We start from the raw sequence: 288358 nt of genomic DNA, 5'->3' as shown, positions 1-288358 counted from the left end.
GAAAGCATATTCTGATTTTACCTGAGCTGTCTGTTTTATTTTATTATTATTTATTATTATTATTTATTTTATGTATTTCATCATTCACTGTGGTATTTTATTTCTCTCTCTGTGAAGCACTTTGTACTTGGTTTTGATAAGTCCTCTATAAATAAAGTTTATTATCATTATTATTATTTTTTCAACTCTTTTTCATTCCCTCTGAAGCTTGTTGCATGACTACTACTGCATTGAAAAACATAATTTGTGCCGCCCTGCCTCCAGTTTCCTGTGTGCTGTGATTGGATACTCCTCTTATCCCATGTAAAATATGTCTGAAAACTGTTGTAGTGTCCGGGACAGCACATGATGAGTTGATGATATGTTTTTGCCTCTCAAACTAGAGGACCTGTCATGATGGGCATGGCCACAGAACTTGAGGGGTTTTGTCTCAGATCTAAGAAATCTGATCTTAGAAATTAGAGACAGGCAAATCGTGGCTCAAGTCTTGAAGTCTGCACTAGCCCTTAATACATAATGTAACATTTCCAGATGTTGAACATTTTATGTGACTATAATAACCATATTATTATCTTCACTATCTTGTTGCTGCTGTATTGCATTCCCCAGACGCAAATTCAAAAAATGCACTGAATTATTTCCTAGGTGTATCCGTGTATGTATATATGTAAATAACTGTAGGATATATATATTGTATGCTGTGCAGCACAGCAGTATGTGTGACTTAATTTTGTTGTACAGCCTTGTGTTGTATAATGATAAATAAATTACCTTGTACCTTGTATGTTGAACATTACCAAGTTTGTTCATTCAGTGACAGCTGACAATAACTGTTCATTTAAAAGCTCTTCTTTCAAACAGAGTGACCGGAATATTTGTTTGAAACTGGATGGAGCGTTTTGTAATATTTGCCATAAAATTTGTCAGTTGCTAATTTTACTTATTCTAATGTGTGCCTTGGTGGCTTGTTTTTATTATTGAATTGTCAGATTACAGGTTAGGATGAATTACTCAAACATTGTTTTATGTCAAACAAGACAAAAACAGGTTTTGACAGTTAACTGTGTTTTTGAAGTAACAATGATGATGATAATAATAATAATAATGATAGTATATAGCACATATTGATATTGCAATATTTATCATTCGAAGCGTGACCTCAGACTCTTTCAAAGATTTCAGGGCTAAGCCCTGCATCTCCACTGAACCTAGAACAACCCCTGCACAGAACAGTGACAACACCTGTATACGCTTTAGACATCTTATTGAAAAAGGATGGCATGACCACAGGAGAGAACTTAACAAGCTGTCTCCCATTGGCTAGGTGAGGGAATTCATTTGGGAGTCTCCGTCCTTTTCTTTTAAGGCGGAGGCTGTCCAAAACCATTCAAATTTGCTTATCCAGGTCTACCTTGAGCTTGTTTCAAATTCGAATGTCCTGGTGACTTGAGTGTGAATGTATGTTCCAAGCTGTAGGTTTTTCATCCTGTTAGCGACGAACAGTAAGCCTATTGCCTCCTCCCTATCGTCCTGCAGCTTACTTTCATTCATAACACTATTATACTGGTCGAACTAGTAGATTTTGTGTCGTTAGACTCTCCGTCTGTCATGGGTGAATAATTTCTGACACCATGTATTGTTCGTTTGTATTTCATGATAATCAAGGCAACCACGATTAGGATGTACTCAGTCACCTTTTATTCTTCCCTCAAGCCACTCAAGCTGCAAACTCTCCATCACTACACATCACACTGTGCCACACCATGGGAGTATCCTGCCATCACAGCTTATACTCAGGTTACAGGGGAGCTGGAGCCTAGCTAAGCTCTAGGCATAAAGCAGATAAAGACTCTGGATATGTCGCTGTCTGTCACAGGCCCATATAGCATGAACACATAACACAGCAAAATGCAATCCAGTAAAACAACAAGATAAACCAAGACCTTAAAATGTAGTTCGAGTTGGCTCAACTCCTCTGACTCTATCCTAATAAACTGAACATTGACAAATGTATCTGTTTGGCCAAAACCACTTCTTATCACCTATGGATGTTTAGAACACGGTCAAAACTTAGACAACTTTAAAAGACCATTTTTGGGCATCATTGAACCTTCATGGCAAGCTCACTGATCTACATCTTGTTAAGACCATTTCATAACATCAGTAAACATTCAGAGAACAGTGTCCCAATTTAGACATCTATTCAGGACCACTACCACCATAAAAGAAAATTACCCTTTACAAGATAAGACTGTAAAGGTGGTCCAGTTTTTCTTGTATGTTTGCTAACCCTAAAGTCAAAATAATCACTCTGCAGCAAACTTGGATCTGGTATATTAGATCTTCCATTATTCCATACTGAAACAAACCAGTATGTATACACCTCCTAGATTTTCTGTGTTAATCACTCTTATCAGCTTCACTCTTTTCATATCTACTCTCTCAAACTGAGTCCATATCATTCTACACTACTGTTACATTATATTTTCAAATCAATCTTAGTGTTTGGGGGTAGCTAGCCTTTGCTGCTGCCTGTTAGCTCCGAGCTTAGACCAGCCTACTAGCTTAGCCTATTTCCCACAGCTATGCAACCTCGCTAACTGTATTATGATATGGTTTGTGATGACTGTTTAGCTGTTGCAGATAGGGTGTCTCTTCTAGAGAGACGTGTTCGTCAGTTAGAAGAGCTATTCTCTGCTAATGTTACCTTAGATGCCACGGGCACTCCAGATAGCGGCAGCCACAGGACTGATAGCAAGCCTATTAGCATCAGCTAGATATGATTGGTTGATATGAAACATGGCTGAAACCAAATGTCTTCCTGCTGAAAGCGACAGAAGGACAGAGGAGAGAAACGATAAAGCACAAAACTACGGGAGAGAGAAGATGTGGAGTTAGTAACATGTAGTAATGGGACAAAAATTCATACAGATGGAGAGGGAGAGAAGGAGAGAGGAAAGAGGTGCATCGTGGGAAGTCTCCCGGCAGTCTAGGCCTATAGCAGCATAACTAAGGGATGGTTCAGGACTCACCCAGACCAGCCCTAACTATAAGCTTTATCAAAGAGGAAAGTCTTAAGCCAACTCTTAAATTTGGAGATGGTGTCTGCCTCCCAAACCCATATTGGGATCTGATTCCACAGGAGAGGAGCTTGATAACTGAAGGCTCTGGCTCCCATTCTACTTTTGGAGACTCTAGGAACCACGAGTAACCCTGCATCCTGGGAGCACAGAGATGAGATTCTGAGATCTTTTAAGATATGATGGTGCCAGACCTTTAGGAGCTTTGTAGGTGAGGAGAAGGATTTTAAATTCTATTCTGGATTTTACAGGGAGCCAGTGCTGAGAAGTTAATATTGGAGAAATATGATCTCTTTTCCTAGTTCTTGTAAGTACACGTGCAGCAGCATTCTGGATCAACTGGAGAGTCTCAAGGGACTTATTCGGGCAGCCTGATAATAAGGAATAATTTCGGCATAATTTTGAGACAGGGTGTGCCTCATTTTTGCAATGTTATGTAGGATAAATAGGATAAATCCTGATCAAAGAGATTCCTTACAGTGGTGCTGGAGGCCAGGGCAATGCCGTCTATCGTAGAAAAGGTTTCAATCGTAGTTATCTGGAGACTGTTTTCTGAATCAAGACGTTTCGGCTCCCATCCGGAAGTCATTCTCAACTGTGAAAAATGGTCTGAGAACTCGGAAATTTAAGCTGCTCTGTGTTACTTAAGCCCTGCCCTCACGAAGGAGTCTTTCTGAGTGTCTGCTGTTTACCCTGCCTAGTTTCACCTGAAACTGACCTTCTTTTGTTTCCAAGATGGCCCAGTAATCAGTAATCAGGCCTGTTGTTTTCTGGCTGCACCTCCCTCATCACTGTTAAGTACCTGATTAGCATATGATTGGCTTGACCACGGTGATAATACACTGTGATAGATCGTTGGCAGGTTGAATCTCAGACCACCATTTCTGTTCAAAGAGGGGTTCTCTTTTTTCACAAAAATGACTTCTTTGACTCGTCTTTCAAACCAGCTCTTCTCTCTACTTAGAATCTTCACCTCACTGTCTTCAAATGTGTGGTTTGTAGCTTTTAGATGCAAATGCACGGCACTCTGCAATCCCGAGTTAGCGTGTCGTCTGTGCTGATAAAGTCTTTTGTGTAGTGGCTGTTTAGTCTCACCTACAGTGGGTACGGAAAGTATTCAGACCCCATTAAATTTTTCACTCTTTGTTTCATTGCAGCAATTTGCTAAAATCAAAAAAGTTCATTTTATTTCTCATTAATGTACACTCAGCACCCCATCTTGACAGAAAAAAACTCTGAAATGTAGAGATTTTTGCAAATTTATAAAAAAAAAAACCCTGAAATATCACATGGTCATAAGTATACCACGGTACTTTAACATTGTGTTTCATTGTTTAATGTTTGGACCTTAATCTAAGAAGTTTGTACATTTAATAACATGTTACTGTTGAAAAGGAAGCCGAAAATTCAGATTTTGCTTTCATTAGCACGGTCCCTTTAAGAGAATCTGCCGACGTCAGCAGAAATCTGATTTTAGTTGACACCGTGAAGTGCTGATTTAAATTTAACACAATTAGGACTCCTTTATTTTGCCACAATACGTGTCTCTTACAATATTCTTTTTCTTTACTTTGAGAGAGAGACAGAGGCAAGTATAGTCTGAAAATCAGTTTATTCTTCGTAAGTGCTTTTGGTGGTGGGGTTGTGTTACCGTTCAGCTCAGCAGGAGAAAGGTGCCCGTTTGTGTTCTTTTGGGGAATCCCTGACATACAGATGTTGGCTACTCATCACCTCTTCACAGGATATGTTTTAAGGCACAGGATAGAGTCACCAAAATACTGAGCAGGTGCAGGAGAGACACAAAGAAATGGTGCTTCCAAAATATGTAACCATGTATGAAAATGTCTTCTTTTAAATGTTTTTCTTTCTTAAAGTTGTATTTATTGTTGCAGAAAAATGTTCTGCAGCTTTTTCAAAATCATTCTGCACTTGTCCATTGCTAGGTAATGATAATATAACATTGACAACAATAAAAGCAGATACTATGTTCACTATCAAGGTTTTAATCTCTGCAAGTTGATGTTCATATTGAATAGAGTGGCTAGCTTGAAACATTTAAAACTCTGAAACACAACAGTATGCTTTGGAAATGGTAAACAGGAATGTGAATAAAGCCACCATTTGGTCAGGACAGGAAGTGTGCATGCTTGTGTGAGCAGTATGAGCTTGTACACCGATGTAAGAGAACATCACTGAGACAAAGGGTATAAGAGAGTGTCCCAAAATTTCTGTAACAAAGAGAAAAAAGTGGGATAAGCCGAGGTTTAGAGGCTGTGGGCTGGAGGAGGGAAGAGGGACAAGTAACAGGAAAAAAATGGGAGGGGAAGGAACATAGAGAGGGACGGGCAACAGCACACACATCTGGAAATAATTGAGCAGAGAGAGAGAGAGGGTAGGACAGAGAAAGACACAATTCTGTTTGCAAAAGAGAACAAAATGAAGGGTAAAACTTCCATAAATTCAATATAAAGTTCAGAATCAGGGAAAAAGACAAGTTTATTGGGGAAAGCGGCAGATACAGTCTACCAGTGAAGAACAATAAAGAGGAAGAAAAGAAAGGAAAGCTGGTTGAAAAGCGTGGCTGGTTCAGGGACCAATCCAAAGGCGATCTGAAAAGGAAAACTAAGTAAAGACAAGAGGTAAAGTCTGTTCAAATTACAGTTGTAACTACACAGATACTACGTCGAGCAGCTTTGCCATAAGCTTTAGATTTTAGAATTCACTATTCTGCTGTAACTTCCCATTTGGTTGTTTGTTTTTAAAGCTTTAAAAAACGCTGCATCTCATCTTCGAATGTTCTACCAATAAAAAGAGGGTTTCTGTCAGGTCTGATTGACTAGCCGTACTCTTTGTAACTTCCAGACTGGAAACAGGAAGTCAATAGGTTTTCCTCAGAGACGGAAGAAAAATGACTGATCTGTCATTTGTTCAAATGCTTCAAACAACCTGTTTACTTTGACCTGACGAGGACCTCTAAGCAGCTGGTTGAATTATGACCTTTTGTGCCTAAACATACTCAAACATTTACCATAGCAATCAGATCAGATCACATTTTTATATTTTTATTATTTTTAATTATTGAATGGTTTTGGAAGGTAAATGGCAAATGATGTGATCCTGTTGACAGGGGTCAACCCTCACATGGGTTGACCTTGGAAAAACCTTGGAAATATGGCAAAACAATCTGCTAATGAGGACCATGTGATATGGTCGAAAGCTCCAGAACAAGTGAGTAAGTGGACCTTGAGCTGAGATTGTTTTGTCAGCTCATATGGCAAACAATTAATTTTGGTTTGATGGACTTGTGTTTCTCTCCACCCGTTCCTATGTCTTTTTTCTATTTGCGCAAATAAACCAAAGTGAAAACTTCAGAAATTTGAAACAATAAATCCACTCAGCTCAAGCGCTCAAATAAGTGAGAAAAAGCAGGACAGACACAGTGAAGAGGCAATTAAAACAAAAGATCCCCTGCGTGGGATCTGTTGGGTCTCTGTAAATAATATTATAAAGAGTCCGGTCTAGACCTGCTCTATAGGAAAAGTGCAATGAGATAACTTCTGTTATGAATTGGCATTATATAAATAAATTGGACTGAATTGAATTGAATTGCTCAGACAGTAGTGTGTGCCGTGGGATGGGGAATCCCATGGGAAAAAGACTATTAAAAAAAAACGAAGAGGAAGTTGTAACAGTTAGTAAACATTCAAAATACACGATCCACAGATTATAAGTTCAGTACTGCTGCATATAGTGATACAAATGTGATGAATGTGACCAACTGGTTGTTGCATGTCAACCCTATTCTACTGTGTCTCCATAGTGGCCGACTAAATCAGCACAGAATATATGGGTCAGAGACAAATTCAGTAATTAAAACACTAATGCCATTTGTTTTGTGCCATGTGAGAAGCAGCAATGAAATGCCATGATGTGTGAGGGTTACTGGTGTTTGATTAATTATTGTAGGTAATCTTATCATGTCCTCAGACTATTCACACATGAGTAGTTGATAGAAACATGCACGAAAAGGACAAAAACAAAGCTTTTCCACTGTTTTACTTTTATACAGTCAGTACAACATCCATACAGTAATTCTAATTCAGTTCAATTCAGTTTTATTTATATAGCGCCAATTCATAACAAAAGTTATCTCATTGCACTTTTCCTATAGAGCAGGTCTAGGCCGAACTCTTTATAATATTAATTACAGAGGCCCAACAAATTCTGTATCATACGTAGTATTACGGGTAGTTACATACCATAGCTGAAGTCTTAAGCCCCATGAATAACATTATTACTTTTAAGGCATGCTGGATTTCTATACAGTAGGCTAACAGCATCATCAGGCTTGTAGCCTCAAGTGAGCCAGCCGGCCTGTCTCTGATCAACATTTTTGGTCATTTTAAAAATGAAAGGAGCAGTCGTGCTTTTAGCTGGAAGTCACTCTGTTCATCAGTCCCAAACATTTCAGCAAACTGCAGTTTTGATGGGCCACTGATGAGGGGTGGAAACCACAAATATTAAACACGTTGTGATTTATCCAATTAACCAATCACTGTTTTATTACAGTTTACACAGTTGATCTGTTGCAGCTTTGGAAACCTGCAATTGCAACACAAATAAATATAATTTCCAATGGCATTAATAGTTAACCACAACACCTACTCCTCACTAGCTTTGAAGCATGGTTCCCTCAGGGTTTCGCTTTGTTCGTAAACGATCTGTGGTCTGCGCTCTCCTGTGAGTCACATGTTCGCTGTGGTCATGGGAAATGCCTTCAGCAGTATAATTAGGTCTACTGAGGAGGGGAGGGAGCTTCCTTCCTGTCAGCGGTTTGACTTCCTGTGTGGGGTCAGTAGTCGGTGTGAGGACCACTCAGTCAGAGACTAATCAGACTTCCACTGTGAACATGCTCACGTACATGAACATGAACACACAGGCACACTCATAATGTGTTTTTAATAAGTGTCTGTGGGGTAATGTTTCAAAACTATGAAACAGTCATGAAAACATCAGAAAACAGCTCTTCATATAATGAATTCTTGATTTAAATGATTCTCAAGTCTGTCTCAAAACAACAGTCACATGAACATACACATGGAAAGAGTTCGTAATTGTTCCTCCTATCCATAGTGGCTGTGAAGTGACCACTTCCTACCATGATTCCAATGGAAGAACTGCGGTATAAAATCCACAGTCTTCACCCTGTGCAAAAAGACATTCTCAAGTTGACTGCTTTCAGCAGTCCAGGTTAGACACATCAGGTGTGTATGCTCGTAGCCTGTTGATTCATTTCCACTGTTGTATCATGGCAACAAACCTACATGTGACGACCAGAACATATCACTCGGCCCCGGCACAGCGAGGAAACTGTAACGGTAAAGCTCTCTGATGTGGTTTGAGGCTGTACGAATGAAATGAAATTGACTCCACGTTCACGCTCTACGTTTTAGCATTCTGTTTTACAATACACATTTTTCATCTCCTAGTGACTTGCCCCCCCAAAGGAAAGGAAACCCAAAACAAAGCCATAAAAGATGCTGTACATTCATTCCCCAGTCACATATCTAACCATAGTAACCCACATGCCGGCACACAAACACCATGGATGTTTCTCACCTTCTAGCTAAAGATAGGTACAGTTACTGGGGACATGAAGCTTTGTTTAAACGAAGTCCTCTTGCTCTTCTCTTTCTCTTTCTTTTGCAGGATGTCAGTGTCGCGGAGGTGTTTGTGCTGTGTCAAATATTTGATGTTTGTCTTTAACCTCATCTTCTGGGTTAGTATTTGCACAACTCACTCCCAAGTTGGTGTCATATTTGTTTATTCAGTTACATTTTCCAAAAAATAAAATGTGAGTGATTTGTGTTTCTCAGATAAAATAGTTGTGGAGAGTTAAGTATGGATATGCTCACAGCAAGCTTCTGACAGGATTTAACACTTCCACAGACACGCCAAGTCAATCCCATAAGTCGCATTCGTTCCCTCACAGTTTGGGATTTCCCACCCTCTACTAGAAACATCATGTTCGGGACAATGCATTGTGATTAATGTTGCATTTTGACACTGGTTTGACATTACATTTCCTGAAAAGCTAGGAGGATGCGGCTTGTTTGGCGTTGGAGTCTGGCTGTCCTTCACGCAGGCAGAGTTTTCCTCTCTTCCCCTGTCCTTTCCGTCCCTCTCCGCTGCTAATCTGCTGCTAGTCGCTGGTGGCATTACCATGGTGACTGGCTTCCTGGGTTGTCTTGGAGCCCTTAAGGAGCAGCGCTGCCTGTTGTTCATGGTGAGAGGTCCACATGTTGCAGATATTCTTTTTTGGAGAGGAGGGTAATATTTGTGGGGCTATTTATGCCTTTATTTGTTCGCCAACAGTAGAGATGTGGCAGGAAATGAGGGGAGAGAGGAATGGGGAATGACAGGAACATGATTCTAATGCAATAACATCTCAGTGGTGATAATCTACATAGCTTGCTCTTGTTTAATGTCAGTCTCCAACTGCTCTCGTCTGTTCTGCAGTTCTTTGTGATCCTTTTGCTCCTGGTCCTGACAGAGGTGACTCTAATGTTGGTTATACACATCTTCCGTGACAAGGTAAGCTTACTGCACGCTCCAACTTGTAACAGTCAAATAAAACAGACAATAAGAATAGAATAGGAATAAAATAAGCAGTAAAAAATAAGCATCTTAATAACCTCACTACTCTACGACGAATATTTAAAATATAATATAACAGAGTGGGAAGACCAACAATCAAATCAGACTTCAAAGTTCATTACATTAAGGAATGACCAACACACTGATCATTTTGATATTCTTATGCTTACTAAAAATGTTATGTTTATTGCAAGTGTGATGCAACAGAAAAGGGCTGTAGTTACTAATGAGTCAAATGTGTCATTTGTTTTTTTTAGGCAGAGGCACAAGACAGAAAAGGTTAAATATCAAAAAATAATGAACATTAAATGTCTCCTTTTGCTGATTATATAGTCAGTGTTTTAAATATATTAAATCTTTAATTATATTCCATTTTTTAAAAATGTCATTACAAAAATCATTTGGTGTAATAAATCAGGTATTCAACACTTACTGGGAATTAAAATCAAAAGCGAGATGTGAGCGGTGTGTAAGTGCCACTGAAGCGTCAGTCCATTTACTCCACACCAGCTCCGACCCTCCCATCTGTTCCGTGAGATGACTCTTCAGGAATCCTGGATGTATGGAGGCGTAGGTTTGACATATTTTCAGTATTACCTCTGGTTAAGTATCAAATGTAATATCTTGGTCAAAAGGCTGAAAAAGCACCCTGTGGGTTTGGGTAGACTTTGACTTTTTCAAATATTACTCCTTTGAAATCACTCATGTTCACAAGCTTAGTAAAACAAATTATCTTGCTCTCCATTTCATTATTATTATTTGCTAATGATTTGGCCAGTACATTGCATTGTCAGTTGCATTGCATTGCGGCAAAGTTGAGGCAGGTTTAACTGATTATGCCTGACAACCCTGCGGTTATAAGCGATTCATTGATTAGTCGACTGACAAAAAAATTAATCAACAATGCTGATGATCGTTTGACTGATTAAGACATTTATCAAGAAAAAACACATTCTGTGGTTCCAGGTTCCCAAATGAGAGGATTTATTTCCTTTTAACTGTTAATCTAATATTTATCACTATACATTTAATATCTATACGAATTTGACTGTATTTTGGACAAAACAATTCATCTTTAAAACACCGCATTGGGCTTTTGAAATTGTCTAAGGTTGTTTTTCGGTATTTTACAGACTACAATGAATTAACAATTAATTGATTAATCACAAAAATAACTGATAGAGTAATTGATAAGAAGAATAATTGTTAGTTGCAGCCCTAATGCTTTTGTACAAAGCCCTTCCATCATACATTGCTGTATGTACACACACCAGTGGCTCAGCGGTGTGAACCAGATATGAGGCCTCAGCACCAGTAGAAGTCTATTCAGTGTGTAAGTTCTGGGTGGGTTTCTTCTGCTCTGGTTTCCTCTCACAATCCATGCTCTAAATGACCTTTCATGTGAACGTGAGTGTAAATGGTTGTCTATGTGTGTCAGCCCTGTGAGTAGACCTGTCCAGGTGTACACTGCCTCACGCCCAGTCCCAGCTGGGATAGGCTCAAGCCCCAGCAACCGAGGATAAGTGGGTATAGAATAAATAACTATGTGTCTTTCTTTCTCTTTTTGTTAGCTGGATTCCAAAGCACAAGGCGAACTAAAGGAAGGTATGAAGATTTATAAATCAGAACCTGGGCTGAAAAAATCCTGGGACAATGTCCAGAAAATGGTGAGCACTTTTAGCAAACAATGCATGAATGCATGACTTCTTATGTTGCACGACTATAGGACAGGCTGTATAAAAATTAATACATGATGATACTATAGGTGGAAGTTGTCACAGTAACTCCACCCTTAATTGATCACTATACTTCAAAGTGAAGTGCTAAAATAAGTCCTAAAATAGGAGCAGGCCTTGTTTAATGTAAGGTTACTTCACCACTGTTGATCTACGGTACATACACAAAGTATGTCAGGAAACTCACTTTTTGGTCACATTGCAACGTGTACAGACAGCTGAGTGTCCGGTGTGCTGTATAGATCATTCCCATAGCCTTTACCTTTATGCTCCTTTATCACAGCCCTGACTGTTCGTAGAATCTACCTGCTGGATTGTTTGGCCACTCAGTGGTAGTGAAAGGATTGGTATTGTGAAAAAGTGATGTCAGTGTGTACCGTCTATCCCTGAGCCCGGTTTTCAATACTGACCAGTCAATAATGTATACATGAGTTATGTAGTCGAGTGGTATTACTCTACTCTTTGCATCTTACTGTCTCTTCTCCTAGTTCAAATGCTGTGGAGTAACTAACAAAACAGACTGGTATGATGTGCTGAATGGAACGCTGCCCTTATCCTGCTGCTCTGTTGGGACAGACCAGTGTGTTGACGGATGGAGTGAGGTTGGTTTGCTGCTCAGCTATAAGGGGGGTTTTGGAGCACCAAGAGGCATGATATTGGCAAAGGACAAAAAAGCAGGAAAATTTACAGAGCGCAGCGCACGGCACCCCCCCAGAAATCTGAGAAGGGTCCAACTGCAGTCCTCCCTCCTTAGGACACTAGTTCTGTGAGCCAATGGGGCTTGAGCATGCATAGTAGGGTTCTGTTGTATGAATCTGTTTCTGAAAAAATTTGAGATGAGAAATAAGCAATCCAGTTGCTGGATTTTCACTCATATTAGATCCACAAGGCCGAATTTAAAAATTTGTTCTGACTTTCGTAAGGCAAGGTAAATGGTAAATGGTAAATGGACTGTACTTATATAGCACCTTTCTAGTCTTTCAGACTACTCAAAGCGCTTCAAGCGCTTCAGGGCACTACTGCACTGCTGGTTGCCACTGCTTTTCTAGCCTGTTAGCTTACTACTGTAATTTCCCATAGAGGTTAGCGAGTTAGCTAACATTAGCTTGCAGTTTACTGCTTACAGCCTGTGGTAGCTAATTAGCCACCAGTGTCTAGTTTTCCAAAAGATGCTGTTCTAATAAACTTATGATGTGCAGCAACTAACTATATAACTAAAACTCCAAACGGTTTTCTTTCTCATTTTCCTGATCCTTATTATCATTATTATCATTATTATTATTATTATTATTATCTACTGTTAGATATCTTGCATGGACCAGCGGTGGCGATAAAACCTGCATGAGAGGGGCCTGAGGAGGGAGGTCTGAGGTGATGCAGTTGGACCCTCTTGGGAAGGTATCTGCTAGAACAGTGGACAGAAATGCAATTCGCCCATGACAAAAGAAAGGAACTAAGGACTTGAGTCCATATAGCATTTTTTTCTGGCAGAAAAGGCTGACAGGGCGCTGGGGAGCACTGGATGAAGCGCTTGCGCGATGAGAGAAAAAAAACCACTACGTTAACAGAGGGTTGACTACACAGCTAGCAACAAGCTAACAACAAGCTTACAACACGTAGGGTGATAAAAGCACAACAGTCACCTGTCCGGCCGATCTGCTCCCACAAATGGGCTTTTCTGTCTCTGTTATGATAGTTTCTGTCTGACATATCATAAAGCTCAGGATGGACAGACACTGCCAGAACAAGCTTCTCCTCCTTTTTCTTGGTTACCAGGGGGGACAAGTCTCGCCCCATCTAATATATGATTGGTTGCCTTCGCCTCCAGGCGGCCACATGCTGCTGCATACACTCTCGCCTCATTGGGAACAATTGAAAAAAGACGCTGGTGCTCAGAAAAAAACCCTATATGAAACCTGCTCATACTTTGCACAGAACGGCACATAAACACAAACGTGCGTGCTCATTTCGTCTTGTAAAATACACCAAACAACGCGCACATACGTGCAAACCCCACTTACCGGCAGCTCCCCCTTTTTAGAGTGAAATCCCAGTGATTCTGTTATTTCTGTTGTCCTCATTAAAACAGCCAAGACGCCTTCCTCCCGCTCACCGCTGTCCTTTTAAAATCGGCAGGTTGAGCTCGAGCTGAACTCAAACAAACATCCTTGTGGAGACTTGGAAAGGGAAAAAAATCTTCATGCACTAGATATCCTCAAATCCTCTCCATTTCTGCATCTGCATGATTCACGTGGGTCATATTTTCAGGTCGGAAAATCTAGAATTCTGGATTAAAAATCACATCCCTGAGTCTAGAGGGGTAACATTTCAACTAACAAGTTATTTTCCTGAATCTCTCAAATGAAATCTAAATTTGTTCCAGATGCCTGAGTGTGTTTGAATGCCTTCACACATGATGAATTCAAGCAATGGAGTCCGATGGATATATAGACAGATCTGGAAGTAACCAACTGCCTCACTCCTCAGTCAGGCTCTTATTTATATCCAAATGTACACAAACCTGGAACACAGTTTTGTAAAAACGATCAAACACTAAGTATGTTTCTGTATTTTCAGTATTAACTCTTTAACCAGCAGCTGTTAAACACAGAACAAGCAGAGTGCACAGGGCATGAGACAGAGACAGAGACCGAGACAGAGACAGAGACCGAGACAGAGCTGGGGTCACACGCCAAGCGTGTGTGTTTTGACCAACAGCACAATGATCAGCTGGTCGGTTCACAGAGACACAGTTTAGTGACAAATCAGCTACAGACCCAGTTTTTGAAAGACGAGCGACAGAGTGAAACTCAAATCATCCTCCAGCCTGTTACACCGAAAAACATCTGCCCAGATGTGTTCATCAAAAACAGCAGTAACACACTGGTTTGTATTTAACATGTGTATCAGTGATGCTGTGATTTAAACAGATTTACTCATGTAGAGTTCAGTGAATGCAACACATCCAGTACGTTTAACACTGTTTTACATGTCAATTACATATATTAGGGGAGACGTGAGCCACCCGCCAAAAAAGAAGACTACTCAATATGATGGATTACTAACTGAAACAAGGTACAAGTCTCTGCAAGTTGATTTTAATACAGCACTGAAATGTATTTAGACCAAAAGCTGCTTGGAAAGTACAAAATCTACACTACAGCATGCAGGATAATGGTCACTGTAAACCATGTGATTTGTAATTATAATATGCAGAAATGCTGGCATGGTCACTTCAGTACTCTGTTCAGTTCCAAATGGGACTAGAAAGAGTAACTTTGGAAAATGGTAATGAAAAGTTAAAGTACTGTACACACACAGCTGTTAAAAAACATTCCTCACATTCTTCATGTGTGAAAGAATCAGATACACTCACCCATCTGGAATAAATTCAGATTTATTTTGAGAGAATTAGGCAGCTTTAAAATATCTTGTACGCAACATTTAGGTCGAACTTCTCAGGAACTGTTTAAGCCAACTGGCAGCAATGTGGGCTTTTTGTTACTTTATATTGATACATTGCCACCGCAGCTTTAAGGATAATTCCAGTTTATTACAACTTGGGTCTTTTTCATAGTTTTGGCCATTGTTTCGTTTTGATAACATTGTTCTCATCGACTAATTGCTAAGATAGAACACTATAACATCACTACAATGAAGTCCGATAGGGCAAGAAACCCGAGCAGTCAGATGATCAGAGAGGTTGGAAACAAGCTAACAGTTTATCCAGATGATCAAATCCAGAGGTTTTCAAAATCTGGGCCTCCCCTCAGTCAACGCTTGGAAAAAGGCGGCCCCTAAGTACAGCAGGTCAAAGCTGAAGCGGCGTGCCCGCTGTTTACAACAGTAAGTTTGGGGAATAAATTTCTGTTTTTTTTGTTCTTCGTTTTCTCTTCCAAAAGAGTTTGCTGACCTGAGTGTTCATTCTTCGTGTTCCCAGATCTCAGTGATTAACTTGAGTACAATGTTATTATTGCTGACAGATATGGTGGGCAGAACAAATATAAGACCAAAGTTGTAATACTAAATATTTGTCCGTTATTGTCTGTGAGCATTATCATGCAGATGTCTGCGCTTGCCAGTTACTGCTTGATGGGACTGCAAGACGTATAGAGTCCCACAGTGGGGCTGACTCGTCATCCTTTATTGATCTCTAAGATAAGTTGTAATCATTCTTCCCTTCACTTGTCTCTACACTTCATCCTTACTTAAATGATCCTTCTACTTACTCTTTTCTATGAGCTCCCTCCCCCCTCCCCCCCCTCACCCTCTGTGTCTCTGTTTGTCCTCTGCAGCCTTGTTATCAGAAGGCCAGGCAGTGGCTGCTGGATAACATCCCCTCAGTCCTGGTGTTTGGAGTGTTTATTGGTGTTGTGCAGGTAGTTATCTCTAGTATTTATTTGTCACGTGATTGTTTCCCCATCTCGTAGGCTCAAAGAGCCTGAAACCCAGCAGATAATATGAACCCATTATTATTGAGCTTCGCTCACTTCCTTACACTCTTCCTTCTTTAAAAGTTGACATTTTGGAGAAGTTTTGGTGTGTGCTAAATACTCTATTTACAAAGGAGTGAGAGCGCTTTCTCACTGTCTATAGAATGCTTTTATTTCTGTTATTTAAGTTGATTATCTTCATGCAGCCTTAATAGAAAAGTTCAATTTCAATTCAATTCAGTTTTATTTATATAGCGCCGATAGCTCTGAATTGATCAAAATACTAATGTGAGTTGCCTTCAGTTATCACTATGTGCTCACAGCTTTTAAGCTTGACCAGCAGTAGCAAGTGATTTCCAGATTTTTTTTCTGCCCCAGATTTTGCCTTTAAGGCTACGTACAAGCTGCCCTACTGGAGGTGGAGGTTGTTGGTGCTGTATGCAGCTGGTGACTTGTGTGTGGGAGACACCACTCAAAAGTCCCCCAACTCTTCTGCAGTTTCGAGTAAAGAAAGTTGCCTAATTTAGCTGTTTTTATTTACAGATAGGCCTAATTCTCCTAAAAGATGATCATCAAGTAAAGATAATGTCTCTATAGTAAAGATAGAAATTAAACATTTTTTACTGAGGCAATTCTAGGTGGTTCTTGGATTAGTGCATTATAATGCAGAAATGTATGTGACTTTTTTCAGCTTTGTGACGATGCAGCTTCCAGCTAGTCTAAGAGGGTTTTAATAGTTTATTTCATTTAAAAAAGTTAATTTCCTCAACCCATAAAGGAACACTTAGTTTTACAAACATTCACATTCAAAATCACCAAATTTGGAGATACATGTTTTTCATTCACTGGAGAGAAAGGGGATGAAAAAAAACTGTAATCTGAAAAGTAACAAAATGTGTAAAGTGTGTTTTTTAAGACATAAATAGTCTAAAGTCATCGCTTAATACTATGGGATGTTGAATGCTGGTGAATCCCGTGTCTTTGAGTGAAGTGTGTGGTGCTACAATATAGATTTTGAGCTATTATTTGTATATGGTGGATACTGGAATGGAGGCCGAAGGTGGCAGGGCTTGCGGTAGTCACCGCCCAGCCCTCGAACCCCCACACTTCTAGATAAACAGCTTAGCGAGAGTGTAGCCTATCTGTGTACAACAAACCCTGCTTGATGGGATTTTGCTTGGGGAGGTTTTTTATAGTGTGTTATGTGGTTAATGTTGCTGTTGATAACATATGAAGAGTTCATTTGCCATTCTTAATATGAACAAACCAACACCAGTTTGACTGATATTACCTGGAGTGCACACAAAAAATATGATTTAGGAAAATAAATAAAAACGGAGATATCTGTTTTTGCAAATGAACCCCTCATATTTTGTCTGTCAGCTATCTCAGACAAAGCACTTTGATGATTTAAACAACTGACAAGTCAAATTCAGGAGAAAGATACTGTGGGAAATGGCTGCTTCAAACAGGATCCAATTCAAAGAAATTCCAGCTGTTATTAAGTTTTTCTTCTCTGGCAGGTTATAATTTTATTTGACCTGTACACCTCCTCTTCTCTTGTCAGATCTTGGCCCTGGTGTTCTCCATGCTGATGTACTGTCAGATTCTGTGCGCTGAGAAGCACTTGGACTGACTGCAGACCAGCTGTTCACTGGCCCATGATGGAAAGGCTTATCATAAACTCCTCTGGGATCCCAGTATACCCCCCAAACTGATCCGAATTTTCAAAACCTTCAATCCAGACTGCGGTGCTGCAGTGCTTACTTTGTATTGAGACCTGAAATGGTTGCCTTTCAAAGGCCCTGAGGTATTGGGCTACAAATTCCCCTTAAGATTCCCCAAAAAACTGACACCTGTGGTGCGGACAAAGCCAGTAGTAACAGACTGAGGAGGTTGGTTGTCCTTGTACCAGACATATAAATATATATAACATAATCCATCAATCTCCATGCAAAACAATGAATGCATTACTCCTGCAGAGTAACCTGAGGGGAGACTGGGTCCAATGTCGTCTTAAAATTCAAGAAAAAACACACACATCTGTCTCTGTTTCTGTTTTCTTTTCTTTACAGTACTTTGATTCTTTTAGAATTTTTTTCTCAGATATGAAATAATAGAGTGGAATTTGTTATAAATTATGTTATAAATTATGCATTCTGTTACTCAGTAGGACTGCAAGAAAAATGTAACTTTACTCACCACTCATAATTTCATTATTTGGATTTCATTATTCATCTAGGATGCCAAGAAGAGAAGAGAGGACCCTTAACTTTATAACCTGCTGGTTCAGTTTGGTCAAGCACTATAATGGTGGGACATGCTTTTGACAAGTAGGCCCATGTAAATAATTAAAAAAAATGAATTAAAAAAATTGCAGAAATAAGACAATATTTTCACGTAGCACACATCATTTCAAGCCTTGTATATTATTCCTATACTATTTGAATGTGTCTGGTTCAGTGACTTTACAGTGCTCTTATTTCAATCTATTTCATCTAATAATCACTGCAATAAAAATATTCTTATTGTAACTCATGGTATTTCTCTGTCATTCTTTATTGTCCTTTAACTTAACCAGTGCTGAAGGGTTATTGGCCGATTGTGCCAGTTTACCAACATCAAAGTTGTGGTCTCAATCTAAGTGAACCAAAGGATTCATTTATGAACCTGAACTTGGACTTTTTTGGACTTAAACGTTGGAAAAGGATACCGCTAGCCTTTTCTTTTTATTACTGTCACGGCACAGGTCGTACTGGTAAAACAGGCCACAACATACAGGCCTTACCTGAACCCTGCTGAGCTCCAATAGCTTTCCACTGCTGCTCCGCTCATCCACTGGGTGGTTAGGTCGGCCCAGTCTGATGCTCTTCTCATGTCGCCAAACATGCACTGAACTCTGCGTTGGTTTCAGTTTATTTAGGTTAACAAAAAGATGCTAACCAAAATACTTCAGAGATGAGGGTTAGCATTGATTGTTCACCACGGTCTCAACAAACGAGTTCCTCGCTATCAGCAGCGTGCCACTTTCCTCTCTCCTCCTCTCCCTCTCCATCTGTATGCATTCTTATCAGTAATAACTGGTGTGCTGTCTGCTTGGGTGGTTTTCAGTTAACACAAATATTGCCATAGTCTAGAGTCATGTGATCTAGTCAGTGCCTTGGGATGATTTAATCCACTGCTTTCTTGTCTTGTGATCTGTGAGTGAAGTGGCAGTAGGCCTACTCGGTCTATTGAACTATATAGGCATACCTGGTCAGGGTCCCCCCTGGGGGAACTAATCCAGCCTTGCAAGTAACCCTGCATTCTGGGAGCGCAGTGCTCTAGTGGGGTAATCGAGTACTATGAGCTCTTTAAGATATGATGGCGCCTTGCAATACATTTTTAGCAATGGCCAGTAGGATTTCTGTAAGCTTGATGCTATGACCATATGTAAAATTAGAATTTGAGAGGTTGCCCATTGGAAAACTAACACGATGAATTGTTGATAAAGGATCACAGATCCCTTGCCAAAAACCTTGTAGTTTACTACATTGGCAGGTAGAATGAAGGAAAGTGCCCTCAGCTAGACTCCATCTAAAACAAAGGGATGAAAGATTTGTGTAAAACCCATGTAGTTTGGAAGGGTGCGCTGTAAAAAACCTGAAGCTGAGAAAACTTTTAACAAAAATAAGGCAACCAGCTGCACCGCCTTTTTGAGTTTACTCAACTTCAGGGCTTGTTAGTTGCATAAACTTATTTTTAACTGTTACATTTCTTGTTTATTCAAACTGTTCTGTCAAGTTGAAGAAACTCAACATTACTAGTGTGATGTACTAACATACTTAAGTTTACTTTAATTCTTTAGCCAACCTGAAGTTGTTTGTTCAGTCAGATTACAATTACAGGTACACTGAAAAGCATATTTGTTTTTGAGCTGACCTTTATTTAAACTCAGGATTTATAGGTGCCCATAAATTGAGTGAAAGATGCTGGTTGCCTTAAATTTTTAAGTTTGATTAATTTAAGTGCATAAACAAGTTTACAAAAAACCTTCATATTTATAAGTAGGGATAACTAAAAACTTTATGGTATAATACTTTTTCAAAGCAACTAATGGTTTAAGAAAATTTACATTTCCAAATGAAAAAGCTTAAACATTTACAGTATTCAATTGCATAAGAATAACAGTACATTACTGTATGAGATTTCCAGTATTTTTCCAGCAATCATAAAACTTCCAGTCACACACTCTTACCTAATGTCAGGCCTACTTCATGGGTTGAGTTTAGGGCAAAGGTGGGGGGTAGGGACTTCACAGTCCACCCCCTCATGTCCCAAGGTCTGAAAGCTGCTGCTGGACCCTTATCAGTAACAGAGACAAGAACGATTATCTTCCAACATAACGTTTTCAACTAACATTTGCTGTGAATGACTCAATCAATAAAAAGCAAATAAATTAAAAATCAGTTTTAAAAAACCTCTTTCTCCTTGCACTATGTGATTTTAAACATCCTTGTTCACGGGGACAGACGATAAACCAGCACCAAAATTCACTGCCATCTTCGACAACTACATTCAAATAACCTAAATTTCTGTCAAAGGCTATACATTAGTGAGTCACATAGAGGTTTACTAACGTGTTACATCTCAGTGGGACACCATGAACTCTACAAGCAACATGTTCTCATCCCAAATTGTCAAATGCACTGCTGGCAGCAAAGGCAAGTCCGTCACCAGCCTAGACTCTGAAGGCGTTAAAGGTTTGGTTCAAGTATTGTTACGGCTACATTTTTTGTTAAGGTATGGCTAAGGTATTAACAGTTTAAATAAAATAAATGAAACCATTGCTTTGTCAATGCTGTAAAAACAAACAAACAAAAAAACTAGTCTTGCACCATCTGGACTCCTGCCCTTTGCTCCAAACATTCATCACCACGGACTGCTGTCCAAGCTTCTATATTGGACACAGTGAACTGAGAACAGAAATTACAAAACTTCATCTAATTTCATAACTGCCTCGTGTCTTAAACTACAAGGATGCCTTGTAACTTAATAACATACAATAAACTTAACAAACTTATCAAACTTTAGACTTTTAGAATATTTCTCTACATAATTTTCAATACCTTAGATACAATACTGAAAAAAGCTATTTTGAAATCCCCAAGGTAATTTTGAAATTCCTTGGATGTGGATTACTTGCACAACAGCCAAGGTTATAATGACAAACTAAATACATCAGGCAATAATCTGATTGTTGATGTTCCAAATCATCATCAGTTATGAATCCAAATGTACCACTAATCTCTAATATATTTTGGTTTCCAATGCGTGTAGCAACGTTGCTTACTGTTGCATCTGTCTCTGCAGAATTTGTGTCCATTTTAACGGACAGAAAAATACAGAGGCTCTGTGACAATTTGATGGAGGCTCTGTGACAATGGTGCTTTCCAACACAAATTGCCTTGTTTGGGACAGGAGGTGAATACGGCGAAAAACAGGCAGCAAGTGACAGATTAGTATGGCCGCAGCAAAGCATCAATGCTAGCTGGAGAGAAGCTATTCCTTAATTTGGCATTTCTAAAAACATTGGAGGATCAAAACATATCTTGTACAATGATCTTTTCTATTCAGAAAACCACAGTCAGCAAGCTGTTAATCTGTAGTCAGCATCCTAGGAAAGAGTGCTCTTCTTAACATTACACAGAGTTTTAAATGAGAATGTACAACTATCTGATAGGTTTCTCCAGAGGTGGGGAGGAGCTGTGGTTTAGACTTAGCTCTCCCTTCGGTGGTGCACTGTGGTAGTTTAGGTGTATCACTTCCTGGTTTATTTTGTAGTAGTCTCCTTCCCTTGTGTGTCTTGTGTTTTTACTTCCTGTCTGTGTTTTCCCTCCAGTTTTGATTGTTGGTCCTCCCTTGATTGTTGGCACCTGTGTCTCGTTATCTCACCTCCCCGAGGGTATTTAGTCTTGGTCTTTTCTTTGTTCTGTGTTGGATCATTGTTGTACACATGGTGTTGTTCCTGCCGAGCCTTGTCGCCAAGTTGTGTTGGATTCTTTGTTCTCCCGTGAACCATTCTTGGATTTTGGATTTTTGGATTTTGGCCTGCTCCTTTGTGAACTGTGTTCCACCTTGGACTCACTCCCCTGTTTTCACCTATGCTAGCTGGTACTTATCTGCATTTTATCTGCTCATTACCTGTCTGCTCACCTCTGCCTGTTCTTGCTTGCATTCCACCCCACAATAAACACGGAAGTTCCGGCTAATTCACCTTGAGACTGCTTCCTCGTCATCTGCTTTTGGGTCCACATACCTCCATACAACACCCCTCACGGCATGCACAGGCTGGTCCCAGCCTCTTGGTACACGAGTCCACCCTTCGTGTGGAGACAGCGCCCTCGGGGAGGAATCCTACACTCCCTCAGTTTGTAAGCTGCTAAAGTCTCTGCTTCGTTCCGCACAACTGATACTTCTCCTCTCATGGTCATTACAATACATACTGTCCTCAGTACATGATGTTCTTTCTGATATCCCTGTTTCTTTGTATAAATGGAAGCCTGTTTGCAACAGGTAATCAACTTTTCCCTGCAGTCAGCAAGTCTGCAGGACAACACTTTGAATTGTTAAGCCTCATGCCCTGCATGTGTGTACAAAAGTTTCAACATGGTATTAATATAATAGGCTAGCAATCTTCATTTAAGTTTTTGATTCTCACACTATTTAGCATTAGTTACTAACAAGGCATTTAACATTAGCTAATGTAGAATAGTGTAACAATGACTTGCGCAAAAAAAGACGAAACTCGTATAACTTACTGGTGAAACACTAGCATTATCATCACACATGGACATATTGTGTCTGATAAGTTAGCAAAGAGATGCTGTTGCAAAAGTTAACATTAGCTAAAGTTAGTTAGCTAACCTTAATGGTCAAACATTAGCTGCAAGTGTTGCCGAAACTGGCAACACAATGACTAGTAAGTTAGTTGTTGGGCATAAATGTTAATTTACAACATGAAAACACTCACCTAATTCATACTCGAGCCGAAAACTTCTCCGTCATCTTCTCCTTGGTGTGGCACCTGGAAAACTGAAACCCGCAAGCAAAGTGGGAGACACCGTGGTTTCCGGAAGTAGAGGTTACCGAACACAGAATTACGGGAGTCTCCTGGATAAATAAACAATACTATCATATAATATTATGGCCGTTGCTTCTAAATGTTTCAACTTCGTTTCTGGGAAATCATGAATATCTGTCGATTTAGCATGTCATAATGGCATTAAATACAGTACCCATGACCCTCATCAACCATTACTATGGTGAAGACGCCACCTAAAGCTTCGAAATATATTCAAATAAATTCAGTATCATACTATAGTGTACTTAAATCAGAGTTCTGCTTTGTCAAACATTACACTGAATTAACCAGAAGAACTGAGTGAATTGTGAAGTCTGTTTGATAAGTTAATTTACATTTTAAAAGAGGATGAGGCAGTAACACAGACATGCAAGTTTTTACAATGTAGTTTAGCCTACAGTCACCTGTGTACTAATGATTGATTGGGAAAAGTTTTTTAATTATTTTTGTGAAGTTAATAGCGTCATGTTGTGAAATAACTTTTTTAAAGTAAAAGTCCTGCATTCAAAACGTATGTAACAGTAAACAGTTTCATTGGTTAAATGTAGTTACAATAAATATCAGATAAATACAGATTCCTACTGTAACATATTGTTAAATTTAATGGAGCAGAGCTTACTGGTAAACATCTACACTTTCTAAAAGATTATATATTATTTCTAACGACTCATAAAAATACACTAACTCATTCGGCGAACATTTAAAACAATTTGGTATTAATTTTAGGTCCATGTAATAAACGTGAATAAAGTTCTACTAAGTGAAACATGACGCCGCATTTAGCAGAAGTAATAAACATTATTAGTGTGTGATAAACAATATTGACACACTGCCATTATTTATGGTTAGGCATTCTAGGCTACCTCTGTCACCTTTTGCCCTTAATATCTTAGTGTATGTTGACGTTTTTGTTTAAAAATAATTGTTTTATGGTGTGACAACGCTGTGGTTAAGGTCTGTCTGGTTTAGGCTCAAAAACGACTTAGTTTTAGCAAGTAAATGGTGATAAAGCTGACAGCGCTAAACAAAGTACTAATTGCGCTTCCGCTCTAAAACGAAAGTAAGATCTCTGTAATTGGCTGTTTCTTGGGGCATTGCACGATGGGACTCATAGTTCATTTATCTTTTAACGTTTTTATACACAATATTGTACCATTGACTTTTTCTCAATGAACCTGAATTGTTTCAATTTGTTTGTACTGATGATTCAACCAGGAGAGTTTCATACCCGTCCAAGTGGTGGAAATGCACATGGGAAAAATTAATGGGATTTTTGCTTTGGGAACCATCTTCGGTAATTCCCACTGTCCTTGAAGGTTAACCCTGATAATGTTTCTTAATTATAAGTATTTAAAAAAATCTTTGTCAGGTAGTTGTTATTTCTGCTTTAATTGCTGGAAGGACATGAATTCCATCCACATAACAATGTTCAAGGTGAGTAATACCCTTTTTAGGCCAAGACTTGAAGTTTCTGTTATGGTACAAGATAGGAATAAGCCTATTTCCCCACAAGGGAGACTTGGGAGACAGAAAGCCATCTCACCTATATGATGTATTTTGAGCTAAATTTGGACTGTGAACAATGAAAGGGTTAAAGGTAATAGTTCTGATTTATTTTCCATCCCATTTATACAGAATATTAGATGGAGTGATCTCATTCGTTTCCATCCTCTCAATGTTCACCCATGAGGGTGAAGTGTCCCCGTCGAACAGTTGAGCCAAAAATCTAGTTTGTGCGGCCAAATAATACAGTCTAAAATTAGAAAGTTTCAATCCTCCGTAATCTAGGGTAAGTTTATCTAAACTGACCCTTGGGGATTTACCTCGCCAGATAAACCATCTGGTCAGTTTGTCCAGTAAAGAAAAAAATGCAGAAGGGACATGAATTGGAAGGGATTGGAAAATATACAAAAATTTAGGCAAAACATTCATTTTAATAACATTAATTTGGCCTAATAAAGTAAGAGGGAGGTTCATCCACTTGTTCAAGTCATCCTAAATCTAGAGTGTGGCAGCGGTTATGGGTTGGGCCAGAAACAAGCAGCACAAAGTTAAAAGAGTCCATGATACCAAGAAATTCAGTGGCTCTGACATTTAATGAGAGATCAATATGAAGATTAAAATCCCCAGAGATTCAAATTTTGTCATGATTCAACACAACTGAAGATAAGAACTCAGAGAATTCAGTGCGGAAAATGGCATCCAACCTAGGGGAGTGATACACAATTACACAGAGTGCTGAACTAGAACCCCCAGTTTTAAACATCAGGACTTCAAAGATAGAATTATCATTTGTAGCAAAGGGAGTGCTGGGGACCTCGGGCGGACGGCAGGGCAGAAAGCCAGCAACGGGGAGACTTGGTAGAGGAGCCGGCAGAACCAATGATGCTATGGAACCCAGAGCCTGCCACTCCAGTAGAACAAGAGGGTGCTGCTGCTGCGATCCAGCAGTGACCAGAGGTGGGTGCTGCTGCTGTGGCAGCTCCGGGTTTGTAGATGGCAGCGGCGGTCCAAGTGGAGTAGGAGGCGGCTGCAATCCAGCAGAGAGTTCAGTGGTGTGCTGCAATCCAACCGGGGAAGGAGGCGGCTGCGACCCAGCATAGGAAGAACTGTGGTGCTGCTGGAAGGAAGGGCATCAGAGCAGACGGTATTAAAAGTGCAATCTGGGTATATCAATTATGTAAGGGGTCTGAAATAAAGCAATATATGGGTAAGGTAAGGTAATGATTCGTGGTAATTGTGCAAGCCCCATTGTGTCACATAGAATCAGGGATATTAAATATGTTCTAAACCCAAAGTTCAAACAACAGATATACATGAAGTTATGGTCTGCGGCTGGAGGTGTAGGCGACAGTTGCCATATCAGCTGTTCAGGAGTGATTGGGAAGAGAGAAAAAAAAGACAAAAAAACTGACAGTAGAAGTCATCAGTGTGGGAGGATGTCCTAATGGCGAGCAAGCTACAAGGAAAATAGGCCCATCAAACCGACAATAATAATGCTTATTATTATAGCAGCAGTCTATTTGAATCAGTCAATGTAGAATGCCTTGGCTTCTTCAGGTGTGTTGAAAGTTAAATTTTCTCTCTCATTGAGTGTGATTCTATTAAAAGTCTGAAGTCTGTTCTCCCGGTAGCAGAGTTCATGTTGTCTAGCCCAGCACAGTGCATGTTCTCTCAGCACCTCTCTCTCTCTAAACCCCTCTCTCTCTCTTTCTCTCTCAAAACCTAACACGGCAGCGGCGGCGAATGGCCGCCCACCATTGAGTCTGGTTCTGTCAATGGTTTCTGCCTCTTAAAGGAAGTTTTTTCTTGCCACTATCACCAAATGCTTGCTCATGGTGGGATTTGTTGGGTCTCTGTAAATAATATTGTAAAGAGTACAGTCTAGACCTGCTCTATAGGAAAAGTGCAATGAGATAACTTCTGTTATGAATTGGTGCTATATAAATAAAATTGAATTGAATTGAATGTTCTTTGTCTTGGTACCAATGAAAACATACCATGATGGTGCGGGGGGGAGCTCCTCTGCTGGGCTTCGGAAGCAGAGAGCAGTGGGCCCTCTCCAGCTCCGGGGGCTTGTCAAACAACTCTGGCCCCATGATTTACATCAGTATTTTGGAAGCAAATTGAACAGGGTCTTGTCCGGTCTCACTACCTTCAGGCACATTTACAATTCACAGGTTGTTTCGCCTTGATCAGTTTTCTGAATCAGCAACTCTGTACTGGAGGTTAGCATTGTCCGTTTCAAGTTTATGGATGTCTGCCTCTGCCATTGCAAGTTTTCTCCTGCAGTGCCTTTAATGCTGGTGAGGCATCTCTGGAATGAGTTGATGGTCTTGTGGAGCGCATCCACTGATGCCTGTAGTGGTGTGATTGAATTCTGAATTAAGGTTGATGTATCCTCCTTGAGACTAGTGCATTGTTTAGCCAACTCCGTAACCAGTTTGACCATGGAGAGGCCGTCGCTGTCGTCCTCGACCAGGTCCAGCTTGGCACTGTTGCAAGCAACCACGATAGCTACTAGCTTGCTGCTAATGGAGCTAGCCCTTGTAGATGGTGGAGGCTGTACGTTTGTTTGTTTCTGTTTTGAGCTGCTCATTTATTTTGTACTATTGTATTGTGTAAGAGTTTCAACTTACTGTGATTGAAAGGGTTTATCAATGTAAAAGGGTGGTTATCTATGTGAAACAGGGGAGCCCTCTACCTTGTGTCTCTCTTCTAAACTGCCACAATCGGAAGTCGAGGAGAGGGATTTTAAATTCTATTCTGGAGTTTACAGGGAGCCAGTGCAGATAAGCTAAGCTTGTAAGTACATGTATAATAAAATAAAATGTGCAGCAATTTGAATGTTTATTTGACAATATAACGTAATAATTATACATAATTTCAGCATTTAGTAAATGCCCCTAAAAATCAGTTCAAAGTAGGCTATCTTCTGGGGGGAAAAAGGAACAAGGGAGCCCTCCTCGCCCTCTGCAGGTCATCCAGGTTTTTATGTCCTTAATGGTGGGGTATGAACACACTGAACGACAGTTAGCGGACCGTGAAGAGAGATTCGCTGAATTTGACAAAAAGACGTGTATAGGATTAGAATTGAAAACCCCACCTTTAAGGCATGCTTGAAGTTTAGCTAACTGATTAGTTTCATCTGGCTTGATTGATAGATATAATTGGGTATCATCTGCATAACAATGAAAGTTTATGGAGTGTTTCCTAATAATATTGCCTAAAGGAAGCATATATAAGGTGAATAGAATTGGACTAAGCACAGAACCTTGTGGAACTCTGTGACTAACTTTGGCGTGCACGGAGGACTCACCGTTAACATATACAAACTGAAATCGATCTGATAGATAGGATTTAAACCAGCTTAGTGCGGTTCCTTTAATGCCGATTAAATGTTCCAGTCTCTGTAACAATTTGTGATGGTCAATGGCGTCGAATGCAGCACTAAGATCTAACAGGTCCTTTGTAATTTTCACCAGTGCTGTCTCTGTGCTATGATGCACTCTAAATCCTGGCTGAAAATGTTACAGTTTGAGGTTTTGTCATATTTCCTGTGTTATTTTGTAGTATTCTCCTCCCCTTGTGTGTCGTGTGGTTTTGCTTCCTGGCTTTGTTTGCTTTCCCTCCAGTTTTGATTGTTGGCCCCTCCTTGATTGTTTGCACCTGTATCTCGTTGTCTCACCTTCCATAGTGTATTTAGTCCGGGTCTTATCCTTTGTTCATTGTCGGATCATTGTGTTCCTGTCAGGTGTGTGCCCCTATCATGTACATGTGTCTTTATGCCATTGTCAAGTGGCCAGGCAGTTGTTTGTGTTGCGTTCGACTGCCGTTATTCTTTGTCTCCCTTGGACCGAGTCTGGATTTTGGACTGTGAACTTTGTCTACTCCCTGTTGGATTTGTTTAGCCTTGTTGGACTGATTTCCATGTTTATACCACTGCCAGCCGTTAACCCGTTTTTCTGTACCCGGACCTGTATCTACCTACCTGTTTGTTACCTGTTTGTTGCCTGTCGGCCTGCCGGTCTGTCTGCCTGTACCTGCCTGTAAGCTACGTCACCCAATAAACACTGTAGTCATCTGGCTACTTCATCCTCATACCGCTTCCTGGTCGTCTGCATTTGGGTCCTCATACTGTACCCTATACGACAGAAAATCCTCAAATAAATTATTATGTAGAACATCACACAATTGATTGGCGACTGCTTTATCAAGGATAGGGAGGCACAATGCAAAGACCATATAGAATTATTTATTTTTTATATAGTAGAATAGTAATTATAGCGTTAATATTAATAAATTAGTAATAATAGGAATGACAGCTATAGGAATAATAATGTCAGCATCAGTAACAGAGCCAATAACAACAACTGTAGTAGCAGTTGTCGAGCAGGAACACGGGGGCAGCAGGTGGCCTACAACCACAGATCCAGTCTCTGCAGCTCCAGAGGCAGAAATACCTGCTGAAACCGACAGAAGGAGACAGGAGAGAAACGAGAAAGCACAGAACTACGGGAGAGAGAAGATGCTGAGTTAGTAACATGCAGTAAAGGGATAAAAATGCATACAGATGGAGAGGGAGAGAAGGAGAGAGGAAAGAGGCGCATCATGTGAAGTCTCCCGGCAGTCTCGGCCTATAGCAGCATAACTAAGGACTCACCCAAGCCAGCCCTAATTATAAGCTTTATCAAAGAGCCTACTCTTGAATGTGGAGATAGTGTCTGCCTCCCAAACCCAAACTGGGACCTGATTCCACAGAAGAGGAGCTTGATAACTGAAGACTCTGAGGTCCAGCTTGGTCCACCCCACTCACCTCAGTCAGTGTCCAGTCTCATTTCTACATGGATGGGATTCATCGCCATATCAGACAAACGCCTTCAAGAGAGAGATATGCTACACTTTCTGCCACTTTTTATTCATTGGGTGATGGATGGTGACCTTTGACCTTTAATTAACCCCCCCCCCGATCCTCCCTCCCTCCGGAAGTGGGTGGTGCTATGCGTGGACCAATGAGCGTGAAGCAGGCGTGGTGAGCAGGATGGGAGTAAAGTAGGCGTGGAAATGAAAAAAAACCTGTAAATGAAATAATATGATTAAATAATTCAATCATTTAAGTGAAATCAATAGTATCAAAAGTATAAAAATAATTTACAAATTTACCATCTGCAAAATCTAATCTTTCAGGAGCAAAAGACACGTCCTTCTCTGTTGTCTGTCTGGTGCAGAGTGAGGTGTGAATGAATTGGAAAGATGTGGGAGGGTAGGCGGAGTTTGGAGGGTTAGCCAATGGGAAAATAGGTTAGGAGGAGCTTGCGTCAGGCAATGATTTTGTGAAAATGTGAACTAAAAAATAAAATGATTAAAGTTTTGAAGCTGAATAAATGTCCGTATATCGATTGATGAATGTCAACATGCGGCATCTCTTACAGCTCCTGAGCAGACTGTGATCTGTGGTTAGCAATAGCCTGCATGAGCAGCATCTCTTGCAGCTCCTGTGCAGACTGAGGAATGAGGGTATCAGATTTCCTCTGTAATACCATCACCCCTAAAGGTCAGCCATCTCTGAAGGCAGTTTGAAATTGGCATGTGAAACTCCTCACATGGGATAAATATAACCATAAAGATGTCCATGGCGTTTCTCAATTGTCAAAACATCTTGTACCCCTCTAAAAGACCTAAAGTCTGCTGCTCTTACTAAAGATTTCTTGCTGCTCAATCATCTGTGAAGGCAGTTTGAAATTGGCATGTGAAACTCCTCACATGGGGTAAATATAACCATAAAGATGTCCATAGCATATGTTGCTCTTCGTGAAGGCAGACTGTGTGAAACCAGACTGTGTAAAGACAGACTGAGTGTGGCTTTTATGGCTTCATGATATGCTGAATGCATGTCATCCGGACAACACTTTCATACACACTTTGTACAAAATAAGATAAAATACCCATAAAATCTGGAATCTGGGGACCTTTACTCACTTTTATGTTGAAAAAGATTATACTTTAAAGTTTCACAATATCATAAGGGGAAATTACAATTAGTGTCTTTAACACTGAGCCTAATGTCAAATGTACTTCAAGTTTCTGTGTGAAGCTCCGTGTTGGAGGTCTGTATAATAAACATCTCAAATGACAAGAAATGTTAAATCTCAGAGGCTAATCTCTGCACCAAACACACACACACACACACACACACAGACACACACACAGACACACACACACACACAGAAGCCAGAGAAGGTCAAGAGGTCAACCCTTGTTTTCACACAGGATCCTATAAAGACAGGGGTACCTAATGACGTAGACAGATATCAAAGTGAGACACAGAGAGCGGGAAGACTTCTGACAACGGAAAATGGCTCAAGCAACTGGTAAATTACCAATACCTTTAAAACTATATTTTACGCGTTTAAACCTTTAGGCAGAAACATAGGGAGTTTTTTCATTCTTTGCAGTGACTCTAAACGGAGGGCTGAACCTTCAAGCAGTAACAACACAAGTGTCAGACTGCGAAATGTAAAATTTGCGGTGAGAAATTGATCTCTGACTCTGAGACAGAGGTTCATGAGTGCTACATCCAAACGTTACCCTCTGAAACAAAACACAATGAAAAAGTGGTGTTTTATGATTTTGAAACGAACGTCAACGAGAACGGTGTTCACGTTCTATTTTTAGTGTGTACACGAACCTTAGATGGTAAAACATGGAGCTCTCAGGGTACAGATTGTGCCAAAGAGTTTCTAATGCATTTCAGACAACCTTTGCAGTGTTTATAGCACACAATGCCCGAGGTTTTGACAGCTATCTCCTTATCAAAGCCATGGTCGAACAGGGTTTAAAGCCCTCTTTGATTTTGCAAGGGTCAAAAGTCATTTGTGTCACCGATATTGATTACAAACAAAGATACATTGACTCTTTATCCTTTTTAACAGAGCGTTTAGATAATTCTCCAAAAGCGCTTGGTTTCAGTTATAAAATAAAGGGCTACTTTCCTCACAGTTTCAGCTCAGAGGCCCATTTGAGTTATACAGGTGAGTACCCTCCCCCTCACTCTTACAGTATTGAGACCATGACAACGGAGCAACTAAGACTTTTACAGTCGGTACGAGACAGTGCGACATGGCACATTCAACTTCATTAAAGAGGCACGCCTTTATTGTCAAAATGATGGAGACATTCTCGCTGAGGGTTGCATGCTGTTCAGAAAACAGTATATCGCTGAAACCACCGTTGATCCCTTCAGCTGTGCGACCATCGCTTTGGCATGCATGAAGGTGTTTCTGACAAACTTTCTACCACCGAAAACTTTAGCAATCCCCTCTCCTACATGCGTCAGTTCAAAACATTTTCAAACGCCTGTATCCAGTGGTTAGAGTGGTTGTCACACACCCGCGACATCCCTATCCAACATGCTTTAAATAAGGGGGGAAAACAGCTGGGGCGATTCTTTGTAGACGGGTATGCCAAAATCGAAACCGTGAAATATGTCTATGAGTTTCTAGGATGTTTCTATCACGGTTGTTCAATTTGCTATCAAGCGCACGACACCTGTCCTCTGACGGGCCGTCCCTTCGGAGAGTTGCAGGTGCGCTTTGAGGAGAAATTACGTGAGTACTCATCATCATGCGTGAGCATATGTGGAGGATGTTGAAGAAATCTCATCAGGGGTTGAAGGAGTTTCTCAAACAATATAATGCTCCACAGCCGTTTTCACCCCGCGAAGCTTTGTATGGAGGGCGTACCTCTGCTATAAAGTTGAGACACACCGCTGCGTCGAACGAGACAATCTCTTATGTAGATATGACATCTCTCTATCCTTACTGTAACACCAACTTCCCCTATCCTCTCAGACACCCTGAAATAATCTATAGATTTGAAAGAACCTCAAAGCTACTTTGGGCTAATCAGGGCAAGGGTCTACCCGCCGAGAGAGTTGTACTTTCCAGTCCTGCACTATAGAACGTCGGGGGCTAAGCTTGTGTTTACCCTTTGTCGAGCATGCGCCGAGCTCCATTTGCAGGAGATTCCGTGTCAGCATAGCGATGATGACAGGGTGTTGACCGGTGTCTGGGTCACTCCTGAATTTAACAAGGCTTTGGAGATGGGCTATCGGATAGCTGAAATAACCGAGGTATGGAGTCTATATTTGTCGACTATATGCACACTTTTCTGAAAGGTAAACAGGAAGCTTCGGGTTACTCGTCCGATGGTGTAGATCAGAAAAGCAGAGAAAAGTACATCAGTGCCCAAACCCTACTAAAAGACAAGTGTCTAAATTATGTCTGAACTCCTTTTGGGGTAAGTTCGCGCAGAGATGCAACCAAACACAAACTAGTCACAGACCCAGAAGAATTCTTTAACCTCATGTTTTTTGAAAAATATAAAGTCAAGTACTTCTCCTTCGTCAATGACAAAGTAGCTTTGGTTCAGTGGTCTTACGGAGACCGTTGTATTCAGCTACCAAACAAGGTAGATAATGTTTTTATAGCCGCTTTCACCACAGCCTACGGGCGTCTGACTTTGTACAGGTATTTGGAACAGCTGCAAGACAGAGTCCTTTACTGCGATACAGACAGCCTCATCTATGTCACAAAAGAGGGAGAGACGCTGTTCAAGCTAGGTAATTACCTGGGAGATTTGACGGACAAGTTAGGGGGAGATAGCATCAAAGAATTTGTGGCTGCGGGTCCAAAAAGTTATGCTTACCAAACTCAAAACAACAAGGTTGTACACTTAAAAGGCATTACGCAGACACAACAATGCTGTGAAATTGTCAACTTTGATAGCGTCAAAGACCTGGTTCAGGATTATGTGCAAAACTCTGACGAGAGGGGGGTCATTGAAATCCCTCAACGCAGTATTGTGCGAGATAAGAAAGGCTTCTATCTAAAAAACACATCATTCCAAAAAAAGTTCAGAGTTGTATATGATAAGAGACGGCTGCTGAGTTTAGGACATACATTGCCTTTTGGTTATTGAGGAGAAAATGTTTTCAACCGAAGAAATTGACTTTGACCCCAGACTGAAAATGCCTTTTTCTTGTCTGGTCACAGGACCGAGTGGCTGTGGCAAGACATATTTTGTAAAGTCTGTTTTGGAAAATTGTAATCATGTGATGGATATACTGCCTGATAACATTGTATGGATTTTTACATAATTTCAACCGTTGTATGCTGAACTGCAAAAGAAGAATAAAAAGATTAAATTTGTTGAGGGCCTGCCTCCTTCTATTGATGATGAAAAACACTTTCCCTCTGACCAAAATCATTTGATTATTTTGGACGATGTCATTTTTCAGGCCTCTGACCATCCCGATGTAGTCAAAATTTTTACACAATACAGACATCACAAGAACATGTCCGTTATGATGCTGACTCAAAATCTTTTCCATCAAGCTAAACACAGCCGCACCATCAGTTTAAACAGTAATTATCTGGTACTGTTTAAAAACCCTCGAGACAGATTACAGATGAATATACTGGCTCAACAAATGTTTCCCGGACAAAAAGCCTTTTTATTAGAAAGTTTTGAAGATGCTACCAAAGATCCTCACGGGTGTTTAATCATCGATCTCACACCCGGCTGCCCAGAACAATACAGATTAAGGACGGGAATACTTCCCCATCAGTGGTCCGTCGTCTGTCTACCTAAATCCAAGTCTTGATCCAGCATGTCGGCGCGTTTAAAAAGAAATGCACCTTTACTACGCGCTTTATGTCACGCCACACATCGGAAACGTAAAGATATTCTCAACCATTGTTCATCTGACTTTCTTCAGTCTCTGTGCGAGCTCTCCTTTAACCTCTTGAAAGGAAACATTCCCCTGACCTCGGCTCAATATAAAAAACTCAGAAAACAAAAGAAAATTATCAGGTTACTGGCCAATAAAAAAGCCAGTCTAAAAACCAAACACCAGGCTCTGAGAAAACAGTCTGGAGGTTTTCTTTTACCTTTGCTGTCAGCAGTGGTGCTGATGTTTGGAGAGCTGCTGGGAGGGCTTATTAAAAGATAAATCATGTGTCAAAAGATGTTTTTGATTTCACCGCAACAGCTAAACCGTCTGAGTCAGTCAGGGGAAACGATGAGACGTACGGCAGAAAATGATTTGGATGTAAAAATGAGGGATGTGTTAAATGAAAAGGGTTTGAACACTCATGATAAAATTAAAAAATACAACGCTCTGCTGCAAAGATACCTAGCATTACTCAAACAAGATGAGAAAGATGACCGTCACTTTGACTCTAACCCAAGAATCAGGGGAACAAGAAAATCAGCGAGAAGACAAACAAGTAACATTGGATGAAACTGCTAGCGAGGTACTGCAAAACCTACCTATTCGCTACCGTAACAATGCAGAGTACATTATGAAGAAATTAACCAAGAGCGGGTAGGCTCCCTCTGGAGAGTTTGGCCATAAAGGAGAGATTGTGAAAGGCTCACACCTACTAGACCTGTTTAAAAATCTCTCCGTCACGCAAAACAAATCCAGAGAACCCAAGGGATGGATGGGGTTTCCTAATACTTTACGGGAGCTCAACATCCCTTCATCCTTGATGAGTAACCCCCGTGCTCACAAGCAATATCATAAACTTCAAAAGGGAGGACCGCGTTGGGATGACGACGATGAGGGGTCACGCCCTTAGCACCGCGTTGGGACAATGAGATGGAAAGATCACCTCCGCCGTTAAGATCAGGAAAACAAAAGAAACATATACCTTTATGCCCTAGTTGGCTTTATTTGAATAAAAAATGAATCAAACGGATTTAATCATCTCCAGATCCATCTTTATTTAGAAGTTGTAACAATCTTTAAACATTTGTAAAGAACAGACGGCGTGGTGAAAAGATCCGGCTCTTTGCAACCTCATACAACTATGATATTTTTTCACAAATTTTGATACCATAGCATCATTTTTCATCACATCATCTTGATACAAAGACAGCACATTTTCAAAAGATAGACCTCAGGCTCTGTGGCATAAATAATAAACACAATGCTGACCGCACACCGTAGACAGAACGTGTTGAAGCTGACAGTTGTGGTATAAAATAGATTTACAACGGTTTTCAAAAAATTGCAAGATGCTTTTAGGATAACGTGAAAAATCCGGGGAGAATCCGAAACAATCAGAAAAGCTGCCTTTTTTGCCTTCCTCAAGAGTGAGGGCCAACCAGTGCTCTCCTCAGTAATAGTCCACAAGCACCTGTCGTTTGGAATTAATCTCCAAAATAGACTTGTAACAAGCATAAGATTGAGTGGTAGTATGGGGCAATGGTTCTCTGAATCTCATTTCCAGTCTTAAACTTCCATTGGAAATGCACGACAATGCATCGGCATCTTCGCAGGTGTTGAGATTAAAAACGAACAAAGAGTAGCCCCGCTGAAATTCCTTCCGGTCGATGCTTAGAGGTAAATCTTTCAAGTGTCTCCCTGTAGCGGTAAACATATTGTAAAACTCTCTGACGGATAACCCCTGATTAAATTGAGGTTGGAAAGCTTTGGCGGGCACCTGTCTCCTGTCCTGACACAGAGCCATGTATTCAACGTTGTTGTGAATAAAATTGAAGGGTGACAGATCTCTTTTTCCTGTGAAGGTTTCGCGGTTCACCATGGCTATCACTAGATATTTAGCCATCGTCCCCAGGAAGAGATTTTCCTGGTTACATATTCTGGAATTCTCCGGGATGGAGTAGGTTTTTATGTTCACGCATGATAAAGGGTAGAGAGCGTTCCCCCTCATTAAAGCTGATGCGTGACCTAAACGCATGGCCAGGGAAACTGTGGCTTTCTTGACAAACAACGAGGCCCCCAGTAATTTTAAATGGAAAGTGCTGGCGGCGTTGGCCATGAGACAGAAGGCGTCGTTAGCTCTGGTCAGCCTAATTCTCAAATCCACAGAGTTCAAGAGAAGCCTCTCGCAGAAAAATATGTCTGCGTGAAGAGGACCTAGCAGGTGAAGCTCTTTAGATTCCGAGGTGAACCGAGCTCTCTGATTTAACCCCCTGTTTTGACCGTTATTTGGTACTGTAGAGTCCATAGCACCAGCCGTGTCTTTGTAAAATAACCCAGCAGTGAACTGACTTTTTAGCGTATCGTCTGAATAGTTGAGGAGGGTCTCTATCATTGCTTTGTAAGGGTGAGTTGCGCTGGATTGTGAAATTAACCTATCCCCAGAATAACGTTGCATTGGTTAAAAATTGTATTCAGAGGATAATCGATGAGACCCACTGCTGCGTCGGCGGCTAGGTTTGATCCGTCGGCGTTGGTAATTTTCACACGAAGATGAATCAAAGTATCATTCAGATCCATGTATTTTTCCCCATCTCCGGGGATAAAAAATTCAATAGGACCTCTGTCAGTAATGGCTGACAAAGGCAGGACTGTGTAGAGCTTTTCATCGATAGACAGTTGCGTCATGGGTGCTGAAAATAAATCCAACTCACCCATAGTGCATTCGGCCGATTTGTGATGTAAAAGCGCCATATTTGTTTTCTAAAATATATACAACAGCGTGCTTTCCTTTGGACTTACTTCTCTCTACTGATTTTCTCTTTTTTGACCTACGCTCTTTTACTCACTGTCCGGGAGGTCTCTTCCTCAGTCATCTGGCTAAAACCATCCTACCGCCGGATCCTTCTTGAGCCCCATCGTCCGATCGACCCCCTATTCTACTAACCGCGTGGCTTATCACCTCTGAGGCAATGTTTTTTGCGGCTGATTTAAGATGAGGCTTAGCAATGGCAAATCCTTTTTTCACCAAAAACGAGACAAAACGAAATATTTTAGAAAAAAAATCGAACCGATTCCTCTCCTGTACATAACAGGTGCCCTCTAAAAAACAGGGAGAGTGCACCCTACTTGATTCTCATAATAACTCACTAAATGGTGAGGGTCGAGTCTCTGATGCATCATTTTGTTTTTGTCACAGAGGATTTTTTTGGAAGGTCTAAATTGGAGTTTCACGATAGTCTTCCCAAAGGTAAAATTTACAGGTTCATTTTGATCCGTCTTAATCTCAGTGTGGATGTTTTCAATGTGTTGCTTGACCACCGGTAGGTAGCAGGGTGGATTAAAATACTGTGTGATGACGTCCCCGTACGTCCCTTCTATAGCGATCGTTCTCAAGAGCGGAGCGTAAGCGTCACCAACCAGTTGATGTCGTACCACATCACTATAACAATACATGTGATAAAATCCTCCCTTTTTATCAGCCGGATAGGTAGCCAACTTTTGATTGAAAATAAGCCATTCTCCCGGCTTAACCCCCAAGATGTAAGCCAGAGGGGGGTAAACTCAGATGATATTGACCTCGTGCCTGAAAATCAAATCTCTTTTGAATGGAGCTAAACCCTAAATAAATATCGGAGTCAATTTTTCCAAGAAAGGCGTTCAGCTCTATCTTGAGCTGGTCCAGGTTGTGATAATAACCTCCCCTAAACCCCTGAAGGGTTAACACCTCGCTCTTGGCGCATCATCTTTGGGTTTATTCCTCCATTCAAAACAAGCATCCTCACTAGAAATGTTAAACCAGCTGTAGGGGTATGAAATCTCTGTCAGAGCTACCTCCCACGGGCCTTCTAAATCAATATGCTGCGCTAAATTGACGTGGTAGCTGGAGCTCGGGTTATTTTTAAATACATCGATGACTGGCGTTGTAGGGTAGGACAACCTAGAACCCTTCTCCTGTGATTTGGTCCATGTTGTAATGATTCAGATTCGACGTACCTATTTGTTTTTATACATTTTTCAAATCGCTTGCCTTGACCCAGGTGTTGAACGTCTCAGGCCAGTTTTTCCAATGCACCAGCATTTCTTTTTTACCCCTGACAACATGCTTGTCCAGAATTTCTTCAACTTGAAATGCTTTGTCTTTACCAACCTTGACTTTTTGCAACTCTGCTTCGTAAAACGAGCCTTGGATAGGTTCTCAGTCATAATCTTTCAGTTTGTATACAGGGTTTTGGCGAGGTATACGTTCGGTTACTGTGAACAATTCATCGGTATAACTGTTGATATTTTTTATCAAACACTCCTCCCAGTTTGGATATTCTCACCAAATCTCCCTCCTTAAAATTCATCTTTAATTTGTTTTTGTCACGTATGGGAAATGTTCCATACAGGTTTTCAAACACTCAAGACTTTTTCTGACGTCACCTACATAGGCGTCATTTTTATACTATTATGATAACTGTTATTGTAGCTGTCAAGCGATTCCTGTAAGACGTCCACGTACCAAGGCTGTTTGTAGCCGTAAAATCCCTCCACATTCGTGTTTTCAATGTACGGTTAAATCTTTCAATAACAGATGCTTTCAGTTCACTGGCAGTTTCAAAATAATTAAATCCTCGTTTCTTCATCAGCCCCTCAAAGGTTTTGTTAAAGAACTCTTTGCCCGCGTCCGTTTGTAACTTTTCAGGGATCCGGCTTTCTTTTAAAATAGAGTCAAACGCCTTAGAGACCTCGACCCCTGTTTTTGTCTTCAAAGCTCTGGCATAAGCCCGTTTTGAAAATACATCGATGACTGTGAGTAAATAATTGTACCCATCATTGTGTTCGGTCAAGGCTTGCTTATCGCAAAGGTCTGCCTGGAACTGATTTAGAGGTTGTGGTACAAACACTCTATTTCTGACAAAATGTATCCTGGCCGGTTTATGCAGAGTATACGAATCCTGCTCCGATAAAAAAATCTTTGACCCGTTCTACATTGACTTTTTTCCCCATTTCATCTTGCACGGCTCTGCGTAGTCGTTCCACTCCCCCAAAACTGACGGATGTGAGGGCTTATAATACACTTTTTTCATGACACGTTTTTCAGCCATGTTTCTGGCTGCCCTCTCTAGGGTTTTTTGAAAAACAAAAATGAGACACCAGCTTCTTTAAATCGTTTTATTGACTATAAACACACACAGCATTTCTCAAAGTACTGGAGGTTAACTTCAACACGTTGATTCCACCCATATGGTAAATATCATTGTGCAATGTTCTCAATTCATTCCAGGTATTCAGATACATGTTGTTTTGTACACAATAACTCATAATGTCTACAAATAAAGTGTAAAGAGTAAACAGATGAGACATTTTCATGCAAGAATCTTTACTCATCTCTTTTATGATTTTACAAAAGGTATCAGATACAGAGCATTTGTTTACTGTTAGCAATGTGACACTTACTAGCTGATCCCAATTTTCAACATTTCAGACAACATCCAAAATCTTTTCTAGTCTTGCGACTTTGTCTCTAAAGTAAAAACATTGTTATCCACAACATGGGTGACTCTGTTTTTAATCACCTGATCTAAAACATTGATTAACTGATTTACGATTACACGGTCTTCTACATGATTCAGAAGTTTTCTGCAATAATTACCCTTTTTTTTTGTCACTCAATTCCCTTCTCACAGTGTTCAGAAATAGGTCAGAAAGCACCCCGTCAGGTTTGTCCTCTTTCTTGGGAGAGGAGGGTGGTGAGGCGCTTAGAGTTGAGGATACCGAAGAAGAAGAGGGCCAGTCAGGGGAGGGAGATGGTGAAGGAGGAGGTAGAATCCAGTGAGGGGTGCCCGGCGGTGAAGGTGGGGTTGTCGTATCGAGGGTAGGGCTCCCAACGTGCGGTGGTGCTGCTGCTTCAGGAGCTGTATCAAGCTCCTGCTACGCTGTTGCAGGGTTCTCCTCTGGGATCGCATCCATGGGACTCCTCCTCCACGGGGTAGACTGACAGCGAGGTGGTGAAAATATCGTCGCATTCCCACCCTCCTCTCGGTGCTTGCGCCACCAGCTAGGTTCATGATGCATAGCAAAACGAGTTGGTCGTAGCGTAAAAGGGGTCTCGGCCTCGGGTGGTGCTGCTGCTGTAGGGTCTCAGCCTTGGATGGTGCTGCTGCTGCTGCAGGGGTCGCGATGGTATCTGGGCTCCCGGGTCGCAGGATACAAGGGAGAGACATGGCTTTTCTCAGAGTCGGAGATGATTCTGTGCTTTCTGGTTGCGGTGGAAGAGGAAGAGACATGCTTTTTTCTCAGTGTGTGAGTCTGAAGTTGCAGGGGTACCCATTTTAAGCGGAATGAATTACAGGGCGGAGTCAGAGGAGGAGGAGTTGGGGGTGATGTCTTCTGTAAACAGAGTCTTTTTTATCATCAGAATGTCTTTCGATGTCTGACTCAGTTTTTCTGCTTCTTCAATCATCATTTTCATCCACACCTTGAGGGGCAGTCGTAATGACGTCTGGAACACGCCGCATTCGGTATTGAAATATTCCAAGACAAATTCGTCCAAGTGTTCATCTCCTTCGACCACCTGACGGCTTGAACGGTAGAACCATCTGCCGGAACCCGAGCTTTTCGTCTCCCAAATGCTGCAGGTTACCATTTTTTTCGGGGCAAGCACTGGTGGAAATTCCTGTTTAACCAGCACAAGCATTTGCGTCTGTTTGTCTTTTGTCGCAGGTTCCTTTCCTTCATTTGCTCCAAGGGTTGCTCTGAGGTTGTTTGACACCAGCAGATTCAGCACAGACCAGTCCACTGATGTAAGCGTTGCTTTTGGAGTGAGGGGTCCAAACGTTTCTCCTTTCTCCAGCTGGTAAAAACAAAGTTCGTTGACTTCATAATTGAATGCATATCCCCACACACCTCCATTTTCTAAAAGCCATTCCTCATGAAGCGCGCTGGGGGGAGGTGTCTGGATCCGAGTCAATCAAAGGTCAAAGGTCACCATCCATCACCCGTCGATTAAAAAGTGGCAGAAAGTGTAGCATATCTCTCTCTCCTTTGGACTCAATCCTATCCCCGTGTGTATCTCCTCGCCTGTGTCCCCGTCGCCTGCCCTATAATCTCCAAGCTCCAGTGTGTGTTTCCTGTTCCGATCTCCAACCACAGTTTACAAAGGACGGTACGGCCTGTTTAACCTTTGTTAATAAAAACCATCTGTGTCTCCTCCTCGGTGTCTCCTGCCCTTTTGTCCGTAACATCAGCTAAGAACACAGGGTGATACTTTGATTTCTTTATTTTTGTGTGAAAGTTCAAGCTACCATTCCTAACAGTTGTTAAGTGTCAATGTCGGGTGAGTCAGCAGAAAAAGGCAGAAAGTTCACCTCAAGATAGATACGACTATGAATGGACAAATGTGCAGCTGAACAACTGTGTATCAGTTAAAGGTCAAGTGTTAGTCTCTAAGAGAAACAAATGTTCTGTGACATGAGTTTGTATGATTGAAATACAACTGATGATTTAATGAATGGCATTCAAATAGATTTTAGGAATAGGAATATTGCAATAAAACTCTGAAAGAGGTGCTTTTGTTGAATCCACCTTATTACAGAAATTTCTACAACAGAGTCCAAATGCTTATCACATCACATCCCTGAGTATCACTTCAAATGTAAAATATATAAAAAAACATAATATGGTATAAAAGCACTTAAATTCAATTCACTTTTATTTATATAGCGCCAGTTCATAACAGAAGTTATTGCACTTTTCCTATAGAGCAGGTCTAGACCGTACTCTATAATATTATTTACAGAGACCCAACAAATCCCACTAACATATCAGTATTTTTTGGACCATACAGAATACATCTTTGTTCACATTGTTTGACTTCAATTGTTCTCAATAATGTTTTCTAATGTAAACAATAGAAGAATAAAAAAAAAACCTCAACACCTTAGGTTCAGTTGGTGTTTACTGTTCGTCTGTGTACCAAAAGACCTGCCAATGAATTTGACAGCGATAGAATGTTTTAATCAGATGGTTTGAGTTTTGGTGGCAGGGCTACCCTTTGGTACATTACATTACATTAGATATGAGATTGTACCTTTAACAAACAACAATAAAAAAATAAACATGGCAGTGTTTGTGCATGGGAAACTGCTGAGGGATCAGTATCAAACCTGCGTGAGCATTACGCCCTCTCAGTGAAGCTGCTCGCTAGCATGTGAAAAGGAGCAGCTGGTGACTCCATGTGTATGTTAGAGAGAACATGACTGTCTACACCCTCGCAAGGCCACGAATGAGAGGTAGCAACAATGACGACTGGAGTGCAGAGAGAACTGACATGTCCAAATTGGGGGAAAAGGGTGAAAAATGCAAAGAAAAAAAGGAATACAAGTAAAAAGTGTGGACCATTTGGAAATGAAATGGTTCAGAGTCATTATGGCCTTTCTGCCTGCTTCTCTACTTGACCAGTAGTTAGCCTTAAACTGCACTACAGAAAGAACTGCCAGTTTTGTGTATTATTGAATCTTACAATCTTGCATTTTTTTTAAAACGTGGAAATTCAGTAACTGGGTTGAGATTATTCACTATTTTCCCAATACAAATCAACTTGTTTCAGGAAATCTTGAATCGAGTGTCACTTCTGTGATACCAATACAGCAATCTGACACTCATTTCTAGAAGGACCTGAAACAAGGGGAATTGCAACTGTAACAAGAGGAATTATCTCACAACAGAATTAACAAATGAACAGAATTAAGAAAATAAAATGCTTGTCTGAAAGGCCTGATCTCTCATCCAAATGTAAATCGCTACCAAAACTCAAAACAGGATTACAACCTGCTATCACTCTCAAACTGATTGACAGGTCTTTTTTTTTTATAAAAGAATCCACACTAGTCAATAAGAACAAATAGCTTCATCTTCTGACTGTGTAAAAACAATAACCTCTGGTGAAAGTACTTTCTGATGTCCAGATCCCAGATCAACATAAATCATAGAAGCTTCTGGAATCTTGTCACAGTCCAGATGAGACTCTGTGGGGAAGCTTGTCCATGTAGGCAAGCAGAGTAAGGTCCATCCGTCTCTCCTCACTTTGATGTCATGATCCAGAGCTCAGTGTTGACCAGTGGTTAGTTGGAATAAAAAGACACCTGGGAGCTCTGAGAACTCAATCGTACTCTACACGCTCCTCCAAATCTACCACATTCTCCTGAAGATGAAAGAAAAGGTTGGGTAAACAGAGGAAAATAAAGCCCAAAATATAATTTCATGTGTAAATTTCACTATCTGCTCATGTCTACAAGGCCCAAATGACCAAGCGAACTGTGCAGGATGCTTTGAGCATGTTAGGTAAAAATGTACATAAATTGGTCTGTAACCCTGGTACCAGGGCTGTGGGTTGATCAAGCATCTTATACTAGTAAAATGGGCGCAGAATGCCTCAACCACACCACCAACCCGCCCCCCAACTGCTCTAGGCAAAAACAATACAAAGTACTGGTAACAAATAGTAAGAATTCTTGGCACATTAATAATTAATATTAATATTAACATTAACATACACAGATACACATAATGCTTCTCAAACTAAAGATACAAAGATCCACATTTATCACAAGGGGGGCCAACTTACATATGTCTCTATACATTAATTATTCTTCTTAGGAATCAGAATGATCTCTTTCTGCCAGTGTAACTGTTGTAGTTTGAGGGTTTTTCATTTCCTGTTTTATTTTGTAGTATTCTCCTTCCCTTGTGTGTCTTGTGGTTTTACTTCCTGTCTTTGTTTGCTTTATCTCCAGTTTTGATTGCTGGCCCTTCCTTGATTGTTTGACTTATCTTCAAACACAGGAACCTTAGAAACAACTGTAAAACCGGATATATATTTTGACTGCTTTGCGCCTATCGACCTTCTTCAACTAACTTTGGCAATTAATACATCTAAGCCATCAACCTGTCTCTTAGACCGCATTCCAACTTGGTACACCCTATGACCTAAACTATTACTGTCAAAATAGTCTATTTATGTCGGCTACTCGCACGCGCGGAACAGAAATTCTAGAGCAGGCGTTTTACCTGGAACGTTTTGGCGGTGCACCAGTTGCTGTCTATCAGCTGTAGCATGCTAGTCGGCTTAGCCCGGTTAGCCAGGTCAAGCTCATGTAGTGTTGCTGCCTCCTAAGGGTAAATACAAATGAGATACCAGAGCTGGAGGATCCTCCTGTGACATTTTGATCAACTGTATGAGAGCATTACGGTTTCCCGGTTAGTTATGATGGGCGACTATGAGTGTCAAACTGTATACCGACATTGTTGAAGTGAAGTCAGGTACGTCTGAGGAAACACTTGTCATTTACGACGGCATCAACCGAAAGTGTTGATTAGCGGAACGAGACAAACAGACTGGAAGGCGAGTCACTGTAGATTCAGACCAAGCCAAATCAATAACTAATGATATAGGAGTATTTATCGCAGCAGATATGCGGCCATACTTGGTCGTAGAGAATACCGAATTTAAGCATATGGTCAAAGTGCCCGCTACACAAAGAGACCGCTACAATGTGTCTTCACATGTGTCTGTTGTGCTGCCCTGTATAAACCAGCACAAGCTGCAGCTGTTCAGGATTTATCAACAGTCTTACGATGGAGCATTACTGACATTTGTGTTGTTTATTTGTAATTTATTTTTTCTTATTGACAATATGCCAGTATTTGAGTGCATTAACTGTTACAGTAAGAATCATGGCCAGTGAGCCACTGTTTGTTTACATTTTTCAAAATAAATTACAAAAACAGATTTTTTTGTTTTCCTGCTGTACCAAAAACGTACCGAACCGTGACCCTAAAACAGAGGTACATACCGAACCGTGAAACTTGTGTACCATTACACCCCTAGTTGGTTTATCGTTTTTTCATTGTGCATGATCCTGCTAAATTACCGCAACCTTTCTTTCGTAGCTGGTTAGCTTAGTGTACCCGGAATCAAGGAAGTAGCCGGGTCAGACTGGTGTCATGGATTTCACTGACAGCAAAAAATAGGTGGAAATGGTAAATGAAACTAGTATGTCTGTTAAAAAGAGGAATTCAAAAGTGCTGTGGAAATGCACGTAGTGCTAAATTTACCCCCTACCCCCACCCCCTGCAGGCCAGGGTAATTATTTGACATTGATATTAGAATACTGCTGTCTATTTGAGAGATGTCTTTAATGGAATAATGGAAGTTAAAAATGTTTTTATTAAATCACTCACCCATCCTCCATGGCTCTTGACCCACGGGACAAAGGTCTCCATGTAGCACTCTGCATAGCCTTGCATGCGCTGGGTTCCTGTGGCTGTCACTATCCGCCGTGATAACTCCATGGTGACAGCCATGCGGTGCAGTGTTGGACTAGCTGTTGGCGGCAGGGCTGGGGTCTCAGATACCTGACTGCTGCCGAAAGTGTCTAGAAGCTTGGCAAATGATGCATAGGAAAGACGATCCAAGCTGGAGCGCAGGAAGGGGTTCGACTGGATCTGTAAAAGGATGTGCATTTAGCAATATAGGTAGTACTAGTGCTAGTTTACACATGCGCGCAGATGAACACACATGAGGTTACACTGTGTCTTGAACTCATCTGTCTATGTGTCTTGTTGCTGTTTCTACCGAGTTTTCGGTACATGCAATTTATTATGGTAGGTGGCATAACTGCTGAGCAATGAAACCAATTATGTCCAGAAAGCTGGACTCACTAATGTCCCATCTTTTTGTATAAAGCATCACAGAGCAGCTCATGTTGACTGCAGTTTACTGATGTTACTTCACAGAATTTGTGGGTCAAAAATCCCCTAAATTCAGAGTCTCTTCTCAGCACAAAGAGCTGCTAATATTTGACAAATGAATAATGCAGCTTTACACACCTTATGATGAACCACTACCTACCTTGGTGTTGATAGAATCTCCCTCAAAAGAGAGCACTTGAACAAGCTGCTGCACCACTGTCTCTTTCTCACACACTGCTAAAAGAAAGAAGCAGCAACTTTACACTCAGTGAAAGTTGGTCCTACAGCTCTTAGTTTACTTCACTCTTTAGGCTAGTTTCTGACTGAAAATAGCTGTGTTACAAAGCTCGCTCATTGGTGTCAACTTGTGGCTACAGGTACCAGTGAGTCGAAATACAAACCAGGTAGTCTAGTTTGGGTAATAGATCACAATAGAGTGTATTCTGGCCCCAGTAGTCATTTAGTTGAAAAAGACTGTTTCTGTTGTACTGGTGTATGGTGTAATGCCTTTTAAACGGCCACATGGCTGGCTCAGGTGAGTCCTGAACCCTCCCTTAGTTATGCTGCTATAGGCCTAAAAAGGAGGCCATGACACACAGGATTAACGAGCTTCGGTAATCTTATGTCTCCCGCATAAATACCAGCTGTGCACCGAGCGCTCTGCACTGGGAACCACAAAACCACGCAGACAGACAAAGGATTTAAGGTTCAGGAAAATACTAAACTGTCTGTTTGGTATCTGCTTGTGCTGGGGCCAGGGAATCTTTATTGCAAGATGTTGAGAGCTTCAAAGTAAAATCTAAACTGACTGACTAACTATGGCTTACATGAGTTACCTAACTTGTATTATGTTCTGTAAGTTGGTATAAACAACCTTGGCCTGTCAACAACACAGTCACTTCTTCAGTTGTGTGTGTGTGTGTGTGTGTGTGTGTGTGTGTGTGTGTGTGATTACCTGGTGAAGGCTGGGCTGTGGGTTTCTTTGTACTGGTGGACTTCTGGGCAATCTTTTCCAGCTTCTCCGCTACTTCATTATAGAACTCCGGAGGATGGTCTATACCAACATGAACCACAACAAGTATCTCAGATGAAAACCTTCATTAAACATTCAGCTTTTACCACTCTTCACTGTAGTCACATCATGAAGTATGCTCATATGCACACAAGAACACAGTTTACAACCAGGTGTAAATGGGAGGCACAAATTATTAAAGTGTGCAGATTCAAAGCAATGAAAAAATCCACATTAACATTTTAACTTTAGGCTGAGCAGCAGTTAATGAACAACTACAGCTAAAGCTAAAGCTGGTTTGTTTAGTTTTATAGTGTAATGGAGGAGCTTACTGGGAGAGACGATGGTTGGTGAAGGCTCTGGTTCTTTGTCGACTGACAATGTGTAAGGCCTCTGAGGATGAGATCCATGCCCCTCTTTGTCCTTCTCTTTCTCTAACTTTAACCTGAAGAACTTAGAGATCTTTTTTCTAATCTTCTTTTGGTTCAACTTCTTCTGCTGTTTCTTCTCATTGTCATCTTCTTCTGATGTAGAGGAGGGTGATATGACATCATCCTGTGGGAAAAGGTTCTTCTACTTAACATTAAGGGTGTGGTGATTCTGATGTGGGTGTGTTATGAATATTTTGCCTACAGAGATCAGCTTTGACTACTGCATTCCCACCACATTTACCAAATGGCAAACTAATCTCTTCCCAGTTATCTGGGAGACTGACAGTCCCTTTAATATCATACTGATATCACATAAGAAATATATACCATATACTGTAAGTATATATTAGATATACTAGATTAGATATATTAGACAGATAAGGTCATGAGGTATAAATACAATAATGATGGAGAGAAATATGAGTTATTGTAGTAGTTTAAAATGTTACACTAAATGTAAATACACCAAACTCCACCCTACCCTATAAGTTTGTATAGGGGTATGACTTTTATACCCCTATACAAACTTATAGGGTAGGGTGGACTTTTATACAGAGCTTGTAATGATAAAGAATTAGTACTCCAAGAAAATGTTTTTACCTCTAACACACAAATTGAACCAGCTGGCTGTGAAGGTTTCTTTAATCAAGTGTATCTTTATGTTACTGATAGATGGATGATGCAATCCAAATAAAGTCAGCTATTAATGCTGCAGGATTTTCATGCAGTCATATATTGTATCATAGTCCTGATCTATAACAAATTTCAGACTCATTTTGAACTTCAGGTGAATTGCAGGTCTGACATCAAACCTAATGAAATGGATTATAAAATAATAGCTACTTTCTTACTGACAGCACTTCACACTAGTTTGCTGTTTGCTCACCATTTTTCCTGCTCACATAAACATGGTGTCAATGTCCCAGTTCCAGTCATAAATATCAGACATGTTTAAAATAATCACACTGTATGTATTTAACACCAACTGACTCAGACTGCAACAGACTTGGTCCGGCTTGGTCAGATCAGTTTTCATGGCCAAATCACATTTATAATTGGTTCAAAATTGATTTATTTGATAATTTATAGACTGATTGATCTTTCTCTCAAATGATGTTATGTTAAATTGTGTACAATTATAATAACTGTTTTGGAGCCTAACCTGTAGTGGGGCTTTAAATGTGTGTAGAGTATGTACTGAGGGTGGAGCTGGAGGAAAGGCCTTGGGGTCATCCCCCCAGAGCATGAATGAGCTGAAGAAATGTTATGATTATCTGCTTATTGGGTTATGAGATAGCCTACAGGTTGACATTTTGGTGTTATACCCCATCAGACCAGACAGTGGCACAGCAAAACATGCTAGCTAGCTGGAAACATACTTGTGCTAGGCAGCCCCAATTAGCAAGCTGCTATGTCACTGCAGACCACATCTGTTTTGACAGGCAGTTTATTATACTCAGACAGATAAGGACTATATAAAAGTGTGATTAGTGTGACACAGCTAATATTATAGTTTCCTCTGTTTTGGACTCTCCAGCACTTTGTCCCTTCAAAAGTCAGCACTGTCTAGATGGTTTGCTGTTGGTCAACTGTAAAAGCCAGTAACAATTCATCAAAGCTGACCTCATTCTCACTGATTTACTACACCTCTGTGAGCCAATCCACTAATCACAGTAATTCCATTGAAATGAATTGCTTGTGCTGTGAAATGTAACTGTTATAAATGCTGGTTTGACCAGGTCTTTAGGGTGGTGAAAGGATTGGAACAGGTTCATGCTCTGGGGAGTGTAACTGTGTTCGGTAAATATCATGGCACTGCAGCCACAGTTTTGTATAAAGTAGAAATTCATGCACTGAAGAAAATGTCTGGGTTTCATTAAAACCATTAGTATACCAAGAAACCATGGAAATATGGTCAGTAGCTGACAAATATCTCGCTCTGGACCTGTCAGGAAGTGTTGGACTGACAGACAGATGGACCAACCTAACGACATCATCATCCCCCTAGGCTCCCCCACCACACCACAGGAGGACTTATAAGATCTTGTTTCCCCGTAAAGGCCACCCAACGATATATGCATGCCATGATTCTATCACATCTTTCTCATTGTGTTACTGTCTGGGGCCAGACCACCTAATCAGCAATGAAACCTATTGAGAATGACTTCTGGATGGGAGCCGAAACGTCTTGAATTTAAAAACATTGTCCAGATTACTACGACTGAAACCTTTTCTACAACTATACAAACAAGCTTTGAAAATATTGGATCAGAAGCCAGTAAAATGGCACCATTGAAAAAATCTGGAAAAGTAAACCTATTAAGCTCTGAGAATTTTCTGTCTCATTTATAAAATTGATTTATAAGTGGGTGAATGGCCATGCCCCAGAACTAGTCAGTCAACATTTAATAGCAAAGGAGCCACTATGAAGGGAGTAGTTAGTGGAGACTGCAAACTGGCAAAACGCAGAACATTCAGTGAGTCCTCTTTTGCAGTTAAAAGCCCACAGATTTGGAATACCTTGCCATCAGAAATAAAAACATTAACCGGTTTTTAAGGCTTTCAATACTAAAGCAAAACTATGGCTTAAACAAAAGCAAATATGTGAACACTGAGAAGCATGGGTTTATATAGCATACATACTTTCTTTCCCTTTGTTGTTCTTAATTGTTTTCAGTCATTGTTGTTTCAATTACTGTTTGTAGTGTTTGTCTTTTATTGTTTGTCTCTATGCTTGTAGTGTAGTGTTTTATTATGTGTTTTATCCTAAAAAGCCTGACCAGGGACAAGGACTGCAAATTACTATGGCTAGAAGTCCTATATACATTGCATCGGTTGCATTATATTTTAATGTAGCAATGTCTATATCTATCGTCCCTGTCAAATAGACAAAACTTTTAAAAAACTAGAAGGACAACAACGGCTGCTTATCTTAAAACAACAAGCAAAATGTGACTTGTCTTTATTGGGTGCCTAATACAAATAACACTTCCTTACTTCTGTTTGGTCTCTGAGGTGTGACAGTTTTGCTCTGCTGTCCCTATCCAATGAGCCTTTATGGTCTTTGGCAGGACGGCGTGTGGTGTTACGACGAGGCAGCTGCTTTATAAAGTCTTTGAATCCAGTCTTCTTCTCATCTGCTGAACTGACATCTTCCGCCTGAGAATTCCACACATCCTTTGCTTTTGGTTGTGGCTTGGAGCTAGCATGGGAAAGTATCAAAGTATGGTGAACAACAGGGCTGGTATAGGATAGGTATCCCATGATTCAACACTTCAATTCAAAATTGAAAGTAACAATCATTAAAATACATCATGAAAAAGAAATCAGATGAACTTACTTCCATATTGTCTTAAACAGATTTGTTCATAGACCATTAATGCATTCAAATTTCTAGCTCAACTGGAATGAAACTGTATTATCGAATTGTATTATCAGTGCTCCATTGCTTCTTACATCACAGTAAACAAACTTAACTCAGGGTCAACATCAGAGTTGATTGAACTCATTCTAATTGCTTGTTCTGTAACCAATAACTCTGACTCCTCCTGCTCTCTGTGATCTCCATCACTGTGTTAATGCAGCCGAATTCACCACAGTTTTTCTCATTTACATATTTTTCTGTTTCTGTTGTCAGACAACGTAACAAGGATGAAATTTGCAGCTCATAAATACTAAGCTGACCAGCAGTCATTACCAAACTGCTGAGCTGCAGATAAAATCATTATTTTATGATCACATCGTCAGACAAAATAAATGCACTGGGTGTGAAAATCCCAAACAAATGGAAAACACATATTATAATATAATATTCACATAATCAAAGAGTTTCAGTTATAAATTACAAATCTTGAAATAGTGATCACTCTACGCTGAGAAAGCTTTTGGTTGCCTCGAATGGAATTCATAAACTGCAAACCCTTCTACTCCCCCCATGAGTTTGTTTCATTCACTCTGGTCGGTGTTTACATTCCACCGCAGGCCATCGTGCAGGACGCACAGCGCATGCTCGCTGACCAGATACTGTGTGTGGACGGGGAAACCCGAACTCTTTAGTTATTATCCTTGGTGACTTTAACAAGGGAAATCTCAGCCATGAACTCCCTACAGAGTTTATTAAATGTCCGACCAGAGAGGAGAATATTCTGGATCACTTGCACTACAGTGAGCAGTGCCTATCATGCCGTCCCCTGCGCTGCACTGGGACACTCTGACCATGTCATGGTCCACCTGATTCCTGCATACAGGCAGAAATTAAAGCTCTGTAAACCTGTTGTGAGGACATCAAACAGCCTGGATGAGTTAACAGAGGCTGCGACGTCATACATCAGCCTCTGTGAGGACTGCTGTGTACCATCAAGCACCAGGGTGAATTATAACAACGACAAACCCTGGTTCACAGCTACACTCAGACAGCTAATGTTGGAAAAGGAAGAGGCGTTCAGGAGTGGAGACAGGGACAGGTAGATGGGAGGCGATGAGAGAAGCAAAACGACTATAGAGAGACTACAACACCAGTTCTCAGCCAACTACAAACCAAAAGCCCTCCACTCCATTAACGACTTGCGCCTGGCCAACCAACTGAATGAGTTCTACTGTCGCTTTGAGAGACAATGGGACAGTCGTGACACCATCCCCCGCGACCCCATGCAGAATGCAGCGCATCATGCAGCGCATCATGCAGCGCATCATTCGCTCCACAGAGAAGGTGATTGGCTGCAATCTACCTTCCCTCCAGGACCTGTACGCCTCCAGGACTCTGAGGCGAGCAGGAAAAATTGTGGCTGACCCCTCCCCCCTGGACAAAAACTGTCTCAGACACTCCCCTCTGGCAGGAGGCTGTGGTCCATCTGGACCAAAACCTCACGCCACAGAAACAGTTTCTTTCCGTCTGCAGCCAACAAGCCCAAACAGAAGCCCATAGAGGTGAGTTACTTTACCTGTACTTATTGTGATCTCTGTAGGCACCTCCTACTCTGCCAGGCCTCTCTTTCAGGGGGATGGAAAGGGTCCGATGGAGGAAAGCGTGGAGGACTAGATGAGTCTCAGCCTTGATCTCCACCAGAGAGATGGAAGAGATGGAGGAGACAGAGGAACAGCGGCCTGCAGACTCTGACATCACTAATATAAGGTGAAACAGACAGGCAGTTTACAAAAATGTATGTTCTTATTCTCAATGATTCTCAAAAGAGATAAAGCATGATAGGGCTGTTGTACTATCATTGGTTTTGCAGCATTTTAGAGATCCAGCCATGTTCTGAGTCCCAATACTACATCATGCAGTATATACTATATGCTTTCTTGTATGCTAACTGAAAACAAAGCATATACTATATATATGCTTCAATTTCAATTAAATTTTATTTATATACCGCCAATTCATAACATAACAATGTTAGCATACAAGAAATCTATGTACTTAGCCATTTTGTACAAACAGGAAAAAAGAAAAAAGACTTGCACAAGGCATGTTAGTCAAACAGCAACATTGCAAATTAAACTTCACAAACTAATTTTTCAGAGGTGTTCCTGGAGCGCTGTAAGGTAGAGCATGCAGAAAAGGTATTTTAAAAGCACTTTATTTAGTCAGGCATACTAATGCTTACAAACGTAATTCTATGTTTACTATAAATGAAAGATGAATTGATTATCAAAAAATATCAATAATTAACCAGTTATCTGTACAGGCAAAAATTCATTCAACTCAATTCAATTCAATTTATATAGCGCAAATTCATAACAGAAGTTATCTCATTGCACTTTTCCTATAGAGCAGATCTAGACCGTACTCTTTATGATATTATTTACAGAGACACAACAGATCCCACCATCAAACACTTGGCGACAGTGGCAAGGAAAAACTTCCTTTTAACAGGCAGAAACCTCGAGCAGAACCAGACTCAATGATGGGCGCCCATCTGCCGCTGCCGTGTTAGGTTTAGAGAGAGAGAGAGAGAGAGAGGAGAGGTTTAGAGAGAGGAGAGAGAGAGAGCTTATAAGAGAGAGAGAGAGAGAGAGAGAGAGAGAGAGAGAGGTTTAATTATCAGACAATGGTGGCATGGAATACGTTACCAGGATTTCTGGCTGCAGAAAGTAGTTAAACTTGTTTTAATAAAACATTAAGATTGAATATACACAAGAAATGGAGAAGCCAAATACTGTCCTGGTTTTGCTCCTAAAATATTGAAATATTGACACTGATGGAGAGAGATCCATCCTGATATATTTGTGATCAGAGGATATGTGTTGCTTTACTGATGACTTTAGTTCTCTAAGAGGTGATATAATGATGTTGAGCTATCTGTTGCACTATACAGATTTTTTGAATGATTGTGTTGTTTTGTCTCAGTGTTGTCATTAGTATTGTTGAGTCTTATGGTGAATATTGAAGTATTGTAAATGTATTATGTGGACCCCAGGAAGAGTGGCTTCTGTTACAATAGCTAATGAGGATCTAAACAAACAAACTCATCTATCAATGTTGGAAGCCAAAGTGTCCAAACTAGTAAAGGTGGGGAAAAGAGGTTGAATGGCTGCAAGGGGGTGAGTTGTGAAGTACCTCTCAGTGTTAATATGAAGGAATTAGTGGAGAATTTGAGGGTACAAAACAGTTAAGAGAAAAATGCTAAAGGAATGACAAGGGGAGTCTAGAAAAAGGAGACCGAAACCGTTTTGGTAGAGTTTGAGACAAATGTTCTCCCAAAGGAGCTGTACTTTGGATTTGTGAAATACAGTATAAGAGTGTACATACCAAAGCCTATGAGGTATTTTAATTGCCGGGAATTTGGGAAAGAGAAGATGTGCTAGGTGTGGTGGTGAACATGAGAATGGAAAGTGTGGAGAAGGAGTGTGACCAAAGTGCTGTAACTGTAGAGGTGAACACAGTGCTGCACAGCAGGGTTGTGAAGTAATGAAACGTGAGGCAGAGGTCCAACAGACCAAAGAGCGAAGGAAAAAGTCTCCTACACGGAGACAGTTAAAATGGCAAGGCAGGAAAAACATTGTAGGAGCACAGCCGTAATAAAGGACAATGGCAATGAATGTAGAGCGGGATGATCAAAGGAAGACGTAGCAAAGAAAAATAAGTTGGGGAGCTTTATCGCAGGAGTGATGAACGCAACATCTGAGGTTACGTCTAAAACTGAAAGGATTCAAATGATTGTTAGAGCAGCAATCTTGATATGATAGGTTTGCAATGGGAGGAAGTAAGAGACGATTTAAGTATACAGGCAAGCCAAGAGTCACCATGTGTTGGTTAATACTAATAACAGTTTGAATACTTCAGTGGAATATGAGACGTTTGATAGCCAACAGGCAGGATTTTAAACAATTTATAGACAGTAGCAGGGAGAAACCAGACATTTTGTGTTCAGGAATCATGGCTGAAACCCAACTTTTTGTTTTTTATCTTATGTATGGATATGTGACAATTAGGCAAGATAGGACAGATGGGGGAGGAGGGGGTTGTGTCACTTTTCTTGGACAAGGGACTCCCTATAGAGTACTGGATATAGGAAATAAACTAGAGTATGTGGCAGTAAGAACTGCACCTGTGTGTGTCCTACAAGCTGATACAGGAGAAATGCCACTGTGTTTACGCAGAAAACAGCTGCTAGTCAACCACTGGGTGAATCTGAGAGGTCACGGAGACCCAAAACAGTGCGACAGGCCTGCTGGGAAAGGGAGATAACACCAAAATCAAGTTTTGGCTGGACAGGAGATGCAGCAGCAGAGACTTGAATATATGAACTGGAGTTCTGTCCAACTGTGATATGGCCTATAATCCCCGTGTGGTTACTAGAAACTCAGTGCAGATAGTGAGTGCGTTTTATCAGACATGTAAATAGACAGACTGCAGGTTTTTACTGATGGATCCAAAGATAGTAGAGATATGCAAATTAACTTAACATTTCTTAGAAGATGTTTGGCCAGCTTCCTGCGGAGAACAGGACTGATGGGAAAATCCCTAGAAGATGGCAGTAATGCAGCACTAAAGATGCCAGCTGAAAAATCTCAACGAAGAAGAAGAAGAAGAAGAAGAAGAAGAAGAATAAGAAACGCGATGACGGCACCGGCCGGGAACAGAAGAATGCGCACCGGCCGGCCGGACAGACAGGACGGGAGGAAACCTCCTCTCAACCTCTCCAGCCACCAGGAAATGCTAATATGACTGTGCTGTCTTTGTTCAAAACACAACTGTAACAGCGAAACGCCTTTGCAACTCATTTCCTTTTTAAAAGTAACAGTACTGAGTCTCATTGTACTGAAAATGTAAACGAAGGCTACAATGAATCTCCGGCGTGACTCATGTAGGACAAAACTTTTCAGCCTTCACGGAGTGAGTTAATATAGAGTTCACTTAAACATTTCACTAACTTTAATGGGATATAAATAAAAGACAGACGGAGGTAAACTCCAATGAAACATATCTGCGTACCTCTATTTGCGTGTTTCGGCGAGATTCAACGAGATTTACGCTGTCTCCTTTCCAGTTTGTGTGCGCAGCTACACGGCACAGCGCGGTAACAGCGCGGGGCGGAGCCTCGTCTGCTGCGTCATAATGACCCTGTTAGTTGCTTTCACTGTATCCAGTGAAACAATTCTACCACGAGGATTAAGAGAAGAAATTCATTTCATAAATGACATCGTTTATCACATGCACAGGCCCAAAACGTTGATCAATCATGTCCATGTTTGTTTTTCATCCTTTTTTTAGATTTTCAGTTTTTCAAAACCTTTTTTATTTATCTGAAGGCAGCTAAATTTAAGTTTGAAAAACAAAACCTTTCTAAGCTTTTATGAATATGGTAAGTTCATGCTCAACAAACTAAGGCAGTAAATTCTTGAAAACGAACCCTAAAGTCTCAACCACCTCTGCCCCTCTTGCCTTTGTGACCTTCAGTGCCTGCTGCATTTTAAAATGTCTTGAAATCATTCAGTTGTTTCTTGGAAGCTCCTCTACGTTCTTGAAGAGCCCGTCCTCAGGCATGTGGAATTAAGGGAAGGTAAATCAAAACCTGTAATCTCCGCTACACGACATTCACACATTGTTACTACAGTGAATGTGCTACTGTGGGATTAGCCGCAGGTCTGGTCTAGTTTGTAGTATGCCCCACTAGATGTCCCTCTAGGCCTATTTGTCTTTTCTGTTGGCCTCATCAGCTGCAGCAATGGCTACCAGGCATTCCCAGGTAAGAAGCGCTGGCTGCTACGTTTCATGAAAATGCTGATCTAATCAAATCAAGTTTATTTGTCACATGCACAGTCATACACAGTATAACATGTAGTGAAGTTCTGAAACAATATCATAGGCTCCTCTTATTGAACATGGATTGCAGGACCCAGTTTTCCTGAACTTATCTGCGATATTCAGCCTGTGGACTTGTTTTCCTGAAAAGATCTTACACCTTTTTAAAAGGTCAAAGCAAGTCATTATTGCTTTGATGTCAAAAATTGGGGAAATCCGGATCCAGCTGGGAGAAGTGATTTGAGGCTGATTAAGATCAATTATGCCCTAAAATACCTCAAATATATATATAAATTATAGATCAATATTCCACTAAAACAGATGAAAAAAGATAGTATCGGTGTCATATACTAATCTATTAATATTTAATCAGATGTGAATATATATATATATATGTATATATATATATATATATAAAATCTCCTCTCCGATCAGCCTGTTGATATATATGTATTTCTGGCTGAGGAGTGGACAGCACATCGTTTTACAGCGGCTGTGTTCGCACTGCTTTATAAGTGTGACTCATGTTTCTGTAGCTTTAGTCTTGAACCCACTCAGACTTTTATGCATTAAGGCTCTGCTGCCAGATGCAGAAAAATGGCACCAGAAAAATAAGAGACTTTATTTTATTATTACAACTTTATTATTATTATGAAGGTTTGCAGCCAGGCATTAGATCATCCATACACCCACAGTAAATATAAAAAGCCAAATAAAGTACAGTACAAGGTAACACAAAGTGCACTTGTTCATGTCTATGTATAACATTGCAGTCTGCCAGTGGGTACAGGAATGGAACAGAGCGATGCACTGGAAGATGCCCACTGTGTCTGCATTGAGCAGCCTGTAGCGGCGTGCTGAAGGGAGTCTGTCACACTCTTCATGGAGGGGGTAATCAGGATAATAAAGAAACAAATGAGCCTTAATATCCTGAAGCTGGGCTTGCTGCACCATCTGTTTATTTTAGTATTTGTAATAAATAAAAACAATTGGGATAAAAGTTCTCATATTTGCACAACACTCAGTCAAGAGCCAAGAAATTACTTATACACAGACAATACCTGTTGTTGGTTTGGGTCTTTTCACTGAATATCCCTCGTTCAGATTCTTAATACGAATGCTGGGGTCTTACATGAGCACTATTTTTTCCAAAGTTAGAATGGTTTTGGATATTGCACTGGAGAGATTTCTATATTTGTGTTCTTCTCATTGGTTTGAAGTTGGTGGAGCTCAGTTGTACGATTGTTTGCCTCTGCTGCCAGACCACCGGTGATCAAATCTGATCAAGCACACCCACACAATTCAATTCAAATCAATTCAATTTATATGGCGCCAATTCATAACAGAAGTTATCTCATTGCACTTTTCCTACAGAGCAGGTCCAGACCGTACACAGTCCTGATGAAGCAGATTAGCTGACTTACTTTTGTTACTTTTTCCTGTTTTTATGGCAATTGAAACATTATGGGTTGTGAGAGAGAATTATGTGTTCAGTATGGAATACATATTTTCTTCTGCCATCATTTACTGATATGAAAATATGCTCTCTGCATTTTTCACACCTCACCATTATGGTAAGAGACAGAGAGGGAGAGAGACATCCACCATGAAAGAGGGACAGTGACTGTGGAGTTTTCTCTGAACACAGCACTATCCTTTGGATTCAACTTTGTTTTTATGGTAGGTTAATGTAAATTAAATGTTCAAGTGAGGTTTTACAAACTTCCATTCTTGCTAATGTTGATCTCTTCCACTCGTCACAGCAAAACTGCAACCATACAAAAATTCAACATGCAACAGTGATGTCTCTTTTATTCAGAAATGTGCACAAGTTATCACAAAGACAACTCCCAAAATCTATGAGATGAGATTGAAAATAGATATGAAAACAGAGTCAACAGGAGATAATCAAGCACATAACACCAGCAGTCCTTAGCACAGCCCCCCCCAAACCTGTCCAGCGTCACTGTGGTATCAAGACACTGGTACAAGGATTGGGAGTGACCAGACCAAGAAAGGCATGAAGGAGGACTGGCAGCACACTATAAGTATGAGGTTACACTGCAAAAAAATCTCCACTCTAACAAGTCATTGGGTCTGTTACTGAATCCTAAAAATCTCTTCTTTGGTTCAAACTAGTGAAAACATTGTATCAGTCCTTTGAAATAAAGCAGAAAAAGGCAGATCAATGCAGTACACTCAAAACATATGACACTAAATTCTAGAAAATTCTTACAACAAGATATTTAGAACTCAGTAATAGGCAAAATGTCTAGTTAACATGTTTGTTTCTTATGTGAACAATTAACATTAAACATAAGATAAAAAATGTAAAACATGGAACACATTCCAGTGACTTTCCTAGAGTATAACATTAGTTTAGTTGTCTGTCTGCGTTGTTGAGCGCATGCTTACCTCCTGCAACTCAAAGCCATTTCCTCCCTGGCAGTGAAGCGTCTGCTCTCTCCAGCTTTCTCTGCACTGATCTTCCTGCCTTCTGCCCCCAGCCTCATCTCGTGCTCTTGTGCTCCCTATACATAATCCGGTCCCCCTATCTATCCTCCTGTGCCGTCACTCTGTCTCACTCCCAAAAAATCACTGTTCATCTGGGGCCAATAGGGAGCCAGGCGGCTGGGTGAGGCACTTCCTCTGTGACAGGAAACTAACACCAAACACCCAGAAACCACGAGCTGGGGGGGTGGGGATGGGGAGCTGTGTTAATGAGAAAGGGTTAGATAAAGAGATGCAGATGTTTGATGGCGCTAAATACAGTTCTAGAGGTCAGAAAAAGGTTAATACTAAATATTTACTGTGTTTGTTGATTTCTAAAACATCTTAAGCGATATGCTCTGTATGCTTATGTGTTACTGATGACTGACTGAGCTCTTCTGTACTCAGGTACCTGTTGATCTTACAGGTTAACAGATCACGTATAAGTCACAGGGTGACAAGCACACAAACTCCCTGCCAACTTCACATTACAAGAAAGGTTCACATTTTGTTCAGGTCTGTCTTAAAACAATACTTGAGTTCACATTTGTACACTGAAAGAGTTATCGGTCGCTGTAATTGTTCCTCCATTCTTGCTGCAAAGAGAGCCATTCCTAAAACGATCCTAATAGAAGTGATGAGGGACTAAATATACAGTACTTGCTTGCTGTGTGTAAAATGCCTTCTAAAGATTCGCTGAAGCTAATATGAGGCTTCAGCAGTCTGAATTATCTTCCAAAGTTACAGTTTAGTACAACATTCACTCTTTGTGTTTTCACAGATACTGTTTCCTTATTGAACTACAGTGGAGGGAAAGTGCACCAGGAGGGAAAAAGACTGTAACTTCTCTGTCTCTGATTCCTCAGATTAGTAACACCTTGGCTTTCTACTCCAGACTTGCCTCCTTTTATGACAACTGAACGCCTCAGAATGGCTTTGTAGTATTGGCTGGAAAGCTTCTGATCTTAAATAATAAGTATGACATTCTAGATTTTTATTTGTCAGCAAATCATTGTGTATCAAAGCCTGATATATCTTAATCCTCTGTGTTGTCCAAAACCCAACCAACATACATGTCCTGCTGCTGGACCAAATGTGTTTTGCTTAAAAAATAACTGTGAAATAGCTTCACTATGATGTCATAGCTTCACTGTGATGTTATAGATTTACTGTAATGTCATAGCTTCACTGTGATAGCTTCACAGTGATGTCATAGCTTCACTGTGATGGTATAGCTTCAATGTGAAGCTTGACATTAACATCACAGTGAAGCTATATGATAGTGAAGCTATATCACAGTGAAGCTATAACATCATAGTGAAGCATTACAGAATCTATGCCATCACAGTGAAGCTATGATATCTGTGATGTTATACAGTAGCTTCACTGTGCTGTATAACTGATCATAGCTTCACAGATATTATAGCTTCACTGTGATGTCATAGCTTCACTGTGATCATAGTTGACTGTGCTGTTATAGCTTTACTGTGATGTCATAGCTTCATAGTGATGCCATAGCTTCACTGTGATTATATCTTTACTGTGATGTATAACTGTGATTTTGTAGCTTCACTGTGAAGATTCACAGTGAAGCTTTAACGTCAGCTTCACTGTGCTGTATGTCATAGCTTCACTGATGTCTGTTATAGCTCCACTGTAAATTATAACTGCGATGTTATAGCTTCTCTGTGAAGCTTCACTGTAATGGTATAACTTTACTATGATGGCATAACTATACTGTGATGGAATAGCTTCACTGTGATAATATAGCTTCACTGTGATTATGTGTTCTTATAGCTTCCCTGTTATAGATTCACTGTGCTTTCATAACTTCACTGTGATGTCTAACTCTGATGTCATAGCTTCACTGTGATGTTATAGCTTCACTGTGAAACCTCACTGTATAATATACTTTCACTGATGGTATAGCTTCCCTATGATGTCATAGCTTCCCTGTGATGTCATAGCTTCAATGTGATGCCATAGCTTCACTGTGAAGTCATATCTTCAATGTGATGCCATTGCTTCAATGTGATGTTATGGCTTCACTGTGATGTATCTGTGATATTATAGCCACTGTGATACCTTCACTGATGATATAGCTTCCCTGTAATATGATAGCTTCACTGTGATGTCATGCGATGCCAGCTTCACTGTGATGTTATAGCTTTACTGTGATGTATAACTGTGATGTTATAGCTTCACTGTGATGTCATAGCTTCAATGTGAATCTTCAGTGAAGCTTTAACGTCAGTGAAGCTATATCATAGTGAAGCTATATCATAGTGAATATATGATATCTGTGATGTTATAGCTTCATAATGCTATATGCTGTGATAGCTCCACTGTATCTGTGGTAATATAGCTTCCCTGTGATGTCATAGCTTCACTGTGGTCATATTTTCAATGTGATGCCATTGCTTCACTGTGATGTTATAGCTTTACTTTGATGTATAACTGGTTATAGATTCACTGTGATATAGCTTCACTATCATATAGTTTCACTGTGATGTCATTGCTTCAATGTGATGTTATGGCTTCACTGTGATATCTGATGATATAGCTTCCCTGTGATATGATAGCTTCACTGTGATGTCATGCGATGCCCTAGCTTCACTATATCCTAGTGAAGCTATATCACAGAAGATTATGATGTTATAGCTTCACTGTGATGTCATAGCTTCACTGATGTTAGAGCCACTGATATCATAGCTTCAGTGCGCTGTTATAGCTTCACTGTGATTTCAGCTTCACTATGAAGTTAGCTTCAATGTGCTGATAGCTCCACTGTAATGTATAGCTGTGATGTTATAGCTTCAATGTGATGCCATAGCTTCACTGTGATGTCATAGTTCACTGTGCTGTTATAGCTTTACTGTGATGCCATATCCACTGATATAGCTTCACTGTGATGTCATAGATTCACTGTGATGGCATAGTTTCACTGTGATGTTATAGCTTCACTATGTCATAGCTTCACTGTGGTTATAGCTTCACTATATATGTGATGTTGTAGCTTCACTGATGTTATAATTTCATTGTGATGTATGTGACTTCATTGTGATGTAGCTTCACTGTGAAGTCAAAGCTTCACTGTGATGTTATAGCTTCACTGTAATGAATAACTGTGATGTTATATCACTGTGATATAGCTTCACTGTGATGTTATAGCTTCACTGAAACTTCACTGTGATGATATATTTTGACTGATGGTATAGCTTCCTTGTGATATCATAGCTTCACTGTGATGTCATAGCTTCATAGTGATGCCATATCTTCACTGTGGTTATAGCTTTTTTGTGCTCTATAACTGGGATGTTTTAGCTTCACTGATGTTATAGCTTCACTGTAATGTCATATCACTGTGCTGTTATAGCTTCACTGTGATGTCAAAGATTCACTATGAAAGATTCAATGTGATGTTACAGCTTTACTGTGATGTATAACTGTGATGTTATAGCTTCACTGTGATGTCATAGTTTCACTATCATAGTTTCACTGTGATGTCATAGCTTCACTGTGATGTTATAGATTCACTGTGATGTCATAGCTTTACTGTGATGTTATAGCTTTACTTTGATGTATAACTGGTTATAGATTCACTGTGATATAGCTTCACTATCATACAGTTTCACTGTGATGTCATAGCTTCACTGTGATGTCATATTTTCAATGTGATGCCATTGCTTCACTGTGATGTTATATCTTTACTTTGATGTATAACTGGTTATAGATTCACTGTGATATAGCTTCACTATCATATAGTTTCACTGTGATGTCTTTGCTTCAATGTGATGTTATGGCTTCACTGTGATACCTTCACTGATGATATAGCTTCCCTGTGATATGATAGCTTCACTGTGATGTCATGCGATACCAGCTTCACTGTGATGTTATAGCTTTACTGTGATGTATAACTGTGATGTTATAGCTTCACTGTGATGTCATAGCTTCAATGTGAAGCTTCACAGTGAAGCTTTAACGTCAGTGAAGCTATATCCTAGTGGCTATATCACAGAAGATTATGATGTTATAGCTTCACTGTGCTGTATAACTGTGATGTCATAGCTTCACTGATGTTATAGCCACTGATGTCATAGCTTCATGCGCTGTTATAGCCACTGTGATTTCAAAGCTTCACTATGAAGTTAGCTTCAATGTGCTGATAGCTCCACTGTAATGTATAGCTGTGATGTTATAGCCTCAATGTGATGCCATAGCTTCACTGTGATGTCATAGTTGACTGTGCTGTTATATCTTTACTGTGATGCCATAGCTTCACTGTAATGCCATATCCACTGATATAGCTTCACTGTGATGTCATAGCTTCACTGTGATGGCATAGCTTCACTGTGAAGTTATAGCATCCTTATGATGTCATAGCTTCACTGTGATGTTATAGCTTCACTATGTCATAGCTTCACTGTGGTTATAGCCACTATATATGTGATGTTGTAGCTTCACTCTGATGTTATAACTTCATTGTGATGTATGTGACTTCATTGTGATGTAGCTTCACTGTGATGTCAAAGCTTCACTGTGATGTTATAGCTTCACTGTAATGATAACTGTGATGTTATATCTTCACTGTGATATAGCTTCACTGTGATGTTATAGCTTCACTGAAACCACTGTGATGATATATTTTGACTGATGGTATAGCTTCCCTGTGATATGATAGCTTCACTGTGATGTCATAGCTTCATAGTGATGCCATATCTTCACTGTGGTTATAGCTTTTCTGTGCTCTATAACTGGGATGTTTTAGCTTCACTGATGTTATAGCTTCACTGTAATGTCATATCACTGTGCTGTTATAGCTTCACTGTGATGTCAAAGATTCACTATGAAGATTCAATGTGATGTTACAGCTTTACTGTGATGTATAACTGTGATGTTATAGCTTCACTGTGATTTCAAAACTTCACTATACAGTTAGCGTCAATGTGCTGTTATAGCTCCACTGTAATTTATAACTGTGATGTTATAGCTTCACTGTGAAGCTTCACTGTGATGTTATAACTTTACTATGATGGCATAACTTTACTGTGATGGAATAGCTTCACTGTACGATATAGCTTCACTGTGATGTCATATCCACTGTGATTATGTGTTGTTATAGCTTCCCTCTTATAGCTTCACTGTGCTTTCATAGCTTCACTGTGATGTCTCTCTGATGTCATGGCTTCACTGTGATGATATAGCTTCACTGTGAAACCTCACTGTGATGATATACTTTCACTCTGATGGTATAGCTTCCCTGTGATGTCATAGCTTCAATGTGATGCCATAGCTTCACTGTGATGTTATAGTTTTACTTTGATGTATAACTGGTTATAGATTCACTGTGATATAGCTTCACTATCATATAGTTTCACTGTGATGTCATTGCTGCAATGTGATGTTATGGCTTCACTGTGATGTATGTGATGTTATAGCCTCACTGTGATAACTTCACTGATGATACAGCTTCCCTGTGATACGATAGCTTAAGTATGATATAGCTTCATAGTGAAGCTATATCACAGTGAAGATATGATATCTGTGATGATATAGCTTCACTGTGCTGTGATAGCTCCACTGTAATGTATGCGATGTTATAGCTTCAATGTGATGCCATAGATTCACTGTGATGATATAGCTTTACTGTGATGTTATATCTTCACTGTGATGTTATATCTACAATGTGATGCCATAGCTTCACTGTGATTATATAGCTTCACTTATGTTATAGCTTCACTGTGATGTTATAGCGTCAATGTGAAGCCATAGCTTCACTGTGATGTTATAGCTTCACTGATATGTTATAGCTTCACTGTGATGTTATAGCGTCAATGTGAAGCCATAGCTTCACTGTGATGTTATAACTTCACTGATATGTTATAGCTTCATTGTGATGTTATAGCTTCACTGTGATGATGATATTTGGGGTTCAGTATCTTGCCCAAGGACATTTCGACTGGGTTAAGCCAGGATCGAATCGTCCACCTTCCGATTGGTGGACGACCCGTTGTACCACTAAGCCACAGCTGCCCCATAGCATAGATTATATAACTGTGATGTCATAGCTTCACTGTGATGATATAGCTTCACTGTGATATTGTTGTTATAGCTTCCCTGTGATGGTATAGCTTCACTGTGATGTCATAGTTTTACTGTGATGTTATAGCTTCACTGTAATGATATAGCTTCACTGTGATGTATAAATGTGATGTCATAGCTTCACTGTGATATAGCTTCTCTGTGATGCCATAGCTTCACTACGATGTATAACTGTAATGCCATAGCTTCACTGTGATGTTATAGCTTCACTGAGCAGTTCCACTGCAGGGATGTTAAATGGGCACTACTGAGGTAGTAATGGGGTTAGGGTGCTATTTCAGTAAAAGAAGGAAAGAAAGTTATCCCCTTTACTAGTTTATGCCAGTACAGCTGGATGGGATGGGAAGTGATGGTGAGCTGGAGGGCTGGGTGCTGATAGAATGATAGTAAAGGGCTCATGTTCAAAGAGTGCAGATAAAGAGAAGTGCTCCTGATAACTGCTGGGCGGGCTGTCTATGGGGGATAGTTGTTTATGAAGGAGGTCTAGTCCCACTTTTTTATCTGCTATAGCATCCTTTACCATTCTCACCACATCATTAACTCCAGACTATATTAACTGCATCACCATAGCAACCTAACAACCTGAAAATATCTGACCTTATATGGTCTGTTCTGGACCTGCTGGTATGAACTAAGATGATAACTGCAGGGTCAACAGGGTGTTTTCTAGCTCTATTGTGTTTATCTGTGCAAGAAGTTACTCTTCCTTGATTACACTTATCATGATTAATTTTTTCCTGCATCCTTAAAGAAAATCATGCTACAGAAATATATTAATTTTCTCTAAATGTTTCAAGGTTTCATTTCCACTAGGATACTGAAGAACCAGGGCAGTCAATGCACAAGAAAGTTTGGCTTTTTCTGGTTAGTGCTTTGAACCAGTCTAGTCTTTATTTAGGTAAAACGTGCATAAAGTATAGAAACAGCTGCCACTTCCATCCCTCAGCTATGGATGATGTTTTTCTCTCCTTACAGCAGCAGAAATGTGTGTCGCCGCTAGTGATTGTTATTTCTTTTCGGACAGCAACATTTCATTCTATGCATCTGTTAGTTGGAGCTTTATTTGCAGTGGGTGTAGGGATCTGCTAACAGGAAATCCACAGTCACATAGGCAGGAAATGCTGCTGTTCACACTGAAATAAACAAGACGTGTACGTGTAAGGGGAACACATGCACTGCTAACATCACTGTTGGTTCAGGACATATTAGTTTTCTCACTAGCTACCTGAACATCAGGATTGGCTGTCCAAACAGTATTTATCATTTACTGATGTCCCTGATGTAACTACACAAAAGATGGGCCCAACTTTACATATTTGTATATTTATGAGTTTCCAAACATACTAAATGTCAGGCTTGACTTAAAGAAAATGTGTTTCAAATGACCCAGCCAGGTTTCAGTAAGACAAAATAAGTCAATATGATACTCTGATATTAAATCGTTCACTAGTACAGCTTTAGATGACAGAGATCTGATGTTTAAGAGTCCACATTTAATTCTCCTGTTTTGTTGTGCTATTTCATTGTTAAGGTTTTTATGTATAACTCTTCTGTTAACTTTTGGTTTTATTAATTTAAGTGGTCACTAAGGAGTTTTGGATGGGTAACTGCTCTGGAAGCGCAGAGAAGCATGTAGGACTACAACTCTGTCTCCTGGTCTCAACTCTGGCTTGTCATGGCAAATCAAGTGGACATCTTCTAATGTTATAGTATTTTTGTACCAAATTCACTCTGTGTTACTATCCCTCTGCCACAGCTCAGCAAGGAAACTCTGGAAGCATACTGTAGCATACTTTGTACTAAAAAGTCTATATGTTTGGAAGCTACCCACTAGTGTGGACAGGAAGCACAATTACAGCAACCCAAATCTGTTTCATTGTACAATGCTATGCATGGACTGTAACAGTATTTTAACTGCACACTACACATTGTAAGTGTAGTGGCCTAATCTTCACATATGTGAAGAGATAAGGTTGGTACTAACACAGGACATATGCAGCAGAGAGACAAGAAATCATGCATCTAAGAATGTGTAGTCTGATAGAAGAGGAAAGAGTTTGTTGGATTATGGTTGGTCTCCTTTACTGGACAGAGCTGGGTTGAAGAACACTACTTGAAGGGAGGGTACATTGCAAGAGCTAATTGCTCTTAATGGTGGCAATAATGCAATGCTGAGGATACCTCAAAGAAGAAGAAGCAGAAGAGGTGAAATAGATTAAAGAGGGCTCAGTTCCAGGGTCTGCCTTTATGAACCCAATTTCCATTGTGTCTGCAATTCCAACGAAAACTAGGCTACCTGCAATAGCTGTGTATTGTTCAAAATGGGGACGAGTAAGGAAATCCCAAAACATCGAAGACTTAACAATCAAAAGAAAAAAATCTATGAAAAAAGGTCGAGTGTGCAGTCATGTTCCTCCCACAGTAGACAGGAAATAGGAACCTAAAATATGAATATTTCCAGCTTGTAGGAATGGGAGTTAATGGAAATGAAGTGGAGGCACTGAATGAAGCGAACAGGTCTGTGTCAGTCTGTTCCCCTTCGTGTTTCCCGTAGCGCCCTCTTCGGTTCAGAATTAGGGACGGGGGAAACTCATCGACCGGGAAACACCGGCAACGTAAAGCAACGGGACGTTGACGAGCACTAAAACCAGAAGGTGGCAGTGGTGCAGCATGAAGGATGCAAGCTGCCATAAAACCCCCGAAGAAGAAGCAGCAGAAGAAGCAGAAGCGATGGTTTGGTGCTTGTTAAACACACATTTCTTCTCCAGCTAACGTTAGCAGCACAGGTAATAACGCCGTTATCCAGCTGTTCTGTAGCCACAGCTTGTCTTTTTCTAATGTAACCTTTTCTGAATACATTAAAGCTGTGCGTGAGTTTTATATGTTTACGTTTAGCAGCTAATGTTAGCATCAACGCCCACAGCAACATGAACACATTTTTCCTTCCAACACTTCTAGATTAGCTGATTAAATGAGAAAAACCTCTGAAGTACAATGACTCGCCATGGAAAGAACTGCACGGCCGGAGCTGTGTACACATACCACGAGAAGAAGAAAGATACAGGTGAGCGCCATGTCACGTCTCAGTCATGTAATGGCTGCTCTTCAAGCGGGTAGCAAGAAACTTGAAACACGGGGAGAGGGTCAGATTTTTGATCATCTGTGATATATTTGTATATATATAAATACAATTTATGATTTGGACATAATATCCTGTATAATCTTCCAATACTCCGTGTAAGCGTGTCGTGTGGCTCTCCCCCTGCTCAGCCGCGTCTGGTTACGGAACACAGAGCATTCGACTGGGCAAAGATGCCATCAAAGACTTCGACTGCTGCTGCCTGTCCCTGCAGCCCTGCCAGGATCCTGTGGTGACGTATGTCTCTCCCTCCAGCACCAAACACACTGCTGAGCTCAGCGCGTGACCGCATGTCTAAACATTGTGTGCCCTGTTTCTGTTGCCTCCTCAGTCCAGATGGATACTTGTATGAAAAACAGGCCATTCTTGAATACATTCTGCACCAGAAGACAGAAATTGCCAAAAAGATGAAGGTAAGCCCTGCACTTCCGTCTCAGACCACGTCCACGCTAAGGTTTCAAGGTTGTTTTTCTAGAGAGCGTTGTTCACAGTGGAACACCTGAAGAACAGAAATACAGCAAAATCTCTTCTTCTTCGCCCTCTTTTCAGTTGGCTAACAAAAAATGGTGTCAGCGCCAACATCTGGCAAGGAGTGGGACAGACAGCGTGGCTGACCAAATCTTAAGTTAACATAAATACAGGTTAATGAGAACAGCTGTGCTGTATGATGTTTAAAACGTGTGAACACAGTTAAGTGTTAACTCTGCTGCCACACTGTAACTGGACAGCAACACACACAGCCGGTTACTCTGCAGTGACTCTGCAGGCTGACGGACCGTTACACCTCCGTTCAGTCTCCTCCTGCTCTCTGTGGTCACCTTTACTGTCGTTTTAACACCGTTGAATTCCCAGTATAGTTCTCGTTTACATACAAACGGGCGCCAGCTGACAGCAGCAGCAGGAAGTGTGTCGGTGTGGAGTCCGGCCTGAGCCTCCAGAGCAGCTTCAGGGCTGCTGGAGTCTGAGGAGCTCTGCTGGAGGACGAACGCCTCCTCCACTAGCTGCTCCCTCAGTTATATATCCAGCCTTTATTTAAGCAGCTCGTCTCTGAGGTCAGACACACCTGAGTGCAGCAGGTAGAGACACCAGCTAAAGGACAGACGGCAGCAGAGACAGACGTCCCCACGCAGATCTGAAGGTTTATATTAAATCATCTGGTCTGATGGAGACGCTGCTGCAGAGCGCTGTCTGACACGCTGGGCCGAGACCTTCCACAGGTGTGACACTGGGCTGAGGTCAGGTGACTGATCCTCTCCAAACGGTTCAGGGAGCGCTGCTGCACCGAGGCAGCCGATGTGTTTCTCCACTCTTTTGTCCAGGTGTTGCCTTTCATTTGGCCCCCGCCTGTATGTCTTTCTCTTTCTGTTGTCAGACGACTGAACGAGCTGCGCTGATAAAGTAATGTCTGACAAAGTTAACATGAATCCAGATTAATGAAGCTGTGTTGACGTTTAAAATGATCAATCACAGAGAAAGGCGACAGGAAGTCCTTCTTAACTTAACCGACCGTCACTGGACAGCTGACGTCATAAGCCCCATTTTTGGGCGAGAGACTGACATTCATCAGCCACAGTTGACTTCCTCCAGTGAGTCTGTCGATGACGTGTCGATGGTTATGTGGTTCATGTCCCTGACATATATAAATACAGATCAATTCTTTTTCATTTTTGCTTCTTCTTTCTGTTGATTATTGAAGAATACCCGTAACCATGTGTTTATTATTGTAACCATGACGACGAAGATCCTCTAACCTTAACAAAGTAGTCATTTAAACCAAACCACAATGTTTCCCTAAACCTAACCAAACTGTTGTCACATCTTAAACAGATGCATTTTACAACACGTGTAACAGGTGTTTTTTATCAGACTGAGGAATGATGCCGTCCTGCTGACGGGCGTCGGCTCAGAAAACACATCTGTGTGGCATTCTAGAGAGCGTGGCCTGTATATAACATAATAAACTAGTATGACTATTAGAGGGCATTTCCCCAATGTAACCGGAAGATGTAAAAGCACGAAGCAGAGGTTCTGTAACCTTCACAATGACATCTGTCTGGGAGATGAGTATCGTAATGTAAGCATAATGAATAAGAATAACCAAAGTACTATTTAAACCGTGCTTCTATGTTTAAAGTGGCTATTGTAAAAAATATCAATTACAATCTATCAAATGTCAGTTTGAAAACAGTGTGACATTTTGAAAGGCGTCTCTCTTAGTGATGACCCTCCAGAGAATCATCAGCCGAACCTGCAGCTCCGCTCGGCTGGACGGAGCTTTTTACGGAGCTTTAGGTGACTCTCAGCTCGCTGTTCATCTGTCACTGTTCTGGTTCCCTCTCAGAGCGTCGTTTTCAGAGAAAAGCCTCCGAACTCGAGCTGCTCAGCAGCAGACAGCAGACAGACGCCGTCAGAGAGCAGCTGCTGAACGCAGCGGAGCAGCAGCTAAAGAGCCAGATGTTTCCCTCAGACAAAAAACTGCTCCCGTCATGATTACCAATAACTCAGCTGTGTTTTCTTCCTTCAATTCTTTAGGCGTATGAGAAGCAGAAGCAAGCGCAGAAGAGCAACAGCCAACTTGAGTCCAAGTCAGAGGAAAGAGAGAGGGTGGAGAGGTTTAAAACCAGGGAGAACAGCATTGTGTCCAAACCCATCAACCCATTCACATCTGGTACGCGTCTGTGGTGCTTGGCTTCAGTATATTACTGCAAGCCCTCTGTCTCACTGAACCCTGTCCACACTAAGTTGGCTAATTTTGAAAAAGCAACCTGCTTCCACATTAGCAGCACTTCAGGTCGTTATTGCAAAGAATCTCCACCCACCCTGAAACGCCTGAACTGTGCATCACAACACCACCTGGTGAGGAGAGGGGCAGACTGGTTCCTCTGCGGAGTCTCTGCGGAGTCCGTGTGGTCACCTATATTGTGTTTTAATTCAGCTGAACTGCATTTTTCTTCCTGTTGTCATGACAACAGCAATGCATAACGTCAAATAAACCAATAACTAATCAAATAAATAGCAACAAGTGTAACGTTTGACCGCAGCTCATAAATGCTACCTGATAACAGTAACTCCTTCTGTACTGAGACGCAGATCAAATCACTCGCCGGGTGTTAACACGTTAACACTAAAATGTGCTGATAAATATCAGTATTCATTTTACCTTTTTTTTTTTTTTAACCTCTGCAGATACATGATCTCTTTTAGAAGGAAGATCTGGCCAAGATGGCAGCGTAGTGTAGTAGTAGAATATGTTGGTTCAAAAGAGGAATGACTTTATCACTCCGATGAAATGTAATGTGGCAGTGATGGCGTAAAGGTGGAAGAAGCAGCTTGTGATTGGAAGGTTCAGTCTGTCTTCCCCCTCCCTCATTCCAAAGCCCTCCATGTTCAATGGTTGTAGTGGGCAATACAACCATGTCTTGATCTTGTCCCAATTTATTATTTGCTTAAAATTTCTTTAAATTGCTTCCAGTCACAATTAAAACAATTGTTTGTGAAATGCATTTGCAATGTTGAGACAGTAGAAAGTGTAGTGTTTTTCCCTTCAGGGCAGAACAAAGGGAGTGAGAAGGGCAGGACAGACAGCAGCCCAGCAGAAGCCTCCAGCGCTGGTTCAGCTGCCACGTCCAGCCAGAGCCTGCCCAGTTTCTGGATCCCTTCTCTGACACCGGAGGCCAAGCCTACCCTGCTCAAGAAACCAGTGAGTGGCTTCTCCTGCCATGTCAGGGCGGTCTAGTCCTTCAACACACATTGTTGTAAATTACATGAAGGGGTTGAATTCATAGGAAATACTGTAGCTGAGCGCTCTTGTGTCTCGCTAGCAGCAGGTTGGTGATGTTACCTGTCAGAAAGGTTAGCCCCTGTCAGACAGGCCCCCCTTTATGTTAATCTGATGGCAATTCTACATGTCGGTCTCTGTACCGAATAAGCACCCCGGCCACTTTCACATAAACCTGTCGAACCTGCAACATGTCTGTATCACTCTCATCACCGCACAAGGCTGAACTAAATGCCGTCAGATTAACATAAAGGTTAAGGCTTCAGCTGTAAAATAAGTTTATTAATTAAGCATTGTGGCTCTTTCCGTAAATGTGCTGTCATGTCTGATGTAAGGAAAATTTACATAAAACTCACATCTGTCTGAATGACAAAAAAGCCACCGCTAACAAATAGATCAAGCCAGCTTGTTACATATTCTGAATACCTGTCTGAAGAGGGCTTCTGTCTGTCCTTCCATCTGTCCAAAACTTTGATTCAAACCAAGATACAGTATTTGTACTATTACGTGATAGATTACCAGGAAAAATTCCCGCAACCACAGATTCTCTCCTAGCAGCATTAAGCTGAACCTGCTTCTTAATATTTATACAAACAAGAAAGTAAGAAAAGTGACCAAAAATTCATCACTGCTCAGAGAAACCACTACAGATCACACTTCTATCTCAACACCAGACTTCATTTTGATTTGCATTTAAAATTTGTAGCAGGAAAAACAGAGGAGCAGTGAAAAAGGGTCTTCCAGCAGGTGTCATGCACCTTGCGGCCTCTAGTGGGTTTTAGACTTGTGTCACGCACAGTGTGTGCGGGTGGAGTTGTTGCCAGGTTCACCTGTTTGCTTTAAAACAGTTGATGCTGTTTATTTTGTATATCTCTGTTAAATGTTGACACTGTTTTAAAGGCAGGAGTCAGGTGGACTCTGGATTTAAAGATTGAAACCTGTCTTTGTCTGTCACTGAGCAATCCCAGCTTTCCACTGCTGGACTGAAGTAATGTTATGTGAAATGTAACGTGCAGATGTCCCTTTTTTAATTGCTGCCCTTTCTCTCCTTCCCTAATGTCTGTCAGAGTAAGGCTGTGTTATGTCCCATGTCAGGACGACACATTAAGATGAATGAGCTTATCGCAGTGCGCTTCACCCCGCTGGACTCCAGCCTGGACCGAGTGGCCCTGCTCACCCGCCAGGTCAGTTTACGTCAGTGATACCGGCTGAAATCTTGTCCCATGCACCACTAGCACCATTTGTTGGTAATAACTTAACCAAACATTACTGCTAACAAACATTTAGTAAGGCCTTCTCCACAACCGTGTCACATCACAACACCATCGCAAGTATGAACGCTTTGCCCCAGCCTGAGGTACACACAAACATTTCATTTACGTCTGATGGCCAACTTGTCGTCACTTTGCAGAGCAGTTGGAACTGACAGCCAGTGTAGGGAGCACCTGCAGCGTTCTCTTTATTTAACTTTACAGTGGTGCAAACCTGTCACCTTTTGGCGAAAATCATCCAACATAGGTTGCGTGTGATTCGTGTAGATCCGATGGGTGTAACATTAGGTGTGAATGTTGTTTCCGTGGAGTCTAACGTTAGCTTGCGTACTTGTTGTTCCAAATAACGTTGCTGATGTTAGGGCTCTGGGAAGACTCGTTTAACGTTACTGACAATTACAACATAAGTTGAGCTCCTCCATGAAAAGTGCCAACTTAATGTTAACATTAGCCCCTGATGGTTCCATTTTCTTCATGCTAAGATAATATTAGCAAGGCTAGTACTGTCTTAACCACGACGTAAGTAAACAATTTGCTTTATACATCATATCTACGCTCTGTCTTTTAATTGACCAAACAGCACACACAAGATGTTCTGTTTGTATAGCAATGTCATAATTCCAGGGTGAGTTTTTCTCTATATCCTCATGCTAAAATCGACTGTAAATCCACATTTTAAAGCTGATACTTAAAAATAATGTATACCCAGGGGGGCATGCCCCCAGACCCCCCTAGAGGATTCGCATCTTTGTCACCTTTTGCACCCCTGAGGAGTTTGCATCCCTGACTTTATTTCTGTTTGTCAGAGCAGTCCATCACACACCACAAGTGAAGTCATTTTCTTATCTTTCAGTTTCTCTTCTGCGTGAATAGAAAATACTGCCATTCCTGAGCTTCAGTCAAATATCTGTTTTCTACTCATACTGAAATCAGTTTAGTGTCTGGGCATGTCTCTGAAAACTCAACCACACCTTACAAGATGATGCCAAACACACACGTCTGTTGCCCACAAAAAGGGAAGGAAAGAGATTTGACAGTAGGCAAGTTTGAAGGTGAACTGTAAGAAATCAGTGTGAAAATGATATAGTGGATGAAATCCAATTTGAAATATGTCTGCACTAATGTGGATATGGCCTCAAAGCTATATGTTGACTAGTGATTATTTTCATTATCAATTAATCTTATTAACGAATGAACAATTTATTCTGCAAAATGTCAGAAAATAGAGAAATAGACCACCAGTTTCCAAAAAACATCTTGTTTTGTCTCACCATTAAACCCATTATCTTCAGGATACGTGATGTAAAACAGAGCAGCACATCATGCTCGGGTCTTGTTCTATGTGTTGTGAACAGATGTGTTTCCTCTACACTATTGGTAGTATGGTATAATCCTGTCTTCTCTCTTCAGGACAGGTATGTATGTGCAGTAACCAGAGACACCCTGGGCAACAGTGTTCCCTGCGCTGTTCTGAGACCCTCGTGAGTGCCAACATGTCTACCTCCCCTCTGACACCCACATGTGAAGTGTTCTCTGTTAGGACTCTGACACACTCTCTGTCCTGTGTTCAGGGGTGCTGTGGTCACTCAGGAGTGTGTGGAGAAGTTGATCAAGAAGGACATGATTGATCCGGTGACTGGAGACAAACTGTCCGACAAAGACATCATACCACTGCAGAGGGTATGTAGGGGGTACTCCTGTGTAGGGGTGGGGGGGGTGAATTCCCATCAGAATCAAGATTCTTTCATTTTGAATTGTTTCATGAATTCCCAAAATCTTTTCTTGTACATTGGATTTAATCATCTCCCGGGTAAGGAGACTGACATGACATATATCTTAAGGTGCTTTCAGACAGCGAGTGGTTGCCGCCGCCGCCTCCGTTGCTTCCGATGTAGACACGATGGCATCCACGCTGCTGAGGTCAGGAGATGGAGGGTGGTGGGGGTGTTGCCCCTGCTGCTGTCCACTAGATGTTGCCCGGTGGCAGACACGGCGGTAACGGCTCACTGTCTGAAAGCCCATTTAGAGTTGCAGACTTTTAGCTTTTTGTCTTTTACTGCTGTGCTGCACACTAATGCAGCAACAGGACTTACTTTTTTCTTACTTTAGTCTCCCAAATTTCTCCAGACTGCATTTGTACTCAGACGTGAACTTGTCACATAGTGTTGAAGTGGTGCTGATGGTCTGTAATGTGTTCTGACAGGGTGGAACTGGCTTCGCTGCCTCCGGGGTTGACCTCCGTGCCAAAGAGGCTCGACCAGTGATGCAAGTGTGAGACGATGGAGGATCTGAGGACTGCACAGCATTGTCACAATGATTTCCTGTACATCCTCACTGTAGTTCTGTGGAGTGTAATGGGTGATGTGTTTTTGTAGCAGACTCCTGCCAGCGTGTCGACAACTTTCACCTATTTTGATGGCCTTTGATTTTTTTTTTTTTTTTTTTTAACCACACAGTTTGTCAGTCATGTGAAATACAATTCCCTCCTGAATAACATTTTATCTTTAAAAAGTTGGTTATGGCTTCACCGTGTCAATAAAAGACAGATTATTCCATTCATTCTTTCTGCAGAGCTGATTATTGGCAAAAGGACTATTCTTTGTTATTCGACCTCAAAGCCTGTCCCTCTGTCAGGCTGCAAACTTGATAGATTTTGCAGAAACACTGCGTTCATTTTAAGTAGAAGCAAATGGATTGATCTCTCGATCATAGATTCATTGCCATGTACTGCAAAATGTATAAAAAGTTAAATAAAATTAAGGATTAGTTTCACATGATTATAAAACACATATATGTACAAGGTAGAAGGTTGATTTGTTTATCATTTTATAACTGGTGTAAAATGAGATTTAGTTGCAGTTACCTTTTTTGCTTCTCACAGAAACAAAACCACATACAAAAATTATACAGTATATCAGTGAACAAATAAGTCATAGAAATATGTCTGTCTATATATCTATCTATAGATATATCTAGATAGATATATCTAGATAGATATCTATATAGAGATAGAGATATATATATATATATAGAGAGATATATATATATATATATAGATAGATAGATATATATATCCACGAGCGCCTAGCAGCACAAATGAACCAGCTGCTAAGGGATGGGACGCACCCTGAATGGCTTACCGAAGGGCGCACAATCCTGATCCTGAAGGATCCCGCAAAGGGTACAGTCCCATCCAACTATCGGCCAATAACCTGTCTCTCCACAACATGGAAGCTCATGTCAGGCATCATCGCGGCTAAGATAAGTGGACACATGGATCAATACATGAGCAAAGCACAGAAGGGCATCGGCAAAGGAACCAGAGGAGCCAAACACCAACTCCTGGTTGACAGAACAGTCACCCAAGACTGCAGAACCCGACACACCAACCTGTGCACTGCCTGGATTGATTACAAGAATGCATATGACTCAATGCCGCACACATGGATCACTGAATGCTTGGAGATGTACAACATCAACAGGACTTTAAGAGACTTCATTGCAAACTCGATGAGGCTGTGGAAAACCACCCTTGAGGCCAATGGCAAGCCACTTGCACAAGTATCCATCAAATGTGTGTGCATATACCAAGGAGATGCTCTGTCCCCACTGCTGTTCTGCATAGGTCTGAACCCCCTCAGCCAAATAATCAACAAGACTGGCTATGGATACCAACTCAGGAATGGGGCCACCATCAGCTCCTCTACATGGATGACATCAAGCTATATGCTAAGAGCGAGCGGGACATGGACTCACTGATCCACACCACCAGGATCTACAGCTCTGACATTGGGATGTCATTCGGGCTTGAGAAGCGCAGTCGAATGGTGACGAAGAGAGGGAAGGTAGTCCACACAGAAGGGGTCTCACTCCCAGAAGGAACAATAGCAGACATTGAGGATGGGTACAAATACCTTGGAATACCACAAGCAAATGGCAACCTCGAAGAGGTAAAAAAGAAAACAGCAACTGCCAAATACCTGCAACGAGTAAGGCAAGTCCTAAGAAGCCAGCTCAATGGCAAGAACAAGGCCCAGGCAATAAACAGCTACGCCGTGCCAGTGATCAGATACCCTGCGAATAATAAGGTGGCCAAAGGAAGAGATACAGACCACAGACGTTAAGACGCGAAAGCTCCTCACCATGCATGGAGGGTACCATCCCAAATCCAGCACCCTGAGACTGTACGCCCGCCGTAAGGAAGGCGGCCGTGGACTAGTGAGTGTGAGAGCCACTATCCAGGATGAAACATCCAAGATCCACAAGTACATCAAAGATAAGGCCCCAACAGATGACGTGCTCAGTGAATGTCTCAGGCAATGGGGAACAGAGGAAGAGGTGCTGGAGGAGGGACCATCATGGGAGGACAAAGCCCTACATGGGATGTACCACCGGAACATAACTGAAGTGGCTGATATCAAGAAATCCTACCAATGACTAGAGCGGGCTGGACTGAAGGACAGCACGGAGGCACTCATCATGGCTGCACAGGAGCAGGCCCTGAGCACCAGAGCAATAGAGGCCCAGATCTACCACACCAGACAAGACCAAAGGTGTAGGCTGTGCAAAGGGGCCCCTGAGACAATCCAGCACATAACTGCAGGGTGTAAGATGCTGGCAGGGAAAGCATACATGGAGTGCCATAACCAAGTAGGTCATCGGAGCACTCGGGGCAGTGACCCCCAAACTGGAGGAGTGGCTACAGCAGATCCCTGGAAGACCACCAGACATCTCGGTCCAGAAAAGTGCAGTACTAGGAACAGCAAAGATACTGCACAGAACCCTCAAGCTCCCTGGCCTCTGGTAGAGGACCCGAGCTCGAAGGATGAGACCACCTGCGGAGGGTGAAGGACAAAGTTTATTTATATATATATATATATATATATATACATGGCATGCCCCCAGACCCCCCTAGAGGATTTGCATCTTTGTCACCTTTTTCACCCCTGATGAGTTTGCGGCACTGGTTTCTATTTTACTGCATACTAGTTATAGTCTTTGTGTGTGTGTGTTTGAGACTAAGTTAACAGCTCTGACTTCATTCGACACAGTGATATCACATTTTCACAACCGTTAAGCAGATGTGATGTCAAATGTTAAGGATCACTTACATTAAACATATGGAAACCAATAGCTGGCTGTTTTTATTATATGTACTTTATATGTTGCAGTGCTTCTTTTTAATCCGAGCTGCTCGGTCATGAAAAACGTAATTCCTCCTGTGCTGTGGTAAAGTTTTCACAGTTCATCATGGCCGTCCACCCTCATGCCTCCGTAGTCTGTGATGGTGCTGGCCTTGATGTAGTCCATCTTGTCAAGCAGCTCAGACAGTGTCAGACGGCCATCCTGACAAGCAGAGAACAGGGAGGGATAGAAATATGGAAATAAATACAGTTTGTACATATGGTTTTTATTCTACATGTCATTAAAGGGTGACAAAAGCCCCTAGAGGCCAGAGGGACAAAAACTACTTTATGATTATTTCACTGCAGCCAAATAACTAAAGATGAAAAGTCTGAGGAACACTTGACAGTCAAGTACGAAGTTCCTAACAACTGTTTTTGTGTTATGTCTGTGAGTGATTTGTTCTGCCAATTGAATTGAGCTCCAAAATGTACAGTTTTGGAGGTCATCACTAGACTCATTACTCAGCACATATATATTTGCACAGCTATTTGCAATGCACAACTCATGTATACTGGTATTTCTACCTCCGGAGCTGCAGAGTCTGGATCTGTGATTGTGGGCCACCTGCTGCCCCCGTGTACCTGCTTGACATCTGCTGCTACAATTATTATTATTAGTCTTATTAATATCATCATTATTATTATTATTTTTATTAATACTATTACTTTACATCTCTATGTGGAACTTGCATTGTGCTAATTTATGCTCTCTCTCTCAATTCATTTGGGCTTTATCGGCAGTGAAACAGATGTTAACGTTGCCAAAGGAAGTGTGAAATAAAAACATAAACAGAAAAATGTGCTGTTAAAATATATACAGATAAGTAAGATAGCTTAATAATAATAATAAATTGTAGACTTGCAGTTAAAATACAAACACAAAAGGTGAAAACTACATAAACACTGCAACATTTATTTTTATTTTATTTTTATGAATGTGTGTGTGTGTGTCCTCAGGTTGTTGCATGTTGATATATACTGATCAGCAGGATCGGCCCTGTCTCCTTCTCAGAGTATTTTTAATGTTGAGCTCATTGAGCTTTTTGAAATTTGAGATTATAGAGTTGAACTTGTTAAAGTAAATGTTCCTTATTTCATTGAATGTTGTACATTGTAGGAGGAAGTGCATCTCTGTCAATCACTGACCACATATTCTGTTTTCTTTTGGTTGCCATGCTTTTTTGTGTCTTCCTTTTTCAATTGCCAGTTTGTGGTCACTGAGCCTGCACTTGGTCAGGATCTGTCTCTGCTTTCTATCTCTGACAGCAGAGAGATTTTGCCAGTGCATCATCTCTTTTTAGGGCCAGAAACATTCTGATCTACTTTGGCTTTTAGTTTCTTCTTTCCAATGTTCCAGATAGGTTTCTTTACATTGCATTATAATTTGGTTTCCTCTGATTGGTGTTTGGAAAGCAGTGCTGTTGTGAGACTGGTGACACTGAGAGTGTGTCTGAGGGGGGGCAGTTAGTCTTAGCATCAGCTGACATAGGGGACTCTTTTCTGGGCTCAGCGCAGGGGGTCTCAGGGGCTGGATTTACTTGTGGTTCCTAGAGTCTCCAAAAGTAGAATGGGAGCCAGAGCCTTCAGTTATCAAGCTCCTCTCCTGTGGAATCAGATCCCAGTTTGGGTTCGGGGGGCAGACACCATCTCCACATTTAAGAGTAGGCTAAAGACTTTCCTCTTTGATAAAGCTTATAGTTAGGGTTGGCTTGGGTGAGTCCTGAACCATCCCTTAGTTATGCTGCTATAGGCCTGGACTGCCGGGAGACTTCCCATGATGCAGTTCTTTCCTCTCTCCTTCTCTCCCTCTCCATCTGTATGCATTTGTATTCCCATTAATGCATGTTACTAACTCTACATCTTCTCTATCCCATGGTTTTGTGCTTTTCGTTTCTCTCCTCTCTCCTTCTGTCGCTTTCAGCAGGTATTTCTGCCTCTGGAGCTGCAGAGTCTGGATCTGTGATTGTGGGCCACCTGCTGACCCCATGTTCCTGCTTGACAACTGCTAATACAGTTGTTATTGGCTCTGTTACTGACATTATTCTTCCTATAGCAGTCATTCATATTATTATTAATTTATTAATATTAATGTCACCACTACAATTACATTACTACTATTTTAAAAATTCTAGGTGGTATTTGCATTGTGCCCTCCTCTGAAGGCATTGAATATGTGGTCTAAGAATTGTAATGTATATAATGCATATTGCATTTGATTGTCATTTCCATAATTTCTTATATTGGTTTATTTAATCACTCCTACCCCTTTAGCCTTTTTTTTGTACATGTAACGTGAGTTTTCCTTGTGGGGATCTGAAGTCTTATCTATCACTAAAGGGGAGGGAGGGTCCTTGGCTCAGAAAGCAGCAACAGAGAACAGTTCAACTGCATTCTGCTGAGTGTTTTCTTTCCATTGGTAAAGCTACAGCTTTTATAAACTATTCTGTTTAAACAATACTGACACATATGCTTTACACTGTAATCTGTTCCTGTTATTTGACAGTAAATACTGCTGTATTTGCAGAATAGTCAAATACAGCACCATAAACCTGTCTAAGAAATGACCACAAAGTTCAATTAGCAGTGTGACAGCCCCAATACGTCATCATTTACAAAGGTAGTGTTACAGCATGGTTAAACGGGACTGCATCATATATGCGTTCCGGTTATTGTGTCTGGAGTCAAGCGTCTGAATCTACGGCGCAATCCATCATTTCCCTTTGTAACCAGTCAATGAAAAACATTTTTGAATACCTTGTTTACTTTGATCTTGCTCTTGTTTCAATAAGTAACAGTAGCTCCAGACAATCTGGTGTATTAGCAGCCTACAATGCAGCTGAGTAACCAGAAGTATAATGACATAATTTAGTTTCCAGGAGCCACACAGGGTTCTATAAATAAACCAACCCAAATAAATCACATGAATGACATTAGAATATTTACCATGAATGTTCTGCGTGGCCACAAATCCTCACAGGACAGTAATGGGACTTCCAGTCCATGTTGACTTTAAAGGTGAGCTTGACCGTTCATTTTGCCATCAACAGTTGACATAACAGTCTCATGTCAAGGTCCACTTATTTGTTCCAGAAAGTTTGGAAATGGAACATCTGCAGTTATATGACAGACAGCTGAGCAAACTGGTTGATTGTGATGACAGTGATAATGACAATGATCTATTTCTGCTAGTGTTAATGTTTCTGAAAGAACTAACAAAGGAAGTGGGTTTTATTCTCAAACTGATTATAGCAGAAATTGTCCTAAAATCACTTCAAAACTAAAAGAAAATCCACATGATATGACAATTATATTGATTCATATATGCATGTATGACAGTCACATACAGTATATTCATAGTTGTCCAATGGTTTATACCTTCACCAAAATATTACCAAGAAATCTGGTTTACAGGGTGTGCTCAGGTAATGATAGGTTGTGACTTCTCAGAGAATTCATGGGATGCCTGTATTACTGTATTTCTTCGTGAATAGTGGGGGATAACAAATGTACGCTGTAAATACATCATATTCAAATTTTTACAATGATAAAGTATATTTTGCTGCTAATACTTTACTTGTACTTTTCAGTAGTATTGCTACACTGTGGTATTACTACTTTTACTAAAGTAAAAGGTCTGAGTACTTCTTCCACCACTGAAATGGTAAATGGACTGTACTTGTTTAGCGCCTTTCTAGTCTTCCGACCACTGAAAGCGCTTCAATTCGTGCTCCATATTTGGGAGTATGCTCCAATAAAGCAGTCGAGCCTGGTTTAGACATCGTATCAGGGCCTGAAAAAGCCTTCAGGTGGGGCCTGCTTTATTAGGTTAATCCAGCCATAATAGGAGAGACCCTTTGTTATTTTTAAGATGATATTAGAGCCAGTGTTTCCCCTCAGATTACTGTCCAGAGGGCTGTTTGATAAAGGAGGCTCTGAAAAGCTCATTGAGCTTTACAAACTGAGCCATGATTCAGGTCCATGTAGCCAACTCAGCAGCACATATTAAACACTGTGGCCAAGTGCTTGCTCATGGTGGGATCTGTGGGGTCTCTGTAAATAGTATTATAAAGAGTTCGGTCTAGACCTGCTCTATAGGAAAAGTGCAGAGAGATAACTTCTGTTATGAACTGGCACTATATAAATAAATAAATTGAAACATATAATAGGAAAAATCAAATATTAAAGTGAAAACTGAGAGAGCATGTCTGGCAACATGTTGCAGACCAGATGAGCTACACAAGTAAATCATTTTTAAATATCCTTCAGATTGGTTGTTTGCACATATTTTCAATTGAGGATTTTTGTGTTTCATTTCTTTAATTTTATTTAAAGTGACAGCAAATGGTGAAAACGTTACTAGAATTTTGAAGGAAGTACTCAAGTAGCCTAAAGTAAGTCTCTGTGGATCATTTAGAAGTACATAATATGATGGCAATACTGTGCGGATAGATGATTCGGGTGTGAGCTCCACATTCTCACTAAGAAATACCTGCAGCTCATGTCCAAAGCTGAGAAATGTGCCAGATGATTGGGGAGCTGTGTTTCAGTCTGGCTGGTCTTGAATTTTTTATTTATCATCATTTTACATATTTATTTACTTCCTTTCCTGAATTTTTATTTTGTTCTGTCTGGTGACTTCAAATGTGTGTGTTTAATTTGAATTTATATTCACGTTGGAGCCTAACCTATGCTGGGGACTAAAGGTTAGGATACCTCTGCTGTACAGATTTGGACTCTTCTTTTTTATCTCTCACTTGCCAGTCCCACAACAAGTGCAATACTAAATCCCTGGAGTACGAGTTTCCATGGTAAGGGTCATGCTTACTTAAACCTGCTTTGGGAAACTTTGTGAATTTCATGAAAATAATCCTGAGTTACTAAAGTAACTAAATAATAATTATGAAACATTGTAATAACTTTATCAAACTCTAATTTTAGGAAGCTTGAACACCAAGGACGTGGCTGTGTATTTCCCTATGTAGCACACGTATGATGTTATACAAATGGTAAATGGACTGTACTTGTGTAGCGCCTCTCTAGTCTTCACACACTACATATCACAAACTAAATGTGATGTCTTATTGTAGGCAGGAAATAATCCGAAATCTGCCAGAAACCAGCACGAGTTCAGCTCCTGTTCAAGTAGAGAGCTACACCGTTGTATTGATAATATTTATCAGAAGTACAATCATATACAGTAATGTCGTGCAAAACAAAGACTTGTAGAAAAACAAGACTTTATTTAATTGTCAAACCCCCAAAAGTCAGTAACACAGCCCTTCAGTCACTCCTCCAGTTGGGCATTTCATACCCTCTGACAGCAAAGCCCAAATGCTCACATGCCTTCTGACGTATGTAACCACGTCTCTCAGGTAAAGACGCTGTTGTCAGGTTTTATTATTTAAGAACGTGCTGAGAGCACTCTCCTCTTCGGCTCATAGGAAAACAGCCAGTTTCAGCTGGATGCCAGTGCATGGTGGACGCGATCCACAGTTTTGTTAGTTCGTAATCACTGGACAACAGCAATATGTTATCACTGAGGATATGCGTCTCAGTTATAAAAAAAAAATCGAATCAAATGGATATGTAAATAAAACAGAGAGAAGTGTGTGTGTGTGTGTGTAGGATCACCAGTATCATCTGTATTCACATACACAGTATGTGACGAGTGCATGCTGAATTTGAATGGATTAGTATGTGTGTGTGGATATGCATGTGCAGGGTCCAGGATTATACTCGATTACAGTGTAACCCAGAGTCGGAACCTTACTTTACTGAGTCCCACCCCCACCCCCACCCCACAAACACTGTAACAGAATTCTCCATAGTAGTGAAATATGAACCCAAATGAGCATCTGACAGCTCATCAAAGTTCATCATGTCTCTTTGTTAAATCTTCCCCGTAATTGGTCGCCTGGCTGCCCACAAACATGTTCCAGTTGTCCAGAATCTCCTTCTTGGTTATTTTGGCGTCCTGTTGTTTGATCACCAGATTCCATCCAACATTGGTTTATGATTGAAAGAAAGAGGAGGAGGAGGGGATGGGGTGATGAAAAACAGAAGTAAGAGAAAGCAAGACACAGAGAGAAGCTTGTTAATAATTAACCAACAATTACCCCAATTATTTCCACCAACAGCACAGAAAAGCGGTGTTCTACATTTCTTATTGTAAACAAATCCCATGAAAAGACCAAGTCAACAACGTGTCGGTCCGTCTCAGTACTGTGTGACTCCGCTACTCTGTCTCTCCGCTGCGAGCCCATTGGTTCCTGCTGAAGACGGAAATCTTTAAAACACAGATATATCGTTTCCTGTTTAAAAAGCCTCAGTCCTTTCCTCAAACAGCTGCTCGCTGTGGTTTTTATCAGACCAACAGCAGGAAACAGAGCATCTGTTGGGGACTATTTCCAGCGGCGGATGAATCCACATGTGGTGCTGTAGTGAGTGTTTGGGGCAGCAGGACGGTGTGTGTGGGGCTGAGGCAGAATAAACTCCAGTGTGTGCGGCTCACTGATGGGTTTTAACAGTTTGTGGACAACAGTGGAGCTCTGCGGCTCAGAGGAGGAAGGTCCATCAGGCTGTTAGCAGATACGTTCACTGCTGGTTTGAGTCTCACACCCCTGTGTGCCGACAAGTAGTGAAATATAGCCATAACCAGCCTTATCCTGTAACTTTATATACTTAAATTAATTCACTACCTTCCAGGAAGCCGGCCTCTTCCATTCATCTCTTTCGCTATGAAACTCATATTTTTCGTGTCGTCATTGTCACTTTCCCCATGACATTGCTCATAAATTAAATATATTTTTCAGCTGCCAACTGTTTTAGATGTTGGAGAATCTTTGAACGCACCATCAAGGAGAGTTTTCACAATACTCCCTGCTTAAAGCTGTGTATTGGCACCAATATACTGGCAGTTACAGTACTCTGCTATGGTCTGTAATGTCTGCCAGGGGGGCAGTGACAGACCACCTGAACACTGTGGGATCTGGTTTTGGGAAATGCTCAGTATGGAAGTGTGGTTCAGTTTCTACGGTGTGTCAAAGGCACCACAGCTATGGCAGTGGGTTTGAGCAGCGGCAGGTCTACCTTGTCGGTGTCTGTCTCATGGATCAAGTGTTTGGCTTCATTGTCAGCATGGTCAACCTCTCCTGGCAGAATCCAGTGGGCCACCTCCCCAGCATCCAGGTAGCCATCCTGTACAACACACAACTGCATTACTGACATCTGAGAAATGATGTGAAAGCAGAAGAATGGCGAAGCTGGAAAGCTAAGCAAGAACCAACTGAAAGTGAAATGTGTCATTGCTCACAGGAAAGAAAACAGCTAAATGCTGCATAAACATTCACACGTTTATTGCTCACTCTGCCGCTGACCTGTGGAGGCTGCAGACAGACATGTTGCTGCTCACACATGCACACATCCTCATTTCTTTTCTGTATAATAAACAGGTGGATAAAACCTCCAAGTCTGATCCACAGTACGACAGCAGAAAAGAAAAGCGGGTACGCAGACAACACTGGAGGCTGCTGCTGGAGGCGTGTCTGAGCTGAACTGATGGAGAATGAAGTTTTAGTTTGTTTCAGAGCTCTAGCTCTTTCTTACTCCAGTTCTGACAGAGGAGAAATGAAAGAAGCTGAAAGAAGCCTTCCAGCTGCATTACAGGAAATGTAGGAGCTTTAGCCGTACTAGGGACCAAAAAAGTGAAAGTTAGGATATCTTGGCTTCTGCTGCAAAGATTTTGATGTTTCATACATGAATCTGTCTCTCACAAGCGCCCCAAATTGAGCAATACTAAATTGCTGGAGTGCAACAGTTAATGTTGTGAACACAACACTGACATATCATCACCTTTTAAGTTGATATGGTGAACTTGTTGCTCTGTAACATCCAGCAGTTACAGAGCAACAGAGTCATTCATTAAGGGAGAGGGAAACATCTGGCTCTTTAGCTGCTAAATGCTCCACTATGTCCACCAGCTGTCACTCTGACCTGGGACTGAAACCACATCACGCTGATGTGCTGAGACAGTAACCAAAAATGATTAAGTAGAATAAGTGAGCAGCTTTTACCTTGTTGGCATCTCTGAACTCTGAGAAATGTTTCCTCTCTGTCTGGACCCAGTCAGGCTCCCTCTCCCCGTTCTCTGGTGTGTACATGTCACCTGTGGATCAGCAGCAGGACTCACATTTAGGACAGATGGCCTCCAGGGTAGGAGTGGAGGGGGCAGTTGGTAGCAGAAGGCACGCGAGTCACCTACCAATGTACTCGTCTAAGTTGATCTTGCCATCGCCGTTCTTATCGATGTCTTCCACAGTTTCCTAAAGGAGAAAAAGATTGAGTTCTTATAGTGGTCCATTCCTGCTGCTAAACGGTTTCTGAACATTACGAGCTCTTTGTGAGGAGGAGGGGGCGACCCAAAGTAACCTGACTGCACTATTTCACGGTTATATAAACAGCATCATAGCTGTCAGGCTAGAAGCATTATGGGCAAACAAGGCTGTGTATCTTAACCCCTAAAAATACAATATTCTGTAACTTTCCCCGTCACCATATGTGCTGTGTGTGCCTGGTTTGATTTTAACCCAAAAGAAGAGCCGAGGTACGGAGCCTCCCCGGGGGTCATAGGGTAGAAATAATATGGATGTGGAAATCCATGCAAACTGATTAATAGTTGCTGCCAACGTGTATTTATGCTTGTTAAACATGAAACATTTTTGTGTATTTTGTCTGACGATGTTGTGGTTTTATCTGCAGCTCAGCAGCTTGGTTACGACTGCTGGTCAACATAAGCTGCGATCTGATTTCATATTTGTTCCATTATCTGACAACAGAAACAGAAAAATGCGTGAGCAACCAGATCATGAGTTCGGCTGCATTAAAACACAGTATAGATGCAGGGTTTGCAAATCTGTGCGCACGACTTAACCAATCCGTTCCCTCGGTGTATTAATCAGTTTGCATAGATTTCCAAATGAATATTTTTTTTCTACCATTTTGACCCGCGGGAGGCTCAGTAGCAAGATGTAAACCAGACCGAGCGAACATCAGATTGCTTCAGTTTTTCCGAGTCCTAACCTGCTCTGTGCGTCAGCGAGCAGGCTAGCGACGTGCCGCTGGTTTGGAAAAGCGCTCACCCTGGTTCTATTTTTGCGAAGTTTTGCACACTTGCTCCACCTCCAACCTGATTTCGTTGGTCAAAATCGACGCTGATGTCCTTGACGTTTCCGTTTCCCCTCCAGTCAGCAGTCAACATGGACGACGAGAGACCACGGATAAGACCTGGATCATTGCAATGTAAAGTCTATGGGCGGAGCGGGAAGCCGTGGGCGGGGCCAGCGGAACAAACACTACTGCACATAGTCAGTGGGCAACATTCCCCGGAAGTACACCTGGAAGCTAGAAAACTTTTATGGTGTATGCGTTCCCCCCCCCCCCCTCCCCAAATACTCATCATCAAAGTAGATTCTACCTGCACTACCACGTCTTTCATGTAATCAAACTCCTCAGGGTGAAGGAAGGCAGTGAACTCCTCACGTGTGGCAATACCGTCACCGTCTCGGTCAGCTGTCTTGAAGCGCCTTTCATCCCGGGTGAGCATGGACTTATAGGTGGCCTTGTCTTCAACGTCAGCAAACTCCTCATCTGAAAAGAAAGCTTCAATTTTCAGCACTACGGGCATTCTGTATTTCTGGGTGGTTATGTCATCTGTCGAAACAAATGCACGTCTATTCATAAAAGGGTCTTTAAGTCCGAAAAATGGAAATTTAAACATCCATGAAAGTCCATGACAACGGAGCAAACTCCATCTGCTGAGATAGCATGAGGTAACTTCTGTTATGAATTGGCACTATATAAATAAAATTGAAAATAAATTGAATTGAATGCAGAGTTACTTGTGGTTCCTAGAGTCTCCAAAAGTAAACTGGGAGCCAGAGCCTTCAGTTATCAAGCTCCTCTCCTGTGGAACCAGGTCCCAGTTTGGGTTCGGGAGGCAGACACCATCTCCACATTTAAGAGCAGGCTTCAGACTTTCCTCTGTGATGAAGCTTATAGTTAGGACTGGCTCAGGTGAGTCCTGAACCATCTCTTAGTTCTGCTGCTGCTGTGGGCCACCCTGCTCGACAGCTGCTACTAACTAATACTGTCATTATTCTTCCTATAGCGGTCATTCCTGTTATTATTATTAATTTATTAATGTTACCACTACAATTACATTTTTACTATTTTAATAATTCGAGTGGTGGTATTTGCATTGTACTTTGGATATTCTGCATTTCAGAACACTAGCTGAGTGGAGCTGGGCTCATGCTGCCTGTTCAATGATGAGCGGAGCTTTAGAAATGTGGCCTGATAGGAGATGCTTGTGTTTCCTTGGGCAGTTCTTAGATGGAGACCTCCAAGCTGCTTCATTTGTTGTGATGGCTGACACGATGGCAGCACCACCATCAGTTTCCAGGTCACAAAGAAGGAGGTGGACAAGATCAGGAGGTGGGAAAGGAAGAAATAAAGAAGTGGTAAAAACGGAAAAAAGGGAGAAGAAAAAGTTAGACGTGTTAGAATGGAGGGAAATCTTTCACACACAGAATTACCCAGATAGTAGCCGTAGGTGGTGTTTTTGTACTCCTCCCAGCCTATCTTGCCGTCTTGGTTCTTGTCGTAGTCCTTCCAGTGTTTGTTCACATTCTCCTCGATGTACCTCCTCTGCCGGTGTTTGATCCAATGGTGCAGCTCTGCATGACTGACGTAGCCGTCCTTGTCAGTGTCAATGCGGTCCACAATCTTCCTGTGGAGAGAGATGGGTCAGGGTTATGGATAAGGTTGACGAAAATCATCTGCTCCCTCCATGCTTTTGGAAACAGAACCCCAAATTCTGACATACACGCACCCCGATAGCAATAATGTCTGCAGTACAAAAACACCCCAAAAAACAAAGACCTGCTGAACAAATAAAGACACAAGTACAAACCATTTGCGATTTGAAAGAGTATGCGGAGGGTCGGTGAAACCTACGCTAATTTGTCTTTGCTCTCCTCGGGGGTCAGCTGGTCAAAGGTCTTGGCCTCCTCCTTGCCCAGGAAGGCCTCGTGGTCGTACTGGAAGCCGTGAGCATCGTCGTGGGCGTGGTCGCTCAGGTCAGCGTGGTGATGGATGCGCTTCTCCTGAGCAGGTACAGCAAAGGCAACTGCAGCCAGGACGCAGAGGGATGCTAGTGACTTCAGCAGCATCATAACTGACTGGTGGGGGCTGGGGTGGAGACAGACTGTCAGAAATTAAGAAACAAAGAAAGCATAAAACATTATGACAGAAAATACTGCAGAGTTACTGTAGGATTCATAGCTCAGTTTTTCATTTCCCAAGCCGATTGAAGTGCTTGGAATAAAAGACTACAGTGCCTCGCCGAGGTCTGGGTCTCCAACTGAGGGACCGAGCGCGGGGCAGAGACGCGTCTCCTCTCTGCCGCCATGCTAACCATTCAGAGCAGCTTCTTCCTGAGGCTGCAGTTCAGGAGGCCACACCGGGACGGCAGGTGCCCTTATTGAGGGTTCTGTAAAGCTTGTGCGGGACTGGCCGACTCACTCTGAATCCGCCGAGTCCAGTGAGGAGATGAAATGTCTGTGCATGAGTTTAAATAAGTTTGGCATTTTCATTGACACAGACAGCAGTCAGAACTGTACCAAAATATTTGAAACGGTCTACAGCTTCAACACGTTCAAGTACAGCAGGCCCTGCTATGAAGTCCTGCTCTTTGATCTCCGGTATTTTTCACCTATCCATATATGAGACCATGTCATCAGCATACTTAAACTAAAATCCTGCTCTTTAATCGGACACCGCCTGGAGGAGCACCTGGACTTCCAGTGGGACAGCCAGACGCCATTAACCCCAGCATTACTGTAAGACTTGTGCCATCGTAGAGTTAAAAGCTGAGCTAAAATCCACAAACATTTTCTCTCATTAACATTAAAATTGATAACAATTCATAAAATCCCATCAGTAGTAAGTGATAAGAATGAGCACGCAGTGCCCTGCATCATTAAGCACTCATTCAGAGTTTTTCATCAGCTTCCAGCTATCTGCGCTGTGTAACAGCGGAGCCACAAAAGCGTCAAACAGACTGTAAGCCGGAGTTCTTCTACAATCACTTTTTAGAGGCAAGAACAAAATGAACTCACCAGCTTCTTGGCAGCTTCTTGGCAGCTTCTCGCGACACCTCCCTTTGTAGTTAGTGAACAGCAGCTCGGTCCACGCTGGCACTCTGCACCTTTAAATATCAATGTCAGGGAGGCGGGCCGTGTTGTTGAGCTACCCAATCACCTTCGCCCTAAAGGCGATTCTAACCAATAAAAAGTAGGACACAGTAGTCAAATATTTTATGATCAATTCTTATTGGCTGTTAAGCGCCACGTTGTGCTATGGTCACATTACTCTTCTGACGGACGAATTCAAGCGTTTCCTGTTTCTGTGCGATGTCCGGCACGTTCAGGAGCAGAGAGGAGTAAAACAGTTCATAAACACATTAAATCGACTTGTGTAGAAGCCTGTAGGTCTACTGTACATAAAAGAGACATATTATTTTGAATGGGTTCTGTCTGCTAACATTTTAAAGGGTGGAACATAGCGGTCACCCGCAGAAGCTGCTTACATTCATGTTGCTGGGCTGTGCGCGTGAAGAGCGCGTGAAGAGCGCGGTCTGCACTGTCAGACACAGTGGGACGATCTGGACGCTTTCTTCAGCTCTGCTCTTGAATGGATGCATGTGTTTGTGGAGCAGGATGTCTTTATTTCAGGATGGAAGTCATTTTCTATATGTAACAACATTTGGAACATAGTAACAGTAATGCACCTTTCCGTAGTTCTTTTTCACTGCTTAGAAGTGACAGTACCCCAGCCAGTGATGCCACACTGCTTTGATGCATTGCACCTTTATTTCTTTTCTTTTTTCTTTTTTCCTTTGTTCTATTTGATTTATTTTCATTTGCAGTGATGCAAAAGCGATAACTCACATTTCTGACATTTGAACGTCAGTAGTGAGATATGTATGTGCTCTAAAGGCCGTCCCATCACGGGTCAGGTCGGGGGGGGGGGGGGCTGTTTAAATGATCACTGGCTTAGCAGAGACAGAAAGGTTTCAGGTCAGTTTTTGGATTTTCAAAAGCAGGATTTAAAACATGTGCACTGAAATAAGACAGTCACTCATCCAGAGACTGAATATAAAGAAATCTACAGGTTCATATATTTAAACAGTAAGACGTTAAATGTACCAGTTATTGTTTAAAATAATAAATAACTTAATTCAAAGGCTTTTTAAGGCTTTTTAAGCATTACGGTTTGTAAATGGTAAAACACATCACTTCACTTCATTTGAAGTAATAGCGACTGTATACTGACTGTGTACTTTGTCCATGCCGACTGTTTTTCATTGTGTGGAAATGCACTGGTGGCATTTTAATGCACACACAATAAAGTCCATAATAATAAATGATTATTTACTTGGCTTTAAATGGAGGTTTTCTTTCAATGAAATTCCTGTTCTCCCTGTAATCAACACAGACATGAATTAGTTACAAAGTTCTTCCCAGGAAACGTCCTACCTAAACATCCAGAATCCTCTAGGTCAGGTACTTGACAAATACGCTTAGATTACTAAAGTGGATTAGTGACACTGTCATTGAAAACTCTGGAAATACTTTGTAAGTGGAACTTGAGTGAAGATGATTCATTCATTTCCGTCAAACTTCTGCTCCCAAGGCCAGAAATGAGTTTTCCCGCTCAAGAAATAAGAACTCTACTAAGTTACTCCAAACTGCATTTATTTATCACAGTACATGGACAGAATGTTTTAGAGACAACAGTTAGAGCCATCTTACATCAATAATCATCTATCATGGATCACAAGTGCAGATAGTTAATGTCGAAAACATTTAAAGAAGGTCATCATGGATCCTCTATGTAATACTGACCGACAACATGGAGGCAGGCAGTGCTGCTTCATCACCATCGTATTGCTCCGCCTCCACACCGAGCGACCCACCCGCCCTACTTCAGATGGAGGTGTGGGACTAAGTGTCATTCGTACGAGACAAACTGACTCTGTGAGCTATGTGGAAGAAAAAATTTACATTAGGGTTACTGGATATCATTTCTGCAACATGAATGGAAAAAGACGGAAATGTATTCATATATATGTTTATATTAGATTGTAGTAAGTTAATAATCCGAAAGAAATGACTGTGGTAACACGTTTTATGACCCGCTACACATCCCTGACACTTGCCTAAAAGCTCCATGGAACATTCGCAGACTCTGATGAAGGGCTCAAACTCAGCTTGAGCAGATTTACAAAATAAAAATTCCACAAGTATTTATTAAAGTTGTGCTGTAAAGTTGTTTAAGACTTTATGTGCTATACATCTTTGTATTACCCACGATCTAGTGTGTTTATAGACCACCCTGCTCCACAGACCTGTGCTTAAAGTTCAAGTTCAGCAACTTAGCTACAGTTTGGTAACGAGCTAGCCGTTTGGTCCGTCCCATCCACTGATGGTTCCCACAGAAAATCTCAGGGAGGAGGAGAAGTTAGCCTTTTTCGAGTGTGGAATGGGCTCATTGTTGCCCCTTGTGGGGAAAAACAGCCACTACAACTGCAGTTGTTTTCCGCCCTTTGGCCTCAGGGGGCAGTAATGAGCCCATTACGGCTCGGCGCACCACAATGAAACGCCACACTCGAGTTCTGCTTTATCGGAAGTGCTTTCAAAGTGTAGTCTGAAGTGAAGTGTTGTCAGTGGATGAGACAGTTCCAAACAGGGCTAGTAATGCGCCCGAGTGGCTACCTGTTAACAACTACTGACCATAACTGAAGATTCTCAGTCATCCAGGTCATGCTATATGAATTTGGGATTTGGAGCACAGTTCCTTAATGTTTGTGCTTTTGCTTATGTATGTGTTTTGTCCTTAGGGGCCACTGTAGTTGTCTATATGACAAATGTCTCCGAAGCAACTTGATGCAAACTGAAAATGACCAGTTTCACTCAATGCTTAATCCACCGACACTGTCTCTCAGTTCTGTCACAAATGAGAAGTGTTAAATATGAAATCAAAGTGAGACGTGAAAATGAAAAGTTAATCAGTTTTCAGAAATAAAAATTGCAACTGATATGAAGCTCTTGTGCAAAAATAAAGTGAATGTGTTCAGAATTTCAATTCAATTAAAGTTACCAAAAAAAGAAAAGAAAAATTTTAGCACATTTAAGTGGCATGCAGGCACTAAATAATCTATGACATTTTCGTGGTCCATTTAAGATTCACACGTTTCTGGGCTACAACATTTCAAGCTGAAAAGTCATTCCTATTAAGAGCAATACAACAGTCAGAATCATAACAAGGACATTTCTAATGGACAGCATTAAATGACATGCAGGCTGGCAGCTTAGCTTCATTGTGTGTTCCTACAGAGTCATCACTGACAAACATACAGGCCAACTATAATCACTTCAGTGACTGTGAGTCAGAAAGAAGCTGGACGCAAGACTTTGTTCTGAGCCATTAAATGAGGTTAATTCAAAGTTGGGATCTTCAACATCTGATTTACATTTATCTAACCTGTACCAGACCGCTGACCCAGGCAGTAAAGGGTGTGAAACAGAAGGTGCTAATTTGCTGACATGACGAACAGTCTGTCATGACTTCATCCTGCTAGTCAAGTCAGCCTACATATGAATCCAGACGAGAAAGATTCTGGAGTTTGATAGATTTACTTTACAGAAACATGAAGTGTGAAATTCTCAGTTACTGCGACGGTACCCACCGGTGCCTGTTCTTCTGAATGGGTGCATCTTAATGGCAGCAAAAGTGAGAGGCTATCATCATTATTATTATTTCTGGCTAAGGAGATGAAGACTGGTCAGTCTTCACTGTTATAAACCCAACTGGCCCTGGATCTTGAAACAGGGGTTATAAGGGCGTTCTGTATGAGTTATTGTGTGGATTGTGCTTATGATGACATGTACTGTCTGGACTTTCCCTCCCTCCAATCTGGATGAACTCTGGCTCATGTAGTGTCAGTCAGGTTCCTTCAGGGTCAGGATTTATTTGTGCTGGGCCAACACGTCATTCAAGATGTTGAGGAGGATGTGAACATGGTACTCCTTGAAAACCAGCGCTGGACGGAAACGAATCGATCGATCCCCACACCCTCCCAGGAGGACACCTGTCAATGACAAACTGTTACTATATATCCACACACTTCAGTCCACCTTCACGTGACTGTCAGTGATTAAAACACCTAGTTTTATTTCGGTTCATTTTACACACTGCCAGTCAGACATTTTCAGACAATGTAATGATGTAAAATGTCCAATTTATTCAGTTATTAACAGTGAGATTAGCTGTATCCAGGTCCCACCAGTGCTGTTTTTGTGTATTATATATATATATATATATATACACACACACACACACCTGCTGCGACTGTCAATGTTTATGATAGCGGTGCCTCTATGGACCTTTGCTCCATTGTACTGCCAGTGCATCCCTACAGCAGGGCCAAACCAAGAGCGCCCACACCCCAAGCCACGCAAAATGAGAGCGTGCCACAATGGATGAATAGCGGCCCCCCAAATAAGAAAAAAAAAAGAATGAATGGGGATGTACGTCATACCTTTGTCTCTGGCCTTCAGCAGGATGCTGTTGCGTGTTGCATCATCACAGATATCAATGGCACAGAAGGTTCCCTGTCCTCGAGCGCGGCTCAGTATGCCGGGGTGCTGAGCCTGGGGACAAGGCGCACGTGGTTCATGTTCACACACATTTAGCTCATATTCATGCCAAGCATGATCAAAGTAAACTACAATAAGCCTGTTTATGATTGAGAACATAAAAATTCAATACTGTCAAACGTCAACTCTGATCACTGATTTACAACTTTGCCCAAAATGGTGTAATACACCCAGACTTATTTAAGGGATAGTGAGCGCAGTATAGTGTGGCAAAATCTCTGAGGATTAGTCGTCCAGTACCTTACCAATATTCTTATCCGTTCTTTTGTATTGCTGTGCAAGAAAAAATATAAATTCAGAACAGGATTAAAAAGTATTTTTAATATAACAAAATATTATAGAGCAGCAGCAGCAAAGTTGCGATATAAACTCAATATTATCTCCCTGAAAACAAATGAGAATTTCTAATTAAAATAAATAATATTCTTGACTTTAAAACACTGACTAAAGTTTAAAAAGAATACATAACATAGAATCAGTCACTATCACTCATCCTGTCCTCTGCTGCTGATGCGGATCCTCTGCCTGACAGGTACCGCTGGCAGAGGGAGGAGGGGCTAGTTTTTGAGTGGGGGCTGCAGTCTGTAAGAATTTGCCGAATATTAAGATATTTTGCTAATTATACTAAACAGGCTACATACCGACAGCTTTCGTTTTAGCTTGCTCATAACAATTAGCTGTAACAAGCACACTGTGGCTGTGTAGGACATACCAGCAGGGGGTGGAAACTGTGGGCACAGCAGTTGAAAGCTGTTGGAAGTTTATGTTTTGTTGAACAGGTGTTTTGATAAATTACTCAGGTTTTTTTGCACTCACAGTAACAAGTATTGTTGTCATTAACTCAAGTAAAATGTGTCTAGTGTTACACTTCTGTCCACTGTGGCCTCTCTGCTGTGTGTGGGGACTTAAATCTGTTTACACAGTCACATTGTTGGGACTCACTTTCCTTTTGGGGACAAAACGCAAGACTGGGTTTAAGGTTAGGCAAGTAGTGGTTATGGTTAGGTAAGTCTCCAGGAAATGAAGGTAAGTCAATGTAAGGTCCTCTGAAGCGATGGGATGTGTGTGTGTGTGTGTGTGTGTGTGTGTGTGTGTGTGTGTGTGTGTGTGTGTGTGTGTGTGTGAGAGAGAGAGAGTGAGTGAGAACAGAGGAAAGAAAGACAGAAAGGCAAGGCTACATTCGCAACCATAAATCACACCAAAACCAGATATTCTGATCAGCTAATCACACTCCCTGGTTTCTTCAAGTATCCATAAAACCTTAAAGATACTCAATACTCAACCTCCAAACTAGGGCTAAAGAATTCACGATAACGATATTATCGCGATATCTACAGAAAATCTGAAAAAAAAAAAAAAATCAAATAATAATGCTATCATTCAAATTTAACTTTGTTTATTGTGTGTTTTGTCTTTAACGCCACCTACTATGACAAAACGAGAACAGAAAGAAAAGGAAATAATTTAAGAGGTGCTGGATTATTTACACGATATTATCATATATCACGGTTATCGTCAATACCGGTATATTGCGACACCCCTACTCCAAACACAGTACTTCATGGGTTTATGTAACTGATGCCGGCATCAGAAAGCCAGTAGTTCTTTAGGCATGCAAAGCTGAAAGCCTGGCATAATAAAAATCAGCCTAGAGCATACATCATTATGTTATTCAGGCTTAGCTGAAGTGGGTCACTTAAATTTTCTAAAAGAAATGAAAAAACAAAAATGAATTAATAAAAATTCCCACAAGTTTCAACAAAATAAAACAAACCGCACCTTTACATATGCACAACACAGAAACACACTACCTGTAGCTCATAAAGGCCGTTTAGCAAGGCTTTCCCAGAGCGGGTCACCTCCTCCAGAAGGTTTTCTCTGCGAATCACATTGAGAACCTCAGCCAGGAACAAGTTCTTTGATGGGTCACCCATCCATGTGTTAAAGATACGGTATGGCTGAAAAAAAGACAAAGCAGATGCACAAGCCAACACACCTGTAAGTAAAAGTGACAATGATATTATAAACATCTAAAAGTGACAGGTACGCAACACTCATACATGGCAACACATCTGAATAAAGAAACAGTCAGAAAGAGTTTTCAGTGGGTTTTTTTTAGCAGTGACCAAACTTCAAGTGTTGGACGGACAGTCCTTTGGACTTCATCTAGAGCAGAATACTACTGGCCTTTCTGCCATAATGATGTTGGTGATCCTCCTCCTCCTGACTTTAAACCATTAGATCATCACTTTGTAATAAAAGAAACTACAGTAGACTGGATATCTGTGGTTATGAGGAGGTTGTAACTACATCAACTCATGCGCATTCATGTTCCCCAGATGATGAGCCCTTTAGATTTTATGAGCAACGCGTCTCCTCTTCCTCCCGCTGTACAAACATCAAGCCAAAATATCCCGGATACGGGAGCTGCCATCTTGCACTGGTGACCTCATTTGGAGCCAGAGTCTGTGCAGTAGTGATCGGAGTTGGAGCCACGGTATCGAGGACCCGCCCGTACACCTGGCCGACTCAATCGGGAGTAGAGCCCAGCTGTCAATCATGACGTGAAACCCCCTTTTTATAGCATCAAATAACTAATTAAAACCAAACTTATCAGAAAAATTGAACTTGAACAAACATCAGCGTGATAAGAACTATCTAAACTGACAGAAACCATCTTCAGAAACCAACCGGCTTAGCTGCTGCGCTGTTGAAGCCGTGGTGGAAGACACCGCAGGACTAGTCGGTTGAAGGTAAATCACATATGGCCCACATGCTGCTTGTTAAATGCAATAAACAGCTAACTGCTGTCATGCTATTGCTACCCTAGCCAAAAGCTAACATTAGCTACATGCTAACGCCAACCACTAATGGTGTATGTTAAGGCAAGGGCTAAATCGATCGTACAAAATTATATCTTGTTAATGTCGTCGCAGTGAGATTACGTTTATTTTTTTCAGATGAAACGGCAGGCACACTGAACTGCAGGCTGCAGACCGGCGTGTTTCCTCGTATCTCCTGCTGAAGCACACAAACGCTGTATTTTGCACATTTATATTTTTGCAGATTAATAAATAGTTGTGGAACCAAATGTGTGTATAGTGGCTGTTCTTGTATCTGAAGACAAGTATATACTACTGTATATGTAAAAAGACACGTTATGCTTGTGTTAGGGTTAGTTAATATTTACAGCGCTCTGAGGAAGCAGTGGCTCTCAGTTTCACCATTATACACCAGTAATCTCACTATTTAAAACAGGTGAGAGTGCACAGGTTAAAATAAGCAACAGTCCTCATGCTGAACTGCAGGTGATGTGTTTAATAAGTTAAAACAAGGCTTTAGACTTTTTGTCTTGTTCAAATCTGAAACACAACATATAAAACTTCACTAATATCACCAATATGTGGTCTGTGGTCATTGCAGAAAAAAAGTTTAAAAATGACAAACCTTATCAGCTTGTAATTCATCTTTGTGGTAGAAGCCACCAGTCAGAAGCTTCTTGCTGAAGGAGACAATGTCAGCAGGGTCATCCATGCCCCAGTGCTCATGGGCCCAAAACTTTCCTGTGGTCCCTCCACCTGTCTGTACTTCATCCACGTGGAAACCACAGCCATGCTGGGGACATAAAAGGTTAACAGACTGAGACATGGGAAAGTGACCAAGGTAGACGGATTGTGAATGCAAGAAAGAGGAAATGAAGGAAAGTTGAGCAGGACTAAGTCTTCATAGGGAGGACTCAAGGCCAGACCACACCCGTGATATCATGTCAATTACATATTATGTGATATGTAGTGTGTGAAGTGCTTTGAGTGGTTGGAAGACTAGAAAGGCGTAGTCCATTTATCAAACAAACAAAATCTACAAAATCAGCACTGGTAAACAGTAGTCACAGCCGTGCGGCTGCATGCCCAGACAGATATAAAAGATATACAGCTGCTTTACTGCTCCAACAACAATAATTAAAATATTAAAACACATCAAAACCTTTACAGTTAATTCAGATTCAAACCACAACATCCCTGAATAAACTACAAATCATACAATTGGCTTCGACAACAATGTTCACTGCTCAGACCAACTCGTTTTCAGCCAAGCCTCAGACTCTCTCTGTCAAAATAATCCACTTGATTCAAACCCGTCTGGTTTCAAGAGCAGTCATTGCGGTCATTCCACTGAACCTGCACTGCTGTTGCCCAGTCATCAGTTCTCATCTTGTTGGACGTCAGCAGCACTTTGACACGGTGAACCACCAAATCCTCCTGTCCACACTATTTGAACTTGGCATCTCAGGTACAGCACTACTCTGGTTTGAGTCCTCCATCACAGGAAGATCGTTGTCCAAGTGTGAATTCCTTGCAACTGGAGTACCGCAAGGATCAGTGCTTGGTCCCCGTCTCTTCTCAATATACTCCACCTCCCTTGGTCCAATCATCCACTCACATGGGTTTTCTTACCATTACTATGCTGATGATACCCAGCTCTATCTGTCCTTCCCACCAGACGGCCCGACTCTCAGCGCGACTCTCAGCCTGCCTCAGTGATATCTCAAAATAGATCTCAAAAATCCCTTCAACTTAATCTCTCAAGACTGAACTCCTGGTGATTGCAGCCAGTCCTTCTGTTCAGCACAACATTAATATCCAGCTCAGCTCCGCCTCGCTCTCTCCAACAAAGTCTGAAAGAAATCTGGCCATTGTGAATGATGACCAACTAACTTTCCCTGAGCATGTTGCATCTGTTGCTCGGCCATATTGCTTCTCACTATATGTGTCATGTGTACGTCTCATTCAAATTTCCTGACTATCCTGCAGCCTTGGAATCCATGTTGGGTCTAGTGAAGTAAAATAAATTCAAAGCCACAAAAAGCTCAACCATCATTAGTACTTATAATATACTGTATAATATAAGGGAATATACACTTTGTGGTAAAGATTTGCACTTACAGAGCTCAACAATCTCACTCTGTCACAAGATCACATTGTTGTATGATATAATGCAGTCCAATCCCTAAATATTATTACTCTATTGTAAGATGTTGTTATTTTGCCAAAGGACATCTATCATAAGCTATTACTGGGAATACTTGATGCATTTCATGTTAACATAGTGCTGTCTGAGGCTAGTAAACCAGTATACCTTCCAAATAGGTGTAACTCAGAATGAGCACAACAAGCTAAGGCCTTTTAAAGGATCTGTTGCCATAGTGATTACTGTTACCTTGCGTGCAATGTTGCGGAGGCTTCTGAAGAAGTCTGGGGAGGCGTGGTTATCTCCGCCTTCAGCCTGGATTGGTTCAATTACAATCCCTGCCACAGGCTTCCCCTTCTGCCTCCACTTCACGATCAGATCCTCCACCTGGAGACGCACACAAGAGTCCCAACAAGCACACACACACACACACCATTGTATTCTTATTTTCTCAGAGTTGTCATTTTTATCTCATAATATTATAATATAAATTTAACACTCAAATATCATACACACTGGCAGTACTTCCTGCATGATCAAATGGCCTTATAAAGGCACAAGCATGAATCACTGGAGTAGTGCTGAAATTATTAGTCGATTAAATTTTGACAGAAAAGTTTTCAAAATTTCCAAGTCAAGTAACTTCTAAAGTAAAACAACTGATGCATATTACTGTATACCTTTGGATTTTGTCCCCTCTGCACACACACAGCCTACCTCCTCCAGACAGCGAGCCTCTTCCTGTGCATTCTCTCTGGTAAATTCCTCCAGTGGGTACTGCAGTCTGGGGAACGGGGCGATCGGCCAATCAAATGATGGCACATCCAGCTTGTGGATTGCTTTGGAGTGTGTCGTTGCCAAGCAACCTTAACAAGGCAAAAGCATGGTGTTAGCCATGAACCTACAATGTGGCAACAGTAACTCAGCCTTTGAATCTTAATCGTTGTTCACTGTACAGTAGTTCAGGTGTGCTTCAGGTACATATCTATATCTATTAATAATATATCTATATCTAATATATCTTTATCTCTATAGCAAGCTCAAAGGGCACAATCCCTCCCTTTCCTGGTAGGCTTTTAATGTGAAACATCTGCAGGAAGCATTGAGTTTTATTGATAGTAGTTTACCACAAATATAGAAAAGATGGCCAAGAAGAAGTGACTGGAATTAAATGAAAGAAAAAACACCACTTAGTCATAAAGAGACTTTCAGAGCAGCAGAGTGGTGAGTATGACATGACTGCTGTTGGACTGATGGACATATTATACTTCCCTTGCTTTCTTTAACAACAACAACAACAACAACATGGCGGCGTAAATGTCACCCAAAATTCAAGACGGTGTGACGTACCTTCACAGATTCCCTATACAGTATTCTATTATAGTAAGAAGTATGGGCACTGGTATATGTAATAACTGTCCTTTTATTCCAAAAGTTGTAAAGAAAGCAAGAGATGTATAAATAATAAAGATGTAGGAGGGTGGGAGTGGATGAACCTGCTTAAAGAGTATCCGTCCATACGGGACGCTCTAAGAAGTAAAGCGAACGCACCCACAAGGAGGCAGGGATAATTGAATTGGTCAACACTACACCTGGCATTCTATTGGCTGGGGGATTGTGACAGGGTTATTGCACAAAGAAATCAGAGAGCAGAGGAGAAATCAGAGAGCAGAAGTTTCACGAGAGCACAGAAGCAGCCTGAGTGCGAGGAGAAGGGCTGAAGCTGGAGCGCACGGAATCTGTGCACGCAGCCACATGTCTGAGTGCAAGCACACAGTTTGAGCAGAAGCAGAGCAAATCTCAGCGCAAGTGCGATGGCAGGTTTACAAAATCTGAGCGAAAATCAATGCGATGTAGCATGGGAGGGGAGCTCTAAGGTCATTTTTTTCAACTCACCACAGTGGCAGTACTACTGGAGAACAGCAATAGGTTGTGTTTATTTAAGTATTTAACGTACCCATGGTTCTTCCATGGAAACCTCCCATGAAAGATAAAATACTGAGGCCTGGACAACCTGGAGCCTGAGACAGAGAAACAGAACAGAGAGGAGGATGCAAATATTTAGTACAATGTAGCTGAAATCCCAAAATATTATGATGAGTAGTGAGATTTTTCACTCACCTGGTTTATCATGCAGCTGCTGAGGTCTTCATCAGATGGTGTGTTGTGGCCTCGCTCCTTGTTCTATAGCAAAAGCAAACACACTGTTAGGACCTCACACAGAGATGAAGCTAAATTTACATTTGGTTGTTGAGATAATATTTAAGTTCTGATTTCAGCAAATATCAACCTTGAGAACAGAACAATAAACATCCTTACTAAACCAAAGGGTGTTCCGTCTCAGTTACCAATTAGAAAAGAAAAGATAAGAAACTCAAGGTGTCAGCTGAGCATTCCCAATTTAATTTTTTTGTATTTAAAAAAAATACAGTCAAACTCCGTCACCACTCATTAGGTGCAGGTTTATGGCTACCATGTCTAGCAGATGATCAGGGGTTATATTACATCTTAATGACACAGAAAGCTTAGTCATCATAGTACTATCAGTGAACAGTGAGGACCTTTGTCTGAGAGACAAAGTATCATTAATAAAAACCTAATGATGTTACGGTCACGTCATCAGGGTTACCTCCGTCTGGGCTTGAAGATTATTTTTAACAGAAAGCAGAGCTATCCAGTTGCATTATGGGAAATGTTGGATCTACACTAGCTGGACTTATATAGCGCCTTTCTAGTCTTTTCCGACTACTCAAAGCCTTTCAACTAAGTAACTCAGTCGCACACCGAAGGCACAGCCCTCTGGAGCAATTTGGGGTTCAGCGTCTCGCCCAAAAACACTTCGACATGTGGGCCGGGGGAAGCCGGGATCGAACCGCCGACCTTCCGATTGGTGGACTACCACTAAGCCACAGTCGCCCCTAAATCAGGTGACAGAATTTAGTTTTAGTCTTTTGACGAAAATGTATGAGTTTTAGTCACATTTTAATCAACAAAAGAATTTTTCATTTCTCTCCTCAGTAAATCCACTTATCATGAACTCTGAACATCTCTTTGTCGTTCCTGCTCACCTAGCATTAGCATTAGCACAGCTACCTGTGCTCTCCACTGTAGATCAGCGAATCATTCGGAAGCTGGTTCACTAAAATACTGTTCACTGTTTGGGTTTAGCTTGAGAAGAGAAGCTAAAACGTCAGATAATGTAGTGATATTTCTTTAGTGAACATCTAAAGGAAGTTTTAGAAGTTTATCAATCGAGGAATTTACTCATTCCTTTGGATAGCAACACGATAGACAGCCAACTGAAAATAACATTGTTACAAACATCACTTGATAAAGTTGCGTTAGCTTCCTTTTTATAAATGTCGGCGCGCTGCCCGCACGTTTTCGTAGTTTGTCCCAGCTGTTTTGTTGCTGCTTCTTGTCTAAGAAAGAATTTAGTTATGAAATCTGTTTCTTCCAAGAACGTCAGATAACATTACTGACGCAGACAGAACGTTACTGATTGCAAGATGCTTCTTATTAACAGTAGTGTAACACGTCAAACACCTAAATCAACTTCTGGACACGAGATACTATTGGCTGGTGGAGAAAACAACTTGACCAATCAGGAGCTACAGTGTGTGAATAAGACATTAAAACAGTCATTCGTCCATTCGTCCGTCTGTCACATTATTGTTTAGGCTGAAAGAAAAATATAGCACATTGAGTCATTTTTGGCATGAAAAAAAGGTCAACACTGTTGACCAACGGCCTTAAAGTCAGAACATCTTGTCCTTTGCTACTTAGGGAAAAATATCAAAATCTATCTCTCACAAGTCTCCCAGCTTTACAGAAGTGCAATTTAATAGATAATACAGCTGGGAAAAGTCTCCATGCTGTTAGCTGTGTTTTTTATTTACTAAGGTTTTCTACCAGGAACCTCTGGAGGAACTGCAGGCTGCAGACCGGCGTGTTTCCTCGTATCTCCTGCTGAAGCACACAAACGCTGTTTTTTGCACATTTATATTTTTGCAGATTAATAAATAGTTGTGGAACCAAATGTGTGTATAGTGGCTGTTCTTGTATCTGAAGACAAGTATATACTACTGTATATGTAAAAAGACACGTTATGCTTGTGTTAGGGTTAGTTAATATTTACAGCGCTCTGAGGAAGCAGTGGCTCTCAGTTTCACCATTATACACCAGTAATCTCACTATTTAAAACAGGTGAGAGTGCACAGGTTAAAATAAGCAACAGTCCTCATGCTGAACTGCAGGTGATGTGTTTAATAAGTTAAAACAATAGTTATGCAGCTGTGTGATGGGTGTAACCTAATGGGTGTAATTTTCCTAATCTTTGCAGGTCTTTAGACCGCAGTGGAAACGCACACAACAACGGGCTGAAGAACTTTTTAGTTCCTTGAAAAGTAGCTCCTGGGGATAAAAGGTCCTGGTACTTTGGGTGGCAACGCGGCTGTAGTCCGAATGTGTACTCACTCACCCTGTACCAGATAAACATTGCTTTGTAAGCATTCTCATTGGAGCAAGAGCCACAGGCCATCGTCTGAACACGAGTCATTCCAGTGGGAGCCACCTGACAGGAGGGAAGACAAATTGCAGAATTGTTGTTTAACTAGCTTAATAAAATTGAATTCTGGCTGGTAAATGTTTGTGTCTGAGTGTGTGTGCTTTACTAACGGAGATAAGACTTTCAGTGAGTTTGTCTGGAAAGTTCTCAGGCGGTAGGATTCCCAGGGCGGGTCGGTTCACAAGTGTACTCTGAAAGAAAGGTCATGAACACACACACACACACACACACACACACACACACACGCACGATTTTGGTCAACAAAACTGAAACTTTTCTTAAAGATTTATTCAGCAAACTCTTTTCAATTCGACTCTCATCAACCTTCAAAATGCTCCTGCCCACATTACTACACTGTGATGTAGTCGTTCATTTAAAGTAGGGTAGACAACAGTATAAGCTCTGTTCACTGATAACATCCACCAATAACTAAATCACATTTTTCAAAAGCATCACTAGCCAGGTTTCCATCCACATGTAGTGCAAATTTTAACCGAATTTCGAGAAAATCGGCAAAAGAAAATGTGAATGAATGCCTGTTTCCATCCACTACCATAATGCGACTATTAGGAGTTGGTTTACCGAGGTAAGCAGTAGGTGGCACCGATTCTCCAGTCGGGTGCCATTAAACCGCTGCAGAAGAAGAGGGCGCAACAAGATGACGTTATTAAATGAGTGCCAGTCAAACCTCAAACGGTGAAAAACAATGTAGTACACACGATGGAAATATGACAGTTCTGTCAGTTTCGTGTATTATAGTGAGGAAGGTTCCAGCCCCCCCTCCGCTCCACACCGATCTGATGTCTTAGTCAGCAGCTATTTTTCGTCTCTTCAGTGGACGTTGAAGTCGCAGAAAAATGCAAATAAACACGGGTGGATGGAAACACACCTACTCCTCCTAAACATGTAGGCTAAGTAATGCAAAATGTATTTCACTATCGTTGGTGTTTTTATGGTGAGCTATGTGTCTTTGTCAACCTGCGAATAAACCCTGCTTTGCTACTACGTCAGTAGTAGAAGCCGTAGAAGTCAGCAGCATTTTTATTAGAAAAATGATGAGGATGGAATGTCAGAACTGTGGTTATCTTAACATAACATGCCCTTTGTAGTGTGCAGAATCCACTATCAGAACCACTTTACTACACTGGACTAGCGCACACTATGATGACATAAATGATCTTGAACGTGAAGACGACCTACCAGATTGCTGGGATTGGCCATCAGCTTGAGGAGAGCAGGGTGGTTGTAGCCTGAGGGAGGACAGAGTGGGAGTGGAGTAAACATCTGACTCAACATCTGTACCAATGGATTCTGTGCAGCAGTCAACAGGCTCTGGTTTTATACCGTGAAGCAGATCACATACACTATTCCCTATTACATATCCTATTACAAGCTATTAAATATCACAGTCTCTCTAGCCTGGGACAACTATAAAATGTCCAAAAATAAGCATGTAATAAACAAAAATAGACCAGTCAGCCAAAATCTCTGTTGGTAAACAAGAGCATGTCCACAACGTCCAAGCAACACACACACTGGGTTTGATCGATCGTGTTGCCAGTTTACTGATGGCACGGCTATTGTTGCGTCAGGTTTGGATATCAACTTCTATATCTTAGACAGGAGTTTTTTTGGAACTAATGGAGGGAGGTCAAAGTTGCTCATTTTATGTAGATCTGGTAAGGGAAGATTTGCAGAGTGCAGATATTGAAGAAAGTGTTTATTCCCAGCCATGGTATTCTTCAAAATGAGCTTAGGATGTGTTATGCCTTTTTCAATCTAAGAGGGGAGGGTTTTTTACATCTGGGTTATTCCAGATGGGGGTAAAAATTGATAACCCATCAGCACACCATTTGCTGTTGCAAGTGACCTCTGGGAACCAGTCACCCACAGAGACCAGCTGGCACCACCTTCTAACGGAAAGCTGCCTTCAGACGCTCACCGCACGGTGGCACAGGCATAGCACGATGCAGGTATACGCCATCAAAAACGTGCACTAAGATAACTTTAGCATTGGATTTAGCTAGCTTTGCATGTGTCACTTCTTGCTACGTCACATACAGCTGTTATCTCACTGATTGCACTTTGAAAGGTCAGCAGCAACCGAGGTCAAAGTTGAAATAATTTGAACTTTGAGTGCAGTATGTTATTGATTAAATGTTATTAATGTTATTGACTATTTCTCATACATTAAATGTGATATGACAAAATATGTAAACTACATACAGTGAATATGTCTGTCTCACACATATATGCTTATAGATGAGTCATCACCATATACACTCATATCATATACCTCATCAGACTGCATCCAGAAGACGTTAAAACTGGTTTTAAAAAAGTCTAATCCAGCTGATGATGGAAGTATCTAACAAGTGAGCAGTCTCGCTTCCTTCTAATCTTTGTTGAGAGCTGCACCTGCTCATTATTATCTACTGCTGCTCAGCACAGCGACCCGAAGACTGCGTGATAACAAACTATAACAACTATTGAATCATTGCTAATTTGTTTGTTACTAAAAAACCTTTTCTAATATAACGTACAAATGAATGATTCTTTTGATGTTTTTATTTCTCTAAAAGTGTTACAGTTTTTATTAAAAAGGCATTAATGCTTTAAGAAATGAATTTGTCTATTTAAGTGAATTAAAATCGCGTTTTCTAACTTATGGCCTTGATGGCCTTGCATGTGGCCTGTGTGCCCTCAAAAAAATTGCCCCGCTGCAGACCAAGTGGCCTTGGCCCTAAAATTACGAAATTCCAGCCCTGCGATTCTTTAGAGGGTTAGGGTCTGGTAACCCTAAGCCTTATTTCTGACAACTTTCTTTAAATCTTCCATTTTTCTGTCCAGATGTGTTTGCTGTTCCTTGTCTTTCTTCTTCTTGTATGCAGAGTATGAGATGATTTTCCATCTAAAAAACAGCTTTTCATGTTTCCCAAAGTAATGACGCTGAGGTATTTGGACAATCATCTATCTCTAGGAAGGATGCCCACTCTCCTTGAATAAAACAAAATCTGTCTTTGAGGAGAGATTTGTTGGAAAGCCATCTGGTGATGGGTTTATGTAGATCGCTTCTATTCCAGATAAGGGAAACAGGAGCGTGATCACTGTTTATAATGGGGCAGATTTGTGACTATAATATTTGGCATAATTGAGTGGCTGGTTAAGAAAAAATCAAGGTGTGATTATGTGTGGTGACCGGTGAGAAAAATGGAAACTCTTTAACAGTTGGCTGTTGTAGTCTCCAACTATCACCAAGACCAAAATCACTCATGAACTGTTTTAATGTTTCAGAGTATGTATGTTGCCTGAGTTGGTTTTTATCTACTGATGGATCCATGACTGTGTTGAAGCCATCACCTATTATGACTGGGCAATGTGAGAGAGGAGAGAAACTTACTGAAGAAAGATGGAGAGATAGATACCAATCTCTCAATTCCAACACTCCAAGATATATACATTTGAGTGATGACATGTTATTTGCAGCTGTTTGTATGAAGAACAAAATATTAGTGCTAATATATATATATATATATATATATATGTGTGTGTGTGTGTGTGTGTGTGTGTGTGTCTGTTTTCTGCACATGGCGAAGCTTTGAATCTTACCTAAACTGATGTGGCTGCCTTACATAAATTGCAGAAGTGTTCCACTTCCAACCAGCAGAGTGCAGTGAGGTACAAGGAAGATCTCCACTTGTTTGAGGTTCCTACATATTCTCAGTTTCAACATTGTATTCTTTCTATAACTTGAATTTCTCATCTGGGGTTGAATTAATTGTTTGTTATGAAGAGTTATGAACAGGTCAATAATCCAATATAAGGAATAATAGCAGGTCTACAACTGCATATTAAACAGGTATAGATATTAGAGTTGATGTGTGCAATTCCAAAATCTTTCAATCCACTGACATCAAGCTCAATTTTGGACCAATAAATGTCATAATCAGTGTAACATTTCTTGTCAACTGGAAAACCCAGCCAAGTAAGAGCAGAAATATAGATTCTAAATCAGTTTGGTAATTTCACAGTTTCCTCAAAATATAGTTTTCCTTGACTGACTCAAATGCATGCAGAAAACCTTCAAAACTAAAACCATGCTTGCCAAAAATGGGACAGATCCTCCTCAATTAAGATTCAAAAGCTGCCCCACAGAGAGGGGGTGGGGGCTGCTATGCTCACTCTGTTTTCCATGTAGATCATTTGAATGCTGGAGGGCAAATTTCTAGTCCACAAACCCTGAGGGCTTCCTTCACACTCAAGACATACATTCTTTCTCAATAGTATCGTATTAGGGTATACTTCCATGTCAACTTAACTATGTAACATTTGAAATTGAGTTAAATCAGGGTCAGATTCAGCCTTTGGTGCTTTATTTTGGACGCATTCATCTAAGGCATCTGCATATCTTGCACTTCTCTCCTGCATGCATATGCACTGAAGCAAGCAAACAAATACTTGGAGGGGATGTGACAAGTGCTGTTGACAGTTTTGTCAGGAAAATTCTCGGGCTAAAACAAGGCATATTAATGAAAGGTTGGGGGAGAGAAACGTTATTATTGTTTTTTAGAAATCCTGGACATGGTGAAGAGTAGAGTAGAAACGGTGAGCATAAACAAATGGCATTAAAAACTTTGAGTGAAAACTGAATTACATTTGAAATGCTGGTCTGGTATGGTCTAAAATAAATCAACGTATCTATGCATTATGAGAAAGTTGTCCAGGCCCTTTCAGCTACTGAATTAATTAAGTGTGTGAGTTCCTGGCTACAACAAAAACCCTTCTGTCAGGGAGGCCCTGAGGCCTTGAGCTGAAACAAATAAAGTTAATCAGGCTGGAAGTACTGCAGCCAAACCGGAGTAAATGGTAAAATTTGGAATTTTTTGAATGGATCCGGTAGGAGGTCCCTTTTCTACTGGACAGTGTTTAAAGGTGCAATGTGCAAGACTTGCAAGATCTGGCCACCTGTCGAATTCATACTCCAAACAAAGAGGGGCAGTGATGTTGATAGGTTTTCTATGAGTCCCCGAGACCCACAGGTGGTGAAAATGTATCTGAAAATTAAACAAATAAATCCCAAATCTGTAAATACACTGCAGACACACAGCAGCTGACAGACAGAGGAGGTCATATTATACAGAGAAATATTAGATTTTTCTTGGTGAATACATGTTTAAAATGGAAGCTAAAGAGCAACGAGAATGCTGAGCTTTCAAGTTTCACCAGGAGTCAAACACCATCAAGCACATCATGTTTGATTAGGAAAGTAGTTTAAGAACAAGCACACAAAAGGGCAACCATTTTCTGCATACTGCCTTTAGAAACTGAGTACAATTAGCTGATAATTAGCCTGATCAGCCACCGTCAGTAATCAGTACAAACACACATTATTAGACTGTAAACCATTAATCAAACCAATAATCGCAGTCAATGTCAGACAAGCTTATCATACTTTAGCAGTTACCTAGTGTTCCTGTAGTGGTGACAAAACCTTAAAAAAAAAAAATAGGCTAAACTGAAGCTCCCTGCGCTCTCCGGGGAAAATATTACACCAAACTCCCTTTAAGAAATGTGACATTAACAATTCCTTACGTGTCCGCAAAAACACATAACTCTAGAAACACAAGATAAAAGGCATCAAATGTCAACAGTCTTCTTGTCAATTTGGCATCATTATAATCCATATAGATAAACTGTATTTCCCTACTTCCATACTTTCCGTACATCACATTCAACGCGCTACCAGCCTCGGTTGTTTAGCTGCGCTGTTTTAGAAGGCCGTGGGAATGAGAGGCGAACCGTTTAAAAAGTGCTGGAGAGATACAGTATATGTGCAGACAGTAAGAAAAAGGTTTTTTGACAGCAAGGTTTCTTTTGTTTATTTCTATGATTTCAACACGGATTAGTTGTTCATAATGTAGCACTATCAGGGGAAAAATCAAGTGCGTCCCCTGGACGTGTCGATAGTGAGTATTTGCGTCCTTTTGGATTTTGACGTGTCAAACGTAGGACGCATACCGTTCAACTTCACTGTAGGGGGCAGCATATCACCAGAGTAGCCGCTAACTGCTGCTAACTGTAGCGGCCATTAACTAGTTAGCTCAGTTAGCCGTACAGCTAGCGGTCCCATTAGCTGACTCTGCCCCGACTGGGAGCTCGGAGCACCGGGAGAGTGTTGGTGTTTACACCTCTAGCAGAGGAGCTTTGGACCACTAGGAGGAGGAAGTTTTCAGGTCCGGGGGAGGGGGACCCAGCTGGGAAAGCCGGTGGGGAGCGGGCCACCAGAATGGGCACCAGAACTGCGAGAGGGAGGTCGGGCATCAGAGAAGCAGAGATTTCATTCGAGTTTGAATGAAGTGTGTTTTATGATGAGTTAACAAGGCAATTAAGCTGTTCGGCGAAAGAGAGAAACTTGAATTCAGAAGGTGTACAGATGTATTTTTCTGTTTATCAAGGAAAATAGGTGTAAGAATATTTCCTTTCTTGACATTTTGTGAGTTTATTTTGTTTGTTTATTTATTAGACTAAAAAAGCGAGATAGCTTGTGTATCGTAGTGAACTTGACGCTCGCACACATCTCCCAGGTGAAACTAGAGGCTTGAACTATACTATCAGACTATCGCCTCTTCAAGTACTAACTGTTATTTCTTCACATTCTGTTGATAATTTTAGTTCATTTTTTGTTTTAAACTATTATTCTTACACATTGCACATTTAAGTTGTACACTCTGTAAAATATGCTGATATGATATTATTATAAGGGCACAATCAATAATCCAAATATAAACAAAAGGGTAGTCCCATGCTAACAATCAAAACAGGAATAGAACCTGCAATCAGTTGACAGGTCTTTTACTACACAGACAACATCTCATGCTGGTATTGACATGTGATCTGTATCTGGATATCTGAACTGGATCAAGAAGCGCATGTTATAATGCAGGTGTAAATGCACGCAGAACACATTGTGTTATGCAATGCCACCAGCCAGCCCACGTCTGCATCTGGAGGTTTGTGATCTGATCTCAGCCAGGTGTAAATGCAGTTTGTACAGTTTGACCACATGCTTCAAGAAAAAAAAAATTAAAAACATGACTCTGCTAAACACAGCTCAAATCACATCATTAAGTTTGCTGATGGCACAACAGTTGTGGGCTGCATTACCAATTGTGAGGAATCTGCATTCAGAGATGAGGTAGCTGAAAAATGGTATGTGGACAATAATCTGTCTCTTAATGAAAAGAAAAGACGAAAGAGATAATCATCGGCTTCAGAAAGAACAATACTGGTCACTCCCCACTTCATAGCAACATAGCACCCCACTCTCACCACATTCTACAGGGGCTGCTTGGTATGGCAACTGCAACAACTCTGACTGTAAGACCCTGCAGCAGGTGGTGACAACGGCAGAAAAGATCACTGGCTGCCCCCTGCCTTCCATTCGGGACATTTACAAAAAGCGCTGCACCAGCAGGGCCATCAATACTACCACAAACTCTCACCTGTTCACCCCACTTCCATCTGGAAGGAGGTTCAGCAGCATCCAGGTCATAAACACAAATCTAACAGTTTTTCCCACAGGCTGTTAGGCTACTGACCGCTTTACTCCCCCCTGCGTGGCACTGCAGACTCATACAAAGGTCTAATCCCCCCCCACACACACTCACAGACAGACACACACCTAACTTATTAGAATTTTTTTTAATTAAACGACGATCTTTACATGTGTGACAGCACTGTTCATTCATTCACTTATCTTAATACTACTTGCACTTAACTGTCTGTGTACTTGTTTTTGTCTGCCTGTCTAGTAAATTTTACCCATGAACAGTTCCTAAATCAGAATTACCAATTCACAATATGTATCACAGATACTGCAATATAAAATGATACATACTGCGATAGAGGCTTTTATCTAAAATTGCCCAGTCCTACAATCCAGATAGCTGTGTTTGGATCTTTTGCTACTAACCAATTGGGATGGAGGAGATCTGCGTGTAGATATCCAGCATACGGTTGCCGTCCACATCCACCAAGTAGTTCCCCCTGCTCTCCTCATAGTTACAGAAGAAGTTGATTGCACCAACATTCTGGGAAGAGACATGTTCTGCATTAAGAACACACAGTAGAATTTAACCCTCCTGTATTAACGCCGCAGCAGACACACACACGAATAACAAATGGACACAAATTATACACACAAATTATTATACTGCGAGTATAAAAAGTCCAACATTTTGGTGAATGTTACCCAGAGACACTTGAAAATGTCATTATCATTTTAATCTCTGTGTTTCAGGTCTTTGTCATTTTTTGCTTAGCCTTGCTCAAAGAGTGGAAACACATGGAAACTGTCTGTCTGTCTCAGCCAAACTCTGCCATCCAACAACTCCAAAGCTGCCCTGTATCTTTTCAGTCAACACATGTAGAAATAGAAACGTAAAAACAAGACATTGAGTCTTTAGGAGCAGATATTGCAATAGTTGCAATCATCAAGGAATAAAACACAATAAAGCCTAAAAGGCTTATTTCCATTGTGGTCCAACATACGACAAACAACACAACAAAAACATAAAACCTTAACACCAGTCGAGACAAAGCATACAGACAATGGCAGGTTGGCACAGCCAATATGTTCCGAGTGGTCTTCATTGTATAAATCAGGTTACAAGTTACTGAGAAACCACCTTTTCAAGGCCACTCTGAAGATGCGCTCTGATGTGATAAACTTTAGGCTTAAAAGAAAATGATTCTATTCTATAAATGTATTATATACTGCAGCAGAATACAGACATGTGTGGAGATGTTGTTCCCTCGCAGTGTGTCTGTGAGATTGTGTGTTTAAGTTGAGCTGAGGTTTCAAGTGGACATGTGCTACTATTTTTAGGGATGTAAACAATTGAACAGGGCAGTACAGGTGTCACATACATGGCATTTTCTGTATTTTTCTAGCTTTTTAGAGCTCAGGTGAGGCAGACGATCAGTGGCTAGATACGGGACCCATTTAATAACTGGTTTGTTAAAAAACAAAATAAAAAACAATGAACTACGCAGTGTGACTTATGGATCCTGTACTTTGCTTCAGTCCTTCAATATGGCGCTTGGCACTAGATGGTGGTCAATGCAACATTGGCAATGAAAGTGCAAATGTATTTTTTGCACCTGCAAAAACATTTGTGAAACATGATTCTGGAAACATTTGCATGCCAATATACACACACACCCCTTGTGTTAAAAACAAGCCCATGGAAGGCTGCAGATTTCTACATAAGCACTACATACGCTATAAGAGGGGAAAGTGCTACTGTATGTGGAACACCATTAACTGCCAGGGTTCATTTAACTAGTTCACTGAGTTAACATAATTGGAGATCCCATCTGGCCACACACACAGAGGCATTGTTATAGTCTTTATTATGCTTAAAGGGAATTCTGTATTTTTTTATGTGGATGTCCAGTCAGTGTTGCTGGTAAATGTAGTCAATTGACGCAATACATTCCTCAGTGAGTGCTATATTGACAGAGAAAACTGAGTTTGCCAAGTAGTTCTTCCTGCATCCAGCGCTGTCATTTGACAGGATTCAATTCAATTTCAATTCAATATTATTTATATAGCACCAATTCATAACAGAAGTTATCTCATTGCACTTTTCCTACAGAGCAGGTCTAGACCAAACTCTTTATCTCTCCAAATCCCACCATGAGCAAGCAGGACAGTGACAAAGTTGGAAGCAGGGAAGAACTACAGGCTACTTCAGCTTGGATTTCTAGTCTGCCTGCGGTGGGGAAGTTTTTGGTTTAGAAGCGATTACTGTGGTGATATTCACAGTAGAAGCTCAGCTAGATTTGGTTAGCTTTGCTGTTATATGGAAGCCTGCTGGGTGAGTGTGGGCATCGGAAGCTTGCACGCAATGCATCCTGGTACATGTAAGCAGTGCCAGCATGAGAAGAACTCAGCTTTCTTGGTCAATACAGCACTGACTGAGGAATTTATTGCTTAAATTGACTACATTTACCATCAACATTGACTGGACATCCACACAATTGTCTCCCAGCTAGGGAGAGAGAAAACTGATCACGATTTGATTTACCACAAAAATTGGTTTATGTTCTACTGGAGCAGCATTTTTATATTCTTGGTGTTTAAATAGACACATCATCATGTGCCAGACACACACACACACACACACACACACACACACACACACACACCTCAGCTCACCTGGATTTCTCCCAGTTGTTTCGTCAGCTCCTACAGATTGGGGGGAAAAAAGTTAGTTACACTCAGTAATACCTGAGGAAGGGATGGAGTGTACTAATGTGTGTGTGCACGTGCGTGCGTGTCTCTGCGTGTTACTTGTGATCGTGGGCCAGGGACTGAAGTTTTCATGGAAGGTCCATCGTAGTCAAACTCCACCTGGGTCTTCGGTGCTGCCTTGCTGACATATCTGCACGCTGGTAGAGAAAACATAGACAACAATAATAAATAATCTAAACACACACAGAGGGAAACAGTGTGTTTACATGTTATCTAATATCCCTGTTATGATCAGGTTTTTGGTTATGTGTTCGCACATTTGCCTTTATCCGGGTTTTTATTTTCTGGATATGCTAGTTGGAGTATTCTGAATATACTGAAACCAGTATACTGTGACATGTTCACACCTAATCCAGGTTTCTGATCACTGCCATGTGCATAGGTACATCATCAACTCAAGTTGTGTAGTAGTCAGTCAGTGAAAAAGATGAATAATGCAATGATGATCTACACACTCAGTGTGTGTTCATCCTGAGCTGCTGAGCTAAGTCAGTTGGTACAGAGATAAGGTTGTGAAAAGTCATGTATGACATACACAGTCAGAAACTTGGATGTTAAATAATGTTAAATATGTTAAATAACCAGGTTCCTTAATGTTCCATGGAAACACCATATCTCAAATATAATTGAAACCAGGATGACTTAAAAACAATGATATCAGTGAGTTTGTAACCAAACTCAATATCAAGAACACCTGTAAAATTAGATGTAATCCATGCCATGTGGATCTTAAAAGATTAGTGAGTCCTTAAAGATCTGTTTTGTTACAGCTGAGTCTTTGGCATACTTGCATTCTACAACTTAGAAAGTAAAACTATCATCAATGTGTGTTAACACAGTAGAGAGAGACAGGGACATGGGGGAGAGAGTATGTAGGTATGTGGATAAGGATTGCATCTCTCCTTTTTTTTAAATGTTATTTTATGTAACCTTTATTTAACCACAAAGTCTCTTTGAGATACATTATCTCTGTTACAAGAGAGACCTGGCCAAAATGGCATGGCAAGATAGGTATTACATAGTTACATAAGAACAGACATCATTCATTTACAACTATCACATATAGCACAACAAAACAGGACAAGACAGACATGAGAGAGATATCTTTTACAGTGATTCTACTGTCTTCATTGGACCGTGACTTCCAGCACGCACTGGGATAGTTTGCTGCTGAATGTGAAGCTGCTGGGATGACACCTCCAAGTCTAAGGCCATGGAAAACTGAGGTGCTCCCTGTGGGGTCAGGTGTGAGGTGCTGTCCCAAGTATCTAGAGGAGCATTGATGGGTTGTCAGCAGTAATGTGGGCATAGTACCAGACTGTTGTAAGCTGTGCCCAAAGGAAACTTGGGGGAAAATCAGTTTACCAGTTGATCTACCTTACAAACGTCACCTATTGTCATGAGCTTAATAATGATACGGATATAAGCAGCCAAATTGAGTTTCCTTGGAAGGGTGGAAACCGGGACCCCCTCCTGGAGCTAGATAAGGGAGGGAAGCTTGATGGCGACTGTGGTGGCCAGGTCTTGACCCATGGGGCCCGCTTGGGCACAGCTCGAAAGCAATACATAGAGCCACAGCCCTGTGGGCCCACCACCCGCAGGGATAGGCATTGGGGTCGGGTGCATTATCATTCAGGCAGCAGGCAAAAGCGGACATAGAGTGATTCATAAGTGAATAAGTTCATAAGTGAAGTTTGGTAAACCCAAACGTGTAGTGAGGGTGAACTGGAAACGTCTGTCTGAGGCCCCTGTCTGCGAGGTCTTTAACTCCCACCTCTGGAAGAATTTCTCATGCTAGGAGTTGTGGTCAGAAGTCAGTACCTGTCGTGGCGACAACCTAAGAAGGAGGCCGTCAAGCTGAGGAAGGAGGCCTTTCAGTCTTGGTTGGCCCAGGGGTGTGAAGCAGCAGACAGGTACCGGGAGGCCAAAAGGGCTGCAGCTTTAGTGGTCACCGAAGCAAAAACCCGGGTGAGGCAGGAGTTCAAGGAGGCTTTCAGTTGGCCTCACAGGAAGTTCTGGTAAACCGTAAGACAACTCAGGAAGGGAAAGCAGGGCTTGGCTCAGGCTGTGTTAAGCAGGGGGGAAGAGAACTGCTCCAACCAACACGTCCTCTGTGGAGGAGGCAGAGTTTGAATACTTGGGGGAAACCTCACCCATATCTCTGGCAGAGGTCTCTGGGATTGTTAAGAAGCTCCTCAGAGGCAAGGCGCTCTGTGTGTCGCCCTGAGATGTTGAAGGCTCTGGATAATATTGGGCTGTCTTGGCTGACACGCCTCTTCAATGTCCCTGGAGGTTGGGGACAGTGCCTGCAGAATGGCAGACCGGGGTGGTGGTTCCCATTTTTGAAAAGGGGGACCAGAGGGTGTGCTCCAGTTATCAAGGTATCACAGTGCTTAGCCTCCCTGGGAAAGCATATACCAGGTTGCTGGAGAGGAGGCTCGGACCAATCAAACCTCAGATCCAGGAGGAGCAATGGAGATTCTGTGTTGGTCGTTGAACAGTGGACCAGCTCTTAACATAGCATAAAGGCTTAAGCAACACAAGGTGAAACATGCAGAGAGAGAAATGCTCATCTTGTAATTTTACCACCTTCTAAAATTACTGTAATTAATGTATTCTCAATCTTCATCTTCTAAAAACAAAGAAAATAAAAATCTGTTTAATTTTAAAGTTGTTGAGGAGATTCTTCTCAGGTCATTTTAGTCTACAAAAACATTTTTTCCCCTTTTCACCGCTGCTCCCTGTTGAACAGGTGCTAATATCGCGCAAGTTACATATTCCATATCTGAAAAGGGCTATGGATATCCTTCAGGGAAGGCTGGAGAAAGTTTTGGGGGAAGAGGTTCTATTTGGTGCTCTTGATTTTAAAAAAACTAAATGGTGAAGGCAGTGATAAGGTCCAGCAGTCACTTGTATCTTCCTCTGGATAAAAGAGAAAGAAGAAGAGAGAAGAAAGAAAGAAAGAAATAATACAAGAACCCAATATTTGATTTTACCTGATTAAGTTAAGCAGCGGAATTTGGCCTGGAAAAAAGGGGTCACCAGCTCTTAAGGATATCCTTTATCACCATTAAGTAGGTGACTTCCAGGGGTACATGACTGTGTTCAAATAAAAGTTTTAGTCCATTCTCACTGAGAAGCCTTTTATGCATTATCTGAAGAATCTGAGGCTAAAATTGTTAGTTGTGAACGAATCATTCCTGTGGTAAAGCTGTATATTTCCCGCTGCCAAAGAGCGCAAGTTAGTGTGGATCTTGGTCTTGATCTTTAATAAGCTTATTGCCATAAAGTAACAAATCATCTCTTTTCCTACAGAATGTCTCTGACCTCCATCTCCTGGCAGGCTACAGGTTAGGACCCCTCTGGAGCTCTCCTAAATATCAGCACAAATAAGAGTAATTTCACAGGTTGCTCCTAAGCCTAAAGTAGGACCAAATATGCGTGACTGAGAATTTTTGGCCTTTTAGGACAGATTTCCTAAGACTTTTGATAATTATGGACCCTGAGTTGCTTCAGTCTCTAAATTATTCCATCACCCTGTCACGCTATTGATAACTAAGTATATATCATTCTGGTTAACAATGTCTACTACATGGTTAAACTGAACTAGTACATCTGACTCAAACATATTGGCCTATTGATAATTGACAGGAAAGAGGACCTTTGAGATATCACTCAGTCATCAGCCTGTGAGAAGCATGCACACGTGCTGATTACCACATCCTGCTTCAAAGTCAAACATTTACACAGATTACATAATGCTGCTCTATTTTCACTGAAATGTGGTTTCATACTTTTTGTCCCTGAGAACATCAGAAGTATTATGATTTCATATTTAGTGGTGATATTGAAGTGAAAATTGATCAAAAACGACAACTCAAGTTCACTTGGAAATTAAGTTTGAAATGAGTTGCAACACATAGCTCACAGTGTGGTGCAGATGTAGCATGGCAAGGAGTTATATCAAAGTGGGGCATAGGCACAATATTTTGCTTTATTTTTTCAAAATCTGATTTGGTAAAATGATGATGCTGCTTCTCAGACTCTGCTGTTTCTTGATTACCTTTACCACCCAGAATTTAAGACCAATTCAGCGAATTAAAAAGGGACACATAAGTGTTCTTAACAGCCTCTTTCTAAGTAAACACTTGTAGTAAAAGTTGTAATGGCTGAAGGAGCAAAATAAGGACATTAATTGCAATCGGAAACAAAGTCCTTAAGCATTTAGTGAAATTGTAGGTTAATCAAATCAATTAGCAAAATGTCATTACCTCGTGAAATGGTACATACTGACTGGATTTAAAAGGATTTGTTTTAAATTGAAGAGTGCTGGATTTACCTGGAGCACTGAGCCACAAGTTTTTCTGCAGGGAGAGAGCAAACTGACGGCTGATCAAGGAGGACGCCATGACAAAACGGTCAACACACAGGAAGAAGTGCGAGAGAGAGGTCTTCACCAAGTCACCTACAAATAGAGAGAGAGAGAGAGAGAGAGAGAGAGAGAGAGAGAGAGAGAGAGAGAGAGAGAAAGAAACATGGGGTGGTGATTAATGATACTTACCTAACCCTATACTATGAAGTGGAGAAGAGAAAGCCAATGGGCTGTTAAATTCACAAACTGAACTTAAGTGGTATCTCTCAAAGTTGCTAAACGTATTTATTTAAATTTCTTTGTCTGACTGGTCTTTGTCACTGTAATTAACTCTATTCACAAGTTTATTTCATCACTCTGACAACTAGGAAAATCACAAACAAACAAACAAAATTCAAAAACTGGAATAATCAGACAACAAGGAGTGTAAATGTATAATGTTCTCATATGATGACATTATATTGTATAACTTTTGGCTTTCAACTAGAAGAATGTTTTCTTGAGAGAAATCTGAGATGTTCCATTTCAGGCTTTCTAACAGGCTCAACTGAAGTCCTGCAGCTGATCATTTCATAAACAGTGATTTTCTTATTTCAGGTGCTGGTGCATTGGCTTCCACTTTCAATACGGCACTTAGGAGTAGCTGTTGACATCACTGTAGGACTTTAACAGGCAGCCCATATGGCCATTCCACAAACTTTTCTAATCTGACACCTCTAGGGTGAAGGTTCGGTTAAGTTTAGGCAAAAAAATTACTTGGTTTAGGTTACGGACAGACAATTGTTTAGGTTAAGAAGAAGACTACCTTCAAGAATACAAGACACCAACACGGACTGTTAGTAGCAGACAGACAGACGCGAACTGCAGTCTCCGGTGTCCAAGTCACACCTCACTTTCAGCTGAAGTGTACTGTGATATAATAATAATACATTTTATTTCTATAGCGCCTTTTACAAACCAGAGTTACAAGGTGCTTCACGAAGTACAATATCATACAGATAAAAAAAAAGAAACAGCATTATAACGTGCAAATAGTTAGACATCGAAAGATGAACAAAATATAAAGAATAAAAAATTTAAACATCTGAATAGGCATAAAAATATTATACAAATGCCAGTCTGTACAGGTGAGCTTTTACTCTTTTTAAAGTGAGGTACTGACTCAGCTGATCTGATGTTGGGTGACTGTGGCTTAGTGATAGAGTGGGTCTTCCACCAATCCGAAGGTCGGCGGTTTGATCCCAGGTTCTCCCAGCCTACATGTCAAAGGGCAAAACACTGAACCCCAAATTCCTCCCGCCGTCAGTGTGTGAATGTGATATGTAGTGAATTTAAGTATGTAAGTGAATAAGGAGTTACAGTAGTCTAGGCGGGAGGAAATGATGGTGTGGATAAGCCATCCAGTCCTTAATGGCAGCAAGGCAGCAGTCCAGAGAATCAACAAGTCAGTCAGGTTTTAGAATGCATCATAGCACAAAGAGCACTGATGAAAATTACAAATGACCTTTTGATTGTATCAGTCAATGGACTTGTCTCTGTACTTGTCTTGTTAGATCTTAGTGCTGCGTTCAACACCATTGACCATCACATCTTATTACAGAGACTGGAACATTTAATTGGCATTAAAGGAGCCACACTAAGCTGGTTTAAATCCTATCTATCAGATTGATCTCAGTTTGTACATGTTAACTAAGTCCTCTGTGCACACCAAAGTCAGTCACAAAGTTCAACAAGGTTTTGTGCTTGGACCAATTCTATTCACCTCCTAGAATACTTCCTCTAGGCAATATTATTAGGAAACGCTCCATAAACTTTCACTGTTATGCGGATGATACCCAATTATATCTATCAATCAAGCCAGATGAAACTAACCAGTTAGCTAAACTTCAAGCATGCCCTGAGGACATAAAAACCTGGATGACCTGCAATTTTCTGATGTTAAACTCTGACAGAACTGAAGTTATTGTACTTGGCCCCAAACACCTCCGAGACAAATTATCTAAAACTATATTGTTACTCTAGATGGCATTGCCCTGGCCTCCAGCACCACCATAAGGAACCTAGGAATTGTCTTTGATCAGGATTTATCCTTTAACTCCCACATGAAACAAACTTCAAGGACTGCCTTCTTTCACCTAGGTAACATTGCAAAGATCAGGCACATCCTGTCTCAAAATTATGCTGAAAAACTAGTCCATGCATTTGTTACTTCTAGGCTGGATTATTGCATTTCCTTATTATCAGGCTGCCTGAATAAGTCCCTTAAGACTCTCCAGTTGATCCAGAATGCTGCAGCATGTGTACTGACAAGAACTAGAAAAAGATCATATTTCTCCAATATTAGCTTCTCTGCACTGGCTTCCTGTAAAAATCCAGAATATAATTTAAAATCCTTCTCCTCACCTACAAAGCTCTTAATGGTCAGGCACCATCATATCTTAAAGAGCTCATAGCACTTTACTACCTGACTAGAACACTGCGCTCACAGGATGCAGGGTTACTTGTGGTTCCTAGAGTCTCCAAAAGTAGAATGGGAGCCAGAGACTTCAGTTAACAAGCTCCTCTCCTGTGGAATCAGGTCCCAGTTTGGGTTCGTGAGACAGACACCATCTCCACATTTAAGAGTAGGCTTAAGAATTTCCTCTTTGATAAAGCTTATAGATAGGGCTGGCTTGGGTGAGTCCTAAACCATCCCTTAGTTATGCTGCTATAGCATAGACTGCCGGGAGACTTCCCATGATGCGCCTCTTTCCTCTCTCCTCCTCTCCCTCTCCATCTGTATGCATTTTTTTCCCCATTACTGCATGTTACTAACTCCACATCTTCTCTCTCCCATAGTTTTGTGCTTTCTCGTTTCTCTCCTCTCTCCTTCTATCGCTTTCAGCAGGTATTTCTGTCTCCGGAACTGCAGAGTCTGGATCTGTGGTTGTGGGCCGCCTGCTGCCCCCGTGTTCCTGCTCGACAACTGCTACTACAGTTATTGTTATTGGATCTATTACTATTGTCATTATTATTTCTACGATTATCATTCCTATTATTATTACTTTATTAATATCACCACTACATTATTGCTATTTTAAAATTCTAGGTGGAATTCTCTCTCTCTCTCTCTCTCTCTCTCTCTCTCTCTCTCTCTCTCGGCAGCAGCGGATGGCTGCCCACCATTGAGTCTGGTTCTGCCCAGTGCCAAAGTGCAATGAGATAACTGTTATGAATTGGCGGTATAAATAATTGAATTGAAGGGGCAACAGATACAAACTGAACAAAATAGGGCCAAGGACTGAGCCCTGTGGGACCCCCCATGACAGTGATTTTGAAAACTCTGAAAACCACTCTGGAACAGTTTCACCTAGGCCAACCCAGTTCCTGAGTCTGTTGAGTAGATTTGTGTGATCAACTGAATCGAAGACTGCACTCAAGTCCAGCAAAATGAGAACGGTGTGAGTCTGCACTCATCAGGATGTCATTTGTTACTCTGAGTAATGCTGTTTCCATAGTGGTGGAGGGCGAGGGCTCAGGTGAAGGGAGAATTGACACAGCAGGAGTAATTGCAGCTTTGATGTTTTGATTTGGTTTACTAAACTGTTGATGGTACTGAAAAAAAATCTTGAGTTATGCTTTTCAGAGGCAACATTAGAGAAATAAGAGTGTCTCTCACATTTTACCAGTGAATTAAATGATGATAATAACTCCCTCATATGCAGCCAAACTTTTGACTTTTTCCATTGACGTTCAGCTCGTCTACATTCTCTTTTAGTTTTGTAATATTTTCATTTATCCACGGCCTTGGATTGGAGGGACGACATGACCTAGCTGTCATGGGGGCTATTTGGTCCAGAGATCTCCTGCACATGGTATTAAATTGGAATGCCTCACTTGGATTGTTATATACATGACGTCAGACGCTGTGAGGTTGGCTACTACTTGATCGCTTCAGTTTTAATGCCGATTTGAACTGCTTTTAGTTTCAATGTTTGTGTCTCCTGATGCCTAGTTCACAATCTGATTTTAAGATGCCTTTTAATCCGTGCCTTGATTAGCACATACTGGAGTTTGCTGTCAGCCGAGTGAACACCCAACAGCTGGTTAATATGACTTTGGCCTGCGAGACATTACTAACCTCAAAGAGGATATCTGATGGCTCTCAGATGAACTACGAAAAAAGGATTTTATTGACACTTCAGCAACACAGCGATCTCAACCATGAACTTAGCCATTTCGGATACCATCCTATGGGACTCATCTTCACGTTGCCTGCACCCGATATGAACGTATTTACTGTACATTAAACATGCTGCCCTGATGAAGATATAGCCGTTTACTAAAATGTAAATAGTATTGTAAATTATTTCACTAAGAATAACTTACTGAACATATTTCGGGAGTCATATTTTTGCCCTCTCTGCGCTAAAGCAAGTGCTTTGAGCGGTAAACGCTGCAAATCCCTGTCCGTTAAAAAAATGCAGTGAAAATACAAAACATAAATACAGTCAGCTGTGCCCTCATAAATACAGGATCCCCTATGATATTATTGAGGTGGCACTATTTAGAGGTTAAATGGTGAAATGACAAAAATCACAAATGACAAAACGCATTTTGTAATTTACTGCTTATTGTTATGCAAATCATTTTTTGGAGAGGGACAGGGAGAGCAAGCAAGAACCCACCCCCCCGGTTGTGTGTTTAAAAAATGTATACAGTTTTGTTGACACATATGTTAATAATAAAAGATAAAATAAAAGAATAAATGTAAGAGAAAAATGGGCAGAGTGAGGCAAAGAAAGGCATGGCTGTCTGCTCTCTCTCCTCTCATCTCTTATGTAATACTTCCAGCAGGAACAGGAAAATTCCAGCTATCTGCTTTCACACAGCAAAGAAAACCCTGACCCTTCACATGCATGCACACAGACACACACACACAAGCATACTCGTACATGCATGTACGGTACACAGTTTCTTGGCAACACCTCCTGAACTGGACAAAACTGGTTTAGAGTGTGAAAGTTACACAAGACTGCATCTTCATATGCCGGGGGTGTTATGTGAGGGGTGAGTATAATAAAGTGATGGAGGACAGCTGAAGGGACACAGCAAGTTTGAACTGGGCTAAGCTGGAATCTGAACACAAAGGGAGTGCAACAGCAATGATGCCTAATGGAATACTTGAGCTGGAAGTCTAATAGACTCCTTGTTTCTATCTAATTTCTAAAAAGAAGCATTTCTGATGCTGTGTTGGAGGTTTCAGTGGTCCTAACCATTGTACGTCGTCACAAGAATAATTTATACTGAAGCAAACGATAATACTAAGCGATTATAAAAGCACCGCTGACATTAGAATGTGATTTACATTATCTGATGTACAGTGATGATGGGAAGGTTTGCCTTTTCTGGCTTTTGAGACTTAGGGCCAGGTTATGCTAGAAAAGAATTAGTTCATACACAAAAGTGTTAAAAGCTGTTCCAAACTCAATGCGGGGTGCAAAAAGAGGGGACAGACAGTCTCTCCAGAACGGCTTTCATAGTGTAGGACTCATTTTTACACATCATAAGTAACAGAAATAGTTGTGTAAAGAATGAGAAAAGAGAGGTAGAGAAAGATGTTCAAACCCTGCATACTTTCTCACCTCCCCACACCTTGTCCAATCACTGAATGCAATATTGGATTATCGATATGCTCTGTGATGCAAAACAGACACAAAGTGCTTCAAATGAAAACGACATTAACACAGGGAAGTGATGCGTCCTATAAACAAATTTTTTCACAATTTGTCACACAAAGTCCAAATGAAGTTTATAAATGCACCTTTGATGTGGCCCATCACCAAGGGAAGGGTATTGAGAAGCAATGCCTGCCCATGGGACATCACGTGCCGCCTTCAAATATAGCTTACAACCAACAGCAGCACTTTGGTTTTGGCTATGTTACTATTATTGTCATTTTTATTCCTATAGCTATCATTCCTATTATTATTATTATTATTATTATTACTACTACTCCTACTTATTATTACCACTACAATTACATTATTACTATTTTAAAATTCTAGGTGGTATTTGCATTGTGCCTCTCTCTCTCTCTCTGGATGGCCGCCCACCATTGAGTCTGGTTCTGCCCAAGGTTTCTGCCTGTTAAAAGGAAGTTTTTTCTTGCCACGGTTGCCAAGACCTTGCTCATGGTGGGATCTGTTGGGTCTCTAAATAATATTATATACAGTACGGTCTAGACCTGCCCTATAGGAAAAGTGCAATGAGATAACTTATGCTATATAAATAAATTGAATTGTAGTATCACAAACATTTGATAAACTGGAAAAAGTCATTGAAAAAATCCAAAGATGCAGCCACCATGACGGGCTACAGAAATGACACATTTATTGTACAAACGAAGCAACGTAGATTGTGATTAATTAATTTAAAACAAGTTGGGGAGGAAAACTGCAAGGTTGTGGGAAACACAATGACTGAGATTCTCGAGGTCATAATAAAGCTAGCTGATCATAAGAGATAGATGTGATTCGGATCTGGTGTTGCCCTTGAATTTAGCATCGTAGCAGTTGCACAGACAGACATAGCAAAAACACCCATAAACCAGCTCACTCTGGTACTGTGTGTTAATGTTTATGGCTGCTTTAATGAGCAGTGCAAGAGTCTAGAGTCTCTGCATGAAGAGTCTCAAAGTGTAACTTGCAGCTGCTAGTTATTCATGTTTGACAGAGGTGGCAGACTGATCAAGCTCACAAACAAATGCAGTATTTTGTTATGATTTATAAGAGAATATCACAAAGAGTGCAAAGAGCATGTTTCTGTCTGCTCTGATGTTCCCCAGCAGCTAAGTAAATCCTGTACTGACACATATGTTCCCTGGAATGAAATGTGCTATGTGAATACAATTTTTCTTGGTTGCTTTTTGCTTTAAACTGGTCTGGGACAGTCAAATCAGCTGTCCTGTCATCTACTGACCTGAAATTGCATTGACAAAACAACTGTTAGGTAACCACAGCTGTAGTGTGGCATTATCGAACACTGGAGCTGGTAGTCACAACTGCCAGGAGCAGGACTTGGTACGGAGAATGGGTTAAGTTTTGGAACATGAAAAAGGAACCGGCTAAAAACTAAATCCACTGATAAATCTGCAGTTGTTAAGACTAAGCTATTTGTCGAGACCGATTTATTTCCACTAACCCAAAGTTACTCTAGCTTGGGGTCAACCCCACATGCAGTTGGAGGTGTTGGAGATTTCTGAAATATTGATAGTATTTCATAAAATTGTATTAAAAATGAAAAAAATAGGTCAGCATTTGCACATGATCATTTTGGAGCACACAAAACTGTGTGATCTCTTATTTTTTAAACAGTTCTTGATTCTCTACCTGCTAGGTTGGTGAGCTCTTTGGGACCTAACGTTGAGCCAGACATGGTTTAGAAACTAAATGAAATATTCCAGGGCTGCTTTGATCATCGGGTCATTTTGAGGACACATTTCTCTGGAACTACAGTTGGGAGTTTAAGCCTTGGTAGATAGTACTCACTCACTAAGTGGAGTGCAGCTACATGTTCATGGACAAGGGCATGGACATCCATTTGGACACCTATTCCTCAAAAGATAAAATCCACAGTGATAAAAATGTCAATTGAAGCAGTAGTTCAATGAGAATGTGATGAAAATGAACACAGAGGTAAGAGTCATTGTTGTCTGAAAAGGTGGTTGCTTTAGCCCACCTAAAGGATACCACAGGTGCCCTGCTGGATCCCCTGCAGTTTGCCAGGTCAGTGGATGATGCAGTCAACATGGGACTGCACTACATCCTCTAACACCTTGATTGTTCAGAGACATATGCAAGGATCAAAACCATCATCCTAGAAATCCTCCAATCAAAACTCACCCACCTCACTGTGTCCACCTCCACCTGTCAGTGGATCATCAACTTCCTGACAGACAGGAAGCAGCAGGTGAACAATTGGGTAGGTTGACGCTGTCCCCCTCTGCCAAACAAAGCTGAAGTTAACGCACTTTGGACAGACAGGAAGCAGCAGGTGAGACTGAGGAAAATCACATCTAGTACCCGGACAGTCAGAGCTGGTACCCCCGAGTAGTGTGTGCTCTCCCTGCTGTTCTACATAATGCTGGACCTCTGGTGTGGTCACAACAACCTGAAGCTGAACACGCTCAACTGTGAAGATGACAATGGACAGGCAGCAACAGACAGTGAGGTCTGCAGAGAACATCACTGTTGCCGACCTGCCCACCTTGCAGGACTGGTATGCCTCTAGACTCAGAAAACGGGCAGGCAAAAATCACTGCAGACCCATCATGCCCTGGACACAATCATTGACGTACATCATACAATGTCAGCTACAATGTCTTGAGAAGCGACTCGCTCGCTTCCCAGAGAAAATACATTGGGGTGAAGGCGCCGCTGCTCCTATTTGAGGGCGACTGTGGCTAAGTGGTAGAGCGGGTTGTTCACAAATCAGAAGGTCGCCGGTTCGATCCCGGGTTCCCCCAGCCCACATGTCAAAGTGGGCTTGGGCAAGACACTGAACGAGGTGTGTGAATGAGATATGTAGTTGAAGCGCTTTGAATAGTCAGAAAGGCTATATGAGTACGGTATTATTTAACGGTGTAGTCTACACCGTCTTATTTAGTTGAATTTTGGGCAGAAAACCTTGGATCTGGATCGAGAACTCGAAAAATGGAATGCTCCTTCAACTAACTTCAACGATTTCTTCATCTAAGCCATCAACCTGTCTCTTAGAGCCCATTCCAACTAGGCTGCTTAAAGACGTTTTACCCTTAGTTAGCACTTCTTTACTGGATATGATCAATCTGTCTTTATTAACAGGCTATGTACGACAGTCTTTTAAAGCAGGGGTTTTAGCCAACTATAGACCTATATCTAACCTTCCCTTTCTCTCTAAGATCCTTGAGAAAGCAGTCGCCAATCAGTTGTGTGACTTTCTACATAACCAAAGTTTGAGGATTTTTAGTCAGGATTTAGAGTGCATCATAGCACAGAGACAGCACTGGTGAAAAATACAAATGACCTTTTAATTGCATCAGACAATGGACTTGTCTTTGTACTTGTCTTGTTAGATCTTAGTGCTGCATTCGACACCATTGACCATCACATCCTATAACAGAGACTGGAAGATTTAATTGGCATTAAAGGAACCGCACTAAGCTGGTTTAAATCTTATCTATCAGATCAATGTCAGTTTGTACATGTTAACAGTTAAAGTTAGTCACAGAGTTCCACAAGGTTCTGTGCTTGGACCGATTCTATTCACCTTATATATGCTTCCTCTAGGCAATATCATTAGGAAACGCTCCATAAACTTTCATTGTTATGTAGATGATACCCAATTATATCTATCGATCAAGCCAGATGAAACTAAACAGTTAGCTAAACTTCAAGCATGCCTTAAGGACATAAAGACCTGGATAACCTGCAATTTTCTGATGTTAAACTCTGACAAAACTGAAGTTATTGTACTTGGTCCCAAACACCTCCAAGACACATTATCTAAAGACATAGTTGCTCTAGATGGCATTGCCCTGGCTTCCAGCAGCACCGTAAGGAACCTCGGAGTTATCTTTGATCAGGATTTATCCTTTAACTCCTACATGAAACAAACTTCAAGGACTGCCTTCTTTCACCTACGTAACATTGCAAAAATCAGGCACATCCTGTCTCAAAATGATGCTGAAAAACTAGTCCATGCATTTGTTACTTCTAGGTTGGACTATTGCAATTCCTTATTATCAGGCTGCCCGAATAAGTCCCTTAAGACTCTCCAGTTGATCCAGAATGCTGCGGCACATGTACTGACAAGAACTAGGAAAAAGGTCAGTTTTCTCCAATAATTGCTTCTAATATTGCCAATGCATGTGTGAAATAAAATATATCATAACATATACATAAACAGAAGACATGTGCTATTAAAATATATACAGATAGGTAAGATAACAATAATTTAAAAAATTGTAGACTTGCAGTGAAAAATACAAATAAGTGAAAACTACATAAACATTGCAACATTTTTTATGAATCTCTCTCACTCTCTCTCGAAAGTTTTGTTTTCTTTAGGCTAGTTGTGGTCTCTTCCTCTGATTTAGTTTTTGATACTGTGTTGCGTATCGCATTACCTCGAGTCAGCTGGGCGTAATCCGTCCTGTGTTTTAATATTATCCATCCATCCATCCATCCATTTTCTACCGCTTGGTCCCCGTTAGGGGGTCGCGGGTGACTGGAGCCTATCCCAGTGACTTCGGGCCTTAGGCAGGGCACACCCTGGACAGTGGCCAACTCTGTCCTTGTCTGTGTCTGTGTTCGCCCTGCGACGAACACAGACACAGACAAGGACAGACAACCATTCACTCACACATTCATTCAATACAGGCAATTTAGAGTTATCAATTAACCTACACATGCATGTCTTTGGACGGTGGGAGGAAGCCGGAGAACCCGGAGAGAACCCACGGTAACACGGGGAGGAGAGAGAGATTGTGTGATGTTGGTCCGGTCCGGGAATCGAACCCACGAACCCACGATCTCCTTATTGGGAGGCAGGAGCTGTAGCCGCTCTGCCACCGTGCACCCTTTAATATTATCATTATTATTATTATTATATGCCCCTGTTTTTCCATTATCATTACAAGTTTGCTCTGACAGGTACATGCTTTGCTCATGGCACTAAGGATTGCTGTCGTTCTATAGGATTATTTGGGAATTTCCTTGTGCTATTGGAGGAGGTCAATAATAAAAAAAATGTGTAAGCTATCTACATATCTGGAGAATACTGGACCTGCCAAAGCCTCTTGACTTGTAACCTGTGAAATTAAATGCTCAAACTCCTTACTTGTTGTGTACAACTGCGTGTTTTTCAGTAGTTCCAACATCTAGGATTTGTTGGGTCTCTCTAAATAATATTATAGAGTATGGTCTAGACCTGCTCTATAGGAAAAGTGCAATGAGATAACTTCTGTTATGAATTAGCGCTATATAAATAAAATTGAATTGAGTTTATAAGGCTACAGCTGCTATTGGATCAGACTCAGTATCAGCAGATATCCAATTCTAAAGGACCTGCCAAGACTTGACTTGTAACCTGTGAAATTAAATTATTAAACTCCTTACTTGCTGATTTTTGTTTTCCAATGTGGGTCCAGGGACCTCCAGAAGTGCTTAATTGAGCTGCAAGGGGCCCTAAACACAATGAATGTCAAAGTATGTCATTTAAAGTATGGCTGATAAAGAGTTAATAGCTATTTTTAAATACATGTGTACTGTGTTTATTACTCAGCCTATGCTAAACGTTGAGCTCCAGCTCCACATCTTTAACCATCTTTAGACTTCTCTTATTAAGGTGAAGGTGACAAATGCTGGAGTAGTGGCTGATTTGGATCCAAAGGCAGGGACTACACGCTCCTTTTGCTCCTCTGCTCTTGCAACAATGATCAGAAGGCCTTTCTAAGCCCACATTAACACATTCAGGCATTAAAGAGACCCTGCGCCTTCAAATGATAACGGCATTTCAAACTTCTTCAACCTTGTTGTTTGTTCATGTGTTTTAGGCGTTTCTGGTCTTCTGAAAAATCTGGTTCCGACTAGATCCGGCTGGCTCACACACTAGAGGTTATGGATTATTATAGGTGGGTTAGTATGTTAGTCTGCTAACCCACCTATTACTACTAGGCTACGTTAGATCGAGACAGATGCTTTCCTGACATGGACGCTGCAGACCGCTGCGCATCATGACGCTGTGACGGCTCAACAGCACTAACTGAGTCAAGGCGACATCCCAGACCCGCTGCAGACCCGGTTCTTCATAAGCCGTGTGTCCGTGATAAAGTCTTTGAGAACCCTTACCGAGGATCCAGCGACGGCAGCGGGATCTGCGCGTAGATCCCCGAACCACAGGAGGACACGATGTCTGGTCTTGGTCCGTGTCTGTCTCTGGTCTTTGCAGCCAGGCCGGCTCTCTACAGGGGGCGGGGCTTATTTGGCCCACTCTCTCTCTCTGTCTGTCTGTCTCTGTCTTTTTTTTAACAAATCTTTATTTGTATTAAAATACGACCTGTCCTCGCGTCCTCGGCTGCACAGCGGCAGGCCCGGTTTCAACGCGCCCCGGTTTACTGCCCCCCCCGGGAAGCTCCGTTTGTCTGAAAAGTGAAGGGAACTCGGTGAGAGCGAGTCTTCAGCGATGGTCACTGCAGGTGGATATCACCCACAATGCACTGCAGTTCTGCATTTGGTGCAAGAAAATGTAAACATCCATGGTTCGGTGGCAGTAATGTACGTAAACCTAGTTTCTTAAGAAAATCTCACTGACAGCTCAAGATTGTACTGAAAAACTAGTTGCAGTTAATATTTCCTTGGTTTGTTGTTCAGCTTGTGTGATTTCTTTATTCCCACCATCATCTGGAAACGCATGGAAACACTGCTGCTTTGCCAGATATCATAAACCTGCAGCAACAGTTAGGCTGTAACTGAGTTAATGAAATGTCATTTATATGATCAAAATGTGAATGTTCAAATGCCTTGTCTTACAATGGGTGGGATAAATTGAATAAGCATAAAATGTACAAATATAAGAACAGAACTAAAGAAGAGTTCACCCAGAGGAAACCTTTTTGGAAATCAGTTGCGTAATATGAACCGGCGCAGGGCATGGTTGTGAACCTTCCAGTCCTGTATCTCGAACCAGATCAGAGAAATTCACTTTGAAATCTTACATCACATTTACCCATGTGACACGGTATCGTCCAAATGTATTGACATAGATGCTAAATGCACCTTTTGTGGCACTGAGCCAGAAACTGCTCCTCTTCTTTTGTTGTGTTGGAGAGACAGAGACGTTTCTTTACAACAGAACTATACTATAACTATATACTTGTGATTGACAAATTTCACATACATAGCGCAACATTTTCTACGTCCCTCCCAAACTTTAAGATTTTTACATGAACACTTTGACCCTTGAACGCACGCTGCTGTATTTTAGAGAATTATTTTCTGTAGCTTCTGATTAAGGTATTTTACACTTTACTGAGTTTGTTTAGATATTTTTTTCCTTATATTTAATTTAGTTATTTACGTATTTTATATTGTATATTTTTAAGTATATTATTATATAGCCTATATTTAATTTTTATTCATATTCTTTTTCTACTAGATTGGATTTAATTTGTTTGCTTAAGGTATTTCTTTACAAACTCGTCGTTTCACACATTATAATCTGGACTACACAACGTGTTGAACTTGAGCTGAATGTCTGCATATGTTCTGATTGTTTCAATAAAAATAAAGGAGGGGAAGTGGAGCTACTAATGAAACGCAGCATCACTTACTGATGACGTGCTGCACAGCTGTACTACCTGTCAAACCGAGTAGGACGGACGTCCACAGAACCCCTTATTGAAGAACCATTTCCAAACCTTCGTGTCTTTCAAAGATAGATAAGAAACTCTCTTACAGCCTACAACAGTCTTACATATACAAGAGGCCTGTATTCATTTACATATGGACATTGTTTAACATAGCCGATTATTAGTGTTGTTGATTTTAATCATCGTTTAATATTCCTTTTAAATCTTCTAATGTATGTTTGGATCAGTGTTATTTGTTGTGACTGCATTGGATTGTATTTACATGCATTATTGTTATTTGCACAATAACACAACACAATGTGTGTGTGTCGACTGTGTGTAAAATAAATAACAAACGCTGCTTTGCAGTGAAATGATCCTGTATATTCTGCATATCTATAAGTGTCGGATTCATCACACACCAGGAGAGGGCGCCTCATATTGCACCTCACCACGTGACTGTGTTCTCTTATATTGTCTGTACACACGTGGAGCTGCGGCATCTCGACGTCACGCCACTTGATATAAGACTTCCGCGTAGGACACACCTGTGCTTCCTCATCTCCTCTCTCCTCCAGGTGCATTTAAGGGATTGGAAGATCCTCCATTATGGGGGAGGGGGGAATGATTTCCAGGTCACGGGAGGAGAGAGGACGCAAGGAAGCATAAGTTAGCGTGATGAAAAGCCCCCGCTAGAAAACAGATTGTTTAGGTTTCAGTAGAGGTCTTTATGTACAGGCTGTGGCTTTAGGGTAGTAATAAGAACACCTTAGCATTCTCCAACGAGGTTGAAAAGTAGTAGATTTAAATTGCTCAAGAGTTTGCAAGAAAACACAAACAAATAAGGAAAAGATGTCAACAAGATGACAACACATTCGTTGCATTTAAAATGCTGCTACTAAATCAAACTAAATTAACTTAACTTGCACTAAGCTCTGCGTTGGTTTCAGTTCATTCAGGTTAAAAAATGGACACAGACAGCCAGTCTCATGCGTTCATATCTACTCTCTCTGAGGTCCTACCGAATAAAGTAGAAGATACGGCCTTTTTGCACATCTAGCAGTTACGGAGCAACATTCGTATTCTTTTGGAGTCATGCTTGTGTCCACCAGATTAACATAAGTCATTCAATCTCCTTTTGGCTCTGGTTTGGTCTCCACCAAATACCACAAAAATCACTCATACAAACACATCTCTTCTTAAGTGGCAGGTACGAGTGATTTAAGAGAACTTGACGCATTCACCAATTTTCTCGGGTTTAGGATTTTCTCTTATGTATGAACCAAATGTAAGAGTGATCTCGATCTGTCATAAGAGTCATGTACAGAGCCTGCCTTTCTCCATGGGGGGACAAACAATTCTCGTTTGACTTAATAATTTAATACCTTCTCAATGAATTCATATGGAGCCGTTACGTTATTTACAATAACGTAAATTAAAACTAGACCTGCAAGCAGGTATACTGGCCTCCGAGCACCTGATGCAACTCAGAACCAAAGGTGCACGATCACTGAATAGGGCTTTAAGTAGCTCGTTTAACATGCATTTGTTTGTATGCTTGGGCAGGCTGAGGCACATGTGATTATGAAATATGACCAGAAATTATGCAAAAGTCATGAGTGTAATGCTCAAATGGTGTTTTGATGACTAGTAGTGCTATGGAGCAATGCTTTTATGAGTGGGTGGTAACGTGCCAAGAAACAAAGCAATGCACCAACAAAGGCAGGAGAGAAGACTGCAAGCACATAAGTACACATGGATGGAAGCAATGCAGGTTTTAAATATTTAAGAAAAATCAGCATTTCAAATGTTTTGTGTAAATGCATTCAACATGTTTATTAGACCTCAAGGATACACACAATGAGTCTGGGGGAAGAAACACCGAATGGAAACAGAAACTTTGTATACAACAAAACTCCACAGGGCACCTTTCATTTGAATCAGTGTATCTCATAATAATGAATCAGAAAAATGGTGGAAGATGATAATAATCTACACTCACTGTTCCTAACCAGCAGAAGGAATAATGTCCTAAAACAGACTTCAGCACTGTTTGTGCAGGAAAACTGTTTGCTTCTCTTCTGTTTGGTTTTGATTCTTGTTGTATTTCAGTCTTACTCAAGTGCATTTGGAACAGAAATCATTACTTTGTATGCTGTATGCCTGCTGTTACATTTGGATAATCATGTTGCGCTACTTTTATATATTCACTGTTTTAATCCATATGTATTCAGTGCTCTGTTCTTTCCTTCTCAAATCTCAAAGAGGCTGGTGGTCTGCTGATCCTCTGCTGCGGCTCAGTTATCACGTAGTCATGCCACCTTATGACTCTGTTTACAGCTGTTGAACAATGGATGAAGCAACAACGAGAGATTCAGATTCAATCCAGTTCAATCCAGTTTTACTTATATAGCGCCAACTCATAACAGAAGTTATCTCAGGGCACTTTTCATATAGGCCGTACAGATGCAAGTAGGGCTGGGCGATATATCAAATAAATTTGATTAATTAGAATTTGTGTTTTTGCATGGTGTGTAAAATATCTACATTGTGAAAATCAAAGTTATTATGACGTACATGAAAAGGTTATTTTCAGTCAGAAACAATGTAGATTACTGGCTACATTAGCCATCTTGAGTCACAACAGTCCCGTAAACTGTTTGTTACACTATATGTGCACCCACTGCAGTTTATGCGGTTTGTCGTGACTCCAGGTGGCCCCCGACTCCAGGTGGCTAGCTGGCTCCATCTATGTCATAGTGAATTTAATGATGTCAAAAAACAAAAACAGCAGCAGCAGGTGAATTAGAGTGTGGACTTTCTGCTCTATCTGTGCTGAAACTGTTTATTAAACTAGATGTCCGCGCTCTACTCAGCATCTGGTACTGACAGTCCATAGCTGTATAGGATAATCTATATTTTTTGAATATGCATATCGACAGTCTTGCAGGTGGTGCAGGTCTTTTATTATTCTTGCTTAACTGTTCTGCACATAAAGTTGCAATGCTGCAGTTGATCTCCACCGACTGCATAATAGGAAATGCCTGGCTGTCCCCTGATCTAAGAGCTGATTGGTTTAGATGTTGGATCAACAACACAACATTTTATAGAAACTGATTCACCATCTAGTTACAAACAACGTTCTTCATTTAGTAGAAAGATTTTTCTTTTCATGATCTGTTATTTCCCCCATTAACTTTTCTTATGGATAGAATTAAAGTCAATAGTTTTGTATTGGAGTGTCCTAACTGGCTGCGAGCCACGCATCTTCTCTACAAAAACCTAAATATGTGGTAGTATAAGGTTTTTTATTTCCCGTTTTATTTTGTAGTATTCTCCTTCCCTTGTGTGTCTTGTGTTTTTACTTCCTGGCTTTGTTTTCGCTCCCGTTTTGATTGTTGGCCCTTCCTTGATTGTTTGCACCTGTGTCTCGTTGTCTCACCTCCCCTAGGGTATTTAGTCCGTGTCTCTGTTTTTGTTCAGTGTTGGGTCATTGTTGTCACACATGGTGTTGTTCCTGACCTTTGTGTGTGTTGCCGTTTGGTGCACCTTTTGTTGTATCTGGTTCCAGTGCCCAGTTCCCCGTGGACCTTGGTTGGATTCTGGATTTATGTAATTTGCCTGCTCCCTAGTGAACTGTTTGCCACCTTGGACTCACTTCCCTGCTTCCACCACTGCCAGTCGGTAACCTATCTGCCTTTTGTCTATTTGTTTACCTGTCTGCCTACCGGTCTGCCTGTACCTGCCTGTAAACCACATCACCCTTAATAAACACTGTAGCCATCCGGATACTTCACCCTGATACCGCTTCCTGGTCATCTGCTTTTGGGTCCACATGCCGCTACACAGCACATACAACAAAATGAGGTAAATAAGGTAAATAACCATCTCTAATAACCAGTAGAGAAACATCAAAGTATCACAATAAAATAAGTGTCTTTTCTGTTTAAAAAGCACAAACGTAAATAGCAAGTAGCCTTCTCACTATGGAGTGGTTAACGCCTCCAGTCTGATCTCAAGCACAGCTGATAGGGACGTGGTTTGTTTGCATGACAACAGACGTGCAGGGATTGTCGGTCACTCACATTCAGTTAGGACATGGTGTTACATCATTTCTATTTTCTTTGAAACATTTAGCCTAACAAATAATTTCCAATGTTCAAAAAACGCCATCATATTCTGGGTTATTAAATAATGAATTCACAATCAGAATATCAATAAATACAGATGCAAAAAATTAATAAATAATATCAAACGTCTCTACAGCTGCTAAATCTGACTTCAAGCTGTGATCAGCTGCCGCCACGGACGTCGCTTCATGTGATGCTTCAGAAGAAAGGACGTGTCATTTCTCTAAAAACACTTTTCCTGTTTTTTTCTCTTCTCGCACAGAAGGAAAAGATGCAAGTGTGGAAAACGCGGATCCCCTCTCTCCCTTCTTTTTTTCTTCCTCTACCTTTTCTTAACCCCATGAACTACCAGCTGCCTGAACAGCGCTGACTAGCTGCAATACCTGATACCAGAACATTAACTTAACAGTACTGTAAATATGTGTAAACAGTTCAGTAAGAATATACTAAACTTATGTTTGCACAATTATGTTTACATCGCACAATTTCACTCTTACACTATCAGCATGGGCCAAAAATTGGGAAAGCATAACGACTTTCCACCGGGCACGGCTGCGACGCGGCAGCCAGAGCTTATCACGGCCACTCCGGACGATAGGCTCGTTTGAGATGAGCCAGGCCTGCGCAGGATCGACTGCCGCAAAACAGATGAGATTAGATTTGTCTCTGACATCTTCTTCTTGTTTTATGGCAGTTGGCGACCAGCTTATTGGTGCATTTCCTCCACCTTCTGCTCCAGAACAGACAATAGATTTACAATCTAAATCCCTTCAAAATAAAATAAAATTAGAAACAAACAAAACAAAAAACCTGCACACACACACACACACACCCTGAACTACGTTTTATCCTCCATCAATGTCAGCCGCCCTAGCACCCTATTCCTGTTTTTCCATCATATCCTATTTAAAACTTAGAAAAGCTAACAGTACCCTGACCTGTGCTCTCTCATCCATGCTCAGTAATTCTTTTAATGTGAATTCCCGCAGCCCTAACTCCCTCAGATTATTGCTCATCTCTCTCTGTGTCCCAAACCCTCTACAGCTCAGAACTACATGCTCCAATTCAATTTTATTTATATAGCAGCAATTCATAACAGAAGTTATCTCATTGCACTTTTCCTATAGAGCAGGTCTAGAGCGTACTCTTTATAATATTAATTACAGAGACCCAACAAATCCCACCATGAGCAAGCATTTGGTGACAGTGGCAAGGAAAAAAATTCATTTAAGAGGCAGAAACCTTGGACAGAACCAGACTCAATGGTGGGCGGCCATCCGCCGCTGCCGTGTTAGGTTATGAGAGAGGGTTTTTTTTTTTAGTAATTGTAGTGTTAATATTAATAAATTAGTAATAATAGGAATGACAGCTATAGGAATAATAATGACAGTATTAGTAACAGAGCCAATAACAACAACTGTAGTTGCAGTTGTCGAGCAGGAACACGGGGGCAGCAGGTGGCTCACAACCACAGATCCAGACTCTGCAGCTCCAGAGGCAGAAATACCTGCTGAAAGCGACAGAAGGAGAGAGGAGAGAAACAAAAAAGCACAGAACTACGGCAGAGAGAAGATGTTGAGTTAGTAACATGCAGTAATGGGAATACAAATGCATACAGATGGAGAGGGAGAGGAGGAGAGAGGAAAGAGGCGCATCATGGGAAGTCTCCCAGTAGTCTAGGCCTATAGCAGCATAACTAAGGGATGGTTTAGGACTCACCCAAGCCAGCCCTATCTATAAGCTTTATCAAAGAGGAAAGTCTTTAGCCTACTCTTAAATATGGAGATGGTGTCTGCCTCACGAACCCAAACTGGGACCCGATTCCACAGGAGAGGAGCTTGATAACTGAAGGCTCTGGCTCCCATTCTACTTTGGAGACTCTAGGAACCACAAGTAACCCTGCATCCTGGGAGCGCAGTGTTCTAGTCGGATAATATGGTATTATGAGATCTTTAAGATATGATGGTGCCTGACCATTAAGAGCTTTGTAGGTGAGGAGAAGGATTTTAAATTCTACAGGATTTTATAGGAAGCCAGTGCAGAGAAGCTAATATTGGAGAAATATGATCTCTTTTCCTAGTTCTTGTCAGTACACGTGCCGCAGCATTCTGGATCAACTGGAGAGTCTTAAGGGACTTATTTGGGCAGCCTGATAATAAGGAACTGCAGTAGTCCAGCCTAGAAGTAACAAATGCATGCACTAGTTTTTCGGCATCATTTTGAGACAGGATGTGCCTGATTTTTGCAATGTTGCGTAGGTGAAAAATGGCAGTCCTTGAAGTTTGTTTCATGTGGGAGTCAAAGGATAAATCCTGATCAAAGATAACACCAAGGTTCCTTATGGTGGTGCTGGAGGCCAGGGCAATGCCATCTAGAGCAACTATATCTTTAGATAATATGTCTCAGAGGTGTCTGGGGCCAAGTACAATAACTTCAGTTTTGTCAGAGTTTAACATCAGAAAATTGCAGGTCATCCAGGTCTTTATGTCCTTAAGGCATGCCTGAAGTTTAGTTAACTGGTTAGTTTCATCTGGCTTGATCGATAGATATAATTGGGTATCATCTGCATAGCAATGAAAGTTTATGGAGTGCTTCCTAATAATACTGCCTAGAGGAAGTATATATAAGGTGAATAGAATCGGTCCAAGCACAGAACCTTGTGGAACTCCGTGACTAACTTTGGCATGCACGGAGGACTCACCGTTAACATGTACAAACTGAGATCGATCTGATAGATAGGATTTAAACCAGCTTAGTGCGGTTCCTTTAATGCCAATTACATGTTCCAGTCTCTGTAACAGGATGTGATGGTCATTGGTGTCGAACGCAGCACTAAAATCTAACAAGACAAGTACATAGACAAGTCCATTGTCTGATGCAATTAAAAGGTCATTTGTAATTTTCACCAGTGCTGTCTCTGTGCTATGATGCACTCTAAACCCTGTCTGAAAATCCTCAAATAAACTATTGTTATTTAGAAAGTCACACAACTGATTGGCGAATGCTTTCTCAAGGATCTTAGAAAGAAAGGGAAGGTTAGATATAGGTCTATAGTTGGCTAAAACCCCTGGATCAAGAGTGGGCTTTTTATGAAGCAGTTTAATTACAGCTGCTTTAAAAGACTGTCGTACATAGCCTGTTAATAAAGTCAGATTGATCATATCCAGTAAAGAAATGCTAACTAAGGGTAAAACGTCTTTAAGCAGCCTAGTTGGAATGGGCTCTAAGAGACAGGTTGATGGCTTAGATGAATTAATCGTCAAAGTCAACTGAAGAAGGTTGACAGGAGCAAAGCAGCCAAAACACACATCAGGTTCTACAGCTGTTTCCAAGGTTCCTGTGTTTGAAGACAAGTCGGCACCGGTTAAAGGCAGGACTTGATGAATTTTTTCTCTAATAGTTACTGGGGTTGTTTTTATTTTCCTCTATTAATGATGAGTAGTAAGCTGCTCTGGAGGGCCTTCCTATATGTTTTAAGACTATCCAGGTTGTTGGAACGCCATTTCCTTTCAAGTTTTCGTGATGTTTGCTTTAATTTGTGTAACAGGAACGCGAGGAAGCACTTCGTGAGGAACTCCTCGCAATTTTCCACTCTACCGGAGAAAATCCCCGACTGTAGAAACTCGTCCACCGCAATAAAGGGACTAGGGAGGCTGAGGATATATCGTTTGGCCAACTCACCCAGGTGTAGGAGGGAAGTTTTGGCCGTCATCCTTGTCTCTTTTCTGGTCCGGTCTTCTGTTACGGACAGATCAGGCCGGAGACACAAGGAGAATCGTGAGTGCTTTATTTAAACACAAACAACGTGGATTTGGGTATGGTGGGAAAGCTACTGTATAAGTCTGGATTAGACGGAGATCTGGAGCGGAGTGGGAAGTCCAGATGAGAAGCTCGACTCGAGCCAGGAGACTGACGTAACTCCCACAGAAGACGAGAGAAACACGGAGACTGGAGCGGGTGTGAACACTCACGGGAGACTGGAGATACACGGAGACTGGAGCTGGTGTGAACACTCACAGGAGACTGGAGATACACGGAGACTGGAGCTGGTGTGAACACTCACGGGAGACTGGAGAAACACGGAGACTGGAGCTGGAGTGAACCACACAGAGGACAGGAACACGATGGAGCCAGGGAAGAGGTACTGAAGAGCGGTTGCAGGGAATAGTTAGGTTTAGACGAGGTGAGTCCAAATTGTTCTTAGGCTACAGGGGAACTAACGTTCTGTCCTTCACCATGAACGCGACCGGACACTGACTGACGTGAGGAGCTGGGTTTTATAGGTGAGTGGAGTGGCTGATTATGTGCAGGTGTGCGAAGGGTGACAGGTGCTGGGAATTAATACTCAGGTGAGGAGGTGAGGTGTGGCTGTGATGTGGTGGAGAGAACATGACAGACTGTGACACTCTCATCCTCTTTATCATTCCCCATACCTCTCCCACAGGTGTTGTTCTTCCTATTTTTTTTAAAAACATTTCTCCAACTTTCCCTCTTAGCTTGGCGTACTGTTCTTCTCACCACTGCCTGTGCCTTTTTACACTGATTCAAATGCTGCATGTTATGGGTTCTTTTAAATTGTCTGAATGCTCTGTTCTGGTTTCTTACAGCTTGACAACACTCCTCTGTCCACCATGGTACCAGTTTTCTATTCTTCCTATTTTTACTCCTGAGTATTGATCCATCTGCTGCCATAATAATTGCTGCACTTACCTGACTGTATATTTCTTCTATATCACCAGTGATGTCCTTGTCATTGTTTCCTCATTAAACTTCTGGAACTTATCCCAATCTGCTTTCCCAAAGACCCACTTTGGGATTCCACCACCTGGTCTCATTTCAACTCTTTCTCCCACCGAGCATGAGACTGGGTAGTGACCACTGCCTGCTGTTGCAGCTGTCCAAACTTGCCAGTTACTAACTCCAGCCAAGGGATTAGACACTAAAGTTAGATCCCTTGTTCCTTTCCCATTACTGCATGTTACTAACTCAACATCTTTTCTCTCCCGTAGTTCTGTGCTTTCTTGTTTCTCTCCTCTCTCCTTCTGTTGCTTTCAGCAGGTATTTCTGCCTCCGGAGCTGCAGAGTCTGGATCTGTGGTTGTGGGCCACCTGCTGCCCCCGTCTTCCTGCTTGACAACTGCTACTACAGTTGTTGTTAATCGCTCTGTTACTAAAGCTGACATTATTCTTCCTATAGCTGTCATTCCTATTATTACTAATTTATTATTATTAACACTATAATTACTACTCTACCCCCCACCCCCATATTGTATTGTGAGCATTAAAATCTGCACACCATATTACTTTGTCTCTTTTGCCCTTGTATCCTTAGTAGACTATCCAACTCTAACCTTTTGCATGGATTGTAGTAGATTATTATACCCACCTTCCCCCCTCTTTCCCACACTTCCATATTGTCCCTCACTTCTTCCAATGTCAGTTCCATTAATCCTAAATGATTAACTGCTGCTCTGACAACCAGCTGGATTTTATCATTTTTTGACTTCAGCTGTACTGTTAATCACTTCTGCAAAGAATGTTACTAAAGCCCTTTTGTCCACATGCATCCTGTCACTTGATCTTTGTTGTAGCTCTCAAACCCCCATTGTAATTGTAATATTTAACACTAGATTGTTGGATATTAGACTCATATAATAATAATATAATAATCCAATAATGAAGGTGATTTATTCCGCACTTATCAAAACGAGCATTTACAAAGTAAACGAATCGAAAACGAATAAAAAGCTATGAGAGTAGATTTATTGTTATTGTTTATTGTCCATCTTCACAGAAAAGTAGGGGGATCTCTTCTGCTTCAACTTCATCAGTGATCAAGAACACATACGTTATTTCTTACCCGAACAGGTCTGCAAACTACAGGTAGCTTCCAGATGGATCTAACAGGATGTAAATATTTCGGTGACTTCCTGTGTATTCTTTGAAGGCTGCTGGAAACTGTCTGACTTGACTGCAGCTTTCTGTCACTGCCCCCTGCTGCTGCTGCCTGATCTCGTCCACCTTCCGGGCGAGAGATGCCTGTTCCTCTCTCCTTGTGTCTCTTCCTCGCCTCCTCCGCTCGCATCTCGGTGGGAGAGACTAAGACACGAGGAGAGGAGGCGAGGAGGCGAGGAAAGGAATCGAGGGTGTACAAACTGAGAAATGAGAAAGGCCTTCCCTGCGTTCCAAATCGCATATCGCTCAAACATTGCTTATTCTTTTCACTTATAGTACGTACTGCAGCTGCCCTTACAAAATATGTACTGTTGCATGGGACATACTACTTCGTCATAACATTGTACCTTGAAATTTGACCACCTTGCTCATACATCTGTCGCAGTCCGTTGCGCGACATTTGAAGTAAAAAGAAAAAAGTGTGCAGTTTGGAGCATTACACGTTACCATGGAGATACAACAACATGCAAATCGCTGAGCTCGCCAGAGACAGAGGTCCACCAGGAGAGCTCTACTGTTGTTACTTTGTAATGTATGTAACATGCAGTATTATATTAACGACAGTAAAATTGCACATGCATTTCTGTCAGTTCTTTTCATAGTTACAGTATGTCCTGTTGTTGTTATTGGTTATCTTAATGATTATTTTGTTCACTTAAACCATTCCTATTCTTGTTATTACTATCTATTGGACTGGTCACCAGTAGGCATGTTACCCCCTTTCACACACAGCTCTCTGTTGCTGACAGATGTTTTTTTTGTTGTTGAAAATATTTTCATGCAGAGATGCGGCTGCTGGCACTGTGTTCTGTCTGCACGTGAAGCTGCCGTCTGTGCTCTCTTGGCGGCTTCTTTTCATACTTCTTCTATTTAATGGCGAATTGCAACCAGGAGGAGCATTAGCGCCACCAACTCTCTTGGCGGCTCAATCGATGTGACATATCTTCCACTGCGCAGAGGATTGTGGGTCAGAATAGCCAGAAAAGCATCCTGGCTGACATACTGCATAATGCGACCGGATGCAGTAGGACATCCTGGTATTTTTCACATACTGCACGTGACATACTATGTATTGGAACACACTAACTGTGCGTTCCAATACCCATACTACCATACTATTTAGTATGCCATAAAAATGTTTAGTATGTCCCAATACATAGTATGTCAAATGCAGTGTGCAAAAAATACCAGTTTAGCTAGTGAGTTAGCTGCTACCACTGAACTCTACAATCATTAACGTTAACCACAGAGCAACCATGATTTCCCTTTTTGACATGCTGCCTTTTTTTAGAGAATCACTACAATACTATTATAATGACAAAGGTTCAATTCCGGAAGAAGGGTGCTACTACCGTTAGGTTGGAAGTTGTTGGAAAAGTATCATTTGCAATGGTTTATGGGATGCGTAGTTCCGTCTTTTTTTTGCTCCGCATCAAGTGTTTTATGTTCACGATTGATCTCGTAGTTGGTTGGCTTGGTTCCAGGCTTAAAACTCTTTATATAAAGATTTTCAGAAATGAATGGGAAATTCACTTCCGAAACCGTAGGTGTTAAAAAAGTGGGCAGTCACCAGGGCTGGACTGGCCATCTGGCAGATAAGATAAGCAAGGTTTGGGTTTGGCTAGCTGGCTATTTAGCTTAATCAGGTGCCTTTTGTTGAGCCATTGTTCATTCCCAGTCCAGCCCTGGCGGTCACTGTTGAGCTCTATTACAATTCATCCTGCGAGGGGCATGAATGTGTGTAGAAAATTTCATGGCAATCCAATAGTTGTTCAGTTATTTCAGTCTGGACCAAAGTGGTGCACAGACACGGCTAAAAACTGCTGGTCAACGTTGTCTAGCTTCACATTATTATTTTTTGAAAAATATCATAAAGTTGTTTCTTCTTTCAATGTCCATAATCACCCCTATGTCTATTTATACGTTGCATAACTCTTAGATAAATGTGGTTACTCAGTTGTTTACCTGCTCAGTCTCACAGTCCTCCATAAGGTAAATCCAGTTAGTCATGTTTTAGCGTGCTATCCTCTTTAGTTAATGAGGTTCAAATTAAGACGGAAGCATGGTTTGCTTGCCATCTTTCAGTTTGCTCATATAACAGCCCATGGCACTTTTCCTTATCCCATTCCATGTGAGTGCACCTCAGCTCTGGAACTCCCTATGTGCAGGATCTCAGGCTTTTACTAACAATATTACATGCTGCTAACTCTTATCCATTCTACATTCTTCATTCAATTCAATTTAATTTTATTTATATAGTGCCAATTCATAACAGAAGTTGTCTCATTGCACTTTTCCTACAGAGCAGGTCTAGACCGTACTCTTTATAATACTAAATAATTAATATTCATACATACTTAATAATTGTATTTAATGCTAATACTTATTTTAAGTTTCAGTGCAAGACATTCAATTATAATGGAGTATTTTAAAATTGTGGAATTTTACATATAAATTTGTATTGCTATGGCAGGGGCTGGTAACTTAGCTACATTTTTGTTTTAATCAGCTTTATTGCTGAACATCACTGAATGATATCTGATTGGATTTGATTTAAAGGGCTAAGCCAAAATAGTTCAAATCGACCAGATCAGAAGATTTGGACTATGGCAGCGGCTGTACCTGTAGCTCCTTCAAACTCTGCAAGCTACATTCTTGTTTTTCATCTGTTATTTCTTTTTCGGTATTAGACTTAGTTAGTTAGTTTTTAAAAATCTACAAAGGGAGGGAGAATATCAAACAAGCTATGTAAATATTTACCAGCCATAGGAACACTGAGAGAGAAGCTCCAACCTGCCGCACCTACGGACTGCCTGCACACGGCGCAGGAGGAGTGACGCACTGCGATTACTCAGGCATGCTGTTGCCTTTTCCCTGATGGTCAAAAATGGGTCGTTATATTTATCGCTAGCATACCTGCTAACACTCCCGTTGTTCCCGGGTTTTTCCCGTATTTCAAGGCCATCTCCCGGCACCCTCCCATTTTGCTGTTTCTCCCAGGATACTCTGGGACAAATTTGAAAAAAATTTCAAACCTAAATGTTGGCAGGTATGCGCTAGTCGCTTTTTAGAAATAAAGTCACTAAGAGGGCCTGAAAAGTCTAATGTCCAGTCTGGACGAAATGGGACTCAGGCTGGCCAAGCAACAGGAATCAGAGACTGTTTACAGAGACCTGCTCCACCAACATCCTGGATCAAGCACTTCATATGAATTGAAGCGTCCCAGGGTGAGTGATGAGGGGCTGTGCAGTTATGTGTTCAGGCACACATTTTAATCTGACAGTTCCATCCTTGGTTCTTTTCTTTTAGCATATCTTGAAGAGTGTTCCACTCTACTTTCCTGTAGATTGAGGGACAGTCAAACTTGTCTTGGTGACCTGATGGTCTCACAACTACCGGGAAAGGAAGTAGAGTCCTTGATTGGGGGGGGTGTGTTATTGAAGGCACCCCCCTTTAAGCTGTCCCTGCGTTCTGCTCAGCGATATCCTACACAAACTTTGATTTCATTATACAACCTTGTGTTGTAAAATGATAAATAAATTACCTTGTACCTTGTACCTTGTAAATGTTCGTAGTATTCTACACCACTAATTTAAAACTGCAAATACATTTTGAAAGACATGATGACAGTATTTAACTACAGTAACTACCAATAAGCAACTTGTTGGACTTGCTGCACTTGGCCCTACAGCCATGTCTTTGGGCCAAACAGTCAGTACTGTGAATACAGATGGGTGTGACACCTGGCTGACAGGGCTGTGTACTGTACTACTCATCTGAGGACTGAGGAGAGAACACAGAAATGGAGACCAAAGGGGAAAAGAGGGAACAGTGGAGGAGGAAAAGGGAATATTTTCTGGCAGCAGCAGGCAATGTGGTGGGCCTGGGCAATGTGTGGCGATTCCCCTACCTGTGCTATAAGAACGGAGGAGGTGAGCTGGAACACACAAAGTCAAGATACTGTTATATTTGACATGATTGCACCTTTCATGAAAATTATAATGACGTCTTTACAGATAAAGGTAATCGTCCGTTATTGATTCCTTCATTACTTCTACAGTATATCACAAAGCAGAAAAGTTGGAGAAGAACTTAAAATCTGTAACAATGAAATGTAAATGAAATGTGGATAATGTAAAAGGAACTGGAAGTCAGTTGCAAAAATTCCTCATTATTTGTACATTCAGCATATCTGAAATGATTATACCAGTTTGAATTAAATTAATCTAACCGTTCCCTCTTTGCAGGAGAACAATGTTAAAGTTACAATATATACTATAGCTGCTTCGGATTACATGAGATAAAAAGTCATCATTTCACTTATAGTACATTTGCAAAAGTTTATGAAAGCTCACTCCTACTCTGTATAAAGCATGAGAGAGAGAGAGAGAGAAGGGGGGTGGGGGAGAGGGAAGCACAATACAAATTCCACCTAATTTTAAAATTGTAATAATGTAATGGTAGTGGTAATATTAATATAAATAAAGTAATAATAATAGGAATAATTATAGTAATAAGACTAATAACAACAACTGTAGTAGCAGTTGTCGAGCAGGAACACGGGGGCAGCAGGTGGCCCACAGTCAGAAGTATGTGAAATAGATATCTGATATGGGTCAGGCAAAAAGGCTAGATAGCGCTCCCTAACAGTTATAAAAGGGAGAGCCCCCACCTTTAAATTTGGCCTAGATGTATGAAATTTGGGAGGCAGAAGTATCACCCATACAAAACCCTTGGAGTCATACCCTAAACCCAACAGGAAGTCAGCCATTTTGAATTGAATGTGCACTTTCAGGCCATTTTTTGCCATTTACAGGCTCTGTACTTCAACGAACTCTTCCTACAGAAGTAATCGGATCGACGTCAAATTTGGGCAGTCCAATCGAAAAAGTTGAACGACGTGTCCGTGGCGTGGTGTCGAATGTTTCGCCATGAAACAGGAAGTACATTTTAACTGGATTGTACATGATTGTACAACTGCCCCAAACTTCACAGTTGACTCAGTCAAGAGTCCCGCCCTGAAGACATCTACAGGCCAGTATTCAGTCAAAGTCATAGCGCCACCTACTGGCTACAGGAAATGACACGTTTTATACTTTGATGTACTCCTCCCAGATCCACCTAAAATTTTGGCAGAAAAGCCTTAAGAGCTTGATGATCCTTTATTGTGTCGATTTTCAGTTTTCATCAAATGCTGTTGCCGTGGTGATGCATTATTCGCCATGAAACAGGAAGTTGTTATAACTTGAGTGTACGTTGTCCAATCTCCCCCAAATTTCACATGTTTGATAAGAGTCCGGCTCTGAGGACTACATGCCATTAAGAAGTCATAGTCATTGTGCCACCTACTGGCCACAGGAAGTAGGCCTTTTGTGACAATCATGATTAAAGTCGTAAATTTTTAATGGTGTGATCCACACTTGATATACTGCAACTTGACGCATAATTAGGGGGTGTTGTCTAGCGCCACGTAGTGGACACAGGAAGAGACATTTAACTTTTTCGTTCAGTGTTTAAAATCCATGAAAATTCAGAGATGCGTCGTTTGACCTCCGGCAACACCCCTGCGGATGCCGCACACCCCAACGTGCGGTCAGATGCGAGGGCCCGTTCATCACTGCTTACAGCTTTAATTGTACTTGTTATACAATTTGCACTTGCAGAAAAACAGCCATGTTAATATATTGACTGTTGGCATAAATACAATAAATTGATGAAGTTGTGGTTCCACTCCTGCAGATAATGCAAAATGTTCAGGGTGCCTTCAGTGCATTCTTTTTCCCCTCCTCTAATCCTCTGACTAGCACTACCATCAGATAAAAATTTGTCAAATACTGGTACTTAATGACACTCCCATCAGCATCAGTTGCACTTTGTGTTTGGTGCTAATTAGCAAATGTTAGCTTGCTAACATGCTAATTTAACATTATACCTGTTAAACATCAGTAGATTAGCATTGTCATTGTGAGCATGTTAGCATTAGCTTATTATTAAATGTTAATTACTACGAAGTTCTTGCACACCAGAAGGTCTTACTGATTGTGGATTGGATTAGAACTGAAGCGATTACTTGACTAATCGATTAGTCTTTTCTTTGTTTTAAATCATTGTAAAACTTAATATCTTTGCCTTGGGCTTAGCAAAACTTTTATGGACATTTTTCACTCTTTCTGGCATTTTATGTCAGAAATCCATAATGAATCCATAATGAAAATAATTGTTAGTGGCAGCTCTACAGTGGATCAAACACTCACTTTATTAACACAGATCCAGTCCTTGTCCCAGTGCACAGCATCACTGGTCTAAGGTGTGTTTCTGTGTGTGCAGGTGTCTTCCTGTTGCCTTACTGTCTCTTTGCTGTGCTGTGTGGCATGCCACTCTTCCTGCTGGAGACTGTGATTGGTCAGTACACACAGGAGGGCGCCATCACCTGCTGGACCAAGCTCTGCCCGCTGGCACGAGGTAATCACATAATTTCCGGTTAAGTCACTGTTAACAAAAAACCTTTCCCAAACTCTGTGAGTCTGTGAATTTGAAATGCTGTATGTATTCTGTATATGTTTGTTGTTGAATATATTGAGCATGTAAATTGAAGACACTATGTGACTGAAAATGGACTAGAACTGAAAATTAATTTCTTTGGGTTAAGGTTAGGAAAATAACACTGACTTAAAACTCAGGACCCACTAAGTCTTATAAAAGGGCAATTCCCTGTAGTTAAATTTTATTGATGTCCAAGAGCTTGCCAATACTTGAAGAAGACTCAAAATAATTAACAACCTTGTCTGAACCAGCTTCACAGTTGGAGACAAAAAAGAAATGGTAACTATAGCGCCTTTCTAGTCTTTTCCGACTACTCAAAGCGCTTCAAATACATATCACATTCACACAGTGATGGCAGGTGCCAACTGCTCATCAGTTTAAAGAAAATAACTAATTCACAAGGAAACTTTGACACGTGGGCTGGGGGAAGCCAGGATCGAACCTCCGACCTTCCGATTGGTGGACAACCCGCTCTACTTAAATGCTCTATTTAAAACCCAACATGTAGAAACATAACCCCTCCCTTTGCCACAATCTGGGCTTGCACATTTAAGGAAGGTGACAAAATACAGAAATTAGCATATTTCATGTTTTATATGTTATACGGACTATGCACAAACTAATATAGATTAATTTTGTTTGCCAAAATGTGATGAAATATACAAATCTCTGATGAGCAAACTGTTATGCTGCTTATTTGGGATTTGGGAGATGTAGTGCCACGTAGAAAGTGCTGTCAGTACCAATCACAGATGTAGAGCAGATGAAAATCCGCTGTGTTTAACCAGGTTTAACAGCCAGGGTTCTAACATTCCAAACAGAAGTAACGTGACATTTTCTGTAGCAGACGTCTTCATTTAAAAACTGCATTTTGTGTTTACTTGTATTATCTTTGACTAATATTTAAATTTGTTTGATGATCTGAAACATTTAAGTGTGACAAACATGCAAAAATATAAGAAATCAGGAAGGGGGCAAACACTTTTTCATACCACTGTATGTGAATGGGGTGAATGTGATATTTAGCATAAAGCACTAGACTAGAAATGCCCTATACAAGTACCGTCCATTTACCATTTACAAAAAAGGCTCAGTGCTTTCCTCAAACAGCTGCTCGCTGTGGTTTTTATCAGACCAACAGCAGGAAACAGAGCATCTGTTGGGGACTATTTCCAGCGGCGGATGAATCCACATGTGGTGCTGTAGTGAGTGTTTGGGGCAGCAGGACGGTGTGTGTGGGACTGAGTCAGAATAAACTCTAGTGTGTGTGTTCATGGTGATGAAGGAACATGTCACCCAGTGCAGCAGTGCGGCTCACTGATGTGTTTTAATAGTTTGTGGACAACAGTGGAGCTCTGCGGCTCAGAGGAGGAAGATCCATCAGCTGTGATACACACACACACCTGTTAGCAGATACATTCGCTGCTGGTTTGGCTCTGCACAGGGGATTTGCTGACAATGAGAAAAATATAAAATGTCATGAGCCTTTATTCTTTAAAATTTTGTTTTTTATGTTAAATTCAAGAGTTTGTGATGACCTTGTTCTGGTGACAAAAATGCTGCCAGAGGTTTATACCTACTTCCTTACTCTCATCTTTATATTTTCACCTAACTCATAAACACACCTGCTACACTCGCTGGGGGCTTTCTGATGTTGATTTTTTTAGATTTAAAAGGTGAGACTTGATACATTTTGTATGTGCACATACCTAAAACAAAACTGCTGCATTCATCTTTGTTGAACTATAAACACGTCTATATGTGCTCTATATGAAATTAGAGCCTAAACTGAGATATTTAGGATGTTTTCTCCCTCCAGGGACTGGCTATTCTATCATAATGATCCAGCTGTATTCCAGACTCTACAGCATTATCCTGGCCTGGGCCCTCCTCTACCTCATCTACTGTTTCAGAGACCCTCTGCCCTGGGCCACCTGCAACAATCCCTGGAACACGGGTCAGTATGGGACGAGGGTAGGTGGATGTGTAGCAAATTTAAAACACATACCTACCTCTTTGAAAGATCTCACTGTTTTTTATTGATTCAAGGTATGAGCCAGAGCCCCTTTCAGATATGCACCCATTTACATTAATTTGATGGCAATTTAACATGTTGGTCTCATATTTGAATAAGCACCCTGGTCACTTTTATGTAAAAGTCATGATGCCAATCTTACTAGGTCAGACCAGACATCACTTTCAACACGGCTCAAGTCTGAATTGAATGCTGTCAGATAAACCTAAAGGCTGCAGCACTAAAAGGTTAAATATGCAGAGAGAAATGGGCATCTTGTACCACCTTCTAAGATCACTGTAATACACTGAATATCTCAATCTTCATCTCTTATGCACAAAGAAAATAAACTTAAATAGTTTAATAAACTATGGCTTAACGCTTTAGATCTTTTCTTCACTCTTTAATAACATTAAATGATGAAACTGATGTGTAAATGTATCAGTGGGTTCACAGTTAGAAGTGGAGGCAAGTGTCCCTCACTCTCACAAAGGTCATTAATTAAGGTTTCAACAGCAAAATGTGTGGTAGTTTAGGTGTTGTCACTTCCTGGTTTATTTTGTAGTTTTCTCCTTCCTTTGTGTGTCTTTTGTTTTTACTTCCTGTCTTTGTTTTCCCTCCAGTTTTGATTGTTGGTCCTCCCTTGATTGTTAGCACCTAGGGTAGTTAGTCTGGGTCTTTTCTTTGTTCAGTGTTGGATCATTGTTGTACACATGGTGTTGTTCCTGCCGAGCATTGTTACCGTGAGTTTGCGTTGGATTCTTTGTTCTCCCGTTGACCTTGGTTGGATTTTGGATTTCTGTTTTCCACCTTGGACTCACTCCCCTGCTTTCACCTCTGCCAGCCAGTAACTTATCTGCCTTTTGTCTGTTCATTACCTGTCTGCTTACCGGTCTGCCTGTATTTGCCTGCATACCACCCCACAATAAACACGGTAGTCATCCGGCTACTTCACCCTGATACCACTTCCTCTTCATCTGCTTTTGGGTCCACATACCACTATACAGCATTCCATACGACAAAATGAGCTTTATAATCCATCAGTGAAGCAGCCTGTGACAGAACAGAAAACACTCTTCCTCACTATCATAGTATTTTAAACTCGCCACCTCTCTCTGCGTGCGCTCCCTCTAACACATCAGGTGCCAAATATCAACCAAGCATTGTGGCGCTTTTCTATAAATGTGCTGTTGTGTCTGAATGAAGCCGCGAGGAACATAAACGTAAAAGTCACCTCTGTCTGATGTCACAGCATAAATCCATCACAGTGAACATCCAGTCTGCGTTAATTTTTGTCAATGTTAAGGCCTAATCTCACCAGCATTTTAAGCGGCTACATTTTGTAGTGAAATCAATCTATTTCAATAGAATTGTTGCAATTATTGGATTCAAGGCAAAGTAAATCCGCGCAAATATTTTGCGTCAAGTTGTTCAACTTTAGTGAACTATGACCTGTGAATTTGACAGTGCTGACCTTTGAGGGGACAGAGTCCAAAATAGAGCTCGTAGCTTATTAGCTGTGTTGCACATCCACCTTTATTGAACCTCTTCTGTCGGAGTATAAACCACTCCACAACAGAGGCATGGTTTGCAGACAGGAGTCTATGGTACAACTATGTTTAAATAAAGTGTGTGAACTTATTGTCCTGTTAGCGGCCAAGCTAAGATAGCAAGCTAACATGTTTGCTAAATACATTAGCAAGCTTGTTAGCTCTGAGAACTTTATTTTCCCTCCTCCATAGACTGCTCCAGGTATGAACTATTTTTGTAGGCCACTGGATTTTGGATTATTGCGGAAAATAAGCTCTGTGGCAAAAGTTTGATACTTACACCACGTTTTGTTCACCAAGATAATCTTCACAAAGGAACACTACTTTTATGATTTTTGAAGCTTAAATGCAATCACCAGAAGTGAAAAGCTACTCTTAGGCTATGAAAGAACTATACCATGGTTGCATGCCAAATAAGAGGAAGCCTCAAGGAGACAAGAGTGTGTTTGGAATAATAATAATAATAAGAATAATAATGATGATAATAATAAGCCTTTATTCCTATAGTGCTTATTTATATTGCAATATTTGTCGATCGGCATGTGACCCCAGACACATTCAAAAATTTAGTTAAAGTCCAGCTGACTTCATTGTCTTCATCTTTTCCTTTCGGCTGTTCCCTTTCAGGGGTCGCCACAGCGAATCATGTGCCTCCATCTAACCCTGTCCTCTGCATCCTCTTCACTCACACCAATTAACTTCATGTCCTCTCTCACTACATCCATAAATCTCCTCTTTGGTCTTCCTCTAGACCTCCTGCCTGGCAACTCCAACCTCAGCATCCTTCTACCAATATATTCACAGTCTCTCCTCTGAACATGTCCAAACCACCTCGATCTGGCCTCTCTGACTTTATCTCCGAAACGTCTAACATGAGCTGTCCCTCTGATGTACTCATTCCTGATCCTGTCCATCCTCGTCACTCCCAAAGAGAACCTCAACATCTTAAGCTCTGCTACCTCCAGCTCTGCCTCTTGTCTTTTCTTCAGTGCCACTGTCTCTAAGCTGTACAACATCGCTGGTCTCACCACCGTCTTGAATACCTTTCATTCCTGCTGAGACTCTTTTGCCACACAACACACCAGACACTTTTCTCCACCCGTTCCAACCTGCTTGCACTCACCTCTTCACCTCTTTTCCACAGTCTCCATTGCTCTGAACCGTTGACCCTAAGTACTTAAAGTCCTGCACCTTCTTCACCTCTGCTCCCTGTAACCTCACCGTTCCACCTGGGTCCCTCTCATTGACGTACATGTATTCTGTCTTACTGCGGCTGAGCTTCATTCCTCTGTTTTCCAGAGCTGACCTCCATCTCTCTAGATTTTCCTCCACCTGCTCCCTGCTTTCACTACAAATCACAATGTCATCCGCAAACATCATAGTCCATGGAGATTCCTGTCTAACCTCATCTGTCAGCCTGTCCATCACCAGAACAAACAAGAAGGGGCTCAGAGCCGATCCTTGATGCAAACCCACCTCCACCTTGAACTCCTCTGTCACACCTACAGCACACCTCACCACGGTCTTACAGCTCTCATACCTGTCCTGCACCACTCTAACATACTTCTCTGCCACTCCAGACTTCCTCATACAATACCACAGCTCCTCTCTCGGCACCCTGTCATACGCTTTCTCTAAATCTACGAAGACACAATGCAACTCCCTATGACCTTCTCTGTACTTCTCCATCAGCATCCTCAAAGCAAATACTGCATCTGTTGTACTCTTTCTAGGCATGAAACCATATTGCTGCTCACAAATGCTCACCTCTGCCTTTAGCCTAGCTTCCACTACTCTTTTCCACAACTTCATTGTATGGCTCATCAGCTTTATTCCTCTGTAGTTGCCACAGCTCTGCACATCTCCCTTGTTCTTAAAAATTGGCACCAGTACACTTCTCCTCCATTCCTCGGGCATCCTCTCACTCTCCAAGATCTTGTTAAACAAACTAGTCAGAAACTCTACTGCCACCTCTCCTAGACACTTCCATACCTCCACAGGTATGTCATCAGGACCAACTGCCTTTCCACCCTTCATCCTCTTCAACGTCCTCCTCCCTTCACTCTTGCTAATCTTTGCTACTTCCTGCTCCACACCAGTCACCTCTTCTACTCTTCGTTCCCTTTCGTTTTCCTCATTCATCAACTCTTCAAAGTACTCCTTCCATCTTCCCATCACACTCCTGGCACCTGTCAATACATTTCCATCCTTATCTTTAATCACCCTAACCTGCTGCACATCCTTCCCATCTCTATCTCTTTGTCTGGCCAACCTGTACAAATCCACCTCTCCCTCCTAGCATACAAGTCCTCATATGCTCTTTGTTTGGCTTTTGCCACCTCTACCTTCACCTTACGCTGCATCTCCCTGTACTCCTGTCTACTCTCTTCAGTCCTCTCAGTGTCCCACTTCTTCTTAGCTAACCTCTTTCTCTGTATACACTCCTGAACTTCCTCGTTCCACCACCAAGTCTCCTTGTCCGCTTTCCTCTTTCCAGATGACACACTGAGTACCCTCCTACCTGTCTCCCTGATCACATTAGCTGTAGTGGTCCAGTCATCTGGGAGCACTTCCTGACCACCCAGAGTCTGTCTCAGCTCCTCCCTGAAAACTACACGACATTCTTCCTTTTTCAACTTCCACCACTTCGTCCTCTGCTCTGCCTTTGTCCTCTTCATCTTCCTCACCACCAGAGACATTTTACACACTACCATCCTGTGTTGTCTGGTTACACTCTCTCCTATCACTACTTTACAGTCACTGGTCTCTTTCAGATTACAATGTCTACACAAGATGTAGTCTTGAACATTCCTCACAAACCCCTCTTTCAGGATAACTCCTACTGTTTCTCTTCCTATCTGACCCATGGTAGAACAACTTGAACCCTGCTCCTAAGCTTCTGGCCTTGCTACCTTTCCACCTGGTCTCCTGGACACACAGTATGTCCACCTTCCTTCTCTGCATTATGTCAATCAACTCTCTAGCCTTCCCTGTCATAGTCCCAACATTCAAAGTCCCTACTGTCAGTCCTACATTCTTAGCTTTCCTCTTCTCTCTCTGCCTTCGAACGCACCTTCCTCCTCTCCTTCTTCATCTTCGACCAACAGTAGTCCAATTTCCCCCGGTACCCTGCAGGTCAACAGCACCGGTGGCGGTCGTTGTTAACCCGGGCCCCGACCGGTCCAGTATGGAAGTCATTTTCACGATTCGCATTTTTAATTTGGCATGTGTTTTACGTCGGATCCCCTTCCTGACATAACCCTCTGCATTTATCCAGACTTGGGACTGGCACAAGAAGACACTGGCTTGTGCCCCCTTGTGGTTGCATTCTGACTTCATTGTCTAATGAATGCATTATGCTACAACAGTGCATCATGCATTGGTATTTATCATAGCTCTTATTTATCAGACAGTACCATTGGTTAAAATCTTAATTTAGCTGCCATGGTGTCAGAAGATTAATTGCCTTTGTAGTCTTATCAGTAAATATGTGTGAAAGCACCTCTGACATAATAAGAAATATAGCCACCTGCGGCAATTCCGGTAGAAGTTTAAAGGTTTTGATCTGGACCTGGTCAAACGTGGCCTAGATGTGATAAAAGCAATGAAATCTCCCTTTTTTGCGTTTTCACAAATAGTATGAAGAAAATATACAATTTTTGGTTCATAGTCTGATTCGTGTTATGCCATGCCCAGTTTTTTTTGCATTTGTAGCTCTCCTAGTGGTCAACTTGAATGAAACTTTCAGGGTATGTTTCAAGTACTTCTGTGACATATCCTGTACGATTTGTGATTGGCCCAATGGTTGTTGTAATTAAGGCCCAAAAACTGCATTTTCCCTATTTATTTCCCCAATGCCTCCTTCTCCCCAGTCCTCCCGACTCCATATTTCGGCAACAAAATTACTCCATAAATCTACTAGAATGCAGGAAAACAGTCTCTGAAATTAACAATTTTCTGGTGGAAGATCCCCAGATACCCTGGTTAAGTTTGGTCTCCCGATTTAGGCTATGATGTCTGAAGGTTGGCAGGTATGATGATCAATCATACTTAGTCATCATTGACCATAATTATTGACTTGGCTTTTCATCTATAAATGTTTTAAAATTGTGAATTTTGCTGCTGAACTTTTTAAACAAAATTCCTGGGGATTCCGGAGTGATGACCCCGACCCCTGCGGGAGGTAATGTCACAGAAGGCCTGCTCATAAAATGCACTGACTTCACCGATGCAGAATCTCACTCCAAACTAAATTGAAAAGTTGGCAGCCCTGGTTTTATTGAATGAAATGATGTACAATAATAAACAAAATGCCAGGGGTGAGTAAACAGAACAGTGAACTATCGTGACAAGAGTCTTAGTTAATAATCGTGATTTGTTACAATGTTCAAGATGAGAAGACAAAACAAATTGGAAGAAAGGGTGTGGTAATGTTTCTTAATTGAAAATAACAGGATTGAATAACTGCAAATCAAAAATGACCCCAGGTTTCTGGAAACAAACTAAGTTAGAAGTCAGTGAACCTAGATGTTGTAAAATTTCAAATGTCTGATTTGGGGCAAAGACAAGAACTTCAGATTTGTTGTACTAAATTGAAAAAGTATCTGAACATGTGATAGGTGTGTTGGACACAACTTGAATAAAAATGAGAAACCCCACACACTATTGTTTACTGCTGGAATATTTATTAGTTAGACATTTTGGTCTGTTCGATCTTCACTTTAGTACTAGTAATGTTGCTGTAATGTTTAATTTATGATTAATTAGCACTTTCGTACTTGTCATTTTCTATTTTTGACCTTTGTATAGTTTTGTGTTATATGGATGCTGCTGTAATGTTTTAGATATCGTCTGATCATCTGATTGGATATTTGAGGCAGCATCTCTGTATATGGAACTCTTGTGATACTTACACCCACATACCCGATGAAGGGTGTAAGGACTGAAATGTTGTAAAATAAACGTTGAATAAATCATTAAGTCATTTGCCATCACCACATCTGGACACTTAATCATCTGTGTTGAGGGGAAACTCTTTTGTTACAGAGTTTCCCCTCTGGGATGAATAAAGTGTTTCTGATTCTGATCTGATTCCATTTCAGTAACTGTGTGATATGACACTTAATCAACACGGCCATTTGCCTTCCTATTAACAGACAGATGTGTGGACCTCACTTCTGCAAACTGGACTGAAATACACAGTGGCAACCTGACAGTAAACTCGACATTTGGAAATCTCACCAAGTCTTCAGTCTCCGAGTTCTGGGAGTGAGTCAGTGTTGTCACATCAAGCTCATGATAAATTACATAGGGCGGCAGCAATGGATCAATTATAAAGTACATTGTGTTCTTGTTAAATACCGTAATTCTTCATGTGTATAACCATCACTGACTGCCTGGTGTCCCCGTACAGGAGAGGAGTGTTGTCCATGTCTGGGGGAATAGAGGAGGTTGGTGCAGTAAAGTGGGAGCTGCTGCTGTGTCTCCTGGCCTGCTGGGTGGCCTGCTACTTCTGCATCTGGAAAGGGGTCCGCTCCACAGGAAAGGTCTGTGAACATCGGTGTGAGGATTTTATATACTTCTCATTTTCTTCACAAATGAATTATGGATGAAAGGTAATAGATAGTTAGATATACAAAACACAGAACTCCTGTGTCCTGCATCTCTGGTGTTTTTAGGTTAAGACTACAAAACACTTGGTAATGGTTTGGGAGACTTTATACTTTTGTTTGAATATTGAGGGTTAGGGTTATTTAATTAGTCTTGACTCGTTCTGTTAGGGTTAAAGTTAGGCAGGGTTTAAATTGGGCCCGACCCTTCTGGAGCTGAGCTCCGCCTCCTGACTTCCATATCACACCCCGTAGAGGTCAGCTCACACATGAGACACCCGCTTTTAGACTCTGTCTCATGCTCTTGTGCCACTCAAAAAAATGTCATGTTGATCGAGAGGAAGAAACTAAGCCACTCATTGATGAAAAATAGAGTTTTAATGCGAATAAGGCAGAGTTTAATCTTAATCAATGGCTGAGTCCTACCAATACTGTCATTGAATGGAGTTTTGCAAAAAACACACACATTCCAAGTTGAACAGTGAAATCATTTGGCATAAAGCAGCCATCCACTGGATGATTTCTGACCTCCATCAGAGAGGTTGGGACATTCTTCCTTTCAGCAAAAGTCCAAACATTGTTCTGCAGAATGAAACAAATGTTTTCCTGTTAGGGGATTAATACAAGGAGCCCAAGCAGCGACCGCCAATTTGTTGTCAAACTGCAAACTGGCCTCCGTCTTCTCTGACGCTGTGTCCAGTCTTGCAGTTCTGTGAGATAACCACACCCCCTTCATTTGAATATAACAAATGGAAATGTGGCATTATGAAATAGTCCAATGAAATAAATAAATGTGGCAGCACAGGAGCTTTGGACCGCCGAGAGGAGGTTTTCAGGGCCGACATGGAATACAGTACGGAGGTGATTTACAGCGGCTCCGACCAGGACTCTGACTCCGTTACTCAGCCGGTGCTCTGAGCTCCCAGTCCGGGCAGAGTCAGCTAATAGGACCGCTGACTAGCTAAGCAGCAGTTAGCGGTTACCTAGCAACAAGTAAAGCTATGTTATATTTTCTCCATAAAACATGATCTCTGTGACGTTGCAGCTGATGTGATGCAAGAACATTTCAGACTCAATCTGATAATAAGGTATCATCATCATCACCCAGTTTCACCAAAATCAGTGAATACAGTCATAAAGTTGTGTTTTTGTACAGTAATCCAGGACTCAGTGAGGCCCGGCCGCCTTCTCGCCTTTCTGCCACAAGCGGACTACGCACATGAGCAAAGCAGCAGATCAAGCAAGTGACGTCCTAACTGAAGACCCGCCTTGATGAGAGCACTGACAGTTTGCATTTTCATTTTCATGTTGACCCCAAAAGAGTGTGGTGACATCTAAATGCAAAGACTGGGGGCGCTGTTTTGCTCATTGCATTTGAATATTGTCCACTGTACAGCGGGTTACCACTTTGAAAATTAAATGTCAAACAGCTTTTCCATTTTCATTTTGATAGTCATAGAATGCCCATACAAGTATGTGAAAATGTAATTATTGCATTTTTATTTTTACTCAAATAACATATACATATGTGGAAAATGATAATGCTATTGTGGAATTACATTTTCATTTTCAATTTTACATCATTATTTGAATATAGTCCCATTTATGCTTCCATAGTTGTTGTGGCGTTGCATTATTCACCACGAAAGAGGAAGTTGAGTGTACATTGTCCAATCTGCCCCAAATTTCACACGTTAAGAGTCCCAGCCTGAGAACATCTTCATGCCAATTAGGCCTTGTAGTCATTGTGCCACCTACTGGCAACAGGAAGTAAGCCTTGCATGACAATCATCATTTAAATTTTACAAAATTTTCATATACTGGAACATAAAGAATAATTAGTGGGTATTCTCTAGCGCCACATAGCGGATGCAGGAAGTGACATTTAACTCCTCCGTGGAGCATTTAAAACACATGAAAATTCAGAGCTGCATCGTCCGACCTCCGGCACCGATGGCGCGACTGCTGCACGGCCCGACGTGCGGTCAGGTGCGAGGGCCCGTTCATCACTGCTTGCAGCTTTAATATTTGTATTATTTCTCTATTATGCAACAGTACATCTGGGTTGGATATTCAGGTGTGTTAAGCTAGTAGTGGCTAATGTAGCCTGTAGCCTGCAGCAGAGATGAGCAGTGGTCTACAGCGGTCTGGTAATCTCACTTCTTTCTAACGCCACACCAACAATTATTTCATTCTTCAGCCCCAGCTGATGCTGACTCAAGTGACATCACTTGAGGACATTCCTAACACCTGGAAACACACGCTGATTTCCCCTTTTAAAGGACCGGTTTGATCTACCAAAGTCAGCTATTTATAATGCAAAATACCCTCCAGACATTGTTTCCTTGCTGAGCCGCTGCTGAGGGATATGTCCTGGCAGTAGCATGTAGATTGTGTTTTGTCCAGGCAGCAAACCTACATGCAACAGCCAAGACATACATATATATATATATATATATATATATATATATATATATATATATATATATATATATATATATATATACACAAAAAGTGTGTATATATCTATATATATATATATATATATATATATATATATATATATATATATAGAGATCTATATATATATATATATATATATATATATAGATATATATCTATATATATATAGATATAGATATATAGATATATATATATAGATATATATATATAGATATAGATATAGATATAGATATATATATCTATATATATATATAGATATATATATAGATAGATATATATATAGATATATATATATATATACACACTTTTTGTATAAATCTTGCACTCAAGCTTTATTCATTAGCTTCAACTGAACGTAAGACTATATTTTTACATGAAACAAGGAGATCATTTTGACCCCAATATTTAACAGTACACATAGTCACTCTACAAAGGTACATTACCTTTCACGGCCATTATGGAGAGGAGGAATGATCACAGAGAGCAGTAACAGCATGTGAATGTACTGTATTAAAATAGAGATCCAAAACGTATCCTTTAACTAAGTGCTTTCACCTGCCTAAACATAACCAGCTGCCAGGAGCAGATATCGTAAGAAAACAAATGAAATCCTTTGACAGTGAGTATTTTTCAGATACGTTTAATGTAAATGTTTCTTTGCTATGTTAATGTTGTTAGGGTTAGGTGAATAGGAATATCATTTTCAGGAGACAGAATTGTTTTTTGTTTGTCCCACATGTTTAGCTGTCATTTCTACAGTATCAACATTACATGCTGCATGTGAAGATTTTTACATTGTCACATTTTGTATTTATATAATGGGAATACGGTTCAGTGTTAGATGTCAGCCCATCACTACTTTTCAGAGCATCCCATTAAGATTGAGCCCACTGTGATGGAGTCACTCAGACATTTAATGCTGCAGCCATTCTGCCCCTTGTCATCAGAAGCCAAAACCAGGAGTGAGGGTGTAAGCATAGTTTGCTCTTGAGTCCAGTTAGATTAAAGATTCACCACAAGGGAAGCCATTTGAGAGTTACAAGATTGATTTATTGATAATTTCAATCAATCTTGTCCAAAATCAATCAAGATTTTGATTGTAGTTCCCTTTATGCTACTCAAAAACAAACATTATGTACAAATATCATATACAGTAGATTAGTGTGTGTGTGTGTGTGTATAAAAAAATAAGTCATAGAAATAAAATGGAGTGCTGGGGATGAATTTAGGAGTCTCTCACAGCCTGAGGGAAGAAGCTGCTCTGTAGTCTGGTGGTACAGCAGCGGATACTTCTGTATCTCTTTCCAGATGGCAGCAGAGTGAACAGGCTGTGGCTTGGCTGGGCACTGTCCTTTAGTATACACTGGGCTGTGCACAGACACCTCACTAATATCACTGATGCTCAGTAGGTTGGTACCACTGATCTTCTGAGAGGTTTTAATCACCGCTGCAGAGACCAAACTCCAGTCTCTGCAGCTCTGGAGGCAGAAATACCTGCTGAAAGCGACAGAAGGAGAGAGGAAAGAAACGAGAAGGCACAGAACTACGGGAGAGAGAAGATGTCGAGTTAGTAACATGCAGTAATGGGATAAAAATTCATACAGATGGAGAGGGAGAGAAGGAGAGAGGAAAGAGGTGCATCATGGGAAGTGTCCCGGCAGTCTAGGCCTATAGCAGCATAACTAAGGGATGGTTCAGGGCTCACCCAAGCCAACCCTAACTATAAGCTTTATCAAAGAGGAAAGTCTTAAGCCTACTCTTAAATGTGGAGATGGTGTCTGCCTCCCAAACCCAAACTGGGATCTGATTCCACAGGAGAGGAGCTCATGACCGCCAATCTGAACTGTCTGGGATCTGTTTGTAAGGAAGTCCAATATCCAATTACAGAGTATGGTACTCAAACCCAGAGTTTTCCAGTCAGTTTCATGGGGGAGATTGTGTTGAATGCTGAGCTGAAATCAACAAACAGCTTTCTGATGTAGGCGGTGTTGTTCTCGAGGTGTGTGAAGATTGAGTGGAGGGCAGTGGAGATGGCATCCTCTGTGGATCTGTTGGTTCTGAAAGCAAACTGGTGAGGGTCCAGGCTGGCTGGGATGTTGTTCTTTATGTGCTGGAGAACCAGTTTCTCAAAGCACTTCATCAGAATGGGGGTGAGAGCCACAGGGCAGTAGTCTTTTAGACTAGACACTGCAGACTTTTTAGGTACAGAAAAGATGGTGGCTGTCAGGTGGGAACAATCTCCTGTGACAGTGATATGTTAAAAATGTCATTGATAACATCAACTAGCTGGTTGGCACATGTCTTTAGAACACGGGCAGGGATTTCATCAGGCCAAGCAACTTTACTCATATTCACTCTCAGCAGGATTCTTGTCACATCCGCTGTGGATACTGACAGGAGCAAAGGAGCAGTGTTTCTGTGACCTGATGCAATGATTGTATATGGCCAGCAATATGTTAAATGACCACTGAAATTTCAGGTGGTGTATTTCACGGCTGTGTTCCCCTATGTGACGCTAGCCATCCTGCTGGTCAGGGGGTTGACGCTGCCAGGAGCCTGGCAGGGTGTGGTCTACTATCTGTATCCAGATCCTTCTCGCCTGGCAGACCTTCAGGTGAGACACCTTCATGCAGCTTTACAGTGTCTGCAAGTGTCACACATATCTGGGCCAGTTATCATTGCAAAGAACTGACCAGACAAAAGGATGTAGATAAATCAAAAAACCCCTGTGACACACTCACACAATATGACCTGATTACATGTGGCTTTTCATCTTTGTTCATCAGGTGTGGATGGAGGCTTGCGCTCAGGTCCTGTTCTCCTATGGTGTTGCATCAGGAACCATAATCACACTGGGCAGCTACAACAAAGTCAAGAACAACTGTTACAGGTAAGTCATGTGATCAGTACTTCCACTAATACATTGTGGAAGTTGTGTTATTGGAGTTTTGCTCAACACATTCCAAACACTTTTTGTTAATCTATCCCCACAATGCTGTGTTAGCATTGTTAACTCAAAATGATGGGCGACCACTTTGCCATGTGCTGCTCTTTAGGTTTGTTACCTGACATACGTGTGCCAAACCAACCAGTTAGTCCTCAAGTCTTTTCTCTTATGAAGCAAAACATACAGGTTAAACATTGGTCACAAACAAGACAATAATGCACAGGGCTTGAAATGCAACATTATCCATCATAGGTTACAATACATAGGTTTACATAGCATATATATATAGCACAGCATAGTATAGCATATATGTATAACATATATAACAAGTATGAAACGCTGTTCAACGACTGGCCAGGTGTGTGAATTTGAGAAAGTAGGCAGGCTTTTACCTTCTCTCTCAAGATCTCTTTTTTTCCATTTCATTCAATTCATTTTTTCAACTTGGTTTGGTAAATACATGTCTGGTTCCTCACCACCGATGAAGAGCAGTGCACTGCTGCTTTCCTAAGCTCAATGGAATGCGTTCAGTCTGCCACATACTGAAAGAGATGCTCCAAAGTGGGATTAAATGATGGGTGTAATAATTAATGTACACATTTATGACTGCATCCTAACAATACTGGTCAAAAGATTGAAGGGATGCAGTGCAGCTCAACTCAGCTTTTTCCTTTAGACATCTCAGAGAGGGGTATCTCAAAACCAAAACTACCTGCAGGACTAGACACATTTAGGGGCAATAAGAAGTTTTTGGGGGTGTGAACCAACATTTTAATGATGCCTGTAGCTGTCTGCCCAACATCCTGAGGTCTAACAGTAACAGCATGGTCTCTGTCCGAGGACACTGTCAGTACATTGTCCCACGCAGTTCTACTCTGTATGCTAAGCTCTGTGTGTGTGTGTGTGTGTGTGTGTGTGTGTGTGTGCAGGGACAGTCTGTGGTTGTGTGTGCTCAACAGTAGCACCAGCTTTGTTGCTGGCTTCGCTGTCTTCTCAGCTCTGGGCTTCATGGCCCACAAACAGGGAATTCCCATCAACATGGTGGTCGAATCAGGTATGATTTAAAGCCTAAAGCTACTGTCACTGTTAGACACGAAAATCAAATTTACCCTCACACTTTTGCTAGAAAAGGACAAAAATCTAATACAAAGCAAGTGGAGAGGACAACAACTGAAATGTCCCTTCTGTCCTCCCAGGTCCTGGGCTGGCGTTCATTGCTTTTCCTCAGGCTGTAGCCATGATGCCCCTGCCTCAGCTGTGGGCTGCCTGCTTCTTCCTTATGCTTATTCTGTTGGGACTGGACACACTGGTAAGACGAAGAGGACACGCGACATACTGTAGCTGTCGTGCACAAAGTACAGTATTCATTTAATGTATAAAGATATGCTGCAAATGTTTATGCTGGTTCAGTGAACACCTATGTAAAACTGCAGCTTAAAGCCTATACAGTATGTGGAGAATTTAATAGAATTAGGCCTATATAAAATCATTCTGTTTGTATGCATTATTAGCCATGCTAGCATTAGCCATACTAGTGTGGCTCTATGGGCTGAAATATCTATTGGATGGATTGCTATAATATTTGCTAAATGCTGTATATCCATGGTGGCCAGAGCATTTTAGTAACTTTGGTGATCTTCTGACATCTAACATCAGGTAAAAATTTTATGTGTCCAATACTTTGTTTTATGATCAAATACCTGCAAAACTAATGCCATCCCATCAGCCTCAGCTGTACCTTGTGTTTACTGCTAATTAGCTAAAAACGAGATGTTGGACACAGTAAACATTTCCTGCGCCAGGATGTTAGCATTGTCATGTTAGCATGCTCGCTAGTGGCTGTAAGCACAAAGTCTTGTTGGAATGAACTGAATTGATGAAATAAATGTCCAGATATTTTGGAAATATTTAGTTTAGGTTTAGGTGTAAATGCAGAGGAGGAGTTCTGCAGGACTTGTTTTGGAAAATGTGAATCCTCAGCAGCACGATAAAAGGGTTAATAACTCCCGGAGTACTGAGCTAGTGATGTTTCTGACTGGATGCAGACAGCTGGCCAAAAGATTACCCAAAAGTATGAGAAAACAAGTGCAAAATAAAAGCAATGGTTTGTTTGGGTCAGCACACCTGGGCACAGATGGATGTGCCAAGTTGGTAGCATATTAGCTAGTCAAAACAGCTGCCTGAGTCAGAGGGGGTGCTTTCAGATGAAAAAGGAGATATATAGAATCTATTATTTTGATCATTTTAATCCTTTACCAGGAGAAAATCTTGATAGTCATTTATAATAATTAATTAATTATTATAAATGACTATCAAGATTATTAATAAATTAATTAATTATTAAATAATCAATTTAGTCTGGATCTGAAGTTGCTACAGAGTTCTCGTCTTGGGACAGTGACCGGTATATTTCATCAACAACCAACAACCGAGGTTTTATAAATGTTGATTTAACTACTAACTACACACACAACTATAACTACTAGACACACAAATAAACGGATAAATGTAAACACGGTAAATGGACTGGACTTATATAGCGCCTGTCTAGTCTTTTCCGACTACTCAAAGCGCTTCAAACATGAATGAATGATATGAACACCGCGATGTGGGAATCATTAATTACCTTTATACTGTCTCCTTCAGCTGCCATGCAATTAGCTTGATTAAATCACATGGAAGCACCGCCCTGCTAAAAACCACACACACTTCTACACACAGACTGGTCAATTATAATTTGTTATTTCGCTAGTTAATGCAGGACACTGCCAGTCACCAGGGCTCATTATCCCTGTGCATCATTTCATCCTTTCAAATGTTTCTGGCAACAATGGCCTTTTACGTTCTATTCTTACATGCATTACGATATGCATTACATATAGCAGTTATTATGTTGATTATTCTATAGATTTATTTTGTTTGTTTATTCTGTTGAATAAATCTGCAACATCATGACAGGACCTGAATTAATATCGTAATATCTCCATAAACATAGCTGAAAAGCCACTATCTGCCTTTGGCAGTGTGTTCACGTCATGCCAGTGTTCATTTTGGCAGCTATTTTAGATTTAGTCTTAGTCTCTAGATTTTAGTCATTTTTATCCTTCATAGTTTTAGTCAACGACAACAGTTTGACTAGATAGTAATTGCAAAGCCATTTAGCTTTTTCTGGTGAGGACTGGAGTGAGGACTGGAGTGAGGACTGGAGTGAGTCAAAATGGATCAAGCATGATTACAAGTTGCCTGTCCAAATATATAAATAAATAAACTCGCAGGCTATAAACATTAGAATAGCAACACATGCGCGCTGACACGTTAACAGGTCTGAAAAGCTAACACAGTTGTTCCCCATATTTTTCACTCGAACAATAGGACAATATATGATAAAGCATTTCACTTGTCCGACCAAAACGTTTACTAGTCCCAGACAAGTTATAACGTTGATTGTCGAGCCCTGCGTGTTTCACTCACAAGCTTTGAAGCTAGCAAACTGGCGTTCGCTAACACATGAACCCAGCCAACGTTAGCCTGGAAGCCAGGCTCATTCATTCAGTTATTACCGCAAACTGAAAACTTTTTTGTGAGAAACTGGCTTCCAGTTAGCAAACACAACATTAGCAAATTCATATGCTTAGTTAAAATTAGGACTTAGTTAGCTAACTTACATGGCATAAATAGCAGGGTGATGTGACTCTAAGTGTCTCCTCAGGTTGGTTGTATTCTTCCCACCTAATTTGTAGCCACAGTGCGTCTCTACGTCTCCCGTTACTGCACTGCATTGTGTTTTCCTTTCTGCTGAATTATATATAAAGCGTGTCTTTTTTTCCGACCAAACCCTTTTTACGTTGAAGCCATCATGTTGTCATTAACTCGACCAGTGACAGGGATGATCTCTTCATTTGTCGAGCTTGTCATGCTTCACTGTGATTGGCTCAGTTATTTCAGAGCTACAAGAGCAGTGTTGTGATTGGCTGAGAGTGTATTTATTAATCACCGCACCCTTCGATCAATGTATCACATCACCCAGCCCTTTTGCCTAAAGGAAAGTAACCCGACACCTCCTGGTTTCATTGGTGATTGCATGTCCTCTATTAAAATAGGGCCCCACACTTGTGAACCATTTTGTGTAAATGAAACCAGCTACACATGGAGTGAAAGTGAAGACCCAGCCAGGCTCTTTACTATGCATCTTTGATGTAAAGATTTGGTGAAGTTATTCTCTTTTATGTCTGTTTGTGTGTGTTAGTTTGCAGGTTTGGAAACTATAACATCATCAGTGATTGACCTGTTCCCAGGACAGATGCGTAGACCCTGGCGCAGAGAAATCTTCCTCATCTTCTTCTGCTCTGTTTGCTTCATCATACAGATCCCTCTCACAGCTCAGGTACTACCCAGGCCTGTGTAACCATACCCAAACACACACCAGCTAACACTCCACATATTCTCATATTGGAGTATTCTAATTGACACTACATACATGTACCTGTTCTGTGTTGTCCAGGGAGGAGTGTACCTGTTCCAGCTGGTTGACTACTATGGTGCTAATGGAGCATGTATATTATTTGTGTCAATGGTCCAGTGTGTGGCTGTTGGCTGGGCCTTTGGTAAGTGGTATTCAATATATTTCGTTTAAATTTTATTTATATAGCGCCAATTCATAACAGAAGTTATCTCTCTGCACTTTTCCTATAGAGCAGGTCTAGACCGTACTCTTTATAATATTAATTACAGAGACCCAACAGATCCCACCATGAGCAAGCATTTGGCGACAGTGGCAAGGAAAAATACTTCTTCTTCGTCTTCTTTGTCTTCTTCTTCGTCTTCTTCGTCGTCTTCTTCGTCGTCGTCTTCTTCTTCGTCTTCTTCTTCTTGAAAATTCTGTAATGTACCAGATGTTATTGAACTATCCAAGAGCTATTCATCCATCCAATCTCAGGAACCATTTTAGGAACCCTATATGCATTTCACCTGAGAAACCAGCATCTAAATTTCAACCCACTATCCTAGGAATTATGTTCCAACACTTCTAAAAGCTCTGACAAAGCTGCATTTTTGTTGTAACCCAGGCTTTATTGTTGTATGTTTAAGTAAGAGAGAGTTATGAAAAACTCTATCTACTATCTGAAATAGTTTAGAAGAAGTCAGTTACAGCCACAATTAAAGGACACCCTCTCACCTGAATGTAAGGATCAAAGCTATGGAGCCCCAAAACTGACAAAACAAGTAGTAGTAAAAATATTGTTAGCTAAATAATTTCAATGGTGTATAAAAAGAAATAACAGAAAACTAACCATGTCATTTATTGATGTTAATGTTATATTTTTGACTTGTCTGATAACCTTTGTTGGTTTTGGGGCTCCATACAAACCTGCCATATTATTACAGGCCAATCCATTAGTCTGACATATATCACGCTTCTACACCAGCTTTTAAATGATTACTAACAAACTGTAATTATCATGCAGGGGCTGAACGGTTGTGTGATGCAGTTGAAGAAATGACAGGACAGAGACCTTGGGTTCTTTTCAAACTGTGCTGGCGTTACTTCACCCCTCTGATCTGCCTGGTGAGTTACACACTGTTAACAGCTGCAGGAGTCTGAAACAAAGCAGAAATGAAGACAAGTGATGATTTATCAAGTGTCTCTTTTAAGACTAGTTTTAAGTGCATTTTATCAACAACTGATGCATAAAAATGGTATTTTCAGTTCTGTCTATATTTTGATGAATAAATTAACACTCTGGTCAGCTTCCGTTGTCTTAATGAAATGATTTAATTAGTACTGGCATCTTCAACACAACAGTAGCTGCATAGGTTTTGCTGAACAAACAATCCTTCCAACAGTCTAGTCACAAAGAGGGCATGCATGGTTCTGCTCTTAACTTAAGGGGCGGCTGTGGCTTACAGGTAGAGCAGGTCGCCGCTAATCGGAAGATCGGCGGTTTGATCTCGTTTCAACAAAAAACGAATTGTTATAGATAGATAGATAGATAGATAGATAGATAGATAGATAGATATCTCTCTCTCTCTCTCTCTCTCTCTCTCTCTCTATATATATATATATATATATATATATATATATATATATATATATATATATATATAAATAAATCTTGTGCAGGATGCAGCAGAGAACACATTTTATTTAGGCTATTTCAAATATTAGCAGGGCTACAGCCTAATATTTGAGAGAAGAGATGCACTCTAACAATATATGTTCATACTGTTGTTCCTGAGACTGGGCGATATTACAGAAAAAAAAAGTTCCCTCATGTAGGGCACATAAGTTAACAAGGGGTGTAGTTGAAAGGTGAACTGGACAATGGAAGAGAAGATTGCTTGATTATTATTCAAATTTTACCACTGTTTAATATTTCAAACCACAAGTGACAGAAAATTACAACACATCATCATAATTTCTACTTTGCAGCTCTGAGTGTTGTAAAACAACAACGTCTCACTCTCTAATAGGAGTAGTCCTGTTCCTTGATGAAATGAGTGTAGGAGGCTTTATGAATGACTCTCTAGTCCTACTCTGAGGTAGGAGTGTTTTTAGTCCAAGGTCACTTTATGTGCAATTCCTAGGACGTATTCTGAGACACTCAATGAATATGGGCTCAGAATTGGTTTGCATGGGGTATTTCTGACTTGGCACTAGAAGGCTAAAAATGTTGCAGCTGACTTAGCTGTACAAGCAAATCCCTGTGTCAACAAAATACTTCAGACCATCAACACAAAATCAAGCTACAATAGAGGGTTTACTTCCATAAAGCTGGGGGACTTGACAGTGTTCGTGCAGCCTGTTAATCCACAGAAATACTAGTTTGTTCCCCTGCTTTTTCTTCAAGGCTTGCTTCATCTGCTCCTTTCTGGACTACCAGCCCCTGACATCCAGTGGGGGCTATGTGTACCCAGACTGGGCCTACCGTCTGGGCTGGGCCATGGCCCTCTCCTCTGTGGTTGCAGTACCCATCTGGGCTATCTACAAGATCTTCCTCACCGATGGCACCCTCAGACAGGTAAGCGCACAACACATTTTTTAAATTCAGCTTTACTTTTTAAATATTTTTCACCAATATAAATTACATTCATTTGATTTTCATTCTGTTTGTCCTTTGTTTCTGTCCTCAACAGCGTCTGTTGGTCCTGTGGCATCCTGTTAGTGACCCTATTGGTCCCAAGACAAACAAAGAACATATGCTAAATGAAACAGAGATGAAACCAATGTCAGCCCCTTTCCCTGACATGTTGTGATTAATATGAAATATACCTGTATATGATTTCTGTATTGGAAAGATTGCCAAAAGAAGAGCATGTTACTTAAGGTACCCCGTGGAGTTTTTTGTTATGTTTTTATTCAGTGTTTCTCAGCCTAGTAAACGTGTGCATTTCCTTCCTCATTTATGGTAGGATTTGAAACCCACATTGTTTACATTTATGTTTGTGTGCTAGCAGTCGTCTTCTTCCTTGCCTTTCATTGGCACGTTGCTTGGTACATTACTGCCACCAGTTGTTGATCAGTGAAATGGTGTGAAACCATCAGCAGGATTTTGTACTGCATTAACCCTGTTCACTTGCATGTGCATGGGTGTCCTTGTGCGCTACCAGTGGTCAAAAAGCCTTCTCATTCACTGCGATCTGCCTGTGAACAACTAGTTCCACCATCACTGTGAGGCAGGAAATCTCCATCAAAACTCCTGTGTGCTCCGTCCAAGGATGGACTGGCCATTGGGAGTACTCCAACAGCCCACCTCTTTTCCTTTCCCGTGGAGACATCTTATAGCATCATTAACGCTGCAACCACAGGGGAAAAAAATGGAAGTCCCAGGAATAACAAAGATTTGTATGCTAACTAACCAAAGTACTCATAGTACTTAGTCTGTGTGATTAGCTCAGAACTGAATTCTGATCTTAAACTCTGTTAATACAGAGAGAGTGGAACGTTACAAATACAGATACCCGTACAATGTAATGAAAACAGAACTGCAATAAATACCAATTACCTTATTTATTAATGTTTTTGTTGATACTACTTTAGTTGTTTGTGCAGTTGATTCAGTTATTGGCCATTTTTGAGAATGTACTTTGTTATAGTAGTGTTGAAGTGGACTGTATTATATGAAAAAGCGTTTTGTCTACGTCACAACTTCACAAACTACAGTTATAAAATCACCACAGAATCTGACCGGACCCAGTGTAAATAACAATTATAACATTATACAATTATATAAATATACTAGTATCATTATCATTATATCACATTATACAGGTCTTTCTATTTCATGTATCATTTTACAAATGATCATAGTTAATTTAAAAAAATCAATGTCACACTACACAAAGTGTAACATTGACACTATGTCATACACATTCTGTATGGGTGCTGGTGTATTTCCAGGTGGGTTTTGGTGGGCCAGTCTGAGTCCAAAGTCCCGGACTGATGTTTATTCCAAGTCTACTTCCGTTTTCCCAGTGGTGGAATGAGATACCTTACTCAATTTAGTCAGCAGAATCCCTCCCTGTCTTCAAAAATCACTTGAAATCCTTACCCTCCCACTCACCTAGTGTGCTCTCACTCTCTCTCTCTCTCTCTAAAAAATACCAAGACATTTTTGCTATGCACTTATGTGTTACTTCATGCACCTGTGGCACGTTGCTCTAGACTAGCATCTCTCAACGTTACCGGCCCCCAGGTGGCGTTCACAGAATGCCGGGGCACGCTGGAAGCAATAAGGTGAGTTTACACCAAAGATCCACGGAGAGATGAGTTGAAACTTGCAACTACTTGCAGAAGACTGTGGTCTACATTCTAAAACCTGCTAGTTTACACCAATGCGACTAGACGAGACGGTGTATCGTTTCCATAGCAACGACTCTGCTGTGTTATTGCCATGGTTACAGATTTACAAGAGGGATATTCTGCTGTCGGACTTCCCATGAAAGCAACTTAGCGTCTAACATCCAGACACACACTATAACTCTATTCACAGCAATGCCATCACTTGGCTTGATGAAACTACATATTTCAGTAGGAACCAATGGGCTTGGGGCTGTTCCAGCTGAGACAGGGGAGTTTACACCGCTGCAACTTTTCTCTGCAGCGTTCTGAAATGCTTTCTTCTAGTCGTTAACTTTAAAGTCTTCATTTAACATCTTTAATGAGTCTATGAATAAAAGTAAATGTGAAATCCCAAAACCTGGGACATTACCAGGTTTAATTTGCCTGGAATAGCACAAAACAATGTCAGGCCGAACTCCATTCAAAAATCTACTAAATTAATTCTGCCCTACTTAAAACATCTTACAAAGATCCACCCGGAGAGGCAGACAAGGAATGTCCGAGAAGCATGGTAGGAGCACCATCAGCAGTCTCTTTGCTAGGAAGACCAGCCAGAATGATAGTGGGCTAGTAGTGTCGTATAACATCTCCCTGCTGATTGCCAAATGTGGACAATCGTTCACAGACCAGAAATTGGTGGTCTCTGCCATCAAAGAGGTCATCTCTACTGTGATGGAGCATGATCCCACACTGAAATCCATCCCACTCAGCAATGACACTGTGGCCTGCGGGACTCTCCATTCAGCCTCTGACAACAACGCTCTGCTGATGGCCTATCTCTGCTATAAGGCCTCCAACAGTCAGGAGATAGCTGAGGAATTTTTGTTTTTCAAACATCTGGAAACAGACACCAAGGGCCAGACCATTTTTAATGTGCTTTATATGTATCTACAAGAAAAGTCAATCCCAATCACCAACATCCTTGCATGCGCCACTGTTGGTGCCCAGTTCAGACCTCCATGGTTGGCAGGTAATGTGGCTTCACCGCTCAGCTGAAGGAGCAGGTCCCGCATCCCGCATATCCTCACAGTCCGCTGTGTCTTGCACCGCCACAACCTGGCCAAATCTAAAAGTCCACCTTTCTATAAGTCTCTCAATGTTGCAGTTGGGGCAATAAACAAAATAAAAGCCCATGCCCTGAATGACAGACTGTTCCGACAGCTGTGTCAGGAAAACGATGAGCCCTTCGAGCATCTTCTTCTCCATAATGATGACTGCTGGCTCTCAAAAGCAAACTGCCTTGCAGCTCTTGGGGAAAAGGTGTCATCCAGCTGCTGTGACATCATGTACCTCACAGACTTTTTTGAAAAGATGAACGAAGTCATGCTGAAGCTCCCAGGAAATGGCGTTACTCTGGTCCAGTGCAAGCCGGTTATCCACAGTCTCACCTCCAGGCTGGATCTGTACAGGCAGAGAGGATAGGCAGGAGGCAGTTTGCTCATTTCCCACAGGTGATCAAGGTGATCTACTATTTTTCAGAAACAATGCTAAATAGATAGGCCTGTTATTATTATAATGAATACATTTTATTTCTATGAATACGTTATGTTGTAATGTTTGTTGACTTGTTTGAAAATGTAGACCTATATAGGCATTATAGATAGAGAAACATTTATTAGTAGACTAATTTCCAATAAAATAACCAGTTCAAAATCGGATAGTGGGAATTAAAGGATAAATTCTGATCAAAGATAACTGAGAGGAGGCCAGGACAATGCCATCTAGAGCAACTATGTCTTTAGATAATGTGTCTCGGAGTTGTTTGGGACCAAGTACAATAACTTGAGTTTTGTCAGAGTTTAACATCAGAAAGTTGCAGGTCACCCAGGTCTTTATGTCCTTAAGACATGCCTGAAGTTTAGTTAACTGGTTAGGCTTGATCGATAGATATAGTTGGGTATCATCTGCATAGCCATGAAAGTTTATGGAGTGTTTCCTAATAATACTGCTTAGAGGAAGCATATATAAGTTGAATAGAATCGGACCAAGCGCAGAACCTTGTGGAACTCCGTGACTAACTTTGGCATGCACGGAGGACTCACCGTTAACATGTACAAACTGAGATTGATCTGATAGATAGGATTTAAACCAGCTTAGTACGGGTCCTTTAATGCGAATTGAATGTTCCAGTCTCTGTAATGTAAATGTAAAGGATGTGATGGTCAATGGTGTCGAATGCAGCACTAAGATCTAACAAGACAAGTACAAAGACAAGACCATTGTCTGATGCAATTAAAAGGTCATTTATAATTTTTGCCAGTGCTGTCTCTGTGCTATGATGCACTCTAAATCCTGACTGAAAATCCTCAAACTTTGGTTATGTAGAAAGTCACACAACTGATTGGCGACTGCTTTCTCAAGGATCTTAGAAAGAAAGGGAAGGTTAGATATAGGTCTATAGTTGGCTAAAACCCCTGGATCAAGAGTGGGCTTTTTAAGAAGCGGTTTAATTACAGCTACTTTAAAGGATTGTGGTACATAGCCTGTTAATAAAGACAGATTGATCATATCCAGTAAAGAAGTGCTAAGGGTAAAACATCTTTAAGCAGCCTAGTTGGAATGGGGTCTAAGAGACAGGTTGATGGCTTAGATGAATTAATCGTCAAAGTCAGCTAAAGAAGGTTGACAGGAGCAAAGCAGCCAAAACACACATCAGGTTCTACAGCTGTTTCCAAGGTTCCTGTGTTTGAAGACAAGTCGGCACCGGGTAAAGGCAGGACTTGATGAATTTTTTCTCTGATAGTTAAAATTTTATCATTGAAGAAGTTCATGAAGTCGTTGCTACTGAGAGCTATAGGAATATATGGTTCAATAGAGTTATGACTCTGTCAGCCTGGCTACAGTGCTGAAAAGAAACCTGGGGTTGTTTTTATTTTCCTCTATTAATGATGAGTAGTAAGCTGCTCTGGCATTACGGAGGGCCTTCCTATATGTTTTAAGACTATCTTGCCAGACTAAATGGGATTCTTCCAGGTTGTCTTTCCTCTCTCCTTCTCTCCCTCTCCATCTGCATGCATTTTTGTCCCATTACTGCATGTTACTAACTCAACATCTTCTCTCTCCCGTAGTTTTGTGCTCTTTCGTTTCTCTCCTCTCTCCTTCTGTCGCTTTCAGCAGGTATTTCTGCCTCCGGAGCTGCAGAGTCTGGATCTGTGGTTGTGGGCCATCTGCTGCCCCCGTGTTCCTGCTCGACAACTGCTACTACAGTTGTTGTTATTGGCTCTGTTACTAATATTGTCATTACTATTCCTATTGCTGTCATTCCTATTATTACTAATTTATTAATATTAACACTACAGTTACTATTCTACTATTTTTTAAAAATTCTAGGTGGTATTTGCATTGTGGCTCCCTCTCCCTCTCCCCCACCCCCAAAACCCCTCTCTCTCTCTCTCCCTCTCTCGCTCTCTCGCTCTCTCTCTCACTGTCTCTCTTTCTCTCTCTCTCAAAACCTAACATGGCAGCGGTGGATGGCCGCCCACCATTGAGTCTGGTTCTGTCCAAGGTTTCTGCCTCTTGAAGGAAGTTTTTCCTTGCCACTGTCGTCAAATGCTTGCTCATGGTGGGATTTGTTGGGTCTCTGTAATTAATGTTATAAAGAGTACGGCCTAGACCTGCTCTATAGGAAAAGTGCAATGAGATAACTTCTGTTATGAATTGGCCCTATATAAATAAAATTGAATTGAACTGAGATATTTGGTTAACTGGTGCAACCCACATTATAGTGCAAAATGGAAAGAATTGGATCAGAGCCAATTTGACATACCTCTTCAATCACTATTAGAGGATAGAACTCTTCAAGTAATACATTCAGAGAATCCCGAAATGAATCTGATTAATATATTTATCGATGCATACAAGTCCAGTCTTCACAGAAAATTGGTCGCTAGAATTTATTCATGCCTACAGTCTGCTAAGAGTTACTCCAAAATGTATCTCAGATCTACAGTGGTGTGAAAAAGTGTTTGCCCCCTTCCTGATTTCTTATTTTTTTGCATGTTTGTCACATTTAAATGTTTCAGATCATCAAACAAATTTAAATATTAGTCAAAGATAACACAAGTAAACACAAAATGACGTTCCCATCAGCCTCAGCTGCACTGTGTTTACTGCTAACTAGCTAATGTTATCATGCTAACATGCTAAAATAAGATGGTGAACATGGTATACATTGTCTGCTAAACATCAGCATTTTAGCACTGACATTGAGAACACGTTAGCATTTAGCTCAAAGCACAGCTGTGTTGAAGTACAGCCTCACAGAGCTGCTAGCGTAGCTGTAGACTCTTAATCTTGATTTGTATACATTTTGATTATGCTGCTTGCATGTTGCAACAGCCATTTTTTGAAAACTGATTCACCTTAATTCTACAAATGAAACATGAATCCACTGAAGGCTTATTTTTTGTATTGTATTTTTTCATTGTTCTGTAAAAGATACAGTAATCCTTTCTCAGTGTAGATGCCAGTAAACTATGATGGCTTTCTTCTAGACTTGTCTATACCCTCAGACATGGCTGCATTACCAACCGGGTAAAGTGGGCAACAGCCCAAGGGCCCCAGACCCTTACATGTGTTAACGTATTTGCGCCACTAAAGTACAATATTAACCGAGGTGGGTCTTGCAGTATTAGCTAATTATCTTGGTGCCCTGTGTCAGATCTATTATTTGACACGTGTCAAACAATAGACCTTTATTATTTTAGTTAATATTGTCCTCACATGTATTGCGTCAGCACAGGAGTTCTGGTCGTTCAGGACTTAATGGGAACTTGGAGGCGGCTGGATACATGTCAGAGGGCGGTAGGTGGGAGGTTAGTGGGGGCTCTTACCAATTTTTTGCCCTGGGGCCCTTTAACAGCTTAATCCGGCCATGCCCTCAGAGCATCAGCCTAAACTGCATGATAAACTGCATAATGTTTTCTTTTCAAATAAATATTAATAAAATAATAAAAGTATTACAGTAATTGAACACTATGTCAAGAGGAAAAGAACTTTGACATGTGCTGAGATATCAGCTCGTACAGTAAATCAAATGCAGTATCACAGGCTAAATGTGGTATAACCAGTTTATTACTGATTACCCAAATAACCACAACAGATGCCTGTGTTCAGTTGTTTCAATTTATTGAACATCTGTGAGACTGGAGAAATTAAAAATTACATATTCAGAACAGGAACGAACTGGAGCGGATGATAAACAGTGGCAAAAATTTAAGCACAATACAAAATAAATTAATAAATAAGTGAAAATATGTAGAAGAGAGATTAGAAAACAAAATTGTTTGCATATATTGTTGAATATTGTTGAGTTTCTTTTTTAAAGGTGTTAAAGCTTTAAAGGCTTAACTGAAATAACTTAACGTAAATTGACTCTTATGAACGTGGAATTTTGCCAGAATAATTATCAAGTTCAAAATATAGTTTAGACTTATTCCTGCCATAGACATGGAAACCAAACAGCACATAAACATAAAACTAATTCATGACATGATCAACAATAAAAGCATTAATATCAGATCAAATATGTGCAGATGAGAGCAGCTCCAAAATAAGTGAAAAACACAAGTACAATTATCAATAACACTTTTATACCGCTTTAAATAAAGGTTAGCAAGGAAATAATTACGTAAACGCTTGAAAGAGATTTATTAGTTATTAGATATTTATAAGGTGAGCTCCAGATTTTTTCTAAATTTCATTTCCCATTTACTTTAGAGAGGATACAGGAACGTAACACAAAAGAGACTGAATGCATTCATACAAGGAACATGCACTCCATAAATACCTGCATAGAATTTCATCAAAACTGCAGACAAGATGTATCAACAGCTCTGTCTTGGGTCTTTGCAATATAAATAAATAAATAATGAGTAAACATCAGAATAATAAGTAAACAACTAAAATAAAAAATGAAATAAAACTGAAAGCAAAAGAAAAAGTGGGAAAAAGGAGTTTGCTGTATAGCTTCCAAGCTTACAGTATGATGTACACAGAGGCGGAAGAAGTACTCAAAACCTTTACTTAAGTAAAAGTAAGAATACAACAATGTACAAGTACTCCATTACTTTAAGTAAAAGTCATGCATTCAAAAGTGTGCTACAGTACAAGTACATTAGTAAGCACAATGGGGTTAAAGTATCAAAAGGCCCAGTGACTGATCAGTGATCAGACATGACTTTATTAGATTGTTGCATAAATAGCATTTTACTATTGTAGCTGCTTGAGGTGGAGCTCGTTTTAACTACTTTTTATACAGTTTGTGTTTCCAAACCTATAGGGGCCGGGGCCCCTACAAAGGGTCACAAGATAAAGCAAGCTGTCAAGAAGAAAAAACAAAGTTCTGATGCCCAAATCCCAAGTTTCAGACTTTTGTCCAATCTTTTCCTTTTCTGTGAAATATTGGATACCTTTACCTCTCAGATTAACTCACAGTTGTTTCAGCGAAGCCATGTGAGCCGTTTAGAGGGGAAATGGCACTTTGGTGGAACTGAAAACAACTCACACACTTCTGAAACGTGACAAGACAGCACACCAAAAAGGCTGGGGAAACAATGCATTGTATTTTCTAACTTCATCATGTATTTTGTATGTAAAATCTTAATCTGAAAAGTCATCAGTAACCATACCTGTCAGTAAAAAGAACAAGATTTGTGGAATAGAAGTATAAAGTAGCATCAATGGGAAATAGGCTACTTAGTTACTTTTCCCCACTGCTGCAGGCCTACTGTTGCCCACTGTTCCTGAATATACAGGACCTTGGTGTCCCAGTCCAGATTAAAGAGACTGTCCCCCGCCTTGTCTACTCAGGAAAGACTGAAGGAGTAATCCGGCTTTAGATGGGTTTGAACAGATTCTTGTGAGGAGCTAAAATGCAGTCTGTTCTTTACGGACAGCTCCCGTTCAGATGTGCTGAGCTCGTCTCGTAACCCAACCTTCGCCTTGGTGTTGGGTCAAATCTACGTGTCTAATGTCACTGACAGAAACACTCTGATGCTTGTGCTACTGGTTTTTAGTTGAGTAGAAAAACAGATCTGACCAAAGGCAGCCTGGTCAGAGGGGATGCTCTGGCGGCCTCCAGCGCCCCTGAGCCGCGCCCCCCCTGAGCCGCCCTGCTCCGCGCGCCCCTGAGCCGCGCGCTCCTGCTCCGCCCGCCCCTGAGCCGCGCGCCCATCCCCCGCGCCCCACTGCGCCCCCCTGCTCCGCGCGCCCCTGAGCCGCGCGCTCCTGCTCCGCCCGCCCCTGAGCCGCGCGCCCATCCCCCGCGCCCCACTGCGCCCCCCTGCTCCGCGCGCCCCTGAGCCGCGCGCTCCTGCTCCGCCCGCCCCTGAGCCGCGCTGTTTGGCTTTTTGCGCAGTGACGTACAAGCGGAAGTGGCGAGCTTTGTTCCGGACACATGGTGCAGGGTGGGCGTGCCCAGGACGCTGATGTAAACACAAAATACGCCTCATCCCCCGTCGGAGAAGTGACAGTGGAGCGAATTGGCGAGATTAACCCAAATAGCTTCGGTTGGTTGGGGAAAAGTGTAATATGCGTTAAGGCGCAGGCAGGCGACGCCATGGACTTCTACATCAATCTGAAGGTGAATTTCAGGGGAAATTCCAAAAATTTCCTCCTGTCGGGATCCGAGACCAAGAGCTGGGAGTCGATGGAGGCCATGGTAAGAGAGGGGGGACTCACGGGGCCCGTTGTCACACACACCTGCTCTGCCTCTGCCACCGACTGTGGCTGATTCACTGGTGTGCCGCACCGGAGTGTGGTGTTAGCCCTTCAGGGGATGGCGGCCGAGCAGCTCCAGATATGCTATCACACAGATGCTAAAGCACTGCCGTCATGCAGCTCGTGTCCTGTGAGCTGTGAACAGTGCCACAGCGGAGATAACCGTGTCAGAAGGGACCGCGAGCCCCCCCCCCACTCCTTACGGGATTACTATAGTGCGTTGTCGTCATGGAAACGCTGTTTAGCCGCTCAACGTAACTGGTGTGAGCAGTTCGAATCGCACGGCCTCCATTAGAGAGGTATTCCGGTGGTCTGTTAGCGGGACCGGAAATACAGGTCCGCGTTGAAAGCGCTTTGCTGCATATTGAACCGTCAGGGAACTGCTGTTTATCCTCCATGTGTTGGGACTGGGTTTATATTAGAGACAGGCCTTTATTTCGTATATTTGATCAGATTTAAGACGTCTTCTGTTTTCTGACCTGTTCCTATTTTAATTTGCTGTGTGCAAACTCAGCACTTCCTCCATGTTTACCTGTTGTCTTGATACATTGAGTATAATGTACTATATATATGTATGTGTAATTTCCACAGCACTAATTCCATCATGTCATAGGCTAGCCCAGTGACCACCACGAGATGCAAAATGAGCACGAAGCGACTGCAAAGAAACAGAGATATTTAAAAGACTGAACCCATCCGGTAAAGCTTGGCTGCCACATGTCGTGTCTACTGATACGACTGTACCGTATCCAGTCTTTGTCAGCACATTCACAATACAGGAATTCTTGTGTTCACAGAACAGTGTTTGTTTGAACACAAGCGCTCAGTTAAATACCTTGTCATGCACATCTCGAACCATGATCACGTGTATACAGTCAGAAACGTGCTTGGTGAAGAAAGAGAAGGCCGGGCAGAGTGTGCATGTGGACAACAGACTCAGTCTGCGTCTGTGGCTGCCTTTCCAACCCATGTGGCTGATGATTCACCATGGATAACACAAGTCGCGTTTCAGGCAGCTGGACTGTTGTTGAGCTGTCACCCAAATGTTGTCTGAATCTCACTCGGTGATGAAAAAATGCGGATGGAAACCCAGCAAATAGTGTAATAGCAAGAGTGTGCACAGATTAATATACCACGAGGTAGCGATCACAGAGGAATTGTACCGAGGCTAACAGGCCTTTACTTGTATTTTCATTATTTTTCTGACACCAGTTTTTATTGCGCATTTTCATTTAGCTGGTATGACAATTAAATACTGTATTACATTATTTCTTGTTACCGAATTACAACCCCCCGCTTTTATTCTGGATGCCAGATGCATATTTTCGAGGTCTCCTTACATTTTATAAAATTAGCGAAGTGCCCGTTTGCCTGTTATTTTCCTTTTTTAAACTTTATTAACAACACACTAATATTACAATATGTCACCAGTTTTAGACAGTTTATTGAGGTGTTCCCAAAACATGAGTCACACCTAAATTATTAATTATAATAATCATTATTGTTATTTCTTCATCATTCATTGAAGGTAGCTAGCTAACGTTAGCTTAATAACATGAAGTTAACAACTGTGCAGGGTTATTCAATACAATTCAATTTGTTTATACAGTGCCAATTCATAACAGAAGTTATGTCATTGCACTTTTCCTATAGAGCAGGTCTAGACCGTACTCTTTATAATATTATTTACAGAGACCCAACAAATCCCACCATGAGCAAGCACTTGGCCACAGTGGCAAGGAAAAACTTCCTTTAAGAGGCAGAAACCTCGAGGAGAACCAGACTCAGGGTGAGAGAGAGAGAGAGAGAGAGAGAGAGATCTTGATTGTTGGAGTGTCTGCTTCAGAAAGAAGAAACAAAAATTGTCCTAGAACTTCTTTTGAAGTTAAGGGGCCTAGGGCTCGGCCCAGACCATGAAAAACAGCCCAAGAGCTTTTTTTGTAACTTTAGCTGAACAACAGCAGCCACTTCCAAATGCTTGATTACAGTTATGCTAAACTACTGTTTTGCTTCCTGTTCACAAAACAGGACAGGAACAGGCCTGCATTACTCACAGAGGATGGTCAAAGAAAGGCTAAGTGCCAACTGGTGAGGAGTTTTAATCCTGAAGTTGTAATTTACGACAGGTCTGGCTTTCACAGACCCAGCAACGATCTGATAAAGGATTTCACTCTCACAACTGGGTGATTCTCTGCGTCACCCTCATCATGAACAACCCATGCACTCAGGGAACAAAGAACGAAGGAACTGACTTTGTAATGCAAAACTGAATGTCTGCTAATTGACATGGTATGTATTGTTAACAATATAGGAAAAATAGGAATCTTTGATTCAACACGCTGATTTTGTTGCAGGAACAATAGAAACTGAACTAACAAGAACTGTTAATCGGTATCTGCTAACCGTAAAAGATAGACAATGTGTTTAGTCTTGTTTAATAGACAACAACGCGAGGAAATTCGAATATGCATGTATATAGCCAATAAGTTGGTCATAGCTTGTAAAAGGACAAACTGCAAGTTGAAATGCCAATTCTGCCACAATTACCCGGAGAATGTGTGTGTGTGTGTGTGTGTATGTATATATATATATAAAAAAAAACTTTGTCCTTCACCCTCCGCGGGTGGTCTCATCCTTCGAGCTCGAGGCCTGGGAGCTTGAGGGTTCTGCGCAGTATCTTCGCTGTTCCCAGTACTGCACTCTTCTGGACCGAGATGTCTGGTGTTCTTCCAGGGACCTGCTGTAGCCACTCCTCCAGTTTGGGGGTCACTGCCCCGAGTGCTCCGATGACCACGGGCACCACTGTCGCCTTCACCTTCCAAGCCTTCTCCAGCTCTTCTCTGAGCCCTTGGTACTTCTCTAGTTTCTCGTGTTCCTTTTTCCTGATGTTGCCATCGCTTGGTATCGCCACGTCAACCACAACGGCTTTCCTCTGCTGTTTGTCCACCACCACGATGTCTGGTTGGTTCGCCATTACCATTCTGTCAGTCTGAATCTGGAAGTCCCACAGGACCTTGGCTTGGTCATTCTCTACCACCTTTGGAGTTGTTTCCCACTTTGACCTCTGGGTTTCCAGTCCATACTCCATGCAGATGTTCCTGTACACTATGCCAGCTACTTGGTTATGGCGCTCCATGTATGCTTTTCCTGCCAGCATCTTACACCCTGCAGTTATGTGCTGGATTGTCTCAGGGGCCTCTTTGCACAGCCTACACCTTGGGTCTTGTCTGGTGTGGTAGATCTGGGCCTCTATTTCTCTGGTGCTCAGGGCCTGCTCCTGTGCAGCCATGATGAGTGCCTCTGTGCTGTCCTTCAATCCAGCCCGCGCTAGCCATTGGTAGGACTTCTTGATATCAGCCTCTTCAGTTATGTTCGGTGGTACATCCCATGTAGGGTTTGTCCTCCCATGATGGTCCTTCCTCCAGCACGTCTTCCTCTGTTCCCCATTGCCTGAGATATATATATATATATATATATATATATATATGTGTGTGTGTGTGTATATATATATATATATATATATATATATATATATATATATATATATATATGTGTGTGTATATATGTAAAGAGAGAGAGAGACGCGTGTTGTGACTTTATGTGTGACTTCACGGGCCATAGTGACAGATGCTGTGTGTTAACTGCAGTCTGCGGTAACACTGTCTAATATCATATATCATGGGATGATATCATGTGGGTGAGGGTCCACGAGTCTATCATAAGACATGTGGGGTGCCCTCCAGCAGCCGAAATGCCAAGCGTTCCAACATGGGAGCATCAGACATGTGGGAAACTTTATTAATTTGTTAGAAAGAAAAAGGTAACAAAGAAAGTAATTAAGACGAGATTTAGTTGTGGGAGGTATAAAACAAGAAGAAGCCCAGCACATGAAAAGCCCAAAGCTTTCGTGTCCCACCGGTCCAGAAGTCAGCTGGGCCATCAGCCACACGGAACTACAGAAGGCCGGCATCCAGGAAGCTTCTGAGAGAAACCTGCTCCAGTCTGTCTGTCGGCGCCTGTGTTTCCAACACTACAAACGGTAGAAGTAAGAACTCTGGCAAAGGCTGCCACCACGTCTCCGTGAGCGGAGATGTTCTCAGCCTTCTGCCTGCTGCCAGAGAGAGAGAACGAGACAGATCAGCCGGCCAAGCTGCCTCGTTGGACCGAGCGCATCCGAGAATGCCCGAGAGCTCCAGAGAGCTGGCCCCACGAGTCGACACTGCGTCTCCCTCCCCCTCCAGAGCAACTTCTCCCCTGGCCATCTGAACCACCAGGTGAAACTTGACTTTTCCTGTGATTGGCGGTTGATGCTATAGATTACTAAGAGTGATTAAGAAGGTCAGAAGTAGGTCGTCAAGTATTGCCCTTGTGCTTCCCAACAGTCTTTCAGCTGCTGAACGGTTCATCCATGCGGTGGTCTCTGTGTTTATAGATCTTGCCGAGATATCAGTCACGGCTCTATCTGGTCTACAGTGGTCCTCCAGAGTTGAGACTGAATGAATTCATTGCCTGTGGTTTTCCCTTTTTAAAGGGTGGTGCCCCGAGGTGAATTTAATGCAAGTTTGATTCTGTGGTTTAGTATAAATTTCTTTCTGATAGCCGAACTTCATCTTTTGTGCTAGCTAATGTGTTTACGGTGCATATTTGGTGCCCCTTGAATCTTATTAATTATTGCTACATGTTTTGGTACCCCATGCTACAATAGTCTGAATTAGCCATATTTGCTTGGACATATTTGTAACAGTTCATTAACAAGTGAAACCAGATACAAACTGTAGAAAAGGTTTCAGTCGTAGTCATCTGGACACAAACTAGCTATTAACAGATACTCAGACAGATTCCTTCATGAGGGCGGGGCTTATGTAACACAGAGTAGCTTAAATTTCCAGTTCCCGTCCAATTGTTTCACAATTGAGAATGACTTCCGGATGGGAGCCGAAACGTCTTGATTCTGAAAACAGCGTCCAGACGACTACGACTGAAACCTTTTCTACAATAGAACACTCCTGAACGAATGAGGGACTACACGGTCAGATACAAACTGGTTGATTTGATTGTATTAGTGTTGACATTAGATTTTATCTAGATGTAACTACCATTTATGTTGGCTTTGCAACCATTTTGTCAGCAGTTTGTTGCCACTTCTTTAGTTCTTTCCACAAACTGGGAGATATCGTAATTGAAATTCCTAATTATAATATGACGTGAACATGGCATAACGGTACTAGGTTTGTCCTTTTCATTCCCACAGTTTTTTACAAACCATGATGTTTTGGATATACTTGATTTAAAAAGGCTGAGGGCCTGACTCGTCGTTTGTATGTGCCGTTTGGTTAAATAAGCAGTAGTGAGATGCACAACAAAAGAAACAGTAGTGCTGATATTGTTATTGAGTGAAGTTTACATGAACATGATACAAAAGTTTATCTGCTGATAAAGAATCCAAGGCATCGCTGAGGCCGGAACAAGGCAGTTGGTGACCCAAAATGCCGTTGAGCGTGTCCAACCACTTTGTAGGTTTTTTGGTTTAATTGTGATGCTTTTTTTGGTGTTTTGTCTTATTTTGTCTTTCAAATTTCTTCCCTCCACTGTTTGGCCATTTTCAGGCAGCTCTGTTTGTAGTTATCCTTGTTGTGATCTGACCTGAACAGAGCCCAAATCCCAGGAACTCGTCCCCAGGCAGAGACCTGTGTCAGTGACTTCATGTTACATTATGTTTTACTAAGCTCCTGCTGTGGACAGGGTTTAATAGTGTACCAATGAGCTAGAGAGAGCCTGGAGCCACAGAAAACTGAGGGCAAAAGACCACAAGACCTTTTGAATTTATGCTCCATCTCTCTCGGCCACAGCAGCCTGGGAGAGTTCGTTTGTCTGTGCTGCGGAGTCAGAGACGTCAGACTTGACTTTGAGGTGTTGTTTTACCAGAGTGAGATGCAAGTGGGCTGGTGTACAAGTTTATCTGTTTTTCATTTGACATGAATTGCTGAATAATACTTGCAACATGAGAGAAACAGAGCCACAGTGGGAAGGCTGTCACATCCAGCTTTCAGCCAGTGGAGAGCCCTGAACACTGCTGCCTCTGACTGGCCATCGAGTCCCCACATCTCAGTCTGAGTCACTGAGTTCATGTGTGAATGTTAGGTCTGAAAGTTTACGCCTTAGCCCTTTCTGTCTCTCATCCAAAAAGGACAGCTGACCCATCGCATCTTTCTGTGTGTTTGCAGGTGAAGCGTTCGTTTGGCCTGTGCAGTCTTCAGCTGACCTATTTCGATGAGGAAAACGAGGAGGTGAGAGACTCTGCTTGTTAATGATAATGACGAATAAACAATATCAGATGAAATACACCTGCACACAAGATTTTCTGTCGTCACGGTGGAGCTCTTATTAATTCTTTGTTCTGGACAAGAAACAGAAAATCATGGAATATTTATTTAACATATTCAGTAGTTAAGAGCACTTGTAAGTACTTGCTAAAACAGGAAAAACTAACTAAAATACACTATATTGCACATCTGTTGTGAAAAAATTAATATTCTAAATAGATCTGAATAACACTTCTGTTATTTCTTTCCATCAGCGGGATGTTTGTTTTTTCTAACAGATGCTTGTGTAATAGACTGCTGCGTCTGAAACAACCTGCTTCACTAAAAGTGGTGGACTGGTGACTTAAACTGTGTCACCAAACCAATAACAAGTGAAAACGTTCACAGATTTCTAAAAGAATCTTTCCCTTTCTTCTCGCAGGTGTCCATTAACAGCCAAGGTGAGTAAACATAAAGAGTCATAAGACACAAAATCTCTGAGAGTTGCATATTAATGTAATTTTATTAATGAATGTTTCTGCTTTTATTCCAGTGGAGTATGAGGAGGCATTAAAGGTAAGCTGACTTGAAGTTCCATTATTGTTCACACTTATGGGAAACAAAGAAGTACTACAGTACATTTTGGCTCTGCTTTATCATATGCAAGACCTACATTTTTTGGAGAGGTGAAACGGTTCATCCATTCATTTTCTGCAACTAATCTGGGTTTGAATCAGTGTGGAAGCAGGCTTGGGTCGGGTTCAGGTTTGGTTATTTTCAAATGTAATTTGTCTGACTGGACAAATAGTCTGCATCCACGCATTTCATGTGCTGCAAGTAGTGTAGCCAGTGTGTTGCAGTAGCTTGGTAAACTAATGGTCAGCATAGTGGATGAAGTAAAGCAAAAATCGAACTTTGGATCCCGATTCAGGTTCGAGTCTCAAATTTGGGAGTGCCTGTAGGGTTCAGACGGATCAGGTTTTAAAGACACGGGTAGACTCCTGTCAGCATGAAGGAGCAGCGGTTCTACTCCTTCTATGAGTCCTACAAGCTCCTTTTGGATGTCCAAGCTCCTCACTCTATGACTAAGTGTGAGCCCAGCCACCCTGCAGAGGAAACTTGTTTCGGCCACTTGTGTCCACAATCTCCATCTTTCGATCCCGACCCACAGCTCGTGACCCCAGGTTAGGGTCGCGTTGTCTGGTAAATCGAGAGCTTTGCCCTCAGGCTCGGCTCCTTCTTTACCAAGACAGTCTTAACCCTAACCCAACCTTAACTCTATGTAGACTGATACTTTAAATAGTAACCTTAGTGATACTCAAAGCAAAAACATGGGAATCTCCTGGATTGATTTAATATATTATATATATGTTAATATAGTATGGCCATTGGTTAACTAAGTTTCACATTTTGTTTCTGACAGATTGCAATTTTCTTGTAGTTTTCAATGTCCAAAGGTGCTAAATACTGCGAAGCTTCAGGAGTTGTCATGGAGGTGTCTCCTCTCCAGCAAAGCATTTCTGTTGTTATCAGCAGAAAGACACAGCTTAGTTAAGAAATTGATCCCAAAATGGCAGCAGGTGAGACTAAGCCCTTTACTTGTTTCCCAGAGTGCAGCGAGGCAGGGGAACCGACTGCACATGAACGTGTACGAGACTCGGGGCCAGCCGGCGAGGGTCGCCACCACCAAGGCCAGCGGAACAGAGCCCAAGAGGGGCTTCAGACCCCCACAGCACTGCCCCGCTCTGGCCCAGGTGGTCAGCCGCAAAGTCCAGGCTGCAGTGCCAGAACAGGGCATGGTAAGACCCCAACACGCAGCGGTTCATACTGGACACTGGGCGTTTCTTTGTCCATTTCTCAGTCACGATACCTCAGCTGCCACTGATCAGATTTTGACGAAGAAGAACTATTTTATTAATCCCTCTTGGGGACATTCAGTTTTTTCACTCTGTTGTTATTTTTCATTTACACACAAACAGGCCGCGAAATACACACACAGTCACACACAGGAGATGGCAGAGTGATGGGGCTGCCGCATAGCACAGCACCCCAAGCAGTTGCTCAAGGGCACCTCGGCAGTGCCCAGGAGGCGAACCTCTCCGGCTACCAGTCCACACTCCGTATTCCTCCAATTCCCAAGCCAAGCAATGATGCATCTCACCACTGTACTCCAGTATTGTTGCAGTTACAAGGGTATCACACAAAGCATTTAATTCATAGTGTTTGATTATGCGCTCAGTTGCCAGTTCAGGACGAACACCAAGCTAAAAGTAATGCAGTCTATTACACCAGTCCTGTAATAAATCCTCCTTCGTGAAGGTTCTACTGTTCCGTTTGTGTTGAAACTGTTTTCGAGAGGTGATTCAGCTGCGTTGTCGTTGTGGAGGATATAGCTTGTTGTTCAGTTGAACTGTATTGCGTGTCTACCCTCATTGACATGAGGTGGACAAAAACCCCACCTGTTAGTATAACACAGTACAGTTCACAGGAATAACACCTGATCATTTTGCCTATTTGCTATTTGAAAGTAAAAAATACTAATTTTAAATTGTAAATTTACTACAATTATAACTTAAAATGTTCATTTAGTTAGGGGACTTTGGCTTGGGACTTGTTGGTCTTGACTTGGGACTTGATTGCTACGACTTGAGACTTGCTTGTGATTTGCAAAACAATGACTTTGTCGCACCTCTAGGATGATGCATCTGGGTCTCGGGTTTAATACAGCATTATTGTGATCTTGGACTGTCGAATTTAGGGGAGTTGAAAATGCTAATAATCAAAGGAGCACTCATACGAGTAAACCTCACAGGAAAAAGAGAGAGACACCCCTAAATTGGCATATACGGCTATCTGTTCCATGTGGTCATATTAGACCTGAAACAAATCTAACATATTAATAGTACAGCTGTCAACGATGTGTCATCGGAGCAGCACTGCACTGTGACAGAAATAAAGAGGGAATGGTCTGACATAAAACAATTCTTGAAAAAGCAAAGCAGCCCATGACTAATGTGAGAGGCGTTCAGGGGGACGTGACCTTCACTCATTAGACGAGAGAGTGTTGGCCGGTACAGTAGGTAACGTGTCAGGTGTTATAATGCAGGACGATCCTGGACAGAGACCAGCTGCTGCAGTTAGAGAATTTTCCAACAACTGAACTGTTTAAGTTGCTGTGCCAAAATATGCAAATACAAATCTCAAAATGGCAGCCATGATGATGATGATGATGATGGTGAAATCCAAATTCATTCAGATTAAGGCATAGTGATTCTTTAGACGCACAGCCTGGACCACTCGTGAATGTTGTACCTTAGAGAACATTCTGAGGGAAAGAAAATTAGTGAATGCGGCAAGGTCTGTTAAATCACTTGTGCGTTCCACTGAGGAACAAATCTGTTCCTACCAGGCCCAATGTTGTGTTATCATTGACATCACTTCAACTTATTTTATGGGCTAACAGACAGCAGAAGTTCTGTTAAATCACATGCAGAAATGAATAATTTGAGAGCACTGATTGCTATTGTTTGTGTTAATCCACATTACTTATTTGTGTCCCTGTAAAGTCAAAACTTTAAGCCCTGATAACCTGTCTGGCTCTGTAATGGAGTCGTTAGATTTGTCACAAATTTTCTTTCACACAAAACAAGATTCAGTAACTCAGAAACAATAATAAAAAATGTTGATGATTAGACACATTCATGCTAATGTTGTCATCTTTACACCTTTTTTAATTTTTGAAAATTCTAGGTATTAATAAGGATTAGAAAGTCTAGTGTTTTCATTTTAAAAATGTGTGGAGCAAAGAGATGCCAGCGTGATGAAGGCCTGTTGGTTGATATTTTATGGCTGAGCTCACCTCAGCGCAGTCTCACAGTGCAAAAGCATTGATTTGTGCAGGTTCTGTCTGGGAGAGCAGAACTGACAGAGGGAGAGAAAACCAAAGCAAGTCATACTGACATAGCAAACAGCATAGAAGAGACTGACTGGCTTTGGTCAGGCAGAGAAGACTAGTTCTTGTTCAGTGGTTGGTTAGCGCTGTCTGCAAGTGAATTTAGGACTAAAAAGCCTCCTACCTTAGATTAGGACTGAGAGTTATTTATGAAGCCTCCTGCACTGACTTTCATCGAGGAGGACGACTCCTGGGAGAGAGTATGGGCTCTTTTGCACCAGGCACAAAAACTTACGTTTTGCCAAAACAATCTTTTGATAAGCTCATTTTCATCAATAGATACAGTGGTGTGCAAAAGTGTTTGCCCCCTTCCTGATTTCTTATTTTTTTGCATGTTTGTCACACTTAAATGTTTCAGATCTTCAAACAAATTTAAATATTAGTCAAAGATAAACGTTTTTAAATGAAGGTTGTTATTATTAAGGGAAAACAAAATCCAAACCTATATGGCCCTGTGTGAAAAAGTGATTGCCCCCTAAACCTAATAACTGGTTGGGCCACCCTTAGCAGCAACAACTGCAATCAAGCGTTTGCGATAATTTGCAGTGAGTCTTTTACAGCACTGTCGAAGAATTTTGGCCCACTCATCTTTGCAGAATTGTTGTAATTCAGCCACATTTGAGGGTTTTCAAGCATGAACTGTCTTTTTAAGATCATGCCTCAGCATGTCAATAGGATTCAGGTCAGGACTTTGACTAGGCCACTCCAAAGTCTTCATTTTGTGTTTCCTTGTGTTATCTTTGACTAATATTTAAATTAGTTTGATGGTCTGAAATATTTAAGTGTGACAAACATGCAAAAAAAAAGAAATCAGGAAGGGGGCGAACACTTTTGCACACCACTGTATCTCTCCTCCCACTAAATGTATGTGTCAGTCTCTGCCATGCAGTCTGTGCTGTCTACCTGAGCGTCTCCTCCTGGCGACTGCTGACAGGTTAGGACACCTCCATAGGAGTCACTTCCTAAGTTAAGAAAGTTGATAAAATGCTTTTACAGCTAGTCCTAAAACAGGGACCAAATTGTGTCTCTGAAGTGTTTGATAAATATGGGCTCTTTTTCACAAAAGTAGCCCTTTGTGTAACTCCGCCTGTGTGATGGTTGCAGAACATGTAGTGTGTGATGAAGTAGGTTCATCCTCGTCTGCCTCTGGTTGAGCTACCCCACTTCACTCAGCCTAATATTGGTGATCCTGTATTCAACTCCTGAACATGTCACATGAAAGAGGCTGAGTTCCTAATTACAAGTTGTGTAAAAAACATTTCTTCTGTCTCTGACATAATTATGGAAGGCAAAGTGATTCTACTGATCTATGAAAATGTCTCTGCTGATCTTTATTTCTTGTCTCTTTAATGTAAACTCAGGACTTCTGTCCCTGTCTGGGCCCTGTAGCCATGATGACTCAGTTTTTCCAGTAAGCTGATTGGTCAGTAGTCAGGCTGTTTTCATCTGATACTGGGGTGTCCCTTTAATTTGTGGAACTGTATCACCAAAGTAATAACAAAATGAAACCACGTGAAACCGATTTATGTATATATGTCTTCCTCCTGGTGTCCCTCGTCTCTGATGAACTTCACCTGCTGTGTAGCGGGTTAGGCGTGCAGCATAGGTTAGCGTGGTCAGATACCATCAGAATGATTTGAAAGATGACAGTTATCACATAAAAATTCTACACGAAGTGGCTTCAGCTCCACTTTTCTTTCTGTTGGTGTGGACGACATAATAGGTGTTTGCTGGTGGAATTCTCATGAAGCCTGTATGGTCATTTACATTGACAGTGATGTAACAAAGATGTTGATTTGCAGGTTTTACTTAATGAATATTCTCTTCTTCTGTTGATCAGATGATCATGAAAGATATGAAGGGGACCAAAGAAGAAGACAAGACTCCTCCAGCCTGGTTCACCTCCTACATGGAGAAGGTAAGAACAACCTGATGGAGGAGACAGGTGTCTTTTAGCACAAGTCAGGTTTTCTGCTGGAGACTGAAGAGTGAGCACTGAACAGATGCAACAGAGGCGCAAAAATATACCATCATCTTCCCCCCCTATATCTCTGACACTCTGCCCCCCCTTCGTTCCTCCAGTTTAAGGACCAGGTGGTTCGCGAGGCGGTGGAGAAGATCTGCCGGGAGTTCTCTGGACAGTGCTGCATCCACAAGCCCCTGGGAGGCGGAGCAGGAGGAGGAGGGGGAGGTAGAGGGGAAGCAGTAGGAGGAGCGGAGGCCCAGCAGGTCCCTGAGGTTTCCTCCTCCACTCTGCCTGGAGCTCCATCCTCCTCCACTCCTCCCTGCTCCTCCTGCAGGGGGCAGACCGCCGGAGGAGGCTACCAGTGCAGGTATGTGATGTCGACAGCTAACTTGCTAACTGCCAAGTCACTTTGGAGTAGTAGTTTAGTTACAGAACTAATTCAGTACAACAACAGTACACCACTGTTTTCATTTACTAATTATTTCCTTCGGTTTCTACTTTGCCATTTTTTGACCGCTGTTAAGCCTCCTCATCGCTCCACACACAACTGATGCTTTCGTTTAAGTCACATGTTCGTAATCATTTTTTCTGTCTGTTTCCAGTGGACTTTGTCGTATTTTGTTTTTATCGAAACAAACTTTTCCACCTCAGCTAAGAGTACAAACTATTTGTGAATTTTTGGCATTTCCAAAATGTGCATAAAAACAGGTGGATAAAAGGCCCATATTGAAACTCAACACTTCAATCAAGACGTTTCGGCTCCCATCCGGAAGTCATTCTCATTTGTGAAAAATGGTCTGAGAACTCAGAAATCACAATTGAGAATGACTTCCGGATGGGAACCGAAACGTCTTGATTCTGAGAACACTGTCCAGGTGACTACGGCTGAAACCTTTTCTACGATGGAACACTCCTGGACGAATGAGGGACTACACCGTCTCATTAGCCCAAACCTCATTTTTTCTAAATGTAACCGTTATTTATTTAGACCCAATTAGGCCGAGGTCTCATTTTCGATGGTGCCCTGGTTACATATCTTACATACAATCATTTTAAGATCTTAAAAAATCTTAAATCGCAAAATAAGATTTATCAATCTTCTCATCTCACTCTCAGAAAAAAAGTACATTTCCCCAAAATGATGAAGTATTCCTTTAACCTTAGGCTACTGAAGCGTTTTCATCATATTGCCTAAAAAAATTGACAGGAGTATTATTTTTACCCATTTAGAGGGTTGCTTTTTACATTTTGATACACTACTCTGCAGATAGTCATATCTCTACTATCACTAACGAATGAGTAATACTTGTACGGCGTTTTATATGTTGTCATTGTTTCCAGTGTTCCAAGTCTTAGTAATGTTTTATTCTGTGCAGGTATTGTCAAAGACAAAGTTGAAGTCTTCTAGGTACATAGGGAAACTCAAATCTACTTGTTGAGCGAATGAAAAGAAAGGGCAGAGAGGAGGAGGGTGTGGAAACAGCGTTGACACGACACAGAAATGTTGTCTTTCCCTGATATCTGAAACTTAAAACTGGGAGTCAGATTCTGTTTACCCGACCAGTCTGACTCCAGCCGCTCTGTTTTCTCTTTCCTTGTGTCTCGGCCTCATAGACACATGTTGAATGGCACAGTAACAAGCAGTCCTCAGCTTGTCTCAGTGGACAGTGTTGTAGACTCTGAAGGGTTCTTAGGTATTTTCTGCCTCTGTAGATTTTGAAACTTCTTAGTCATGATGTCAGTTCTTTAGTTGGAATTACCCTTTCGCTCATCTCTCTCTTTCTCCCTTTCATTTTCTACATCTCTGTCTCGGTCTTTCTCCCTTTCCTGTCCCTCTTCTCTCTGTCTCTGGTCAGTGTGTGTACCTCCTGTACTCTGTGCGAGCCCTGCAGTTTCTCTCATGATCCCAGTCACAACCTGGTGAGAGCCAGGACTCCTCTGTCCATCCCGGAGCACGGATCACCTGCCCCGGACCACAGCAGGTACCACACCGCAATTTTGTTAGAATTACTTTACTTTTGTATTTTTTATATTCAATATTGTGTTTATTATTCTGTATCCTTAGATATAAGAGAGTTTTAACATACATAAATCATTAACATATTCAATTCAGACCTTTAACACATTAGCAATGAGACTTACAGCCTTGGGTTGAGAGTGGCGTAGTGTGTAGTGACAGTGTATTATATATTATATTGGATTATTATTACTGATGCATTTTTTTCTTTTAGTTGGCTGCTGTGCAGCTAATTTGAACTATTTATGTACTGCTGGGTAGTTTAATCTATAACATTTTATAAACTCGTGTTTTTAAGTAAAATCTTAATCTGTAATTAACTAGTAACTATAACTGTCACATAAATGTTATGAAGAAAAAGTACAAATTCCCTTTGAAATGTAGTGGAGTACAAGTATGGGGGTGCAGGGCGGTTGTAGTGATGGGACATTTTTTGTTAAGGTTGTCAGTGTCACAGTGGCACACTCTGGCTCAAACCCTGGGGTCTGTTTGTGTTTATGTGCATGATGTTCTCTTAATATCCTTTCCATTTTTGTATGGCTGCTCCCTTTCAGGTTCTACAGGCGAGGTGACCGCAGTTTCCGGAAGGCAGAGAAGCAGCGGCTGAAAGCAGAGAAGCGCCTGCTGAAGGCCGAGGTCAAAGAGATCCGGAAACAGCTGAGGATGGAGAGGCGGGGCATACAGTGGAGCTCCTCACACAGAGATGGAAGCTCCTCCCCCGTCCTTCTGCAGCCTCGAGCCACCCAGCACAACAGCCCTGAGTAGGTTACTAAAAAAAACATGGTCCAAACTAGTTAGTTTGGCGTACACTCGAGAAAAAGAAGTCATTTTCTCAAGTCTCAGTAAATGAAGAAAATGATTCACTAAAAGTCGTAGGTCGTTCAGTGATTCCCAACCAGGGGTATTTGTACTTCTGCAGTTGCCAGGGGGTTTGTGGAAAGGCTGTGAAGTGGCTGAAGGAATTTGAAAAGAATATAAATCACAATTTCAATTTCAATAAAGAAATATTCTCAGACTGAGTGTGCTATAACACCTGAACACCACGTTTTTAAGTGCGTGAAAGCTAGAGAGCAAGCAAACAGTTAGCTAAATAATGGATAAATGGTTGAAATAGACAGCTAAAAGTAATGGCTAAAATGTTTCAAGAGCTAGCTAACTGCTAGCTAAAAAATAATGGATGAATGGTTGAAATAAATGGCGGTGGGGGGGTACTTGAGATCATCTGACAGGGTTGTGGAGTTACAACTGTCCAAAAAAGTTGGGAACCACTGTTGCATATTATGCCAGGTGCACGCTGCACGATGCAGGACAAAAGGACTTTATTTGTTGCCCAGGCGTCCAAAGCGTCCCTGTCCCCTGGTGGTTCCAGCCATGACGGCTGCATTTCTGGACGAAAACCTTCCTGATGGAACCCGACTGCGTCCTGGGACCAAGTTTATCAAGTACTGGAAGATGAGGAACACTGGAACAATCAGCTGGAGCGCGGATACTAAGGTAAAGAACTCTACTGTTGTCCAGGCTACTCTTTTCTTATGTTGTCAATTAAATAATAAAAAGGTTTATCCTCTTGGGAGCACTAGTGTGTTGGGCTTGGTTGACATCATGGTCTATCAAATAGATTTTAAAACCTTTTGTATATACAAGGAAATTAATAACAGTGGTGAGCTTGACATTTTGGGCTTGAAGTGAAATGTCTGAACACTTATTTAAAGACTTGCCATACATTTTGTACAGACATTCATGGTTCCCAGACAATGAATCCTACTCATTTTGGTGATCCCCTAACTTCATTTAATGCCTCAGAACTTAAGTTTCAGAGTGAAATGTCTTGACAATATTTTCAATGTGTCCAATACTTTGGTTTATGACCAAATACCTGCGAAACCAATGACATTCCACCGGCCTCAGCTGTACTGTGTTTGGTGCTGATTAGCAAATCTTATCATGCTAACATGTTAAACTAAGATGGTGAAGATGGTAAACATTATACCTGCTAAACATCAGCATGTGTTAAAACATTGTCAGTGTGAGCACGTTAGCATGCTGACATTAGCATTTAGCTGTAGACTCGTAGGTGGATATTTGCTAAGGATGTATGGCCTTTTTTAGGTGCTAAACAGTTAACTTGCGATTGTCCTTATTTACTCAAGGACTGCACTAAGGTTTTGTGCCGCTAAAATGGAAGAAAAGTGGCACGGCTGAAAATTGGGGCTCATAATGTATTTTCAATATGTATTTTCAATATGTATTTTAAGGCATTCCTGTTTAGAGACGGAAAATATACAAACACACTTGCAATTATGTATAAATGTATAAATACATGTCTTCAACAAATATTCCTAGTTCTGCAGCAGAGAACGCTGTTGTTTGTGCCCCATTACGTCTGCGCTCCAAACAGTCCAGCGTCAGGTATTTTTTAGCTCACTTGATGCATATCAGATGAACTGTAGCATGGCTCATTTACGTCTGTAGTCTTAGTAAGTACCTCGCTGTTTGTGTCACCTGATGGACGTCAGTCCGGTCTTCTCTCTGTCAGCTCTGTGTTTGGTCTCCAGCAGCTGCTGAGGGAAACATCTGGCTCTTTAGCAGCTAGATGCTCCGCTATGTTCAGCAGCTGCTGAGGGAAACATCTGGCTCTTTAGCTGCTAGATGCTCCGCTATGTTCAGCAGCTACCCTCTGACTGCGTCTGTCTGCTGTTTGCTGCTGAGCAGCTTGTGTTCAGAGGCTTTTTACAGCTTCTTCTCTGGAACCAGCCGCCTGCTGCTGCTGAAGACAACACAGTGAGAGTGATGAGCCTGAACCCAAACCGTAAAGTTGCAGGCAGTAAAACCAAAACAATAAGCTGAAAGATGTTAAAAGGCTCCAAAGGGAACCGCAAAGTTAGTGATAATTCTCTGTGGGTTCATCACTACCTTTCACATTACATATAGTCATTTGACCCCTTGTTCATACAAAAACATTGATTGGTACAGCTTTAGTAAACAAACTTATTTCTGCTGCCACTTGTGTTGTAAGAGTAAATACAGTATACAGAACTTAAATAAACTACCACTGATAAGTGATCATCATATCTTGCCTTGTTTGCTTCCTGCAGCTGAAGTTCATGTGGGGAAACCTGGCGGTGGGATCTGGGGACCGTTGGAGAGAGGTGTCTGTTCCCTTCCTCCAGCCAGGACAGGTGAGATGGCAACATGAGGGAAGTTTTCATTTTCACTTATCTTTGGAAAAGTACCCTGGACTTGTCAGCTAGCTCATCCTTCTTGCTTTCTCTTTGTAGCACACTGCTCTGTCATTTGCACTGTATTGTACAGTATACTACTACTTTCTTGATATGTTGATGATCAACAAAATTCTTTGTGTGTGTCTAGGTTGGTATAGTGAGTGTAGCACTGTGTGCTCCCGCTGTGGAGGGCTCCTACACCTCCCACTGGCGTCTGGCCCACGCTGGAGAGCAGTTTGGACCCAGGGTCTGGTGCAGCATTGTGGTCGATCCTCTGGCCCCAGCGCCCATGATGGCTGATGGGATACTGGTGTCACCCTGTGTCACACCGCAGGTAGAAAGAATGGAAACAGAAATCCTGCTTTGCCATGAAAATTAGACAGTGTCAAAAATTAAATAAATGCACTGACGTGAATAAATAAACTACAATCCACACACACATAGTGACATACTGTCGATATGGGTGTGTACAGTATCTAACTGAAATGATTTGACTTTGTCTGCAGGGTAAGAACCCAGTGTCAAAGGACGGAAAAGCCAGTGCAGCATCTAGGGAGCAACCATTAATGTCAGTGGACCAAGAAGAGTACTACATCCCCTCTGTTGACCTGCTCACTGCACAGGTAATAATCTGCAATTATACTGCTGTACACTCTGCACTAAGGCTGCAACAAAGGTTCATTTCTAGGGATGCACCTTTTTCTCCCCCTATACTGATTTTGATACCTAAACTGATGTTGGCCAATACCAAGTACCGATCCGATACCAGTGCTCTCTATTTCCAAAAGGATTGTGCGGCCTTTGCGGCCGCTAAGCCTGCATAACTAAGACCAAAAGAAGCCGTGTAATTCTCAAATCACCCGCAAAGGGTGAGCTGCACCCCTCACTGCGTTGCCAAGCCAATAGTGTCTCGGTGCTCCGGTGCTATTTGCAGGTATGTAAATGAGGTAATATGCATACATTTTGTGCAAAATTGGCCCCTTTCTATGCAAATGAGCCTCATTGTAAAAGAATGTCCAATTCACAAACACAGCGCTAACAGCCACACACAGCTAGAGTGAAATTATTAGCGTCTTCAGAGTTGGTGGTAAGTGAAGCACATTTATAAGAGACGTCACGCCCGGACTTTCCAGTGACCACGGCAGCAGTGATTGTAGCCAGGCGAAGCAATAGCGCATCACAGTACATCATATGCACACAGGTGGCACAGAGACAGCACAATACCTGATATTCACCACGAAGGAATGAAACTGGAAAACAACATAAAACCTGCTGCTGTGAGAAACGGAGACAGTGGTTACGCACTGTAACAGTCCAGCAGAGAGCAGCGTAGGAGAGGAAACAGCTCTTCATTCGTCCAGAGGCATGAGGCACAGTTAAAGCCCCCAAATAACAATCACTCCATACAGAGGGAGTCGTAGGAAAATGAGAGACATCCTGCAGATAGAAATGAATAAAAGAGCAGGAGGAGTTATTAGATAATTAGAATACTTATAATTATAATTAGAATAAGTTCTCTTTCCACATGAGCAAGTTCTTGCAACTGCATTTAGGATTTTAACTACTTTATATACTTCTGGGTAGATTCATTTATAATCATTTATTTGCTGATTATATTTTCAATTCAATTCAATTTTATTTATATAGCGCCAATTCATAACAGAAGTTATCTCATTGTGCTTTTTTTTGTATTGATAATCTGAAAGTGCAAAATATATAGTAACTAAAGCTTTAAAATAAATGTAGTGCAGTAAAAAGTACAATATTTCCCTCTGAAATTCATTTTTTTCAATTTTATTTATATAGCGCCAATTCATAACAGAAGTTATTTCATTGCACTTTTCCTATAGAGCAGGTCCAGACCGTACTCTTTATAATATTAATTGCAGAGACCCAACAAATGTAGTGGAGTAGAAGTAGAAAGTAGCATAAAAATGGAAATACTCAAGTAAGTAAATGTACTTAGTTACTTTCCACCACTGCACACACAGCAGGGGCTGTAAGATTACAGACCTGACAAACACTGCTGAGCTGTCCTCCTACTGTGTCCACAAGGCAGATGGAACAAGCTTCACTGAACAAAATGGCCTGCTTCTACATCTTTTCACCAGAACACTTCGCCTGTGTGTGGCTCTATCTTGTTTCTCAGACCAGCCTGCTTTACAATGTAGCTCCTTAGTGTTAGTGGGTTTTTTTAAAGTCCAGTTGCTAAAAGTTTGTTATTTATAATCATTTAATGTCAGCCCTTTCCTGAGCCATTCCTCATTCATTAAGCTGTTAAACATGTAATGAAACACATTTTATAATAAAATTTGGCAAAATTGCTGAACTTGTCTACATCTACCGTTAGAATAACTATATGGAGAAAATTTTGGCAACGTTAGTCAGTAGCAAAAGTCAAGACTTCAACTCTTCCAGTTTCAAAGAAAAGGTAAAGTGGTAAGCTAACATGCATAAAGCTACTACAGAATTAACAGAGCACGGAACAGAAATCTGTATTTAAAGAAACAGTAAAATACAAAATAAACTTTTGGACACTGGGTCCCTGTGTTAATTGTTTTGTTTTTTATATCAAAATCCCTCTCTTACGTGTATGTTTAATATTTTTGTTGACTCATCTTGCATGTTTCTTATTTATTATGATTAATTGAATTAATTGATGAATCATGCAGTCTATAAAATGTCAGACATGGTGAAAAATGCCCATCACAAGTTTTCAGAGCCCAAAGGGACATCTTCAAATGTCTTGTACAGTCTAACCAACAGTCCAAAACCCAAATATATTCAGTTTTGTAATGAAATGAAAGCTAGAAAAGCAGTAAATTATCACACTGGAAAATGTTTGGCAATGTTTTCCTTGATAAATGACTTAAAGGGGTACTCCAGTGGTTTAGTGTGCACTTCCATAAAGTTGGGGAACTCACGAGAGACACATTAAAAAAAGAATGTTCAAAATCAAAACAGCAGAGGCCAAATTATTTAGACTTTTAATTCCTAGTATCGGTAAAACTCCAAAAACACTGCCTCCTACATTTACCATAATGCAGTTCAAAAGCATCTTTAATTAGCTATCTGTTGTTGCTGATCTCTCAGGATCTTCTATCTTTTGAGCTGTTGGACATCAACATCGTCCAAGAGTTGGAGAGTGTCCCAAACAACACCCCTGCTGGTAAGAAGAGTTCTAGTGGTTTCCAGTTTTTGGCGGTTGGTTCAGGAACATTGATAGCTTGTGTTCAAAACCTGATACTGATACTGCTATATTGTATCAACCATGCGGACGTGTGATATGTTAGCAGAGTGAGGAACAGACAGTGGGACAATAAAATTCTCCACTGATGCATATACAATTGTTGTTACTGTTTTTGGGTTGTTTTTTTTTGGCAATGTCAACAAATCAACAAACCTGTATCAGTGTAACATGTTGGTAACTGTAGGGACAACACTGATAAACAGACTTCAGAGTTCAGTAAATTTCCTGTCTCTGTCGTCTTTTCTCCGTCCAGACATGACTCCGTGCATGTCCCCTCTGCCTCAAGATGGCCACCTGCAGGACAAGAGCAGTCCCTCTTTGGGTCTCATCCAGGAAGAGACTGAAGTCATCAATAGCATCATGGGTAATGGAGTTTCCTATTCATACTTTTTTTAAGGGTCTTGATGGAGTTTTGTTGATAGGTTGGTAAATGAAAGAAAATCCCAAATAGAGCAGGATGAAGTGAACTTCGTAATCTGAAGCCTCATGTATCAAAGCATGCACAGAACAAGTTCTAAATGTTTGTGTAGGAACTGTCCGAACGAACATTTACTAAACATATGTATACACACCTTCACGCAAAGAGCAATGATGAATCTCATCTGTTCTACATCCATCTGCTCTCGCACGAACAGACTCATTTACATACTGAAATGCCTCCAGAATGCTATATATGGTCAACACTTCACTTTGAAAGTCCCAGCAGCCTTAATGTAGAGTTAGTTGCTGTAACAAATGAGAACGATGAAGATGAGAAAAGCATCACAGACTATTAGGCTAAGATACTGTAGCGTCCCGGGAGCAGGCATATAGGAAAGCTTCCCAGCATGCACCAGGTGTCATGGTTTGAGGGTTTAAGTATAGGATTTCCTGTTTTATTTTGAAATGTTCTTTTCCCCTCATGTGTCTGGTAGTTTTCTTCCTGTCTTTGTTTGCTTTTCCCGATATTTTTGATTGTTTGCCCTGCCCTGATTAGTTTCACCTGTGTCTCGTTACTCCCCTCACCTGAGTATATTTAAGTCTGAGTGTTTCCTTTGCTCTAAGCCAGTTCCTCTTCGTCCATGTGTTGAGCGTTCCTGCTCTTTCTGTGTGTTTTCTTGTGTTTTGGACTTTCTACCCCAGTATTTGGACTTTCTGCCAGATTGGATTTTGGATTTTCAGCCTGGTATTTGGATGTGTTTGCCTGATTTGGACTGCCTTTTGGTTTTGATCACTGCCTGCCTCACCACCACGTACGCCTCTTGTTCTCCAACAAATCATTGAACTTTAGCAGTTCTGCCTCTGTGCCTGCGTTTGGGTCCAACCCTTTGTATTCCCAGTGTTCCCTGCTTGACAACCCACGGCACCGGGATAACAGAGTTATGGACATAAGTGTCCTTTCAATGCGTGTTCCTGGATTGTTGCTGCTGTTATTGTATTTTACATTGTCTCCTACAAGTTTCCACTGTTTCCACAGTATTTATTGCCATAGAGTTAGTTATGTGTGAATGCAGTTAGAATGATGGTGTGCACAATTGGTCAAGATCTCTCTACCATGAAAATCAAAGGTTTGGTTGAAATGATGCTACACCTTTTGCTACCCTATAAATATACTGTATAAGGTCAAACCATCTCTATTAACATTTCGTAGCTGAGAACCCACATTTGCCACAGTAATCCATTAATCTGAGTTAAACCACGCGTCCACACATGGCTTGTCCAAAAAAACATAAAGATATAGTATGTAGAGATCATAAATTGCATCAAGTTTTTTTAAGGTAGAGCGAGCAGCATGAAAATAAAGGATATCTCCATAGTCAAGAACAAATTGATGGTCTACTGTACAATCATTTTCCTGTCCTCAAGACAGAAACATGCTTTATTCTGATAAGAAACCCATTTTTATCTACCTGGCTTAGTTAAATCAGTAAAAATGAGTGGTACTGACACATAACACTCCATTGTTAAAGCACACTGATGACAATTGACAGATCATTAACAGATCCTCTGTATCTCTTTTATGGAGCCACAAGTGTTCGGTGATGCAGAGGAACAAGATGAAATAGAGGGATTAAAGGCATCATTTCACTCATAAAGAAATGATTTCCTTGTATTCCAAATAAAAACTGAAATGCATGTCTTCATAATTGACAAGCTATCAATTATGCTCACATGGTTGACAGTAGAGTTGGTTTGTGTGTCTGTATTTAGGAATGAGTTTACCTGTGTATCAGGGGTTTGTTGGTCCTCATGCTCAGCAGGGATTCTAAATGCACGCACATTCTCAAGTGCAAGAAGAAACTGATTAATCTGGTTCTATGCGTAGAAATGAACGCACACAGGGCTGATAAATGAGGTTCCTGGTCTGTACGTCATAACATTTGTTTACCTGTTACTGATCCTCAGATGTCCCTCATGGGCCGGCATCTGGAGCAGAAGGGGGCGGAGTCCCGGCTCAGGAGGAAGGGGAGGATGACATCAGTGGGACTCAGTTTGTTTGTGAGACTGTGATTCGCTCAATGACCCTGGAGGAGGCCCCTGACCACGCCCCTCTGAGAGGGTCACGCCCAGAGACAGGTAAAGGTCCGTCAGCAGGGGTTACAGGTCTGAAGCTGTCCTTTTAAACTGATTACTAGCCTGTTGGTTTTTACATTGTCCTCAAATTTGATTGCTGGATTTTTGATTGATAAAAGTTTGAGCACAGAAAAATTAAAGTGAATAAATTCATCAAGCATTGTGAGTATGTGAAGTTATCAATTTTCCAAAAATGGATCATTTTGGAACTTGGAACAAATACACTTTGTTAAACCATATATCTACATATCAGTGTGCTTTATATACTTTAAGTATATTCTGATTCACAATATCTGTTATGTGTTTTGCTGCCATGTTCTGCATTTGCAATAGTTGCGTCTTTCCAGAGTATGATAAACCACTTTGCATTGTTTTGGCATCTGATAAACCTTCAAAATCTGGGATCTGTTATTCAAACTGGACTTCCCAGATCGAATTTCATGTCTCACCGATACCTGAGGACTATATTTTCTGGCCACCAGAAGAGGCACTGAGTGCACTGCTGCTGAGCAGCACCTTCGTCTTTGAGCGAGAAATAAATCCTGTCTTTGAATTTACTTGGTATGTTTTGACTTTAATGCAAGAGACCTGTCTCTATTAGAATCAGTCATGTTTCTTCTTACTTTAAACCCAACAGACTTGGCTTGTTTTTTTCACCTTAAAAGTCTCTTGCCTACCATCTTGTGAGTTTATATCTTCTACATTCTCACCATAATGAGTTTTATGAATGCCTGAGAGACTGAAATATCCAGGTTCAATCATACAAATCAGCCCATACAAATATAGCCCAGGAAAAGTTGCCTTTGGCTCTGTTAAATAATGAACTATTCTCCCAATGAATAAGGCTGTTACAAACCAATGTTGAGACAATCAGTTGACTCACCTTGTGAGTAAACTACTGTATGTGAAATCTTCTTTGGCATCTATATTTGATTTGTGTGTTCAGCTCCAGCAGTATTTCAGATTGGAGTTTTTCTTTACTCTGCCTGCATCTGCATGTGTCTGCATGCGAAAGAGAAAAGTATTACAGTACAGTCTCTAACAGTGGACTTCCTGTTTGTTCTCAGTGGTGCGTCCGGCTGCTCAGAGTGGCTCCTCCTCCTCCTCCTCCTCTTCCTGTGTGAAGAGTAAAACAGTGAAAACAGAGGAGAGCCCAGACAGCAGCCCCAGCAGCTCTAAAAGCCCCCTGAAACCACCAGCTACGCTGAAAGCTTCCCTCCCTCCCCCGCTGAAATCCTCCCTGCCTGCTCTCCTGTCTGTGGTCCCGACCCCGGGACCCGGCCCCAGCTCAGCACCGACCCCGCTCCGTGCTCCGCCCAGGGCCTCCACACTGCAGGAGCACACAATCACAGGTGACAGCAGAAAACAGAGAGGCTGACCTCGTGAGAGCAGTGTTTGGCTAAACATTTGCAAGCATATTATTTTGATCTAACAGTTTATTGCAGAGGTGTGGACTCAAGTCACACTTGAGTCATTAATCTGATGACATGACTAGACTTAACTTGACAAAATCTTGCAATGCAACATTGACTCAAAGTTGACACTTGACTCATTGACTGAAAGTTATAATCCTTAAGATTTCAGTCCTGGTTGATTTGGCAACTCCTGTGGTTACTGGTGGTAACAGCAAGTGTGGTTTAATACTTCAGGTCCTAGAATTATGGAGGCAGCAAACACTCCTTGAATAGTTACTTAATGTATGTCAGTTGTGTCTGTTTACACGGCAGCCAAACAAAGTCACGATGCTTTAAGGAGGAAGTCAATAATAATTACAACCACGATCTGATTTGATGCTGCACACAGTGCGAGTAGTTTTCAACACAGTAAAAGGTGTGCAGGCTGTTGCCGGCAACTCTTCGTCGAACAGCTCACAGTGGCTGCTCCTGACTCTTCCATTACTCCCTGACAGATTTCAAACTAGATTCAGATTTGATAAAATGTTATCGAACCCCAACCTTAGTCACAGGAATAATATCCCAAGGGACATGTGATCATTTTGCTTTTAAATGTATTTTATTTTGAAAGTCATAAATACAAATGCTTTAAAAAATATTTATTATTTCTGTAAATTTACCATACTGTCTCTCTGTTAAGAAAATAGCTAAGGCCTGAGACTTAATAGTGACTTGCAAAACAAAAGGACTTTGTCCCACCTCTGGTTTATTGCATGGGCTTGCAAATCAGGCACTGATTAGTTGGATCTTTCGTACACAAAGACACTTAAATTTCACATACCTGATTGATAAAACACTATTTATATGCAGTTCACTGTGAGACTAAAGAGATTAAATGTTTTTTCCATCACTGTTGTATTGATATTATTTGCCTTTAGTTCATTTGCAATAATGACAACAGAATCAATAAAAAGGGGAAACATGTATTTACTAAAGACATGGAAAATAACTGTTTCTTGTTTTTAAACTAATCAGCCCTATTGATTCTTGAAACTGATAAACCTCACTAAGTCTGAGTGAGAGCTGGAGACTCTATTCTGCATATGCTTTACTTAAAGCAGCATTCCCCTCTGTAAATAACCGGAATGTTAACCCTAAGTTGTACAGGCGAAGCTGAGCAGCATGATTTTTTCCTCATAAGTCGACTACAGTTTTACCCAGTCATACCTCAGTGCAGGGGCGTTTCTTGGAGTTGACAAGGTTAAGCCCAAGGTTAAGGCCAAGCCCAAACCACCTGGGGCTGAGGAGTGGGTGTGTGCGCGCACAGATCGCCCTGCTGTTCTGCCTAAAACACTACTGCCTAAATTTCATTTATTTCATTGTTCTGCATTGTGTGACTACTGCTGTTTGCTGTGTTAGATGCCTGTTCTCTCTTGTTGCTGGCTGACCTGAGAAGTTAAAACAGATACTAACATTAATACTGAAATTTAATATATACTAGCTACTTTTCTGCTCTTGACTACAGTTCTACTACTTATTATTGTGCTATTTAATTTGCAGTATATTTTGTGGTGATCAACAACAAACATAAAACTTGTATTACTGCACTTATCTAAAGACTACTTTCTAAACCTAACACAGCATCTACATATATACTACACACTACAGATAAGGTCATTACCAGTTCAGGGGGACTGTTACCAAAGATGGCTTAGTTACCAATCAAAACTGTCTATGCTTATCTGTTGACAAACAGGGAGATGCAAAAATGATGAGACACCCAGTGCACCACAAAACTGCTATTTACCATGGAGGTGTTAGTAGCAGGAATATCTATAAAGTCTGCAGAGTCTCTAGTTTTGGGAGGTGCCTCAAACGTGCCTCTAACAAACGTAACCCGTTAGAGCCTCTGACAGACAGACAATGTTTTTACTCCCTTTTTTACTTTTTACAACTTCTTTTTACACTGTACAGTGTCCTTAGGTTTGTGAAAGGCACTTTCAAATTCTAATTTATTTCAAATGTATTATGATTATTGTAACACTCAAAGTATTATGAATAGTTACCTTAACATCTTTAATTTTTTTATCTCATAGGCTATTCTGTATTTTATGACTAGATGCTCTTATTGCTGAACTGGTCTGTTTTCTTGTCCAGCACATTTCATTGTACGACGCACACACAGAGCAGAGAAGCCACAACGGACAGGATGAACAGAAAAATACAACCATGACATTACACCTTCTGAATTGACCTTTCTCTCTTTCACTGAACTAAGACTAGCTTAATCGCCTTGTTAACTCATCATAAAACACTTCAAACTTGACAGAAACTAAATGAAACTCACAAAAACCGTCTTGGTTAGTCTTTCCACTGTTCCAACAATCGCCAACTCTGGTTTGGTCGAAATAAATCCTTACAGTTAATTCACAGAGTTAGATGTGAAAATATTCTGGCTCTACAGCTGTTTCTCCTGCTGCCTCTCTCCTCCCGCTGGCCTCTTTGTGCTCGCTGAACGAGAGCCTGTCGCTGAACAGCGGCTCTCACGCGGTCTTCGGAGGCTGACCATTAACGTTAAATTAGCAAAATAAAATGACAAAAGCCAAAACAAGACTAGGCTAGTTTGATGTCACTAGCACGACTATCATTGCTAACGGTTTAGCTGGCAACAGTGCAAAGTAGCTGTATGCAGTCTATGGTATATACCAGTAACTTGTGCTCTGCTCATGTTCATGTAACTTGGAACTCCTACAGACATTTACAGATGTTTTCTTTGCTCAGCATGAGAGGGTGTTTGTGCCACTGCTGTGAAGAATTGAAAGAGCTGTCAGCCATGCGTATTTACACAGGTTTTCCTGTAAACCCTCTCTGATTGGTCTTGCCTTCGCTCCATTACGTTCAATGAATATACAAAATTACAACATTGCCGTCTTCTTTAGTGACAAGCCACACAAAGTGGAGAATTAGTGAAGAACAAAATGAAGACTTTGGAGTGGCCTAGTCAAAGTCTTGACCTGAATCCTATTGAGATGCTGTGGCATGACCAAAATTCCTCCACAGTGCTGTAAAAGACTCATTGCAAGTTAGCAGCAACAACTGCAATCAAGCATTTGTGATAAGGGTGGCCCGACCTATTAGACCTTTAAACAGCATTTTACAACAATAATTTTGTCCAAAGAGTTTTTAAAGTTTTAAGAAATTGCGGTGACGCAGAACTTTATGGCCCTGGTGGTCATTTGCGGTGGGCTTAGAAAATATGCCCCGTATCGTCTGTAAAAGTTTTCTTGATCCCAACACAGGTGAAGGTGAGGAGTCCCACATGGAGAGAGAGAATGAGCCAGAGGAGGAGAAGGAGAAAGAGGGAGAGGAGAAGAGAGAAGGGACGAGGAGTCGCTCCTCCTCCACCTCCTCGGAGGATTACATCATCATCCTCCCTGACTGCTTTGACACCAGTCGGCCACTGGGGGAGTCTATGTACAGGTACATGACTTGTTGGTTTGGCATTAACAGCACTTTGCCATGCAGTTTCAGTTTGTGGTGCCTGCAAAAATGGTTATGTTTACAATAAACAGGCAAGAATGAATTCTACATAAGAGTTATTTTAAAGATTAGTTAAGGCCCTCCAATTCAATTAAATTTTATTTATATAATGCCAATTCATAACAGAAGTTATCTCATTGCACTTTTTCTACAGAGCAGGTCTAGACCGTACTCTTTATAATATTATTTACAGAGACCCAACAAATCCCACCATGAGCAAGCATTTGGCGACAGTGGCAAGGAAAAACTTCCTGTAAGAGGCAGAAACCTCGGACAGAACCAGACTCAATGGTGGGCGTCCATCCGCTGCTGCCGTGTTAGGTTTTGAGAGAGAGAAAGTGAGGTTTTGGGGGGGGGCACAATGCAAATACCACCTAGAAATTTTAAAATAGTAGAAATGTGATTGTAGTGTTAATATTAATAAATTAGTAATAATAGGAATGACAGCAATAGGAATAATAATGACAGTATTAGTAACAGAGCCAATAACAACAACTGTAGTAGCAGTTGTCGAGCAGGAACACGGGGGCAGCAGGTGGCCCACAACCACAGATCTAGTCTCTGCAGCTCCGGAGGCAGAAATACCTGCTGAAAGCGACAGAAGGAGAGAGGAGAGAAATGAGAAAGCACAGAACTACGGGAGAGAGAAGATGTCGAGTTAGTAACATGCAGTAATGGGATAAAAATGCAAACAGATGGAGAGGAGGAGAGAGGAAAGTGGTGCATCATGGGAAGTCTCCCGACAGTCTAGGCCTATAGCAGCATAACTAAGAGATGGTTCAGGGCTCACCTGAGCCAGACCTAACCATAAGCTTTATCAAAGAGGAAAGTCTTAAGCCTGCTCTTAAATGTGGAGATGGTGTCTGCCTCCCAAACCCAAACTGGGACCTGATTCCACAGGAGAGGAGCTTGATAACTGAAGGCTCTGGCTCCCATTCTACTTTTGGAGACTCTAGGAACCACAAGTAACCCTGAAACCTGGGAGCGCAGTGTTCTAGTCGGGTAATCAGGTATTATGAGATCTTTAAGATACGATGGTGCCAGACCATTAAGAGCTTTGTATATTGCCAATATGCCGCTGGAGGGTGTACGTTGTCACATTCCCTTTAATTCCCCATTCTTTGCAGCTCTGCTTTCTCCCAGCCTGGTGACATCCCAGCCAAGACCCCCACAGACCCAGAAACCTCATCTTGCGACAACCTGGGCAGTTCTACCCCAGGAGGGGTGCTGGATGTGGCAGATGAAGCTGCGGTGGCTCCAGGGACAGGGGTGTCGGGCACCAGCAGCGCCAACGACATGCTTTGTACGTCTCAGACGCTGGATGATGAACCGCTGACACCTGAAGTGGTGGCACCGCCTAAAACCATCATCACACCAAGGTCAGTATGAAGGGTGGGATGTAAACACAGAAGCATGAATGTACTGTACATTTTCAACTGCAGGTCTTTATTTATTTTATTTTATTTTTTTATTTAGTGAAATGACACATAAGTACCTGCAACGGCAACAGCAACAAAAAAAATGTTAGGATTGAATATGACTTGAAACTGATGTGATGAGGTACTGCAGTTCTTATGATGTGGGTGGTGGGGGGGGCATGTGAACATGGTAATGAAAGAGGGAATACATAATTGGGTGGAGATGGATTTTTTATGGATGGATTATTTTTTTATTTAGTGAAATGACACATACGTACCTGCAACGGCAACAGCAACAAAAAAAATGTTAGGATTGAATATGACTTGAAACTGATGTGATGAGGTACTGTAGTTCTTATGATGTGGGTGGTGGGGGGGCATGTACACATGGTAATGAAAGAGGGAATACATGATTGGGTGGAGATGGAGGTGAAACGGGGGAGGGGGAAAGTATATTAAAGAAGACTGCAGGCCATTATTCGAAACAGGCTAATATTAGAGACATGCCTTTACTTCTAATTTCCTGTTTTCAAAGTATATTTCATCATATTATAAAATGCCTCCTTGTTTTCTGCTCCCATTTTAACTTGCTGTTGATGCAAACTCATCCCTTCCTCCATGTTTACCTGTTGTCTTAATAAAGTCAGTATAATGTACATTTTGTAATACAAATACTGTTTTATTCACTATTTCTAATAGCATAAAAGTTTTTTTTATCGTTGTCAAGCTACTGTCTATAAAACGCAACACTTCCTTTACAGATGTTTGACATTAAAAGCCTTCCAGCGGCTCAGAGGGCATAATCCCTCCCGTTCTTGGTAGGATAATGTGAAATATTAGCAGGAAGTGTTTAGCGATAGGAAGTAATTAGTGAGTGAAAACAGTATTTGTGACACAGTGACACATATGATGTCACTGGTGGAGTTGGTGCTGTGGAAATAAACATTTTGGGTTTTTAGAGTTTTTTTCACTGAAAACAGCTTCTTGCTACTGCTGGAAACGAGGATGATGAGAGCTGTGAGACTGAACCAAACTTACAGGCCGTAAAACCAAAACAATGAGCTGAAAGGGGCCTAGGAGAGCTCCGGGTGATAATTCTCTGTGGGTTTGTCACTATGAGCGTCATTTAGTAGACTATTGCAGCTTTAATTTTTAAATTATTTTATTTTAAGATTATTTTTTGCCATTTTGCCTTTCTTTTGATAGCGATTGTAAAGATACAGACAGGAAATGCAGGGAGGGAGGGAGAGGGGGTGACATGCAACAAAGGTATGTGGTATGCGTTTTAATCACTCTGCTACTGAACGCCCCAGTGCAGCTTTGAAAATTTACAGTGTTCTTTTGTGGGGGTTTTTTGTGTTTTGGGGATTTCCATAGTGTTTGTTGCACTGGTTGTAAATACTTAAAATGTCTTGCTCTCGATGTTGTACAGTCTAGAGAGCAGTGGAGAAACAGATGTTGACCCTGCTGCTGCCGGGGAAGGAGCAGAGGGCTCCGAACTGTACCAAACTCAGGATGGTAAGCACATCGCTATATCACTGCCAGTGAAATAACAGGACTAAGAGTCCTCAGCCATGCCAGCAGCCCTGTGAGGCTATACTGTCCTTAGGCACAGGAGCTTTTAGTTTCTTCTTATTCATGCTGATACTACCAAAATGTTTCATAGAGGTTGAGAGATAGAGTTGTGTTTTATTTTTGAAACTGGATAGATGATGGAGTCGAGGATAATGTGATGTTTTGCTGACCCACAGCCTCTGGTCCTGAACAAGCTCAGACAGATGATACTGAAGCTACTGAAGACACAGAAGAGGACAACCCTGAGGACCCCAGGTCTCACACACACACACACACACACTTGTACACTGAAAGTATTCAGACCCCTTTAAATTTTTCACTCTTTGTTTCATTGCAGCCATTTGCTAAAATCAAAAAAGTTCATTTTATTTCTCATTAATGTACACTCAGCACCCCATCTTGACAGAAAAAAAACAAATGTAGAGGTTTTTGCAAATTTATTAAAGAAAAACTGAAATATCACAGGGTCATAAGTATTCAGACCCTTTGCTCAGTATTGAGTAGAAGCTCCCTTTTGAGCTAGTACAGCCATGAGTCTTCTTGGGAATGATGCAACAAGTTTTCCACACCTGGATTTGGGGATCCTCTGCCATTCTTCCTCGCAGATCCTTTCCAGTTCCGTCAGGTTGGATGGTGGACGTTGGTGGACGGCCATTTTCAGTCTCTCCAGAGATGCTCAGTTGGGTCTAGGTCAGGGCTCTGGCTGGGCCAGTCAAGAATGGTCACAGTTGTTCCGAAGCCACTCCTTTGTTATTTTAGCTGTGTCCCACTGTAACCGGTCCACCCGGCCGCTCTGTCCCACTGTAACCGGTCCACTCTGTCTCTCTGTCCCACTGTAACCGGTCCACCCGGCCGCTCTGTCCCACTGTAACCGGTCCACCCGGCCGCTCTGTCCCACTGTAACCGGTCCACTCTGTCTCTCTGTCCCACTGTAACCGGTCCACCCGGCCGCTCTGTCCCACTGTAACCGGTCCACTCTGTCTCTCTGTCCCACTGTAACCGGTCCACCCGGCCGCTCTGTCCCACTGTAACCGGTCCACTCTGTCTCTCTGTCCCACTGTAACCGGTCCACCCGGCCGCTCTGTCCCACTGCACTCCTCATAGTTTTTTAACACTCAGAGCTGAAAGAAGCTCTGCAGTCACTTCGGGGATTATTGTCAGAAACACACACCTCACTGAAGATAAAAGTTCCTTGATGAACGCCGGGTGGTTCATTAAACCAGTGACTAATTCGGGTGGTGCAACCTTTTTTTGTTAAAGATACCGAGATACAATAATGCTAACCATAATCATACCCCATTTTATTGCATTGTTGTGCATTTTTGTATTGTTCATTAAGTGCTAACCCTGGTGTGGGTGCAACCGCTGTTCCTCCCCCCGCAACCCCCCACCCGACACTCGGCCAGTGAACGTTTCCATGTAGAACACGAGTGTCACCTCTGTGGAGCTCTGCGCTCCTGCAGCCACAGACACACCAGCAGCTTCCTCTCTGCTGCAGCTGCGGATTTGGCTGCTTTCGTCTGTTGCCACCATCGTCTGGATATGAAGATATAATATATACAGTCTATTGTTCTCACGTGGTTTATCAGAACTTTTTCATCTGCCTTTTGTTTTTACTCTGTAACGGATGCAACTTGAAATGTAGCGAAGTGCAATACTTGTGATTACAAGTACTTACGTAACAGTAAAATTAAATTTTTTTTTTAAATACTCCAAAAAAGTACACAAAAAGCAACTTTGTTACAGTCATTACTTCCACCCCACAAATGCAGTACAAATCTCAGTATATTTATATCATCATACATACAATATTATTTCTATTATATTCATATTGATCATACAGTATAAATCTGTAATGTGTTTTTGTTCTCTTATTAGTAATTTACACAAACAAACATGGGAAGCACGATGGACTAGAACTACCAAGTATAACAGCGATGCACCATCGAGTCACCTCACATACAAACAAGCCGCTCTGTCTCACACGTCGCGCGGGTGCTACTCCATTCACCACACAGAGCGATTTTTTCGTGGCACGTGCGACACTGTACAGCCCTGTTATTGTCTGCAAGTATGGTTCTGTTTTGGTGCAAAGTGAATATAAAGCAAATTTGAATCTACTGTAATGACCACATGACCTTGACTGGTTCAGACATGGTTCAGGTGTTTTACAGGCTCCTACAATCTCCTGAAGTCTCATTCCCTGCCGCAACTGAAAAGCTTGAAAAGTCTTTGGGAACAAGATGTGTTGTGTCATTCAGCTTTTCTAATTTAATACATCAGTATTTCCATAGAAAGCTGAGTTAGAGATGTAGCCAAGGCTTTCACATAGCAGTCACATTTTGAACGTAACCTCTTTATTGTCTCTCCTCAGGAACCCAGGCATCACCAGCGGCCTGGTGAAAGGAGCTCTGTCAGTAGCAGCTTCTGCCTACAAAGCCCTGTTCACTGGACAAGGCCCCACACAGGTCAGCAGTCCTACATCTTTGTTGTTCACTGTCCTCTGAAAGTACTGAAACTAGGAATGTCCCCATCGAGTTTTTTTAGATCCAGTCCGTGTCCTTCAATATTAGAAATGATCGATCCGATACTTTTCCAATACAACATTTTCCTGTTGCTGTAAATTATGGATAACGTTTGTTTATGACATCTAACAGGGACGGCTCTGCTTACAGGGGCACTTTGCCGCACATAACTCTCCATAACAGGTTTGGCTGGGGTTGCTGGAGTATAAACTTCCCCAAATCCAATAGAGCAGCTTAAAATAAAATAGCATACAGGACCGGCAGGCCGACAGTGGCTGCACAGTTGATGTGCTGATGTTTTTTTACATAAGCGTACATTAGCGCAGATAAACGCGCTGTTGAAACCACTCCTTACACTTGTGCCTTTATATATGTGGTTTGGAGTGTAAAAAAGAAACTACCACCAAAACTCTTTGTATACAGTGTCTCTCTTTCTACAACCCCATGCACACTGCTACAACATGTGGAGAAATCCAAAGCCAGAGCTGTCGCGCCTAGTTATGGGTGCTATGATTGGACAGCTGCTGTTCTGGGGAGGGGTTTGGTGAATGGCCAGTTGTTAACTTGGTCCATTCATATGTTGCTTGGACATTTGCTTTTATATAGCCGAATCAGTGGGAGGTTTGATGGACTGATGAGATCTTGTTCCTGTTCAGCCTCCAGTGGATGCGTCCACCCAGGACACCATGATGGCCGTGCTGGTGGAGATGGGTTTTGGGGACCGGCTGCTGAACCAGCGGCTGCTGAACAAATACAACTACAACCTGCTGGACGTGGTCAACGAGCTCGTTCAGATGACCGACAATGACTGGTACTCTACACGCTACTGAGGAGAGAGAGAGGAAGAAGTGGAGGAAGAGGGAAAAAAGGAGAAAGAAGGAGATGAAACATGAAATTATGGATGAAGAAAGAAGAAGAGGAAAGACTGGAAGAGAGAGTCATTTCTGCTCATCTACCTTTTTACCTTCCTCCTTCTGCCCATCTCTCCTCAAATTGGTCCAGGATGGATTCCAGCAAACTCTCTGGGATACTGTACTAGACCATCAAACACCCACTGTCTGTAGTATTACTTTGAGCTTGCCTTGATAGTGGCAGGACAGCTGCTTTGCATAGGAATGTAAGAGAGATGAAGAAAGACATGTTCTTTAAGTCCCAAAGGAGCTATGTGTAACATTTCCCATTTCCCAAACTTCTGACCATGTATCCCCTGGGCCCGCTGCAGCCTGCAAAGACGGCATGGCTCCATTTGTTTTGAGAATCAAAGAGAAGTATAAACAGCAAATATGTATTTTAATGTGACACAGTATGCTAACTTGAAGTTGTGTTACCTTCAAATACTAAACAGCTCCACTTCCATGCTGTTAAGGAATGTAACAGATTTTACAGTTAATGTAAGATGCAGCTTAGTGGCTAGCAGCGGTAAATACACCCACATCAAAATAATCATGGTTAGGATTTCTTAGCGTTGAAATGCTACGCATAGTACCTTCGTGCTTTGCCCTTTTGCCCGGGACAGTGACGACGTACAAAGCAGCGAGATAATATCAAGTATCTACATCTGCACTGAAAACACTAGTGGGAGATCCACATCACAGGTCACTTAAGTACCAAGCCATTAACAGCAGTCTCAGACTGAAAATCCACATGGTGTTATGGTGTGCTTTTGCCAGAGCGTTGATATACTTGCTTTTAACTACTTGTTTGTGTGAGCATGATGGTTGCTTTGGAGCGTCTGTTGTGTGCGTTCTCTACATTCTGTAATTATCGCTACACATTCGGCAAGAGGTAGCTAAACCCATGAACAGAATGTGATGCACGGTCAGCGACAACAAAGATGCAACTAATACAGCTTATTGCAGCTTTTTCTGCCACGATCTCAACATTCAACAATATAGTAAACTCGTGGATTATCGCCATGTTTAGTTATGTTCACATTGCACTGAATCCAGAGTTGTCACTGAAGATGAGCCGGTGTGGGCCAAGGATGAATTGTACCTAATCTGCCCTAGAGTTCTGCTACTCTGGCCCAGGTAACAAATGGCCTGGGTCTGGGTAGCAGAACTCTTGGCCCACTTTACGTAGGGTTTGGGCCATTTCTTACGTAAGCTGTAAAGCTTTGGGCTCAGGTGGGTTTGGTTATTTTGAAATGTAATTTATTAAGAAATAACTCTGGCTGTGCCAGTTGTGTGCATCCATGTGTGTCACACGTTGCAAGTAGATATGTAATGCCCAAGACACAGAGTGCGTCCAATGCGTTGCATTAGTCTGGTAAGGTAATAACTTCGATTCTTGGCTCGGGTCTGGGTCTCAAATTCGGCAGTACCAGTTGGGTTCAGTCGGGTCTGGACTTAAAGATGCGGGTACGAGCAGGTTCAGATTTCAGCTTTAGGCCCTTGTAGAACTTCAATGTGCCCCTTCAAGATATACTTTTTACTCATCCAGGTTAGGCTTGGGGGACATGAGTCAATATCAGTTGTCAGCAGTCAGAGATTTTATAGAGGGAACTTTTCTTCAGATCTTTTTAATGTCTCCAGTTGTATTAAATTACTATCACGATGCTGTTATATCGATATTGTGATATAGAATTACATATACCCCTAATCACACAAAGTACAGTACGCAGGCAAGTCTGAACAATGCTGCTTGCGTTGGAGCCTCTGGTCTACGGATTCATGTTGGTAAAAAGCAAGTATATCACGAGCCTTAGAGCTTGGTACAAAGTAATTGTCTGTTCTCATTTAGTTTCAAAAATCTTAGAGTATGACTGCATTATTATTATTATTGTTGTTTGTTTTTTGTTTTATAACTTATGTCCATATCACTGGAGCATATAGGGTTTCCACTCGCCTCTCACTGTACTGTCTGCATTCCCTGCTGTAGATGAGTAGATGACTACTGAAAGCAGAAAACCATTCCCCAATAAGCTTTGGATTTGGAGATAGTGTTTGCACTGAAAAGCTTACAGGACACAGGGACCATTCATTCAAAATACACTTTTTCCTAACATTGCTTTTCCCCTCTTTCACACATTGTTGTCTTGACTTTCAAGCATCCTCCCTGGACCTGTTTGTTGTCTTGAACATGTTAACTGGCTCTCACAATAAGGATTATCTGCGTTCCCTGAACCTCCTGGTCAGACTAAAGGTCTCAGTATGCTTCAGACGAACTAGTTCAAACAGCCTGTGTTTCTACCTGTTCTGATTGGCTACACTCGAAGGCAGGGTGAAAAGCCTGCCATCATAGCCTCCTTCTAGCTGCATCCCTCTGCCTCCCTGATCCGTCTCTAAGAACTCGTGTGTCTTAATGAAAGTCTAGAAATGGGGATACATTTTGACAGCCTCCGCATACCTGGCTAAGCGCTGCTTAAAGTGGGCATTATTGGCGTATTGTCTGTTTCAGAAAGTTACAAAAATTGTTGGACTCATCCTTCTCTGGTTCTGCCATTGGAAAGAGGTTAGACACAGTTAGGGCGCTTCATCTTGTTTGGTTCGTTTTAAACGAACTCCAGTGTGTCCGCCTGCGCAGAATAAACAACCGCACCGAACCGCCTGAACAGGAGGCAAAATGATTTAATGATGGTAGATATGGGATTTCAGCATGAAGCAACATATATGTTTATGCGCAAATCATTTGGTAACCGTGGTAACACATATGCGCTTCAGCACGTGTGCTGGGGGATTTTCTGCGATATATCAGAGAATGAAAAGAAGTTGAACAGAGGTGTGTAAGTGAGACGTAGCAACTGTAATATTGTAGTATAAGGCGCCTCTTTTCCATCCTATTTCTACCTGGTTGTCATTATTCAGATGGGTCTAGTGCTGATGATGCAAGATGACATCACCAAAACTGTCCAATGAATGAGTTACCTCAGTCCATATGACTCCATGTTTACAGCTCTTGGTTTGTTTGGAACAAGCCAGTGTGAACACTAAGTTACAATGGATGTTTTTTTTCTTGGTCCGGACCAAATGAACCAACTACAGATGTGAAAGCAACCTTAGATGATCGTTTGAAGTGTACTGAGGACTTAAGTTAAAAATGAAGACTTTCCTAACATTTTGTTCACTGTCTTTCTCTTGTTTTAACATCACACGTGACTCAGATCTTTACAAATCAGCCTGAGACAAAGCTGTATTTAGTTTAATTAGATGGGGTACACTTAATGACTATAAATAGGATTCAGATGTTGAGTTGAATCCCTTCAGCAGAGCTCATATGTTCATGTTCATTTTGCACTGCTTTCATCTGTTCTGGCTGATACTCCTAAAGGATGTGTACTTCCTTTGGTAGAGCACATGTACAGTACAGTAAGGTCATTCCGAACTTAAACTGGAAAAAAACAGTGTGTAACAATGTGAAAATGTGTGTTTCTTTTCCTCTTCACAAATGTATGAATATATTCAGAACCTCCTAGTTGGAAGCAATGACTCAGTTGACTTCATTAGTTTCAGTTTAAGAGTTAAGATCGTTTAAGGTGTTTTTGCTTTGAATGCTTGAAGGCTGTTTGGAAATGTAAAACGTTAGAGCTGTGGCTGTTGTATTTTTAGGCTTATTGTGTGGTGGTTGAATTCGCTCTGCTGTATGTGTGTTATAGTGTTGTTTGTAAATGTTACCAGATTGATTGTCTTCGTTTGCCAGTGAGAGGACTTGAGGGATTTGGGGTTGGAGAAATAATTTAATAAAACAGCACTTGTTGTAGGATTATTATTCATTTTGTGCTACATGATACATGCTCACTGTCTTTATTAATCCAAAGGCACAAACTGCAATGAAGTTAAAAGGAATAGTTTGACATTTTGGGAAATACGCTTATTCACTTTCTTTCCGAGAGTTAGATGAGAAGATTGATACCACTTTCATGTCTGTACGCTAAATATGAAGCTACCACAGCCATTAGCTTAGTTTAGCATAAAGACAGCTAGCCTGGCTCTGTCCAAAGGGAACCAAATCCACCTACCAGGACCCTAAAGCTCAGTAGTAAGCAGCGGTTACTGCACATAACCCCTGTAAAACAACAGGACGTTTTTACACCTCGGTTTTTGTGTGGGTCAAACAAACTAGTCGCTGGTTTTTGTTACCTTCAGATAGAGCCAGGCTAGCTGTTGCCCCATTTTCAGTCCTTGTGCTAAGCTATGCTGAGATAACTGGCTGTAGCTTTATATTTACTGCACACACACGAGAGTGGTATCAATCTTCTCGTCTAACTCAGCAAGAAAGTGAATAGGCGTATTTCCCATAATGTCGAGATATTCCTGTAAGGTTTAGACATCAGACGTTAGCTTTGACGCTGGGCGATTTCCATCTTTGCAACTCAGCCAAAAACCCAAATATTTCAACTCCTGACAAACTCGACCCAGGCGGAATGCCGAGCATCGGTGGTGAAGATTTGAATGGGACATTTTTCACTTAGCAGTGTTCATTTTACAAAACCAAGTTCTCCGAAAGTAGACACAAGGTTAAGACTAAAGAGTCCCACTGCCATCGACAGTACAGCAGTCCAGTTTTATACAAAGAGACCACTGCTGAGTTCATTCAGCCAGTCTTACCTCCAGTGTAATATGATGTTGAGGGACTGTGAATTGCCAGCAAAATGATGACAAATGGTGTAAAAACAATTTCAACACCTAACCCAAATGTAAACATGTTTTGGTATTATTTAAAGTATTTAAAAAGGAAATGGGAAATTTGACAATGAAAGGCATACAACACAATATATGTTTGTCCTTTTTTGTTTAGTTTTTTCATTGGGGATTTTCTGCTGCCACATATACACAGTTCCTGGGGTCAACTCTGTTACCTGCCATAGATTACCTAAGCTTCACGTCATGTATTCCTGGCTTTTTTGTACATTTTGCATCACATTCACTCAGCTGAATCTCGCTACGGCCCCTTTAACAGACATCGGGTGTTCTGGGTCCCCCGTAGATAATTATTGAAGCCCTGCGGCACATCGAATCCAAACTCCTGCGTGGTGAATTGTAACCTGATGAAGGCGAGTTCCACGTACTGTACTGTGTCATTTTGCTTTAAAGAAACGTGTATGTGTTCCACGAGGGGCGGTCAGGTGAAATGTTTGCATATTGCGGTATAAATACAAGTGAAGTATTTAAGTAGGAAGAGAAAAGCTGGATTGTTTGAGCTTTTTTTCTGTGTTGCACTTTATGTACATGGTTATGATGTACAAATCAATCTGTCTCCAATTAAAGTCATTACACTCATGAGGGATTTGTGGTTCATTTTCCTTTTCAGTAACATGGAGACATTTCAGCGTCACGGCGTCACTGACCTAACGCACCGCCTTTACACAGAACACTTGATGCTGCGAATGAGTCCAGAAATGTGTTAAAAATTCTGATTGGATAATAATTCCCTTTCACTCATGCCTATATACTTTAGAGCACTTTGCTTCTGGGACTGGACAGTCAGTGTTTGTCACCTGAATCCTAGCTTATAACAGACTAAAAAGAAGAAACCAAAACGCACAAGAACAACTATTTGGGGTCGCACTCAAAGGCATCGCAGTGAGGGGAGGAGTACAAGTAAGTCTGCAGGGCCCTAACGTGGGGAGGGGGCCTGAAGAAGCCTGGAATTTAAAGTTCCAGCATCTTATTAGTGTCATAAGTAAATTAGTGGTATAAACAGTTCGTTACTGAGTACTCCGATAACCACTAAAGTGTTTAATGTTTAGCTGTTGATTTAGTCATTTTGAGAATGGATGGATGAAAAGAGGAAGGGGGCCACTGAGATTGATATGCACAGGGAATGAAAATTGGCATTGTCCTGTTACCACAGCCTGTGATACTTAGACATGGGCTCAAATACTTTTGTTGAAAAAGAAGAAATCAATCAAGAAGTCATCTGAAAAATGGAATTTATGGTTCCTTTCCTGAACCAAAACAGACAAAAGGGTAATATGATATGAAAATAATGGGTTTCAGTAGGGGTAAAGAAGTGACATGAGTGATTTTTTCAATGTTGTCTATCAAATTTGTATATAGAAGTGTCCAGCGAGCGTAGGTATACTGAAATGGAGAACATACATTTGAAAATGCTTTGTGGCTCAGGAGGATTTAACGTGATTGAGGAGGAGAGGATGTACTCGGTGGCGGTGTAAAACTGGACCATCATTGTCAGTGGCAGGCTGAATTTCCTCAGTTGCCTGAGGATCATTTTCTTTCCTTGTTTTCACTGATAACAGGGACATTTCCCATGCAGTTTTTGATCTTTAAAATACATAAGACGCACAGTTTTTCTCTACTTTTTATTGGTGTTTTTTCCATTACTGACTAACTGATGTGTTCCTTGCTGATGTTCTGAAGTGTAAACTTGGGTAACACTTTCAATTACAGTCATTTTTTGTACGTTTAAATTGCTGGGGTCAATTTGACCCCAAACATAAAAGACGTCCATTTTAACAAAATAACTGATTTAATTTTGATTTTGACAAAAGAGGATGCAATAAAAGGGTCAGTGTTTCATCCGTAGCTCCCAGGCTCTTCAGTTATGCATAGCCCACTCACATCTTTTAATACACTGTTTAGTTCAATAAAGAAATAGTTTAAACATTACATAAAACATTTAAAAGAATTGTGACGTTTTAAAGACTGACTGAATTAACTTCATTTTGGCCCGTTTTTATAATCTGTACAAATTGCAAACTTCTCAATTTAAAATATAGTATAAAGCCTTTAAGAGAGTCAGCTGACTTTTAAGAGACAAGAAGAAGACCAACTTCCGCTGCTGAACCACGTGATTTCCTGTCAGCTGCGGAGGGCCACCATTTTGTCTGCAGCTAGGGACTATTGGAGACGCGTCACCCGCCAAACATCAGCAAACAAGAAGACATCGTCGCCTCCCAGCAGGAGGAAGATGACGACGCTGTCAACATCTTAAACAGAAGCTCACGGCCAGGTAAGATGTCCGCACAGAGCGAGGAGCACCTGCGGCGGGCGGGGTTTCGAAAAGAACTGCCAAATGTCTCCTACACTGCAGGAACAAACCGTAACGGCAACAGCACATGACCCAGGTTATCTCCGCACTGTGTGTGTGTGTGTGTGTGTGTGTGTGTGTGTGTGTGTGTTAGAGGAGCAGACGCCCCTGATAAGAGACAGTGGTAACGTTAGTTCACGGGCACGTTCAATCTCAAACCGGTTTGCGCCGTCTTGCTGCGGTTTCCGGGTTGAACAACCCAGGCTTCTTTCCACCAGATGAGCTCCGGTTCCTGAACCGGTTCCGTTTAAGAGTCTTTGAACCTCGGTGCTATGAACCGAACCGACCCGGTTTCCACCAGTCCTGAGCGGAACCATTGTTATCAGGGATGCGTCATCAACAGAGGGCGACCTGTAGAACATGCCACGCCCACTTCGGTGCAGGGACCAGGGCTAGTCAGGCCCCAGCTGGGAACCGGCTTTTCGGTCTGAACCGATTCACGTTTGGTCAAAAGCTCTGAACGGTTCAAAATGAAAAATCCAAAACGGAGCCGTTTCCATGCAGGTGGAAACGGGGTGGCAGCTCGCCAGGTAAGAATTCCATCCAGAATAATTCGAAACTGTTACATCGTTGAATTATAAAGAATGAACACATTTATCAAATTTAAAAGGTGTATTAATACCTTAACTCAAGCAGCCCCCCCCACAGTGTCTCCAACAACAGGTGTGTGCTATTCTCCCCAGTTCCACTGAAGCTTAGTTAGAGTTAAGTGTAATCTTTTTTTTAAAATGAGTAACCATGCTTTGATAACTCTGATCAACATAACTGGCATCTCATTGTGACATTTGTCTCAATTAAAGAATTCCAGTACATCAAGTCAAGCTTTAACATGGATTTGCAAAAAGGCTTTTATTTTACTAATGTGTTTACTTTCCATATTGCATCTCACTTTTCATTTTCTTCCTGCTTTAACATACAATTTTCACTCCGAGTTTGAAACGATTCATGTAAAAAGCTTGTTCGTTTGGAAAGCTGCAGTCTGTGCGAGTCCTGTGTCCCTGAATCCCTACAGCGGAGGTGGCGAGTGCAAAGTGGAACCACAGTCACAGTAGCCACATTTATGGGAACTACGCCGGTTGAAATATACCAGACTTTTCCTTTTAATATAAAAATATTAAAGACATTTTTGGATTATTTTATATTTTTTTTATTGGAGGACACATAACTAAAAGGAATAATGAAAAGTAAAATTTAAAAGCCTTTTCAAAATACCATTGTAAAAGAAAATTTTCAGTAATGTACAATCACCAGAAAATAAGAATCGCTGTGTTTAGAATAAGCCCTTTCTATCTACAGAGGGAGCGGGTCCCCTTCCACGGAGGCCGCCATGTTGCCCCGCCATGTTTCTACAGGAGCCCAGATCGGACAAACCAAACGCTGCTTTTGCTAGTTTCGCGGCCACCGTAGTTTCTCCTACAGGCTTGGAAGGAGAGGGTGAGGCGAGCAGTGTTCAAAAGGTTGCAATCTGCAGTTTCACCGCTAGATGCCACTAAATACTGGACCTTTTTAAATGCACATTAATCCATTTCTAAAGCTTTTTAATTGATTATTGATTATAACAATGTAAAAGACTATTAATATTTTGGTGACACACTCCAGACTCCACATTCTGCAGTGAGGGCCTGTAGCAACTAAATTCAGTAACTTCCATATAATGTCAAACCGTTTCAAATAAATGGCCCTTCAAATGACATTACCGCGTTGAATCATAATTTATTACATGTTTGCATTATTATGACTTCATAAATCACACTTTTTCATTTAATGAAATAATAATACTAAAGTAACAACTGAAGTTATGGCCTTGTTCTCATCACTCCATTACCTCATCAGTTAAAAATATGTTACATCCCTTATGAAAATGTTACAGCATTACACGGTAGTTCATCACATGGCAAGCTCTCATTAAAAATCCATGTTGATTGGATGTGTATAACATTCTAACAAGCTGTACAACTGTTCAGGAGGAAACTGTTCTCCGTGTTGATTTGTATTTGTTACAGGCATGCTTGTTTCCTTATCTTCTTGTGTTTGGTTTGCAGGTGTGTTAGGCTTGTGTGCACCTGCACTTTCCCTGCAGGACCTTCACCACACTCATACACACTGATTCAGTTCTACATTTTTCTTTTTATATTAAACAGCATTGTAGTGGAATAGATTTTGGAGCCTAATGTCCTCTTTCCTTCAGTTAAGTCAACTATTTTCTCACCACACCTTCTCCACATGCAGATGCACATGGTTTTAGTTTTTTATTTTTATTTTTAGTGAACATACTACACACTATATCGCCAAAAGTTTGCGGACACCGGAACATTCCACCATATTGCTGAACATGTCATTTCAAAAACATGGGCATTAAAGGATAGGTTCACATTTTTTCCAGTCAGTCTTAAAAACAATTGTCAGGTGCCCATGTGAAGACTGAGACAGGTTTTACTTGTTGCAATGGTTCCTCCTGTCCATACTGGCCGTCAAAAGATCCCTTCTAAAAGTGATTTCAGTGTAAGTGAAGGGGGGACAAAATCTGCAGTTCTCCTTCTGTGCTAAATACATTCCAAAGGTTAGCTGAAGCTAATATGATGTTCAGAAGTCAGAGATAAACAAATTAAGTGGGTGTCTTCCAAAGTTTGTCTTTTTCCTACGAAATCCTCTCTTTGTGTTACTGTCCCTCGGCTCATAAAAACACTGTCCAGGGAACCAAAGACAGGTAGTTTGGTACTAAAGGGTTAGACTGGAAAGACTGTAAGATATCCTCGTTATTCGTCTAACACAGACTGCCAAAACATCATCTTAGCTTCAGATCAACATTGGAATACATTTTTTTCATGGAGGAAGGATTGTGGATTTTGTCCCCCATCCCTTACATTAGAAGGGATATCTTAAGGGCCAGTATGAACGGGGGAATGGTTGCAGCAACCCAAAACTGTTTCAGTGTTCATATGGGCATGTGACTATTGTTTTAAGACAGACTTGGAAAAGTGTGAGCCTATCCTTTAATCCTCTGCTATAGTGTAATGTATAGTGTTCTGTGCTAGTGAGTAGCTGACTAGTAGCTGCAACGTTCTGTGTTTTTTAGGTATGGGGACTGTTCCCAGCAGGTGTGATGATGGCTCTGGGGGGGTGGAATCACAGCACAGTGGGGATGGCCTAGACGATGACAACCGGCCTATAATTGAGAAGGATGAGAGGCGGAGCTCCAACCGGAGACACAGCTCAGGAGAGACAGTGCACTGTCCCACCTGCCAGGGTACTGGACGTATACCCAGAGGTAATACACACACACACACACCTGCTTTAGTCTTTGTTTGGAGTAAGAAGTTCCTTTCATTCTAACCTAGAGTGTCAGCTAACGACTATTTCTATTAATAAGACGTGTCGTCCCTCATTCGTCCAGGAGTGTTCTATCGTAGAAAAGGTTTCAGTCGTAGTCGTCTGGACACTGTTTTCAGAATCAAGACGTTTCGGCTCCCATCCGGAAGTCATTCTCAATTGTGAAAAAATTGAGAATGCTAATCACATGCTAATCAGGTACTGAACAGTGATGAGGTAGATGCAGCCAGACAACAACAGGCCTGATTACTGATTACTGGGCAATCTTGGAAACTATTAGGTCAGTTTCAGGTGAAACTAGCTAATCAACAGATACTCAGACAGACTCCTCCCTGAGGGCGCACAGAGTAGCTTAAATTTCTAGTTCCCGTTCCATTTTTTCACAATTGAGAATGACTTCCGGATGGGAGCCGAAACGTCTTGATTCTGAAAACAGTGTCCAGATGACTACGACTGAAACCTTTTCTACGATATTTCTATTATTGATAAATATGTTGATCATTTTTTCTTTTACTTATGGCCCTTTTTTTAAGTCTATCTTAATACAATACTTTAACCATTTGTAGGTTTAGAGAGTTATTGGTCTCTGTAAAGCTTTGATCATGCTTCAATACAGACAGGAACAGCTATGGACTTGCATGTGGACATGCACATGCCTCTACACATACTACATTCAGGGTCTGCGCGCACATACGCATTCCACAGGTGCACTAGAAAACAAGATGGCGGCCTCACTACAGCAAGAAGACCCTATTTGTTTTTTGTATTTGGCTGAACGAGGAAAAAGTCATAAAAAGACAATGATGTATGTGACCACTTAACAAGATTAGAACCATGAATGTGGAATAAAGTACACATACAGTATACAAAACAAGCATCTAGGGCTGGACTGAATAGTTCGAAGCTTCATTCATAACGTTGACATTTGAATTCTAAATCAATGTTCGAATGTTGCTCAGGGTTTTTTTTTTTCAGCATGTCTATTCATTCTAGGGCTGCCACAAGTAGTCGCAGTAATATTTTTAACAGACGCATGTTTTTTCTTTAATTGTTTTTCTTCAATATGACTAAGTAATTGCTGCATTATGATGACAGCACGGCAGTGCGGGCGTGTTTTATTTGTCTTTTAGAACCTAACCGCTGTGAAACTATCAGAAAATAATGTTTTATTTCTCTGATTCACCGACTTTCTCTTCTACCAGCACTCCCTTTCCTTATTCATTTTATGTAGCTCGACCACAGCGCGCATGCTCTCTCTCTCTCTCTCTCTCTCTCTCACACACACACACACACACACACACACACACACACACACACACACACACACACACACACAAACAAACAAATGAACAATTCAGTTCAATTAACTTTTAATTACAGTAGCACAATGCAAATTCCACATATGATTTTAAAATAATAATAATGTAATGGTAGTGGTGTATTAATGAAACAGTGATGATAATAATAGTAATAAGACTAATAATAATTCTAATGTGGTTGTCGAGCAGTAACATGGGGCAGCAGGTGGGCCACAACAACAGATCCAGACTCTGCAGCTCCGGAGGCAGAAATACCTGCTGAAAGTGACAGAAGGAGAGAGGAGAGAAACGAGAAAGCATAAAACGAGATGTTGAGTTAGTAACGTGCATTAATGGAATAAGAATGCATACAGGTGGAGAGGAGGAGAGAGGTGCATCATGGGAAATCTCCCGGCAGTCTAAGCCTATAACGGCATAACTAAGGGGTGGTTCAGGGCTCACCTGAGCCAGCCCTAACTATAAGCTTTATCAAAGAGGAAAGTCTTAAGCCTACTCTTAAATGTTGAGATGGTGTCTGCCTCCCGAACCCAAACTGGGACCTGATTCCACAGGAGAGGAGCTTGATAACTGAAGGCTCTGGCTCCCATTCTACTTTTGGAAACTATAGGAACCACAAGTAACCCTGCATTCTGGGAGCGCAGTGTTCTAGTCGGGTAATATGGTATTATGAGATCTTTAAGATACGATGGAGCCTGACCATTAAGAGCTTTGTAGGTGAGGAGAAGGATTTTAAATTCTATTCTGGATTTTACAGGGAGCCAGTGCAGAGAAGCTAATATTGGAGAAATATGATCTCTTTTCCTAGTTCTTGTCAGTACACGTGCTGCAGCATCTTGGATCAACTGGAGAGTCTTAACGGAGGTGTTTGGGGCCAAGTACAATAACTTCAGTTTTGTCAGAATTCAGAAATCAGAAAATTGCAGGTCATCCAGGTTTTTATCAGAATACTTTATTGATCCCCGACGGGAAACTCTTTTGTTACAGCAGCTCACTATCATGTAAGTGCACACAGGAATAGAAGTACTAAGCAAAAAATATAATACACTATAATACAGGTCAGAAAATAAATTGAGTACCAAGTGAGTATAAGTATAGAATTAAAATAAGTGTGAAGTACAAAGTGGGTTTACCGGTTGATGATAATAATACGGTATAAAGTAGTAGTGCATGAACTGTCAAGTTAAGTGTAATTTATTAAGATTATAATGAGGCGGAGGATATTGCAGAAATAGAAGTATGAATAAATATCGATAAATAGGGAATTTTAAACTGAAAAGAGTATATTGCACAGCAGTATTAACACAGAATATTGCACAATTATGTCAAGTATTGCAGAGATGTTAATGATCAATGTCCAGTTTAATGACTTAGGGTCATATAGACTTACAGGGAGGACTTAGAGGAACACTTAGAGGGAGGAGTTACAGAGTCTGATGGCCACAGGCAGGAATGACTTCCTGTGGCGCTCCGTGGTGCTTTTTGGGGGGATGAGTCTTCGCTGAAGGTGCTCCTTTTGTTTGACCAGCACGTCATGGAGCGGGTGGGAGACACTGTCCAAGATGGCATGTAGTTTGGCCAGCATCCTCCTCTCTGACACCACTGCCAGAGAGTCCAGCTCCACCCCCACACCCCCTATGTCCTTAAGGCATGCTTGAAGTTTAGCTAACTGATTAGTTTCATCTGGCTTGATCGATAGATATAGTTGGGTATCATCCGCATAACAATTAAAGTTTATTTAGTTTAACATGAAATGTTTAACTTTTGTAGCGCTAGCTCACAGTGGGTGTGATTAGCCTTGTTAAAGACTCCACCTAATATTACTAGTAAATGGGCTAAAGAATGGTGTGATAAACTGATAAGAGTCAGTGGCAGTTAATAATCCTAGAAAACTTGACTAACTTTGAATCATACATTTAGGTATGTGAAGTTCAGTCTAAATTTGTCAGTAGGCAAAATTGTAGTCTACTGTTTGTTAATTTCAGGCTATTCAGTTATTGGTGTTCAGGCAGTAATGAATAATATAATTCCTAAGAAAAAATCCCAAGAGTCGGTCTATTAAAATGTCACTGTATCGACAACCACACTGAGATCAAGAAGAATGAGGATGGCACAGTCCCCGGAGTCGATAGAGATGAGCAGGTCATCATACACTTTCAACAAGGCAGACTCTGTGCTATGGTGAGCCCTAAAGCCGAGAGGCCGCGGTGTAGACAGTGAACCAGGTGAAGTGAAGGTAACGTTTTACTTGAGTTGACGACAAGTAGAGTAAAAAGTTTGCTTTGTCCACAGTTGTTGTTGTTAGAACCACATCTAATAGCGAATTGTTACAAACAAGCTAAAACTGGATTATTGGCCTTGGTGGAGGTCTGCGCTCTCAGTGCCCTTCTAGTTGGTATTATACTATTTGTAGAATTAGATTCCAGTGGTGGCTGCATAGGATTGTTTCTGACTCGTGTGATCCAAACATTTCCAATAACTCCAAGTCCAAAAGTCAAAATTTATTGAAAAAAGATAGATGTGATCATTTCCAAAATTCACATGTTTGTTTCTTTTGTATCTAACTTCAATCCATATTTGTTGGCGTTTAGCCTTTCAAAAACAAAGTTTAAGCCTAAGGCCGCGATTATTATTTCATCATTATTTTATGCCCTTATTGAATTAGTCTATCTACATGTATTTGTTGACGAAACTGACAAGGTATATTAATGAAAGAAAGTTGATTTAATATTAAAAGGCTAACTTATCTAATCCGATTAATCACTTTATTCAAATTTTTTTTGTTCAAGGATTTAAAAAAATAGTTTTAGGGTGAAGACATCATAAAATGTGAAAACAGACTTTTTAAGCTTTATTCAAAAACCTCAATAGAAGCTTTGAATGTAAAAAAAAAAAAAGACATTCGGTACAGCACTACGCGTCCTGTTTACTTTTCTAGTGCATGCGCAGTCAGCTTACTTGCAGTGTGTGCAGCACGCTTGGTCACAAACTGCACGGACCTTATTTTAGACTTATTACACAGAAGTGCAAATGATACGTTAGGTAATCTGGAAACAATATCACCATTAGTCGTTTTTCCACCAGAGAGCACTGACAAGTTTATTTTTACAATATTGTGTTTGGTACATAGTTGGTCACATTTGTTTAATAACCAGATTTAAACAGGGATGTGATTTTTCTGGATTAATCCGGAATTCCAAATTTTCTGATTTGAAAATGTGACCCACGTGATCATGCAGATCCGCTAGCTTCTCTGTCCTCTCCACTGTGCGTTTGACCAAGGGCGGGGCTCAACTCCTACACACACACACACACACACACACAGAGACAGACACACAGACGGACAGAGCGGACAGCAGAGCAGAGAGGCCGCAGTGGAGACAGTGAACCAGGTGAAGTGAAGGGAACATTTTACTCCAGTTGAAGACAACTCGAATAAAAAGTAGAAAAGCGATATTTCCACCTGCTTTGTCTGCAGTTGTTTCACCAATGTTACAAAACGAAACACTGATTCCTTTGAGAACTTTGGCTTCTTTTGTTAATAGAAAAACTGTTTTGTAGAAAAAAGGTGTGGTATTGTATTGACACTCGCATTGAAAAGTACCCAGCCCTGTTCCTGGGGTGTCAATCTCTTAATTGGCAGTTGAACAAAAACATGAGAACCCAACTACGCACAATATCAATTAGGGCTGCCACTATCGACTATTCTACAGATGAATTATTAATTTACACGATCCATTTTCCTCCAGAAAATCTAATTGACCATTTAATTTGAGTTCATTTGTTTTGACAAACTGTATGTCATTGTTAAAACGCAGCCCAAAAAAAATGTAAACAAAGGTTTAAATATTAAAGTGCAAAACTGTAGGTTTAAACTGGCAACTCCAACATGATAAAAATAAACACACTGGCACCGTCAATCAACATAAAATAAGCCCAGATTCTTACCTAAACATTTTCTCAAACGTATTCAGTGGAATTTCTAAGGTAGCAGGCAGACGACTGTATGGCTTTATATTAAACAGCTACAGGGACAAAAGCTCTCCTTACTAATGAACAGACAACACTACGGTTTCAGAAACGCAACATGACGTCACGCTGCGGTGGCCAATCCAGCGATCGGACCAGTCAAACTGCTCCACAGTCAGTAAGCCAACTCATGGACCAAACTATGATAATTCTGTGTCCTTGCTTGGGTTCTCTCATGTACCCAGTTTCAATGTCTGTGTCTGGCTTACAGTCTATGCTGAAATATAGCGACACCACAAAGCGTCCTTTGGTTTGTGTTCCTTTGTTTGAGAGAGAGACAGCGACAGCTGTGATCGAGCTACATAGAGAGTGAGTAAGGAGAGGGAGCGGCAGTAGGAGTAAGTCGGTGAATCAGAACGGTTACGTTCTGAAGCACAAATAAACACTCCTGCACCGCTGCGCTGTTGTCATGACGCAGCAATTACTTAGTGATATTGAAGAAAAACAATGAAAAACCATGTGTCTGTTAAAAATATTGATGTTGACGCATTTTCAGCGATAACTTACTACTACTATTGACAACTCGCGGCAGCCCGAATATCAAATCTGCTTTGCCATCTTTGCTATGAAACCATGTTCCATGTGTGTTACAGGTCAGGCGAGCAAGCTGGTGGCTGTCATCCCCTGTAATGACCAGAGGCTGAGACCCAGACACACGTAAGGAAACAAATACTCAACACTTACACTATATACATTTATGGAGAGATATTTCACTAATACTACGTTCAGACAGAAGACGCGCATGACACAGGTCTAGTGACGTGCGTTCAACTCGCATAGGACCAAAGACTGTATATAAAGATGGACGACGCGTCTCCTCTTCCTCCCACTGTACAAAAATGAAGCCAAAATATCCCGGATACGGGAGCTGCCTTCGTGCACTAGTGACCTCATTTGGAGCCAGAGTCTGCGCAGTAGTGATCGGAGTTGGAGCCGCAGTATCGAGGACCCGCCCACACACCCGACTAGGGCTGGGTATTGGTACTCAATACCTTTTTAAGCTATCGACCGAAATAACCCAGTACCAAGTTGTATCAAAACTTCTCCAGTCAAACTATACCTGCATTTGATCCTTTTTCTACCCAGATCTAGAAAAACATTTGTATTTTTATGGTTTTGCTTGTAGCCAATCATAGCAAGCGTTCTTCGATTTAATGCGATATGAGATTGGCCCTCTACCGCAGCTACAGCTAGCAGCTAGCAGCTACATACAGGCTGTGGTGGTGAAGTCGAGTGCAGTGTAATTGAATGAGTTGGCAGTTCAGCCTGTCAAGATGCCACCAAAAAAAAAAAGAAGGTATCAAATGAAGCACTCTATTGGTATCGGCATCACTTTAAGGGTACTGATATTTGTACTTGTATTGTTATTTTTAAAACAATACCCAGCCTTCCACCCGGCCGACTCGGTCGCACAGGGCTCAGCTGTCACTCATGTCGGACTGTTGAACAGGTGTTATTTTTTCCCCCACTTGTTTTGCACCTTTTTGTTGCAAGTCCCGCCCTACTGTGCTGTGATTGGCTAGTACTTGTTACTTTGACGCATCCCTGTGATTGGATGCTTTCTCCACCGTCCACTGTCACATTTTCGGTCCCGCTTGCAACACTACAGGGAGTGCAGAATTATTAGGCAAATGAGTATTTTGACCACATCATCCTCGTTATGCATGTTGTCTTACTCCAAGCTGTATAGGCTGGAAAGCCTACTACCAATTAAGCATATTAGGTGATGTGCATCTCTGTAATGAGAAGGGGTGTGGTCTAATGACATCAACACCCTATATCAGGTGTGCATAATTATTAGGCAACTTCCTTTCCTTTGGCAAAATGGGTCAAAAGAAGGACTTGACAGGCTCAGAAAAGTCAAAAATAGTGAGATATATTGCAGAGGGATGCAGCAGTCTTAAAATAGCCAAGCTTCTGAAGCGTGATCATCGAACAATCAAGCATTTCATTCAAAATAGTCAACAGGGTCGCAAGAAGCGTGTGGAAAAACCAAGGCGCAAAATAACTGCCCGTGAACTGAGAAAAGTCAAGCGTGCAGCTGCCAAGATGCCACTTGCCACCAGTTTGGCCATATTTCAGAGCTGCAACATCACTGGAGTGCCCAAAAGCACAAGGTGTGCAATACTCAGAGACATGGCCAAGGTAAGAAAGGCAGAAAGTCGACCACCACTGAACAAGACACACAAGCTGAAACGTCAAGACTGGGCCAAGAAATATCTCAAGACTGATTTTTCTAAGGTTTTATGGACTGATGAAATGAGAGTGAGTCTTGATGGGCCAGATGGATGGGCCCGTGGCTGGATTGGTAAAGGGCAGAGAGCTCCAGTCCGACTCAGGCGCCAGCAAGGTGGAGGTGGAGTACTGGTTTGGGCTGGTATCATCAAAGATGAGCTTGTGGGGCCTTTTCGGGTTGAGGATGGAGTCAAGCTCAACTCCCAGTCCTACTGCCAGTTTCTGGAAGACACCTTCTTCAAGCAGTGGTACAGGAAGAAGTCTGCATCCTTCAAGAAAAACATGATTTTCATGCAGGACAATGCTCCATCACACGCGTCCAAGTACTCCACAGCGTGGCTGGCAAGAAAGGGTATAAAAGAAGAAAATCTAATGATATGGCCTCCTTGTTCACCTGATCTGAACCCCATTGAGAACCTGTGGTCCATCATCAAATGTGCGATTTACAAGGAGGGAAAACAGTACACCTCTCTGAACAGTGTCTGGGAGGCTGTGGTTGCTGCTGCGCAATGTTGATGGTGAACAGATCAAAACACTGACAGAATCCATGGATGGCAGGCTTTTGAGTGTCCTTGCAAAGAAAGGTGGCTATATTGGTCACTGATTTGTTTTTGTTTGTTTTTGAATGTCAGAAATGTATATTTGTGAATGTTGAGATGTTATATTGGTTTCACTGGTAAAAATAAATAATTGAAATGGGTATAAATTTGTTTTTTGTTAAGTTGCCTAATAATTATGCACAGTAATAGTCACCTGCACACACAGATATCCCCCTAAAATAGCTAAAACTAAAAACTACTTCCAAAAATATTCAGCTTTGATATTAATGAGTTTTTTGTGTTCATTGAGAACATGGTTGTTGTTCAATAATAAAATTAATCCTCAAGAATACAACTTGCCTAATAATTCTGCACTCCCTGTAGTGACACTGCTAACGTTGAACAGAATGTAGTAATAATAATACAAAAATAAATATTATTAATATAATGATATTATAATATATTTAAATCCTTATATCTACAGAGGGATTCAACCCAATTTAATCTCTTGTTCATTTAACATTTTCCTCTCAGTGCAATATGTTCATTGAATAAAGTTATGGTTATGAGTACATGATTTGCTCAGTCTTGAACCATGTGTTGCCATCAAAAAAAGAGTTAGAGAACTGTTTAATGTATAAGATAACAAAATAGGCAAAAAAAAAGCATTTCAGTTAAAATAACATTTGTTATTTTGTCTAGGGAAAAGGCTATGCTTATTATCTTAACATATGCCCCTCATAAGTATTTGTGTCAGTGTGGTAAATTAACTAATCAAATCTTTCCTATTTCGGAAAAAAGACCAACTAGAAAATGAAGTGATCTTAGGGACACGCCATAGAAATGATCCTAGGTAGGAAGTGAGGAGCAACTGTACGATGCATTGGAGACAGCACTAATCCAAAAATGCACCATTTTATTTATACAAAAATATTATTATTAATAATAATGATAATAATAATAATAATATATATGAAATGGTGTTGTTCTTGTGCTCTCTCTTTCTCAGAACAAAATTAAATAAATTTGAATTAATTAATTTAAAAAAAAGACAACGAAACAGCACTATGCATTCAGCTCATCCCATGTTCACTTGTCGGGCTCCCTTTGACATGGGTATTCTACTTACAATTAGTACGAACAGAGAGTTGAGGTATGACAAATTACAGACGTGTTTTATGTTGTACATTTTTTTTTTATAAATGTTGGTTGTGTATTTCTTACACTGCCTGATTGTCCTGGTTGAGGGTAGTGCCTCTGCAGTGGACAGGTGTATATTTAGCCAGAGCCAGGATGCCATTGTGCCAATATGTGCAACACGTTCACATTGTTCTATTTTACAGTTATTGTTATAAATATTGTTCAGGAATCTTGTTTACATAAAGTGTGGCGTGGGTGGTGCTGGTGTCATGTATCTGGTTCAAAAACTACAAATCCCACATTCCACATGCCGCAATGAGCCAATCACAGTGTTTTCACTCATCACTGTGATGAGTGGTCAGTGTTTTAAAAAGCTGTTTTCAGCGTGTCCAATTTTCAAAACAATGTTTAAATGTTTTAAAAAGCTTTGTTAATATCCTCCGGACCGTAGTGTCTACATACCAGGGTCTTCCACTTCATAGTCCTCCACTGGGTTTCACATCACTATTGCACACAAGGAGAAGGAGCGCGCACACACACACACGCGCGCGCAGTATAAATAAGTATGTAATAAGTTGTTAATAAACAAACATTTTTCACTGTGCTCCTAAATTTCTTTGGGTGCTCCTACATGTTTTTCTTTTCGGAACACATGTACTCCTTGGGGAACAAAGTTAGCGTAGAGCCCTGCTAGTCGACCCGCGTCACACCAACCCTGGCGAGAGGAGGTTTTGAAGCAGGGTCAGCTGACGCATGTTGACCCCCGACGCGGGTCTAACCTGCTGCTGCGTCGGTCTGAATGGGTTATAAGTTATTACATGAACAGGCTGGTCTGAGGTTGTTTCATTGGACTGATATGGACTGACGATGTTTTGATCTGTGTCCTCCTCCCAGGAAGCTGTACGTTGCTGTGTCTGTTGGTGTGTGCCTCCTGGTCAGCTCCCTGGTGTTGTTCTTCCTGTTTCCTCGCTCTGTCCTTCTTTCTCCGGTAGCCGTCAAGTCATCCTTTGTTTACTTCACTGAAGACGATGTCCAAATTAACATCACGGTGGGTAGAGAGAGCGTGACAGAGAGGAGTGAACGGTTAGATGGATGAAGAAAGAAAAGTGAAAGGTGTGGATGGAAGGATTGATAGGATGAGTTATATTTCTTTCGATTGTTGCAGCTCTAAGGAACAATGGAACGTACTCTTATTTAGCGTTTCTCAACGGCAGGACTGTCCCCCAGGGGGGACGTCGGGACGCTCGAAGAAATCATTTGGGGGGGAGGGGTTGTTTAAGCGCAGAATGAGTAGGATTTGTTGGTTGCTGTTTGTAAACACACCATTCAAAGTTGAGAGAGAATTTCCATAACCTCTTTATTTGCATAAAACAGAGACTGAAATAAAAGATGTAAATAAATAAAAATATAAATACAACAACAAAAACATAACTTAGCTCAAAATGAGTCCAAAAATCCGGTCATTCTCTACAAAAGAACATAAAACATTTTTAAGGCGCCATATGCTTGTGAGCTCTTCGACATTGTTGTGCTGTAGAAACTGTAATCAACTTTCAGTCTGGCCTTCATCATCCTGGCAAAAATAGTATTCACGTCAGAATCCAAAGTCCTCTATTTTACTCCTTCTGCTGAGGTAGATAGTCATTTTTGTTTGACCTAAAACAAAATTTAATAACTGACATTTCACTCTTCACTTCTGGCTGTATCTGTAGCCTAGGATGAACATGTGCTTATATGAACCTGACAGATCGAACTCCCAAACAAGAGGCCAGATCTGCCTCGTGGATCAGATGAGGTCCACATAGTTCCACCATGTGTCCCAGCGCGGAGGGTCCCGCTGCATGCTCTGCGTTGAAGTGGCTGGTGCACTACTGGCTCTTTCAAAAGCCAAGATGGGGAAACACAGTTTGTCAGTCTCTCTGTTTGCCGAACATCCCCACACAGTAAACAGTCCATGATAAAACTTTGGGAGATTGCACAGTTTTTGAACAGGTCCATTAGAAACAGCTTCAGTGAGACCCAAGCCCCCACCACGGCTCAGTATGGCTCGGGCTATGGTTCTCCAGACGAGGTCTGCGGGTCTGGCGAGGAGCCTCTGGAGTCAGAAGGTAGCACCCCTGCTGTCCAGGTAAACGAGCCCCTGTCCTCCTTTGACAGAAACAGCACGCTCTGCAGGACCCAGTGCAGGTCCACAAAAGAAATCCGCCAGCAGACGTGTGGGGTGGGGTCCCCACATGCCAGTCGATGCCATAGCATGGAAGACACCAAATTGTTAATCACTAATGTGCAACCTTTAAAGGACATGTGGCAAAATCCGTTTCCATTTTCTGAGTCGTCCTTCAACCTTCTCTGAAACATTGTCCCAATTTTTGCACAAAAAAGAATCATCACCAAGATAAACACCAAGGTATTTAAGCCCTCCCTTGTTCAATATTAACCCCCCAGGCAAGGAATCATTAACAGTTTCAACAAGGACATTAATATCATCTTGTTTTTTGACAAAGACAACAACATCATTAGTGTAAGCAGATCATTTAAAGGCTTGTTCACCACCAGGGAGGTTTATACTACAGATGCAGTCTCAGTTTATGCAGGAGAGGCTCTATGGCCGGAGAGTACAGCATGCCAGATAGGGACCAGCCCTGTCTTACTCCCCTCTGAACTTTAAAAGGAGCACTTAAACCACCATTAATCTTTAGTACACTCTGTGTCACTGTAGCTATGAGACCAGAGCTGAACCCAAAGGCATCCAGCGTCTGCCACAAGTACAGGTGTTCAACTCGGTCAGAAGCCTTCTATAGAAATCAGACCAAGTTCACAACCCAATGAACTGGAGAGGTCCAGAATATCACAAATTAGAGTAATGTTGACAGATATCAGCCTGCTGGGTACAGAATAGGTCTGGTCTCTGTGAATGACCTGCTCCATCACTTTTCTCAGCCTCGTGGCCAACACCTTGGACAGACGTTTGCAGTCAGTGCAGAGCTACTGGCCGCCAGTTCTTAATTTCCTGTAGATCCCCTTTGTTGGGGAAAATGGTGAGGACTGCTCTCCAGCAGCTCAAAGGTAACTGTCCTTTTTAATAAGACTGTCTCTGTGGACAATCAGGAAATCAGGTTGAGGGTAGCGGACGCTAACAGACTCAACAAACTGATCCGTAAGGCCGGGGACATTGTGGGGGTGGAGCTGGACTCTCTGGCGGTGGTGTCAGAGAGGAGGATGCTGGGTAAACTACATGCCATCTTGGACAGTGTCTCCCACCCGCTCCATGACGTGCTGGTCAAGCAAAGGAGTACCTTCAGCGAAGACTCATCCCCCCACAATGCACCACAGAGCGCCACAGGAAGTCATTCCTGCCTGTGGCCATCAGACTCTTTAACTCCTCCCTCTAACATCACTGCAATTACTTGAAATATTGTGCAATATTCTCTGTTTAATACTGCTGTGCAATATACTCTGTTTTCAGTTTAAAATTCCCTATTTATTGATATTTATTCATACTTATATTACTGCTGTGCAATATCCACCATCTCATAATCATCTTAATAAGCTACACTTAACTTGGCAGTACTCATTATTGCACTATTACTTATTACTTATATTATTACATTGTATTATACCGTACATACTCATCAACTGGTAAATCCACTTTTGTACTTATACTTATTTTAGCTTTTACACTTATATCCACTTTGTACTTAATTTATCTGTATTATAGTGTATTTTATTTTGCAATTGATTTGCTTAGTACTTCTATTCCTGTGTGCACTGACGTGACAGTGAGCAGCTGTAACAAAAGAGTTTCAATAAAGGATTCTGATTCTGAATGTATTTTCAACAAGCAACCCTCAATAATTTCTTCAGTGACACAAGAAATGGGTAAAAAAAAAAAAAAAAAACTTTAGAAATCAAGAAACCAACTCCAGCACTGTTACTTCTCTTATGGCTGAGGAAAACTTGTGTTTCTTGTAGAAAAATAACATTTAACTTCCTGAACTTAAACTGAAAAGAGAAGCTCTTGACATCCTCTCGGGCACCAATACTGTCTGAGGAACCCAGCTTTCTGTCACACATGTTAATGATGAAGCTGCATTTCAACCAGACACAGAGGAACACGCAGAAAAAGAGGAAACCCGATACAACTTAACCATCATTTCCAATTTGCGTCCTAAGTTTTTTTTAATATCAGTTTTTGGAGACAAACTTCTTGGTCAGTAAAGGTTGGTTGGCCGGTGCTTTGTGTTTTTCATGAAAAGTCTGAGTCAAGGAACGGTTTTAAATCCGCGAAGAAATCGTCAGCTTTAACTAGTCTCACGCCTTTTGTGTCTTGTAAAAAAAAAAAAAGGCCTTATTTTGGTGGAGTAACCACTCCCCACATCCACCTGTATGTTTCACTTAGTTCCCTTTCCTGCATGTTTATTTCACTGTCCTCTGACTGAGAGAGAGAGCACGGCTGGTTGTTTGACACTTTTGTAACTTGTTCATTGGTTGATTTGTTCTGTGGATTTTCTGTGGAAACTTCCTCATCCAACAACACTCTAGTTGCGGTGTAACCAATATTTTCTTTTGACTCACTTTGTTTTTTCTGCTCACCTTGCTGACTCATTAGACCTTCCATGGCGCCGTTCTCCTGATCGCTGCCATCTCTGTCCCTCCTTCTGTCCGGTTCATCTGTAAAGAGGCTCCGCTGTCGGCTCTGACAGAAGCAGCTGACCGGCTCTCTCCGGGCACGAACAAATCAAGTGTCCCTCAGTTTCACACCCGAAACATTTCATCGTTTGGGAGGTCACATCCACAACATAACCAAAATCATCAACTTTAAACTTGAACACCAAATTCAGCTCCTCATCGCTCTTTTTAAGGACCATGAAAACTTGTCTCCTAAAAGACACGACATGTTTAAGATGAGATTTACAGCTGATGGGGATCTTTACTGGAGACACTGATTGTCCATGTCTCGCCATCTCTTTCTCCAAACGCTCATTTTTCATTTGAAATAATGACCTTTTTGGCAGGATTAACAAGTGACAATACAGGGGTGTAAGTCCCTTAAATCACTGCTCCGCTCTCAACTAGCTGATTCCCTTTCTCTGTACTGTCCAGAACAATCACAGCAGCACTGTTCATTCTGATTTCACACTTTGATACCCAACAGTTTCACCTGCAGCTAGACTACCCTCTTCAACCGAACACCCGACAGGCGGAGAAAGTTTGACAGCGTGTCAGTCTGTGCAAGCCGGCGCTTCCACCTGCAGCCATGCTGACCAGACACGCGGCAGCCTCCGCAAAGGAAAACTCCTCCACCAAACAACACAGCAACAACTACACAAACTGTGAAACGAGAGTAGAGAAACGGGCAAAACAGTTCGACTCCGACGCGCTCTCTGCAGCACTCGCCACGCTCACTCCCAGCACGCACAGAGAGAGCGAGATAGAGGTGGTCGAGCGACCTCGATAGTTAATGAGGAGAGGGAGCGCCGGTAGTGAGAAAACCAGTGAATCAGAGAAATAAAACTTTATTTTCTGATGTCCAAAAACACAAACACCACAGAAACATCTCATATGCACAGTAGGGCGCAGATTCTAGAGACTGTTTTATAACATCTTAGTTCTGATTGTAAGTTAGTTAAAACCACTCGGCGATCATCCCTTCAATCATCGATATAGGATGCATTCGGCACAAGTCTGGCGTGAGCTTACCTCATAGTGAACTCTGATCAGCTGTTGTGGAAGCAAAAAGGTTTCCATCTCGGGGTTCATCAGCTAAGAGTTCAGGGTTAGGCTCAGTGTTAAACCCGGTTTCTGGAATACACCCCTGCTCGCAATGTTTTTTCATAGAGTCCCGCCCTCACAGCCTGCATGCTGTTATTGGCTGGGGGCGACACACCCACTGCCCAACGGTTGACAGCGTCTCTGCAGATACAGACACCGCCACACACTTCTAGTGGGCCGTAAGTGATGATTGAGAGGGATTAGTTTTGAATGAGTCTATACGTGGTTTTTTAGGGAAATCCTACTTATTCTGCTTTTAAACGACGTGGGTCAGATGTGCCCAGCGTTGGCCGGCTTTCTGGGAGAAGACCAGGCTGCTTCTCCTTGCTTCCCCAACAACATATCTCACTGAGCAGGGATTCAGCCAGGTCCTCCACATGCAGTCCAAGTACCCCAATCGCTTGGACTTGATGGCCTCAGGCGCGCTTCGGCTGACTTCTCTGCAACTAGCAGAGAACCACCAAGCGCAGGGCACGCACTAACTTTCAAAGCAATTTAGTTTATTTCCTTCCAAAGTCAAGATAAGTCCTCCTTCTTTTTCCCAGTAGCCTCAGGGTTTTTCCTCGGTAGGCTGCTCTTGTTTTCCGTCGGAACAATTAATAAGAAAGCTTCTTGTTTGGCATTTCTGATGGGCTGCTGTTTCAATAACGACACCTAATTAAAGTGTGAATGTCAAATGCTTTTTTTAAACACTTAATTTCTATTCACATTTTGCTCCCTGGGAAACTAATGATATTCCAAGTTACTGGCATTCAGTGACAGGCTTTTTTAATGATATAACAGAATAATAATCAACGTTAATATTCAGGGAAGACAATTCGCCTACATTTTATTTGATGGACAGGGATGGGGGGTGGTGGCCCAAAAAAGGTTGAGAACCACTGTTTTAGGGCGATGAGTCATGTGTTATAAATCACAACTGTGTTTCCTTGTAGAATGTCCTGAACATCACCAACCACAACTTTGCGGCGGTGCAGGCCTACAACCTGACAGTGCAGGCCCTGAACTTCGACATGGTGGTGGGAACAGTTTCCATTAAGAATGTCGCCTCTGTCAAACCTCTCTCCATCAAAATGGTGAGTCGGCCCAACCTCACAGGAACGGATAGTATCATCTAGGGATGGACGACTATACAGCCTGCTGTATCTTAACGAAAAGGATGGTTAAGAATAGTTTCACTTGTTCACATCATTACTGCAAACACAAGACAGCTGCCATTGTGACATGAGATACAGCAGCATGCTGGTTAAAAGATAATGCTGGTGATATTCTATATTTTAATATTGTCACAAAATCCCATGAGAAGACTTAAACAACACCAAAGTTAGAGAAGCAGCCTTCAGTGTGGGGACGTATTTTCAGTAAGGATATGTAGGAGGAAAACAATGACAGATGTAGAGTCGCATCTACTAAACCTAAATCTGAAACTCGCGTGGAAATAATTACAGCAGTGGAGGATTAACAGTACGATCGATGTGATATAGTGTCGCATGTCCATCTGTCTGTCCTGAGAATCGTCTGTTTTATCTCTTGGCACCAGTCAGCAGCTGCTTTGGGCTCACATGAGTGTAAACAGGGCATTCCTGAAGAAGAGAGCCAAAAAACAAATGTGGATTACTCCGCCGCTGAAAATAGTCCCCAACCAATGCACTGTTTCCTCCTGTTTGTTTGATAAAAACTACAGTGAGCCGCTGCTAAAGATGTACATCTTCAGTAGGAAGCAGTGGCTTAATACAGACTCACCAGCCTTAGCCTGTCACATCCATTTTACAGGGTGGAAGCTGAGACAGAAAGAGACAAGATTTTAATGTACTGTGATATACTCAGAAAAATACTGAATGAACTGCTTGTGCCTCTTTCCTTCCTTCCAGTACTCCTTTGTGATCCCCATAAAGCTGACTGACCCTGACATGAGGTGAGCTGCCAGTGTTACTGCCTGATGGCTTTCTTTCAGAGCCTGTTAAACTACGGAGACTTCCATTTCCACAACAGCAGCCATGTCGTACTCCCCAGCGTGCTGCTCTGACTTTCTCTCTTTAACACAAATACTGTTTTCATTCAATCATTTATGTATAAATCATTTCCAAACGCTGCTGCTTTTCATTTTTTCTGTTGCTGTTAAAGAAATAGTTTGACATTTTGGGGAATACACTTTCTCTTTCTGATGGAGAGTTACATGTTCAGATTGATACCACTCATGCCTGTACAGTAATCATAAAGCTGCTTAGCTTAGCATAAAGACTGGAAACAGGGGGAAACATTAGCCTGGCTCTCTCCAAAGGTAACAAAATACACCTACACCCACCAGCACCTCGAATTCTCACAAAGGAACGTTATATCTCGTTTGTTTAATCCAAACAAAACCAAAGTGTAAAAGTGACAATTGGCCATTGTACGGTGGGTTATGTGCCAGACTATTTCTAGGCTGTGATCAGCAGCCTCCTGGAATCTCTGCTGGTTGCCTGGCAACTCATCCTAGTCGAGAAATAAAACGTGTTCATTAGCGGGCTTTAGAGGTGCTGGTAGGTTGCTGTTCCAGTTGGACAGAGCCAGGCTAGCTGTTTCCCTCTGTTTCCAGTCTTTATGCTAAGCTAAGTCAACCTTTATTTCAAAGGGAAAAACAATATTAAATGTTGTGTGGCGAAGATGGATTTCACGTTACTGTGTCTGTGCTCCAACCGTTGAAGACATTCACACGGAGCTCTTGGCGGAGCACAAGCTGAAGAAGCATGTAGTAATGGAATGATGATTAAGCCTTGTCTCAGCTCCGTGTACCAGGGGCACCTGTTGGTTTTGAATCACACTGTGTGTGTGCTGCAGCCTGGTAGAGCCTGTTCTACCGGCTGACCGCCACTACAGTTAGCTTTGTCCTCCTGGAATACCAAGAGTTTCTGTTTAAGCTTAGTGTCCATCTGTGTGTTTAACATCTGCTTAATCAGTTCCAAACATGTGTTGTCAATGTATGGTAATATTGTCATTATTATTGTATAATGCTCTACATGGCGTGTTTTTAAAGACTACCACTCATTAGCAGGTTTTTTTGCCTGTTCTCTGTTTCTCTGCAGGAACTACTGTCGGAAAGCTTCGCTGCCTGTCCACATTCTGTACCTGCACCTACAGTGAGTATCGGCGTATGCTCAGTATGTGTCGGCGTGTCTGAAGATTCATGCGTAGTGTCAAGGCTAGAGTACCAGCTGGGCACAGTGGTCAACTGCTCTTGGTTCACTGTGTTTTAATTTTCTTGTACGTAATTTGATTAATTACAAATTTGTTTAGGAATTGAACTAAGATCATTTTACTTTCAAGTAGCGGTAATGCTAGCTGGCGGCTAATTTAGTTCATTCCACATGATGGCGCCGACTATTTACTGGCGTTTACCAGCCCGTTGGCGCTTTAGACGCAGGTAACTAGGGGAGACCGGGCAATTGTAACAAACAGTGTTAGAGTCACAGTATTGATTGAAATGTTACATCTGCCCCCACCTGCAGGGGCGATTGTAACAACACACCTAACGCCTTCATAGAAATACCGAGGACCACAAACTCCCAAGAATATAGGTATAGTTAAAACAATTGAACAATTAATTCCAGTTTAATTAAAACGGTATAATGAATTAGTTATATGTAAAAATAACATTAAGTATGTTGATTTTCAGCCTGGATGTCAGTATTTAAAGTTAAGACAGCTTCTGATTCATACACATTGATTTTGAAAGCAGGAGAAATTGGCTCTTGGCAGGAATTGAACCCGGCTCCCCAGATTGATCGCAGACCATGTGCTGGTGAGATTCATGCTTCTGTTGGCGCGTGCAGGCTCGAATGAAGCTGCGAAGGCCGTCTTTTGACTGAAAAAGTTGTATGTTGCACACATGTTGCAGGGGAGGTTTTTAAAAGCGCTCTGTATATTTTGCTGCTTTTTTGTCCTTTGCCAATCACATGCGTGATTATGGCACAGTATCAGTATTACATAATAACCTGAGGAATAACTCATGATGCAGATTGTTTTCATTTATTTACAGTACACTGTAGGTTTTTATGGTGTTTCAGCACAATTCTTAAAAGGATCAAAACGAGGCCTCTGGTGGGATTTTCCAGATGTTACATCTCAGCACAAAGGCAAACCGGCTTCAATCGAGACTGTGGAAACAGTGTAAAGCTTTTAAATTTCTTTTAAAAGTCTGAGGGCCCTGTTTTAATCGCATGAGCGCAATGACCGGTGCAGAGCGCACGGACTGGTTCATGTATGTGCAGCAGTGCAAAGAGCAAAAGGGCTGGGTGCAGCAGAATTTAGATCAGAGGGCGCGGTGATTAATAAATACACTCTCAGCCAGTCACATCACTGCTCTCATTGGTCTGAAGCAGCTGAGCCAATCACAGTGAAGCATGAGGACAGCTCAACAAATGAAGAATCGGCTTGTTGTCTGGGACGCGCCCGGCGTGAACAAACCTGCAGCCAGAGGCGGCGGTGTGGCTTTTACTGGTGACCAGTACACTGATGATAGAAACCAATAATAAAACATAGTTTATATGATCGCATCAATCTGATGCTACTTCATCAGCTGCGTCATCATTTTTCTGTATTTCTCGTTGAAATGTGACACAGCGGTGTTTGCACTGTAATGCATTTCAAGAATAAAACGTGAAGTGCCGTGACACCCCCGGGTGTAATCAAGGTGCACAGCAGGGACGCTGTGTGGAACGGCGCTGCGCTCAGATCTCTCAGCATGTGACTGAACTGAAGGAGAAACCTTTCCCCTGTGGACAGCAGATACTGTTCGAATCACTGATTCACTCCTGCAGACGCTCCCGCTGCAAACACATTAAACGTTCTTTGTTTTCAGGCCGATTTAAAAGCATCTACTGGCTGGAGAGTGTTTGATTAAAATAGTTTATTTATGTTTTAAGCATTTGTTAATATTAATATTTTGTTAGTGGCATGGGAGAGACAGTGCTCCAGAAACAGGCGTGGCTCTGAGACACATTTTCCATCAAATCAGCAGCCGCTCTCTGTGCACTGCCTCATGAATGAAGCTCTCCCAGCTGTGCAGCACAGATCCAGGAACAGGATCGGGACAATACCAGGCACGAAGATGGATCCCCGGGTTAGAACGGTAACCCGCGTGTTAAAGCGACGAGTTTCTGTTCATGGCTAAGGTTCGGCTATTCGAAAATCTGGGTCTGACCGTTGACTTGTTTTGAAATGTAATGACTCTTGGTTCTTTTTTCCATTTTGGCTGAAGAGATTCTGAGAATGTTATGAATGACAGACAGTATACACGGTTATACGGGAGTATATGTATTCGATAAACATGAGTTGCAAACAGTAACATTTCTAAACCCTAGAATAAATCGCACCTTTATTTTGAAGGCCGTCCAGATGTTTCAGTCCGCTTCTGGCGGAGGGTCCTACAGGAACGCTACGCTTTCTGCCAGAGTTACAGCACTTCTGGTTATTTCAAAGGAGAGGTTTGTGTCTTTGTTTACATGCATCAGTTCAACAACATCAGAATCAATCATTTGATTCTGATGTTTTCAGGGTCTGTAAAGGTTCTAAGAAATGTCCCCAAAAATCAGAAAATAGGAATATTTCCCATTTTCCACTGCTTGAATCTTTAAGCAGCAGTTATTTAGTAGCATTCTAAGGCTGGTTTCACTATCAGTGCTGAGACTAACGGCAGATAACAGGAATAACCATTTACAGTGTCTGCGTCGACCTCTGCCCCAGTGTTGAAGCCAACGCTCACATGACTCTCGGTGAACGGATTAAACAATCCCCCACAATGCATCCGTCACATTCTTCAGACTGGGTGGGGAGAAAAACATCACTGTGTTCAAAGATCAAATGTGTTACTCCGTGCAACATCCAGGCACAGTTTGAGAAGTGTTGCAGAGTTGTTACTGTGAACTTCGCCGCTGCTGCTAGTTTGATTCGTTAAGACAGCAGTGTAACACTGTACATGTTTGTGGATGCAACTGAGAATGTGTTTTTTGCTTTGTACATACTGTGTGTACACACAAACCTTCTTTGTAAGTTTTATTTACATCGTCTCTCAGTACTGTGTGACTCCGCTACTCTGTCTCTCTCCGCTGCGAGCCCATTGGTTCCTGCTGAAGACGGAAATCTTTAAAACACAGATATATCGTTTCCTGTTTAAAAAGCCTCAGTCCTTTCCTCAAACAGCTGCTCGCTGTGGTTTTTATCAGACCAACAGCAGGAAACAGAGCATCTGTTGGGGACTATTTCCAGCGGCGGATGAATCCACATGTGGTGCTGTAGTGAGTGTTTGGGGCAGCAGGACGGTGTGTGTGGGGCTGAGGCAGAATAAACTCCAGTGTGTGCGGCTCACTGATGGGTTTTAACAGTTTGTGGACAACAGTGGAGGAAGAAGATCCATCAGCTGTGACTCACACACACCTGTTAGCAGATACATTCATACTAGTTTTGGGTCTTTTAGGAAAAATATAGAAAAGTCATATTTATTTGACCTACAGACAGAAATATCCAAATTTGTGATTTAAGAGGAATTAATGTGCTAACCACTAAAACTAGTGTTTTTACATTTCTGTTTGTGTGCGGAGTAAACAGACGAGAGACAGTGTGTTGTAAGGTGTGCTGAACTTTGAACCTGCCGACCTGTATGCATTGTAGCTGTCTACACTTTAATACACTTTACTTTCTTACCTTCAGAGCTTCTGAATTAGATTGTGTCAGGTGTCTACGGATGACCCTAGCGTTGGCTAGTTTCTAACTTGCAGGCCGTTTTGCTCTAGAATACTACGAAAGGTGTGTGGTACGTGCCCCTGGTGTACTGGATTTGATTTATCATTTACAGACTGCAGACGTTACGTTAAACAACCAAGATCGTGTCAAGATTGTAAGACTTCAGTGAGGCACACGCCTGCGTAGTACTGGGCTGACCCCGTATTGTCATTGTATAATTTGCACTCTGACATAAGTAATGGTTAAAAAAATGTAGCCGAGACGTTAAACTGGGATGATTGTTTCTTCTCCTACTCCTATTTCTATTTGACCTGTCATGCTCTGATATGTCCGCTTGCTTGCGCGATTATATTGTCTGGAAATTCCTAATTTTTCTGAACGAATAGTCTCAGAAGAGACAATAATAGTCTCTTTTGGCTGGTTAAGGCTTCACAGCTATCAACATCTTTTCAAACTAGCTGAAAATCATCTTTTCAAAAATCTAATTGGCTTAAAGTTAATTATTATGGAGGTGTAAACAATAGAAACTATATAAATATAGCTGTGGTGGTAGGTTAGTGTGTAGCCTAAGTGAAATCGTGTTCCTTGGTAAACTATGTGTAGGCAGGGGGAAGACAAATGGACAAACAGACAGAAATGACCAACTAACAGTATTGGCATCTGCAGATATTTTTGGAAAATTCTGTTATTGGAATCAAGAATTTTCTTATCAGTGCATCCCTCACTTCTTGTCTGTTTTACTGCTGCACGCAAATGATGTACGATAATTCATTGTGTGAACAGCAGTGATTCACATCTGCCACATGTCGGTCACCGAAGTGGTCTGTCTTTGCCCTGCTTCCAGTCTTTGTGCTAAGCTAGGCTAACCACGTCCTGACTCCAGCTCTACTTCTGCTACTGAGACTGATATTCTTCCTCTCATCTAACTCCTGAAAAGAAAGCAAATAAGTGTATTTCCCAAAATGTTGAAGTGTCTCTTTAAATCCAAGCATTGCTAACCGGCGCTCCTGTAGCGCTCCTGTAACGCTCCTGTAACGCTCCACTCCTGTAGCGCTCCTGTAACGCTCCGCTCCTGTAACGCTCCGCTCCTGTAGCGCTCCTGTAACGCTCCGCTCCTGTAGCGCTCCTGTAACGCTCCGCTCCTGTAGCGCTCCTGTAACACTCCGCTCCTGTAGCGCTCCTGTAACGCTCAGCTCATGTAATGCTCCGCTCCTGTAGCGCTCCTGTAACGATACGCTCCTGTAGCGCTCCTGTAACGCTCAGCTCATGTAACGCTCCGCTCCTGTAGCGCTCCTGTAACGCTTCGCTCCTGTAGCGCTCCTGTAACGCTCCTGTAACGCTCCGCTCCTGTAACGCTCCGCTCCTGTAGCGCTCCTGTAACGCTCCGCTCCTGTAGCGCTCCTGTAACGCTCAGCTCCTGTAGCGCTCAGCTCCTGTAGCGCTCCTGTAACGCTCCGCTCCTGTAGCGCTCCTGTAACGCTCCTGTAACACTCCGCTCCTGTAGCGCTCCTGTAACGCTCAGCTCATGTAACGCTCCGCTCCTGTAGCGCTCCTGTAACGATACGCTCCTGTAGCGCTCCTGTAGCGCTCCGCTCCTGTAACACTCCGCTCCTGTAACACTCCGCTCCTGTAACGCTCCTGTAGCGCTCCGCTCCTGTAGCGCTCCTGTAACGCTTCACTCCTGTAGCGCTCCTGTAACGCTCCACTCCTGTAACACTCCGCTCCTGTAACGCTTCGCTCCTGTAGCGCTCCTGTAACGCTCCTGTAACACTCCGCTCCTGTAACGCTCCTGTAACACTCCGCTCCTGTAACACTCCGCTCCTGTAGCGCTCCTGTAACGCTCCTGTAGTGCTCCTGTAACGCTCCGCTCCTGTAGCGCTCCTGTAACGCTCAGATCCTGTAACGCTCCGCTCCTGTAGCGCTCCTGTAACGATACGCTCCTGTAGCGCTCCGCTCCTGTAACGCTCCGCTCCTGTAACACTCCGCTCCTGTAACGCTCCTGTAGCGCTCCGCTCCTGTAGCGCTTCACTCCTGTAGCGCTCCTGTAACGCTCCGCTCCTGTAACGCTTCGCTCCTGTAGCGCTCCTGTAACGCTTCGCTCCTGTAGCGCTCCTATAACGCTCCTGTAACACTCCGCTCCTGTAACACTCCTGTAACACTCCGCTCCTGTAACACTCCTGTAACACTCCGCTCCTGTAACACTCCGCTCCTGTAACACTCCGCTCCTGTAACACTCCGCTCCTGTAACGCTCCTGTAACGCTCCGCTCCTGTAGCGCTCCTGTAACGCTCCGCTCCTGTAGCGCTCCTGTAGCGCTCCTGTAACGCTCCGCTCCTGTAACGCTCCGCTCCTGTAGCGCTCCTGTAACGCTCCGCTCCTGTAGCGCTCCTGTAACGCTCCGCTCCTGTAGCGCTCCTGTAACGCTCCGCTCCTGTAGCGCTCCTGTAACGCTCCGCTCCTGTAGCGCTCCTGTAACGCTTCGCTCCTGTAGCGCTCCTGTCAGAATAATTCTGCTGCGTTTTGTCATCCTTTCTCTGCAGGATGTCTATGAAAGTGTACTACCTGGCCCACTATGAGCAGCTCTCGCTGGAGACATACGAGTACATCGACTGTGGAGCAAACAGCACCATCCCACACAGTGTGCAACCCCCACCCCCCTGATGGATGGATGTTGGATGGATGGACACAGAGACGAACAATTACTGTGGACGTGCTGTTGGGGAGGGCTTTTCCCCATGAACTGTGGATAAGATATAATGTGATTCCATTAACTCTCGTCCTGGATGGATGGACGAAGGCCTGGATGAAGAATGGACTCTTTCTACCCCACCCTATATATGAGAGCATGGAGGAATGATGATGATGATGATGATGATGATGATGATGATGATGATCATGATGATTGATGATGATAATTAATAATAATTAATAATAATAAACTTTTTTTATACAGCACTTTTCAAAACAAAGTTACAAAGTGCTTTATATGGTTGAACCCGGAGGCAATGAGGCAAATAAAATCAGACAATTAAAATAATACTCAAATAAAATGGAATAAAATACCAATACCAACAATAATATAGAATAAAAACCGATAACAATAGAACAGATAGGACTTGTTGGAAATAAAACCGTGTGCTCGCACTAATCCAAATCTTTTTAAAGATCAGTTTTGAGAAGTGTCGGGTTCAGATGCTCCACTCTACCCCGCTGTTTGGAGTTCCTCAAGTTAAAGCAGTGAGGATATCATGTCATGTGGTACAGTAGATGTGTTGTAATGTAAATATTGTCAAGTGAAAATTGCAGCTGTGTTAAAAATACGTACAAATGAAATTATGATACATTCTTTTTATTTTTCTGCTGCCCCCGGATGGTGAAAAATGATTTAATGCAGCTTTTAAACAAGCTGTCCCACTTGAAATTGTGAATTTCCAGCGTTGGACCTCCCAAATGGGAGCAAATCCCTGCAGCCAGGTTCCAGTGGTGCCAGTGGTTTTGGAATGGCGTGTTCAAAGGTCATATATGGGTATAATGCTCAGGTGTCCACATACTTTTGGCCATTCAGTGTATGTCCAGCTTACACTTTGGTTAATTTTCATTTATCTACAGATCTTTCTTAACTCTCCGTTTGCTGGTCTGCATTCTTGTCAGAGATGTAGACTTCCCTGCACGATGTAACTGTTGCACTCGCTCAAAGAACTAGAGCGACGGCGAAGCCTCAGCTGAGCGCCGATGAGCAGCAGCTGGTTTTATGTGATGTCGGTGGCACCCGTGAGCTGTGTGGACGTACAAATATCTTCAGTGGATCCAGCGATGCACTGAGTTCGTCTGGGTCACAATGGATTCCACTGGTTTTCTGTCAGACTGTACTCACGTTGAAAATATTGACACTGTACTTCAGTAATGTGGTAGTGTCGTCCAAAGATATAACAGATGAATCAAGAAGGAGCATGTTCGCCCTCATGTTTACTGCAACTTCTCACGCGTTGTCAGATGTAGTTTACAGGCGCAGCGCCTGTTCCACCCGACCGGAGGTTTCCCACAGACACTGCACACGAAGCAGGCGGACACAACTAAGCTCTTCACAGCCGGCAGAAGTCAATGTGGACTAAACTGGATCACTTTCATTCAAAGACCACATCTTTCAGATCTCATGAACCAAAAACCATTTTGCACGTTAGATACTATTGTAAAAACAGAAAGGACCAAGAATTATGAACATTTTTCATCTTGTACTTATTCTCCTTTATTGCAATGTTCATCAGGCCACGAATAACACACTGATCACTCCCCTTTTTTAAATGTGATTAGCCCAAAGCCACACAGCTTCCAGTTTTCCTCAGCCGCTCTCCCGCTCAAGGGGATTGTGTAGATGCAATTCTCATGACAGCCAAAACAGACTGGACTCCTGTCAGCTGTGTACATTTCCCGCTCGCATCGACACAGTTGGTCACTGGGTAAATCAGTGCATGCAGAATACTATGAGCGGCGCAGGAGAAGGCCAGCATGATGTGATTGGAGTGAGTCACTTCCCTTCTGTGTTCAGCACTGCAGGTATAATGCTGAGGGAGAAGCAGGGGCTGCAGGAGGTGTCAGTGTGCGCGGGGGTACGGCGGAGGGAGGGGAAGACGGGGAATATTTCATGGCGTCGATAATTCAGACGCCCCGGAAGGAGAACAGGTGAGCCTTCTTAAGGACTACAGCACACAACAGGTCACATACACACTGCTACACATTACAGCACTGTATCCCTGTAAACATTCACGGACCGTCCCAATTCGGATTTTTTCCCACTTCGACTGTAGAATTGTACCACTGCCCCACTCTGGTAGCCGGAGACGGCGGTAGACAACGTGGTGAGAGCAAGAAAGATTCACAGTGCTGTTGTACAAGATGCTGGCACCTTTCAGAGCATGGCCTCTGAGAGTCCCAACCGCAGACAGGGTGCTGAAGAGGCTGCTCAGTCAACAGTGAGGCGAAGCAGCGACGGTACCTCGCTGTGCCGCTGAGGCCGGACAGTAGTGTTGGTCTTGTATGTGTGTGAGTACACTTTCAGACCGTTTAACAAAATGTCTGCTGTCACAGTAAACTGTTTGGCATGGTATCCTACACTTTGCAAAATACAGAAACACACACACACACACACTTGTGTATGTCGACGAGGCCGGATTCAACCTGAACAAAATTAGACGCCGTGGCAGGAACGTGATTGGACATGGTGCCGCAGTGGATGTGTCAGGCCACATGGGGGTAATATCAGAGGCGGGTGTAATCCACCACGTTCCTGCCCACCGCTCCACTCTTGTCAGGGAATGGTTTGCTGCCCACCATCGGCTGTTGATGGAGTTCCTCCACCCCACTCATCCTTCCTCAGTCCAATTGAGCATGGAGGTGGAAGGTCTATGACCACCAACCTTACAAAATTCAAAATTAAACAAAATGTTTAATGCCTGTTTTATTTTTCAGTGAAACTTTTTTTTTAGTGCCAATACAACTTTATCCAGTACAAGTGCTTCAATGCCAATGTTTCCTTTTTCACTTCAGGTTTTGTTTTCAACGCCAAGTTTTATTTTTGATCTAAAGTCACTGTCCTGGCTCCTCTTTTGGAGAATGACGTTAGAGTTTCAGGAAAAGCGACTGAGAAGGCGTGTTTTTAGATTCATCCTATTAACTTATTATAGAGCCACAATAATAATTTCATGCTGATGCAGTTTCAACAGAACCAAATGCAGAGCTGCTGTTCAGAGCTTCCAAACGTGGTCCAGTAATCCAGCGAGGCTGTCAGAACAGTGCTGTTCCTCATCTTCCTCACCACTGCTGGGTGTACTGCAAAGACTGTAAGGCAAACAGGCATTATTCCTCTGAAATGACTCAAATGTGCTCTGCTTTTACAGGCAAGTTGTTCTCTCCTAAAATAGCTGGTCCTGCTAATTCCAGTAGAAGATATGATTCCTAATCGATGTCAGTCATGGAAACAAGGAGGCTGAAGACAGTCCAAGCTCCTCATCAGGAAGGTGCTGATACTTACTGAGGATCTGTTGGGGATCTTGGTCCTGTGATGGACAGGTGTCTTCAGGTCGCCCTTACAGTGGGGACACTGGCCTCCAGCTGGAAACACATGAAAAACATGATGCTTGCTTAGCAAATCCTCTTTAGGTTACAGCTGCACCAGCCAAGAGTTTTATATCAACACTGGATCAAATCACTGTGTGTCATGTGAAAGGTGTGACTCATCGTGAACTATCACCATCTCTGCTGTACCCTTAGCGCTGTACAGAGCTTTTTAGTCTCTTAGCGTACTGTTTGGTTGTCGAGCACAGTCAGAGAGCAGCTGGTGAACATAGCGGAGCATCTAGCAGCTAAAGATGTTTCCCTCAGGAGCTCTGGAGACCAAACACAGAGCTGACGGAGAGAAGACCGGACTGACACAAACCCGCCTTCTGATGGAGGCTAATGTTGTTCTGTGTCTGCTGGATGTGGAAATAAGCAACCGTTAGCAAGTCATACAGGGAAGATTTCCTTTGCTAACACTTGTGCCATAACTTCATACGGTATGTCAGATGTTTTGTTTTCAGCTCACCCCTGTCAGGTAAACTTGTGGAGCACATCCGACACCCTGTCTACACCAGATGCTCCAGCCACATTCTTAAGTCCGCGTCACACACGTCTGACAGAACGGATACGCTTCTGTTTTAAAGCAACAGTTTGGCATTTTGGGAAATGTGCTTACTCGCTTTCTTGAGAGTTAGATGAGATGATTGGTACCACTCCCATGTCTGTAGAGTAAATATGAAGCTACAGCTAGCAGCCAGCTAGTTTAGCTTAGCATAAACAGCTAGCCTGACTCACCTACCAGCACAGTCATGTAGCAAACTCTGGACCTCTTGTGCCAACAAATACTCTTGCTCTATCATAGTACTCTCACTATAAGCCTGTTTTCACTGCAAGATCTTAACAACCCCTAACCTGGGGCTTCTCATAACCTGAACATTTAAGACCCTTGTGAGGTTTTGATACAAGCTTCCTCCTTGTGTTTCCATCATATTTTACAAACCGGAACATTTTGGATATATGTCTTTAAAAAGGCAGCAGCAGGACCAACTACTGTGCGGTTTAGCAGGTGAGTGAAGTAAGCAGTTGTGGGACAGAAAAACCTGAGCGACGTGGCACTGTTATTGTCATAGATTTAGTTTGACATGTACTGTACACTGAATCCAGGGCACTGCTGGAATCGACACAAGCTGGTTGGTGGCCCAAACAGTATCCACATCAAACATCATTTTTCAATGCGCACATTGTGATCCTTTATTTGTCTAATTTGTTTCTCCTTGATCATGTTTTCCTGCATTGTTTGGCTGTGTGTTTATCTGCATTTATGCCAGACACTGAGAAATGTTCTGGTCCACCTTTTGGTTTCTAACTTCTGACGTCAGCTGTGTCTGAATGACTCTGGAGCCAGGACAGGACTTTAGATTTTGGCTTTGAAAACAAAACCTGAGCTGAAAAACAAACATTGGCACTGAAACAAGTTCGACTGAAAAGTAAAACACAGGCATTCATAATTGATTTGATCTTATTTTGATATTTCTTGCATTCTGATGTGTTTTTCAATGACAATATTGAGATTTTTCTTCATGTCTGTCTTTTTTCAGTCAGTTTTTTTATGCTGTCAGTTTTTTTCAGTGTCAACTTTCTGTCACCGTTTTGGCGTGGAGAGGAGGGGTGTGAGGGGAGGGGCAAGGAGAGCGTGATTTACTGCATACTCATGGATATATACATGTAGATACCGCATTGGGCTTGTGAGATGCAGCAGTTACTTGCGGTTTGGGAGTTCCAGGTGAACTCGTGGAAGCCATTGCCATAGGTGTGCGGTCATGTCATCAAAATTAAACAAAATGTTTAATGCCTGTTTTATTTTTCAGTGAAACTTTTTTTTTAGTGCCAATACAACTTTATCCAGTACAAGTGCTTCAATGCCAATGTTTCCTTTTTCACTTCAGGTTTTGTTTTCAACACCAAATTTTTGATCTAAAGTCACTGTCCTGGCTCCATAAATGACCTCCTCTCCCCAAATACTAATGCGGGTCTGGACATGTTGGTTTGTCCAACAAGATTTCTTCATTGTTTTGTTTCTTAAAGGAATAGTTTGACTTTTTGGGAAACACGCTTTTTTCTTGCCGAGTTAGATGAGCAGATCGATAATACCCCCACGGCTGTAAATATGACTGTTAATTTAGATTAGCATAAAGACTGGAAAGCTAGCCTGTCTCTGTCCAAAGGTAACACAATCTGCCTAAAGCTTCCTAATTAACATGTTATATAGAAATTAGATCTAACATTTAGCTAAGCTAACCCACATATTGATTGTACAGACATGAGAGTGGTATCATCTCATGTAACTCTGCATAAAAGCCAATAAGCATATTTCTCAAAATGTCAAACAATTCCTTTAAAGTATTGGTTGTACTTTAGTAGTAAAATAGTGGTTCTTGTTGTGATTTTACACTAATCACGATCATCAGCACTGCCAACAACCCCTGAAAGTACCTGAACCTTGCATTAAGTGTCACTTGAGCAGTGCTGAAAATGAGTTCCAGGAACTCGTCCCCAAAGCGGGTGGAGAACAGTGGAAACAAAACATGACATAATGTGTATCTTATCATGGGTTTGAGGGTATGTGATTACCAGCTTCTCACCGCATCTTCAAAACCGGCTGTTGTAAAGAAATGTATGTACAACTTATGTTCATTGATGGATGGTACGTTGTCCAACCTTGTTCTGAATATATCCATGTCAGAATAATGATACCTGTTTGCTCTTGTGTTGTGTTTGAGTCGGTTGCATTGCAGCTGGTCTCAGAACCCTGCAACAGCTGTAAAGAGAGAGGTAAACTGAAATAAACACTCCAAATACAACGAAAGCAGTGGAAAATGCAAAATGTATAGAGACTAAATAATCTAGGGTAGGTGAGACAACGAGACACAGGTGCAAACAATCAAGGAAGGGCCAACAATCAAAACTGGAGGGAACGCAAACAAAGACAGGAAGTAAAACCAAAAGACACACAAGGGAAGGAGAATACTACAAAATAAAACAGGAAATGAAAAACCCTTACTATAACAGATATTCTGTGTCCCAGTGACCCAGTAATACCAGCATCCCGTTGCAGCGGTTTGTAAACAGTTTCCACCGTGGATTTTTTTCATTCAAATGTTCTTATGGAACAAAGGAGATTTTGAAGAGGATAACTTTAAGACTATTACTTTAGGTGAAATCAGTCATTTTGGATGCATTGTTCATTAAAAACTTCCTACTTTTAGTCTTTCTTTCAGGTGCCTATAAGTGACATTTTGTCCAAGGGGTATCTTATCTTGAAATACGTCTCTTTAAAGTTAATGCTACTTAACTCGGTTCTTCAGGTCTTAAAAAAAATATAAAAATAAAAAAAGGTAACCATTAAATCCAACTGAAAAAAGGCCTTCTGGGAATCAGCAACAGGATCCAAGCTGTCACATTCACACAGGAAACAAGTCTGACCCCGTGCCGGGTGTCGCATGTCCCTGCTCAGTTTCCAATCAGCCCTGCTTGTGTTCAATAATATAGTAGACCAGACACACTGCTGGATCACCATCAGCACAACAGTGTATTTGACTCTAGTTTAGGAAGAAATGTCTTCAGATTCCTACAGTACATCCACTGTAGAAGATGAGCGCCTGTTCTTCAGCATCACATTGTGTCTCATTTAAATGTGGTAACATATCGTTTTTGGCTGTACTTGCCAACCTGTGAGCTGTGAGTCGTGCTTTTGGGTTTTTATGAGCCATTACAGTAAACAGTGGTGGAAAGTACCCAAGTACATTTACTCAAGTACTGCAAGTACTTAATTCTAATTGTGAGGTACTTGTATTTTACCATACAACTGTGGTATTACTACTTTTACTTAAGTAAAAGATTTGAGTACTTCTTCCATTTCTGATTACAACACTGATGTGATCCCACCAGCAGGGGACTGAACGGAGGTTTGACGGCCTCCCTCCCTCCCTCTTTCACTTTTTTTCATTCTCACTACTTAAACACACACAAAAACATTTAGCTGTATATGTAATAAGACAAAGTGAGTAACAAACGAAATGTATCATCAAATCTTAATTTTAAGTCAATTGCATATGAATTTAGGCATTTATATACATTCATAAGTGAATTTCACACTTGTTGCTGGAGCGTAAAGATAGTGTGAGTGAGACGCCGGTCACAGAGCCCGTGGACATCTCTTTATAAACTGTTAGGTAGTTTAATCAATAACAATGCACCATATTTTATAAAGTGATCATATATTTTGTTTGTAAAATATGAATTGCAGAGTAACTATTGCTGTGCTATAAATGTACTGTAGTCCAGAAATAAAATAAATAAGAAAACTATTTCTATCTGGTCGGTTAGACGTATAAAATGTAAGTACTCAAGTAAAGTACAATTACCTCAAAATTGTACTTAAGTATAGTCCCTGAGTAAATGTACTTAGCTACATTCCACCACTGTCACAACCTGGCAGCCTTCTTATTAATAGCTTAGTGCAACATGGTATTTACCTGCTGTTTGTCTCTGGCCATCCTGCGGTCCAGAACACTCTGACGCCGCCTGGCCTCCCAGTGCATAGCCGACATCCTGATGTACAGCAGCTAGAGGACACAGTAACAACGCAGTGTTCACTCTGGAATGATCTGACTTTGTAAATTGTATACATCTGCAGCTCTGTGTCCTGACTTGTTAGTTATGAATATAATATACTCTAGAATATATAAAAACAGGACTGCAAGACAAGAGTACCTTCAATACTGGATTGTGGACAGTGGACACAAGGTGTGAACACGACACACTGACATATTATCACTTAGAAAGTTGATATGGCTAACGTGTTAGGTAACAATTTCTTTTTAAATCTGTACAAAAACCAATGTGTACCTTTGGGAAGAGCCAGGCTAGCCGTTTGCCTCTGTTTCCAGTCTTTATGCTAAGCTAAGTTAACTGGCCGCTGGCTGAAGCCTTACTCTGAACGGACAGATGTAATTGTGGTATCAATCTTCTCATTTAACTTTTGTCAAGACAGCGAATACGTGTATTTCCCAAACTATTGCTTTAAATCTTTTGACAGTGTTGGCAGGGACAGCGCAGAGCCTTTTTGTCTGGAGTCAGCAAAGCTGTGTGAAATATGAGTTTATCAGTCTGTATCGCATACGAAGCTGTTCGCACACATGATGTTTTGTTTGTTTGTCACACACGCCGGTGATTTAAGTCAGCGTACGAGGCACGCACCTTTTGTGTGCTGAATTGAAATGTAGTGGAAACCATGGCCACCCAGTGTTGAAACTTTGATCCAGAGAGGGCAGTGAAACACTTCCAACCTGGTGTTAAGTTACTGTTTAATATTTAGAACTCAAATGTTAGTAGGGAGCTGAATCAAGAGCAGCATGTGGCATTACAATTACAATACAAGATATTTTGTTCTGACGCCACAAGAATATTTCGATCTGCACCCGATCTGGTCCTCTTTGTCTAACTGCATTACATCTATTCCATCTGACAACAGTTACCTGATACAGCCCCAGCCCTGATTACTGAGCTCCTTCCTGTGTTACCTGCTCTCAGTGCACCTGCCACCTGCCACACACTGAATCTCCTATCACCGCTAATCGCTAGTTTGATCCGTTTTGTTGATATGATGCTGATGATTCAATTATTACTACTGTGTCGTGCTTGTAACTATGCCCAGCTTGCATAGTTACAATTAATATAAAAATCAGATACAGAATGCAGCACATACATTTTTATATGATACTACACAAAGTCCAAAAATTAAAAAGACCATTTCACGAGATTTTCGGACATTTGTGTCTGTAACAAAAATAATATATTACTGATAAAGCATGTGATTGTAACTCTCTGTGGAAAAAGTAAAGACTCATTAATCAACAACAACAAAATTTCACAGCAAAAATCCAGATATTTGATCAACTGTACTCCGGAATATTTGGGTTTCATTTTTTTGCAAACCATTTCATGAAAATATGACACAGCTCACAGTCTACTGTATTTTCTTCATGGCTATTTTGTTCCTAACTGTGCAACAAAAGAAGATATGATTCAGGGCTATATTTTTACATAAAATGCACGTAAAGTATGTCCTTAATATGTAATGTATGATGTATTTAGGTGAAAAAAATGCAATCCTTTGCTGTAACAAACAGAATATGGATAAACAGAAGGGTCAGCACAGTGGTGTCTGAGAATGAATGAAGCAGCGAATGAGAGGGTTCTCACCTGACTTGTGCCCTGAGAGAAAGCAGCGGCAGCGGCCTCAGCGGAGGCCTGGGACGGCTCAGGAGTCCCTGTCTCTGTAGTGGAGTTTCCAGGCAACAGAATGCTCTCCTGGAAGAGAGAAACAGGAAGGCAGGCTGGATAAATCATCGTTCCCCACCTCCTGAGGCTCACTAACAGCGGTCCCACCTCGCTGTGTGTGTGACTCTGTGTTTATTTGTTCTCTCACACATGTTGTTTCTCCATACAGTAACTAATGAACCTTCACCGGAATATATAAGCAAATATTAATTGGTACGTTCACATTTCACTTTTTCTAGTCTATCTTAAAACAATGCTGACATGCCCATACAGTGTGTACATTTAACGGGTGAGTGGCCAGTGCAATCACTCCTCCTGATATTAATGTAATCCAAAGCATGTCTCAGGTCTGAGCGTGAAAATGATGTAAACTGTTGCTATGTGCATTTCAGACTTTTACAGAATTAGTGCCATGGTCTATCAATGATCTATGACTGGACGACTCTTCTCTGCTTCCCTTTTGAATTCTGGAACTGAATAAAGTGAGAGAAATGTATAAATAACAAACGTAAGCACATATTTTCACTTTACAGTTAGGGAGGTCAGGGGCGTGATCGTCCGTCAGGGCTGCCATTCCTCCTGTGGACAACAGAGTGCGCTACTATCCTGTGCCATGAGGAACGATGGCCTGTATGGCGGACTGCTCTGGGATCAGTTTTGCAAATTCAGCACTTCTGCATAAGGACAGGGATTTGGTGTAGTTAAGTGGCCTCTCATTTGAGCCATAAAGGTTGTTTTCTGAGGGAAGCTCAGTGAGGATGAGCTACTCTCCAAATGTAAGACAACAGTGAGAGAGGATTAGCACTGCAACACAGAGGGGTGGATGGCTTCAGTCTGGACGACCAACAGAAGGGAATCCCTTAAGAAAAGCGGGGTACTCGAGTTCCCGAGCTACCCAGCAGTATATGAAGTCGTTAAAATGAGCTGCATCTCTACCAGCTGCAACATTAAGGTGATGAACACATTAATGCATCAATAATTATATTATTCTGAAATGGGCCATTCCGCATAATGAGCACTTTTACTTCTGGTACTTTAGATATATGTTGATGCTAATACTTGACGGTTTTCATTATTTCGATTTCAGTGCTCCAAAGGCCCCCCCCCCTCCGGGACAAACATGATGGGTGAGAGACAGAGACTTAGGCTTGTGATGCTTGCTGAAGTGACAAGACAATTTTCCAATCTGCAAATCAGAATGAGAATGAGAATTATTGATCCCGAGGGGAAACTCTCAGTTCCAGCTGCTCGCTGTGACGTCAGGCCCGCAGGGACAGAAGCACCGAGCTGATCCGAACATAATACAGGACAGAAGACCGCCGTGAGTCTTCATTCTAGCTCCTGTGTGTGTACGTCTGTGTGCTCATTTCTCCTGCTGATCACACCTGACACAGCTTCAGATTTGTCACACACACACACACACACACACATTACACATGTGTCGGAAGCTTCCATGATGCTGATATAATCAGGTCTACAAATCATCTGACAACAGCATCCTCCTATTCAGACCAGGCCTTCAGAGCTGCTACGTGTCCACAGCAGAACAACAACAATACACGAGGAGTGCGTCTGTCAGTCAGCCTGGCTCCAGTCAGTAGGTCGTCACTCGTTCCACCCCCCCCATCGTTCTCGAGTATCAAGGGAAGAACTACGTAGACCAGCTTCATGCAAATCAACACAGCTGAGCCATGACGTCACAGAGGGCTCTCCTGACCCATGACGGCCTGCGGCCATTAAACTCCTTTTATTCTGAACGCATCTTGCTTCTGCTTATCAGAATAAATAATTGTGCTTGTTCTTCAGCTGCTGTTGATGCACTTTCTTCTCAGGGACTGTACGAAAATGAGCGAAAGCCGAAGTCACAACTCTGTTCCGCTGGCTTCTGTTACTCAGCATTTCTTTCGTCCGTCTGCCGGAACAAATGAAGCGTTTCCTTTCCATATTCTCAGTCAGTCGGCTCCAGCACCACAGCTGCTATTAGAGGCTGAAAATGTTCCAACAACTTATCTGAAGCCCCGGTTCCAGCTGTCCAGCTGGTCTCTGTGTGCCCTGTCTGAACTCACTGCAGCCCCCCCAGCTCATGGACTCCCCTCTGTTGTCCGGCCCTGACGTTCAGCCCTTGAAGGTCTGGGGCTTATGGGAAATTGTGTTCATTATAGGCAGGTAAAAAGTGAAATACTGAATAAAGAAGAGTATTAAAATCTTTTTTGTTAGCCGAGACATGTAGAGTGAAACACGTGACATGTTGTTGGGTGAGGTTCAGTCTGTTTTTGGTTTATTACAAACGGCAACGAGCTTTTGAGGTTTTCTTACTTCTGGAACAGAACCTGGAAGTTTTGGTTTCACTTTGGCTGTCTATTGGGAGGGGGGGCTGAACATTAGGTTTCACTTTTTTTAAAAGCAAGGCCCTCTCCAGCATCATTAATATTTTCTTGACTAAGAGAAAAACTGCAACACCCCCTCTTCAATGTCTCAAAGTAATATAACACTACTGAACTGGTACAATTGATTTTGCCACACCATGATGGAGAAGGTGCAGAAGAAAGTAAAGGTAGGACTCTGCAGGATGGAGACCAGTGGCAGGCTCTCTGCAGACATAAAGTCCACTGCTACTGTGATACTTTTACTTGTAATGTACTTGTAGTATCTTTACATTATGGCGTTGCTAGTTTTACTCAAGTAAAGCGTATGAATACTTATTTCACCGCTGCATACAAACATAGCAATAGCCAACCAAATTTAACAACAGCATTTTTAATTGTGCTCCAAAATAAAACATACCTGAATGATTACACACGTGTGAAAATATTCAGCCTTGTAAGGAAAATGAAGAAGCCACCGGGACAATGAGCGTGATGGCCCCGGCACTCTGTGCCCCGCCTCCGGCTGGCACGTCAGCAGCGGGGGTTGGCGCTGCTCTTCCCCGCCGCTGCTTCCCTCCTGCTGCCAGTCTTCGTGGACAAACGAGGTCGCAGTCCAGCACTAACCGCCGCGGCTTTGAAAACGACTTTATCGGGATTATTTTGGCGTTAAAACTCGGATGTTGTTCGTAAATTCGTCGCACTGCAACAATGTTGACTAATTGAAGGAGCTTGGAAGTGCTGACAGGTACATTTACAGTTTTACACCAAAATCCAGACAACCGACGTGCGTTGACTTGGTTGGAGCGCGGATACGCTCGCGACACCAGTCCTTTGAAGATTTCGCTTCAGTATAATGTACTTTTATTCTGAGTTTTAACTTCGTAACTGAATTGTAACCCGCTGTTTTTTACTAGAATGCATCAGACAGTTTGATGGCGGGCGTTGTCTCCCCCCTAATTTGTTATCTGTTGTTGTTTGAGGCTGTATTTTTATCCGAATTAACGTTACAAGACTGTAGCGGCTGTTTGGCTAACTAGCTAGCGTTACGTGCGTTGCCGCTCCAGAAGCCAGAACAGGCATCGCAGCGTCTCTGCGCCGCTGGTGGCTCCCTTTCACCCCTGTCCCCCTTCTGTGGAAGATCCAGCTCGAAGCAGCTGCCTTGCACATGCAATGGCTCACCATTAACTGTGCAGTCTGCCAGGACAAACGCTTACCGGCAGTTTACAACGAAAGCTGTTTAAATATTTAACCTGTTCTTTTTACACTAATTGACCACTTTAGCCATATCTAATCAAGTATATAATTTCCTGTTTTCCCTTTAAACGATTGTTGCACTGGATTTATAAAACAGGCTAACCCTGTAAAAACATGTGACAGACTTCTCATGGTGAGACAGTGGAAGTCCCAGCTAGTCCAGTTACTGACAGCCCAGTGCCCTCGTTAAAAGAGCTGACTCATGTTTTCCTCCCCCTCCTCTTTTGTCTCAGGTCCTCAGTGACTGCAGCCGGAGGTCTGCCCCCCACAATCCTCTGCACCAACCTTTGAAGTGAGGCCAGGAGTGCGAACTGTCCTCCCAGTCCTCCCTGTCCCTCCTGCCACCTTCAAAGCATCTCCAGACACACACTTTTTTCCTCCAAGGACACACAAAGCAAGTGCGACAAGGACCCAGGAAAACAGCAAGATAGTGGGAGTTTAAAGGAAGACCTGCCAAAGGAAATAATTTAGTCCCATAAATCTTTAGAGGGATCATTCCACTCCACAGGACCTAAACATGGGGAACCAGTTAACAGAAATTGCCCCCAGTACCCCGTTCCTCCCCAGCTTCCAGTCTTTACACGTAGTGGTGATTGGTCTGGACTCTGCAGGGAAAACCGCCCTCCTCTACAGACTCAAGCTGCGGGAGTTTGTTGAGACGATCCCCACCAAAGGCTTCAACATGGAGCGGATTAAAGTGCCCATGGGGATGTCCAAAACCAACACCACCACGTTCCAGGTGTGGGACGTCGGCGGTCAAGAGAAACTGAGGCCCCTCTGGAAGTCGTACACCCGGAGAACAGACGGGCTGGTGTTCGTGGTGGACGCAGCTGAGGCGGAGCGCATGGAGGAGGCCAAGGTGGAGCTCCACCGGATCACCCGTTCGGCAGAGAACCAGGGGGTGCCCGTGCTGGTGCTGGCAAACAAACAGGACCTGGGTGGAGCCGTGCCAGCTTCAGAGGTAATTATAGTTACATGAATGGCTTGGTATTGTTGCGTGGGAAGAGCTGAAATGATTCTCAGAAAATTTGGCAACTGTTTTGTTAATCGATTCATTGATGATAATCGATTGAACTATTTAAGTTAAATATCAAGTACAGATATCAAACAGTCTCTGGTTCTGGCTTCTTCAGCCTGAGGGTTTGCTGCTTTCTTGTTATTTTAGCATTGTAAATTGGATATCTTTGATTTTGATAAGAGAGTTCCTGTGTCAAATCACAATTTTAGACTATTTTATTCAAGTTCTTGTTCGGCCGCTTGCGGTTAGGCAACATGTTTTGTTAAATGAATAAAAGGCTTTTGTAGAGAAAAAACACGGGGGAGGGGGAAAGTATGGCGTTAGTATCTGAACTGAAACCCGTATCGTACCGGCACTAGTACTGAAAGGTTTCAGGCGATACCCAGCCCGACCCACGAGAGGAGAATATCAAGAGAGGGGATCATTGGTTTTCTAATGTTCTTGGCTCTCACTGAAATAAGAAAAACGGCTAGCCAGAGATACATGATCTATAGCTGCTCTCCCACTTGGAACTGCAACATTACTGGGTTTGATTTCCTGGGTAAAGCTCAAACTATACTTTCCTCATCGGCCTGGCGTAAAGCTCGTCATCCCAGCATGTCCGCAAAGGTCTGCGCAGACGTCCACGTGCAGCTATGACAGGACGAACAGAGCCGAGTGCGTCTGCTGCTCGTGTCCACTTTGGAGTATATCGGGCCTTTAAGACGGTGTGGCCCCGTGTGCGCAGAGCCCTGCAGATAGACCGCCGCTCTGTTTAGACTCACCAGGAGTAGGAGCACGTGTTCCAATGCCTTGCAAAAGCATCCACAACGATTCTGATTTCTGTCGATTTGAATATTTCATTCCACGCCATCATATAGTAGAACATTGTTCCCGCCTCACCTGTGGCCCCCACCGCCGCAGCCTAGACGCACTAGCCACACTAGCCACATTCAAATGAATGGGAGGACTGGCGGTTCCACCACAACGCCTGATTTGGTGTGAATACAGCCTTGGAAACAACATCTTACTAGATTCTGAGCAGGCGCGTTCTTGTGTCTCTCAGAGAAAATTGACTAGAGCAGCAACAAACGATTCTTTTCATTACTGATTAATCTGCCGATTATTTTCTCGTTAATTGTAAAATCTATAAAATGTCAGAAAATAGTGAAAAATGTCCATCACAGTTTCCCAAAACCCAAGGTGACCTTTTCAGATGGCTTGTTTTGTCCCACCCCTAAATATATTCAGTTTACTACCGCATGACACAAAAAAGGTTTTATCACCCAGGTATGACTGTCCAAATTTCGAGTGTCCTTGTTGCACCTCTTTGCCTGCTTTGCCTGCTATATATATATATATATATATATATATATATATATATATATATATATATATATATATATATATATATATATATATATATATATATATAATATTTAATAAAGGTTTGGTCCCATTTTGTTTATGAAATATAGGTAATGGGGGGTTAAGGCACCTTAAAGGTGTGGTAAACCTTGTGTGGAATTAGTTTTTTCTTGATTGATCGGCAGCCATTAGCAGCTTCGTATCAGAAAGTGCCTGTCGTGCACTTGTGCATGAACTCTGTCCACCTGAGTGCTCGTGTCATTGTATTATTGAAACCAGTTGAACATCATTGAGAGATTGATTCTGCGGTGGTCAGATTGGCTGGAGCGAGTGTCCGGCTGTGACTGACGTCCTGTCTTGTGTCTGTGTTTCAGGTGGAGAAGGTGCTGGCCCTCCACGAGCTGAGCTCATCCACGCTGCACCACACGCAGGGCTGCTCGGCGCTGGATGGTCAGGGCCTGCAGCCCGGCCTGGAGAAACTCTACGAGATGATCCTGAAGAGGAAGAAGATGCTCCGACACAGCAAGAAGAAGAGATGAGGCGGAGGGGTGCAGCGGTGCTGGGGATAGAGGTTGCTTTTTGAGCCACTACTTGTCTGAGGACCTTCTCAGCAGCCATGTCTGTGACACTTTTGGAAGTACAGTGGGCGAAACCAGAGGGAAGCCTGTCAGTCCTTCAGACTAGTTGGGATGTTCCAACCAAGTTCAAACTGTGGCTCTGAAGTCTGTAGCCAGTGTTAACGCCTTCCTTCACCCGCTAGCCATTTGGGCAGACGGGCTTCCTTTGGGATTGTTTCTGCTCTTGAGCACTCTTCCCTCTCCTCATCTCCCGTCCTTAAAGGAGCATGACAGAGACATACAACTCCAGAGGAAAACCTGTGCAATATATGATGAACACTCGCCCATGCACTCACTCCAGTATTGAAGGATATTTTGTACCACTACTTGTACAAACTGTAGTGCCACAGAAACCTGCAGGCCTGGCCCGTGCATAGTTCCCGTTCCTTTCACCGAGTTTCAATGACACGCTTTGCTCTAAATCTTTATGTTGCATGATGTTCACCCAGATATCTGCTTGGGAATATTAAGACAACACTTTTGTTGATCAAAAGAAGACTATAATGATTATTGTAGTTTAGAAACTGCCCAGTGTTCAGTTCGGTATGCCATTGGGACTACAGCTAAGATGTCACCAGCGTGACATTTCCAGACGGACTCACTGAGGCTGCTGAATCCAGCCACGCCAGTTTAGATAGTTTTTCACTCTTCACCAAAGTTGTTTGCTTGTCACAGTTGAGTGTGTTTCAGGGTTGGCTGAATGGTTGGTTGGTAAGTTCAAACAAGAAATAGTTTTTATATTGTGCACATTTTGTTTTGTAAAATGTCAACATATAAATAAATTATTGAGCAACTTTGGACTTATTTTCTGGAAACATGTCTCTTATTCATGACACATTGATTTAAGGCTGCTGAGAGTTCGGCTCGTCGTAGGAGTGTGATTCACAGTCACGATGCATTAAGGGAAATGGGAGAACATAATAATGTCTGACAGGTGCAAACTCACGCTCCGTTCAGTGTTGTCAGGACATGTCTTCAGGCACATCCTGCACCGCTGCAGTCCTCTGGAGACGATCACTGCCAGGACACGATGGGGAATGATTCACACTTGCAGGTTGTTACACATACGTACTTACCGCTGTAACGGGACTAAATACATTACCTGCCCAATATGATGAAATCCAGTGGCCATCTTTGAGAAGCTTCTGGTGTTTTTTTTGTTGAAACTGCAGTAAGTGTTGATTCAACTCAAAGGTAAATTTGAGGTTTGTAGAAATGTCTTGGATTGCAATATGAAGCAAGGTTATTTTATCCCCACCACTGTCTGCATGTCAGGGGCCGGGTGGCACGAGCACCTTACACTGTAGTATAGCCAGCGCTCACGGGTACAGATAGGCTGCCTAGATTTCTGACCAACTGAGTACTGTTGCTTATTAAAGCACATGTTACTCTATTTTTCTTACTGTCAACAATTCCCATGAAAAGACCAAAACCAACAACGTGTTTGTCCGTCTCACCACTTCCTGCCTTCCCTAACGCTGTCTGTGGCTCTCGGCCCCGAGCCCGTTGGTTCCCACTTGGTTCCATCTGTAAAAATGAGTCAAAGTATATTTTGCTATATATGAAGTTCATTCTTGACCTTGGACAATGTAGTTTGACAAAAGAATTGGAACTCAAAGTCCACTTACTGGCCTTTTCAAGCGCTTTTGATCGCTCAAACTGGTGTAACGTTGCAGATAAATCTAGTAAATGGACCTTGAATTTAGATTTTGAATCACTTTAAACTCCAGAAAAAGGTGGTAAGTGAACATAAATCTTAAAAAAACTGCAAGGACATATATACTTATAATTTAAAAAGGCTTAATTTCCTAAAACAGCAGGTTAGTGTAGTTTTTATCAAGCGTTAGGGGGACTACTTTCAGTGGCGGATTAATCCGCATTTGATGTGCTGTTGAATTTTTACAACCGCAGGCCTGTGAATGTGGGATTAGTCACACAAACTACAGTGCCCATGTTAATCGGAAGGGTGATTCGTCACTACGTGTCTGCGTGTACACCTGCTTTACGCATCACTGCCTCTGTCTAACAAACGCAGTTAGTCCTATCTATTGTAAGTATCGGACAAAACAGACCTGTTTTCTTAGATTAAATGGTCTGTACAGAGCCCGGCAGGTAGTCAGGGTCATGTTTTTGATAACAGATGCACATTAATCACTTTTATTTCATCATCTCTTGAATGAATCGCTAATAGTATTTTGTATCACAAATGGTAATTTATAGCCACAAATGAATAATACCTGGAGGAGTTGAGCTTCTATCGCTGAGCTGTCCCCTGCAGAGGCCGCTCTGCGTACTGTAGATTTCAACTGTCATGACGCCAGGAGCAGGGTGCAGACTACATTTGGTTTTGGAATATTCATTTTATTCATGTAGACACCAAATGTATTCCTATTTAACATGTTTATTTTCTCTGATAATCGTGACAGTAGGCTCATATTCTAATATAGCGCCTTTCTAGTCTTTCTGACTACTCAAAGCGCAGAACTGCTCATCGAAGATTAGTTATCACTCACAGCCCTCGGCAAGCCGGGATCGGGAAGCCGGGATCGAACGGCCGATCTTCCGATTGGTGGACCACCAAGCCACAGTCGCCCTCGTGGTCGTGAAACAGTGAAATGAACTACCCAGCAGTAAGGAGAGACAATTTATTTCTGCAGCATATTTCATACACAGAAATGCAGCATAAGACACCAACATTAAAGATCTCAGTGCTTCAAGCTAACTAGCTCGTGTGGCGCGTCGTTCGACACAACTGAAGGGAAAATGTTTCCGCTGTAAAGCTAGTTACCTTTTTTACTAAGCAGTGTGTTGGGTTTTATTTGTTTTTGCTGTCGCCACTGGTTATCGTTCTGTCGGTTAGGAGAACACCAACAGAACTGCTGTGTTCTGGGAACGCGGCTAAATTGCCATAACACAGGAGAGAAACACAAGTGGCCGTGATTAGGCAGGTGACAAACAAGCAGCTGAGCCGTTCTAGGTGACCACTTTAGTTAGTGCGCACCTGTAATGTCTCTCAGTGGACAGGAAAACTGGAAGTGCGTTAGGTCAAAATTAAACCAGGAAGTCCGTCTGTAAACTGTGATGGGTGCTGTCTGACTGCCCGTGTTTCTTGTCCCGATTAACTTAATTTTAGCGATGGCGCCACGTTCAGTGTCGGTGTTACTGTCAGAACTGGTCGCCAGCGCTACAAAAACTAATAAACCATAGTTTCCCCTTATGACAGACTGCTAACTAGCAATCTGTAAAACAACTACTGCTAAACTTGGTAAAAAAGATATCTTGCTTTCTAGTTATTCGCCTCACATATGTGCTGACATAACATTAGTTTGAATAAATATATGGTACGTCACTTCCTCAGCCTAGAGTTTCCAGTTGTGAGTGTTACAGAAGTCCTAAATGGTGCATATTGGAATGAGGTCAGTTGTCCTAAACTAAACTGTGTCCACTGACAGTGAATGTTGTGCTGCATTTCTCTTTGTGTTGTAATCATTCATTTAAGGTAATATTAGTCATTGGTGCACACAATACCAAAAATCAAACACGAGATGTGTGTGTGTACATACCCGTACACACACAGGCAGGCGCAGACACACTCCAACACACACACAGTAGAAATCAATAACAGTGGGATTCTATGCACTGCTTGAGTGCCATAGTAAATCAGTATTTTACTCCATAGGCTACACTGCAACGGAATAATTACTCTGTGTCATTATGTCATTATCCAAAATATGAATTTTAGTTCATGATGGCAGGGTGCACCCTGCAAATACAGAAGGTTTATTAGCCAAAAGGAGCTTCTGTGTGATAACTATCAGTTGTTTATCACTGCTATCAGCGCTGTAATGTTTTAATGGTGACCCTCTGGGATTCAGCCAATGAAGATCAGTCACACAGGAATGTTAAAGCCCTCCTTCAGCAGCCCAGCCCCCACCCACATGACTTGCCCGGCCTGTTTTCTGATACCAGACATCATCAGTGGGGCATGAAACCTTCAACCAGCCATATTGGCAAGTGGAGTTTCAGTAGCAAATTTAGGAGTCCTTAGAATAGAGCATGGTCCTTGAATTTGGTTGAGTAAAGGACTACATCACTAAAATGTCTCAAAGTAAGTGTTAATGAAGTGTTGCGATCCTAGATCAGCCTGTGAATTAGTGGTTTCCAAAGTGGGTGCCATAGTAAGATTTATGCCCATGTTTTTACTGTACATTTTGATAATATGTTACCACATAAAGAAACAAGGCAACATTTACATTACTACGTTTTATAATACATTTTCAAATGTATCAAAATGGAAGAATAAATATAGAAATTACCAAATTAAAGCTCATAGTTGCAGGTTGTCATAGTAACGCGACCTGCTTTCCGGTACACTCCACCAGAAACTGTTAAAACACATCAGTGAGCTGCACTGCCTCACCCTCTCCTTCCAAGCGTGTGGGAGAAATTACGGTGGCCGAGAAACTAGCAAAAAACACAAAAGGCCCTGTCTGGAGCCGGTGTTTGGTTTGTCCGTTCTGGGCTCCTGTAGAAACATGGCGGTGCAACATGGCGGCCTCCGTGGAAGGGGACCCGCTCCCTCTGTGGATAGAAAGGGCTTATTCTGAGGGAACGAAAACACAGCGATTCTTATTTTCAGGTGATTGTACATGTAATATTATTTTTTAGCTTTAAAGTAGTTCAAGGTCCATTTACTAGATTTTTCCAGCGCTTTCAACCACTTCAAGCTGTTTAAAGCTCCAAAATGCTAGTAAATGGACTCTTAGTGATTTTATCAAACTCTGGCTTCCGAGGTCTAACCCTAACCACATTTTCAGTCCTGGAAGACATTCATAGTGCTGACCTCAGCTGCTCACATGAAAAGTGACAGAAATAGTTGTGTAGAGAATGAAAAAGAGAGTTAGAGAGAGAAGTTCAAACCCCGGCTCCTCGCTCACTTCCACACAGCTGACCAATCACGGCGTGAAGTGGGTGTGAATGTCGGATCGTCTGTTTGGGAAAGTTACCACAATGGTCGGACACAGCCCCCCCGATCCGATGTCAGAAAGGTGTGGGGGGAGGACGATCTGAGCAGTGCTTCGGACGGAGTATACTGGCCCAACACATTGTTGGTTTTGGTCTTTTCGTGGGATTTGTTGACAGCAAGAAAAAATAGAATAACACCAGACTTATCATGTAATTCTTCAGGTATGTATACAAAAAGGGCCAGCTATGGAACTATTCCTGCACTACAGTTTTAATCATCATATTCAGTTTTTTTTCAAAACCATTTTTGCTTCAATTCTTTTCTTCAATTTTTATTGAATACACCTAGAGACGGAGAGAATTAGCAGTCGTACACCAACCAAGACCAGGCTTTGGGAATCTCCGTCTTGAGCTTAAACGCTACTTGTTTCTATGTGCAACACGCAACCACTAATCCACAAAGCTGTCTTAATATAACTTTCTGTTGGTATGCCAATAGTGTAAGCTGCTGATACAGCCACCAGTGGTCCATCCACTCATCCCCAGAGCTGTAGATACTACAGGAGAGATACTGCCCAGCCCCCACCAGCCGGCCATTTGCCATATGCTAAAACCTGCAGCCTGATCCCCAAGTCCACTTCATACCCAGAGCCATATGTCTCTCTCTCACAGGAGTCATCTGAATGTTTGTGTGCTAAATATGACTAGTCAAGCTACATCTGGCGTTTTACATGTGACATCTGCTTGTTTCATCCAAAACCTTTTGTTTTGCTTGGATTGAGTTCACAACAATTCAAATGTCCACATTGATTAGATAATAAATTCTATGGATATATAATGAATTAATGATATGAAGTTTTTATGAAATGACCTCAGACTCTTTTAGCCTTTGCAGTCAGAGACATACTCCGGGTGGGCAGTTCTACCTGGAAGATTAACATGCATTGAACAAGCATTATTCTAGCACTTGTGTGAAGCCTTCAGTTAGAGACATCGTTTATCAGTTTAGACTAAAGGATCAGTAGTTAAAATGGGTTTGTTACCCGAAAACATGAGACTGTTTTCACCAAGACTAGTGAAGCAGGTTTCACTAGCATTTAAGTGGCTGGTCGTATAAGACAAAAGTACGGAAGAGGATTAGGGCCACGTGAGAAATGTATTGGAATTCTGACTTTAAACTCAGAACTCAAAAAGATTTTTTTCATGTGGCCCTAATCCTCTTCCCTACAAAAGAAAGTTTGTTGACTGTAAAAGAAGAAAGAATGAGATGTTAGGAATGACCAAAATAAAAAATACTCCAAATGACTGACTTTTTGAGTCACAATTATGAGATTTACTAATTTAAAATCATGAAACACAAAGTCAAAATGATGTGATGGTAAGTCAAAATTCTGACTTTTTAAAGGAAAACTGTGGTTTAATAAAACGTGGCTTTTATTTTTGTAGCTCTGGCCATCACTTCTATTAGTTATGATAAAATTGCACTCACCAAAGTAATTGCAGAGATCTTGCGGCAGTGACACAAACAGTCAGACAAGCCAAATATGCCAGACAAATATGTCCAATCACCTGACTGCTCGTGGTTCATGTAGACCTATTCTCAGACCGGTTTCATGTACGGAAGTAAAAGTATTTATTTGCACGACCAGAGTTACAAAGTGCTTCACAGTGACAGAAAGATGAAAAAAGTATTTTTAATAAATAAATACAAATGTACATGTCAACGCCTTCTGAGATCTCAGCAATCACGTTGATGTATACAACGTGATCATAACCAATATAAGTGATGTCCAGAGCTATGAAAATAAAGTTGCAATAAACCACATTTTTCCTTAATGCTTTTTCTTTTGCTAGCATCAATACTGTATACAACAGTGGAAGGTCTGTTCGCTGTAAAAGGTATATTTTGAATGCACAGGATAGCAACATATTTACAGATTTAGTTTTTGGTCAACAATAATCTTTTTGAAGCAAACAAAAAAATCCCCAAATGCTTAAAAGACAATATGCACATTTCTATGTTATAATGGACACAGGTGTAGCAAACATGCGTCTCCTTTTTCTAAGCTGGGTAAGCAAGCAGTCGCTTGCATACATGGAAGTACATTTGACCCCTGCTTACACTGCCGCTGTCTGGAATTTCTATATTCTATGTTGATGTTTGGTGGCATAGAGCTGCCTGTGGCCTCTGTCCCATCTCCCTATAGTCTAACCCTGCCGCGCCCACTTACTGCTCAGTCAATCCAATTATCCTGATTGGAGGCTCCCTCCTGCTGTGACTCAGCTGTTGAAGCAATAGGTAAGTAGCAGGATTAGTGAGTCAGCAGAATGGACAGGAAAACCCTCCACATGAACGGTCTTTAGCCAGCGAGAGCTGACTTCCATGTACTCGAAGGCTTGATTAAATTACGGTCATTAAATCATAAATAAATTCAATTCTTTGGTGGTCTGCTCTGCTGTCTGTTTTCATCAGTCTGTTGGCCATTTTTCTTTTGTCTTGCTTTTCTTCCTTTCAGCTTCGACTGTTTTCTCCTCCGTTTGGTACCTTCCCGTCTTTTTCCTCCACCCTGCTGCCAAAAAAGTAGTTTTTCTCACCTCTGTCCTTTCATCCATCTATCCTAGACTTTTTCTCTCAAACTGAGGAGTCTGGCCCTGTCTGTCTCTGTCTCAGCTTTATTTACCTGTCTCTCACTCTCTGTGTCCACACCAAGCCAACTGCAATTCAAAAAACTGTATATCACTTTCTCTCCAGACAGAAAGGCAGAAAAAGCTTGGCTGTTTTCCAATTATTTTGGTGTTTGGATGGCATGAGGGTGTAGAAATTCAAACTTTAAAAAGACGCAAGTTGTTTTTCTACACTAGAACATCTAACACTAAAACTAAAATGTAGCTTTACAGTTTTTGGTAATTGTGTAATGTAACATAATGAATGTGCCGTTCATTTATCAGTGTAGCTAAAGGTGGGGTATGCCATTCAAATCCAGTACACGTCTTTTTGTCGAATTCAGCAAATATCTCCTCTCGGTCCGCTAGCTGTGCGTTCAGTGTGAGAACTGAAAACCCTCAGGTGTGTGTACTCAGCCCCGGCTCTGTGAACAGGAAACACACAGAGAGGCTCGGACCGAGCCACACAGCGCTGTTCCAGCCATGATCTGTGTGTCAGTGACGTTAAAGGACTTGCCCACGGACATTCAGCTGACTTTCTAGTTAGCCAAGCTGTGCTGTTGTTGTGATGTTAGCTGTAGCAGCAGGAGAGTTGTGAGCGTCGCTGTCTGGAGCTGCTGTGCTGGCTCTGGGAAACCGTCTCGTCCTCTCTGGCTGTTAGCTTCGCAGCAGCTACTGTAGGGACAGGTTGCTAACCCACAACCTAGCTAAGCTAACCCACAACCAGGCTAAACTAACCCACAACCTAGCTAAGCTAACCCACAACCTAGCTAACATTAGTTACATTACTTGCTGTGTCGCTGTTCGCTCTGTATCATGGTGTTTGTCATGGTATTGGATTTCTCCAGAATCGCAGACCCCTCCTTTAACTCCACTACTACCGACCTCTGTGACAATGATATTTGAATGTTTTGTATGCATTAGTTCATTATATTACTTACCAGTAGATGTTTCTTCATGTGAAATAGCTTCAGTGTTTTAGCTGAGTAGCTTGCAGTGTAGCGGCTACTTTGCTGTAGCTTAAATACTTCCACTGAAAAGTAGTTTACAGCTCCACTAGCTACTGTATCAAAGTAGCAGCCCCAATTCCAAATGATATTTTCTGTCCAACACACAGACCAGGGCTCGCTCAGCAGTGGCAAGCTGTCTCCCATTATCTGTGGCTGAGGCTACATCTCTCTCTCTACCCTGGAAAGACGTCGGCAGGCCTCACCACACACAGGATCAGGACCAAACCCAGCCAGATGTCCAGCTCTGACTGTGCTTTACTTTTTATCATTCGCTCTACATATGCTTTTGTGCCTTACTTCTCCTTTCTACTTGTACAACTAATCATACATTTAAATACATTCTACTGTCTGTAACAGTTGCACTGCCTCCTAACTGCCTTTAACAGTCACCATTCCTACATGAAGACAAAGATCTTGAGTCAGTCACTAAATGTGATTACTCTCATATCCATATACAGAGATTCGTTGCCTTGCTGCTTCCCGTTTCTTCTCTGTTACTCCCTGCTACGTTTCCCTCCTCAGAGCAGCTCAGTAATTGTAGAAAGCTCTGTGGTTTTTGATGGGTATCTACATGTCTGTCAGTCCACATGGGCCCGGCTGGTTAAAGGGAGGCTCCGGCTTCACGCACGATTTCAGATGAGACATGCCTTTGAAAATAGAACTGAGTGCATCCAAAACATAATGTTCAATCTGTGGAGAAGAAAACCTCCATTCTCCACAAAGGCAAACCTTCTCAGGGTTATAACTGCTTTTAAATGCATGATGAATTGGTTGCATTGTGTAGAAGAATTGCTTACAACAATGGTCTCACTTTCTCATTTCATCATAAAATATCAAGTTAGTAACTGTAACCCAGAGGGAATTTATCCCCCTGTGTGATGTCTTCTAAACTTATTTGCATGCAGGGAGGATTATGGGAGTTTTTTATTGGTTTGTATCCTTGTTAGACCAGAGGACTAATCATCCAAGAAGACACTGAAAACATAAAACTTCACAATAGTTGTAAATTGAAGCACAACAATGGAATACAGTGAACAACAGTAAATATGACACAATCACATCCCCATCTTCCTCTCTCATACTACGTCCACACTAAGATGGCCCTTCACCTCGATGAGCATAGGTGGCGCCAAGGTTGGGCTTATGGGGTTTAATGTTTTCGGCAAAGCCCCTTTTACTGTTCATCAGGTGTGGCACGTCTCGTACTAAACCCAGATCATAGCTGTAGAGGAACCAATGTGTTCTAAACAGAATGGTCGGAGCGAAGCACTGACAGAACGCCCGACCCCCCCATGTAGTCTTTTTGCTCGGCCCCTGTAACTGGAGCACAAGCCGGGAGAGTTTCCAGCTGTCAGGTCCTGACAGTCAGGCACTAAAATGAAGCAAGCAAAGTAAACACAGCTACGTTAACTCAGAACTAAGATGTAAAATCTTTAAAAGTGTTCACTTAAAGGTCCCGTATGTAACATTTATATATATATATATATATATATAAATTGATAAGACAGAGAACTGATGCATGTCATTCAGGCTTACATCAAATCACTTTTACAAATTTACTGGCCATGCTGGCAATTATTTGTCCACTAGGAAAGCTACCATGGCTTTTACCCTGTAGGCCGAAATCGCTGTTTGTTTTGTCAGCTGACAGTTACGTGGTTGCTGCCGCTGGCTGACAGGTTACACTCCATTTAAACCGTTTTCCCGGCCCTCACCGTTACGTGTTAAAGGAGGGGTCTGCGATTCTGCAGAAATCCAATACCATGACAAACACCATGATACAGAGCAAACAGCGACACAGCAAGTAATGTAACTAACGTTAGCTAGGTTGTGGGTTAGTTTAGCCTGGTTGTGGGTTAGCTTAGCTAGGTTGTGGGTTAGTTTAGCCTGGTTGTGGGTTAGCTTAGCTAGGTTGTGGGTTAGTTTAGCCTGGTTGTGGGTTAGCAACCTGTCCCTACAGTAGCTGCTGCGAAGCTAACAGCCAGAGAGGACGAGACGGTTTCCCAGAGCCAGCACAGCAGCTCCAGACAGCGACGCTCACAACTCTCCTGCTGCTACAGCTAACATCACAACAACAGCACAGCTTGGCTAACTAGAAAGTCAGCTGAATGTCCGTGGGCAAGTCCTTTAACGTCACTGACACACAGATCATGGCTGGAACAGTGCTGTGTGGCTCGGTCCGAGCCTCTCTGTGTGTTTCCTGTTCACAGAGCCGGGGCTGAGTACACACACCTGAGGGTTTTCAGTTCTCACACTGAACGCACAGCTAGCGGACCGAGAGGAGATATTCGCTGAGTTGGAGTAGAATCGCTGACCCACCTTTAAGAGTGGACTCACTCTACAGATTAGAGATCAGCAACCACAACAACAGCATTGTGTGTGTGCGCTACAGTGTGTAAAAACTCTGCAGTCTCTCTCCTTTGCTTATATATGTGTAATTGAGGGCTGCAGTCACTGTGGAGTACTGTTGATTCTATAAGAAGTGTCAGGCATTTATGTGGCTTAATAATGCTTGTTGCACCATCCGTGGTGTCCAAAGACTTTATTTATTGTCTCATCATTTTTGTTTAATTGTCTGAGTTTTGTCCTCTTGTCTGGATAATGATCGTGGGCTATACAGAGAAGTATCATTTGTACAATCAGGCTGCAAAGTGCATCTATAGAAAGTGAATTTATTGTTGGTTTGGACATCAGGGCTCGGTGGTGTGATGTTGTTCCACTAGTATATACTATATTAATGAAGTATATTTTGTAGCCTAAAGGTGTTCTTTAATTTAATAATAGTATCATATATCATCGTATAACATTACGATTTTTTTACATGTAATGCAGTAACGTTACTGAGAGTACATCTTTACACAAGAAATTTTACTTTTACTTGAGTAAAATTTCTTTAAAGTTACTTGGGTATAATATTCCAGTACTCTTTCCATCCCTGCTCTTAAGTTTTGAGAATGTTCACCAAAATGAAATGAAATAAAACAATACATTGACTCAGCTACAAGTGCAGTTGAAAAAGGTTTTCAAATTGCTCAGATAAAATTTCCATTTCTTGATATCAAACTTTTGCCAGAGAAAGCAGGTGAGATTGGAAAATGTATCATCTCAATATGTTTATTTCCTTTAAAAAACAATTCTGACGCTGTGGTAAAAATCATCACAGTTGCATTTTCTACCTCTGCTTTTCACCCACATTCATCAGCACTTTTTTCTTTTAAATCATACCTCCTAATTTCTTTTGCATGCTGGGCCTCACTATTCTTACTGCCTGACTGTGCAACAGAGGAGTGTGGACCTCTGGAATGATCACACATGCAGATGGAATCCTCCTCTGTGTCTTCTGGTTCGACTTGTCCTGTTCATTCGTTGGTTATTCCAGGAATGACCTCAGAGTTACATGCTGTTCTCCAGTATGTGAAGCATGTGCTACTCTGACATGCTTCAGGCTACTAATCATATCACATGGCCACAGGGAGGCATCTAGCTGCCGATCTTACAAGCCATTCACACATTCTTTGTTCTGCTTTTATTTTCTCGATTAGACCAGTTCCACATGATTTAAACACATCGCTGCTGCTCTTTCTGTTTACATGTAACTAGGCACTGTTATGGAAAGCAGACACTTCTCAGTGGCCTACAGTTTATTCCAAAAGGGCTGGATTGTTTTTTACTGCGTTCCTCTCATGCTTTAAAAACAGAGGCAAAAACAAAGCCACTTAGAGTTGCACTTCCACACAGATCAAAGTCAAAGCAGTGGAGGCAGAGGTAGCCTGATTTTTACAGGATCCTACATTTCTCATAATGCATCCAATAGCATTTCTTCTACAGGCCCATATTTTTCTAACGCAAAAAATGTCACAGTTTGTATTGCAGGTGGTGTCAAACAGAGATTCCCTTGATTCATCAGGGCTTATGCCCCTCGACTAGTAAACTGACTGCTATTTATCTGGCTTTCTTAAGTGTCTGACAAATAATAGCGCCGTCATTGTGAGGTTGCCAGACATGCAGACTACAGCAAGTCACTGCTTCTGGCCAAGAAATAGTCCGGCACCTCGAAAAACCACAACGTGCCTTTTTAACAAGTGGTTTTTTGTACGGATTAAACAAACGAAATATAATGTTTTGCTGGTAAGTGGATTCTGTTAGCGTTGGACAGAGCCAGGCTAGCTGTTCCCCCCTGCTGGCTGCAGCCTTATAATTAGCAGATGTGAGTGGTATCGATCTCGTCATCTAACCCTGACCCTGAACGAGCCTGTATCACTACACATGTACCTGAGGCAGAAAATCCAGCTCATTCAAGTTACTCAGGTAACACTATGCCGGTATGACAGCTCCCCCCTCCTCTGTGGTTTGTCTGTTCACTTCAGTGGTTGTACAGCCGAAGAGGAGAGGAGCCCGGCAGCAGGACTGACGTCAAAGGGTTGCTCCACCATTCCACGCCTGCAGCTCCACACCCACCTGAGCTGGATACAGGTGCTGAAAACAGGCCTGTCTGGATATACAGCACCACCCCTCCAGGCGTCAGAGCATAGCAAACACTGCAGACGAGTGCTTTTTTACTTGCAGGTGGGGTTTTAAATATAGTTGTTTTCTAGTATAAATTTCCATTTCTCCCCCTTGGTTTTTATTTTAATCTTCTGTTTGGGAGAAAGATTTGATAGGTTCCTTCTTGTTTTTGAATAGCTGGGTGGGATGACGGCTATGTGTTCATCTGTGTGTATGTGGATGTGCTGGAATTACAGTACATGCTAAGGAACGGTGTTCTTTGATTATATGTTGCTCCCCAACATTTTTCTCAGAGAAGAATTGGAATCATCCCCCTGATAGTGTTTACCATCAGTGCTACTTAAACCATGCTCTTAACCCCCGAGCTGGGTTTGTCCTTGACATGGTAACACTGCTGTCAGCCTCGTGGGTGTTTGTGTGCTGCAGACAGACCTGCAGGTTTCTACACGTGCAGAACGCACAGCAGATGGTGGATTTAGAATGGGACACAGTGGATTTCCCTCTGCTGTCTGCTTCTGCGACATGCAGCGGTCAACTCTCGACAAGGAAGGTGCCATTACAAGCCCCTTAGCTCACAGACTGGTAATGTTTGTCTTTTGGTGAGTAAGGACTTTTATTCTGTGATGGCTGCATAGTTATGGCTCATTGTTTCTGAGTGGCACTAAACAGGCCAGTATGCCATTCATATTGGATAATTCTGCTGCCAAACGAAAGGTTGTGGCGGTCTGGGTGACAGTAAATGTTAAACCATAACCACAATCTTTTCTAACCGTAAGCAAGTGCTTTAGTTGCCAAACTTTAACCATATCGTAGTTGCCATGTGCAGATACTGTAGAAATAAGAAGAATCGTCCGATATCAATGTTCTGTCTGGTGAGAGGGTTGGAAAAGTACCGGGGCTTTTAAAGGAGCGTTTCAGCGTCCTTTCATCTGCACGTTATGTCCTGTGCGTCAGTGAGCTGTGATTGGCTGCTCCTCTCGGAGAGACAGCTGACCAGGAGGCTGTTCTCAGGCACAACATTGTCCCCCAAGGACAATGCCTATACGCTGACAACTAATGTTTACCAAGTTCACCATCTGAGTTTAGCGTGTTAGCATGCTAACCTTTGCTCATTAGTACTAAACACAAAGTAAAGCTGAGGCTGATGGGCTTGTAGTTTTGCAGCTATTTGGTCATAATTTAAAAATTTGATCTGATGGTGACAACAGATGAAAAGTCAGATGATCACCAAAGTTATTACAATTCATCCTGAGGGGAACATGAATGTGTGCAGCAAATTTCATGGAAATCCATCCAATAGTTGTAGAGATATTTCAGTCTGCACCAAGTGCAATGAGATAACTTCTGTTATGAATTGGCGCTATATAAATAAAATTGAAGTGAATTGAATTGAAATGAGTGGTGGACATACTGACATACTGACATTGTCATCCCTAAAGCCACGCCACTAGCATGGCTAAGAGTTAAATGTTAAATAAATGAAGAGACTGAATATATAAATATATATGTGACTATGCTGTCTAAAGACTACTTGTCTTTGTTTTAACCTTAATGTGACCCAAACACACACACACACACACACACACACACACACACACACACACACACACACACACACACACTATTTTCACCATATGTCACTTAAACAAACCAGGTTAACATAACCCTGAGAGAAAATCTCAGATCGTATTAAGTTATATCAGTGTCATGTTGTTGTCATCCTATACTCTATATCCTTTAAGTACATTATGTTTCTGCAGATTTGATACAGAGAAAATTGCCTTCACTCACACCAGCCTTGAACCCAGATGACATGATCACAGCAGCACAGCAGCAAACTGAGCTAACCCCGGAGTTCAGCAGCACTGACTTTCTCTCCAGTTGTGTCAGTGTGAGCTCACTGCTGCTCTTCTGGGTTCAACATGTTGTGTCTGTGGCCTCAGACATCACAGTGTCTTCACATGTCTGTTTTCTTCACTGACGTGATCAGTTCTTGATGTCTCAGATCTGTGTTTCCAAGTCATGAAATAATCTGATCTCATTAGTTCTGAGTTGGCTGTGTAAAACAGACCTGAGGGCCGGCCACACCAAGAATGATAACTAGAGAACAGCCAATCAAAATCCACCTGAATTTACAGGGCGTCACGTTCAACATGGCAGATGGCATTGCTGAGAGAGGTTCAGAAAACTGTTTAATAAAACCAACAACGCTATCAAGAAGAAGGGCGTCTGGTCCGCCTTGTTATTATTATTAACGGAGATGAGGAGACGATTATGAATAGCTAATGCAAACACACGAGGCCCCTGCAGCTAACCCTGAGCAGCAGCTGACGCTGCGCACCGGGCCCTCCCTCACCTGACGCTGAAGCTGCGGCCCCCCCACCTCGCGGGGCTGATACCAGTCAGTGACACAGCCGGAACACGCTGCGCATTCTTGGGGCCACTGTTTACAATTATCATTCATCAGTGTGGATTCTCACATAGTTATCGTTAGAATTATAGTTATTGTTATTGTTATAATTATAGTTATCGTTATTATTATAGTTATCGTTATAGTTATAGTTATTGTTATTGTTATAATTATAGTTATCGTTATTATTATAGTTATCGTTATAGTTATCGTTATTGTTATAATTATCATTATAGTTATTATTATTGTTATCGTTATAGTTATAGTTATCATTATCATTATTGTTATAATTATCATTATAATTATCATTATCGTTATAGTTATAGTTACAGTTATCGTTATTGTTATAGTTATCATTATTGTTATCGTTATAATTATCGTTATTATTATAGTTATAATTATTATTATAGTTATTGTTATAGTTATAATTATAGTTATCGTTATTGTTATAATTATAGTTATAATTATAGTTATTGTTGTTGTTATCGTTATAATTATCATTATTGTTATAGTTATCGTTATAGTTATCATTATTGTTATCGTTATAATTACCGTTATTATTATAGTTATCATTATTATTATAGTTATTGTTATTGTTATAGTTATAATTATAGTTATCGTTATTATTATAGTTATCGTTATAGTTATTGCTCTTGGTGTGGACGGCCCTTAATCCTGGCTTCAGTTTGTTTGACTCACTTAAGCCAGGCTTTCCTGAGCGTTCGCCATCAGCAGCCCTTACCCAGCACGCCAGTGTCCCTCCTGAGGAGCGAGACAGCCTTCTTTGATTTGCCCCAGCGGAACAGTTGTTAAACTGCGGATGTTTGTTTGTGAAATGTTTCGAAGAAATGTTCTCGGACGAGATTGAATTTTCTTTCTCTGTCTTTGTTTTTCTCTACATTGCGGTAGGGTGTAGGGTAGGTGTGTGGTGACAGCCCAGTGTGTGTGCGTGTGTGTGCGTGTGTGTGTGTGAGTGCAGAAAGGATGAGTCAGCCCATCAACTCTCAGGAAAGGTTTTGTGTACAAGACAGAGAGAGAAAGACAAAGAGTTTGTACGTAAAGAGAGAAGCAGTGTGTATTGATGGAGAAGAAAACACACCTTGTACGTTAAGAGATAGTAAAGTAGGTGTTAAAACATTATTGCACAACACAAGATAAGAGTGTGTGTATGTGTGAGGAGAAAGCTGAATCATCAACTTCAAATTATCAAATTATTTACAGTCAAAAGAAGATGAAATAGTTTTCATCGTGTATGTACAAATTGTTATTTAGTGCAAACAAGATGTGTATCATCTCTCAGGACGTCAGGGACTCTGTATATTAGAATATCAGTTGTTTTTCTCATAAAAAGTATCTTACTACATGCTACTATGACTTTAGACCAGTACACACTATAACAATAATAGCTTTGTTCAAAGCCAGTTTTTCACAAAAATATCAAAATGTTCCTATACACAAAACAGACATAGGGCACCATTCCATTTCAGTGTAAGATTATTTTTTAATTGTTGCACCTTTTAACAGTTTCAGCACAACAGAAAATATACCTGGCTTAGTTAGTTTTGACATTTTGGAAGTGCACTTTTTTACCAAAAGCTTGACGAGTAGATCACCACTCTCAAATCTGTATAGTAAACATAGTAAATACAGTAAGTGGACTCCAGGATTGCTGCTAGTCCAGCACATAACCACCATAAAACCACAATGTGTGGTTTTATGTTTCAGTTTTTTGTGTGGATTAAACAACTAATAACGTATAATTATTGAGCTTTGGAGGTGCTGGTAGGCAGATTCTGTTACTTTTGGACAGAGCCAGGCTACCTGTTTCCCACTGTTTCCAGGCTTTGTGCTAAGCTAAGCTAACCAGCTGCTCATGGTAGCTTCATATATAACATACAGTCATGAGAGTGGTATCAGTCTTCTAATGTAACTCTCAGTAAGAAAGCGAATATACGCATTTCCCATGTCAAAGCTTTCCCTTAAAATCAGTTCAAATGAATGGTGCTGTAACGTAGCAGTTCTTTATTAATGCAGACTGATTAGAACTGAAAGTCATTAACAGATCCTCTCTATCTCTTATACGGAGCCCCAAGTGATCAGTGTTGCAGAGAAACAAATGATATAAAGGCATTAATAGCATAATGTTACTCTGAAATAAATGATGACCTTGTTTGCAAACAGAAATGAAATCTTTGAAATGACAGTTGAGTCTATCAATTATGCTCACATTGACAGTCGAGTTGGTTTGTGTGTCTGTATTTAGGGATGAGTTTACCTGTGATTTTACCTGTGTATCAGGGGTTTGTTGGTCCTCGTGGTCGCACATTCTCAAGTGCAAGAAGAAGAAAGAAGAAGAAAGTGATGAATCAGATTCTGTGCGTAGAAGTGAGTGTATGCACGGGTTAAACTATGTGCAGTTGGTAAATGAGGCCACAGGATTTATCACAATTACACTGGACATTTGTACTCCACAGCAGTAAAAGAACACTGTACAGATACATCGCTACTTTATCAACTCATTTGAAAAGATCAAGTGGGCTCTCCATCACTCGGCGCCCCTCCCATCTTTTTGCCCTCCGGGGGAGAACACACAGGCATGCAATGATGACCTAACAACCGAGAGGAGTGCCAGGATGGAAGGGGAGGGGGGAGCGGGTGTGTGTGTTGTCCAGTCAGTTCACTTCAGTCAGGGCTGGAACAGAAGGCAAATGAGGAGGCCCTGCATCTGTCCTGCTCTCTTCTCTTTGGGGTGGAGGCAGCAGCGCAGAGAGAATGCCAAAGGATTTCTAGACTGAGAAATATATTCCAGAGCCGAGAGCCGATCGTTGCACTGGTGACGGCTCGCTGCTGCTCGCTTCTTCCAGGTACAGCCGTGCATCAGGATTGGGTTTAGGGTTAGAGGTTAAAGGAGAAAATCACAAAGGTACCCTTGTCAAAGATTAGATTATGCAGAACAAGAAAGGGTGCAAGTTTTCTTTAATAATAATAATAATGATAATGATAATAAACTTTATAAAACACCCTTCAAGACCAGGTAGTGCTTTACAAAAGAAAAAGAAATCAAACATTTCAGCACTACAACTGAATAAAATCAGGGGGAGCAGCAAATCAGCAACATAACTAGGAGTTAAATCATGACGTGCTTTAAATGTCATCAGTAAAAACTTAAAATCAAGTCTAAAACTTGCTGGTAACCAGTGACGAAAGGCCAGAACGGGGGTGATATGATCTTGTTTCATTGAATGTGTTAAAAGCCCAGTGGCTGTGTTTTCTATTAGCTGAGGGCGTGGCATTATCTTTGGCTGAATACAACTACAGTAATTGAAATAGTCAAGACATAATGATATAAAAGCAAGTATGACCTCATCAAGATCGGAAAGGGAGAGCAAATACTTGATTTTGTTCAGTTGAAGGAAGCGTGATTAGACAACTCTTGTGACTTGTTTTACAAACGACTGTCACTGTCAAAAACGACTTGGTTTCTTAAAAGGACCAATCATTTAGCCAGCCAGACTGTCTTCATGAGCCTGTGTGTGACAAAACTGCAGAAACCAAGACTGATTCAATTCAGTTTTATTTATATAGCGCCAATTCATAACAGAAGTTATCTCATTGCACTTTTCCTATAGAGCAGGTCTAGGCCGAACTCTTTATAATATTAATTACAGAGACCCAACAAATCCCACCATGAGCAAGCATTTGGCCACAGTGGCAAGGAAAAACTTCCTTTTAACAGGCAGAAACCTCGAGCAGAACCAGACTCAATGATGGGCGGCCATCGAAAGAGAGAGAGAGAGAGAGAGAGAGAGAGAGAGAGAGAGAGAGGTTTTGGGGGAGGGAGGGGATGAGGGAGAGGGAGGCACAATGCAAATACCACCTAGAATTTGATCTGATCTGAGTTCCGTGAATGATTCACCTCTTCACCAGCAGGGAACAGACAAATCAGAATGAGAATCAGAATCCTTTATTGATCCCGAGGGGAAACTCTGTTCCAGCTGCTCGCTGTCACGTCAGGCCCGCAGGGACAGAAGCACTACATGCTATATCATTCAGGTGAGGTGCAGGAGCATCATGCAAGCCGAAATTCTTGGGGGGCACAATTAGAGCGGGGGACATGGGGGTCCTTCCCCAGAAAAAAAGAGAAAATGATGATCCAATTTTACATATATATTCAAACTGGGGTTATATTAAAACTCCATTGCAGTTTGTGTAGCTCAGTAATCTCCCACTTTATATTAGGGTAAATACTGTTAATTTAGAGATTTTCATGTCAATTATTTGTGCTGTTCACTCACTTCTACGCGGCTGCCACTTTTCTTGAAAAAGGAGCTACATTTTGTCTGCTTTGCTCAAACATTTTAAGGGGCATAAATTCACATAAAAAATACTATGTCTACAATGCACATTCATTTAGAGAACATAGATAATAAAGCCACAGATGAAAGGAGCCTGCCAACATGGTGATGGCTGTATTTTCAAACACAATGCACAGGCAGCAGCAGGAGTACAGATGGTCCATTGCCAATAAAAGCAGTAGTAACCTGTTTGAAAGATTCATCATCATCTCTAGCCTAAGTACATATAACCTGAACCCTCACCTACACACGTGTGTGTGTGTGTGTGTGTGTGTGTGTGTGTGTGGGGTGGGGGTGGGGGGGGGCAATAATAGCCAAGTGTAGGATTTTCCTGTTTTCCTGCCGATTAACGTCCGTCTGACTCCAAAAGGAATCCCTAACTCTCTCCAAGTTCACTTCCTAATTACATTTCATTTTCACACTGATGCTCTACTAACCACTTCAGCCACACACCGCTGTAGCCTACATCTCCTCCAGCATCTGAATGGGCATGACGAGGTGGATAGCAGAAACTACATGACATCGATGTTGGCGGACAGCAGCGCTTGCTGTCTGAAAGCACCCTGACAGCAGCAGTATAAATCAGTCATTAAAACGATGTCCCAGCCTCCCAGACTCTGGTACAACTAGGCAAAGTGACCGACTTTAGTCTCTCCCATAATGGTTCGGATTGGTTCTCTTGTTTCTTTAACTGGGGAGAACAGCAGAACCTGAGCAACTCCAGACCTTTGAGTCACAATTTGAGAACATGAGAACCAGACAATAGCATTATACAACAGTTTGCAATTGCAAACTATTCAAAATAGCGACTGATGAAAAATAAGAAGGCTCATTTTTTCTCTGGTGTGCTTGCTGTAGATTTGTCTATGTCTCTGTCAGATTTAAACGCTCCATGAGTGGTAGAAGAACCCGACATAAATTTAGTAGAACTAAAACCGACCACTGCACAGTGAGTGGAAGGGATGCTGTGAGTGGTGCACTAAAGCAAAGTTGAACCGCCTCATTTCTGTTTACCAGCTGTCTGGAAAAAGATGGTCGGAACTACACACACACACACACACACACACACGCATGCACACACACAGTCTGTGTTTCTCACGTGGGAAACAGCTGTTGAGGCCTCTAAATGATGATGTAATGACAAAAGTGTCTGAACTTTTATACGATGTGTGTGGCAATGTGTGTGTATGTGTGTGTGCTTTATTGTTCTTGCAGGTAGACTGATGATTTGTTTGACTCCTTATCCCTGTGGCAGTGTGTTCATTGTGTGCATGTGTGTGTGTGTGTGTGTACATGCAGTTGGAGAAGTTTCAGAAAAATACTCCACACTGACAAGTCATCATTCTGAGATATTGTTATGCATGTGTGTGTTTGCTCATAGTGTACGTGGCATTTGCAAGCAGGACTTTGTGTAAATTTGTGTGTGTGTGTGTGTGTGTGTGGCCTGTGGAGGTAAGACAGCTGGTCTTTTGTTCAGGGAAAAGATGAGTCAGACAGGCTGAGCAGAACAAAACAAAGGGCTCCGGCCTCGGAGGGATAAGACAACACACCGTGTGTTCGTGTGTGTGTGACTGTGTCCCTCGTTCAGATGAATAAGCTCTATGATAAATGTAAAAACCTCAGTGTTTTGGATGAGCAGATATAAAATTACAAACATAAAGCAGTATGTGAGTCAGCTGTTGGTGTAGCAGAGGACGATCCATTGAGTTCAGTTCAGTCTCTTTTCACCCACTTGCATTATTTCACCTAATTAACTGACACTTAATGTAAACATGCACTTATTAAAGGACAGATTCGCCCAAATTTACAATTCTGCTTCCACCCCAGTTCAAAGGAGGTCAATGGAACGGAGTTTGTGGTGGAATCAGTGCCACTCT

At 41.6% G+C, this 288358-nt stretch overlaps 10 protein-coding genes and 1 long non-coding RNA gene across 30 annotated transcripts; 7 read left to right on the top strand and 4 right to left on the bottom strand.

Annotated features, from left to right (window-relative positions):
• Window positions 1-5428: 5428 nt before the first annotated feature.
• On the top strand, window positions 5429-18440 carry tspan4b (tetraspanin 4b). Its single transcript, XM_044182759.1, has 8 exons — window positions 5429-5719; window positions 8790-8859; window positions 9175-9366; window positions 9600-9674; window positions 11309-11404; window positions 11962-12075; window positions 15769-15852; window positions 17474-18440. Exons 2-8 carry the CDS (start codon window positions 8791-8793, stop codon window positions 17540-17542), a joined length of 699 nt encoding a protein of 232 aa, XP_044038694.1. The 5' UTR covers window positions 5429-5719; window position 8790; the 3' UTR covers window positions 17543-18440.
• A 23067-nt stretch (window positions 18441-41507) lies between these two features.
• On the bottom strand, window positions 41508-56030 carry bcl2l12 (BCL2 like 12). 5 transcript variants are annotated; one of them, XM_044182754.1, is made up of 8 exons: window positions 55876-56030; window positions 52379-52559; window positions 50436-50640; window positions 47340-47562; window positions 46951-47055; window positions 46156-46232; window positions 45486-45749; window positions 41508-43446 (listed from the first exon to the last, which is right to left on the bottom strand). In XM_044182754.1, exons 2-8 carry the CDS (start codon window positions 52555-52557, stop codon window positions 43405-43407), a joined length of 1095 nt encoding a protein of 364 aa, XP_044038689.1. In that variant the 5' UTR covers window positions 52558-52559; window positions 55876-56030; the 3' UTR covers window positions 41508-43404. The 5 variants fall into 5 exon arrangements, with proteins under 5 accessions (XP_044038689.1, XP_044038691.1, XP_044038692.1 ...); XM_044182756.1 differs by having other exon boundaries at window positions 46156-46229; XM_044182757.1 differs by having other exon boundaries at window positions 46951-47049.
• Window positions 56031-67907: 11877 nt separating this feature from the next.
• Window positions 67908-76024, top strand: LOC122869578 (nitric oxide synthase interacting protein). Of its 3 annotated transcripts, none has more exons than XM_044182753.1 (10): window positions 67908-68063; window positions 68236-68341; window positions 68520-68653; window positions 68748-68829; window positions 70949-71084; window positions 71965-72116; window positions 73262-73378; window positions 74876-74880; window positions 75037-75145; window positions 75669-76024. In XM_044182753.1, the coding sequence occupies exons 2-10, from the start codon at window positions 68282-68284 to the stop codon at window positions 75738-75740; spliced, it is 867 nt and encodes a 288-aa protein (XP_044038688.1). In that variant the 5' UTR covers window positions 67908-68063; window positions 68236-68281; the 3' UTR covers window positions 75741-76024. The 3 variants fall into 3 exon arrangements, with proteins under 3 accessions (XP_044038688.1, XP_044038687.1, XP_044038686.1); XM_044182752.1 differs by having other exon boundaries at window positions 67909-68063; window positions 68548-68653; window positions 74876-74946; XM_044182751.1 differs by having other exon boundaries at window positions 67909-68063; window positions 74876-74946.
• Window positions 76025-78584: 2560 nt separating this feature from the next.
• rcn3 (reticulocalbin 3, EF-hand calcium binding domain) lies at window positions 78585-90985 on the bottom strand. 3 transcript variants are annotated; one of them, XM_044182749.1, is made up of 8 exons: window positions 90828-90985; window positions 89665-89914; window positions 89244-89437; window positions 88124-88296; window positions 86912-86972; window positions 86724-86815; window positions 85741-85848; window positions 78585-78811 (listed from the first exon to the last, which is right to left on the bottom strand). In XM_044182749.1, the coding sequence occupies exons 2-8, from the start codon at window positions 89880-89882 to the stop codon at window positions 78704-78706; spliced, it is 954 nt and encodes a 317-aa protein (XP_044038684.1). In that variant the 5' UTR covers window positions 89883-89914; window positions 90828-90985; the 3' UTR covers window positions 78585-78703. The 3 variants fall into 3 exon arrangements, with proteins under 3 accessions (XP_044038684.1, XP_044038683.1, XP_044038685.1); XM_044182748.1 differs by lacking the exon at window positions 78585-78811 and adding an exon at window positions 83872-84625 and having other exon boundaries at window positions 90828-90984; XM_044182750.1 differs by lacking the exon at window positions 78585-78811 and adding an exon at window positions 83872-84625 and having other exon boundaries at window positions 89665-89898; window positions 90828-90967.
• Window positions 90986-92444: 1459 nt separating this feature from the next.
• On the bottom strand, window positions 92445-131666 carry abat (4-aminobutyrate aminotransferase). Its single transcript, XM_044182747.1, has 16 exons — window positions 131525-131666; window positions 119622-119747; window positions 115322-115419; window positions 115187-115216; window positions 112937-113054; window positions 106165-106214; window positions 105075-105155; window positions 104878-104970; window positions 102519-102581; window positions 102355-102418; window positions 101115-101263; window positions 100647-100784; window positions 98877-99044; window positions 97241-97387; window positions 95312-95423; window positions 92445-94861 (listed from the first exon to the last, which is right to left on the bottom strand). Exons 2-16 carry the CDS (start codon window positions 119689-119691, stop codon window positions 94740-94742), a joined length of 1503 nt encoding a protein of 500 aa, XP_044038682.1. The 5' UTR covers window positions 119692-119747; window positions 131525-131666; the 3' UTR covers window positions 92445-94739.
• A 146-nt stretch (window positions 131667-131812) lies between these two features.
• LOC122869577 lies at window positions 131813-133407 on the top strand. The gene is made up of 2 exons (XR_006376351.1): window positions 131813-131950; window positions 132965-133407. It is a non-coding gene; the product is annotated as an uncharacterized LOC122869577 (long non-coding RNA).
• Window positions 133408-146310: 12903 nt separating this feature from the next.
• LOC122869573 (sodium- and chloride-dependent betaine transporter-like) lies at window positions 146311-172248 on the top strand. Of its 3 annotated transcripts, none has more exons than XM_044182746.1 (14): window positions 146311-146334; window positions 149435-149569; window positions 151470-151607; window positions 158371-158482; window positions 158628-158760; window positions 163766-163900; window positions 164073-164176; window positions 165163-165287; window positions 165430-165542; window positions 168480-168617; window positions 168735-168837; window positions 169699-169799; window positions 171082-171252; window positions 171368-172248. In XM_044182746.1, the coding sequence occupies exons 2-14, from the start codon at window positions 149479-149481 to the stop codon at window positions 171485-171487; spliced, it is 1584 nt and encodes a 527-aa protein (XP_044038681.1). In that variant the 5' UTR covers window positions 146311-146334; window positions 149435-149478; the 3' UTR covers window positions 171488-172248. The 3 variants fall into 3 exon arrangements, with proteins under 3 accessions (XP_044038681.1, XP_044038679.1, XP_044038680.1); XM_044182744.1 differs by lacking the exon at window positions 146311-146334 and adding an exon at window positions 146711-147039; XM_044182745.1 differs by lacking the exon at window positions 146311-146334 and adding an exon at window positions 147949-148141.
• An 8155-nt stretch (window positions 172249-180403) lies between these two features.
• Window positions 180404-220725, top strand: nbr1b (NBR1 autophagy cargo receptor b). Of its 4 annotated transcripts, none has more exons than XM_044182732.1 (23): window positions 180408-180732; window positions 187016-187078; window positions 187536-187554; window positions 187647-187669; window positions 188704-188892; window positions 192886-192963; window positions 193128-193378; window positions 194868-194993; window positions 195583-195789; window positions 196363-196522; window positions 198124-198207; window positions 198398-198583; window positions 198756-198872; window positions 201343-201418; window positions 201753-201863; window positions 203885-204061; window positions 205120-205404; window positions 208746-208926; window positions 210114-210365; window positions 211837-211922; window positions 212156-212234; window positions 214354-214447; window positions 215161-220725. In XM_044182732.1, the coding sequence occupies exons 1-23, from the start codon at window positions 180469-180471 to the stop codon at window positions 215332-215334; spliced, it is 3282 nt and encodes a 1093-aa protein (XP_044038667.1). In that variant the 5' UTR covers window positions 180408-180468; the 3' UTR covers window positions 215335-220725. The 4 variants fall into 4 exon arrangements, with proteins under 4 accessions (XP_044038669.1, XP_044038670.1, XP_044038667.1 ...); XM_044182733.1 differs by having other exon boundaries at window positions 180411-180732; window positions 203885-204055; XM_044182734.1 differs by lacking the exon at window positions 188704-188892 and having other exon boundaries at window positions 180404-180732.
• A 1519-nt stretch (window positions 220726-222244) lies between these two features.
• Window positions 222245-250906, top strand: LOC122869570 (transmembrane protein 106A-like). 6 transcript variants are annotated; one of them, XM_044182738.1, is made up of 10 exons: window positions 222245-222415; window positions 223790-223927; window positions 225570-225761; window positions 231762-231825; window positions 235977-236130; window positions 241790-241930; window positions 242726-242769; window positions 243920-243973; window positions 244343-244411; window positions 244573-245240. In XM_044182738.1, the coding sequence occupies exons 2-10, from the start codon at window positions 223834-223836 to the stop codon at window positions 244616-244618; spliced, it is 858 nt and encodes a 285-aa protein (XP_044038673.1). In that variant the 5' UTR covers window positions 222245-222415; window positions 223790-223833; the 3' UTR covers window positions 244619-245240. The 6 variants fall into 6 exon arrangements, with proteins under 6 accessions (XP_044038673.1, XP_044038672.1, XP_044038674.1 ...); XM_044182737.1 differs by having other exon boundaries at window positions 244570-245240; XM_044182739.1 differs by lacking the exons at window positions 243920-243973; window positions 244343-244411; window positions 244573-245240 and adding an exon at window positions 250114-250906 and having other exon boundaries at window positions 222247-222415.
• A 2107-nt stretch (window positions 250907-253013) lies between these two features.
• Window positions 253014-263415, bottom strand: LOC122869533. Its single transcript, XM_044182655.1, has 7 exons — window positions 263383-263415; window positions 262754-262954; window positions 259892-259999; window positions 258163-258252; window positions 256382-256445; window positions 253602-253681; window positions 253014-253408 (listed from the first exon to the last, which is right to left on the bottom strand). The coding sequence occupies exons 1-7, from the start codon at window positions 263413-263415 to the stop codon at window positions 253382-253384; spliced, it is 603 nt and encodes a 200-aa protein (XP_044038590.1). The 3' UTR covers window positions 253014-253381.
• Window positions 262918-267375, top strand: LOC122869572 (ADP-ribosylation factor-like protein 4D). Of its 2 annotated transcripts, none has more exons than XM_044182742.1 (3): window positions 262918-263080; window positions 263823-264550; window positions 266329-267375. In XM_044182742.1, exons 2-3 carry the CDS (start codon window positions 264107-264109, stop codon window positions 266491-266493), a joined length of 609 nt encoding a protein of 202 aa, XP_044038677.1. In that variant the 5' UTR covers window positions 262918-263080; window positions 263823-264106; the 3' UTR covers window positions 266494-267375. The 2 variants fall into 2 exon arrangements, with proteins under 2 accessions (XP_044038677.1, XP_044038678.1); XM_044182743.1 differs by lacking the exon at window positions 262918-263080 and adding an exon at window positions 263087-263722.
• Window positions 267376-288358: the final 20983 nt, after the last annotated feature.

The sequence above is a fragment of the Siniperca chuatsi genome, linkage group LG21 (assembly GCF_020085105.1).
Source record: "Siniperca chuatsi isolate FFG_IHB_CAS linkage group LG21, ASM2008510v1, whole genome shotgun sequence".
Lineage (NCBI taxonomy): Eukaryota > Metazoa > Chordata > Actinopteri > Centrarchiformes > Sinipercidae > Siniperca > Siniperca chuatsi.
Note: the sequence above shows the minus strand (reverse complement) of the source record. Positions and strands in the feature narration are given on the sequence as shown.

Excerpts from the sequence above, each read along its gene's own strand:
- tspan4b (XM_044182759.1), top strand. The coding sequence starts at position 8,791 with ATGTCAGTGTCGCGGAGGTGTTTGTGCTGTGTCAAATATTTGATGTTT. Across the intron at positions 9,367-9,599 it reads AGCGCTGCCTGTTGTTCATG|TTCTTTGTGATCCTTTTGCT; the intron begins GTGAGAGGTCCA and ends TCTGTTCTGCAG. Across the intron at positions 15,853-17,473 it reads TGTTTATTGGTGTTGTGCAG|ATCTTGGCCCTGGTGTTCTC; the intron begins GTAGTTATCTCT and ends TTCTCTTGTCAG.
- bcl2l12 (XM_044182754.1), bottom strand. The coding sequence starts at position 52,557 with ATGTCAGAGTCTGCAGGCCGCTGTTCCTCTGTCTCCTCCATCTCTTCC. Across the intron at positions 50,641-52,378 it reads AGAGATCACAATAAGTACAG|CTCCAAGCCACAACCAAAAG; the intron begins GTAAAGTAACTC and ends TTCCCATGCTAG. Across the intron at positions 47,563-50,435 it reads ACCTCAGAGACCAAACAGAA|GATGATGTCATATCACCCTC; the intron begins GTAAGGAAGTGT and ends CTTTTCCCACAG.
- LOC122869578 (XM_044182751.1), top strand. The coding sequence starts at position 68,282 with ATGGAAAGAACTGCACGGCCGGAGCTGTGTACACATACCACGAGAAGA. Across the intron at positions 73,379-74,875 it reads TGGCCCTGCTCACCCGCCAG|GACAGGTATGTATGTGCAGT; the intron begins GTCAGTTTACGT and ends TTCTCTCTTCAG. Across the intron at positions 75,146-75,668 it reads ACATCATACCACTGCAGAGG|GGTGGAACTGGCTTCGCTGC; the intron begins GTATGTAGGGGG and ends GTGTTCTGACAG.
- rcn3 (XM_044182749.1), bottom strand. The coding sequence starts at position 89,882 with ATGATGCTGCTGAAGTCACTAGCATCCCTCTGCGTCCTGGCTGCAGTT. Across the intron at positions 88,297-89,243 it reads CACCTACGGCTACTATCTGG|ATGAGGAGTTTGCTGACGTT; the intron begins GTAATTCTGTGT and ends CTTTCTTTTCAG. Across the intron at positions 86,973-88,123 it reads TGAAAGACGTGGTAGTGCAG|GAAACTGTGGAAGACATCGA; the intron begins GTAGAATCTACT and ends TTTCTCCTTTAG.
- abat (XM_044182747.1), bottom strand. The coding sequence starts at position 119,691 with ATGGCGTCCTCCTTGATCAGCCGTCAGTTTGCTCTCTCCCTGCAGAAA. Across the intron at positions 115,217-115,321 it reads TCCCTGGCCCACGATCACAA|GAGCTGACGAAACAACTGGG; the intron begins GTAACACGCAGA and ends CCCAATCTGTAG. Across the intron at positions 101,264-102,354 it reads TTTCCATGGAAGAACCATGG|GTTGCTTGGCAACGACACAC; the intron begins GTACGTTAAATA and ends TGCCTTGTTAAG.
- LOC122869573 (XM_044182744.1), top strand. The coding sequence starts at position 146,910 with ATGGAGACCAAAGGGGAAAAGAGGGAACAGTGGAGGAGGAAAAGGGAA. Across the intron at positions 163,901-164,072 it reads CTCGCCTGGCAGACCTTCAG|GTGTGGATGGAGGCTTGCGC; the intron begins GTGAGACACCTT and ends TTTGTTCATCAG. Across the intron at positions 168,838-169,698 it reads GGCTGTTGGCTGGGCCTTTG|GGGCTGAACGGTTGTGTGAT; the intron begins GTAAGTGGTATT and ends ATTATCATGCAG.
- nbr1b (XM_044182732.1), top strand. The coding sequence starts at position 180,469 with ATGGTGCAGGGTGGGCGTGCCCAGGACGCTGATGTAAACACAAAATAC. Across the intron at positions 187,670-188,703 it reads AGTATGAGGAGGCATTAAAG|AGTGCAGCGAGGCAGGGGAA; the intron begins GTAAGCTGACTT and ends CTTGTTTCCCAG. Across the intron at positions 198,208-198,397 it reads CCTTCCTCCAGCCAGGACAG|GTTGGTATAGTGAGTGTAGC; the intron begins GTGAGATGGCAA and ends GTGTGTGTCTAG.
- LOC122869570 (XM_044182736.1), top strand. The coding sequence starts at position 223,834 with ATGTTTCTACAGGAGCCCAGATCGGACAAACCAAACGCTGCTTTTGCT. Across the intron at positions 225,762-231,761 it reads TACTGGACGTATACCCAGAG|GTCAGGCGAGCAAGCTGGTG; the intron begins GTAATACACACA and ends TGTGTGTTACAG. Across the intron at positions 243,974-250,113 it reads ATTCTGTACCTGCACCTACA|GATGTCTATGAAAGTGTACT; the intron begins GTGAGTATCGGC and ends CTTTCTCTGCAG.
- LOC122869533 (XM_044182655.1), bottom strand. The coding sequence starts at position 263,415 with ATGCCTGTTCTGGCTTCTGGAGCGGCAACGCAC. Across the intron at positions 258,253-259,891 it reads TCTCTCAGGGCACAAGTCAG|CTGCTGTACATCAGGATGTC; the intron begins GTGAGAACCCTC and ends TGTGTCCTCTAG. Across the intron at positions 256,446-258,162 it reads TGGCCAGAGACAAACAGCAG|CTGTTGCAGGGTTCTGAGAC; the intron begins GTAAATACCATG and ends CTCTCTTTACAG.
- LOC122869572 (XM_044182742.1), top strand. The coding sequence starts at position 264,107 with ATGGGGAACCAGTTAACAGAAATTGCCCCCAGTACCCCGTTCCTCCCC. Across the intron at positions 264,551-266,328 it reads GAGCCGTGCCAGCTTCAGAG|GTGGAGAAGGTGCTGGCCCT; the intron begins GTAATTATAGTT and ends TCTGTGTTTCAG.